We start from the raw sequence: 274,400 nt of genomic DNA on the forward strand, positions 1-274,400 counted from the left end.
CAAGAAATGTTCCCTAACGTGTACCCCACCGTCTCCATGTACGAGCTTAAAGTGCATGTAACTTCCCTCCTGTGCCAGCTATGAAGACGCAAATACATTTGCGTCCAACGTTAACATGTCCTCTTTCAGATCCACCCTGAACGGGTTGAATATTCCGTTCCTAAGTATGCCATGCCAACGTCTTTTTGTGGTGTACTTTACACGTTTTTCAGCTCTGGCGAAGTAGGCCTCTGAATTCTGCCATCGAGCCTTTTCCTGCCTTCTGACTCTGAACGCCTCAGCCTGGGCTGCCTCTGTACCCGTGACCTCTGCCTTACTCCCTGCGCGGCTAACGGCGCTTAACTCAGCCTGCTGCCTGCCAAGACTGTATTCAACCTTCGAGTTATCTGCTCCGCTCCTCAAAATACACATTCCTGCCTACTAGTTCAAGTAAACATCCTTTCAGCTGCAGAGCAAAGGGTCAGCCTTACTGTCTCCGTGCAAGTAATTCATAGCTCCTGTTACCATGGTAGGCCCATGCCCCCTCGCATCTCATGCAGACACGTAGACGCTTATACACGCACTCACAGTCAGTATAGAATAGCCTCTACCCAAGAGACCTTTCCCTCTAGATAATATGGTTCCCAAACATCAGATATCAGATATGATATAGGTACGAGTTGATCTGACATGCCAGACTTCTGTCTCTTTCCGCTAGTGTAAATGTCAAGTCCCCTGCACCCTCCAGCTCCACGTCAATCACACGTCATGCAGCTGCGCGCGCATCCAGGCTTCAGATTTCTGCTGACATTGCAAAATTCTGCTTTGTACCCACCTACTTGTGACACTTACATGTGACGTTTCTAGCACACACCTCTATGTTCACACCTAGTTCACGCCTTTTTGATTACGTATTGCTAACACGTGTGTGTTTTATCTTGTTTCTCTCAGCTGTTACGCCTACTGTATTGGTATTCATTACATGGTTTAAGTATAAAAGTTATGTCTTGTCAATAAAGTATGCTCTATCCCTTCCTGCACCCCAGTGGTGTCAGGAACCCGATATCCGGTACCAGAACCATTCCTTTTTAAGGAATAAAACCCCTAAGAACTCTAACACCACGGACTCTGCGTCTTTCTTTCCGATTGAGTTATTTTTGTTTAAGTACTTACCTGCATGGAAATTAGGACGGTAAATCAAATATTTACCACATTATTTTGGTGCCCGAATAGGGACCCCTCCCCCACCTTACGCGCCGGTTGGTGCGTTGCAACCTTTGCCCCCTGCCATAAGTCAAGACGTACAATTACGCGTACCCGCAGGATTTCCTGTATCTCCCTCTGGCCCACGGAGGTGACGGAGACTGCGATCAGCACCCAGACGAGGCGGTGAGGAGTGCGGAGGATCCCGACCAGAGCCTAGCCGAAAGAAGCAAGGTCCGAGGTGTCAAGAGGCCCACCAGTTTCCGAAGTATCCACGTGTCGAGTCGAGTCGAGTCCAGTCCGGTCCAGTCCAGTCGAGTTTTCCGAGGCCTTCCGTTCCGTGCTTCCCGGTGAGTACCATTGCTGGGACGTATCTAGACGGGTGCATTATTATGTATTCGGTAAAGACGGGTTTGGGTACACAAACGCGGTCCTCACTGGTTTAGACAGTGTATCTGTACTGTTTAGCAGTATATCAGTTATTCAAGTTCTTGCACTGTTCTCCACAGTGTATCTGTGCTGTTTAGCAGTACATCTAGTATCAAGGGTAGTGATATATGTTCAAAATGTTTTCATGTGATTAATGTTGTGGTATGAGTGACTGTTTGATGTACATTAATGTGTTTCTGTGTAAACTAGCTGTGTTCAGAGTAAGTAACAAGTATCGAGTATCCAGTACTAAGTAACAAGATGCCGTTTTTTAATAAACTAAGACAGATAGGAACTAGGAAAGGGATGCTAGAGGAAGAAATTCCTATCCCCCCTAGGGACACTCCTGGAAATTTTATGTACCATAAGCATGGCTTGGATGCCATACTATATCTAGATTTATGGGCCGATTATACTAAGCACCTAGACGAGAGACACAGATGGCCCGTTACAGGAACATGGGATGCCGAGTGCATCATGAAGGTAGAAGAAGCGCTATGGAAAAAGAAAGCCAGACAATCTCAGAAAGACGCCATAGAATTTTGGCGTAAAGAATCACATAAACGTGCCGAAAGGGCCCTCCGTAGAGAAGACAGACATAGAGAAGAGTCGGATAGAGTCCGAGAAAACGAATTAGTTACTGAAGGGATCCGAGTAAAAGGAGAACAAGTAGACCGTATGCGAAACAATCTTGTAAATGGCATGTACCTTGTGGCCGAGGGTTCGCCTGAAGCCACTTCAGAAATACCAAAAAATCTGCCGCCACCATTGGTTCCGACTAAAGTAAATCACAGGACCACCAAAGATATATTCCTTGCTTCCTATCTAGACGATGTAGCACCCGCTTACACCAATCCACGTGCCCGCGTCCCGCCTACTGACGGTGACGGGGGCGGAGATGGCAATCCGCCTCAAGACAATATTCCGCCATTGCCGCAACAAGGTTCCCCCGTTCGACAGCCTGCTCCACTTGTTCCTCCACCTCCACCACTTCCCCCACCTAAGATTAATATACCGAATCCGACTGCGCCTGATTCCAGTAAGAGACAAGTTCAGGTACACATACAGACTCCACAGAGAAATAATGCTCAAGCCTCTGCCTCAGGAGGTGCGACAGGAGGTCTCCAGACCCCGCCAGCAACACACAGATTCAACCTTAGGGACCTGCTGAAGCAACATACACCCCAATCACCCCGTCTCGACATGCTCAAAGAACCCCTTCCAATTTGCAGATACGATCCAGTACCCGGTAAAGACGATAGGATGTTGATAGCATCACTACGCTTGCGACAAGCTACAGATTACCTAGTGTTATTCCCAGGGATGGCTGAACACCTAGATAGAATATATCATTTTGTCCAGACTGGGGAAAATCCCGAAAGTATTAAGGAGGCCCTGGCACACCAGAAAGTTGACACTCAAGCATATGTATTACGTTTTTTCATAAATTGCTTAATAAGAGACCGAGACAGGCCTGGGGTAGACCAGGAAGAAATGGAAGCACTAAACAAGTGGGGTCAAAATATAGCCGACGGAAAGCATGATAAAGTGAATTGTATATCGAACATGTACAAGAGAATCAGAAAGGCAGTAATAGAAATACACGAAAAAGAAAAAGAAAGTGACAGGAATGACTCCTCCGAGGAGGAAGGACCTGAAGAACCAGATACGACTAAAGAAATGATAGCGTATGTAGGTAAGGGAAATTACCTTAGGAAAGGCATTCGTCTGGAAAGCAAGAGAGTTTTTCTCTCTGGCATATCAAAACCAAGTTCTCCTGAACATCTGTTTCAAGTTACCGATAAAATGCTTCAAGAACAAATGGGGTACCATGTACTCAATTCTATGGATGAACAAGAACTAGCCCGGTCAGCAGTGCTATGGGCTGACAATCCTAGCACATACAATGATGATACAGTAGCACAGACATTTCTGAACCTTTCCCCAGACGAGCAGAAATTAGCTGGTATATACATGATTCAGCATCTCATCACGTTATACAGACAACAACATTCTGATCCAGGTCCCTTACCGGATACATTAGAAGCACTACTTATGAATAGATGGAGAGGCCTAAGTACCAGATTAATTCAAATAATTCTAGAACAACGACGTAAATATAACGCCTTCTTAGGCCCACAATATGTTTCAGCTCAGCCACCCGAAAGAAGAATGTGTCATTTGGAGCATTTCGACAGACAGAATCCCTTACGAGAAGTACACCCAGTTATGGGTGCTAATAATACCTTGGAACGCGTGTTTGTGTACACACCTTTAACAAAGTTAGAATTGTTAGAAATGAAGAAACTAGTACCCTGTCATGATAAAGATCCTGCAGGTTTTCACCGAGAACTTAAAGACATGTTACTCATGGGAGATTACACATATACAGACATTATGAAATTGTTAAAAGTACTGCTGCCCACCGGCATCTACGAGAAACTAAAGGAAAAAGAATGGGAGGTGGAAGATAAAAAGATTATATGGACTGAAATAGAAGACGAGGAAAAAGGTCGTACCCCAGGGCTAGGCCTTGGGGATAAAGCAAAAGCATTACCAGGTTTAATAGTACAGGTCTTGCCAAGATTATTGACAACTAAAAAGGAAGACTGGGACGCAATCTCAGCCTGTAAACAGAAACACGATGAAGATACCAGTGACTTCTATTCTAGATTCGAGAAATGTTTCATTATTAATAGTGGCCTAAAACCAGGTAGCGAGTCGTACCCGCATCTTTTTGTAACAAAGTTAGTCGAGAATTCCCTGACATCAGTTAAGAACCGTGTATATAAAGTTGAAAGTACATGGCAAGCAAATACGCCATCCCAGATGTTACAAATGTTACAATACCACCAGAACAGAATTAGAGAAAAACAGGATCACGAACAGAGACGTATGAAAGACACGAAAATGAAAATGTTAGTGGCCCAGTCGGTTCCAGCCGACGGCCAGAGAAAGGGTACGACCCAAACAGGTAATGCAGCAGCTCCCGTTAAAGGGACATGCAACTATTGCAAGCAGCCAGGTCACTACGTACATGAATGTCCAGTCCTGAAACACAATATATCAACAGGTAAAACTAAAGAAAGACCGCATCCGCCTAGACAAGACCAGGTCCAGCAACAGACTTCACAGAATTCACAACCTATGCATACTTCACCCCATCCAGCAAAGACCGCAGCTGTATCTCAGCCACAGCCACAGCCCATTGCCGCGACACAGCAAGTTTCACGACAGATGAACCAGTATGCCCGACCTGATTATCCCGATTATCAGCGATACACATGAAACAGCCTAGAGAGGGAGGTTGGCTTGCCTCTTATTGAGATTCCTGTAGATCAAGAGGGTCCTTATGTACACAGTCAAGTATTGGGAAAAGACAGAAAGTTTTTAAGTGACACAGGGGCAAGCCGCACAACAATCAGCCATAATGAAGTCCCAGGGGCACCCCTCTCAGGCTCACAGAATGTTTCCCTTGGTTTTTCAGGACAGCCTATTGTAAAAGAAGTGTCGAAGCCAGTCCCCCTAGCTGTAGGTCCATTATCACGTGTTACAGACTTGTTACTAACGAAATCATGTCCAGAAAACTTGTTAGGTATCAAAACATTGAAGGCTCTAGGAGCTGTGATATGTTGTTCTCCGGAAGGAGTTAGACTTTTCCTGCGTGACTTTAAGGGTCACTATGTATTACGAGAGTTTGATGTCAGATTAAAAAATGTACCGAAACACCTGTGGGCACAAGGCCCAACCGATGTAGGTTGCATGCACATCACACCATACCGTGTTACACTCAAACCAGGAGTTGTTTTACCGCGAATCAGACAATACAAGTTACCACCCGATGCTGTAGTGGCTTTACTGGAAATCATTGAAGAGCTCATTGCCCAAGGAGTGGTCGTAGAAACCGACTCCAATATCTGTAATTCCCCTATCATTCCGATTCTTAAACGTACTGATCCCAATGCACCACCAGTATATCGGCTGGTGATTGATTTACGAGAACTGAATAAATGCATCGTTCCACAGTACCCTGTGGTTCCCGACATCTCATCCCTATTGACTGCTATTGATTCAGAAGCGACGTTCTTTACTGTAATTGACCTCAAGGACGCCTTCTTCAGTGTGCCCATTGATCCAGAGAGCCAATACCTCTTCGGATTCAGTTTAAATGGACGAAGTTTCAAATTTTCACGCGCACCTCAAGGATTCACAGAAAGCCCCAGCATCTATAGTCAAGCACTGAAAAGACAACTTGATTGTATCCAAATGCCAGTTAACACCACCTTACTACAATACGTCGATGATCTGCTGATCACCGCACAAAGTGAACCCGAATGTGAACAAGCATCACTGACAGTTTTGCATTTTCTGGCCGACAAGGGACACAAGGTGTCTCCTTCGAAGCTACAATTCTGTGTTCAGCAAGTTGTGTACTTGGGTCACTTGCTGTCCAAAGTGGGGAGACAGCTCACACCTGACCGCATCCAGTTAATTGTAAATATGCCACAACCCCAGACACAAAAGGAAGTGCGAGCCTTCATAGGCCTCACCTCGTACTGCAGACAATGGATTCCCCAGTATGCATTTCTAGCTCAACCACTCATTCAGTTGACAACACAGGAGGCAGCGACTTCGACTGCCCTCCCTTGGACTCAGGAACATACACAGGCATTTGAGGAATTAAAGAAAGCTTTATGTCAAGCACCAGTTTTAGCGACACCATGTTACAGCAAACCTTTTACACTTTTTGTTACAGAACGTGATGGTACAGCATTGTCTGTCCTCACACAAGATCAAGCAGGTTCACATAAGCCCTGTGCTTATTTTTCAAGTACATTGGATTCAGTAGCCCAGGCACTCCCTGCGTGCTTAAAGTCAGTCGCAGCGACAGCCCTAGCAATCAGACAGAGCGACTCAATTGTCTTAGGACATCCATTAACAGTACAAGTTCCACATTCTGTAGAGGTTCTTCTAAACCGAACCCAGACTCAACACTTGACTATAGCACGACTGACAGGTTATGAATTGACGCTATTCCAGCCACACATAAAAATCAGACGCTGTAACATTCTGAATCCTGCAACATTGTTACCTTCGATTATGACAGATTCAGCCCCGCATGATTGTATAGAGATCATTAATGCAGTAACAAAGCCCCGACGAGACTTAACAGATGTTCCAATGACAAATCCAGACCTGACACTTTACGTGGATGGTTCATGTATGAGAACAAACACAGGAGAATTAGTGGCCGCGTATGCAGTGACCACTGAAACTGAAGTTAAAGAAACATATCGTATTGATACACTGTCCGCTCAAGCAGCAGAGCTCATCGCTCTGACCCGAGCCTGTATACTAGCCAAGAACAGAAATGTTAACATATACACAGATTCACATTATGCTTTCGGAGTCGTACACGACTTCGGAGTGTTATGGCAAGAACAAGGTTTTTTTGACCTCTCACGGTGCCAAGATCCAACACGGTCCCCTCATTCAAGCACTGTTAGAAGCAATACATCTGCCTTCAGGCATATCCATCATGAAGTGTAAAGCACATACTAAAGTTACAGATTCCATTTCCCAGGGTAACGACCTGGCAGACCAAACAGCAAAACATACAGCATTGACTCACACCCAGACAACTGATGTGACAAAGACAATAGTGCCGACACATTGTATGACAGTTAGGGATCCCACACTAGATGTAATCGATATTCAGACACATGCTACTCCAGATGAAATAAAGAAATGGACTGAACTAGGAGGGATCCAGACAGATCAAGGTTGGATGACGAAGGGAAAATCTACATGGTTTCTCCCCGACTCTATGGTTCAAGTCATAATAAATACAGCACATAGTCCAGCACACCTAGGAGAAAAAGCTATGTTAGACAGTTTACAGAATCTCTGGTACAACAAACATTTACGAGCAGCAGCAAAACAGAAAGTGCGTACTTGCATGATCTGTTGTCAGTTCAATCCAGGTAAAAGCGTCCCTGTAGAGCAAGGTGGATTTCATCCTCCCGATCACCCTTTTGAAGTCCTCCAGATGGATTATATCCAGATGGACCGTTGTCGAGGATTCAAGTATGTCCTCGTAGTTGTTTGTGCACTTTCCCGTTGGACCGAAGCATATCCAGTCCCAGATTACACTGCCCCGACCACTGCCAGGCAGCTGGTTCGTGAATTCTTCCCACGGTACGGCTTGCCTCGTATCGTGTACTCAGATAACGGACAGCCATTCTCATCCGAGCTCATGAAGCAGGTTTCACTCCTGCTAGGATATCAGTGGAAATTCCATTGCGTCCGACATCCCGAAGCAGCTGGCCTTGTAGAAAGACACAACCAGACACTGAAAACACGCCTCGCCAAAATATGCAAAGAGAAAAGGGTCGACTGGATAGTCGCCCTGCCAGTTGCACTGTTCTATATGAGAATGGTCCCCCATTCGAGATCAGGACTATTCCCGTATGAGGTGGTCTTTGGCCGACCGCCAAATATGTGGGGGACGCCCATGCCTAAGAAAATAACCGATGTTGATTGTAATATGCTGACAGATTACCTTGCCTCCTTGATGTCTGCACTCCAATCATGTCGTTCACAGGTTGCCGCAGCCTTTCCTGACAACACTGATGTAAAGCCACACGATGTCCGTCCAGGAGACACTGTGTTGATTCGCAACTTCGACAGGAAAAGCCCGCTGGAGCCCCGCTGGAAGGAGCCGAAGATCGTCCTTCTGACCACGAGGACGGCAATTAAAGTTGAAGGCCGAAAAGGGTGGATCCACACGAGTCATATTAAAAAATGTAATGAACTGTTGCCAGAGATTGACTCTTCCACCCCCTCAAAGGACTGCCTCAATACTAGTGACTTTAAAGTTCCCAAGAGAGAGAAAACTCCCCAAGAGGAGTATAAAGCGAAACTACGGTCTAGCAAGTCAGACAGTTTAATTGTTTAAGTCCTCCCCTAGGTGAATCGGTTAAATAGTTTCTGACATGTATCCCCTAGACCGAGATAGAGAGAGAGAGAGACAACTCAAGAAACGTGCATATTGTAAATCACTCCGTAGTCACTGTATAGTGACATTATTGGTTATGTTTTTCCTAAGTCTTTTGATTATTGTTACCAGTATATTGCTGCCTATATATTACCCTATCTTCAAGCGTGAACAATCTGCTTATAATGTTACTGCCGAACATTCTTTTAGCGAATTACCCCCTCATGAATTATCTTACAGACTTGCGCTGCGCAACAACACATTCATTAGTATGTTACATCACTCCCATCAGACTAATAATGCTACAAACTGTTGGATATGTGGCCGACTCCCTCCCTATCAGAAATACAAGGGAGTTCTGCCCCTCTTTCCGTACCCGTTCACTCACAATGGCTCATGTGGAGCATGGTTTAGAATAATTAATTCCTTAGATCCTGATATTGCTGTTTTCGAAGGAAATTGGGTTTGGGGAAACCTGAACTTAGTTCTGCTTAACGCCTGTTATCCCGACAAGAAGGGACTTCCCACTAGGATAGGAACTGATCTAGAAAATGAAGTATATGGACTAGGTAATTACACGATTAACCTTATGATTCTTACTGTCGAATCCGAAGCTGCACCAGTTCTTCCTGCTATGTCAGTATTACCAGTCACAGGTGACTTATGTGTCAGAAAGAAGGGTTCAGTACACTTAGGTCATAGTAAATGTACTACTGTGGTCGAGTTCAGTGATCAAGGCAAGTCCTCATTTAGAGCTACTCGTCATTCCTACTTTGTTTGTGGCCATACCGCATACATACATTTACCTCCAGATTGGGATGGTACCTGTTACATTGCATTCCTTCTACCACCTGTTTTTCTAGCCCCTCCTGATTATCACAGAAATACAAATCTAGTAAAGAATAGACTCCGAAGAGATCTCCCGATTGTCGACTATACTGAAACTGCATGGGAGCAATACACAGACTTCAATAAAGGTTTCTTCCCCTACTTAGGTACTGTCTTTAATAGTAAACTGATACGAAGATTAACTAGAACGCTCGAAGCAGTAGTGAATGAAACTACCTCCGCTCTAGGCAACTTAACAGAGGAGCAATCTGCCATGCGGGTTGTTGTTCTCCATAATCGTCTTGTTATTGACGTCATCCTAGCATATAGGGGCGGAGCTTGTAAGGTCATCGGGTCGAGTTGCTGTGTTTTCATTCCAGAAAACGCGCCAACAGTATATAAAGCTATCACACGTCTTCATAAAATTGCAAGTTTGATACATCAGAATCCAGGCACCTGGACTTGGTCCGGTTGGTTCTGGACAACGTTGACCGCTTGGGGATGGAAGATCCTATCCTTCCTAGGCATTGCCCTTCTCATAGTATTCAGTTGCTGCCTGTGCCTACAGTGTGGGCCAGCGATTTGTGGTCTGTGCGCCACATCTTGTATTTCACATTCCAGTTTTCACTCAAAACGCGAAAAGAAGAAAGAAGAGCAAATGATGTTACAAGAACAGACTGATCGATTCATGAGGATCGATATATCATGAAGGGTCCGTAGGGAACAAGGAGGGAATGAGGAAATATAAATTTTATGGTCAAGAAATGTTCCCTAACGTGTACCCCACCGTCTCCATGTACGAGCCTAAAGTGCATGTAACTTCCCTCCTGTGCCAGCTATGAAGACGCAAATACATTTGCGTTCAACGTCAACATGTCCTCTTTCAGATCCACCCTGAACGGGTTGAATATTCCGTTCCTAAGTATGCCATGCCAACGTCTTTTTGTGGTGTACTTTACACGTTTTTCAGCTCTGGCGAAGTAGGCCTCTGAATTCTGCCATCGAGCCTTTTCCTGCCTTCTGACTCTGAACGCCTCAGCCTGGGCTGCCTCTGTACCCGTGACCTCTGCCTTACTCCCTGCGCGGCTAACGGCGCTTAACTCAGCCTGCTGCCTGCCAAGACTGTATTCAACCTTCGAGTTATCTGCTCCGCTCCTCAAAATACACATTCCTGCCTACTAGTTCAAGTAAACATCCTTTCAGCTGCAGAGCAAAGGGTCAGCCTTACTGTCTCCGTGCAAGTAATTCATAGCTCCTGTTACCATGGTAGGCCCATGCCCCCTCGCATCTCATGCAGACACGTAGACGCTTATACACGCACTCACAGTCAGTATAGAATAGCCTCTACCCAAGAGACCTTTCCCTCTAGATAATATGGTTCCCAAACATCAGATATCAGATATGATATAGGCACGAGTTGATCTGACATGCCAGACTTCTGTCTCTTTCCGCTAGTGTAAATGTCAAGTCCCCTGCACCCTCCAGCTCCACGTCAATCACACGTCATGCAGCTGCACGCGCATCCAGGCTTCAGATTTCTGCTGACATTGCAAAATTCTGCTTTGTACCCACCTACTTGTGACACTTACATGTGACGTTTCTAGCACACACCTCTATGTTCACGCCTAGTTCACGCCTTTTTGATTACGTATTGCTAACACGTGTGTGTTTTATCTTGTTTCTCTCAGCTGTTACGCCTACTGTATTGGTATTCATTATATGGTTTAAGTATAAAAGTTATGTCTTGTCAATAAAGTATGCTCTATCCCTTCCTGCACCCCAGTGGTGTCAGGAACCCGATATCCGGTACCAGAACCATTCCTTTTTAAGGAATAAAACCCCTAAGAACTCTAACACCACGGACTCTGCGTCTTTCTTTCCGATTGAGTTATTTTTGTTTAAGTACTTACCTGCATAGAAATTAGGACGGTAAATCAAATATTTACCACAGCAAGCTGCCAGAGCCATTCTAAAATAGTTACAAAAGTCAGCTTCAACAGGAAGCTCTAATAGATAAAGTAAAGCAGGTGCTCGAGTTGAAGCGCAAATTCAGTTACATAATCATTAATCACCCCAAACTTGGGGTGATTAATGATTGTGTAACTTAATTTTACCTTCAACTGGAGCACCTGCTTTACTTTATCTATTAAACCTTCCTGTTGAAGCTCTTTGTAGCTATTTTAGAATGGCGCTGGCAGCTTGTGAAGGACTGGGTTCTTTAAGACCCAGCGGTGCCAGGGCACAACACCTGAAACCTTCGTGGGTAACCTGCTCCGGCGTACGAATCACAGAGACACGGGACACTTCCTTCGACGTCAAAGATTCAAGGTTTATTTGCTGCAGGGAACACAGAGATCACGACAAGTACACAGCGTGCAACTTGGGGAGACTGCTTCAAATTGGTTCTGTGGACCGCTCCTTTTATACAGTTTTTACCCATAGGATAACATTGAACACAAAAGTTTACAACCCGGTTCCCACAATTATCCCCCAGAGGGGTCACTTTGGTCACTTTAAACACATGAGGTCCGGAACATAAGTGCGGAAACATTTGGCGGTTCCCAACTGTAAAAACCCATCTTCCCACCATTAGCAAATTCCAATCAGCAGTAAAACAGATCGAAATAGGAACAAGGACAGGTGTAGAGGAAGACGGAGACAGTGGGGAGATCGGAAAGGGTGTAAAAGGGGAGGTAACGGGAAACACGAGATACAGGCATCAAAGGGACGTGCCTAATGAGATGCACGGCTGAGACAATAAGCCCGTGCGGCAAGATGAGCCTCGAGCGGCGCCACCTGCCTTACAGCAGCGACCCCCTCGTCATAAAGACACTTACAAGGAGCATGTGTCTTTCCGCAAATATCTTGGGAGTCCCAGGGTCGCGAAGCGGACAACGTCCGTTCGCTGGCTACTTGAGGGCAAGAGACAAAATGGATGCCGTATCTAAGATGGAACCCGTGGGTACAGATGAAAAACCCACATAACAAACGAACGGTTTAAGTTAGCACAGCGAAACTGCGCACACTTACTAAACTCGTCATTTGCGGTTCATAGATACCAGACTCGACCATATTCGTGCGAGTGAAAAACACCACTTACAATTGTCACGGAACCTCAGACGCTCCTTTTGCCCTCATGTAGGCAAGCACTAGTCAGAATCATATTCGATATTCATCAGACCATCGAGATGTTGCTGTAGCATAGCTCTGTCCAACTGAGTCCCCTTGGTAACAGGTGGTTGTCTCATACACGTTGTAGCACAGAGGCCACATAAGGCAGGACCACACTGCACACAAAGGCAACACGTGAACAGGAACACTACAACGACTCCGATGATCATCAGAATCTTCCAACCCCAAGTCGACATCAGGCCCCAAAACCATCCAAGTAGCGTCCAATCCCCTACATCCACGTGTATGGATTCGGAGATCTTATGCAACCTCGAAATGGCTTGATAGACAGTAGGAGCATTATCTGGAATGAAAATGCAGCAGCTCGAATGGATCACCTTACATACCCCACCTCGATCTGCTAAGATGACATCTAAAACCATACGGTTTTGTAACGTCATAAGTCTCTCCGCCTGAAGTTCTGTGGTGATATTACCAAGGGCACTGGCAGTAATATTAGCTGTCGATTCTACCACTCGAGTCAACTGTCTCAGGTTCCTACTATTGACCATAGGTCCCCAAAACGGGAGGAAACCCTTGAAAAAGTCTCCTGCCTCTTGACCGGCAGTATCCTCTTCGCTAATTACGCCTCGTACAACTCTAGTCTTATGATAATCGGCATCTACAGTAAACGTCGGAGGCAACAGATTTGCAATGAAACATGAGCCCATGAAGTCAGCGGGCAACCATGTGTATGCACGATCATAGCAGATAAAGTATGTACCCTTGGCAGCCAGAAACACAGGGGACGAGGACATTGGCAGAATGTAATTTTCAGTGCAAGCACTTGCTCCAAGTCGGGCTTGCGATCTTCGACCACGACCCATAAGACAAAAATTACCAGTGTGGGGTACGACCCATATCGGAGGCGAGCTTTTAAGCTGCTTTTCACTAGTGAACACACTATATTCACCTCTACTTAGGACTCTATAGGCCTGTACCTCTTCTTCGGGAATAAGCGAGGGATCATAGATATCACTATCTAAATCCTCTATGGCTATTGGCAAAGGTTTTTGATACGAGGTAGGACCAGAGTAGGGGGAACGTGGTTCTCGAATGGGGTGGAAACCCAGTGCGCTTCGAAACATTGTTTGAAATGCTCGAGCTGACCCTTGGGAACTATACGGTAACACCAGATATGGAATTCCCTTATCCGTAGTATGTGGCATCAACCCACATACCCAACAATTAGTAGTGTTAACCACTAACTGATGCTGATGGAGGAGCTGGATAAAGGAATTGTTGCGGAATTCTACACGTCTAGCCTGCTCGTGTTCCGGTAACATATGAAAGGAATGGGGAGAAGCAGTAGAGGTAAGATTAGGGTAAGGAGTAGGAGCAGGTGTAGCAGGTAAGAAGTAAGACATTGTGTAATACACCCCACCCGCCAATAATGCAGAAGCAGTCAAAAACAATACAAACAGTTGGAATATGAAACATTTGGTACGACTGAGTTGCTGCAGCTTGAATCTGTGGACTTGAGCTCCCTCCAAATCATTCAGCTTCGAGAATGCCATCCCCTACGACCGTCCGCAACGTTTCTTGACGCACTTCGTTCTGTGCAGCAATAGTCAATCCCTAGGAGTTCCCAGGAACCGACGGCCTTTAACCTAGCGTCAAGACCTACTGTCCAGAAGGAAGTACGCGCGCGGCCCTACGGCCTTCAATGCACAATATATATGTATGCAAAACAAAGTCTCTCAGCTGTAAAGGCAAAAAGATACAGGGAGTGAAGCTCAAAATATATATACAAAATAATTACAGTAATACGAAAGCTCAAAACTGATCACGGAAAACGGGATAATGCAGTTGTCAATACAGCAAAGCAAGATCTTTTTTTATTTGTCCTTAGTGCGTGATCGGAAAAAGTATCGAGTTTTCCCAGGACGTGTCTGCTCGTCGAACAAAGGATCCGTTGAAGAGACAGCGTCTTGCTGATCAGTTAAGTGTTCTGGTCTTGAGTCTTTTGATGCCAATTGTTCAACAGTGTCTTTCTGCTGCGCTGAGGATTCTTCAACAAGCTGTGCGTCGCTAAAAGGCACAAACGCCGGCAATGTTTCTGTTTCAGATGACGCAATGCCTCTCCTTACCCACGGGTCTGCCGGCAAAGGGATTGGGACTCGCTTGGTGTGCGTAGCATGCACCCAATTTTTGCGTCCCTCAAGACGAACGGCAGTCCTCGTGGCCAGGAGCACTTGATAGGGTCCGGTGAACCTCGGGTCCAGGTTATTTTTGCGTGAAAAGTTCCTTGTCACCACCCAGTCTCCGGGCTGGAGCTGGTGGCCTGGACCCTCTGTCTGCGTCGGCAATGCGTCGTAAACCTGTTGGTGAATTAACCTCAGTTTAGCAGTCAAGTCATGTAGATAATCGATCAACATTGGGTACTCAAGATCAGAAAACATTCCTGGCCTAGGAACCCCCCACACATTCGCAGGACGGCCGAACACTATTTCATAGGGACTAAGCCCTACTCGGGAGTGTACAGTCGCCCTAGTTGACAGTAATGCTAAAGGCAAAGCGTCAGGCCACGAAAGACCAGTCGTAGCCTGAATCTTCGCTAACTTTAGTTTAAGGGTGCCGTTGTACCCTTCAACCAATCCAGCTGACTGGGGATGATTGGCGCTGTGGAATTTCTGATTAATTCCAAGGCCCTTACACACACTCTTCATCACACTTCCAACAAACTCACTTCCGTTATCTGACCACACGACTCTAGGCATTCCATACCGAGGAAAGTATTCCTTCAGTAGGATTTTCGCAGTAGACAAAGCAGTATTGTCTTTGAGGGGATAGGCCTCGATCCATCGGGAGAATGCGCAAACCACAACTAAAACGTATTTCAGGTTATTGCATCGCTCCATATGGATGAAGTCCAGTTGAATCACCTCAAAGGGATACGAAGGGGGAGCAAAACTGCCAGGAGGAGTTGGGGTTCCTTTGCCAGGGTTGTACATTATACACACCATACAATTCTTCACCAAACGTTCAGCACATTTCGTAATGCCATCATTCTTCCACACAGCAGCCAACAACTTACAAATACCTTTCGCGCTAATATGTGCTAACCCATGCGCCATTGTCACAACGGCCAGCACATACGCATCAGGCAACAACCATCTTTTCTGATCCGACAAATCAATCCAACAACCATTTGCATCCAACTTTCCCGTACTGTCTTTCCACTTCGTTTTTTCAGTCTCGGTGGCCTCATTCTGAATTGCTTTCACACTCTCGATAGTGTCCTCACACATACTCGATTCTGTAGGCCACCTAACCGAACTCGTCACATACATTCGAGTGCTAAGGTTCCGGGCAGTCTCCTTAGCAGTCTCGTCCGCAAACGCATTACCACGACCAACATCATCCGTCACCTTACGATGCGCACTACACTTAACAATCGCAACTTGCGTAGGCAAAGTCAATGCATCCAAAAGATCATTCACAAGCTGGCCATGCTGTATCTTCGTACCGTGCGACGTCAAGAAACCTCTCTCTCTCCACAATCGTCCAAAACTATGTGCAACACCAAACGCATATTGACTATCAGTAAACACATTTACACGTTTCCCTTTCGCTAACACACACGCTCTAGTAAAAGCAATCAGCTCCGCAGCTTGGGCAGAATTCTGATTCAACCTTGCAGTCTCAACAACAGTATTCAATGTTACAACAGCATAAGCAGTAGTCACATCGCCATTCGGCAACTTAAAACATGACCCATCCACATACAAAGTGCCATCCGGATCTTCCAATGGGGTGTTTTTAAGGTCCACTCGACCTTTCGTTTCCTCTTCAGTCCTCAAGTAGCAGTCATGTTCTGCTACTTCATCTGACTCTGTGCTAATTGGTAACAAAGTTGCCGGGTTCAAAACGTTACAACGTTTTATCTGAATGTGGCTTGCCAAGAGCGTCAACTCGTACCCAGACAACCTCGCACTCGTCAAGTGCTGAGTTTTCGTTCGATTCAAAAGAGTATCGACTGCATGCGGAACCATCACCGTAAGCATATTATCCATGACCAATCCTGCTGATTGTCGGATGGAGACCGCAGCTGCCACTGTTGCTCGTAAACAACTCGGCAATGCTCTAGCTACTGGGTCCAAGGTCGAGGAAAAATATGCACATGGACGTTGCTTACCACCAAAAGGTTGCGTTAAGACACTCAAAGCACAACCTTCCCTCTCGTGAACATATAACGTGAACGGCTTACTGTAATCAGGGGTACCTAACACAGGAGCCGAACACAATGAATCACGTAGTTCAGAAAAACTTTTCTGGCATTCTTCCGTCCATGGTAAAGGAGTTGAAACATCCTTGCACGTAAGAGCCACCAATGGTTTCGCTAGCAATGAAAAGTTAGGAATCCATTGCCTGCAGTACGACGTGATACCTAGAAAGGCACGCACATCTCTTTGGGTTTTTGGCACAGCCATTCGCGCAATCGCTGCAATTCTCTCTGGGGTCAATCTCCTTCCCTCCTTTGACAATAAGTGACCTAGATAGGTTACTTCTTGACAACAATATTGGAGTTTAGAAGGTGACACCTTGTGATTTAACTCACAGAGATGTTGCAGCAACGACACTGTAGCAATTTTGCAAATATCCTGAGTATCAGCAGCCACCAATAAGTCGTCGACGTATTGGATCAAGGCCGCACCAACCGGCAACCTAAATGCATCCAGTTGACCCTTCAAGGCTTGACTGTAAATAGATGGACTTTCACAGTAGCCCTGAGGAGCGCGTTTGAACCGGAAACTGCGTCCACCGAGAGAGAAACCGAAAAGGTCCCTGCTCTCTTCGGCAATCGGGATGCTGAAAAACGCATTTTTCAAGTCAATCACCGAAAACCATGATGCAGAAGCTGGAATCAGAGTCAGTAGCGCCGTGATGTCAGGCACAACAGGAAATTGAGGAACCACAATTTTATTTACCTCCCGTAAATCGATAACAAAGCGATAAACAGGCGGTTTTGAAGGATCAGTACGTTTAAGAATGGGCAGCACAGGGCTGTTGCACACGTTTCCCCGAGTCTCTTCAATAACATCTTTCTCGATCAAATCATAGATGATCGCCAACAGTGCTCGTTCACCATCAAGGGAGATACGATATTGGGGAATACGTGGCAGCCGCACATTAGATTTCAACTGAACAACATAAGGGGAGATATCAAGCAAGCCCACGTCATTTGGACCTGTTGCCCACAAAGATGCAGGAAGAGAACTCAATTCCGGTGGGAGCTTATCGAGGGACAAATACATGGGAGAGACTACCCTCTCTCCTAACGTAAGCTTTACACCCGCAGGAGAACAATACAAAGTTGCGTACAAACGTTTAAGCAAATCCAGGCCCAAAAGATTTTCGCCACAACCCGTGGTTAAAATCAACGGAGCTTCTAGCTCACGTGGCCCGATTTGAAGAGGCAAAGGGCGTGAAACTGGATTGCTAACGGGGGCGCCAGAGAATCCAACGGAAACATTTGTTAAGCCAGACAAAGGTGCGCCAGGGAGTTTCGAATACATGATAGAACTTTTCGCTGCACCAGTGTCCAACAGAAAAGGCTCAACGACGCCCGATGCAACAACTGCGACGTAAGGCCCTCTCTGATCAACCGGAACTGATACCACTCCCTCTCCTTGTCTTTGGCTGTCCTAGTAATTACTGTCGTCAGTTCCCTGATCGACGTAATAATCGTCTACATTATACTGCGCAGATCGTCCTTGCGATGATCCACGTTGATCGAAACAATTATTAGAATTGGATGAGTTATCTGAGCGATCGTTCTGAGCACCACGGCCTCTACCTCGTGACGTTTGCTGCGAACCACCACGACCTCCTCTAGTTGAGTTACCACTATTGCGTTCGTTTAAAACAGGGCAATTGAATTTAATGTGTCCCTCCTGTCTACAATAAGCACATTGATTGTACCCTAACGAGGATCTTTGGGAGGAGGAATCGTTACGGGTTTGGGATCTGTTTGATTGCGGCTGTGACCTATTCTGTTGCGAATTATTCTGATTTGACCGCGGAGGATACGCTTGTTGCAACAACACTTTAGTTTTTAGCTCTTTCGTCTTTTTGTCAGCACGGTCAATCTCTTCTTTCTCTCTATTCTCATAGTATTGTGCCGTAGCCAATATCTGAGCCGAAGTAGAAACGGCCCATGCACTTTCCGAATTTCTCAATTTATTGCTCAAATCGGGCAACAAATTCGAAACAAATTTATCCACAAACAACCTTTGACCACCCTCCGTGCCCATATCCTGACCACTATGGTCGATGAATGCTTCCTCGAACCTCGTGAAGAAGTCGGAAACACTCTCATCTTTCTTCTGCTTACAGGCTGACAACTTGTCCCAATTCACCTTCATAGCTGGCATAAGAGTTTTCATTAATGTTATGATTCTTTGAGGGAGAGCAGCAATCAACTGTTCAGGCTTAGCGCCACCAACTTGCAACCCATCTGCCGCTAAAATGGCCGCCCAATCACCACCTAGTTCATTTGCGTGATCTTGCTGGCGAATCTTAGCCCATACCGGTTGCGGTACGACATTGCCAAACAACATGTCGATATCGGCAAGATTCATTATCGTAGCATCTACGAGCTGCGATAATTCTTTGTAATACCCTGCAGGATTTTTGCGAGGGTCAGGCAAAGATTGCTTCACCTGCAACACTTCCGATCTTTTCCATGGGAGATGTATCCATACTCTCTGGAAATGTGGCGGAACAATAGGAATAGCAGTAGCATCGCCTGGCATCCACACTGGTGGAACTTCCCGCATAGGGTATTGGCCAGACTCGTCTGGTTGTTTTTCAATATCCTCAACAAACAATGCATGAGGGATGGGAGCGGGACGAAGAGATAGCAATCGTTCAACAGCACGTCGAACGTTGGTATCCACTATCAGCCCATTTGCGAACTGAAGCTGGAGATCAGACAGAGCGGCGAGCACCTCGTCAGGCGCATCGGTCGCTATCTGATCATGAAGGAATTTACACATTTCATTAAACACATATCTTTGGGTTGGTATATTGAATTGACAGAATGTTTCGAGAACAACACGGGGTGGACTTCTCTGCGGATTTACCATCCAACCCATCGCCATATTATATAGCGCAACGCGTTCTCTGTTTCCAGGAAGCTGACTTCGTCTCTGAGGACCATCGGAACCAGCGGACCCATGAACAGGTCCGAGCGAATGAAAGAAGCTAGCCGCAAGAGGAGAATTGCGACTACGAGTAGAGGGGGAAGAATAAGACACAGGGCTAACAAGAGAAGGAGTAGAAACAGTAGCAACAGCAGGAGTTAACAAAACAGGAGCAGTAGCAGAAGTAGTAGCGGGAACAGGAGTATGTGGAAGCGGAGGAGCAGTAGGAATAGAAACAAACAAAGGAGCAGGAACAGTCGGAAGAACGGGTGCAGGTTGAGGAACAGGCGGAGGAGGAATAGGTGGAAGAACAGGTACGGCAGGGACCAAAGGAGCTGCGGTACCCTGTACGTACGGAGGTGGTGACTTCATAAGATAAGACATTAAGGGATCCTCATCAACTGGCTCTTCCTTCTTTCCCGACTCCGTTGGTAAAGCGGGGTAACATTTATCTATAGTCATATGCTGTAATCGGTCAAACACTTCCTTATCCTTAACCTCCTTATCTTGCTGAAATTGCTCTGCTTTCTTCACTATAGTAGCAACATTATCTCGCTGACTACGTTTATTCTGTCTGATTTCTTTCTGTCGGGCTTCTTTGCGCCACAACCGAAAGGCATCAAACATGGCCGGCCTTGACTTTCTTTCGAACAATTTAATCTCTAGATTATCTAAAATCGGGGCCTCGAAGCTACCATGAGGTGGCCAACGAAGGTCGCCGTCCTTTTTCGTGTATTTAATCCAGTAATCGTTAAAGGTAACTGGGCCTAGCCCATGCTTACTATAGAGCTCATACGTGGGAGTTCCAACCGGAGGTATCGGACATGAGTCCTCCAATCGGGAATCCGTACCACAAGGTCTGAAACAACTAAACAGAGTACTACGACCAGGCATCTTGCACACTAGCCGAGTTTCACAAACTTCAAGGGTTATGGGATTTACCAAGTCCCAGCAAAGAACAAAACCCTTGGTTTTTGGCGGCTGCAGTCGTCAAACAACACAACAAAGTACGCTAGCAAAGTGTCACCGACAAAAACACTCACACAGCGTGTACAACAAAAACACTCGCTAAAGTGTCAACAACCAAGAACTATGGGAGCGACCCACAAATACTTAACTCAAAAATCGATGGCGTCACCAGGAAGGCCCGTCAATCGTCTCGCTATACCAAGGTCTACCCCAGGCGCCAAAACAGGTCTACAGTCAGGGCAGCAGTCCGTCGCAGCCGTCCGGAGGCGGGAATCTTCGCGGGAAAAGTCTTCGGGCCACTTATTTCGACAACAGGATCGATGAAGCGGAGTGCACCTTCCCTCGGAGATTTCACACGAAGTTCCTCACGATCGTCGGGCTTGGACCGGTACCACTGATGCAGCCCCACGTTGGGCGCCAACTGAAGGACTGGGTTCTTTAAGACCCAGCGGTGCCAGGGCACAACACCTGAAACCTTCGTGGGTAACCTGCTCCGGCGTACGAATCACAGAGACACGGGACACTTCCTTCGACGTCAAAGATTCAAGGTTTATTTGCTGCAGGGAACACAGAGATCACGACAAGTACACAGCGTGCAACTTGGGGAGACTGCTTCAAATTGGTTCTGTGGACCGCTCCTTTTATACAGTTTTTACCCATAGGATAACATTGAACACAAAAGTTTACAACCCGGTTCCCACAATTATCCCCCAGAGGGGTCACTTTGGTCACTTTAAACACATGAGGTCCGGAACATAAGTGCGGAAACATTTGGCGGTTCCCAACTGTAAAAACCCATCTTCCCACCATTAGCAAATTCCAATCAGCAGTAAAACAGATCGAAATAGGAACAAGGACAGGTGTAGAGGAAGACGGAGACAGTGGGGAGATCGGAAAGGGTGTAAAAGGGGAGGTAACGGGAAACACGAGATACAGGCATCAAAGGGACGTGCCTAATGAGATGCACGGCTGAGACAATAAGCCCGTGCGGCAAGATGAGCCTCGAGCGGCGCCACCTGCCTTACAGCAGCGACCCCCTCGTCATAAAGACACTTACAAGGAGCATGTGTCTTTCCGCAAATATCTTGGGAGTCCCAGGGTCGCGAAGCGGACAACGTCCGTTCGCTGGCTACTTGAGGGCAAGAGACAAAATGGATGCCGTATCTAAGATGGAACCCGTGGGTACAGATGAAAAACCCACATAACAAACGAACGGTTTAAGTTAGCACAGCGAAACTGCGCACACTTACTAAACTCGTCATTTGCGGTTCATAGATACCAGACTCGACCATATTCGTGCGAGTGAAAAACACCACTTACAATTGTCACGGAACCTCACTTGCCGGCGCCATTCTAAGTGGGGCTGAGGGTAGAAGGGCACAAAAGTGGGACAGAGGGCCGAAGGGGACAAAAAACAAGTGGGACAGAGGGCAGAAGGGCACAGAAAACGAGTGGTACAGAGGGCAGAAGGGCATAAAAAACGAGAGGGTGGCAGTGATTAACCAGGCAAAAAAAAAACCCCGCGAACATGCAAAGCGCCCCGCGAACACCCGCGAACACGCAAAGCACCCCGCGAACACCCACGAACACGCAAAAATAAAAAAATCCGCAAATTCGCACGAATTCGCAAATTTTGCGGATCGGGAATTCGCAAATCCGCAAATTTGCGGATCACGAATTCGCAAAATTCGCCCATGTTTAGTGGCTAGGGTGATCTTACCCTCCCAACCCATAGCACAGGTGGCATCATCCCAGGCCTTCAAAGTGGTCTTTGTCAATTCTGGCAGGTGCAGTCAGCCCTTCCTCCCATAGACATAGTGGACATATATTCGCTTCCCCATAGTCATATGGTTCATTCCTGTTGGCCAGTTACTGTGTGGGCAATGACCTGACTCATTGAGGAATTACGCTGGCACATGACAGGCCCTAATTTCCGGGAGTGCCGGTCCCATATTATACACAGAACTGCATAGTGTCTTCAGGGCTATCCTTGGGATGGTGGCATCCCAAAACAGAATACAAAGCAACTTATCAATACTATCAAAATAAGTGTTGGGGATAGAATACAGTGTGTTTTGCATGGCGTAAAGCAGCTTGAACAGAGATATCATTTTGAATAGGTCAGTCCTACCCATGATCGACAGAGGGAGTGTGTGCCAGTGCTCTATATCCATGCTGAACTCCGTCACGACCCACCGGAGGTTCTTTTGCAGAAACTGCACGCGGTCCATAGTAATCTCTATACCTAGATATTTAAAACCAGTCTTCGTAAACTGGAGGCTCCACGCCACAGGATCTAGGCCCACCTAGCAACCCAACTGAAAAAGAATAAATTTATCACGGTTAATATGGAACCCCAAATAGGACTGAAAGGATTGAAGCAATGACAAGAGGGCCGAAAACGACCATTCCAGATCAGTCAAGATTGCCAGCGTGTCCTCCGCATACAGCAAAATCTTCTCCGGTTCCATAGGAAGTTGGGGAATCCCAAGATGTCCAGTGTATGACCCACCCAGAACACCAATGGCTCCATGCAGAGTGTGAACAGGAGAGGCGACAAACGATAACCGTGTCTCATTCCCCTTCCAACTGCAAACTACTTAGAGGCCACACCATTGACCCTCAACCCTACCAGGTTGCCTTATACAGGAGTGACACCCATCTACAAAACTTGGGGCCAAAGCACGTCAGGGTCTCAAACAAGTAACACCAGTCAACTGCTTTCTCAATGTCTAACGATAGCATTCCCCAGGGGTGGAATCTACCTTGGATCTGTCTAGCCATAAAAACAGTCTGTGAATGTTGAGTTTTGTGGACTGCCTTGGCAGGAAGGCAGATTGGTCAGTGTGAACTAGGTCAGAGATTACTTCCATCAGTCTGGATGCGAGGATCTTTGCCAATATCTTTCTTTCGGTATTGAGCAAGGAGATGGGTCTATATGAAGAGCAAAGAATAGGAAGCTTGCCCTTCTTAGGGATGATGACGATAATGGCATGGTTGAGATCTAGGGGCAAGGCCCCCTCATTCGCTGCCATGAATAAAGTCAGAAGATGGGGGAGAAGCAGGGCTGCAAAGCATTTATAAAATTCTATAGGGAGGCTAATGGTGCCTATCATTTTTCCGGAGTGCATCACCTAAACTGTGTCACTTAAATCTGCAATCATCAGGTCAACATTCAAGTGTGGCCCTAGCCAACGAGTCCAGGCCAGGGAGAGGCACCTTCACCAAAAATGTCACAACCTCATGGGCTGCACGGTCTCCTTGAGCCATAAATAACCTCTTATAATAGGCTGCGAATGCCTAGGCGAGCTCTACGTCAGATCAAACCATGCCTCCCGAATTGGCCTCTGTCTCAGCCTCTCATCACGCCTCCTATTCTCTCATTACCAACCATGCAAGGAGGCAGCCTGCTTTGTCGCCCATATCATAAAGGAGACACTGGACCCCCCCAGACAAGATTGCAGGGCAACCTGTGTCACGTGGTTATGGTATCCGGTCTACATCACCCACAGGAGCACATGGCAGGGCTAATCCCCTGCAGTAACCCAAGTCCATTCTAGCTGCAGGAGATGCTGCTCCAGGTGCAGGGTTTCTTCCTCCCTATGACATTGCTTTATTGCAATTATATTTTGGGCCCTGTCTTGGAACACCGCATTGTAGGCTTCCCACAAAGTCACTGGGGAGGACACCGTCCCCACTTTCTTGTCAAAGTACTGTTGAGAAGCCACTCTAAGGAACTCCACCACTTCTACGTCCCTTAGAAAAAATAATCTAGTTTCCAGGAATAGGGATTATGTCATGTGGTAGGACTCCCGAGTGTGACCAGGTGGGGGGTAATGATCGGATATTCCCCTTGCCAGGTATTCCGCCCCCACCACCCACAGAACCAAGGACTGCGGGATGAAGACATAATTCAGTGTCGAAAGGGAAAAATGTGCCGAGGAGAAAAACAACTACTGTCCCTTTTGGGGGTGCAGGCTCCGGTAGGCATCGCTAAGCCTCAATGCTTGAGCAAATCACTGCAACTCCAAAGGAGTCTGTCAGGGTAGGTGTCTGTCTAGGCGCCCGTCCAAGACTTTGTTGAAGTACCTCCACCACATAGATGTCGTATGCGCATCTATGAGTATAGGACCCAACGACTCCAGTGTTTTTTTCAGCAATCTCAGGGGTGTGTATACATTCACAACCAGCATCACCCGCCTGTGCTACCTCCCACTGACCGCCATAAACTAGCCCTCCTGGTTGATCCAGGTCTTAGTCACTTGAAAGGGGGAGTTTTACGTGCTAGGATAGCCACGCCTCTCGAGCCTTTCTTGTAACGGCATTGGCTAGCACTGTGTATTTGCTTCTCTGTAGGCACTTACAAGTATTCCAAAACAGGTCGTCTCCTGCAGGAGTACAGGTCAGGGAAATGTCGACGAAGGTATTGGGCGACAACCCCTCTCTTTATCTTGCATCCCTATCAATTTGCATTCCTTGAGAGGACTGTGAGGGGATCTACCTGCTTTGCCATCCATTAGGAAAGTGGGCAGGGCCACATTGTGCCCCCCCCCCCCCCACCAGGCAGTCGCTAGGTGCATCTGTCAGGTTCTAGGCTAACAAGGCTGAGTGGAAGCATGTAGTGTGCTGACCAACCAAATACTAGTGAACCTAACCCAACTGAACCCTCTCCCCAATTTCCCCAGACATGGGCATAAAACTACCCACCTCCCCAACTCGGGAAATGCCTGTGGCCCGCCCCCCATCTAACAACCCAACACACTCTATTCACATGTACCTAAGAGCTAGCGCTCCCCCATCCACTCCATCGGCACTCACTGCGACAGTATGCACCACAAGTAGGATCTCTCGGTAGGGCTCTTCTCAATAATTTGTGTCCAACGCTGCTCCCCGAGGTTACAGTCTAGGGGCCAGGAAGGGTTCCTCAATGTCAGTGTCTGAAGAGAGGGCCACAAAGGACTCTCCCTGTGGCGTGGGGCTCCCCAGTCATCTCTGCAGAGACACCTGCCCCAGCTTCCCCGCCCTGTCCATCACCTGGCCTTCATCTCTCTCCACTCTGGGTCCACCCTGGCATTCTCACCCAGGCAGGCCGCCGTCCATCCTGGTCATCTGGGCAGGTCATCCTCCAACCACTCCCAGGCCTGGTCCGGACAGTGAAAGAAATGGGCATTACTTTGAAAAGCAATTTAAGTTTGGCTGGGTAAAGCATCATGTACTTGATGTTCAGGGTCCTCAGTTTTTGCCTTAGACTCAAACGTCTTCTGCCGCTGCTGAACCAGTTTTGTAAAATCCTGGAATACAAGGATCCACGTGGATTTATACTTCACCTCACCTAAGTCTCTGACCACCTGAAGCACCAGGTTTCTGTCCCTGTAGTTCAAGAACCGCGCTATCAATTGGCACAAAGCTGCCCTGGGCGGTGGCTTCTGCACCAGGACCCTGTGCACTCTTTCAATGAGAAACAGAGGGATATCTGTTCCTTTGGGAGAAAGAGCCGCAACCAATCCTCTAGAAACCTTTCCGGTGGCCGCCCCTTGCCCTCTCCAGGAAACCCAAGAAACAAAAGTAATTATGTCTACAGCGCACCTTGGCATCCTCCATGTGGGCCACCAGTTTTCCAGAGAGGCCCAAAGCTTCTAAACAGACTGAGTCAGGTTCCGCACTCTACTTTTCAATGTCATAAACTGTGTTTCAGCTTTGATTACCCATCCCGTGGTCTTCTTCAAGTTTCGCCAAAGCAGGGCCACACCCGCCACCTCTGCCAAATCTGGGTCTCCACGATCGCCCGCAGAATAGCCTCCATCCCCGGATAGGGGGTCACTCTGTCCATGCCCATGGCCACAGATCGGTGGCGCCATCTACCTGTATCAGTGGCACCAAGGGTTTAGTAAACTTGTCTAGTTTCCCCTGCTTGGGCTGAGGTTTCTTTTTAGCCATGTTGACCGATGTCGTGCCAACCTCCGGTAAACTGGTTACTGAAGAGTCGGGCCCTATTACCCCCGGAAGGGTGGGTGGCACAAGCAGCTGCGGTTGGGCCTCCGAACACCGATTCCTGGAGGCGAGCAACCTGGCAATGAGATATGGTAGGTGCAGCTTACCCCCAATGCGTCTACCACAGTCACTATGCCGGGGGTCACACCACCCAGCAATGATCCAGCTGTTTGCCATCCCGGACCACAGGGGGCCATCAGGAGGCCTGGGTGGCCCATACTCACGCGGGGAGGGTAGCAGGAGCAGCCACAGTCCTTATATTGCCTGGGGGGTGCCATCAGCGTGCTCTGTTATCACCCGCAAGTCCACTCGAGCATTACATGCAGCTGCGGAGGAAGACCATCTACTGCAGCCACCGCTCCTCAACTGCGTTCGACTACGAGGTCCAAGGCCAATTGCACCACCATAGAGATTCATGGTCACCTCCTCCGGTGAAGGACCCCGCCTTTTAGCTCCCCTGGGGCCTCCATTTTTCAATGCGGAGGAGCTGGCACAACCAGGCTCTGTGTCCGGCATCTTGGTCACTCCCCCAGCCTCCCATCCCTCTCTGGAAGGCTGACTAATCTTTATCCTTACTCATATTTCTTTTATCCACCACCCTACACTTTCTGTCTGCTTATGGCACTCTTGCAGATTCTTTTTCATTATTCTTTTTGTTTCTCACTGTGTTTTTCTTTTCCCTTTGATCTTCTATCTTCATGTTTTGGCTTTCCCTCTCTTGCTTTGGGTCAACATCTGATGATAAATAATATGTCCCAGTCTGCAAAAATTTACGTTAGTGCACACCACCTGCAGAAGAACTTTTTGAAACTGCTTGTATGGTGTGCAAAAAAAAACCAAGCCAGATTCTAATCTTCCTATGTTCAACGGGGAGGAAGAAAAATACAGCATTTCAATTTGTGGAACACCACAATACATTAAACAAATAATTCCATTGCCTAATATGGTAACACTTCATTGCAGGGACGCAGCACACGTGATGGACAGAACCAGTATCCATGGGATCTAAGAGGTGGATCTTTTACCGATGAATCAATCAATCTCATTGGACCCCTCACAAAAAGCTAAAAATAGACCCTAAAGCATTCATGTAGGGGGATCACCGGCATTCACTTCAGGGCCTAGACTCTTGTACGAAAAGGGGGAAAGTGACCCTGGGGGCATCTTGCCTATTATAGTGGTGTGTGGTCTGCTGGCCTCAACAGGTGCGTAGCTGCGCATATTGAAGAAGGTGCAGTGACACTGGATCCCAGGGAATGGAGGGGCTCACTGCAGCCCAATTATAGCTGTTTTTAACTAAACACACCTGGGCCTCGAGGGTTATTTTACATGCTTGCATTAGCGCCCATGTCACCGTTCATACACCATTTGGATGCTCTTCTCTCTGCCTGGGAAACAGAGAGCCTTATTTATGAAAAGTGACGCATCGCTGCGTGAAAACAGCGATGCGTCATTTTTCACTGCGCACTCCTAGCGACACCAATGATGCGTCATATTTAATGTATGACGCATCATGTCGCAAGGAGTTACAGATACGTCAGTATTTCTGACGTATCTGTAAGCGCAAAAGTGACGCATTGCTGGAGTGTGTCACAAATGTGACGCAACTCCAGCAATGCGTCCTTTCACATGGGGAAAGCCCCATGTGAAAGGGCTTGCGTCAGTCTTACGCCTGCTGTGAGGCAGGCGCAAGATTTTGACGCAACAGCGTCCTAAAAGTGACGCAGTGAAATGTCATAGATTTCACAGCGTCACTATTACGAGGCTTTTTGGGGGGGAACGCCCCCTCTGCATACATTATACCTGACGCAGGTATAATGTGGCGCAGGGGTTTAAAAAGTGACGCATCTACCTAGATGCGTCACTTTTAAAATATGGCGCAACAAGGCGCATGTTTCACGCCACCGATGCGTCACAAAAAGTGACGCATCAGCAGCGCAAAACTGACGCAAGGCCTCATAAATGAGGCCCAAGGACTTTACTGGACATCAAACAGGTCGAGCTGCTTTTGGCTAAGCAGGGTTGTTTCCTGGGTTTAGATAATTTTAATTCACCAATAATGCAGCCAGCCAGAATGTCTGGAGCTCCCAACACCTTGCTGAGCTATGACTGAAACACGAGAAGGAGGAGGGAGCCACCAATGGAGGCGGGCTTGGCAGAATTCTATAAGTATTAGATTTGAATTTAGTTTAATTCTTTAAAGTGGGCAAAATACTGAAACAGGCTGATTTAGCCACTTTCCCATGGTAGTGACTCTTGTATGTCCAGTTTTTATCCTAACTCTAACAGACCAGGTCACCCTTAATACTGGATGGAAAGCGTCGTGATCAGTAGCATAAGAATATCTTTATTGTACAGTTAATAAAAACTCACATTTTTTTTGTTACAATACACAGCTTAAAAAGAAGTATAAATCAAAGATAAAAGTGATTATCAAAGATTAAAATGTGTCGATCGCCATATTTTCGATAGTATACAAAGTTCATGTTTCCAATTTACTTTTTAGTGTTGTTTGTATGAGTTGCAGTCCCAGAATTATGCTCTAGTGCTCTGTCTGCCTGTTAGTCTGCGTCCTCATTTTGCTTTTTCTTGAGTCTTTCCGTCGCTGCATCAAAGAATTTTGAGAGACGGCAGGTGATCAGTAGGTCTTGAGGCCTTGGATTTTTAGTGGAGCCCACTCTCCCTCACCACTTGCCAAAGATGGCGAAATAGAATCTCTTTGGCAAGAGGCTCAGTCTAGAGGGCAAACCTCCCCACGACTAATCAAACAGTGTTTCAGGAAGCCTAAGGCAGCTCAGACAGGGAACCACTGGAAGACGCTGTATGTGGTCGCTGCTCCCCTCATACGCTGCAATTCTCAGAATTCCTCAAACATTTTGGAGCTCACTCTTCAGACACACCTTCAGGCACTCCACCCCAGACCACTGGTGAGTCACCGCCACACATCATACATCAGCATCACCAGATACTTCACAAGTGCTATGAGGTACGGAGTGGAACCTCTCCTCTACCCTCCTGCTGCTTGTTGAAACATAATGTGATGCCACCTCCTTTGGGCCTCATTCACTAAATTACCTATCACTTTTGGAGTCAACCTGAGCCTGGTATTCAGGGCAATATCGACCCTTTCTCTTCTGTGAGCCAGAGGTTTACCAGACACCCCTGCAAGACGGGGGCTGGGCGGCACAGACTTCAGTGAATGAAGGGGCGGTACCTCAGTTTGTCTGGGCTGAAAAGAAACAAAATAGTTAATTTGTTTCTCTTTCAGGCAGAGTCTGCAAGGCCCATTTCAATAATGGGTGGGGTCCACTCAGAGTGTCTTTCATAGAGCACTGTTCACTTAAGAGGGAAAGAGATATCACAGAAATTACCAGGACTGTAACATAGGCCCTGCATGCCGTACGGTGCAGGGGGCCCCGAACAGTTCAGGGGAGCCCCAAACAACTGCGGCCCGTGCAGGTAAGAGCGGTCGGGCCAGGTGTAGGGGGATTTCGACAGACGACGAGGGAAAATTATTTATTTATTTAATTTCCCTTCGTGGTCATCTGTCAAATCCCTTCCAAACCGGCCCCACCGCCCTTATCTGAATGGGCCACGGCTGGCCTCCAACCCTTCAGGGTGGCCTATTTCTGCCCCATGACCAGTGAGGATCTGTGAAGTATGGGAGAGTGAGTGACCCCTCTTCATATTCTGCATGGGGTGGCCATCATTTTAAATTAAGCCATTGCTGTGAGCTGCCACGTCATGCTTGCATCCATTCACTTTATACCAGTGTCTCCTGCACTTCTCTGCATATCTATCCCCAAATGTGTTCATTTGAATCCCTCTAACTATATAGGTCTTTAGAATATCCATTAGCAGTGCAGGAAGTCTTCTTTCACACTTGGGGGCATATTGACCAGGGGATTGCGACACCGGAGTGTTACTTTTTCTGACGGTCTAGTGACACAATGCCCTGCTCCATATTTACAAAGCGGTGTTAAGCCACTTTGCGTGGCTCAACACCACTTTGAAAATTATGTCGGCCCGGAGGGAAAACATGGCGACCGCTAGTTAGAGCGGCGTGCACGTCCCGGCAGAGTACTCCAGTCCTAATGCCCTAAATGCTGTGAAGTTGTACCTGGGCGGCTCATGACGGTGGCTGTGAAGTGGTGAGGTGCCGTGATTGTAGATGGCGGTTAGCGACAGCGGGTTTTGCTTTCGGAGCTCTTCGCACTTTGTTCGCGGTTCAGCTGAGGCGGCTGACTCTGCGTTTTGCGGTTTCCCGGTCCGCAGCCCGCGGCGGTTCACACAAGGAGCAGCCGATGTGTCAGGGATTGGGTCCACCCCCTGTGCCTTTCCGTTGGATAGAAGCAGCCGTTGAGCTGCGGAGGAGCCGAAGGGCGGCGATGTACGGCCCTCTCAGAGGCAGAGGGGGAGCAGTGGAGGAGCAGAAAAATGGTGCGGTAAGGGGGCTGTGCGGGGGGCTGCTTCCTTAGAGGCCCGGGGGGCTGATATAGACATCAACATTGATAATGGCATAGAGGCAGACACGGCTGTAAGCTGTGCTCAATCTACCTTAACAGAGCTCAGATCCTGCCCCGATTTTGCTCCGAAGTTGGAAGTAATTAAGAGCAAACTATACGCTATCACTAATATTGTGCACGCTCAGAAGAGCAGGAAGGTACAGGACACGAGGGAGCCCCGAGGAAAGAGAGAGGTCTCCAGCGGAACTCTGGGGAAGCGAAGGGGTAAAAGTAGAAAGCAGGGGAGAAACTTGGTGACAAATAAGGACGCAGTTAAAGATTCTGAATCTGAGTACGAGCCAGGGGGGGAGCCAGAGTTTGAGACTGAGCCCGGGCTGGATTCAGTATTGGCACTAGGGGACAAAACTCTGGGAGAGGCAGGAGAAACAAGGATTTCTATACCCCAGGCTGCTAATATAATAGAAGAAGGGTCCAGTATTAATATCACCACAAAAAAGCTGCCGCAAAAGCAATCTCAGAAAAAAAGTAAACCCAGAATCGCAGCTACAAAAGCTACACTGATAACACCCTCTTTAAAGTCTTATTTTAAGGTCCTGCCTCAGGTTTTGAATATTACTCAGGAATTGCAGGGTCCAGCTGATGTACATAGCAAGAGCATAAGCACCCCGGCCACTGCCACTGCCCCCATCACATCTCGCAGCAGCGGATCTTGCGCAGCAGCAGAATTAATGGAGCAGAAAAACATGACGACGGCAGAAACATTAGAGCAACCAGCAATTACAGAGGCACTAATAGACTCGGCGTCTGCTGATTCAGTGTGGCCAGATCTTGAAAACAACACTAGTGCGTCAGAATTATTCTCTGGGAGTAACAGCGATGGTTCCCTCCAGGACATACTTATCGCTATGAGGAGCGAAATCAAAAGTGGTTTTGCGGAATCAAAAAAGAGCTTTGCAGAGTCAAGACAAAACCAATCTGAGATTCGGGCAATGTGTGAGACTCTAGAGACGAAAGTGGATGGGCTCTTTGAGAGGACGGGGAGTCTTGAGGACACCGTAGGAGAGCTCAAGGCTAAATTAGAGCACGCAGAAATAAAAATCCAGACACTGCAGAGAGAAGGGGAAGCAGTAAAAGACAGAGTTGAGTCCTTGGAAAATTATTCTAGGAGGAACAACCTTAGGCTTTTAAAAATCCCAGAAGGGAAGGAGGGGAGTGAAATCAAACAATACGTTGTCACCCTTCTAAGCGATGCCCTCAATCTAGAAGAGTCAACAGCAGAGTTAGAACTGGATATACAGAGGATACATCGCGACCCCTTCCGGCTGAATCCAGGGAAGACTAAGCCCAGAAAGATTCTTGAGAATTTTCTAACTTACGCAACAAAGGAGAAGATCCTAAATCTTGCACTAAAAGCTAAGACATTGAAGGCCCCTGACTTCTCCTTCAAAGTTAGGTCAGATCTGTCAAAAACCACATTAGAAAGACAGTGGGAGCTCGGGCAGCGAATGGAGAAGTTCAGGGCTCTGGGAGCCACAGTGCAGATGAGATTCCCCGCCTTTCTGAAAATACTGTTCAACAATAAAATGTATAACATTAAGACTCCTCTTGAAGGGGGCGTGGCTTGGATGCCGCGCAAGATGGCCGGCTAGGTTCCGAGCTCCGCCGCACCGCTGCACCTCGTCGCCCTTTTCCCGATGTGAACGGGACTGCCTGAGCGCCGCCTAGCCGGATTCCTCTATCGGAACCTCGTGGGCACAAGCGGAGCAACTTTGCGGCTTTCGGAGTGCCGCTCTTCATCTGCTACCGCGATGTTTATATCGCGCCTCACGGAGCCGCCATGTTAGGTGTCCTCGAACTGCCGGCTCCCTCTCTCCACAACGCGTTGGGACGACCTCTGTTACCATGCGTTCCTCAGCAGCAACGAACTTGGGGGTGAGCAGATAAAGTGTTTGGTGCCTTTTTGATACGTTTAGTTTTTACTCTCTCTCTTCTGAGGAGTCTTTGCTCAGGCGTCTCCTCTGTGAGACTCACTCTCTTCAGCCGCCTTGTCACCTCAGCGCTCCTCATTGCCAGTGCGCCACCGATGTTCCTCATGGCTTTTTTCTGACTGTTTGCTGTGCATTTCATTACGCCTCAGCCACCTCATGACTCGCTTTTCCTCATTGCCAGTCTCAACGCCCTCTCTCTCTTCAAATTGCCAGCATATTCTCCATTCAATTCCTTGGCGCTTTCTTGTGAAATTTACAAGCGCTTCCACTGAGAGATAACTTCCTTTTCTCCTCCTCCTGGTATGCCACCTTTCTGTCCTATGTCATCTTTGCATTACTTTTTCAAGTATATGCTTTGGACCTGCTAAAGGTGTTTTGGTGTACCCTGTCATGTTCAGCTAAGTTATTTCTGCGATTATTTCTCTCTTATTGGCATTATTCGCAGTACTGTATTTTTGGAGTACCTTGACACTGCCAACGCTTTTTTCTATGATCTCCAGTGCATTGAGCTGAGTTGCTGGCTGCAGTACCAATTTCTATGGTGAGATTACGCAAACCTCAATTTGTCTTTGCTTCCTCTGTGCATACTTCGGTGGGTCCCTCAACTGGTACACCTAAATCGACTCACTCTGCAAAAATGTCGACTTCTTCTTCTCAAAAAGCCCCTTCGACTCACTCATCTGCCAGTAGACCCTCTCCACCTGCTCCATCGGGCAAACGTCTTAAACAAAACTCTCCTACAGCGGAGGATAACCCTTCAACATCTCCTATTGATCAAATTTTGGAGGAGCTGCGGGCAATGCGTCCCTTTGTCGAAGAGACAAGTAAAGATATGCAGCTTTTGAAGGACAAATGGGAGTCCATGGATGCCCGACTTTCTTCTGTTGAACTACAAATTCCTGAGCTTCAATCCAACACGCAACGTATTCTTGCATTAGAAAAGACTGTCCTCTCTCTACAAAAGCATACGGAGGATTTGGAAAATCGCAATAGAAGGAACAACCTTCGTATTTACAATTTACCAGAAAATCTTGAGGGTGACAATCCAGTGACTTTCTTTACCACTTTCCTACCGAAACTTTTGGACATGCCCCCCTCTACATCCATCAGTATACAGAGAGCTCATAGACTAGGCGCAAGAACAGATTCATCTTCTAAGCCTCGTGGAGTCATTATCTTATTTTTGAAGTACACAGATCTTCTTTCGATTCTTTCAGCAGCAAGGAACAAAAAACAAGTGACTTGGCAAGGTCAACGAGTTTACTTATCTCAAGATGTCTCTAATGCCACTGCCTCCAGACGTAAAGAGTTTCTAGCAATGCGTCCTTCTCTGCGATCCCTGGGAGCAAGATATGGCTTGTTTCACCCTTGTACCCTCAGAGTCACTTATCGGAATAAGACTTGGTCATTTCAAGATCCTGGTGAATTACGGAATTTCCTCTTTTGGCAGAGTGAAGAAGGGATGGACGCCTCCTCCTCTACTTCGAACAGTGGCTGAAATGTCTTTGTTGTCTCCATGTATTGTTTTCTAGTAGTGTTTCTCTGACTTTATGTTCTCTTAATCTTAATCTTCTCATCTTGCTTATCTTCTTTTTTTCCTATGTCTCCTTGCGTATGTTATACATACTTTTTCTTTCTAATTTCTGGCTCTATACTTTGTGTCACATGTTCCGTATGTTAACAATTTCTCCTTTTTTCCCCAGGCAGATATGTGTCGGATGCTCCCTTCACCATCTTGTTCCATCCTTTGTTCCTTTTTTGTGAGGTCTCGGTGTGGTTCTGCTCCTGGTCCTGGCCCACCCGTCTTGTAACGCATCACCACCTCCCCACCTCCCCCCTTTGTGTACTTCCCTTCCAGGTATGTTCATTACAGTCATCCTTTTGGATTTGTACTGTCTTCTATGCCTTCTCTCTTTTCTTTCTTCTCCTTCCTTTGCTGACCTTCTTTCCTTTTCCCTTTCCCTTTCCCTTTCCCTCTCCCCTTTTCTTTTTCCTCCTCTGCCTATCCTTCCTTCTACCTTTTTGATGATTTTCATCGTTTTTACCTCTTTAAAGTTTGAATTACTACTTGTACAGTATGTTTTTGCATTTTTCAATTTTGAACAGTTTATTACTCTTTCACCTTCAAAGTTGTTTCATGGAATGTGAAAGGATTTAATCACCCTATCAAACGGCAGAGAGTTCTCTCACACCTATCCTCTTACAATCCTGATATTGTTCTTATTCAAGAAACCCATCTTTCAGATATTGAATCTTTAAAACTAAAGAGATTGTGGGTTGGTACTGTTTTGTTCTCTCCTGCTTCTCATAAAAAGAACGGGGTTGCTATTTTGATTCATAAACATCTTCAGTGTAAAGTACTACTTGAGGAAAAGGATGATGAGGGTCGTTGGATTTTAGCTAAATTACTCATTAATGCTATCCCAATTACTGTGTTCAATGTTTATGGCCCTACATGCTTTGACTCCTCTTTTTGGCCCTCCATTACAGCAAAATGTGTTCAATATAAAGATGATTCTTTCCTGTTAGGTGGAGACTGTAATCAGATTATCGATCCCTTTTTGGATCGTAGATCCTCTGTTCATTTTTCTCCTCACAAACCCCATAAACAGTTTCTTGACACTATCACTCAGGTACATCTTGTGGACTCAATTTTCACCTGGAAAAGAGCAATGACAGCAGCACCACCACCCTTCTGGACAATCTCGCCGACCTCAGACTCAAACAACTTGTCACTACCCCCACCCACACTGCAGGTCACACACTCGACCCTATCTTCACCTCCAGCAAACATGTCTCCTTCAGCCACACCACAGCTCTCCATTGGACGGACCACAGCTGCGTTCACTTTATCTACAAGAAAACCACAACCCACAACCATCCGCAACCTACTATGCGAAGAAACTGGAACAAAATCACCATCGACCAGATCTCCTCATCGCTTCTTCAAAACCCCCCTGCCCACTCCCAAAACCCTGACCAAGCAGCCATTAACCTCACCCAATGGCTATCTAACAGCGCCGACATCCTAGCACCGTTGAAAAAACGTCAAATCAAACTAGGCTGCAAAAACGCCCCCTGGTTCAACGATGATCTTAAGAATTCGAAGAAACTCTGTCGCTCCCTTGAGAAAGCCTGGAAAAAAGACCCAAACACCAGCACCAGGGACGCCTTCAAAAACGCCACCCGCATACACCACCAACTTATCCGGTCCGCCAAGAAAGCCGCATTCAAAGACCGACTAGATAACAACGCCCACAACAGCAAGCAATTATTCAACATCGTCAAAGAATTTACCAACCCACCAGCCAACTCCAACGACATCACCCCCTCCCAAGCCCTCTGCGACTCCCTAGCTTCCTTCTTCCACAACAAAATCGCAGACATCCACAACAGCTTCGACAACCGACCCGGAGACCAACCCACCCAACCTTCTGCAGGACCTTCACCCCCCTTGAACATCCTCAACGACTGGAACCCAATCTCCACTGAGGACACCATCCGCCTGATGAACTCCATCCACTCAGGATCCCCAACTGACCCATGCCCTCACCACATCTTCAACAAAGCAGACTCCATCATAGCACCACACCTCCGAGATGTCATCAACTGCTCCCTCAACTCCGCCACTTTCCCGGAAAGCTGGAAACACGCAGAACTCAGCGCCCTTCTGAAAAAACCCACAGCTGCCCCCACCGAACTCAAAAACTACCGCTCCATCTCGCTTCTTCTATTCCCGGCCAAAGTCATTGAGAAAGCTGTCAACAACCAGCTCGCCGCCTTCCTCGAAGCCAACAAATCCCTCGACCCCTCACAGTCCGGCTTCCGAGCCAAACACAGCACCGAGACCGCACTTATCGCAGCAACAGACGACATTCGAACTTTACTGGACAATGGAGACACAGTCGCCCTCATCCTCCTTGACCTCTCCGCTGCCTTCGACACAGTCTGTCATAGCACCCTTCTACAACGCCTCAGAAACGTCGGAATCCAAGGAAAAGCACTGGAATGGATCACCTCATTCCTCACCGGAAGAACCCAGAGAGTCCGCCTCCCACCATTCAAATCAGAGGCCTCAGATGTCATCTGCGGCGTGCCACAAGGATCGTCACTCAGCCCCACCCTCTTCAACGTATACATGAGCCCCCTTGCGGCCATCGCTCGCCAACGCAATCTCAACATCATCTCCTACGCTGACGACACTCAACTGATCCTCTCACTCACCAAAGACCCTAACACCGCCAAAACCAACTTACACGAAGGAATGAAAGAAGTAGCCGAATGGATGAAGCACAGCCGTCTGAAACTGAACTCAGACAAAACAGAAGTCCTCATCTTAGGCACCTCCCCCTCCGCATGGGATGACTCTTGGTGGCCAGAGGCCCTTGGAAAAGCACCCATCCCGATGGACCACGCACGGAACCTGGGCGTCATCCTGGACTCCTCACTCTCGATGACCAGACAAGTCAACGCCGTTTCATCATCTTGCTACAACATCCTTCGCATGCTCAAAAAAACATTTCGCTGGATCCCCACCGAAACTAGAAAAACGGTCACCCACGCACTGGTCACGAGCCGCCTGGACTACGGAAACACCCTATACGCCGGTACCAACGCAAAACTCCAGAAAAAACTTCAACGCATCCAGAACGCTTCAGCCAGGCTCATACTAGACATCCCGCGTAAAGACCACATCTCTGGTCACCTGAAAACCTCCACTGGCTCCCCGTTAATAAGAGGATCACTTTCCGCCTCCTAACCCACGCACACAAAGCACTTTACGAACTTGGACCCGAATGCCTCAACACACGACTGTCCTTCTACACCCCCTCCCGTCAGCTGCGATCCTCCAACCAAGCCCTTGCCACTGTACCTCGCATCAACAAAACCACCATGGGAGGTAGATCCTTCTCCTACCTGGCAGCTAAAACCTGGAACTCACTTCCCACTGACCTTCGCCTTACTCAGAACCACCTAGCATTCAGAAAGCAACTTAAAACTTGGATATTCGACAAGTAATCCCCCACCCTGCCTCAAGCGTCTTGAGACCCTATGGGTATGTAGCGCGCTATATAAATCTCTTGACTTGACTTGACTTGACTTGACATGGAGACTCACTCACCCAGATATTATAGACTTTTCCTTTTTCTCTCCCCCTCATGCTTCTTTCTCTCGTTTGGACTACATCTTTCTATCCTCATCTTTATCTCAACACCTTCTATCCTCTTCTATTGAACCTATTGTTATTTCTGATCATGCTCCTATTATCACTGTATTTGATCTTCTTCCTCCTACTCCTAAATCTTCTCGCTGGCGCTTTAACCCTTCTCTTCTTGTTGATCCTCTTTTTTCCTCCTCTTTTCGCTCTTTCACTTCTGAATTTTTCCACCTTAACTCTAAACCTGATACCCCTCCTCATGTCCTTTGGGATTCCTTCAAGGCCACAGCCCGCGGTTTTATTATCGATTTTGTCTCTAAAAAGAAGAAAAAGTTCCTTCAAAAATGTAAAGTTACCCTTGCACACATTAAGTCGTTAGAACATCAATTCTACACCTCTTCCCCTAATCATATGTCTCCTGAACTTCTTAAGGCTAAAATTGCTTTTAACAAACTTACTACCGATTCAGCTTCCTCTTTTCTTCTCCGGAGCAGTGCACGATATTATGGAGGTCGCAATAAATCCGGTAAATTATTGGCTAACTATCTAAAATCGCGTAAGGAACGAACTAACATAGACTCTATCTATTCTCCTTCTAATGTTCTTGTACATACAGATGCGGAGATTTTGGAGCAATTTCACTCTTTTTATAAATCTTTATATTCTCCTGAAAATCCCCCTACTCCAGAGCTTGTCCAATCTTATTTTGATAACCTACCTAAGCCAGATACTTCCCAACTTAATTTTTCGGACATTGATACGGATCTTACTATTTCTGAATTATCCACTGCTTTGTCCTCTCTCACTAAAGGCAAAACTCCAGGACCTGATGGCTTTCCAGTTGAATTTTACTTGCACTTTTCTGATCTCCTCTTACCCAAACTTCTCTCTCTATTTCAGTCTTTTTGTTCTGCTGGGTTGGCCCAAGGCTCTTTTCAGGATGCTACCATATGCCTTATCCCTAAAAAGGGTAGAGATCCTAAATTTTGTAAGAATTATCGCCCTATATCTTTAGTTAATGTGGACTATAAGATTTTTGCAAAATTATTAGCCCTTCGCCTTGATCCGTTCATGCCACATCTCATCGGGAAAGAGCAATGTGGTTTTGTTAAGGGCTGTCTTACCTCAGACAATTCCAGACTCTTCCTTAATGTTTTAAGTAAAGCCCCCTCGCTGTCGATTCCCATTGCAGCCATCTCAGTTGATGCTGAGAAAGCCTTTGATCGAGTTGACTGGTCTTTTCTCATGGCCTCCCTGAAATGGCATGGCTTCAGTCCTAAATTTATCTCCTATATTTCTTTAATATATTCTATGCCCAAGGCTTCCGTTCTCGTCAATGGTCACCTCATCTCCCCATTCACACTTCAACGTGGAGTTCGTCAGGGCTGCCCTCTGTCACCTCTTTTGTTTATTTTAGCGCTTGAGCCCTTCCTCTCTTCTATACGCAACAATCCCTCCATTTCTGGATTCCCGTATGGGGATCATCATCTTAAATTATCTGCCTATGCTGATGATATCCTTTTATTTATTTCAGACCCGGTTACCTCTGTTCCCTCCTTATTACGTGAATTTGAAAAATTCTCTTTGGTTTCAGGCTATAAAATAAATTCTGATAAAACGGAAATTCTTCCTTTAACTAAATTTTGCCTTCCTCACTTCTTCACTTCTACCGGCTTTGCTTGGAATTCTAAAAAAATAAAATATCTTGGTGTCCTTTTCTCTAACTCTATCTCCTCCTCTATTCAACTTAACATGAACGCAGTCATTTCTAGAATAGATTCTTTGCTCTCCTCTTGGAATCCTTTATTTCTTTCTTGGTGGGGTCGTCTTGACTCCATAAAGATGATGATTGCCCCGATTTTAATTTACTTATTGTCCATGCTCCCAATTCGTATTCCAACGCTCTATTTCCGTCGCATTGACTCGGTTTTGTCCAACTTTCTCTGGAAACAGAAAAAAGCTCGTATATCTCTCTCAACTCTTCGTAAATCTAAATTTAATGGTGGGACCAATTTTCCAGATTTTCGCCTCTACCATAAGTCCTTCTTGCTTCGACAAGCTTCCCGCTGGTTATCACAGGAGACCTCCCCTTTTTCTCCCCTTTGGCTCTCTATTGAACAGGAATTATTAACTCCTTATTCTTTCCAGGAGGTAATTCGTTTCACTGCTAAAGCCCCATGTCTTAATTCCCTGCTATTTAAACACACTTCCTCTCTTTTGCAACCATTAGTCTCCTCTGTCTCTGTCTCTCAGGAATCCTTCTTATTATTACCTATCTGGTATAACTCACTCATTTTAATACATAATAGACCTGTCGCATGGCCCTCGTGGCGATCGAAAGGTATCATCTGGGTGCGTCATCTTTTTGATGGTTCATCTCCCTGCTCGTTTCCTCAATTCCAATCTCAATTCCGTTGCCCTCCTTCTTTTGCAAAGAAATTCTTCATACTTATGGAAACCATTCTTGATCGTTATTATTCTCTTCCTTCTGAAGGTTTACCAGCCTCGTCTCCCTCTCTACTTACCGTCCTCTCTACTATTCCTAAAGCTTCCCTTATTTATCGGTATTTCTCAGCCCCTGATCCGGATCGTCCCAAATCGAAATTGGAACTATCTTGGGAGAAAGACTTGGGTTCCTCCTGGTCAACTTCTCTTTGGGACAAACTCTGGGCTAGATCCTTGAAGATTTCCCATACTGCCTCTCTTACTCAGTCCCTATTTTTCTTTTATCACAGACTCTACCTCTCTCCTCTTTCTATTTCTCGCTTTACATCCAAATCTGTGGCTAATTGTTGGACTTGTAATGCTCCTAATGCTGATCTTCTACACCTCTTCTTCCTCTGTCCCTCAGTTCGCCTTTTTTTGACTCAGATATGGTCTCGTCTCGCCCGTATTTTTAACATCTCTACTCCCTTTTCCACCTCTTTCGTTTTTCTAGGTAGCCTTTCAGACACTTTGGAACTCTCTCCACATTCTCATGGTCTCTTTGATCTTATGCTGGCCCTTGCCCTGCAACACATTGTTTCTAACTGGAAATCCCTGAATACTCTGTCCCTAAGCTGCTGGTGGAATCTAGTATGCCATTCACATAGACTTGATGTTGCTTTTGCGTCCTCCTGCAAACCTTCCCGAAATGTTGAACTCTACTGGTTACCTCTCACCCTATATTTAGATCAATCTGCCAAAAAGACATATTCTCCACTTTCCTCTGATAATTTCAAACCCCCTTGAGCATATGTACTCCTGCTTGTAGTTTATGATATTTTTCAATTTCACTAATGCAGTTTTTTAGCTTTATTCATGTTTTTTGCTAAAGTTCTTATTTCAGGTATTTGCTGAATATTGTGTATTTACTGTACTTTCTGACTGACATTCATTGTGTTTCTATTTTTATTCATTCTTCTATGATATTAGCATGGTTTTATTTCCCTCCCTTCCCTCCCCCCCCCCCCCTCCTCCCCGTAAAATATTCAAAATGCTTTGCCTTTTCATTGTGACATTGGCTCCTTCAGTTTAGTTTATCCCAACTTTTAACCTTTCTCTTGTATTTTGCTGACGTCACCTTATTGTAATATCCAATTTTACTCTAATAAAGCTTTCAAACTTAAAAAAAAAAAGACTCCTCTTGAAGCGGACGAGCTGCTAGTTTCCATTAGTGAGTTTACTCAAACAGCTTCTTGACACCTCGTCTCACTCAAGGGTTGGTTTTTGATTTTACACCCTTGTCTGGTCCCTTCTCTTTTTCACTTTTTTTTCCTTCTTCACAATACTATAGGTTGTTTCCCTAGTAGATACACCAGTTTATAATATAGTCTAAATAATAGATAACAGCAGGTCTAAGTAGTATAAGTATTGGATTATACTGAGTACATGAAATAAGGGATAGATAACAATCAATAAAAAATAAAAAGGGGAAGATACATGGAAAAGGAATAAAAATAATAATAACATTAAAAAAAATATATATAATTTCCCCTTTATATATATATATATATATAAAGGGGAAATTAGGGTTAAAGTGTGAAATATTAGCAGTGTGAAAAGAGAAGAGAACATAATATAGAACAAAATATGAAATAAAGTAGCAATATATTCCCTAATCAATTAAGACACCAAAAAAAAATAATAATAATTTTTTAGGAACAAACTTGGTTTTTTTTCACTCTTTTTCTCCTCTACATACTGTCTGGCCTTTTTGGCCTTTTTCGCGCACTACTTACGCCACCTACACAAATTTGATTCCTATCCTATAATCGGCCAATATCGTCCTTATAAGGTAGATGGGGCCATTGTTGGGAGTATGTCGGTGACGACAAACTGGCAAGTCATCTGGCCAGAGTAAGTTGGGGGGGGGGGTTCCAGGGGGAGGGGGGTGAGGGAGGGAGGGAGGGAGGGAGAAAGCATTAAAAAGTCCTTATAAGTAATTTTTCATTCTTTTGAATTTTGTTGATTCCAGGAACTACCCTGTATACCGATCTGACAACATAATCCATATTAGTCAGGAAATGGTAGAGAAAAACATAGGGTCTCCACAGGAGGGTAGGCCAGGGGAGGGGAGTTTGGTCGTTAATGATAGATGAGGGAGATTAAGTTTCTATCCTGGAATGTTAATGGCCTGCGCGTGAGAGGAAGGAGACATAAAATTATGCGATACCTTAGAGATTCCCCCGCGCAGGTCATAATAATCCAGGAGACACATCTACTGAAACAAGAGATCACGGATATAATGAAAAGATTGAAATGGGTGGACAAATTTCTTAGCACAGATCATAATGCCAATATTCGCGGAATTGCATTATTTTTAAAAAGGAAGCCAAAGCTCAGATTGCGGATTGCAGGGCGGATCCGAGTGGTAGATGGTTGATAGCCAACATCCAGCTTGATGGGAAGGGGTATACTCTGGTGGGGTACTATGGCCCCAACCAGGATGATCCTTCCCACCTTGACACAATACAGAACCACTTGATCACGACTCAGAATCCTATAATATGGATGGGAGATTTCAATCTGGTCCTGGACCCAAAATTGGATAAATCCCCCAGCTCTAGAGCAGCAACACACAGTAAAGCGAGGGCTACTCTTCTGACCTGTATGTCGAACTTGGGGTTGGTGGATTTTTGGAGGGAGAGAGCTGGGAATAATTTGGGGGTTTCGTTTCATAACTATAAATATAAACAGAAATCTCACATTGACTATGCCCTTTTCAGCTTCACCCTCAAAGACGCTATAAAGACCTTGGCCTACCTTCCCCCGCATATTTCCGATCACTCGGCTATTCTCTTTTCTATAACATTAGGTCAGAATGTTACTCATGCTTCATGGTCCTTTGATCGCACCATTCTTCTGGAAGAAGAGGAGAGAGAACATCTTATTTCTGAATCCGCTGCTTTTTTGGAGTGCAATCTAAATTCTGCCCCCTTGGTCTGTGTGTGAGAGACGTGGAAGGCATATTTGAGTGGATGTATCACCAATCGTGCCTCCTTTAGAAAAAAAAAATATAGAGAGGAGGTATTAAAAATAGAGCGAGATCTGGCTCTCATAGAATCGGAATACCCTATGTCCCCGGAGAATTTGGAATGAAGGTGTGAGTTAAAAAAGAAATTAGATGCTATATTGCAGGAGATAGTGAATAAAAGGTGGCAGGATTGTAATCTTTCCCACTTCGAATATGGTGAGGCTGCGGACAAGTTGCTTGCTTGGAAAATTAAAGCAGACCAGGCTAGAAACTATATTAAAGAAGTGAGGGTAGAGGGCGAAACCAATAATAGAAATACAGACTTGAAAATAGGGGAAGCCTTTCGGGCATTTTTTCAGAATATATACACAGAAGAAATCAGAGTAAATACTGAGGAGAGAGACACGTGGTTGGAGACGGTGAGCCTCCCAAAGTTGAATAAGCGACAGAGTGAACATCTGGATAAAGAGATAACAGAGGCAGAAGTCGCAAGAGCTATTAAACTGAAGCAGGGGAAGGCTGCAGGGCCGGACGGCATTCCCGGCGAATTGTATTGAGTACGAGACTCAACTATCATTGCAGTCTTAACGAACTTGTTTAATAACATCTTAAAGAGGGGCGAGACACCGCCTAGTTCCTGGGGCGAGGCAAATATTGCCCTAGTTCCAAAATCAGGGAAGGATCCAGTGGATTGCGTATCTTATTGTCCGATCTCGCTTCTTAACAATGATTATAAGATCTTTGCAGCAATTTTGGCTGCACGCCTGGGAAGCGAGATCGGTACGATCATCCATCAGGGCTTTATTAGAGGTCGTCAGTTGGCCGACCTAACCTATGATCTGGTCGGGCAATAGATATCGCCTCAACCTTTGCCTTGCCTCTTGCAATTATGACACTTGACGCAACAAAGGCATTCGATAGGGTCGATTGGCCCTATCTAGCTGCAGTAATGGAAAACGTCCAATTTGGTCCCAAATTTTGTAGAGTAATCAGCTTGCTGTACATAGACCCGAGAGCTAGTCTCTTGATTAATGGCACCCGCAAGAAACCTTTTGAAATCCATAGGGGGACAAGACAGGGGTGCCCTCTCTCCCCCCTCCTGTTCAACATTTATGTTGAACCCTTTGTTCAGACCCTTAGAGATGACTTCAACATTCTGCCTTTTTCCTTCTTTGGCTGGGAGAAAAAGGTCGGGTTGTATGCGGACGATATTCTTATATATACAACTGACCCCGACCAGGCATTTCCTATGGTCATAAAAAGGGCTGAGGAATTTGGAAAGTTTTCAGGTTACTAAATAAATGCTGGGAAAACTGATCCTATGGCTTGGAATATCGCAAACCTTCTACTCCCGGTGACACCTTCTATCCGCTATCTGGGAATTAGAATTACAAACGATATAAATATTTTGGCCCAGATTAACCTAGATCGGATTTTCCGTGAATCTAAGGCACTGATGAAAGCATGGTCCTTTCTCCCTCTTACTATCTATGGGAGAACGAGCCTAGTGAAAATGACTATTCTTCCTAAATACACATTTATATTTAACACCATTCCGCTGACATTTGATTCTAAGCAACTTTTTAAATGCCAACAAAACATTAATTATTTTATCTGGAGTTTTAAATCAACCAGGTTGGCATGGAAGAAGTTAAGAAGGAGGAGAGAGAAGGGGGGACTTGCACTGCCAGACCTGGATTATTATGCTTGGGCCTTCCATTTGTCCCACTCTAGGATGTTACTAAAGACCCCCCAAGATAACTCAAATGGTTGCATGTTCAAGGCAATGCTATTGGGCTCTAATCTCCCACTTGACGTTTACATTTGGTCACCAGAGATTTTTTTAAGAGAGTGAGGCTAAAGACTCTACATTTGCTCCTAAAAGAATGGACTCAAATTAAATCTAAGGTTGGGCTGGCATACTTTTCTAGTTTTGCACCGATCTGGGATCTTCCAGGGCTCTCTCCGCATCATGTCGAGAGTGTTACAACTGTGCTGTTGGAGGCAGGGATATTAAGATGGGGAGAGTTGGTGGCAGGAGGGTCTTTACTAGAATGGGAGGTATTCTCAGATAGGGTAAGCTCACCATTATCCTGGATCATATATATACAACTGTCAAGTTGGTTTCGAGAACAGACAAAGAAAAAGGTTAAACTTGGAGGATACAGTTCCTAAGAGAAACATTTAGTTGAGAAAGTCAGTGGAGGTAAGGAGGTTGCTTTTTTCTATTGGAACATCATGGAGGAAGCAGATGGAGACTTAAGCCAGCCGGTAGAACTGTGGGGAGGGAATGGAGAAGTTCAGGCAGAAGAACTATGGACGAGATCTTTCAGTCTCCTGTATAAAATCATCAAACCTGCCTGGTTGAGGCGTAATCAACTATTTACACTACACCGCACATACTACTCCCCCCAAAGACTGTCTAAGTTCCAACCAGGGAAGTGCTGCAATAAATGCCTCCTCCCAGCAGCCTCAGATCTCCACATGTTTTGGGAGTGTCCCAATATTAGCAGTTTCTGGCAAGAAGTTAAGACATCTCTTGAATCAATTCTTAAAACCTCGATTTCTTTTTCCTGGTCCTTAGTTATTTTTGGGCTAAGCGATAACATCGAGGGGTTAGAGAGGTCATTTTTATACTATGCCATATTGTTAGCAAGAAGACAAATTTGTAAAAACTGGGTCAATATCAATCCGCCGACTCACGCAGAGTGGTTGACATCACTTTATGAAACATCTAAAGTCGATATGGCAAGGGTTTGTAGTCCCCATAGTCTGAGTTTCTGGAGGTATTTACCTGAGTGGGGATAAAGCTGTCAGAGAACCCAGGGTTTTAAAAAAAAAAAATGTTCCCCGGGTCCGATGATTAGGCCCAGTACTCCAGGTCCAACGGGAGGCTCCCGATGCCACAAAGATAGTGGACCGATAGCCTGTCTTAGGCTTGGATGGAGGAAGATCGTGCAGAGGTTTCCTCCCGCTAAGATATCTGGTCTGCCCCCTGGGAGACATGGAGCTATTTTCTAGTTTCCTACCTTTACAGGGACATTTGTCTTGGCAGTCGGTTAATTCTTGGAACGATGAAGTGGCTAATGAGGACAAAAAAAAGCCCCCAAAAAACAACACTTGGTGTGCAATAGGTGTTCCGCCAAAACCAACCTCCACAAAGGAATGAAAGCTGTCGCCGAGTGGATGAAGAACAGCCATCTGAAGCTTAACTCAGACAAGACAGAAGTCCTCATCCTCGGCTCCACCCCCTCGGCCTGGGACGACTCCTGGTGGCCTACCGCACTGGGAACAGCACCCACTCCCATCGACCACACACGCAACCTGGGTTTCATCCTCGACTCCACCCTCTCCATGACAAAACAGGTGAACACTGTCTCCTCCTCCTTCTTCAACACCCTTCGCATGCTCTGCAAGATCTACAGGTGGATCCCCACTGAAACAAGAAGAACGGTCACCCAGGCCCTCGTCAGCAGCAGGCTGGACTACAGGAACGACATCTACGCAGGAGCCGCAGCCAAACTCCTGAAATTACTACAACGCATTTAGAACGCCTCCACACGCCTGATCCTCGACATCCCTCGCCGCAGCCACATCACACCCTACCAGAGAGACCTGCACTGGCTTCCCGTCAACAAGAGGATCACCTTCAAGCTCCTCACCCACGCACACAAGGCACTCCAAAACACCGGACCGGCATACCTCAACAGACGACTCACCTTCTACACCCCGAACCGAACCGCCAGCTCCGCTCCGCCGACCTCGCCCTCGCCACCATGCCACGCATCCAAAGAGTGACCTCCGGCGGCAGATCGTTCTCCCACCTCACTGCCAAGACCTGGAACACCCTCCCCATCCTCCTCCGGCAGACCCAGGACCTGCTAACCTTCAGAAGACTTCTCAAGACCTGGCTATTCGAGCAGTAGTAGCAACCTCCCCTACAGTGCCTTGAGAGCCTCACGTGTGACTAGTGTGCTTTACAAATGTCCTGATTGATTGATTGAATGAAGAGAAATACATTTATTTCTCCTCGTTTTTCCTCTTTCTATGTGTGCTGCATTATGTATCACACATAGAAAGAGAAAACCGCCTTTAAAGATTGTTTATGTGCAGGAAGGTGGCCCTTCCTGCACATAAACAATAATCCCTGCAACACAGACACCCTTGCACTATGGCGCAAGGGTGTCTGTGTTGGCGCTAGGCATTTTTTTAAGCGTAAGCAAAAACACAGGGGTGTGCAGAATTCTTGTAAATATGGCGCATCCCTGTGTTTTAAAAATGAAGTAGCACTGCTAAATTGCACGCAGCACTGTGCCGCACCATCCCCCTTGATCTTTTTCTTTGTCTTAAACTCCAGTTTCTCACCACCACCTGATCTTGGCTCCCAATCTTAGCACTTGCATGGTGGATGCTTCACGCCATCTTCTTTGTCTCTCTCTCACACTACTCACCCTTCTGGTGGCAGACCAAATGCCTTTTCATTCATCGAGGACCTCTTCTTATAGTCCCATTTTGAATTTCCCCTTTTGTGCATCCCCTCTGTCTCCTCTTTGATTATTTTTAATTCAAAATCATACTACAGTTTTTACTTTATAGCTTGAATCTACATGTGTCTACCACCTACGTACACTCCTCTAGTCCTCTGGTCTCACACAACTCCATCTTCTGGTTTCTACCAGAGTATTGGGACTTTAATTTTGACCTGCAAATATATTGTGGCTGAAATATTGACCAGCACAATGTTCTGAAGGTGCAAATTGATAAATACATATTTACTATACTAACTCCACATATATGTAGATTTTCAATATATATTTATACATGTTTGGAAGGTATGTAGATGCGGATCTAAGAAAAGTAAATGTATACTTACCTATATACACCTACCTTCAAGCTATAGTGGTGGTTAATATTTTGGCAGGTTAGCTTGTTTGTCCTCAATATCACTCACTCCCACCTTTTTTCCGTCCTATTACACCATCTCCATAAGTCTTGTCTCTTCCTTTGGATTTCTCATATGACCTGCCCCTTTCATGTTCCTTCTCCCTCCCCAATGCCTCCGTGATCCCGCCTTTCTTGCCCTTCATCTGCCCACGTGCTCTTCTGCAATTTGCAATCAGTCGATGAACCTATTGTTGCTGAATCTCTGTTCTTGACCCTTATCAGTGAATCATCTCCCATGAAGATAAATAACCTTTATCATGTCTCTAACCCACTCTTTCTGTCTCGAAGTTTGGGTACCGCTGCTCCCCCGCAATATTTGTGCCCTTTGTCCAAGTCTCAAGAACTGGTTCTCTAAGACCTTTCGCTCATCTTTCTCCGCATTGCATACAGTCATAAAATAAGTTGTACTCTTTATTCTGCCCATCGTTGTCTTCTCATAACTCTCATGGCACTATACTTTAGTACACTAAAGAATGTTGCCATCTAAATGCCATTACTCTTCCTTCTCCTCACCCTGTACTACTTTTTGATATCTGTACCCATACCCCTGACACTTAACCTCACTTTCTACTCGTTCCGATGTCCCTCTCGCCATCAAATCTTGTTATTTCACCTCATACATTTTTAGGGCACCTACACACAGCTTTATTTCCAGTTCCAGTCCTTCCACAGCCCCCTCCCTTCCCACTTGTTATTTCCTTTTCTTTTCTTTCTTCTCCCATTCTGTTTGCTCGGTTTCTGAAGAGGACCTTGCCTATGGCTGTGCAGTCAAAACCCCTCCCTGCTATTGTTGTTCCTTAATTATGCGCTTTTGTTCTGCCACCTCAATTTCTGCTCTCATGCTTGCGCATGATTTCCCCCCCTTTTCAGGCTTATTAAAAAAATGACATAATCCCCCTCTTTTTTAAATTCTTTTTCAGTCCTTTTGTCATTCTTCGATGTTCAAAAAGGTTTCTTGCCTCTTGATCACTTCTAATTTCCCACCTCTCAATCTTCGACTATAGTCACTGCTTCCTTCTCTTCAGTTTAGTTTCCCTCCCCTCTGCTGTATGGAAACTGCCCTCCTTGCTTTCACTAACCTCCTCACTTCTTGTAATCACAGTCAATTGTTTTTTCAGCCTCAGACATAGTGGACTGTGGTGTAGCTAGGCGTACTGCCCCTAAGTTTGCCGCCTGGGCGCAGGTAAGAGAGGGGGGAGGGTAGTGGCAGCTGACTTGTTCCGGGGGGAGGTGGGGGATGGCGGCTGACAGATGACTTGTTCTCGTGGGGGCCTTAAGTCGCCAGACACGACTCCCGCGCCCCCCGAAAACAGTGCCCCCCCCCCCCAGCCTCTCTTATTTCTCCCATGTGGCTACTGGGTAAATCGTAAATATTCATCCTTCGACCACCTTATCGGGTTCCAGTGGTCCTGGCCATGGGCCGCCCTGCTTTCTTCTATCTATACTTCTTTAGTTTCTTTGACTATATCTTCACTAGGCTTGTTCGACCATGCCAATGAGGGTAATTCAAGGACCTTTTGCGTCTTATCTTTACTCCCTCTCACCACTTCAATCTCCACCTATCCAGCTGTTCAACTCCTGGATTTCTTCACAGGTTCTACAACTGGGGTCTTCAACCAGCAGCTTGTGAGCTACTGTAGCTCTCCAGTTTCCTCTGAGTAGCTCACCTGTGTGTAGCCCAGCTTATTAAATTAGAAAGCTTTTGCTCGGTTGAATTATTATACATATAAAATTTTTTAAATTATACAACACTAATAATATTAGTAGCGCTCAATGCGTTTCATTGAACATAAGTAGCTCTCAGTACAGAAAAGATTGGACACCCCTGTTCTACACAATAGCTCTCCTAAAACTAAGGGTCTTCTCTGCAGCGTACCACTAATCTCTTCATGGCACCCCTAAACCTCTTCTATGGGTGTACGACATTACAACGCATGCTTTTACATCGCATGCTTTTACAACGCGGGTTTTAAAACGCATACCATTACAACGCATAGTGCTTTGGGGCGCTGGATAGTGAATAGTTTAATTTACTATTCCAACTCCAGTCCCCGTGGATAGTAGGGAAGGTGTTGGATAGTACATTAAACCTATTCCCTATCCTAGAGCGCCCCCAGCGCAATGCGTTGTAATGGTTTGCGTTGTAAAAATTGCGTCGTAAAGGCACTGTGTGGTAAAAGTTGCATTGTAAGTGATGTTTCTTTCTTCTATCCTCCTGTTCCCCACCATAACTCGTCCATCATTCGCAGCACTCAAAATTGTGAGCCCTTTAAAACTGCTTAGGGTCTTTCGCCAATAACATCCTTGCTGTGTCTCTTATTGGGTGTTAACCAACAAAACAGGATTTCTCCATGATTATATCCCAAACCTTCGGGGAATATTTATTTTTATATATGTTGATTATGTCATCATAATTGCGGGAGCACATTACTAATTCGTTAACTGAGTGTATTATGGTGTAAGATGATTCACAATGCAAATATTTTTTTTTACATCAAATATATATATCTTTTGCTTCAATCACAAACCCTACATTTTGACTCATATGCAACATGTATTACAATAATTCATTCAAATTGTCTCTCCTTAAAAAGTTTTTCCATAATATAAATGCTCGGAAAGTCTCACTTAATAATGTCTCATTAATAAAAGACGTGCTTCTTATATCATGCACTGTCTTAATAATGAAATACCTGTAATATTGTGTGATGATAAAAATAGTAGGATGTGTTGAAATATTAATGAGGCATGTTCCGGTGTGAAGTTTACACTATAACAAACAGCGTTAATTAATCCAGTAATTAATTAGTATTGTGCTCCTACAATCTTGACAGTTTAATTAACATTTTTAAGAATAAACATCCCTCCAGGTATGAGATCTAACCTCACTTGTTTGGATTGCTTACTTAGCTGTTTGTTTGTAGTCCTGTTGGCTGTTGCCACTTGTACAACATATGCAGAATCCACCCACTCACCGCCCCCACACCTCTTCAAAACTCATTCTCACTTTAATCTTCCACCTTGATTGCTACGCTTCCCTCTCTTCGAGCTCTCGTGAGATTGGACTCTAGAATTATGCTGTGGAGAAAATTGGTGTTACAAAGAGATGATGGATGCAATATTGGCTCAAAAATTCCTCACGTTTCACATGTCCCATGGCGTGACTCACGGACTGTGTACCAGGGCCGGACTGGCCGTAGCGGGCATCGGGCGTTTCCCCGGGAGGCTGGAAGCGTGGGGAGGCGATTTTGCCACGGACGGGGACGTTTTTAGGTCGAACGTAAGTATACGTCCTAACTTTCAGTTATTTATATATCGCTTATTAGAACATTGGAATGTTGGGAGCTCCGTTGAAAACAATGGAGTGCTCTGGGCTTATAATGGCTGGTATAAGCCTGGAGCTCCAACATTCCACTGAACAAAGGCTTCAGGGAGGCTGAGGGATGCCAATCCCCTCACGTTTCCAAAAGGCTTTGTTTGTTTTGTTAGAACATTCTGTCCTCTAGTGACAGAATGTTCTAATAGCCTTATAGCCCTTCGTAGATGGGCTATACCGCTATTAAAGTCCCTCTCCCTTGTTAAAGGCCCTCGCCTTCGGCTCGGGGCCTTTAACGCTGGAGAGGGCCTTTAATAGCCGGTATAGCCCTCTACGGCGGGTTATAAGGCTATAATAACACCGTTTAACCTGTTTCTAATTTTTTCTAAGTTCGACAGGTAAAGAAACCTGGCACAGGGAGGTGACTTAATTTCTAAGGATCACACAGTTTTGGTTGGGTGGGACCTCTCCCAGAACAGTGCATGCCCACACCCATCACCCCTCCGAGGTCGCTGCTTCTTCCGCCTCATGGCGGAGCTCTTTCAGCTTATGCACCCTCTGTGCTGTCCCGCCTGTTGCATTAGTAAAAAAATATTTCCATTACAACACAAATGGCTTTAACTCTAAAAACATGCGAGACCTATTGCATTGTAAATGCTCGTTGTTACTGGGGGCCGGTTTCCCGGCAGTCCTACTATATCGACCCCCAATAACAAAAGCAGCAGGGGTGCTGGTCCACCAACATTGCCAGGGCTGCTTTGGGTTCCCAGTCAGGCCCTACTGCACACTGGAGGGGAACTGTGAAGTGGGGATGGTTGTGTTCTATTCAAATAGAAATGCCCCTATATAAGTATATGTGTGTATATACACAAGGGTGAGCAATGCAAATGAACTACTGTAATGCAAGACACTCCCCTCCTCTTACCCCAGTGTAGCCCAGAATCCTGTGGTGTCATTCACTGACCTACAACTTGGAGCAGATCCCTAACCCAGCACTGCCAGCTCCCTTCCCAGTCAATCCAGGCAGGGACTGACAGGAAGCAGTGGGGAAGAACAGTCAGCTCCAGAGCACTCATCTCAAGAGTCAACAGCTTTAGGCAGCATTTTGTCCATGAAAAGACAATCAATAGCTAGCAAACATGCCAAATTTTCTTTATTAGAACATGTGAAATAAAACAAGCGCAGATGCAAAATCTCTCATTGGAAGCCCAAGGCAGTCGCCAGAAAATGAAAAAAGAAAACACTAGGAAGTGATTGAGCCCAACCCTCTCTACAAGAGTTCCCTTTACCGTTCCATCCTATGTTACAGCTACCTGCCCAACCAACCATAGACCCACAGATCCTTCTGTCCGTCCTCCACCCACACATCCATCCATTTGTTCACCTTTCCAAACACCAAACCATCCACCCGTACGGCGTACTCCCATCGACCTCTTTTTCTGTACTTTCTCCCTCCTTCCATCCGGCATCCCTCTTTTCCTTCGCCCATCCATTTATCCAGTCGCCTTCAATCTATCCTTCCATCCATCCATCCATCCATCCATCCATCCATTCGTTCCCCAGCAAACATTAAACTTTCACCCTCCCATCCATCCTTGTGACCCAACTACTAAAGCGGGTGCACTGGTGGCTGGTGACCCTTGACATTGGTCAGGTGTAATCTCTGCCCTGTATTCCAGTGAGCAAAGCAAGCAAGTGGGAATTCTTCTATGAAGGTTCAGGAAGGGGACTGCAGGTGACCTCCACCGAGGACATTTTGAAAAAATTGGGGCTAATTAATGCATTTTAAAGCACAACCTCTAAATAAATTGGCTAAAATGCAATAGGCTCTGAAAGAACAGGTATTAAAGATCCAAGTTCTTTCATGCTGTAACAAGCCAAGGAAGCATGATGCTGCCCATTAGTTAAACCCATGCCTTTCAGAATGTGCTGTCCGATTACCCACATCTAATGGATTTCCTCCATTGTGCCAGGGCAAGCACTGTGTCATAGGAACCCCTCATGTGCAATATGTCTTCCCCAATGCACAGAATTCCCTCTAGTATATGCCAGTCTTGAATTGTGTCAGGGCTAACATTTTGACACAGCTTTCCCTCCCAGCACATGCCATGCTTGTCCTCCCTTATGCCAAGAAATACCTGCACTACATGAATGCCAGTTTATTGCCAATTTCCTCTCACTCACTCTCAGTCACTCACTCATTCATTCTTACTCACATTCCTCATGTGCACTCCCTCTTCTGACCTGTTCTCACTAATTCTTTCTTGCTCACTCTTAGCCTTGTTCACTTAAACTCACTCTTACTCTCACTCATTCTCATTCCCTCTTACTCCTATTCTCACTCAGTGAGACTGACTCTTGGTCACACTCACTTACATGCATGCTTACACCAACTCACTCATTCTCCCTTATTTTCCCTCACTGGATCGCTAATATTTACTCTGTTAAACTCACTCATTGTCACTCACTCATATTAATTTACATTTCTTCACACTTTTTCTGACATTCAATCTCACTCACTCATTCAAATCCACTTGCAATCACTCTTACAGTCCCTCATTAACACTCATCATAGGTCACTTGATCTGTCCCTCTCACTCACTTTACCCACACACACAATTTTTGGCATGCTCACGCATACATTCTCACACACACACTCTCTCTCTTTCACGCACTCTCAACCACTGTCTCTTTCACACTCTCAACCACTGTCTCTTTCACACACTCACCCACAGTCTCTTTCACACACTCAACTACAGTCTATTTCACACACTTTTAACCACACACACATACAATTTGAAAGCAACTATTTTTTTACTTACCTTTCTGCATCTGCAAGTCCCATTTCAGTTCTTGGTGCTCTATGACCCCCCCCCCCCCCCCCCCCCCCAAGGCAGGCACCCAGCTCCCTCCCACCTACACCCGTTCTTTCCTAACTCAGAAAAGAGTTAGGGACGGATGGGCTGATTTGCGTGAAGCCCCAGACATTGCAGTGTTTAAGCCTAAACAGCTGAAGTCCAGCACAGATGGGGAGGCACTGAGGCATTGCAGGCCCCTTAGAGCTAGGACAGGGGCGGCTCTAGGTTCATGGCGGCCCTGGACAGGGAGCGTAGGTAGGGGGCCCCGGATGAGGGGGTCCGGGCAGGGTGGACCGCGGAGGCCAGTAAAGAGGGGGGGTGGTTCGGGTGTTTAGAAGTGGAACAGAGCCGGGGGCCGCCAAATCCCTGCCAGGGGCCGCCACACAAATATGTATCCATCCTCAGAGGATTATTCATTAAGGATATATATTGGCGTGGTGGCCTCTGGGGTTTGGTGGCCCTGTGCAGGTGCACAGCTTGCACATGCCTAAGGCCGCCCCTGGCTAGGACTTCACCAGTCCTGGACTACCTATCTAATAGCTGCTGCAGGCCCCGTTCACGCCTATGCACCTGCCATCACACAGATGTCTGCATGCCTCAGACTGCTGCTTGCCTCTGGTTCTGGGTATTTTTTTAAATGTATGCAAATAATGAATATGGGCCTATTATTCAGTATTAGTATAACAAGCATTGGTAATGCATCAGTTTTGCCTATGTAAGGAATAAAGAGGATGTGGCACAGCAACTCGAGGGCTGGGGATCCCTGTTCGGGTCACGGCGCAACATCCTGTAATTCTATGCAAATCACTTATTCTCTCTGGTGATACATTGTTATCTTTTTGCAGTAAAAGGCAAAACATTATGAAAATATAGTTCCACCAATTTGGATGTTAACAGTATTTCGGGGGCGGGAAACTGATAAGAAAAGCAGACGAGGAACAAGCATTGGTAAATGCAGGAAAATATGCCACAGCCACTAGAAAGGGAGGAAAGGTAAATGGCACGCACAGGAACCAATGGGAAGCCAGGAAAGAGAGGAGGTGGGATGTAAGTTCCTTTTAAGTTTGTAGGAAAAACAATAGATTTCTCAAGCACAGTACAAGCGCTGTGCTGGCGAAACCTAATAACAAAGCGGCAGAAAAGGAGTGCGGAACCCTGCTGCTCATAAGAGGGAGCTGCACCATAGGGGAGGGTGGGTCAACAAAGGCAGGGTTAGCACTACATACCAACTTCTTGTCAGACACTCATATTTCTTGAAGCAAATGCAGAATTAAACTTCAGGATTAATCTCTGCTTTATCACCTACTGTTATTTAGTTCCAGGGAGCCATTTTAGAGCATAATCACACTTGAGATTGGAGTTTTAAAAAGAAAGTACCAATGATCTTCATAAAAGAACTTCCGAGAACAGAAATAGCACCTTTTCTTAGACTTATTTTAGCGCGACGCAAGTGCAGCTGTTCACCCTTCCCTTTGGGTAAACAGCAGGCGCATGACACAGCAGTATGCTCATCTGAATTACATCTTCTCTGCTGGATGGTTGCTGGCACATATACCCCTCAGAATTTGGCCATTGCCTCCAACTAGAATATGTCTCAAAGTTGTGTTGGCATCCAAAAGCTTCCAAACTCACCAGAAGTAGTGAACACACATTTAGCTGAAAAGGAAATGATGAATTCATTTATAATATTCTGGGATTACATCTCTGACTTCCAGACACCCTCAAATTTTCATCCACACTTTGCTTATCTACCCTATTAGATGAAAGGTACTGAAGTGTAGGCTTTCAAGATACCCAAAGCAGTACAGGTAAAATTGGGAGACTTCACACCCACATGGCGTAGTGTTCAACCAGTGTGGAAAAGCGCTTCAGGGCCCCACACAGGGCCGGACTGGGAACCAAAACCGGCCCTGGCAAAATGCTCGGTCGGCCCCCCAACCCCCGGGGGCGGGGTGGGGGGGGGTTTGGGGTGCGCATACACTCTTTGCCAAGGCCGATTTTCGGCCGATTTTGTTACAAGGCCGTTTTTGCAGCAACCCTGCAAAAACGGCCCCAGGGGCCCAAAACCGGCCCCCACACTTGCAGCGCACCAGGGGATTGCCCGGTGCCCGCAACGGCCAGTCCGGGCCTGGCCCCACATAGGGGTAGTAATCGCTCTCCAAATGCATTGATACAGTACATTGACCCCCAATTTGAGGGTGGCTTTAGAAAAGATTTTAAGCGCATTCTTGAAGTTCTTGTAGTTTCAAACTTAGGTCCAATCAGGATACAAAGGTGTCAGCAACTGTGATGAATCTTTGCTAACACATCCCTTGTTATGGTATCTAGTCCATGACTTTAAATCACAGACATCTGAGGAATTCAATGGTCTTGGATGGTAAGACTGACACTGCTAGTACTGGTCTGGCAGTATGGGATACATGCAGTGCTTAGTTGGTAAAATAATATGTGCCAGGGCCCTCATCAGGAGGCCACTTCAGCTTGCAACGCCCACTGCTTCTACCAGTGCTGCCAATAACAGTACCAACACACCTACTAACCACCTTACACCTAGCAGTGTGACAATTCAGACAATTCTAGCCCCCCCCCCCCCTCCAAAGCTATACGAATGGCTTATGACACAGATATTGGTCATTTTAAATGTATATTGAATGAATAAACAAATGTTGTTGTTGTGCTAATCTCTAAATTAGGGCAGTCTGCCACATGGTGGGGCTATTTCTCTAAGTGCCGGTGATAACAATTCAGTGCCGGTGCTCAGCACAGGCAACCTGGGGGCATATTACCAAGCGGCAGCGATAATTATTGCTGACCACGCCTAGCGCGAGCTTCCCTATCGCCAGCTATCACTGGAAGTCATCGCCAAGCTAGCGCTGTATTTACAGTGCTTAGCGCATTGACGATGAAAATTCCAGCGATAGCAGGGAAATGTCCCAACATCGTTGGAAAACCAGCGATGTTCCCTGCTAATCAGTGATGACCTTGCTGATACGACTCTGTGGTCGTAACCCCACATTCCACCTCCCATGCAAAGTATGCCCAACACTGGATTTTAGCAGACGTTAAAATCCAGCGTTAATGGACGGTTAGCGTGATTTTGTTTTTCACTACGCCGGCTGGAGCATTGTTGTAAATATCGCGAAGCTGCCTTCGCAATATTTCCCCATGTTGTCTATTGAGGCATGCCTACTTTGCATCTCATTAATGATGTGATGCAAAGCGGGTGCTAAATCACAGAAACACGTGCTAGCATGTCCTTGCTAATAATGCAATAAAATTATCGCCGCTTTTTGTCCGAAAACGGACGATAAATCGCGATAATTTTATCGCGCCCCTTGATAATATGCCCCCAGGTGGTCAAATATAGCACTGCACAGAAAAAAAGCCCTGTTTTTAAGGGTGGCAAACAGCCATGGGAACTAGCACATTTTTCTTGTAGACATGTACACAATTTCCCCTAATCCACTAAATAATTTTGTGGGCGGGCAAATTCACTAGCTACACTCATTAGGTACAATATGGGGCAGGTACGAGGACATTTTTCAAGGTTGATTTTAGCTTCCAGTCTATCACTGGAAACTGCCTTAAAAATTAGGATGGGTTGTATTGAGGGCCTGACTGGCAGTAATGGGGATCGGGCGTTTCCCTGGGAGCCTGGAAGGATAGGGGCCGGTTTTGCTGGGGTGCTGCAAAATCGGCCCCCAGTAACAAAAGAAGCAAGCATTTCCAGCCTCCCGTGGCCAGGCAGGGTCTGGTGCGAGAAAATTGCCAGGGCTACTTTGGGTTCCCAGTCTGGCCCTGGGTGTATGGGCATGCCCAGGCACAGTAAGGGTAAAATATATCACAATTTCACTCTTGTTAGCTGCTGTCTCCTGGTACTTCACCACTCTGACTTATTGTTGTTCTTCCTAGAAAGGTCTCATTGACATCTCCACCCAGCCCCCTGAACAGATATGCAGATTCTAGGAAAAACTCTTGACTCAGGCGCTGATGTCTTTATTCACTTCAACATTCAATTCCAGCAGTGCTGAACCATAATAAGTTACCAACACAGCCTTGGTTGCCGAGGCAAGGTCAGAGTGAATTGTAACAACACGGTGACACCATTAGCACTTAACTACCACACTTGTTCTAAGAAAGCGATTGCAATTATCAGCCCGGGGTTGCTTCCTGAGGTCCAAGTAAAGTTGGAGCCAGACACAACCAGAAAGCACCCTGATCAGCAAACGCCTAGCGTGCAGATCTCTCCAACTCGTTAAGTACAGAAATTGCAAAGGAATTGATTAGGCGCAATGTCCCACCCGCCCTGTCTAGTCAAGGCTTAAGCCGTTGCATGTATTGACTCTGTCACAGCGAAATCCTAGGGAACGCACTTGCAACTTACCAAAATAAATTACCCCTGATTTTGCATTACCTCTAGGTTTTCTTTTTTCTTTGCATTGTTATATAGTTTTGTACATATGTATATAGATATATATATTTATATGTATATATATGTTCTTTATGCATTTAGATTATAAGGAAGATGACACACAATGGAATACACTGTAAATGTAGATTATGCAATTGCTTGTACTGTTACTAGACATGTTTCACGACTGGCGAGGAGCTACGTCCTACCATTTGTATAGCGACAAATGGAAAAATGTCAAACATGGGGCCTGATCACATGCTTGCAGCTGAGGATGCTGAATGCACCCATGCCTCGCACATGAGGCACCGTCAGTTTCCAGTGTCACTATGCTGTCCTGAACGTCTTCTGTGATCAGGGGCGTGGTGGCGATGAGAGGGTATTGCATGTCTCTCCACTGTCCTCCTTCCGTCCCTGTTTTCCAACGTCTTGGGCAATGTCTACTAAATGTTGGCTAAATGGAGACTGGGCAACTGATAACGCGGTCCTCCAGGAGCACGCTGATCACCAGGAAAACCAAATAAAGGCCAAACATTGTGAAGCCCAAAAATTTGTTCATCCTCCATTTGCAGACGGCGATCGAGATGATCACGAAGAGCAGCATGATAAACAGGAGGACGATGGCACAAAACAGTCCATTGCTGCTGACTGCGATCGGAGCCATGGTGTGTGACATGGAGTAGATGAGCCACGGCAAGGGCAAGCTGTTAAAGAGAGAAGGAAAAGACATTGTTCAGAAGGTAGCTTTTGACTACTTCCTGTTGTACAACTGTAGATAAACACATTACTAGGATCCTGGATTATTAGTGGAAGCCCTGCTCATTCAATGCTAAGTGACTAGCCTTGGTCCTACCATCCCTCAAGAAACCCATGGTGGTACCCAAACAAAGTGAGTGCGTGGGTGCCATTTTGAATTTTGATGTACTGGAATTAGCAATTTTATATTCACCATATGAATGCAGCACTGCTAACAAGTTTTATCAGTCAACATGTCAGACAACAGGTTGCAGATGACAAATAGCACCAAACCTTCTTGGAAGAATTTATCAGAACTTTTGCTTAGGAGGAAAAAGGTTTCTAGCACTTTACACAAGACGGCGATGGTTGGGAAGAACTACTGAAATGGGCACGATACATGCAATGTTGGATGGACTGCCCTTCTTTAGTACTCTTCCCAACATGCTCTTTGCCTTGATGATTAATTCTGTAAAGTTCCATGTTTAAGATCAGAGTTCCTGTCTTGTGGATTGCAGCCAGAAGGGCTGTGAATTTTAGTTCTTCATCAGCTTCAAACGCGGGCGGAGGACAGGATGCAGTCAGAGTATCGCAATTTTTGGGAGCAATATTGATCTTTATGGTTAATGTATTGTTTATGAGAGCTTGCCGATAGCCAAAAGAGAATGTAAACTCCTTTTCTAAAAGGAGAAGATGGCAGTAATCAGTAAATCCTAACTGAGATAGTCCAATTCACAATTCAAGGGAAAGTTGAGGAATTTGCTTCCATAAGGTTGATCCTAAATTTAAGGCTTTTTAGAAATTTACGAAGAATTCCCGGTGTACTGTTGGGAATCTGTGATAGTTCCAAACCTCCAGTACTTGCATGCGTAAAAATATCTGTAGAAGGAAATGCAACAGTTGAACATCTCCACATGCTGAAATTTGAAACTTTGGGGCTTATTTACTAGCCCCTTGCGCCACCAGTACGTCACTTTTTCCCATTTTAAAAGTAACGCTCTGGCGGCGCAAGGTGCTTGCAAATAAGTCCCTTTGTTTTTATTCTTCCATCCTCTGGAAAAATCCTGCCTCAAATCATACACTTCAAAAAAATGTAGGAACGCTACAAAATGTAATTTTGTTGAAAACTCCTGTAAATCTGTTTACACTTTAAATGGTTGCATTTGTTTATTAAGATGTAGTCATTGCAAAACGATGGCAATGAATTTTTAAGTTACATTGGTGTTCATAACTCTTTATAAAATGATAGCACAGTATGGCTAACTCGCATAGATTTTTAATATATAAAGAAGCTTGGCTTGTGCTAAATCAATTAACATGTAAGCACACAAAATCATTAACAAAAGTTATTTAGATTTTATTTTGAAAACATTCTCATCCTTGTTTTAAAAATAATTGATATATCAGTTATTTTGCTAGACACATTGGATTTGGTTATTATAGCAAGAAAAGTTAAAACAAATAAAACTTTAGTTAAACAGATTTAATTTTTATAATTAGCAGGCAAAAACATCAAAAAATGTTATAAAATGTTACAAAAGTCTTGCATGATTTTCAAGGAAACAACTGCATTATTTAGAAGCTTTCACAGTTATTTTGAAGTTTTACAAAGTACAATATCTTTAAAGCAAATATTGTAAAAATTGAGCTGAAAATGGTTGCATCTTTCATGGCTCTGGCAGGGGTGAAAGCATTAAGAGGGCCCTCTCTTTGTAAAACAGCTGGGGATCCTCACTCCCCTGCATTTAGTGGGGTTAGAAATCTATAGGTCACTTTAGTGAGGATTTGAATGAATATCCCTAAAACCAAACAGTGTGCCCCCAGGGAAACAAGGATTAGGTCTGCGAGGTTTACGCGATACCACTTTTTCCCCTGATATCAGCGGGCAGCTTTTGTGGGGTTCCCCAAACATATGCCTGGTGGAATAAGATAAAGCCCCGGTGCTTCTGCCTGTGTAAGAATTGGCTTTTGTAGTTTGGTTTGCCCTGTTCCCATCATGCACTGGGACAGGAACAGACTAATTTGCATACAGCCAGGTTCTGAAACTGGGATGGTGCAGTGAGCTAAAAAAACGGTGTTGGATCTAGCCCTGATCTCTTGACTGGGTGAGAGCTTTCTGCTTAATTCAGAGACCCTGTCCCTCACCACCCCTTGTTGTAAATATTTTTGTCCACCCTAAGCGTGGAAGGGTATTCTCAGATGTGAGACCCTTGCTCATTGCACCATCAGGATTCAAGCAAACCGGGCCGAAGATGGCTGTAATGCCAGAAACCGGTCCCCGGGAGCTTGTTTCCTTCCCAGTGTAAGAATTGGCTTTTGTAGTTTGGTTTGCCCTGTTCCCATCATGCACCGGGACAGGAACAGACTAATTTGCATACAGCCAGGTTCTGAAACTGGGATGGTGCAGTGAGCTAAAAAACGGTGTTGGATCTAGCCCTGATCTCTTGACTGGGTGAGAGCTTTCTGCTTAATTCAGAGACCCTGTCCCTCACCACCCCTTGTTGTAAATATTTTTGTCCACCCTAAGCGTGGAAGGGTATTCTCAGATGTGAGACCCTTGCTCATTGCACCATCAGGATTCAAGCAAACCGGGCCGAAGACGGCTGTAATGCCAGAAACCGGTCCCCGGGAGCTTGTTTCCTTCCCAGTGTAAGAATTGGCTTTTGTAGTTTGGTTTGCCCTGTTCCCATCATGCACTGGGACAGGAACAGACTAATTTGCATACAGCCAGGTTCTGAAACTGGGATGGTGCAGTGAGCTAAAAAACGGTGTTGGATCTAGCCCTGATCTCTTGACTGGGTGAGAGCTTTCTGCTTAATTCAGAGACCCTGTCCCTCACCACCCCTTGTTGTAAATATTTCTGCCTGCTAGGCCGTCACTTGCATGGTAAGGCAGACCCCTACTATCAGTACTATAATGACCCGCATACTGGGTTTAGCTGTAAATATGTGGTTACTGGTTAGATAAGAGCCAAGAGAGTTCACAGGACTTGGAAGAGAGATTTTGAGGAAAATCATGGGTCAGAGGGGATTGGTGTCACTAGAACGCATGCTTTTACATCGCATGCCTTTACAATGCGGTTTTTACCATGCAGTCCATTACAACGCATAATGCTTTTAGGCGCTGGATAGTGAATTATTTAATTTACTATTCCAACTCCAGTCCCCGTGGATAGCAGGGAAGGTGTTGGATAGTAAATTAAATATATTCCCTATCCTAGAGCGCCCCCCAACGCAATGCGTTGTAATGGTATGCGTTGTAATGGTTGCGATGTAATGGTAGTGCGTTGTAAAAAATGCGTTGTAAGTGATGTTCCCCGTCAGAGGACATCTAAGGGAGCCCCCAGAATGTGTAAGACAGTTGCAGCAAGAAAATATGCCTGTGTCACTTCTTAGCCGCCACTGCTACCTTAGACTAGTGACTGGGGAGGAGGTGCTAGTGCCACTCCCCCGCAACGCAGAGAAGCTAGTGCAATGCTCCATTACCTGATAGATGCATTCAGGAGAAGTTCCTGTCAAGAACAATAACTGGCAAAGCCAACAGGTCTGGGTTTAATGTGCCAACACATGTAGTTTTAATACATTAGTGAGACACAGGTGAGAGAGCCAGCAAGAGCAGATAGACACAGCTACAGTTATAAAGTAGTACCTCATTGGTTCTATACAAGCACTGGAGTGGTGGAAAGGAACACCCAAGCCACCAATAGCATAAGGTGAAAGATGTATACTCCACTGGGATGAGCCAAGGGGTGATTGACAAAGTCTCAAGCCAATGACTAAAAGAGGCGGTTCAAAGAAGGTTCAGTGGGTGTATGGGGCAGACACACACCACACTCTGTATATTGTAAGTAAAAGGTCTGTTTGGCAGCTGTTCTTTCAAACCCAGACCTAACAAATGTATCCCCCCACTTGAGAGAAAGGCAGTCACACCCTTATAACCCCACATCGTGCAATTTGGGAAAGAAGAATTGAGTTAAACGTGGCTGGTCCTAGCCATCGGGATGCTGCACTGTTTACCGAGGTATCAGGCGGTGAAACAGGAAGAGGGATAAAGGGAAAGATTGGTAGGAGGCAGAGGGGTTCCAATTGAAAACAAAAATAGTTGGAGGTTTCCTTTTAATGCTGAAGCAGTACATGTGGTAAAGAATCCGTTCTCTATTTTCAGGTCTCCTCAGCCCTTACCTGCTGCAGTTCAGAACCATTTCATAGACTGACTCCTCTACCACCAGGTACAATCGTCCACCTCACCCAGCAAAATGAACCAACATCTCATCGCCTGTCCTTGCACCATAGTCAGACCACTTCTGCACGGGGCTTCTATCATTATTGAGGATGAGTAAATAACGCCCACCCACACAAGACTACACCTTCCACCACAGTATAGGCGCTCACCCATCACAGGCATGGGACGGTATGGTTGTACAGACAGGAGTTTAGTGACGCACTTTCCAATTCAGGAAGGGAAATATGCTTGTTACCATAAGGATTCACAGAGAGTGTCTACACTATACATTGGTCTTGTGGGAGGCGATAGTCTTCCTAATGTGTAAGCTGCAAATGAACAGTTGTGTTTTACATATGTATACAGTTCTGAAAGTGTTTACTAGTTACAGTCTAATCCTGTTGGTAAGTGGTAACTGTTTACGATTCAGTTAATTACTGTACTGAGAGCCCAGTGTGCCTCTGAGTGGCATAGTCAGTGGAGTATGCAGTGTTTAATTTGAGCCGGTGGTTTCTGGTGCTTAGCACCGACACTTAATCATCAATACCAGAGCTTTTCATGAGCACCAGTTTGGGACACATTCATCCATGGTAGGCACTAAGAGATTACTGGATTTGCCCAGAATCACAGGATGTTGAGCCGACGCCGAGACTCGAACCGGAAATGAGGTGGTACAGGTACGAGGCTTTTCCCCACAATCCAAACACCCTAGCTCTATTACCACTGCAATACCAATATTTCTACTTATGATTCAACTTTTGCCAAAGAATGAGGAGTTTTAGTTACAACCCAACACTAAATGAAGCCCTCTGGTTTGTTTTGAGCAAGGCTATATCTTACATTGGAGTCTAAGGTGACCACCATCTTGATCACGAATGGCGTGAGCATGGCCTTCTTGTGAAGAGTCTCTCTTCAGTTTCTACTTACCCCACTGTAATGTCGAAAATGTTGCTTCCAACTGAACTGGACACAGCCATGTCTCCCAGCCCTTTCCGGGCTACAATAACACTGGTGATCAGGTCCGGGATGGAGGTGCCGGCAGCTAAAATGGTCAACCCCATTATCTCTTCTGTGATTCCGATAGTCTCGCCTACCTGTCGAACACAAAAAAAGAAAACGGAAGTCACGTAAATGCACCATGGCTTGAGGCTGAGAACAGTAATTCAACATATAGCTCTGGGGATATTGCAAACCTCTAATGCATTGTCTAAAACATTTTAGGAAGTTTGGTGAATGACAGCTGCTTCACCGGCATCAGAAAAACAGGAAATGACTATCCTCCTCCTCAATTTCGGAATGCTGAGCTAGCAATCCGTATTTGATTCATACGCGGCACATACACGGCAAACACATCGGGCCTCATCTATGAGGCTGTGCCTCACTTTTACGCCGCCGGTGCTTCACTTTTTGTGACGCACCAGTGGCGTAAAAAATGTGCCTTGTTGCGCCATATTCACAAACTGACACATCTAGGTAGATGCGTCACTTTGTAAACCCCTGCACCATATTATACCTGCGCCAGGTATAATGTATGCAAGGGTGGGAGTTTTGACGCAAGAAAGGGTCATTGAAGTGACGCAGTGAAATCTATAAGATTTCACTGTGCCATTTCTTGGCCGCTAATGCGTCAAAATCTTACGCCTGCTTCATGGCAGGCGTAAGACTGATGCAGGCACTAACAACATGGGACTTGCCCATGTGAAAGTACACAATGCTGGATTTGTGTCACTTTTGTGACACACTCCAGCAATGCATCACTTTTGCGCCTACAGATACGTCAGAAATATTGACGTATCTGTAACTCCTTGCGACATGATGCGTCATATTATAAATATGACACATCAATCATGATGCAAGGAGTGCGCACTGAGAAGTGACGCATCGCTGCTTTCACGCAGCGATGCGTCATTTCTCATAAATGAGGCCCATCGGCTTTATGTTAGTAATAAACAGACTCCAGTGAAAGAAAGAGTCCACAAAAATACATTTGAGAATCCAATGCCTTTTAACGATTTTAGATTGCAAAAGTAAACAAGCTGGGCTACTTTACATAAAGCTTGCACCACGAATCAACATGGGACAACATCCTTATGTTCAACATTTTTGTACGTTGCACAATGCTGGATGGAGCAGACAGTATTAACTCTAACTTGCAGTATTTTCGCTGCTTTCGTCATGGCGAATGAGCTGCCCTGCCATGCCCTGCAAGCTTGGTCAGTCAGCTAAAACTATATTTTTGATAGGGTGCAATCATTAATTTGTGTCTAAAACCTATCTCAGCTTGTAACTTTATGCAGTACCTAAAAGGACCGATAGATGGTAGGATGCCACCACGCAAACGTTGATCGGTAACTCGTAGAGCCGAGACTATTTGTGGCATAACTTCAACACAGTGGCAGATGACAGGTACTTAGCACAGAACAAACTGATAGGAGTAACTGATAAACTAACAATCTACTCGTTGTCTTACCTGATGAGCCCACCAGACCATTAAATAAGAGAATATTGCTATCCATGTGATGGATCCAAAAAATGTTATAGGGAAAAACTTTCTGGAGGACTGGAAGAGAAATAAGCAGAGGAAGAAAGGTGTTAAGCCAGAAATTAAGAAAGATTAAGAGCAGTGTTTTGTAAGTAGGTCAATAAGGAAAACATGCAAATTCAATTTGGGATGCAAAGGGGGGTATCTAAAAAGTGAATAGTGACATGCCTTATTCAAATTGAAAGCTGACAGAGGAAGGGTATGCAGATTTAATCAAGCAAAGTGGATTTAATGTTGATACAACTGAACGCAAAAGTGGGAAAAATGGAACACCTGTTTAGAAGATATCTTTTCCTACACAGCTTGATATTCCATAACAATCAGAAATTACTGAACCAATGATACACAGGAGCATATTTACAAGCCCCTATCGCCACAGGAACGTAACTTTTTCCGACATTTCTGTTATGATAGGGGTTTCGCCTTATTCACAAAGCAGCGTTGCATGGCTTAACGCCGCCTGGTCAATAAGGCCTCCTTTCACGTTACACTTAGCGTGAAAGGGACGTGCAATGGGTGTTACAGCTAAAGAACGGTGATGGATTAAACCCAGATCTGTTGACTGGGTGTGAGTGTTTGATTGGTTCAGATGCTCCGTCCATCACCACCCCCTTTTGTACCGCAGTAGTCGTTCCGCCGCAACACACACTGATTTTGATGCTGCCCCCTATTTACAAGGGTGGTGTAAATATGAGGCAGCGTCAAAATTAAGGCCAGGGAAAACCTGATCTTAACATGGCGAAATGAGGAGAAATGCTTTATTTCTCCTTGTTCTTGCTGTTTCTATATGTGCTGCATTGTGCTGCACTCAGAAACAGCAACACCCAATTGATTGTTTATGTGCAGAAAGGTGTCCCTTCCTGCACATAAACAATCATTAAAAAAAAATGACGCGTGGCCACCACAAAACGTCATTTGTGATTGTTTATGAACAATCTTCCCCTCAAAGCAGACACCCATGTACAATGGTGCAAGGGTGCCTGCATTGGAGCTAGGTACCTACATTTACTGCGAGCACTAAGGTGCGCATTCCAGCACAAAAACAATCATCCCCCCAGCGCAGGCACTCGTGACGCAAGGGTGTCTGTGCCGGCGCACCGCTGCTGTTTGTGTGCCCCGCGCAGGGGAGAAGGACAGGAATGTGCTGCATCTTACAGAAACGGCGCATTTCTTCCCTTTAATTTTGGCGCACTGCAGCGCAGCAGGAAGGCTGGCTGCGCCCTTGTGCATTAAAATATTGTAAATGAGGCCCTTTGTTTGGAAACGCCAAGCCACTTGGCAACAGTGCAATAGAAGGCCAGATCATGAATATTAATTTACAGGGATTCTTTATAGCTCCATACCTTATTCGTGGTCCTAAGCCCTCAGCTGTGCTGGGAAGGACGCATAGATGTTCCCCATAGAATTCAGGTGAGGCACATATTTAGTTAATATCAGTACAAACAGTATAATCGTACAATTAAATTAGTGCTGTGATAGAAACACACTGCAGTTTGTGTATAGATGAAGCCCGCTAAGCCACTTTACTACAGCGCACACACACCCGGCTCATGACTATTAGTGAACTGGGTAGGGCAGAGGCATCATATGATCCCATCTAATAGAAGGGATATTATGAACAAAAGCTTCTGTTGTGTTGAAAGAGAGCAGATTCAGGCTGTTATATTTTTTCATTGCTGTGATTGAATATTAGATTTACCTTTGAAACAATGTCACAGGAGAGATTATGGACACACATTGAAAGGCAGTGAGTCCACTCCCCTATTGTGATTTGTTATGGCGACCTAGAAACTATTGAATCACCCCATTACTTCAGCTGAATAAATATGGCCACAACCCTAATATTATTACAAAACATAAAGCACATATTACGCTGTTTTCTTCCTGCAGTTTTTTCATTTAGCAATTTTAAAGTACACTACATTTCCCACAATCTGCTCCCCTGCGCAGAAAATGACAAAAGAGAGGAAATTCACAAAACATTATAGATGGGGCAGTCCATAACCCACATCCTTTTTTCTTGCATGTCGTACCTGAGTACTATTCGTTTGGATTTAGCACACTTTGGGCATTTGTTTATTCGTCATTTTGTTCAGACTATATTTTTGAGGCAAGCACAGTGCGTTTAAATCTCAGTTTGCTTGGCAAGTGATTTGTTCTACTGTTGGTGGCCTTGAGGTCTCGCACCATGTATGCTTGAACACTTAGTAGCAAAGAAACACAGGAGCAGGCGGTATTCAAAAGAAACCTGTGTGTTTTTTTTTGATAACTCTGTAGCCAATTCTATATATAAGGTAGTATACTCCTTTTTAGGTCTCGGCCTGCGTAGGCTGTGCTTGTGCAGTCTCGCTGGGCGAGAAATTATGTCTTATTTATTTTATTTATTTTATAAACTTGTAAGGCGCAACAGCTACCCAAATTCAAATTCAAATTCAAATTCAAAATTCAAAAAGAACTTTATTCGGTTTTCGTGGTGAAAGCCATAAAAGTACAAATATACACAATAAAAAGAAGAACAAATTATTAATAACATTAGAATCAAGATGTGTTAAAAATTAATCTCTCACAGAGAGCACTATTCTGTCTTTAAGGTCCGTATTTGATGCAGCTCTATGTTTTTCATAAGTTCGTGCGATGCCTGAGGCATAGTTTTAGATAGTGTACGACAGATTTCGTTGCTAAGGTGTTTTCCAAAAACTGCAGCGCCAGGTACGCTGGTCGGCATCTACGGATCTTCATGACTTTTAAAATTGGTATAATCCACCTTTTGCGAAATGGCGTGTAAAATCTGCAAAAAAAGAGAACATGTATCGTGGACTGACTTGAAATAGAGTCACATGGACACGGTGTCATGTTAGGGGTCCATATATTCTGTGTTGGAAATAAAACCATGATATGAAAGAGATTGAACCTGAATCGGGTGAGGAGAAGCTTTTCGAATTGCGTCAGGTCATACTGGAGATACGGTTGAATAGATGGAATCAGTTGTATCGTAAGGCAGTGTTGAACTGATGGCTTTCCTATTTCGGACATCAATCGCAGTTGAGTTAGATGAGACAGGCATAGCTTTTTTAAGTCTTTCTTTGCTATGTCCGTTACTGACTGTGGGTCTTCAAAGAATCTCAAGAGGCCGATATCCGCAAGGAAGGATTTTACATAGCTTAGCCACTTTATCTTATTCATACAGTCTAATTTCATACAGTCCTCGATGATTGCTCTTGTAAGGTGGCATTCATCTGTTGCCCATATTCTGCGCCACAGCATAATGGGTTGAATCTTGATCAGATCTGAAACATAGTCCAGTCCAAGTTCCAGGTGACAGCCGAAAGTAGTTGTGGTTTTCGGGATTGCTAATAGAAATTTTAAAAAGAGATTTTCAATTTTCTGTATTTGTTCAGCGTTAGCTGTTCCCCAAACTCCTGCACCGAAAATGGCCGTGCTAATGCATTTTGCGTTATAAATTTTTAACATCTCCATTATAGGTTTTTTTCCTAGACGGAGGGAGAATGCTTTTAGAGCACCAATTGTTCTTGTGAGAGACAGCTTGCGAGAAGTGATTGCTTGTTTCCAGTTAAACTCTTCGTCAATGAGGATGCCGAGGTATGAGTAAGTTTTAGTTCTTTCAAGAGGGATTTTATCCACAAGTATTGACTTTACTTTTTTCCTTTTGGTACCGGCGTGCATCACGAAGGTTTTTTTTATGTTGACTTTTAGGTTGAGACTTGCCATAAAAGTACAGTAGTTGTTAAGTGCTTTTTGTAACTGGATTGGGGTTCGCGCGAGGATTACCGCATCGTCTGCGTATAACAATGCTGGGATCGGTCGCCGACCCACTTCTGGCATGTCCTGTACGCCCTGTAGCATAGCCGCTTCGAGTCCATTCGTATAGAGCGTAAATAGGAAGGGGGCCAGTACACACCCTTGCCTGACCCCCTTCTCTACTGGGAAGCTGTCTGTAAGTTGGCCCTCCAATCCATATCGGACCTTTCCTGTGGCTCCGGAGTATAACTCGCGCAGGAAATCTATAATGGCAGGCTCGATCCCCATTTGCAGCATTATTAACCAAAGTTTTGAATGTTCTACGCAGTCGAACGCTGCCGTAAGGTCAACGTAGACCATATGTAGAGTTGATTTTTTTGCCAAAGTGTATTTTCCAGCCAGTAGTGTTAAGTTCAGAACTTGGTCCACTGTGCTTAGTCCTGACCTAAACCCGTACTGAAGATCTGATAATGCCCCATGTTCTAATGTCCACTCCTGGAGACGGTCTAGTAGTATCCTCCCTGCCATCTTTCCGACCGAATCCAGGAGGGAGATGGGACGGTAGCAAGTTGGAGAGTCTCTATTACCTTTCTTAAATATGGGGACCAGGATCGATGTAGACCAGGAGTTCGGAAGGCTGACTTCCTTGGCTGCATTCAAAACCCTGGTTAAAAGAGGGGACCAGAGATCAGGGATTGATTTGTAGAGGTCCATTGGGACTGAGTCCGGTCCTGGAGCTTTGCCATTTTTTGCAGACGTTATTGCTTTTGTTACTTCGTTCATAGTGAAGTGAATTTCTATCGGGTAAATCACCGGAGGGAGGAGCTGGGAAGTAGGGACCGAGTCTCCCGATTTATCCTTACTAAAGACCCCTGAGAAGTGTTGCACCCAGTCCTCAGCGTTTATTGCAACATCCAGCGAAGGACCGTCATTGTTTCCATTTAAAAATGGCGTTTTTACAATTTTCCAGAAGGCTACATTGTCCTTTTGTGTACTGCTATTTAAAAGTTGGGTCCAGAGATTGCTCTGTATCTCTATTTTTCTCTGCCTGAGTGAGAACTTGTATGCTTTCCTTAGATGCACAATCTCTTCTCTGTTACGATCTTTCATTGCTAAGGCTTTCTTTAATGCTGAGTAGGTTTTAGTGCACTGAGTGTTAAACCATCCTTTTCTTAGAATGTTGTTTTTTTTCCTAGGTTTAGTTAGTTCTGTACCGATGGTTTTCACTATCTCGTTGTAATTAGTCAAGATTTCCGTTGGAGTGGCCTGAGGATTTAGACAATTGTCAATGTGAGTCCTGCATTTTTTGATTATACTTGCGCAGGTAGAGTCTTGATCTAGGTTGCCCCATTTGAGGGTGAAACCGTTCAGTCTGTTTAATGTGAGGTTTTCTTGTTGTAAGAGGTCAGTGTGAACCTTAGTTGGCATTTTATGATGGTTAGGCTCTAAGTAGATTAGTCTGAGTGGGTGGTGATCACTAAGTGCATTATTATCCACTGCAAAATGCTTTATGTTTGTAGCGCTATTAATGGAGATTAGGATGAAATCGATTAGTGTCTGGGCGCCTCTTCCATGGAATGTTGGTTTAAATTGAGTGGTTGGCATCATTAGCAGATTTGCAAACCCTATGTCTAACTCAGACATGATAGCCTGCATGATGTTTCCTTCCTCTGTATGGGAAAAATGGGTAATAGGGTTGTCTTGTTCATCAGTAATCCCACATGTTGGGGCGTCGCTTTTGCTACAAATGTGAAGATTGAAATCTCCGCCCCAAATTATGGAGTGGGAGACCTTGGCGTGTTTGATTTTTAATTCACTTGTTGCAGCACTAATTTCACTTAGAGCTTTAGTAAATTCCAGCAGGGTCATATTGTTGTAGAAATTTATTATGGTATAGATGACTTGTTGTGATAACTTTATATCAATAATCTGATAATTCTGGTGGAGTACTATTGGCGTTAAGTCCTGACAGGGCCAGAGATTAGAGATGTATGTGATTAAGCCCCCTTTACTTCTCCCAAAGAGTGATTTTGTTGCTTGGGAGAAGTAGGTTCTGAATCCCACCAGATGAATTGGATCGTTCAGCCATGTCTCCTGGAGGCAGACTAAGTCATTTGTGTGAACCAGATCTAAAAAGGTTTTTTCTAGATACTTGGTTGCCAAACCCGCCACATTCCAGAATAGCATTTTCCTCCCAATTTCTGTGTTGGAATTGGCGGGTTGAGACGGCGGGTCAGGTTGCTCTACTTCTGGAATCAAATTTGGATGATCTGTGTTCGAAGTTACCTCGACTGCTATGTCCGTGGAGGGGTGAAGCGTGGGGTGCAGTCTAAGGACAGATTTACTTTGATGGAGACGATCGTTGGTCTGATTACTTTCATTTTGAGTTGTAATTTCTAAGGTAGGATCATCTTTTTTATATTGTTGAGGGCTATAAACCTTGTCAAACGACTTACTCTTCGATTTGATTGGTGAGGGGGAAAATTGAAGTCTGGGACTGTGGGAAAAATTTGATGTGACACGGTGTGATAGTGGTCAGTCGACCATGTCCAAACAGCTGTAATGATTGAAGGTTGGGATTCCGGTCCAGGGTTCCCTGTACTGATGTTGGTACGTCCTTCTACCGTAGTTGTTCCAACCACCTTGTTCTCTATGGTCGTATCCCCATTCTCCCTGCGGCTGGAACCTTTGGTGATTGCCCTGCCCTCTGTCACCCTGATTCCAGTTTCTTGGACCTTGGTCGGGTTGGCTCCATGACCAGTTTGATGGCCAACTAGGGTCCTCGTAACGGTTAGTTTGTCGAGGATAGAAGAACGACAAGCGTTTGACATTAATACCATTGTTCTCTTCTGGGCTGTCCCACGAACAGATGTAGTCCACTGCTCGTGGATTTTCAAAGTTAACTATTATACAGTCACCATGAATTGTTTTTGGCTGGTGACCTATCCAAGACACCCTTCTGACTGTGGTGATTCTAGTGATGGTGTTTGGGTGGTTGGGCCTGTTGATGTTTAGCCAATAGCGTGCTTTGTTTAGTAAAGACCAGGTAGGTTCGTCTGTGTCTTTACTTAGTTCTGGGACTCCTGTTAATATAGCAACAAAGGGTGCAGCTTCCGGCGGGAGATTTACTACTTTGGGCCATCTTTTATTTGTTCGCTCTGGTTTGGTATTTGTTCTCTGCGGTAGATCTTGTCGAGGAGTATTTGATGCAGGTGGAATAGTGAGGGTAGTTGCTGGTGCTATTTTTTCCGAAATCTGATTTGAAAGTGGTTGATTTTGTGGGACTGTAGTCGTTTTTGCCTTTTCCTGGTTAGGCTTGGGTTTCAAGGGAGCAGTTTGTTTAGTTAATGTTCCTTTGCGTTCGCTTATATTTGTGTTTATGTTGGTTGTGGGTTTAATGGTAGCAGGATTGTTCACTCCCTGTTTCTGAGTATTGATGGCGTTCGTTTTACTAGAGTTAATGGTGAGATCTGATAAAGTTAGAAGGTCTTTTTTCTTTGAGTTGGAAGTTGTGTTTACTGTGGCTATCAATATGGCCATTTGCTTTTCTATTATTTCAAGGCTTTTTTGTATGGGATGAAGCTGGTGTTTAATTATTCCCAATATTTCTTTCAGTAGGAAAGATTCTGCCTTTAGATTACTTGTGGTTTTTGTTGAATTTTGAGCCGACTTGTCTTGTCGAGGTTGTTTTGTATTAGGTCTGTTCAGGTGATCTTCAATTATGAGTACATCAGACGTAAAGTTATTAGGGTAATCTATTTTGAGAGTATTCTGTAAGTTTAAAACCTTTGAAGATGATTCAGAGTCAGGGATGATGAGAGTTGTAGTTGATGGACTCGAAGAGCATAATCCGGGTAGGGTCTGAGTTTTGGGAATAGCTCCTTCCCTGATGCCTCTAGGGTCAGATTGTGTTAGCTCCGTTTGTGTTGAATCAGTTTGTATTGATTGTATAGTGGCAAAAATATCAGGAGTCTGTTCGAGGTCCTGAGAAGACTGTGAATTGGACAATTGCGAGGCTACTGAAAGGTCAACTGTATTAGGTAGTGCATGTATTTCAACATTTGTCTCAGAGGTTGACTTATTTTGTAGAGCAGCGTTTGGAGTTTGGGCCTGTGCCAAGACACCCATGGATGAACGTCGTGCTTGATCGAGTTCAAAAGAGACACGACGGTCAATCATTAGCACTGTTTGGTCAATAGTTTCATTTACTTTATGTAGAAACTGTTCAATGGGGCCAACTGTGGTCGCCATATTTTTCTTTAAGGTTTTGCTTCTTGAACCTCTTGTTGACATAGTGTGTCTCTTGGCCAAGTAGAATGGATTATCTGACTTTCCACTGCGTTATGCTTCGTGAGTTAATGTTATGCACTCAGTGGGAATATTTAGTACTATTACTCAAGTAGTTTACCTTACAGATGTCAGGGGGGTGCGGCCGGTCCGGTCTCCTCCGGTCTATGACGGGCTAGGACGGGCCCACCCTTGGCCCAGGCTTCGCCCAGCGTCCCGCTCGCGTCCCGCGAGACGGGTTTGATGGTGATTTAAAGCGCCGCCTGGCGCACGGTGACGTCGCTGTACCTTGCAAGGGCTTCTGGTTCTTGCAGTGAAGCCCCTCGCCGGTCTCCTCCTGGCGCCTCCGCTCTTGGTGGTATTACGAGCGGTCGGGCAGCTGGAGACTGGCGGGCAGGTGCAGCCGTTCTCAGAGGTGCAGATAGCGGGATTCCTGGTCACAGAGATAGCGTGACAGCAACTGGGGCAACAAAGCAGTTCCACACGGGATCGCCCACTTGATAGGTTTGATGGTGATTTAAAGCGCCGCCTGGCGCACGGTGACGTCGCTGTACCTTGCAAGGGCTTCTGGTTCTTGCAGTGAAGCCCCTCGCCGGTCTCCTCCTGGCGCCTCCGCTCTTGGTGGTATTACGAGCGGCCGGGCAGCTGGAGACTGGCGGGCGGGTGCAGCCGTTCTCAGAGGTGCAGATAGCGGGATTCCTGGTCACAGAGATAGCGTGACAGCAACAGCTACCCAAATAGGGTTTCCCGGCGCCAAGAGACACAGAAATGCAGTGAGAGTGGAACGTCATAGGTCATTCAGAATTATTGATCAAACAACCAGGTTTTTATTTCTTTCCTGAACTTAGAGTAACTCTCTTCTTTGCTTATGTGGATAGGTAAGGTGCTCCACATAGAAGGACCCTGATGGGCAAAAGATCTCCCTCCCATTCTGGAAAGCTTGAATCTGGGCACACAGTATGTTGCTGCTGAGAGTGACCGTAAGTTTCTTTTAGGGATGTAGGGGTGCACTAATGCCCGAAGGTAATTGGGTGCAGTGCCTGCTTTTATTTTAAACATATAGTTTAAGGTCTTAAATCTGATGCGGTTTTCCACTCTAAGCCAGTGAAGTTTGCGCAAGTGGGGGGTCACATGGGTATTTTTGGGTATTTGACAGAGAATCCGGGCAACCGCATTTTGTATCATCTGAAGTCTCTTTATTGTTCCTTTGTTGGTGCCTAGATATAAGATGTTCCCGTAGTCAAGCCGGGATGTAAGTAAGGCATTGACTACTGTTTTCTGCATAGAGATGGGCAGCATCCATAATATCTTTTTGAGCCATCTCAGGATGGTGAAGCAGAGTCCAACCACTTTGCTGACCTGTTGCTTCATGGACAACGAGTTGTCCAGGATTACCCCCAGATTCCTAGCATGAGAAACTGGTGTTGGAAGATTTCCTATCTGGGAAGGCCAATGTGAGGCATTCCATAGGTCGGGTTGTTTACCCATTAAAAGAATCTCTGTCTTGTCTCCGTTTAATTTCAGCTGGTTCACATTCATCCAGTTGGAGATGTTCTGGAGACCTTGTTTGAGCAGAGACGGAGATGATGGGTGGGATTCTGATAGCCTGAAGATAATCTGGGAATCATCCGCATACGTCATGAAGGTCAGCCCAGATTTTTCGGCTAAATCCGCCAGGGGTCTTAAGTACAGATTAAAGAAAAGAGGGCTCAAAATTGATCCCTGTGGTACTCCATGCGGGGAATTGAATGATTCAGAGCATGCCATAGATGAAGCTATCTGGAAGGTCCGTTGGTCCAGGAAGGATTTGATCCATTTCAAGGCATTGCCTTGAATTCCATTATTTTCTAGCATGATGAGCAGCTTTTTGTGTGACACAGTATCAAAGGCTGCGCTTAAGTCTAGTAGAATAAGCGCAACCGTTTGACCATCGTCAAGGTGTTTCCGGAGAGTCTCAGAGACTCCCAACAGAGCGGTTTCTGTAGAGAAGCCCGCTCGGAAGCCCGATTGGGTTGGATGAAGAAGGGAATTTTCTTCAGCAAATGTGGTAAGGGCAGAATGTACATGTTTCTCCAGACATTTAGAAAAGGCTGGGAGAAGGGAGATGGGTCTATAATTAGCTAATATATCGGGGTCTGCTGTTGGTTTTTTCAGAAGAGGGGTTACTATAGCATGTTTCCATAGACTGGGTACTTCGGGGAGCTCCAAGGATGAATTTAAGGTATCAACAATGATTTTAAGGGAGGAGGAGTTTAGCTCTTTCATGATATTCATAGGAATAGGATCCTGCGGAGAACCGGATTTAATAGACTTCATGATGGATTGAAGGGTATCAGTTGTTATAGGCGGCCAATTTAGTAGGGTTTGATTAACAGTGGGAGTGTTCTCCATATCTTGTTTAATGGTAGTGTCAACGTTGTTCTTATCTATTCCAGTAATTAATTTCTCTATTTTATCAAAAAAGAATTGGGCGAGGTCCTGACATTGCTTTTTATTCAATGGGCGGGCCGGGGCTATGGTTTGAGCTCCCGCTAGATCTTTTACCGTATTGAATAAAGTTTTAGGTTTATTCACAGCTTCCGTGATGGTGTTAGAAACATATACGGCGCGTGCGTTCTTACATGCTGTGTGATATACATTTCTGGCAATTTGATATCGTTTTTTCTTGTCCTGAGCAAAGTCTTTGCGCCACAATCTTTCTAGTACCTTGCATTTGATTTTTTCCTCTTTAAGGGAATCAGTAAACCAAGGGGCCGGAGGGCGGTGTCTGTTTCTCTTAGTGTTTGAGGTAGGCAGACACGAGTCAGCCGCTTGGCGAGCAATTGTTGAGTGGCAGTTGCAATGCCTTCCATATCTTGGATTTTATTAGGTACATTCGTACAAAGTGCCGTGTTGAGTTTAGAGATGTCTAGTTTTTTCCAATTTTTTCTAAATAAGACCTGGGGTATAGAAAGAGAGAGGGAATTGGTAGGTGGTTTCAGATTAAATTTGATTAAATAATGATCAGACCAGCAAACCGGGGTATTGTCCTGCCAGATAAGTTCTGGGAGATTTGAAAGAATAGGGTCGAGCAGATGCCCAGCCTTATGGGTGGGTCCAGAATTAATGAGGTTAATACCTAGTGCTGGCAGATCATCTAGTAAGTTCACACAGGCGGTGTTAGAGAGATTCTCTAAGTGTAGATTTAGATCTCCAATAATAGAGAAGTTTTTACAGGCCAATGAAGGAGGGGTGATGTGGTCTGCAAATTCAGAAGCCCATTTGGTACCATTCCCAGGAGGCCGGTAAATTAAGGAGCCTGAAAACGTAAAATTAGGATTCAGACAGAGTTTAAAAAGTGTGGATTTACAGTCAGAGATCTGTAACGTCTCAAGTGCACATGTGAAAGTTTTATCGTAAATAATTGCAAGTTCACCCCCGGTTTTCCGGGTTCTGTCTTGTCTGAGAATCGCATATGTAGTAGGCAGGGCGATGGCCACATCCGGGCCAGAGCCCTCATGAAGCCAGGTCTCAGTGAGGAACAATGCGCTAGGTTTTTCCTCTAGCAGCAGTCTTAGAGTAGGGAGGTAAATGAGCCAGCTCTTTTCCATTGGCTGGCTTCCTAAACGGCGGCCAGCCATTGAAGAAAAGCTCTATTCCTTTAAGGCCTGTCACTTTCGGATTGAGGGGCGTGTTTTTTGCTGTCCTTTCTATCGTGACGTCATCCGTCACTCAACAAAAAACACACGCCCCCCCCCAGTCTGAAAAGGACGGGGCTTACAGCGAAAACAGAATGTCATGGGGAGTGCTTGCTCCGTTCCTCTCCAGCCTTGAAATTCGTTTCAGTAACTGTGTCAGGTAATTTTGAACTGCAGAATGTAGGGACCAGAACACAGTGCACCGACCCTTTGCCATTTCTCGTTTGTATAAAACCTTTCTTTATGCCTTCTGTTCCTGCCTATGCTCGTGTCTCCACCCCTGTCTGCCAGTATTCGATGTATTTCCTTCGCTTTTTCCCTTTGTTCCACGTTCTGTCTGTCATAGTGTTCCTGATTTCGCGTGTCTCTGTCCCTATCTGCTTAATGTTATCTGCCTTTCTATGTTTAATACCCCTTCATCTCTGTATCTATTCTCCCTGTGTCTCTTCCTCCTGGTGTGTCTCATTCTGTCCCTGGGTCTGTGTTGGCGTCCCTGCTCCTATCAGCCTATGTTTAATGTCTCTTAATCCCCCTGTGACCTTTGTCTCTTCCTGCTCGTGCCTCCGTGTGTCTTTTCATGTTAGTGTGTGTGCCGCTCAGTCCCCCTGTCTGTGTTGGCGTCTCTGTACTACTATGTTTACTTCCTCAACTCCGCGTTTTCTTTGCCTCTTCCTGACCCTGTCTGCGCGTGTCTCTTTCTCCTGGTGTGTCTACTTCTATCATTGTGTCTGTATTCGCGCCTCTATCCCGTCAGGGGCGGCTCTAGGCTCATGGCGGCCCTGGGCAGGGAGCGTAGGTAGGGGGCTCCGGAAGAGGGGGTCCGGGCGGGGCCGAGCACCCCAGAGCTCAGGAAGGTGGAACAGAGCCGGAGGCCGCCAAATCCCTGCCAGGGGCCGCCACGCAAATATGTATCCATCCTCAGAGGATTATTATATTAAGGATATATAATGGAGTGGTGGCCCCTGGGGTTTGGAGGCCCTGTGCAGGTGCACAGATTGCACATGCCTAAGGCCGCCCCTGGTCCCATCTGTCTATGTTAAGGTCTCTTCATCTTCATTTCTCTCTGTGTTCTGTGCCTCTCCCTGCCTGTCTCTTCCTGTTGGTGTGTCTCGTTACCTCCCTGTGCCTGTCTTGGCGTCTCTGCCCGTGTCCCAGGCCTCTCCCTGTCCCCTTCGTCCGCGCGTGCCCCTCTCCCTGAGAGCACGCCTGTGTTTGTGTACATACTGAATGTAAATGAATGAAAGTTACATCCCCAGATGTGATTAGGGCCCATTTTTAGGGGGCACCGCAGCATTGATTTTGGCCACACGGAGCGGGGGAGTGAGTGGAGCTTCGGGCGGCTTGGGTGAGTGCCTCTGGAATTAGATCTGTGCTATTAGTGGGGCAGGAGCCTCATCAATACCCAGGACTTCCAGGGTAGGAGGGCTTGTCAGCTCCACTGTCTACAGCAATGGACTCTCAGTTTCAAGCATAAGATTCTTCTCCCATATTTTTAATTTCACACCAGCGAACATTCCTCTATTCCACAGCTGAGTCATCTGCAAGGCGAGTAGAGCTGGAAAATAGTTAGACCCCTCATGCCAGGCTCTGGTTTATAGGTGGCAGTATCCAGTTCTTCTATGTGGTTGTTGGTGTTTTTCAGTTTTATTTCTGGTTTGGCATATGGAGATACTCGTATATATCTCACTCAGCACTTAGGTGGGTTTTAACGAGTTTCCAGGAATAGTGAGTGATGTGAGCATCCTCGTGCTGAACTGCTGTACATCCTGAATTCACGTTAACAATACTCTAAAAGGGTAATATTTAAAACATGTCCACTACTGGAAGCTGCAGTGTTGCCTTCTGTGTTGGAGACTACAGATTCCAATTTCCCATGTTTGTCAAGAACAAGTCTGTATATATTTTTCCAAGTGAAAGTCTTAGTACATGGCTCATAGCTCTTAAGAAGTGCACCAGATTCTTGTTTCCTCTTACTTTTGGGTGTTTTTAAAGCCCGTGGTTAAGTGTTATAATTGCCAGGGCCTGAGATATTTCTCAGAATGCCACCGAGGTTGGCACTCTGAATCATGGTACTTTATAACTGTTCATATGTGCAGACAGCCTTAAGTCAGGCTCATGCTGCAAATGTAATGAGTGTAATGAACCTCAATTCGTGCCCTGAAAAAAGGGTCTCACAATGAAATGTTTTGAGATATCCACAGGCTGATAAGTAAAAAGATTTGTAGGCAGGCCTGTTATACATCAGGCTGGAATGACTCTGGTAAGATCACCCATATGTCTTGGATGCAGTATGTCTGACTGGCTCTACTCAGCCTTGTTTCTACCCTGGTAACCTACACGCCACCCACTGCCTCCTCCAACCCATCATTCACCCAACCTACCCCAAATCTCTGTCCCCGCATTATGTAATTTTTCACCTTCCTCTCCCTGCCAACCCTATCCTGGCTATAGATGATGTGTTGCTGCCTGAAAATGATTTATGCCAGTCTTTAGGTGACCATTCACGGCATTTACCCTGGTTGTGATCGTTATTTTTTTCTTGCCTCTGTTCCCTGCTTGAGATCGTTTTTTTCTTGCCTCTGTTCCCTGGGGCGTTACTAGGCAGAGATGGGCGTGTGGCTGACCTACACTGAGGGAAGCAAAGGGTGAGCTCTGGGAGTTGGTGGGGGCCTCGAATAACCCATTTGTAAATAAGGAGACTCCCCGGGGTGAGGGTGTGTGTGTGTGTCTCTGTGGCTTTGTGTGTCTCTGTGGCTTTGTGTGTGTGTGTGTCTCTCTGTGTGTGTCTCTCTGTGTGTGTCTCTCCGTGTGTGGCTCTCTGTGTGTGTGTGGCTCTGCCTATGTGTGTGTGGCTCTGTCTGTGTGTGTGGCTCTGTCTGTGTGTGTGTGGCTCTGTCTGTGTGGCTCTGTCTGTGTGTGTGTGGCTCTGTCTGTGTGTGGCTCTGTCTGTGTGTGTGTGTGTGTGTGTGTGGTTCCGTCTGTGTGTGTGTGGCTCTGCCTGTGTGTGTCTGTGTGTGTGTGGCTCTGTCTGTGTGTGTGTGGCTTTGTCTGTGTGTGGCTCTGTCTGTGTGTGGCTCTGTCTGTGTGAGGCTCTGTCTGTGTGTGTGTGTGTGTGTGTGTGGCTCTGTCTGTGTGTGTGTGGCTCTGTCTGTGTGTGTGTGGCTCTGTGTGTGTGTGTGTGAGGCTCTGTGTGTGTGTGTGTGTTGCTGTGTGTGTGTGGCTCTGTGTGTGTGTGTGTGGCTCTGTGTGTGTGTTGCTCTGTGAGTGTGTGTGTGTGTGTTGCTCTGTGTCCGCTAATACTCTCTACTACTCTCTAATGCTCACCTATTGCCATTGTAAATGACAATACCATTTATTTATGTTATTAAAAAAATGAAAAATGAAAAAAATGCCATTTGCAATGCCAATAGCTCTAACTTTAATAAAGCCAAGACCATTGCATTGCAAATGCTTGTTTTTAAATGTGGCTACCGATATTTGTGACTCAGTGGTGACTGCGATAACAAGTACCTGTGCATTCCGGGGCAAGAAAATCAATGCAGAACAAGCAAATGATGAATACTGAGAATGCTCTATATGCTGCATTCTGCAGCACACATAGAAAGAGGAAATGTCCTGAATGGATTGAAGGTGTATCTTCCTGCAGAAAATCAATCAGGCCTGCAACACAGGACAGGGAAAAGGACAGGAATGCACTGCATCTCATAGATATGGCGCATTCCTGCCCTTTTGGTTTGACGTAGGGCATCGCAGCAAGATTCCTACGTCATAACCTCATAAATAAGGTCCGGAAAGTTCCCATGGCATATGGGTACATTAGGTTCAAGCAAGAGGCCATATTACGATTTGATGGAGCAGAACTCTGAAAAACGATATGATGCATATTATACAGAAAATGAGGCTACTAATGCGTCTAAGAAAGTAAAATCCGTTTACAAGCCACAGATGGTAATTATGGCAGAAGAAGGCAACCCAGGTTTGTTTCAGCACTCAAAATTCATCTGAGTACCCCCCTCCCTCCCCCTTTAGTGGAATCAAGGCCAGAATCAGAAACCCCACTGACAGGGCCACTAAGTCAACAAGCATTTGCAATGCAATAGGTCTCGCATTTACGAGAGATTGGGCTATTGGCCTTGTAAATGACAATACCTTTTATTTATGTGTTGTTTTTAAAACAGATAAATAAAAGGCATTGTCATTTACAATGCTTATAGCTTAAACTCGCAAATGTAAGACCTATTGTATTGCAAATGGTGTTAGGAGAGTTCGTGTCCTGCTTATTTGCAAGATGAGGTAAAGCTGAGCAATGGTGAATAGAGTCGGAGCAGTCATCGCGAGAAGTTCGTGGTAGACATTGGATTACAGGAGAAAATCAAGTGTTATGAAAATTTTAGAGCTGAGAAGAGTCAACTGAAAGTTGCCCTTTGCTATTGAGAATGAGCCACAGGGGAGAGCTCAAGCAAACTCACTGGTCGTCTACCTGAAGCCACAGCAGTCTTTCAAGGAAATTAATTACAGCTGGGTGGTGCGCGTTGGCCATTCTCCGCATCAACCTGGATGTCGGAGTTCAGCGGGGGAAAATAGTACAGACCAATTTAAAGAGAAAAGGCTGCCAGTTTCAAGCACCCTGTTGGAGAATTAAAATATAAAAACGGGTGCCTGCTAAAGTATGAAGTGTGGTGCCTGTGTTGTTAATGCTCAAAGTTAAGCATGCACCCGGGGGCGGGAAAGCAATGAGGTGCAAAGTGTGGAAAAGCTGGCGCCATGGTGCAACCTAAAGAGCAGCACCCGTGTTGTGAAAATAAAAGCAGAGAAATTGACATAGAGTTGGGCGAGCCGTGCGGCCGTCATTGTTTGCTTAGTTTGAGTTTCCCGGTAAGCCATGATGGTGGGGCAACGAGACTAAGGACGTGCGAGAGGGATGTTAAAAACGTAGCGATTGGGTCGATGACTCTAAACAATTAATGTCCTCACAGGGCCCTGAAAAACGTGCATGCAGAAGCAGGCCCAACTAATAACAAGGAAGTAGAACTACCAGTGTGTGCGTGCGTGCGTGCACAGTCTGCTGTTTTTCAAAGCACATACTCGTGCTTGTGGCGTGCCCCTGCTTGCTCCCGGAGGGCGTATGCACAAGTATCTGCTTCGAAAAAGAGCTGAAGGACGGCTAAAGGTCTCCTATGCAGCGCATGCCTGCTGCGTAGGAGAGACCCAAAAATGGGGGCAGAATGGCCTAGACCAGTCATTACAGATAGAGCGTCTGTAACCCTGGTCCTAGATGCTAAAATAGTCATCTTTTTAAGTAGAGGGCGTAAGGAACCTGAAAGGTGGTGTAGATAGAGCCTAGCAACGGTGCCAGGGCAAGCTCTGGGACACCCAAGAATGTGGTTCCTCCTAAGGTGGCAAAAAACACATGTGAACCTCTAGACCCAGAGGGAGTTTCCAGGTGGACCCAAAGGGCAGTGTGTTTTTGAGGGAAGCAAATGCTGATTTGTCATATGAGTGGTGCAAAGGACTCCTATTGAGTTTAGAACAAAAATTAGGGGAACTTGTTGGTTCTGAGGTTGGACTGAATAACCAGGGATCTCTATTTGGCAATGACTTTATTAAGGAGATTGGGCGTTATGTGCAAATCTTTACTCCACTGGACAAGGCTCACGTCTCACTGATGGTCTTTGATCGGGTCTCTCCCAGGGCTGGCAGATACAAGGGTCACCCGCTGGCTGTGCCACCTACTTCAGACCCTACTTCAACTACCTGCAGTAGAGATACACCCAACCAATGTTCTTCTCACAAAGAAGAAGAGGAGGATTCCTTGGAATCAAGAGGACAACTAAGAGGAAAGGGAGTTCAAGGTAAGAGTTTTCTTCTCCCCCCACGTGAAAGTGGGGAGGCAGGTTCGCCCTTTGTGCATAAAATTGGGAGCTAATTTCAAGTAACCCTTAGGTTTGTCATGCAGTCTGGGTGCTCCCAATAGAAATGTATGCCACACAATACAGACAAGGTTTCCTATATGAATACAACTCTCTCAGGAGGAAATAGATTTAATTTTACTGGGGGTACAGGATTTCCATCAGAAAGGGCCAATAGAACCTTGTTTGGTACACCTAAAAGGGGTTGTAAGTAATAAATTTCCCAGCCATTTCCCAGCTAGGCTTGCTGTATACAAATACCACTAAATAGATACATATCTCCCTGAGGCAAGTGGTAGATCAGGATTATGGGCTTGACAGGAAAGGCATCTGTACACCATTTTCGAAATGGGGTTACATTTAGAAGGACCAACTTAAAACATTTAGGAAACGGCCTTTACAACGCAGACTTTGGCATGCGTGTCATTTCCCCGCAAACTGAACAAAGCTTTCCTTAACCACGCATATGCGTGGTTAAGGCAGTCGGCGTTCTAGCTGTCTGATTGGGCGGGCAGAGAAATTAGAAGGATCGCTGCAGGAAGACCAGGGAAGTGGCGAGGTAAGTTGGGCTGGGGCCGGGTGGGGGCCAGTTTTAGGGCTCGGGCATGGGGCTGGGGTCAGGGTAGTGTTTTGGGGCTGCATTTTAGGGCTCAGTGTAGGAGGTCGGGTAGTTAATAGGGCTAGGGTGGGTAAATTAGAACACAGGAGTTGCGGATTTTAGGCTAAGGACACAGGGGCTGGGATGGGATCTTTACCATGCATAAACCTGTACCAAACAGGCCTCTACAGAGAAATCCATTGGAAGGGCATGCATGGTAAAGATGCGGTTGTTGTAAAGATTGCATGGTTAAGGCATGCGTGGTTTAGGCATGCGTAGTTGTGTCATACAACCATAACATTTGCCAGAAATCAGAAGGCAGAAGGATTGACCTAGATACTCCTGGGCAATTTGGAGGCCATTATAATGTTAAGAGTGATGGTTTCACATGCATCTTGAGATGGTGATGCTCCCACATATCTCGCAGAATAGACCAAGGGGTCAAACAACACCACGATCACTGAGCAAATTTAAGGTGCATCAACGATTTATGGCGCAACAAAAGGGACCAGTCTTCATTGGTTAAGAAGAACGGACAAGGGTTTGGACGGAAGATCCAGCACAAACTTATAGCGAGAAGAAGGTGCCCTCAAAATCTTATCAAGCCATTCTGAAACTTGTTGTTCTTGTCTTTGTGGCTAAGACCTCTCCTTTTTCCTACTGTCCACGTTGGCTTAGTCAAAAACGTCTTTGGGGGAAAAACATTGCGAAGTTTGTACAACGGCTTTTGATGGCTTGAAGAGCTGTTATGCCTTAATTAAGGCTTCCTAAGATCCAAACACCGCTGATGGGCAGCTCCAGCACTTTTTCAGCTGACAAGGAGATTCCAGTCATGACGGCAATAGGCAGTTCCATATATACTAGCACACTGCCCTTTCTGGGCCGTTATCTGTGGTGGCATTAAAGATCACAGTACGAAAACAGCTGTACTAAAATGGTAACAAAACAGTATGCTTCTCTCTTATGGTTAATATGTACCAGGGAGCACCTTACTAAGCCAGTGCAGCCCGCCAAAACGGTTATCTGCACAACCCTAAAAAGTTAGCACGAGGATCCATGGATGATCAATGTAATGCCATTCACACAAGGACACTTTTTGAACACATTTTTAAATGGCCTCATCTGACTTTCTTGTAACCATTTCGATCATAGTTTTAAACTAAAATGCAATTGCCAAACATGAAAATAACAGCGGCATTAAAGATGGCGGCATTTTGCTGTGATTACATTCTTACACCTTGTTCTTGTGATCAGGAGCGGCCCGTGCAGGTAAGAGCGGTGGGGTGGGTGGGGGGGAACTCGACAGATGAACGAGGGAAAATTAAATAAATTATTAGTTTTCCCTCGTCGTCGTCGTCTGTCGAGTCACCCCACATCCTGCCCCACAGCCCCACCACTCTTACGGCAGGCTGATCTTGCTTGTGATATTCCAGCAACAACATTCTCCAAGACTACAAACGTGTTTGCATTTTGTATCTTAGAAAACTGAATTTGGTTCACAACCCAACGTGGTGCAATTTGAAAACACCAAATGTAGTGGTCCTAACACATCAAAGGCTTTTCTCCGTAGTGAAGCCTGCTATGCACAAAGAGCAGACTTTGTTACTAAGAAAATCAAAACAATATTGTGCAACAAAGTGGCTTTGGAAATGTCTTTGTGATTCGCAATGCTAATAATGCAAGCCACTCTTTGCGATTTTCAAGAAAAGTGAACTGTAAAGGAAAGATATCACCTTAGGACTCTCAAGGAAACGTGCCAATGCTTTGCGAACACTCATACAGTTACCAATGCTTTGTGACTACTCCTACAGTTGTTAAGCATTGAAAGGATAATGATTGCCGCTGTCAGTTGATAACCATTGAAACAAGGGAAGCTATGAGGGACACCTGCCACACTGAGAATGACAGCTGTGCGCATCAGAGGGAACACTCAGCAGGGCCAAGGTCTACTGCATGCCCGACATCACCCTGTGCTCCCTTCAGAAATGTGTGTTCAGTTTTTAGGTGTTTTGGTCCTGTTCCTTAACCCCTCCCCTGCTGGTGACGGAACCGCTCCATCATCAGCCGCGGTCGCGCTGTGCTGATGACGCAGCGGTACCGTCACGGCCTGCTCGGCACGCCTGCGCGGAGCGGATTCCGCGCCTGCGCTGAGCGTTCCATTAAGCGGGCGGGGCTGTGACGGAACCGGTCGGTCATGAGCACAGCGCGACCGCGGCTGGTGACGGAGCAGTTCCGTCACCAGCATGGGCACACCGCGCGGCCCCCCCGCCCCTTAGCGCTGCAGCAGAATAGCCGCCGCAGCGAAGGGGTTAAAAGACAGATAGCACAAAATTGGCACTCTGAGAATAGTACAAGGAATGTTGGTGTTCTCCTGCACAGGTTAGCGCCAAACCCAGAAAGGCACCCCAGGGATGCACCTAACACCCTATTGCAGCGGTTCTCGACCTTTTGACTTCTGTGGACCCCCACTGAATCATTACTGGAATTTGGGGACCTCCCACTGAGTCATTATTGGAAGCCGGGAACCCCTGGCCAAAGCAATTTTTATAATTTGGACCTCAAAACAATACACAGAAATACAAAAACAAGTATACACCAAAGAAATGCTCAAATGTAGAATTTTTTTGTGTGATTCATAATCAAATATAGAACAGTTTTACAATTTTGAATGCTGCTTCATCATTTGTATATACTTTATTAATTCTAGTTAATTTTAATACTATTTCATTTTGCAGAACAGATCAGAACCACTGTCCTACCGCACTGAAATGAATGCGATTATACAAATATAAGCATCGCTTTATGCTTTGTAGTAGGCCTCCGTGCGCCTGCACAGAATGGGCACAATTGTCATTGTAATCATGGCACTCGTGGAAGGCGCGAGGCGACGCTTTCTGCCAGCTCGTCAGATATTCTGAGAAGAATAAGCCGCTCTTATTATCCTGGGCAGCCGCGCTCTGTGAAAGGTGCTGACAGCCCTCCAAGGTTGCATCGGGTTTTTTCTCAGCTTTGTTTCTGGAGTGGCGCATCAGACTGCAGAGGATACATCTGCGCATAATGGCCTCTTTCGGCTTCCGTAATGGAGCGTAGCGGCCCACCTGGCACGCGGACGGGCTCGTTTTCATTAATATGTCCCACGCCGCTGCCAAGGCTCGCATGAATCACAGGCTACAGCTTTAGCTAACATTACTGGCTTGAAATACGGCGTTTTACCTGCATTTAACCTTGCGTCTAGTTCGGTTTGCACACTGTTTATGTTTATAAACATCAATGCCGCCCCAGAAGTCAGTGGTAGCCTTTGACCTCAGTTATAGGAAGTGCGGATGAGACATTATCTGGCTTTTGCCCTGCGTGACGTCACAGCAGATGGCATCAAGTGATCTTTGGCCACAATAACAGGCCATTGAGGCATTTTTAAACCAATCTTCATTGTCTCTTATGACATCACAGGAGGTGACATCACCTGACCAATCCAACGGCGTGTTAATAAGGCATAGGAAAGCAAGCTATGGCTGAGGGCCTCTTTCCTCTGAAGCCTCATGTTCACGCATCCAGGACAGTAGGCTAATTAAATCCTACACACGGTTCATGTCCTCCCCAATGTTTTCGTTTCACTGTTTACTCTGAAACAGTTGGTGAACAGGCTAGCTAAGGCTGAGGATGTCTACAGTCCCAAATGCAGCCCAACCCAACCTCTTGTACTTTTGCCCCACAAGGGGTGCAGGCCTCATTTTGCTCCTAGCTGCCTTGTAGCATTAGTGATAAAAGAAATATGTCTGACGCCAATTCAACAAGATGGTCTTCCTCCTCACCTGGGAGAGGTAGCAGAGGTTGAGCTCACCCAAGTTCAGCTGCTCAGTGCTGCACCGTTCAGTGAATATTTTTGTAAGCTGCATGATACCGCCATGAATGGTGTAGGCTTATATTGTCTGTAGCACAAGCCGAAGAAAGTCCCTGTGGCTCAAAAAACTGGATGTGTTCTACCAGACTGTGGGTGCTCGTGCCATAGTGCGACTCCCTTGAAAATGCACACAGCTGCACTGTGCGCCAGCCAGCAGGAGCCATTATTACAGGCAGCAGATTTCTTTCAAGAATAATAAGAGTGAAAAAACAATATGAAAAAATAATTATCTTAAAAAAATTGCTATTGCTTCATGTCCATTAAAGCTAGGTTGGGTGCAAAGGTTTGTCATTCTAAAAATTGAGCCATGGTTCCATGGTTCTAAAACGTTTGGGAAGCACTAGTGTAGGGGTGTGTGCGCATAGCCAAGTACTGAGCCATTAACACCCCACTTTGACCATCGACCACCACCATGACACCCTCATTTTGTGGCCGTAGTAATGGCCAACAGGAGAGTAAGACCAAGCTTAATCTGAGCTCAAGTTAGGTAGGGATGATTTCTTGTATGGGTGGTGTACTACTCAGTTCCAGTGATGAATCTGATGGGGTGGCAGCGTGGATTCCAAAATGGTCCTCAATCTCATATTCGCCTGGAGTGTCTGATCCAACACTGTTGTCATGACTTTTTCTTATCCAGACTCAGCGTGGACATTGTATCATCAGGCCTACTCTTAACTTTCTTAAGCCGGGATGTATTGCGGGTGACATGGCTGGTCTCTCATTTGGCAGAACCCATTGTTCCATTCCACATGAGGTGAGCATCCACGATCTTTGCTCAAATGGCGTCTTGAATTTGCTCCTTGGAATTTAGTCTTTCAAAAGGACAATCCATGTCTCCTGCCTTTGAGTTTCGGTGTTTTGCCCATCTTCTTTTGCTTGTTTTGGGATTGTTGTGTTTTCATGCATGTTTGTTGCGGTTGAAGTGTTTCTATGTTCTATAAGAGATGTATAGATGGCCCATTTGGTATTATAATTTTCCATTTCAGCTATTCGAATAATCTTGTTCAAAGACCTCCGAAACATTTTTGCTTGCCCATTTGCTTGGAGCCAACTTTACATAATTTCTGGTGTTTACTGTTGTGAGACTGAAAGTATGATGACACTCTGTGGCTCTGGAATGGTGGCTCGTTGTCTGTATGAACATCCTTTGGGATCCATATATGGCACATACCTTTTCCACCTTATCGACCTTAACTGACCGAACAACTTCGATCTCCAGGTTTTTGCTCTAGTTGCCTATGATGACTAGCAGGTGTTGACCATTGGGAAGGCTTGAAAAGTCAACTTAGGTGAGACCGTGGTATTGGCGGTAGCGCCTCAGGTAGGATTGGAACTGAGGGAGAAGGGGGTCCAGTGACCTGACAGATTCAGGGGAGACAGTTGTCAATGGCTTCCTCCAATATTGCACCCAGGTCAGGAAACCATACGTTATGTTATGTTATGTTATGTTAAGTATATTTTTTAAGCGCACAGCTGCCCCAGCGAAGGGGCGTCCCGGCGCTATATCTGGAAAGAACATAACTAACAAGCAGAAATCAGAAGGAAGCTAATAGGGCAGGGGGAAAAGATAAGTTTTGACAGCTTTCCTAAAGGCGAGAAGATTTTCTAAAGAATGAATGTGGACAGGAAGTGCATTCCACAGTTTTGCAGCCATCACCATAAACGATCGACCGCCCAATCTGCATTTATGGAATCGGGGAACAAGTGCCAGATTTAGGCTAGCAGAGCGCAGGCTACGCGAAGGAATATAAGGAGTCATAAGATGGTGGAGGATGGCGGGAGTGTCAGATTTTAGAATTTTGAAAGCAAAACATAAGGCCTTAAATTCGATGCGTCTGATGACTGGCAACCAGTGTAATTTAACAATTGTGCTGCGGGCTGAGCAGACACGCGGGAGGCCTACCAGGGCTCTAGCTGCCGCATTCTGGACCCGTTGGAATCGCAGGACTTCCGCCTGGTTAGCGCCCAGAAGCAATGCGCTGGCATAGTCGAGTCTAGATAGTACACTCGCTTGAACCACCATCTGGCGAGTGGGGGCATCGAAGAATTTGAGGATAGGCCTCAAACCACGTAAAATGCCAAAGCACATAGATGCCACCTTCTTAGTGTGGCACGAGAAGGTGAGTTTGGAATCCAGCCAAACGCCGAGGTTCTTAAGTTCCGACACAGGTTTTGGTAGGGGTCCCAGCTCCTTAGGCCACCAGTTTGTATTCCACAGATCAGGATGCTTTCCCAGTACCATCACCTCGGTTTTGAGGGCATCGAGCTGTAAACAGTTGGCCGTTAGCCAACTGGCAACCGCCCTCAAACCATCCGCGAAGTTAGATGCCAGTTGGTCGGAATCTCCGTTAAGGGCCACCGCCAACTGGGTATCATCGGCGTAAGATACCATTGTGAGACCCCATCTCTTTCGCAACCTCCGCTAAAGGTTGAACGTAAAGGTTGAAGAGAGTGGGGCTCAGCGCCGACCCCTGCGGGACTCCTTGAGTGATGGCACGAGATTTAGATCTAAATGGCGGTACAAACACCTGAAAGGATCGTTCCGAAAGGAACGACTGAAACCAGTCTAACGCCCTGCCTGAAGCGCCTGCCTCACCAAGCCTCTGGACAAGAATGGTGTGGGATACAGTGTCAAAGGCGGCACTAAGGTCCAAAAGGACCAGTGCCGCCGTTTGACGTTTTGCTGGAGTCACATTTTCTTTTCACAAAATCTTGATGGCTGTCAAGTGCTTCTTGTAGCATGTGAGGAACTAATGTTTTGCAGCTGCCTACAGTACAAGGCCTTCTTTGGCTATTTAGAGTGCTTGTCCCATATCGTAAAGTGCCTGTATCTGAGTCTTTGACTACACTGTTGTATGGATTGATCCTTTAGTAGCTTCATCCAGTGACTTGATGAGTGTTCCTTGTACCTGACTTAGGCACTCATCCTCCTGCGAAGTTCTAGGTATTTTCTCTGTTGTTAGAAGTCGGGTTTGGCACTATCTATGATTGTTAGAGGTGCTCTCCTTTTGTGGCCTCTGATGGATGGAGAAAGAAATAATCTGCCTGGTTTTCCTGCCCAATCTTGGAGATCAGTTCAAAAGTTCTTGCAGCTGCAGGATACATTCCTCGATCCTGGGTGGTACTTTGGACTTGGAACCATGGGAAAGTGGGACACGTGGCTTATGGTCTTTCCAGATGAAGAAGTGGTTTCCATATAGGTACACATGGAAGTGCTTGCACCACACAGTGTTGAGATTGTCTCCTTTTAAATCTGTGACTACTGTTGTTTAGTTGTTAGTACTTGATTTGCATATGTGACAGCCACCATCTAGTCGTTTTCTTGATGTTGGAGCAGTGCAGCTCCAAGGCCTGCTGGGCTGACATCCACTGTGAGCTCAGTAGGTTTGTGCAGATCACAGAATTTCAACATTGTGTCAGCTGAAAAGGCTTCTTTGTATTTTAGGAGTGGTGCTTCTTGCTTCTGGGGCCATGCCTATGGAATCTCAGACTTGAGTAAATCACATAGTGGCTTGGTAATAGGGATGTGCAAAAGTCATGTCATTTGCTTTTGTGTAATTATGTAAAATTTCAGCAAGATTACGCGTAATTAAGTGAAATGCAAAACTGGCGCTTGGTGCTGCATTTTACCGTGAAATGCACTTTGTACCAGTGATTGCATTCTGCGCAAAAAAATTGTGCAAAAAACAAAAGCACCGGGAAGAACATCTGCTCGTGCTCTGTCTTTTGTGTTGTTCCAATGACTTCATGGTTAATTTTTACTACAAACATGGTACATTTTATTACGAATGGTACGGAATTATGCAATTTGGTATAATAACGTAATTTTAGGAATTTTGCATAGAAAGAGCAATGGAAAATTACCAAAATTATGCTAATTACACGCATGTAACTCAAATTTTGCCGTGGCCTAATTAGTGAACAACGTCATGTTTTCTATGATCCTGCTACAGTAGGTCGTCATGTCACACAAACTCTGGACTTCTGATGCGTTCTTTGGAGGTGATGGTGTTTTAACATCTCTCACTTTCCCAGGGTCTGGCACAACTCCTTCTGCCATGAAGGGATAACTTAAGAACTCTGTGGTAGATTTACAATAACTGGCGCATCCCTACATATCAGCAGGGATGCACCAATTATTGTGCGTCACGGCAGACACATCTTGACCACCAAGGATGCGCCGCATTTACAGATGCTTGACGCATCTGCTGCCGTAAAGGTGGCGCATTGCTGGAGTCGCGTTGCAAGCGAAACGCAGCTGCAGCAAGACTCGGGATGCCCCTATGCCTAACATGCTGCGTCAATCCTTATGCCTGTTTCAAGTAGGCGCAGGGTTTTGACGTGGCATGGCCTTAAAAGTGACTCCGTGAAATCTTGTAAATTTCACTCAGCCACTTTTAGGAGGAGTTCCTGTGCCGGAACGCCCACATGTGGGGCAGGGTTTTACAATGTGACGCATCTCCCAGATGCGTCACGTTGTGAATACCCTGCAGCATGGTGCTGATTTTGCGCTGCCGCTGCGCCACAAAAGTGATGCAAATGTGGAGCAAATGTGCCGTACGGGGCTTGTAAATCTGCTCCTCTATCTCTGTCTTGAGGAATTCACATTGTTACCGATGCGGAGGCATCTTTCCTTGATCATGTCAAAAAGAGCTGTGAGGAGCTCATCATACTGTTCTTCGGTGTGAGCATATACCAAGATGTCATCACTGACATTGAGCACTCTGTTGTGTCTGGACAGCGCTTTTCTTATCTGCTTTTGGAAGCACAGAAAATGCCAATGTTAATTTGTTTATATTGTTAGAAATCTATGTGTGTTGAAATGGTTGTTATGTAGTGAGAATCCCTTTGCAGCTGGAGCTGATAGTAACCAGATTCCAGATCTAATTTAGAGAATCACTTAGAACTATTTACTTATGTAATGTTGTCATCAACAGTGGGAGTAATGTAGCGTTCTCTTTTAATGGCTTTGTTCGGCATCCGCATGTCTATGCAGATTCTAACTTGCCAGCCGCTTAGGCTTGGGTGTGATCACTATGAGCGATACCTTCAAACTTTTCAATTATCCTCACTTTTTCCATCTTTAATAGTTCTTTATCTACCTAGTCCTTGAGATGAAATGGTATTCTTCAGTGCTACGGTGTGACTGATTGTATGGAAATGTAGATATGCAGTCATATGCTCTTCTCTTTTAGGCTTTCATTTCCTGCTAAAATCTTGGAGTATCTGCTCACCATTCTAATGTCTGTTCTTTAACTTCAAAAGCAAATGTGATGAGTTTGAGCAATTCTACCACTTTGCAGCTGATATTAGTCTTGCCTTTCTCTGGGGTTACAAAGAAATGGGTGGGAGTTACGAGTGACTTTCATGGAGGCACTTACAGGTCACTTTCGTGAGGAATGTACCTGCTATTTTCAGTGGGAATTAGCTTCTCGCAGGCATACATTATGGTGGATAATGGAAAGGGGCGACCATTCGGTCCCCCCGAACGTATGGACGGGTGCCCCGATCCCCCCGGGAAACCATTTTGGGCGGGAGGCGTGGCTCGGCTGGTATGCCCAAAGTGGCGTAGCCGGGGCGCGCCCTTTCCCGCCCAGGAGGGGTTGTCCTAGACACCCGCACGGAAGACCGCGCCCAGGGGGCGTACCTGAGGAGGGTCCCCGCCCTCCCACAGACGGATAAATAGAGCGGGAATCCGAAGAAGCATCCTCTTGTTCCTGTGCTCTGAAGGCTGCACCACTCGATTGCTCGTGAGCCCTCGACGGAACAAGCAGCAATTTTGAGAACTTGTAATCTTGTTGTTTCTCTTTCAGTTATCCGGAGGACGAAGGATCTGGGACCTCGTTGACCGACTGGAGCGGGATAATCGAAGCTATGGCTGGCAAAAAGGCGGGAAAGAGCTCCGAGTTGGAGAAGGTACTGCGCACCTTGTCGAACAGAATGGTGATTATGGACTGAAAAATCAGTAAAGTTGATTCGATCAGTCGAGGTCTGGCCGAAGTCAAAAAGCAGCTAGCGGCCCAGAACAACCCCTCAGGCCATCCTAAGAAGGTAATAGGCCCGGCCTTGCCGGGAGTTGTCCCTGAGGGTAGGGGGAAGCGTATTATGAGGAGGGCGGTTTCTGGGGAAGATCCGGTTCCCGAGGTGCCCCCAGTCGCCCCCATCGCACCAGCAGGCACCCCGGTACCAAACCCAGATATAGGCCTACCAATCCCGGTGGTAAGTACCCCTGTTAACGAGGAGGAGAAGCCCCCGGAATTGGCCATCCAGTTGGCGGCAGTGTTACCCTGGCTCAAGAAGAAAGCGGGGGGGCAGTGGCTGCGGGGGACCCGGCGAGGAGGCTAGGCTTATAATCGAGCAGTTACGGCAGTCGAGAGAAGCCGGGACGGTGAATGTTCCTTTTGTTCCCCCACAGGTGGCGCCAGGAGTACCTACGGTTAGCCGGGAAAGGGCAGCAGACACGACGATTGAACCCGGTAAGCAACCATTGCCAATGGCAGGGGAGGGTTCATTACCTTCAAGGCGCGAAAGGGTGGCCCAGCACATCCCTGTGGCCACAAAGGAAATGATATGGGGGGAAAAATATGTGATTATGTTTTCGTTGTTGACTGACCATCGCGAGATGGAATATGCAAAATCCCAGAAAGATTTATGGCACCCCAGTGTATGGCGGGCCAAGATGGCCGAATTTAGGGTCGATGAGACCGTTGGGAACTGGGTAAAAGCCTTTTCGATATTTACGGCAGTCATGGGTGAACGAAAGCCGGAAGTGATGACCGAGTTGTCCTGCTATCAGAATAGGATTATGGATTTTTATACCATGTATGGGGGGGACGAGTGGAAAGGATATGACATGAAATTCCGAAAAGCGAAAGAGTTTGATGCAACTTTGACCTGGGATTGCCTCGACTCGGTGTCATGGCACAAGCAGCTCTTGCCTGGTGCGGCGGGTACGTCCTCGCCGGGCGGGAGCGGGCCGGGGTCAGTTCGCCAAAAGCCTGCGTTGCCCTTTCGAGCAAGCACCGCTGGGGACTTTCAGCCCAAGACCGGCGGAAATGGCGGCAAGCGGGGGGTTTGTTGGGGCTTCAATAGAGGCAACTGTAACAGGCCCCAGGGAACATGTAGGTTCAGGCATGCGTGTGCGGGCTGTGGGAACTCCTCTCACCCGGAGAGTAGCTGTAGATCAAAGAACAGCGGAACGGGTGGAAAAGGGGGGTCTAAGCCAGAGTGAGGGGATGCTTGGGAACCGATTGCCTACACCTGTAGATATCATGGCTCTGACTCCTTGGCTGAACAAATACCCTGATCATGTATCCGCCGGGGTTTTGAGGAATGGATTCCTATGTGGCTTCAACATCCCGGCGGGGGATTTTCGGGGGGACTCCTGTGTAGAAATCAGTTATCTGTCCAACATAACCCAAGCGTAGCAGCAAAGAAAATCTCCAAAGAAGTCAGCCTGGGGCGGGTTGCGGGGCCTTTTCAATGCCCGCCGGTGGCGGATTTCGTGTGTTCACCGCTAGGAGTGGTCCCAAAGAAAGACCCAGGGGAGTTTAGACTCATTCACAACTTATCTGCCCCAAGGGGTTCTTCGGTGAACGATGCCATTGACCCGGATATTTGTTCGGTTCGGTATGCATCGTTCGACGATGCTGTTGCCATATTAAATCATCTGGGCCCCGGAGCGCTGATGGCAAAATCGGACATCGAATCGGCATTCAGGTTGCTCCCGGTACACCCACGGGACCAGCGCTTGCTAGGTTTTGCGTTTCAAGGGAGTTATTACATGGATAAATGCATGCCTATGGGTTGCTCCATTTCTTGTGCTTATTTTGAAATGTTCAGCTGTTTTTTAGAGTGGGCATTCACCGAACCCACAGGGCATGGGCACGTTATGCACTATCTAGATGACTTCCTGTTCTTGGGAGCGTCCGGCACTACGAAATGTGCGCAGGCGCTGCAGGACTTCTGCATCCTCATGCGTGAGTTCGGAGTCCCATTGGCACCAGGTAAGACAATCGGACCATCTACTTCACTGGAGTTTCTGGGAATTGAGCTCGATTCTGTGGAAGGATATTTCCGTTTACCAATGGAAAAGGTGGCCAAGTTTAGGGCTTCCTTGGCGCAATGCCTGGGCAAGGAGAAAGTGACCCTGCACCAGTTACAGCAAACAGTGGGTCAGCTTAATTTTGCCTTAAGAGTGATACCGATGGCCCGCCCCTTCTCACGCTCTATTGCGCAAGCTATGGTTGGCCCCAAGGAGGGACATCACCGTACAAGACTGTCGGCAGAGGTTCGCCAGGATATGCGCATTTGGTTGGCATTTCTGGCGGGCTTCAACGGTCGAGTCGTGTGGAACAAACCACCAGCATCATCGGATGAACTAGGTTTGTGGACCGATTCAGCTGGGAGCATGGGATTTGGCGCCATCTTTGGTAACCGATGGTCGGCGCAAGTATGGCCGACGTGGTGGCACTCCAGCGGCCTGAAAGGTAACATAGGGTTCTTGGAGCTGTTTCCCATTTGGGTTGCTCTGATGGCATGGCCAGACGACTTTAGGGACCGATCGGTGGTGTTTTGGTCTGACAATATGACGGTGGTTGAGTGCATTAATCAGCAGGCAGCCCGCTGCAAGTGGATCTTGAAATTGTTAAAAGAAATTGTTTTACGTTGTATGAAATTGAATGTACAGTTCAGGGCAGAACATGTGCCAGGTATACTGAACAATGCAGCTGATGCACTCTCGCGTTCACACATGCAGGCTTTCAGGGGCTATCTACCCACAGCAGACCTAGTGGCGGCATCATTCCCCGAAACGCTATGGCTAATCGGTGCCCCGGATTACAAGACCTCGTGGCAGCCAGCTTAGCGCCCAGGACAAGGAAGGCTTACGAAGGAGCGTTTCGTTCCTACTGCACATTTTTGGGTCCGACAGGGAGACAGAGCTGGGGTCAGGAGGAATCCTTCCTGGGGTTCTTGGTAGCACTGCACAGAGAAGGCCGATCAGCGGCAACGGCCAATAGACATAGGGCGGCCATTTCGTTCATGGCACAGCTGCAAGGCGTAAGTGACCCGACGGGTCCCTTTTTGGTTAAGAAGGCACTCCGCGGCTGGCAGCGCCTCGAGGGTCGCATGCAGGATACGAGGCGCCCGATTGGCTTAGACAGATTGTCTCTGCTTTTAGCAAAGCTGGATGAGACGTGCTCCTCCCCTTTCGAAGCAGTTCTGTTCCGGGCAGCTTTCGCCTTGGCATTCCATGGGGCTATGCGGGTAAGCGAACTCGTGGCAAGGAACAAGAAGGATATGGAGGGAGGCTTGTGCAGGGATCACGTACAAATAAGGGGTGATTCGATGGTAATCTCAATAGCCAGGTCCAAGACAGACCAGGATGCTAGGGGAGATAGTGTTGTCGTACAGCGCGCACGAGGGTCCCCCGCCTGTCCGATAAAGTGTGTAGAGGAATACTTGACACAGAGGAAGGCTACATGGGGGGGAGCCTGCTTAGGCACAATGATGGCACCCCACTGACGAGATTTCAGTTTCAGAGGGTGTAGGCACTGACAATCGCTGCCGCAGGCATGGACCCGTGCGATTTTGGGACCCATTCATTTAGGATAGGGGCTGCTACTGAAGCTACGGCCCGGGGTCAGAGTGCGGAGGAAGTGAAACAGCTGGGCCGTTGGTCCTCGAACTGCTTCAAAAGGTATGTGCGATTGCACATGTTGTAAAAGTCAGTTGACATGAACTCACGCTTCTTGTCTTTTGTTTGAATTACAGTTTCGCAAGCCTGTCACGCGGGGCGGAATTGGAAGGCGACCCAGCATCAGGAGACCAGCGGTCGAGGATCACCGACTGGAGAGAGAGTGGTATGGGTCGTGGGCCACTCCTACGTGAGGCGCGCCGGGGATGTATTCAAGGCAGGTGACGCGATTCACGCATCTGGGGAATACGGGTACAGAGTGACCTTCCATGGGGAGGGCGGCCTCTGTTTTGACCAATTTCAATCATTTTTTGAGGGTCTTTTAGGGCGTCAAAGGTCACCGCCATCTGTAGTCATAGTACACCTGGGGGGCAATGACTTAGTGAAGCTGGAAAGGCGAGTGTTATTAGAACGCATCCTGTCGGCAGTTAGCTGGTTGGCTAAGAAACTCCCGGGGTGCACGATTGCCTGGTCCCACATGATCCCCAGGAAGGTTTGGCGGGGGGGTCTGTCAGTGCCAGCGTTGAACCACTCGGTGAAGAGGGTTAACAATAAAATCTGGAAGTTGTTTCGCTCCGCGCAGTTGCATAGCATTCCTCATGGGTGTATTCGGGGTGATCAAATGTATCGGAATGATGGGGTTCACCTGTCCAGGGAGGGGAATGATTTACTCATAGGAGAAAGCGTGACCTATAGGAGGAGTGGGGGGTCCGGATAGTCTATCAACTATCCGGCCTGTGGCGGTAAGGTCATGATCGGTGAGCAGTAATTTCAAGGTCCCTAGAGGGGGGCGCCACCCAGAATGGATGGGAGCGCCTGGGGGGAGGTGGCCATTGGCCCCTTCCACGGGGAGGCGGCACCCACTAAAGATGGGTCGCCTAGGGGGAGACGGCCATAGGCCCCTCCCAGGGGGGAGGCGGCTAGATGCCCCTCTTACGAATTTCCCCGGGGCGGAAGAGAGTGTGGGGATGAGGGGGAGTCCACGCTGTCCTTCCTACAGATACCTCACACGGGAAATTGGACGACCTTTAAGATGGCGTCGAGTGAAAGGGGGCTCCCACGACAAGGGAAGTTGCAGTTGGCAATGAGGGTAAAGTCCTCTGCGCATGCGCCACTCACACCGTGAGGGCGGGATTTTGGTAGTAGGGATCTGACACCGGTTAAGACCTTGCCGTTGGCCCTTAATGCTAGGATGTACAATTTTAATTTAGAATGTATGCATTTTCAGGATGCTAGACTCGGCTAGGAAACCTTTGTATTAGAGATCTGTTAAGGTTAGCCAAAGAACATGTCTTCATCAAAATGTAATAAAAGTAAAATTGTACATAATTCATGAAACTTTTATTTAATGTTTTAAATTTTGTTTCATATTTTAATAAATACGGCCGGGGGGGTTACTCCCCCCCGCCTTCCAAAAGTTCAAACCTGTGTCTGTCTCCTCCCATGGGGAATTGGTGTTGGGAGGGGGTGGCGGGCATCCCAGCCATATGGAAAGGGGCGACCATTCGGTCCCCCCGAACGTATGAATGGGTGCCCCGATCCCCCCGGGAAACCATTTTGGGCGGGAGGCGTGGCTCGGCTGGTATGCCCAAAGTGGCGTAGCTGGGGCGCGCCCTTTCCCGCCCAGGAGGGGTTGTCCTAGACACCCGCACGGAAGACCGCGCCCAGGGGGGCGTACCTGAGGAGGGTCCCCGCCCTCCCACAGACGGATAAATAGAGCAGGAATCAGAAGAAGCGTCCTCTTGTTCCTGTGCTCTGAAGGCTGCACCACTCGATTGCTCGTGAGCCCTCGACAGAACAATCGGCAATTTTGACCCACCCACCAGCCCCTAAATGCAATGTTTGTCTGAATAAAGTTGTGGATGATATCTGATCGTATTAAAGTGATGCAGTCTCATCTTCAGTAATTATATATGCCTTGGATTAAAAATGTGTATAGGCCTTTTTTTCTTTGTAGAAGAGTAAGTGAATGATTCATATAATGATGTTGCTTCTGCTTTTAGGACATTTTTCTTTGTAGAAAGGTGAAAGTTGATGACTTATCAAGGCCATGTCAGAATTTTTTCTTCCCTTAGTAGGTAAAACAACTGCCGTATTTATTTTTTGGTCGGGCGGTAAGGTCATGATCGGTGAGCAGTAATTTCAAGGTCCCTAGAGGGGGGCGCCACCCAGAATGGATGGGAGCGCCCGGGGGGGAGGCAGCCATTGGCCCCTTCCACGGGGAGGCGGCACCCACTAAAGATGAGTCGCCTAGGGGGAGACGGCCATAGGCCCCTCCCAGGGGGGAGGCGGCTAGATGCCCCTCCTACAAATTTCCCGGGGGCCGGATATCCGCTCGGGCGGAAGAGAGTGTGGGGATGGGGGGGAGTCCACGCTGTCCTTCCTACAGATACCTCACACGGGAACTCGGACGACCTTTAAGATGGCGTCAAGTGAAAGGGGGCCCCCACGACATGGGAAGTTGCAGTTGGCAATGAGGGTAAAGTCCTCTGTGCATGCGCCACTCACACCGTGAGGGCGGGATTTTGGTAGTAGGGATCTGACACCGGTTAAGACCTTGTCGTTGGCCCTTAATGCTAGGATGTACAATTTTAATTTAGAATGTTTGCATTTTCAGGATGCTAGACTCGGCTAGGAAACCTTTGTATTAGAGATCTGTTAAGGTTAGCCAAAGAACATGTCTTCATCAAAATGTAATAAAAGTAAAATCGTACATAATTCATGAAACTTTTATTTAATGTTTTAAATTTTGTTTCATATTTTAATAAATACGGCCGGGGGGGTTACCCCCCCCCCCCCGCCTTCCAAAAGTTCAAACCTGTGTCTGTCTCCTCCCATGGGGAATTGGTGTTGGGAGGGTGTGGCGGGCATCCCAGCCATATGATATTAATTCCGGTGGAACCTTGAGCTGCTGAATGTCTCTAATAGACACCACGCACACTGTGGCGTCTGTATCAATGGTGCCTTGCACAGTGACATCTTTCGGTTGTGATCCACTCTTGTATCTTTTGGGTTCTACCGGTGTGGAGATGTGGTGTATGTTTTCCTGGTCAGATGCTGTCTCTCCCTATGAATCTTCTTGGTGCATCGGCTCACCTTCTACATATAGTCACCTGAACAATTTTATGGATGCTGTGTTGTATTTTTATGGTATATGCTTGCGATGTGAAATCTTTTGCAAAGTGATTAACTTTTCCACTTGCTGAGCAGTTTTTTCTTCTCAATGGGCATTCCAAATCCTGAACCGATAGGTTGCGCTGTACCCATGTCCTTAGTTTTTTGTTGTTGTTAGTTTGCACACTCAACTATCTCATTGCTTCCACAGGCTCTGCTTTGATGGGTGTGCCACTAGGGAAACTTCCCCCTGTGCAGCTTGGGCTTCAAAGAGCTCATGGAAATGTCTGTTTGTCGATATGTCAAGCAATTTCATTTGACCTTACTGTAGGATTCCCTTCCTGAGATGAGATGAACTACAAACCTGTATGATCTGGGATCTAATCTCTATCTCTGTTTTGTTAAATTCCTTGGTGCTAGGTAGGGTAGGCCTCTGAAGCAGGCATAACTAGTGCCATTCAGTTCACTCAGTCCTTAGTTTGCCTGTTGGAGACTAAATCTTTCATTGCCCTGGTTTGTTTGAGTACTGAATTGAACTAAATGAGAATGGCCAATGCTACAATATAGTCATTATCTGGGCCTGAATTCAGTAGAGTAAGTAACATCTCATACACTTCTTCTACTACCAGGTTGAGTAACATGGATCTTTTGGTCATCTGGTCTTTTTCTTTTGTTGCAGTTTAGCAGTTCTCAAAACGGGCAACCCATGTCTTCCATCTCGCAGCAACAGACTGTAGGTCAGGTAGCATTCTGAGTAGTTGAATAGAGTTGGCTGCATCATCAAACATTTTTCTTTTTACTATGTCTTTGTTGATGTCAATGTGCTTGTGATGCAGCCCCTTGGGCACTGCAGTCTATGGTGCTTGTGTGTCTCTTTTCTGGCTCTAAGTGGTAGCCAACCTTTGCCTTATTTGGTGCTGTCCTGCATGGTCTTGCTTTGCCTAGTGTTGGTGAGATGTTTTATTTGATTCAGGCCACTTCACCCACCTTAGGAAGGGTAGAAATCTGGAGGTGCTGGTCTCAAACAAGTATTCATCTCCTGGGCGTTTTCCCAGATGTGCTGTGTACCCAGTATCCGGCCTGGAGCACTAGTTTCTGGTGGTAGGTGATGCTGTGGTGCCCTCACCGAAGGCTATGAAGAGCCAGGCAGTAACGTGTAGCGGCTGGTGGCTTTCTGTGGTACATGCACTCCTCTCTCTGTCTGCGATGGTTCAGGTGGGAGTTTCAGTGCGCCTGGCCCTTTTTGCAATATTACAATGAGGCGCTTCTTCAGCAGCAGCTTCTGGAGTGCCGTTTGTGACTGAGAGGTTGGCAGTGGTGTCACTTTGTGGGTCACTGTTTGCAGATGCCACACTATCCTCATCGCCTGTGTGGAGAGGGGCCTAGCCATGAGGCACTGCAGTACTGGGAGACACAGAATCACTGGTTGGGGGGACCCTGGATACTGCTCATGGCAGGCATGGCCCATTTACCTATATTTAAATCAATGTGACAGGGGCAAACCAACGTGTGCAATGTGGGCGGGTTCAATGTGAACAATTTGGAGCTTACCGTTCAGAGCAACAAACAGATTTGGGTGGGGGGGGGGGGGTTTATTGGCACTTGTACACTGAATAAAAAAATAATGGAATACTGTTACGAGTGTACAGGGTGCTGTACCAGATTACAAAGACATTTGTAATCCCAGCTCCTTAACCCATAAATGTGTGTGTTTTCAAGCATCATAGATTGCCCCGTATACAGAGCTAAGGCAAAATAAAGGTACATTCTACATTCAAATGATGCTTACATTAGTCCCCCTTGCAGTTGATCAGTGTGTGTTCCCCTACCTACTTCCACAATCTTGTGAAGGGGGTAGTGCATCAGGGGGGGGGGGTCCAATAGTTCGGAGAGCATCGCCACCCAGGTCTGTAAATCATCTGCAAGTTTATTGTCCCTGCGTGTTTTGCGCATGTGACATTCCTCTGCATTCGCCCATTCAGCTATTCTTCAGTCGTAGGGGCTACCGGGGGCATCCACCTAATGGCTATTCTGCATTAGGCCATCATGAACCCCAGCAGAAGAACATACCTGCTCAGATTCTTTTTCTTTTTCACAGGAATCCAACCTAACAGACACTGTCCTACCTCTCTGGGCGTGGATCAACCTGTGGGTGCATTCAGGGATTTGACCGCTGTCTCCCAATATCTATCTAACCTGGGCCAATTCAAAGAGGGTACCGCTGCAGTATATAGGCTGCAGTGGCATTCCTTCTTCCCCCAAAAAGTGCCCCCAATACTCTGAGTTTAATGCAGATGACAATTATTAAAATATAGAGGTCAGCCAGTCGTTGGATTGCTACTCTTACTATCTGCATGGACCTGCAAATTAATTTACATGCAACAGATTCCAGACAATGTTTATTTTGTATAATGTATCTTCAAACATTTTGAGGCCGAAATCACAAAGATGATTGAGTTAACCAGGGGAGGCTGGGACATATGTGCACCAGTGGGGCACCTAGGGCAACTAAGTAGTTGGCTAGGGCAACTAAGTGGTGGGTGGGTGCGTGCATGCAGGCAAGGCGAGTGGCTAATAATAAAAAATAAAGTCACTTATCTTGTCTGCCTCATGCCCGTTGTTCTCTTCAATCCCTCCTCTATCAGCTCCCCGGGCTCCAGGCTCCAGGAAGTTTCACTGACCAATCCTGGCGCTACTCTCACCAGCATGAGAACAGTGCCAGGATTGGATGGAATATGCAAACACAACAGGTGATGGACCGAATGTGGATCAATGTCACACACTCACCCCAGTCCAAAGATCTGGGCCCAAATCCATCGTTTTTTTTTGCACTCCACACCACCCTGGGTTAGACAATGGCGATATGCAAATCAGCTCTGACCCTGTGCCCCATGGGAACAGTCCAGTCCGAACTACAAAAGCCATGTCCTTCCCAGAACGGAATCAAGCATCCGGGGACCGGACCGGTTTCGAGGTAACACCTCTCATCAGCCCAGCTAGCTTGACTCCAGTGGTGTGGAGTGCCTGGGACCCACGTCTGGGCATCCCCAGCGCACTTAGGGCGGAATATGCAAACACAACAGGTGATGGACCGAATGTGGATCAATGTCACACACTCACCCCAGTCCAAAGATCTGGGCCCAAATCCATCGTTTTTTTTGCACTCCACACCACCCTGGGTTAGACAATGGCGATATGCAAATCAGCTCTGACCCTGTGCCCCATGGGAACAGTCCAGTCCGAACTACAAAAGCCATGTCCTTCCCAGAACGGAATCAAGCATCCGAGGGCCGGACCGGTTTCAAGGTAACACCTCTCATCAGCCCGGCTAGCTTGACTCCAGTGGTGTGGAGTGCCTGGGACCCACGTCTGGGCATCCCCAGCGCACTTAGGGCGGAATATGCAAACACAACAGGTGATGGACCGAATGTGGATCAATGTCACACACTCACCCCAGTCCAAAGATCTGGGCCCAAATCCATCGTTTTTTTTGCACTCCACACCACCCTGGGTTAGACAATGGCGATATGCAAATCAGCTCTGACCCTGTGCCCCATGGGAACAGTCCAGTCCGAACTACAAAAGCCATGTCCTTCCCAGAACGGAATCAAGCATCCGAGGACCGGACCGGTTTCGAGGTAACACCTCTCATCAGCCCGGCTAGCTTGACTCCAGTGGTGTGGAGTGCCTGGGACCCACGTCTGGGCATCCCCAGCGCACTTAGGGCGGAATATGCAAACACAACAGGTGATGGACCGAATGTGGATCAATGTCACACACTCACCCCAGTCCAAAGATCTGGGCCCAAATCCATCGTTTTTTTTGCACTCCACACCACCCTGGGTTAGACAATGGCGATATGCAAATCAGCTCTGACCCTGTGCCCCATGGGAACAGTCCAGTCCGAACTACAAAAGCCATGTCCTTCCCAGAACGGAATCAAGCATCCGAGGACCGGACCGGTTTCGAGGTAACACCTCTCATCAGCCCGGCTAGCTTGACTCCAGTGGTGTGGAGTGCCTGGGACCCACGTCTGGGCATCCCCAGCGCACTTAGGGCGGAATATGCAAACACAACAGGTGATGGACCGAATGTGGATCAATGTCACACACTCACCCCAGTCCAAAGATCTGGGCCCAAATCCAACCTAACAGACACTGTCCTACCTCTCTGGGCGTGGATCAACCTGTGGGTGCATTCAGGGATTTGACCGCTGTCTCCCAATATCTATCTAACCTGGGCCAATTCAAAGAGGGTACCGCTGCAGTATATAGGCTGCAGTGGCATTCCTTCTTCCCCCAAAAAGTGCCCCCAATACTCTGAGTTTAATGCAGATGACAATTATTAAAATATAGAGGTCAGCCAGTCGTTGGATTGCTACTCTTACTATCTGCATGGACCTGCAAATTAATTTACATGCAACAGATTCCAGACAATGTTTATTTTGTATAATGTATCTTCAAACATTTTGAGGCCGAAATCACAAAGATGATTGAGTTAACCAGGGGAGGCTGGGACATATGTGCACCAGTGGGGCACCTAGGGCAACTAAGTAGTTGGCTAGGGCAACTAAGTGGTGGGTGGGTGCGTGCATGCAGGCAAGGCGAGTGGCTAATAATAAAAAATAAAGTCACTTATCTTGTCTGCCTCATGCCCGTTGTTCTCTTCAATCCCTCCTCTATCAGCTCCCCGGGCTCCAGGCTCCAGGAAGTTTCACTGACCAATCCTGGCGCTACTCTCACCAGCATGAGAACAGTGCCAGGATTGGATGGAATATGCAAACACAACAGGTGATGGACCGAATGTGGATCAATGTCACACACTCACCCCAGTCCAAAGATCTGGGCCCAAATCCATCGTTTTCTTTTGCACTCCACACCACCCTGGGTTAGACAATGGCGATATGCAAATCAGCTCTGACCCTGTGCCCCATGGGAACAGTCCAGTCCGAACTACAAAAGCCATGTCCTTCCCAGAACGGAATCAAGCATCCGAGGACCGGACCGGTTTCGAGGTAACACCTCTCATCAGCCCGGCTAGCTTGACTCCAGTGGTGTGGAGTGCCTGGGACCCACGTCTGGGCATCCCCAGCGCACTTAGGGCGGAATATGCAAACACAACAGGTGATGGACCGAATGTGGATCAATGTCACACACTCACCCCAGTCCAAAGATCTGGGCCCAAATCCATCGTTTTTTTTGCACTCCACACCACCCTGGGTTAGACAATGGCGATATGCAAATCAGCTCTGACCCTGTGCCCCATGGGAACAGTCCAGTCCGAACTACAAAAGCCATGTCCTTCCCAGAACGGAATCAAGCATCCGAGGGCCGGGCCGGACCGGTTTCGAGGTAACACCTCTCATCAGCCGGGCTAGCTTGACTCCAGTGGTGTGGAGTGCCTGGGACCCACGTCTGGGCATCCCCAGCGCACTTAGGGCGGAATATGCAAACACAACAGGTGATGGACCGAATGTGGATCAATGTCACACACTCACCCCAGTCCAAAGATCTGGGCCCAAATCCATCGTTTTTTTAGCACTCCACACCACCCTGGGTTAGACAATGGCGATATGCAAATCAGCTCTGACCCTGTGCCCCATGGGAACAGTCCAGTCCGAACTACAAAAGCCATGTCCTTCCCAGAACGGAATCAAGCATCCGAGGACCGGACCGGTTTCGAGGTAACACCTCTCATCAGCCCGGCTAGCTTGACTCCAGTGGTGTGGAGTGCCTGGGACCCACGTCTGGGCATCCCCAGCGCACTTAGGGCGGAATATGCAAACACAACAGGTGATGGACCGAATGTGGATCAATGTCACACACTCACCCCAGTCCAAAGATCTGGGCCCAAATCCATCGTTTTTTTTGCACTCCACACCACCCTGGGTTAGACAATGGCGATATGCAAATCAGCTCTGACCCTGTGCCCCATGGGAACAGTCCAGTCCGAACTACAAAAGCCATGTCCTTCCCAGAACGGAATCAAGCATCCGAGGACCGGACCGGTTTCGAGGTAACACCTCTCATCAGCCCGGCTAGCTTGACTCCAGTGGTGTGGAGTGCCTGGGACCCACGTCTGGGCATCCCCAGCGCACTTAGGGCGGAATATGCAAACACAACAGGTGATGGACCGAATGTGGATCAATGTCACACACTCACCCCAGTCCAAAGATCTGGGCCCAAATCCAACCTAACAGACACTGTCCTACCTCTCTGGGCGTGGATCAACCTGTGGGTGCATTCAGGGATTTGACCGCTGTCTCCCAATATCTATCTAACCTGGGCCAATTCAAAGAGGGTACCGCTGCAGTATATAGGCTGCAGTGGCATTCCTTCTTCCCCCAAAAAGTGCCCCCAATACTCTGAGTTTAATGCAGATGACAATTATTAAAATATAGAGGTCAGCCAGTCGTTGGATTGCTACTCTTACTATCTGCATGGACCTGCAAATTAATTTACATGCAACAGATTCCAGACAATGTTTATTTTGTATAATGTATCTTCAAACATTTTGAGGCCGAAATCACAAAGATGATTGAGTTAACCAGGGGAGGCTGGGACATATGTGCACCAGTGGGGCACCTAGGGCAACTAAGTAGTTGGCTAGGGCAACTAAGTGGTGGGTGGGTGCGTGCATGCAGGCAAGGCGAGTGGCTAATAATAAAAAATAAAGTCACTTATCTTGTCTGCCTCATGCCCGTTGTTCTCTTCAATCCCTCCTCTATCAGCTCCCCGGGCTCCAGGCTCCAGGAAGTTTCACTGACCAATCCTGGCACTACTCTCACCAGCATGAGAACAGTGCCAGGATTGGATGGAGCATCCTGGGTGGACGTTCCTTCAGGCCCTTTAGGCTTGAGCTTGGTCTCCACCCAGCTGTCTAAGACAGCTGAATGGAGAGCTGCAAAGTGCGCATGCCACTTTGGCCAGCTGAAGAGAGCCAACCAAGTGACATACGGACTTTGGAGGGTCCATGTTGCTTCTCCAGGCCACCTTCGCTGCCAGAGGAGGACACGCCCCACTGATCCTGGCTAGAGGCTGCTGCGCTGCTAAATGTGGGAAAATACGGCAATTAAAGCAGCTAGGGAACTGGGTTTGAGCCTCAGCAGGGACGCTCAGCATCCTGTGATTCTGGGCAAATCACTTATTCTTCCCGTGCCAAACAAACAAATGAATGTGTCCGTCTGTAACGCAACTGGTGCTAAGGTAAAGCACCCTGATACCTTTGGGTCTAGTTTGTGCTATGTGACCCCCCCTCCAAAAAAAGACAACTAGAAATGATGGGACTAGACTGTTGCTCACATTTTTATAAATCAAAAGGTCTGTTCCAGTCACAATGACCTGTCTTCTTCAAGATGTGTTAGCAGAGTTTGAGTTTAGTATAATATAAAAGTGTTTCCAATCCTAACAAGGCTATGTTTCCCAAATACATTGATACCGCAATGTATGACATGGTTCTTCAGAAATAATGGTGAGTGCTGCCTTCTATGAGTTCTCCCAACGTTCAGTTCCCCGGTACCTGTTTGCTCTGGGCTTACCAATATATCACCTTGTAATTCCATTGCCCATATTATTATCAAGATTGCCGATTTGAGGTATGTAAAAAAGTATTTGAGTGGAAGACTGATTTCCTTATCAAGGATGGCTAAAAGTTGAAATCAGGGCATCGAAGGAAAGAAGCACTGCAGACTGACCCACATATATTTTTTACAACAACCATGACTGACAATATCATGATTCATGTGAAAAGTTGAAATCATAGTAAGTGACTCCTAATTTAAAAATCAGGATTCATCAACTCATTTTTGGAAAGAACTTGAAGTTTGGGCCAGTCTTAAAATGCCTCTTGTTCAGCAAGCCTCCTAAATGTTGTGAATCCACGGAAAATAATATTTTGGTGGACAGAATTTTCAAAGCTATCTCATCTAGAAGATCCATATAGGGAACATTTCAGGAAGGAAAGGGGAGATACTTTTCTGGGTACTTATTGTTGAACTGATGGGGAAAGTGAAACTTTAGAAGCTCCTTTTTAAGATTGATCTGCTAAGGGACCCCTGAATACCTTTTTAAGTTGACCATTGCATGTCTAGAGTATAAAAGGTAAAGCAGGCAAGATATTCCTCAGATCAAATTCAAGCTCATGAAGTAGTTACAAAACCAATCATGCATCTAGAGGTTTAGGATCACCTCATAAAATTCACCCAGTGCCCGAATTAGGAGGCGAACTAGTTTGTCTATTCATTAAAGCGAGTGAATTTTGCATGGTGAATTTTGTCTGAGTCCCTGTAACACCCTGCCCTTTCCTCCTCCATGTCAAGAAATAAATGCAACAAATAGTAGCCGCTGCCGTGCTCTGAAACTGAGCTGGTAATGTCGAACATTAGAGCTTCCAACAGGGCTATATTGCCACGAGTAAAAAACTGAGTACTGGGGTATTGTGCAAATGGTAGGCACTGGTATTGTATTGAACTTTTTAAGCTTTCTGTCGCTTGCACTGGGAGAAAAATGGAGATGCAGGAAGCAATCCATCAAATGAACACAGAGAAGTGGACTCATCCAAACTGCATTGAGTTACCTCAGATTGAGTCTGGCTACTGCAGCACTTCGTTGTATTTAAGCAGACCAATTCTACAACAATGTTCCCAGTCTTTGAGTGAATTGTCAAAACTACTGAGAGCTCTGGATCCAAGTGAATGTCAATGGTCAAATACAACCAAGAGAGCGCAGAGCAACTGGTTTTCTAGGACATTTTCAACTGAACCTCAGAGTCCTCCAAGAATACATGCCAAGACTTGACAAGATACCAGATGTTTGGTCTAGGTGTGCCTGAGAAACCACCAACAAGCAGGCTGCCATGTTTAAAGCACCTCTCGATTACATCATGATGCTTATTTGGTTTTATTTCATTCTATGGTAGTTTAAACACATGATCTAAATCTGTCTAGCGCACCAACTCATTAACAGTGATCGCAGGACATGGTCAAGTGAATCCAATTGGTGTTGTTCAGAAACCTGTGCAATTTTAAAGCTCTATTCATTGGATGGGTATCGTTGAGTAAAGTATGCAGGATAGAATAGTCAAATTCTTTGCGGGGTGTTTTATATAGCACAAACTCGAGCCAAGGGTATCAGATATCGCAGCACTTAACATGAGCGCCAGTTGTGTTACAGACGGGCACATTCATTTTGGTAGGCACAGGGAAGTAATTTGCGCAGAATCACAGGATGTTGAGCGTCCATGCCGATACTCGAACCAGATTCCCCAGCTTCGATGTTGACTGCTCTAGCTGTTAGGCCATATCCTCTCCCCAATTCTCTGGATGAGGATATAATTGGATCTAAAGACTATGGATCTAGCCAACAAGGGGTGCAAGAATATCTTTGAATGAAAGTATTTAGAACAGACCAAGTGGCAAGATACAGAACGGAAAATGCTTTCCCGTTACAGGGAATGCCAAACAAATGAATCTATAGGTGTTTTCCTGGTCAAAAGCGGTCCAAATTCCACATTTGAATATTGCAACAGGGATATTATTGAATTGAGCCTTTGCCTTCTTTACATCTGGGCTCCAAAGACATTCCTGTTTTTGAGCAGATCTTAAACCCCTTCCCACAATGCTTTTTGGTCCATGTTGCTTGAGGGAACAGGAGTCACTTTGACTTCTGATGACAGGGAAGATGGGCAGAGCAAAACTTGAATGGCCCATGCTGAAAGCTTACTGCTATGAATCAGATTCCTTTCATTTACAAGCAGTGGAATAGACCACACAAGCCCACCCATGAAAGGATACAGCAACACAGACATGACTTGTGTCGTGTAGCGCAGAGGAAAGATGAACGGAGGTGACAAAGAGCCACAGCGACTCTGTAACTTCCCACACAAAAGAATAAGTGGTCTGTGTAAAATTATGAGAGAACGTCTACTTACTTTACTGAAAATAGGAATGTCTCTTGCCCTTAAATGGCCACAGGTGCATAACAACCTCATCAAAACTTTGGGAGGTCATTTCATTGTTGGTAAACAAATGCCCTTTTAATGAGTTGAGTCTGCATCTGAAGGCAATGCCACGGGCTACTGCACAAAGTCCATGAGATGTCATGTCGGAATACATCTGAACATCTTTATTGTTTCCACAAACAACTGCTAAAAACTACCAGACCCAACATGGAACGATTCTGAAGGTCAACTGAGCAATAAAAGCCCAACCTGGTTAACATTTTAGGTATAATATATGCTTTCTGAAATGCTGCTGCACTGATCTGAGTTATATGTTCAGCAAGACAAAAGTAAAGGTTTTCTTTGTGGCTACAACCAACTTTAGCAAGCTACACAACCTACACAAGTGAATCAATCCTGCTCAATTTTGTGAATTCAGTATCAATCCATTTGAGAGTTTCATTTTGAACTTGTCACTTGAGAACTCAATAGACTGCAGGTCGTGCAAAATGCTGTAGTTAGGGCAGTCCGGAGACTCGCACGCAGAGACCAGATCTCCCACCACCTGAAGAAGCTGCATTGGCTGCCTGTCCGATGCCGAATACTTTTCAAAGCACTTGTCCTTGCCTTTAAAGCTCTACATGGCATAGGGGCACATTATATCCGTAGAAGAGTTTCTTACTACGTGCCTGGCAGATCCCTTAGATCAGCACACCAATACTTAATCGTTATCCCTAAGTGTCTTAGAGCCCGCCGCGGCGGACATTCTTTTCAAGTGCTAGTGGCTAGATTCTGAAACAAGCTGCCTCTTTCGCTGAGGCAGGCCACCAGCATAATGGTTTTCAGGAAACAATTGAAAACATGGCTCTTCCAACAAGCAGTATAATGGCCGACCGCCTGAGACCAATGCTCCTTCTTTGGCCTCTGCATCCTTCTGTCTGAGCGCCGGGATACTCTTCTGAGTAGCTGTACGCTCTACAAATCCAGTCTTAACATAACAAAAAACAAAAGACACCATTTCTTTACAGGTGGGTGAACTAGGAAATAACCTGCAGTGGGATCTTTGTATTGATTGAAAAGATGCAGGGAAATTGATTGCGGTGGACAGTGATGATTACTACTTATGCACTGCAAAATCTCTGCCCCTCATGCTGATTTTCAGACTTCGGAGAGTGAAACACCATAAGTGCCATCAAAAATGGTACTTCAGTTTTCAATCTGGACACTTTCTCTAAAGGAGTGTGAGGTATATTTTCCATTCTTAAAGGTCTGGTAGTGTAAATAGTAAATTATACGTTGCTAAAAATACCTTACCTCAGAGTGAACTTTTTTCTTTATTACAATCTACTCTTGTTGATAAATAATGTATTTATTTATTTACATATTTATTTATGGCTATTTGTAAAGTCCATCATAACCCCTCTAAGGGCTTCCTGCTTTTACAAGAGTTTCTTCTTAAATTGGTAGTACCCCAAAGGTGGGTCTTAGGGTGGTAATGACGGTAGAATAGCACCATGTTTGTCAATCCAGATACTGGACATACAGGAATTTAAATGTTGATAGGTACAGACATCATTCAAATAAATCAGATGTATTAGGAAGTTGACGGAAGAAGTACAATCTGACACGGTGATGGAGAACATTACCTACTTCGTCCATCAATTTTAGAGATGATCGTCAACACAGCAGTCAACTCTGTACCTTGAAATGAAGCACTTTCATGGCAATTCCGTCAATGTATAAAAGGTTTCTTGATGGTTGCAGCCGTTCACCCATCTTAACATTTTTATTTTTAAGAAACAAACTCCCAAATTGGGAGTGTGTTGCTAGAAAAAAAAGACCCACATTTGCTGGGAGCCTATTCCCAGGATGTGGGGATCAATATTGTTTCTTTTCTGTCCCTTCACCACCTGGCTTTTCTGGCAGTGATAGACAGACAAAAACAAAATCACACCCTCTTCTCTAAACAGAACGGGCAGTGTGATGGCTTTACTCCAATGACCCCTACTCCATCAGGCCTTTGAAGTAAGCTTTCTATCGATGGAGCCAATGTGGGCTCCACCGATGGAAAACATACAGGCCACCTATCTCTAAATGATGTGGGCAGATTGATAGTTTGGTGGACAGGGGACACCATCGCATTTCCGACAGAGAACCATGTCCACCAAATTCTAATCAACCCCTCAGTTACTAACTCATTTTTGACTTCACAAATATGGACCAGTCAAAATGGCCAGTTTCTCAGTTCTCTTGTAGCAAGGCTGCCTTCCAAGTGGAATTCAATCCTTTGGTGGTCTTGATGCAAGCGGCCTTTGGTGTTCCATAGGTAAATTATATCACAGAGAACCAAATGGGCAGAGAACTTCTTTTAACCAAAGATGCATATCCATCAACACATCAAAGCCTTGCTCATCACACACGCGTCCCTCCAGCATGGAAGATGCACAAAGCGTTACTCACTGGGTTCCTGACGTCAGGTAGGGTGATCCACAGCGGGAAAATAATGGGTAGCACAGCTAGGTAGAAGGCCTTCTTGCGTCCATCTGACGGCCAGGCCAGGCTCAGCGGAGTGTCTTCCTCACCGTTCTCCATGTCAGCCTCAGTACACTACAGTACCACAAAAACATCGAATGAGAGAATTAAGAATGGGCAAAATGAGCATTAGGCATATTCGTAATAAAATAGGTGTGACGTGCTAGCCAAACCACTTAAGAAGCCCAACTTAGATGCATACAAGTGATGAGCGAACCGTCTGTTGGTATTAGCACACTGACAGACCACTCCGCTGCATCAAAATCAGAGTAAGGCCTGTGGTTGGACCCAAATTTTGGCTTAGATTAAAAAAGGATACACCAACAACTATTGGTCAAAGTGCGGAAAGACCAGAAAGTCCTGCATCAATGCGATAAACGTACAAATTGTAATCAATTATGTTTTTAAATAACAACCCAGTGTTACCACTCACATACAGAATTTGACTGGTAGAATCAAACATGACTGTATAGCTATTAAACCCTTACGAACCAAGGTGCAATGCTCTCCAATGACAGACTTTCTCTGTTTTTGCAAATATTTTTATCTGATTTACCTTGCATGGCATCAAAGCAATGCTACATGATGTTTTTTACTTACTAACAGAACCCCACCTATTCACCTTTCATTGCAACTTGCCAATGGTATTAAGGGGCATTAGAGCTTTTCTCTATATGACTTTTCCAAAAATGTGGACTATTGCTTGACTCACACATAAATAACACAATGATAGAAAACAACCTACACTGTTGCTGTTTTCAATCCACAAGAGCAATTCCAATAAACACTACTTTGTAGAAGTGGGCAGGCCAAACAAGGCACATGCCAGGCACAGTCTGAAAAAATCTATGGACGGCCCACATCCCAGGGGGAGGGGCAAGCCAAAATAGAGCTGTCTTAAATAATAAAGGCTCACCAGACAAAACACAATAGACACAGGACAGATGGCCTCCCACATTCCAAAAAGGTGCTTCTTGTAGTGGGTGTCTGCAGCCAAGCTAAACAGCAATTTAAATGTGCCTCACTGAAGTCCTGTGGGGCGCTAACGTAACTGTCGTCAATAAGATACTGACCCTCTTCCTCTTTACAGTTTGTTAAGTAAGTTGAAGGCCTTGCTTTAAACATATATAAATAACTTCTGTCTCCTGCCTTCTCTAGCTCTTAATTTTTTTCATTTTATACATAACTCGAAAATGGGATGGTCCGTTTTTTAATTAACGTGGATTTGTTTAACATGGTGTACTAATTTAGGTCAACAAATAATTGAAAACAAAGCACTCTCTTTCAGTGGTAAAGGGACAGAGACCGAAAAATTCATCCAATGGGTAAAGAGCACAAAGGGTAACCAGGAAAAGTGGGTTTAAATCCCAACTTCCCTGCTTGACACAACTGTGCGAGCCTGTGAAAATCAGTTTACCTCCATTTGAATGAGCGTCAAGTCTGAGACCACCTTGAAGAAATTCAGTTCCTGATGTTCGAGATACAAAAACCTCACTTTAACAGACACCAAGCTTGCTCCACATATTCGGCATATATAAAGTGTGCATGATAAATTGATATCGCTTGGAAAAGTTAATGTTTAAAAACCATTACTTTAATTTAACAGATGTCAATGTAGTTATACATTTATAATATACAAGAGGGAAACAGTTGATTAACCCTTTACCATATATTTATAGGGCTATGTTGTATTAGTCACATGCCAAATCTTCTGATGGCTCTTGGACTGAAGCCAGACCCTGGCTGGTGTCTGACATGGCTTAGAATCCTCCCCCCTCTGCTATTTACTCATTACCTGCACACATAAGAGTTATTGGATTCCATAAGGTGATTGGCTGAGGCACAGACGTGAATGAGAAAATACATGTCAGATCTAAACAGTGGCCAATACATATGTGAGTATCTTTGTTTGCTGAGGTGCACCTACACCTCTTTGGTGATCTGTGGGCCTGTGGAATGGTGTGGTTGGATGCAGCGGAGTAGTGTGGGTTGCGAGTGCCTGAAGCAGACCAGCGAGCAGCTGAAGGCAAGTAAAAAGACTCTCAAAATGCTGTGTGAGTGCAGGTGTGAGAGAACCTATGTATGTGTGAGTTTGTGTGTGTGTACGTGGGAGCACAAGTGCGAGCGAATGAGCCAAAGAGTGACACAGGGAGTATGGGGGAATGAGTGACAGTGAGTGTAACTGTGAGTGAGAAGGAGTGAATCAGAATGAGAATGTGAAAGTGATTCTACGTGTAAGATTGAGTGCAACTGAGTATGAAGGAGAGTTACAGTGAGCGAGAATAAGTGAGCCTAAAAGAAATGCACTGTATTGCAACATTTATGTAGCGGCACTTAATACCCCCATGTGGGGCACTTAAGTGATTGCCTATGTGAAGAGCGAGCTGCACCATGCACTGTGTCAGGTTTGAAGGGTTTGGGATTTTTGTTTTTGATCCCATATGGAAGTGTTTCCATGTAGTGCGTGATGACCACCGAGGTGCGGTTATTGTGTTATGGGATGCAGGAATTAGCAGTGTGGTGGATGAAGAGGTGTGAGAGATAGACGCAGAGTTTATGGCTTTTAGTAAGCTAGTAACTTTGAGCATCTCTGCAGGTTTATGATATTTCTTATGATAATAGTCAATATGGCTGCTTACTATACTGGGTTGTGCAACCTGATAATGTTGCTTAAAGTTTATGGTCTTGATCAGGCAAGGTTGGACACAGAAGTGGTCGGGAGATCTACTTGGATGGACTTTTTTCTTCCACCCTCTACATCATTCAGCATAGGGCGATTGGCCAACCCACTTTAGCCACTGGCTAATTTCACTGTGAGTGGCAGCAACCTGCTCCTTCACAAGGAGCACAGCCACACCTACAGTAGCTCCCTTAACCCCTTCGCAGCTGGGCAAATTCCCATGCTGTGCTGGGGGCGGGGGGCGCGCACAGCGCCCCTGTCGAGGTCAGCTCGTCATGAGCCACGGTGGTCGTGTGCTCATGACGATCTGAGCTCGTCATGACCACACCCGTTTCTTTAGAACGTTTGCACAGCAGGGTAATTAGCCCAGCGTGCGAGCGTTCTAAAGGTCATGACGAGCTCAGCTCGTCATGAGCACACGAGCACCGTGGCTCATGACGAGCTGAGCTCGTCATGAGATCCGAAGGGGTTAATGCTAGAGGCTGCTTCCTGCACATAAACAATCATTAAATAAGGATGATTTGCTATTTCTATGCATGCTGCAGAATGCAGCACACATAGAAGTAACATCTTGGCATTATGGGTTGTTTATGTGCACATAAACAATCGATCCATGAAACGCAGGCACCCTTGCACTATGGCAACTAGACACATGACCATGGGCTGAGGACGTCTATTAGTGCTTCAACCAAAGCTCTACACACCTCCTGGCCCTCGTGATGCGACACATTTCTGCAGAAGGCATGTCACTATATGGGACTTGGAGACAGCTTCCATGTACTAGGCGTGGGTTACTCTTTTCCAGGGTAGGAGGCAACTACAATGGGTTTCCAGGACCCTCAGCTGGAGACATGTTGGTGCCTAAGTCATACAGCTGATGGCCCCCGAGGGGCCTACCTCATTGAAAAGGACTCATGAGTCCAGGGCTATACATAGTACCTTGCCCACAATAGGGTCACTCAAGCTATGTGATGCGAGCTGCTCACTTACCATGCTCCTATTGACTCCTCTCGCTTTATGCAACCACCAAATATTTAGCCTCTCCCCCATTATTCAGTGTGTTTGAGGCACTTTTCTCCTGTAAAGGGCTCATGGTAAACTTTTGTATTCTTTACAGGTATTCAATGCTCCTGGAGCCTATGTCGAGCCCCTGGGGGAATGATGCGAGGAGTGGGACACACCAGAGGGGGTGCTGCAAACTTTAAGCTCTGCTGCAGACTCAGACAGATTGACAAGCAACCCACATCCATGCACCATATTCCTCAGTCCATTAACATACACTCAGCCTTCACACCGATAACCAGTCTGGCCAGGCAGTGTCTACCTCCACCAGGGGCGGCTCCTCCGCTATGGTGAAGAAGCATCGCTCCACTGCTTTTAAGCAGTGATAAACATAAAATAATAATAACTTAGAGTTATTATCAATTATGCTTTGTGTCCTCCTGCTTTGCAACGGGCGGGCGGGTGGGCAGAGCTGCTCTGCTCTCGGAGCAGGGGAGCAGTGGTTTGCCCACTCCTGAGTGCGTAATGACTGCTTGGTCGGCCTTCTTGGGCACTTTCCCCTTCTCCATGCAGGCTGCATTACAGCCTGCATGGAGAACATGCCCACTTCTCCAGCCCCTGGCTGAGCGCCGTGTCACAGCATTCAGACCAATCACAACGCTGCATTGTGATTGGTTTAGGGGAGGGAGCCTGACTGCATGCTTCCTGCTTCTGTCAGAGTCGGAGGCAGGAGAGCAGGAGAAGAGAAGAAGCAGGACCCGGCCTCAAGGCCCCCCCCCGACCGCTCCGCACCCACGAGCCGTACCGGCCACCACTGACCTCCACCCCTCACTGCCAAAGGATACCCAACTACTATTACACATTACACACCTAATGTGCAGCAGCACTATCGTCTATTGGACCATCATAAGACAAACAGAGCATTAGCAATCCTAAAACATACCTGTCACGTGATATAGACAACACTCTTTCTCTCAATATCCATCCTATAAGAAGGAGCGTTATATGTGTGCACACCTTTTTGATTTTTAGTTGGTGTGGTTGTTTTTGCTGTGACATTTGGAATTCTGTTTTTAGCAAGCGAAATAAAAAGAAGAACTGGAACATTCTGAAATTTGAATGGGACTTTTCCTTAATATAACATTGAGCATGGTGCACCTCTATTTGTATCACTGTATGATTTTGACTAAACAGGCGCACCTGGGCAGCAGGTGCCTATTGTGAGCGCACAAAGATATACATTGAATTGCTTATATTCACACTTATTCGAACACCTGTTAAGTGCAGTCATCTATGGCCCGCTGCCTTGCTCCTTTGTTGTATTGGTGCGTAAATCTATATGTGCTTACATGCGAAGAATGGATGTGTACATTTGATTCAAGTATACACATAATTATCCCAAGACACAAAAATTGACAGAATTCAGAGTCCCTAATAATAGTGTATAATTATCACTGGACCTTCTTTTCAAACTTGTGTGAGGATAGTGATTTATCTCGTCTATTCTATGTCTCCTAGAGGACATCCGGCGGCGTTTACAGAATGGGTCTGAAAAACGACAATCTAACTCTACCTTAAAGCTACAATGGAGTGCACTAAGGCCTTTCATTCTTCATGGGTAAATTGAATTTTTAGGCTTTTAAAGGCTTTGAGGTTCTAAGACTTAGGGTTAGCAATTTGTTTCCTGGCTGGGACCTTTTGGTATTAGAAACTTTGCAGAAAGTTCCCTTCGAATCGTTAGAGGAAGTGCCCCCAAAGATCCTCACTTTGAAGATTGTATTTGTCATAATCATAGTTACAGCTAGATGGATGGAAGAGATGACTGATTTGAAAATTGCATTGTTTTATGGTTGGGCCTGCAATTTGTTCTAGTGGCGAACTGGACATATCATAGATCAGAGGAGATAATTCTTCCATTGTTGTCCTATGAATCCATGTAGTTGTTAAGATTGACCTTTCTAGAACAGCTGGCTATTAAAAATGTGACCCACTCCAGTAGGAGATCAGTATAAGTCCACGACCATGAGGCTAAGAAAGGAGGGAAAATTTCCAATCCAGCTATAAGCTGCTGGGTTAATTTCAATTTCCTATTTAAATTCTGGTTGTATGCAAGATGTAAAAAAATGAATATTGTACAAATGGTTTGCGGTGCTTGCACAAAACCAACAGAAAAGCAAAAAAAGAAAATAGAAAGAGAATGAATAGGGGAATACTCTTTCCTGGTACAAGTAGTTCACCTTTAGATCACTTTTCTTTTGGTTAGGACTTCAGTACAAATCTTACACCCAGTCAACCCATCAAAAACTCTACTTTTGGTCAACTAACAAGATGAAGACTACTCCTCAATCGACAACACTTTGACCCTGTAGCACCTAAAAATCATCCTTATGAGGAACGTTCTTATAATACGTGCCTCACACACTTAGGCATGATGACATGTAGGCTGTATGATTCAGATACCTGTTCATTGCCCTGTTTGACAGGTAGTGGATTCCCATGGAATACAGAGTTTAACACACCTGGTAAAAATTGGGCTTGATCATTTTTGCACTCCTACAATTCTCTCCAGGTAAATTTAGGTAGGACCAATTTGTGGAAATTTACTGGAGAAAAATGATTGTAATTACCCGCACCTGAAGTATCTGGGGCTAGCTATACTAAGAAAGGCTTCGCAAAAAGTGGTTGCAATTGGTGCACTGAATTTTTATGATTCCTATGGTATTTTGCGAACTGACCTATCTACTAATCAAAGTCAGTTCACAAAATACCAAATCACAGTGGGTCACAATTTAACCTACCTCATGAATATTAATAAGGTAGGTTGCAAATTACGACTCACCAGCGTTCCCTGCCATCATGTGATAGATGATGGCCTGCTGCGGTCAGAAGACCGCTCTGTCTGTGATTGCTTTTAAATAAAGCAGTCTTTTTACCGAATCGCTGAATGGGTTTAGTACATTCAAATAACACATTTTCTTCTTGCGATCCGTGCAATTTACCGATTTGCTGGGTTTGTCACTAGGAAATATGTTTGTACATCTGGCCCCAGGTTTAAAATGGTCTTGAGTTATTTACATGATGCTGAATTATGTGGGACACATTCTTTTATGGTTGCAAATTGGTTAACAAATGTTCCACGCAGTTCAGTGAGACAATGGTGCCTGATTGGAGAGTCTGCGGAAGTGGTACCAAAGCATCAGAGTGAAATACGTTTCTATGGGAATTTGCAGAGCCTTTAGGACAGGCCAGTGGAATTGGCAGGCCTTTGCTGCTCTCAGCACATTTCCAGCAGCCGACAGATGCTCAGCACGTTTTTTGCTACACTGCATGCAGGTTGCGTGGCAGGTGCAGGGGCTTATGCAGCCACTTCCCGCCAAAAGAACAGTCTGTCTGCCCTTTGGACTTCAGTGGCTTTGGGATGCCAAAGAACACAGCTGGCAGGCCGCTTTCAAGCACCAGAGGTACTAAAATAGCGAGACAATGGCACTGATTGAGGGAGGGAGCTTAGTCACCCTCTCAGCGAGGCAGCAAAGAAACCTGGGAAAAAGATGAGCTCTCTCAAAATATGTCTGTAAATGGCGGCTTATTCGCGAATATGCGAACACGGACTGAATGTACCGCCACCGTCTGTGTAAGAGAAGCAAGCCCGGATAAATTGGGTATAAGTGGCCAGATAAATGACTTCCTCTTTAGAGTCATTTGGTATAAAACATATAAAAGTAAAAAATTAAAATGACAAAGACAATTTTGTTGAAAACCGACAGCGAATTATTAGATTTGGATTAAAAACACATTCATCTACTCATTTCTTCAAAACAATTTGGAGCAGCCAAGTCTGATTTCCTTTTTACTCATTTGGAGGTTTTGAGGATATTATGGAGGGAAGAGGGGAGAGTGCAGATGTTGCGCTAGGGCAGGGGTCTCCAAACCGGTCCTGGAGGGCCGGATCCATGGCAGATTTTTAAAATTACTACATGTATCTCAATGGGGATATCCCAAAAATCTGGCATGGATCCAGCCCTCCAGGACCAGTTTGGAGACCCCTGCGCTAGGGCAAGAGCATCCGACTTTGGTACTAGAGAACCACGGGGCTTATTTATGAGAGTAAAGTGGAATATGCGTGACACAGGGCTCTGAATCCGATTTATGAACCACCCTGCGTGGCTTTGAGTGGCCTCATACATCTCGAGTAAGGCAGCACAGCGCAAATCGCTGGGTCGCCTTAATCTGCGTCTGGGAGGCGCTCCATGGGCATTGCGGTGGGGTTTTCCCACGCAACACCCATGGATTTCGATGCTGCCCAAGATTTACAAAATCATGTAAACCTGGGGATGCGTCAAATCCGTATGCCTCTTGAGGTGAGGCGTAACGGGGAGACGTATCTTTATTTCGCCAAATGTTTTCCTCTTTCTATGTGTGCTGCATTGTGCAGCATACATAGAAAGAGGAAAACGCTTCTTAGGATTTTTTTTTGTGCAGAAAGGGGCCCCTTCCTGCACAACAACAATCCTGCATGGAACGGAGGCACCCTTGCATCATGTGCAAGGGTGCCTATGTTGTCGCTAGGATGGTGATACGGCACCAGCACAGGGAGAGAGGACAGAAACGCACAGTATTGCATAAATACGGTGCATTCCTGTTCTTTCACTTTGGCGTGGGGCAGTGCAGAAAGGTGACTTGCTGAGCTGCCCTACATCAAAATCCCATAAATAAGGGTCCAGGTTTAAATCTCAGCATCAGATCAACATCCTTTGATTCTGGGAAAATCACTTAGGGGCCTATTTACCAGGTGGTTTGCATCACTCTTGCATCATGAAACGTGGTGCAAGAGCGACTAAACCTTAAGGGATGTATGACGTTACAACGTATGCTTTTACCACGCATGCTGTTACAACGCCAGTTTTACAACACAAACCTTTACAACGCATAGCGCTTTGGGGTGCTGGATAGTGAATAGTTTAATTTACTACTCCAACCCCAGTCCCCGTGGACACTAGGGAAGGTGTTGGATAGAAAATTAAATCTATTCCCTATCCTAGAGCGCCCCCCAGCGCAATGCGTTGTAATGGTTTTGGTTGTAAAACCTGCGTTGTAATAGCACTGCGTTGTAAAAGTTTCGTTGTAAAGGATGTTTCCCAACCTTAAGCCAGATTTATGAAGCCATGCAAAGCTGCTTTGTGCGACCCTGAGTGGCTCCATAAATCTAGAGAAAGGCGTTCCATGGGCGTTGAGTGGGTGTTTCCAAGCAACTCCCATGGTTATTGGACGCATTCCCAGATTTACCAGAACTGGTAGACCTGGGAATGCGCCAAAAAGATACGCCTTTTCAAGTGAGGCGTAACGAGGAGAAATATCTTTATTACTTCTTCTTTCTATGTGTTCTGCAGCACACATACAAGAGTAATATGACTCACAGGATTATTTTTGTGCAGGAAGGTGTCCCTTTCTGAAAAAAAAACAATCCTGCATGCGGCACAGGCACCCTTGAACCGTCGAGCAAGGGTGCCTGCGTTGGCACTAGGCTACAAAAAGGGCACCAGCGCCGGGGAAAAGGCAGAACTGCACCATATTGCCTTAAATACAGCGCAGTCCTGCCCTTTCCCTGTCACGCAGCACAGTAAGTGACTTGCTGGGCTGCACTGTGTGACAAACTCATAAACAGGCCCATTAGTCTCCCCGTGCCAAAAAAACATAAAGGTGACCTTGTGTAATGTAAGTGGCTCTAAGGCAAAGCGCTCCAATACCCCCTCCCCTAAATATAAGAATAAAAAAAACAACACAATGTCAGCTTCCTCCTCCCACAGTCAGTCTAGGTATTCCAAAAGCACACACCTTGAGCAGGGCTGCAGGCTTTAGTTGTGTGTGTACATCTGACACATTTCTATCCAACACCTTGAAGAAAACCTCTTTTTCTTTCTTTCACTGCCCTCTGCCATTTACTGCTCAGCTAACCAATCCGCCTCCACACTGTACTCCCACATGTGGATTTCGTGAGTAACCCTAATTTGCAGCTGCAATGGCTTCACTGATGACGCACAGCTCCAACACACTATCCAAAAAAAGAAAACACGTGGGGCTCACTCCCTGGCAGTCTTTTGTGAATCACTGATACATGTGCCATTGCGCAACTGCAAAGTTAGTTTAACATAGTGCACAGGGCCGGCTTTAGGGCAATGCGGCCGCACTGGGAGCTGACCTATTGAGGGGGCGCTGACCTCAGGGGGGGGGGCGCTATATTTAGCAATAACTTATGATTGGAGAGATGAGGGAAACTTCTTCCTGGTGGTAGTGAGAGATTCCGAGGAGGCAGTCATTGGGTGTGGGGGTGCCAAAAATCATTGTTGCACCGGGCGGCACCATTGCTAAAGCCGGCCCTGATAGTGCAAGTAACTTTCACCTGAGGTACCGGTGTTTGCCTCACTTAAAACTGAGAGCCTGGATTTCTTTTTACTCAGAGCTCTCCTCTCAGGATATTGTGTCCAGTGGCTGTGAGGGAGTGTGGGAAGGAGAGTTCCTTCCATAGTTCCCCAGCTAGTCTCAGCTCCAGGCCGCGCTCTAGAAGTCGATCTGTGGATCATGGGGCTTCCACCCTCTACTAGTCAAGTCAGGTGATGTGTCTAAGTGAATATCAAGAGGGGACAATGGCTGGGAGAAAGGGGATAGAGTTTTATGGTGCTAGCAGGATGGGTGGAAAGTGTATTCAGGTTGAGACTATCTGCTGGGTTGTAGGAGATGGGGTACAAAAGGGGGTGGTGATGGACGGAGCATCTGAATCAATCAAACACTCACACCCAGTCAAAAGATCTGGGTTTAATCCATCACCGTTCTTTAGCCCACTCTGCCACCCCAGTTCAGACATGGCTATATGCAAATCAGTCTGACCCTGTGCCTCATGGGAACAGTCCAGCCCGAACTGCCAAGTCATGTCTTCCCTGGACCGGAAACAAGCTTCCGAGGACCGGTTTCTGGCATTCCGGCTGTCTTAGGTTGTAGGAGATGGGACAACCATCTGTGGTCAATGGACCAGGAGAACAGGTCCGAAGGGGCCAAAGAGGGAAAAAAGACAAAGAGGTAAAAAAAAGATGATGTAGTGTTACAGCCATGCTGAGAGATTAACAGAGACTGTGAGGGCTCAGCGGAAGACATCGCACCGACCATGCATTCAGGCGACATGTAGCATGATGCTATGCTCATGGCGTCAGTAGGCGTTAGTGCAACCTGGATCCTTCTGGTGCTTCCACTGACGCCCGTATTCAAAGGCAGCAGTGAGACAGCTGCGGTCTGTGCTAGGTAAAATATATCAACATTGGGATTTGCATACTAATCAGACAGCATGATTTAGCAGAAAGGGGAATGGTAAAGTCCTATGATTTGCCCCTTCCTAGAAGGTGAGACGATCATACGATTCTGTCTGAAGTTCCTAAACTAAGATAAGCTTGAGTCTTTTCCTGTTTCAATCATGTATAAAGCAGGCATTAACGAGTGAATAATGCACCACAAAGCATTCATTCCCTTCTTTTTCATCAAGTGCATCACCCAATTGCTTCTATTTTTGTCCCTGCTTTTTGCTCCTTGAATCTGGATTCCCTTTGGAGTTTAATCTGGTTTTCTAGCTCGGCTCTTTTCTCCTTTCTGATGTCAGGGAGGGATGGGGAACAACCTTTATAACGCAACTTTTAGCACGCAGTGCTATTAAAACGCAGACTTTAAAACGAAAACCATTACAACGCATTACACTGGGGGGCGCTCTAGGATAGGGAATAGTTTTAATTTACTATCCAACACCTTCCCTAGTGTCCACGGGGACTGGTGTTGGAATAGTAAATGAAAATATTCACTATCCAGCACCCCCCAGTGTAATGCGTTGTAATGGAATGCGTTTTAAAACTTGCGTTGTTACAGCATGCGTGGTAAAAGCATGCGTTGTAACAACGTACATCCGGGAGGGATTGGTACCAAGCTGATCTACTTCTGCATTATTCTTCATCCTCAGTCAAGAACTATATGATTGCCGAGGAGGTTTTTTACTCTTGAAAATAGAACACTCTTAAGGAAACACTTGACATCCTTCATATGTATATCTTAAGTGTGGGGTGGAACCGCAGCTACTACGGAGAGTGGTTCTTCCTTTGGGCAATTAAGAAAGAAACTTAACAGGCCATCTCTGCTTCCAGTCCTTGACATTTAGGAGACATTACTGATAAAGCAGAAATCTGAAGATCCACAGGGACACAAACAGTTATCGGCAAAATAGCAAATTTCATTAGAACAAGTATTATCTTAAGGTGTATGAAGGATCAAAGGGAATAGAGGCAAAATCCAGTAAGAGCAACCTATTAAGGGCTCTGAATGTGTGAATGATGCCCAACCCATGGATGCCGCAGGCACCTGCAACAGGCCAGGCCAGCATGAAATAATGCCTTCCTTCTACCATCACACTACAGCCATGACTATGAGCCTGGGGCATTCTTAGCTGCAGGGTCAGAGTTACAAGGGTTCTCTTCTTTATAACTAGAATAGACAGTCTCAAGCAGCCACTTGGCACTCCTGGGGCCAGACATGGAAAAGCAAGGTTCCAAAGGGGAGAAGACGAGCACTGTCAGAACACAGAGGGAGAGGAGGAGGTGGCATGGGGATCACTCAAAGAAAGATTATGGTGAACTTCATGATAACTCACGCACACAGAATGAATAGACTCCTGGCATGATCCATTTGCAAACACAAGCAGAATGCACTATGTGCAGCAGTTGGTCACTCATGCATATACAATAATACCTCAACACAACAAACACTCCATTAACCCAGACTATTTGAATACATGTCCATATCTTTTTTTGTTGTTGCATATTTATATAGCGTGAACTAGAACCGAAGGTATTGGAGCGCTTTACATGAGCACCGGTTATATTACACATTTAGGCACAGGGAGATTAAGTGATTTTCCCAGAATCACAGGATGTGGACGCGACAAGGGCCGGACTGGGAACCAAAACTGGCCCTGACAAAGCCCTCGACCGCCCCCCGGGTGGTTGGGTGTGCCGCCGAGCTCTTTGCCACGGCCGGTTTCTGCCGATTTTGTTACAGGGGCCGATGTTGCAGCTATGCTGCAAAAAACGGCCCTGTAACAAAAGCGTCCCCCAGGGGGACAAAATCGGCCCCCACTCTGCAGTCCACCGGGGAAACGCCCGGTGCCTGCTATGGCCAGTCCTGCCCTGGACGCAACCCCGAGGCTCGAACCCTGGTTTCCAGCACCAAAATCGACAGTCTAGCCGACGGACCACATCCTCTCCCATTTCTACTTTGCAGACTAGCACATGCTCTTCATTCTCCAATCTGAGCACAACAAACTCATAAAAATGGACTGAGCACACGTCGGCTAAGATCAACTGACCCACACCGTCAAAATACACATGTGCTCAGTATTTGGCACTTCCATATGCATGTTAATCCTGAATTCTTCAAGAGTCTGAAAAAATTACGCCAATGTAATTCACATCAGTGCAGTAGTCAAACACTAATATATGGGCATCACTTTATAAATCCAACACAAGCCACACTCATATAGAGGAACCAAATGCACAGCTGCTCCAGTATAGTAATACACATTCAAAACAAACACAGTGCATTCCATGTAGACAATCAAACTTTCACATCAATTCCCAATTACAAAACATGTTCTACTGACATTCCAATGCTTGTTCCCATAGAAGGTTTAGGGTCAGATGTACAAAGAATTTTAGTTGAAGCAAATGCTCTAAGTTTGTGACTGCAAAACGCTTTTAGGAGGCGGAAACTTTTTATGACTCCTAAAATGGGCTTAGAAATGGATAAGGAGTCGCTATTTGGGAGAGGTGTGCCCCTTCCAAATATCGATTCCAATCCATTTGTGTTAATGGTTTAGGACTGAAATAAACCGTTGAAAAGTTACAGAACCCCAGCTTGGGGTTGTAATCTATTCGCAAACAAGAAAGCGTCCCCTTGGGACCTTTGTGAATGTTAAATAAAACTTTGTTGGGGAGTAGGCAGTGGTGCTAACTCTCAAACAAACTTTAAAGAAATAGTAAACGTTTCTCTTTTAATGCAGCCCCTTTCCCTTTAAGGAAAACAGCCTGCATTTAAAAAAAAAAAGTTTCATTTAATGAAGGTGATCACGGACACTTACCCAGCAGGCCACCATCCCCGTGATGGCCGCAAGTCTGAGTGAGTCACGCTTTGCTAAGTACCTCATGAATATTAATGAGGTAGGTCTGATTGCAAACGAGTTTGAATTTACCAAACTGACCCATTTGTACATAGGTCCATTCGGATTTTTTTTTTTTACTGGTCGCAAAAATACTGTTTGCAAAGTCGGACCAGTATTTTGTGAGCAGTAAATAGTACAGGTGACCCCTAATCTTAAAATGTATTCAAATGCAACCAAGGTGTGGTTCAAACCTGAGACACCTTTGTTTCCACTTTCTTCAAACAAAGTGAAGCAACTCCGATACACACTGTGAGATGTGCTGACCATTCACGGTCCTATTGCAAATATAGGGCTGAGGCATGTTGCAGTGTTGGAAATGTGATTCCAAGGAACATATCCCGTAACAAGACATGCAGTGGGTTGTCATATTGATGTGTGTGCCCAAGATGCCTGGATCATTATAATAAGTTTAATGTATGCATGCCTCTTAATTGAGTGTATCATTTTACAAAAAAAGAATTATACATTACATCAAGAGACATATTCCTATGCACAGGAATAAGTGCATGACTTTTCAAAATTCACACGCATTCAAAGTATTAAGGGCCTCAGAGAAGTGTGGCTCAATGGTTAGAGCGGCAAACCCTGATGCAGTAGTCTGGCTTGGACCAGGGTTCAATTCCCGCCTTGGTGGGTCTCGGGCTCAATTTCCTCAGACCTGATAATTCTTGCCTCCGTGCCTATTCTGATCAAGAGCCCCACTCTGCACCTCTGGGCAATAGCTTGCTTAATCTCTACAACGGCCCCAACAACTCTGAGGATGCCTGACTTCACCTTGGGGGTGCCCAGGAGTGGACGCTTCACAGGGAAAGGCCAGGAAAGGTTCCTCGGTGGTATTCGTACAAGCGCCGAGATGCCTCCGGGTAGTTGTGCGCTATATAAGTGCGTAATTATTAATTCTATTCATTTACAACAAAAGGACGCATCAGAGCGCTGCAAGCCATTTCGCTGCGCTGAGGGGGTGTCATTTTAGATAGCATAGGGATGCTTTATTTTTATAACAATATGATGCATCTCTGTGCTTTTCCCTGCGCTGACACACAATTAGCTGCCAAGCGCCAATGCAGGTACCCTTGCGTCGTGTTGCAAGGGTGCCCGCATTTTGGGGACGATCGTTTTTGTGCAGGTAGGGACACTTTCCTGCACAAAAACAATTATTGATGGTGTTTTCCTGCGGAATCTAGCTTGCATAGAAAGAGGAAACAGCGATTTCTCCTAGTTCTCTTTGTTGTGCCTCCTTACGCCATCCCTGGGGAGGTGTAGGATTCTGATGCATTCCCAGGTTTATGAAATAGTATGTATCTGGAAATGCAGCAGAATCCATGGGTGTTGTGTGAAAACACCCACAGCAACACCCAGGGCATAGTGATGCGTGAAAAGGGGCCGTATTTCCAAGGCCACGAAAAGTCACGCAGGGTGGCTTTGCATGGCCATGTAAACATGGGCAGGGCTACTGCACCGCCAGTGCGCCAAAAAAGTGACTCCTCAACGGCGCAAGGGGCTTGTGAATAAGCCCCTTAAGCTGGAAAGCTGCACCAGTCACAGCTTTTCAGTTGGATTACCTGGAATGTAAAGTGGCACCTGATATTTCCCCAGTTTGAAGTTATACACAGTCTATAACCTCAGAATAGGGGAATAACAGACTGCATACAAATGCACATTTCAGTCCTTTTTTTCTCCATTGGAAAAAACATGCTTGCCTATGGAGAGGCCTCTTTCCTACATCCCCACACATAAATCAACAAATAAAACATTATAAAATAGGCATGCAACTTATAGGAGTTGATTCTAAAAACCTCTTAGAAGTACTTCTATGAATTAGTACAGAATTGCAACTGTTTGCAATTCACATTATGTCCAGTAGTACACCTGAAAAGTAGCAATAGTTACAGCTCTTTCCAGACATACTACTGGGAATGTTATAACATTTTTCACCCTGGATTGACAGCACAAGTGTCAAGACAATATTGATATTGATTATTTCTAATGTACATAGAGTGGGCTTTGGCTGCACCCATAGGAAAAGTACCCTTTAACACCATGCTATTTGCTATTGGGTGTATAATTCCACACTCCAGAAAGTTCTTTCATTAAAATGAATGATAGACATTTTACAATTGAAAATTACATTCAATTGTCGCACTGTTTGTCACTTTTTTTGTCCTAGATGCATTCGATAACGAATGCACTTGCAAAGCCAACAGGACAGGCTTTATCATGAATAAATAGCATTTGTGCATGCAACCTCTGCAAGCAGCTTTTGTGAATGGCCATGTTGGCACATTATAGTCAGACCTATTAGCTTTGCCAATGATTGATGGATGTTGGTATTCTCATAAAGTGGACTTGTATGGGCAGAACAAGTTGACCCCGGGGTAAGATACTGCCTGTGTGAAGTGAACATATTCTTTTTTTTATCCATGGTAAAAAGATTTTTCTCTGTGGAAGAAGCCCTTCATTAAAAAGAGCACAAAGTTTGGGGATTTTGTGTTTCTCTTCCCACCCAGGAAGAGGGCGTACTGCAGTGGCGGCTGCTGCCTCTAAACCTTGATGGGTCAGCGCAGGCGGGGACAGGGGGAATAATAATAATAATTTAAATAAAGAACTTACCTACCGCTCCTGGAACCTGCTCGGTGCTTCTCTGCTCAAGCCACCTCGGTGCTCCTCTGCTCCTCTCCACACTCAATCCAGATCCTGCTTTCATGCATGAGAGAAGCTCAGGGATTGGTCTGAGTGAGCTCAAATGCCGCTCAGTTAGGAACAGGGGGGCTGTGCCTTTTCTCCCACCCGGCTATGCAAGACAGCTGGGTTGGAGAAATATAAGTGTGCATGTCGGTTTGGCCCTCCTATGATGGCGGACCAAACCGAAATGTCACTTACAGTGCACCTACCAATAATCCTCCCTGGGTCTGGCTGCTGCTGACGCAGAGCATGGCTGGGCCCTTCCCTAGACTTTTCAGACTCGGCAGAGTAAGTGAAACATAAAATGATACTAAAATAGTTTTATTATCATTTTATTTTTCATTTGCTGTCTTCCAGCAGTGGGGCGACGCTCCTCCGCCCTAACGGAGAAGCCGCCCCTGTACTGCAGTCATTTGCAGGAGCAAATCATCAATCATTTCCAGGATGGGAAACAGTTGAAGAAGTGTGTGTAAATGCTCAAAACTGCACAAGTTTTGGACCATTTCCAAACTCACAAGACAAACCATGCATTGATCGACCTACTTCTCTCCTCTTGCGTGGAGTTACCTCTTGAGTAATTATGTGCAGTCTAAGCATACATTTATGCTGGTATAACAGCATTCACGCCTACTAGGCAACCTTTTATAGATACCTTGCAGGTGTAAAACCAGCCTCTTTATATAGGCTTTGTGAATCGGGCATAATCTTTATCCAACAGTGAATATAAATAAAACACACTGTTTCATATTAACACATAAATAAAATAAAATTAAACAAATAACACATTGTATATTCCTAATGTCAAGTTAAATAATGAATGAACATTTTTTATTTGTAAAACTACACTTTGCCCATTACAAACTTGAATGCGGGCTGTAATACTGAAAATTAATTGACACAGTTCATATTCACCTGCCCTTATAATTTGGCTTCTACGAAACACGTGCATAGGGGAAAAATAATTAACCCTGGGCGAAGCACTACGCTACGCTCGCGTAGTTTGCGAAGTTTGCGCAACTTCGCACTACGCGAGCTGCCCGTAGCACAGTGCGAACACGCGTAGTGCAGCGTAGCGTAGTGCAGCGGTCATTTTTTGCTTGTTCACGGTCCTCAACGTCATGTTCGCGACCGCGAGCAAGCAAATGTTTGCGTAGTGCGAAGTGCACTTCGCGTAGCTTCGCGTAGCACTACTTCGCGATCTTCGCCCACCCTTAAAAATAATGATTCTATTCATTTTACGTAATGCTTTATGTTTCAATTTGCTAGGTACATTATGCACACTTTTTTGGCTATTCATGTAAACACGGTGCATAACAACAAACCTATTTTCAATTAACACCAAAACTGGTTACACATTAACAATGAACACATGGTCCAAATGAAATTCGAAAGTAAGACTATCGGCTTGATTTAAAGTTTGGCGGACGGAGCAGTGTCAGTCAGGATGGCAGCGGACATTACCTCTACCATCCCGAGGATACCAGCCTGCCACATTTAGAAATGCCCAGCGGCCCTGAGACCGTCTCTATACATTGAACGGAACCGCCATCATGGCGGTTCTGCTCAATAGACTAAAAGTTTGCTGTAGGGCTGCCATTGGCTTTAACTATTAGCATTTTTTTCAAAAACAAAAATCTAATGACCCTAACTCCCAGGGTGTGGGCGTGGTTTTTTCCCCAGTTTCTCACTACCAGTTATTTCTGGGCAGTGCGGACAGTGAAAAAAAAAGGCATTTCACCATCCACCCTAAATAGAGTGGACAGTGTAATGTCTTTCCTCCGACAGCCCCTACTCTCTGAGGAAGTATTCTGTTGAATGAGTCAAAGGGAACTACGCTGACAGAATACTTCATACTTAAGGTCCGCCCCTCTCTAAATGAAGTGGACGGACCAATGGTTTAGCCAACAGGGTACGCCTTCGCATTTGCGATGGAGTACGCTGTTTGCCAAACTCCAAATCGGGCCCTATGTTATGACGTACGCAACATATCCTTTACATAAAAAAGAAAAAAATATGGTACCATGCACTAGCAAGTATTACATATCAACCTATTACATAGCAATCACCCCCACTAAAACGCCACCCATTGATATTTACTACTAATTACAGAAAACTAATGAAAAAGCAATTCAAATTTTGAACTCTGCAACTTCTGTAGATTGCACTATCACTGCTTCCGAATGGATCCCAAAAACCCATTACTGTGGTTTCTTTCTGTGGTTGTGCCATCATCCCTCCTGAGTGGATCCCACAGACCCATTAGTGTGGTTTCAGTGCTTGGCCCATTATCATTTCTAGGTGGATCCATTCATTGTGGATCCCAAGGACCCATCTACTGGAGTCATTGAAGTTTCCTTGGGTTGCACCATCACTGCTTCTGGGTCAACCCCACACAGCCATTAACTTTGGGGTTTGTGGATAGCTTGCAATTCTTGTTTGATGATTGTGGCTGGACCATCTAGACACACTTTGATGTTTCTTTGGATGCCTTCGGTGGCACCATCTCTTCCACCAACAAGGGGATACAGCCAGAGCCAGACTGGGAACAGCAACCAGCCCTGCCTGATTGCTGCTAGACCGGCCCCAGGAGCAGATGGGGCGGGGGGGTAGGTGCTAGTAAAAAGCACTGCTCCCGCTTTTGTTACAGGGGGCCAATATTGCAGCACTGCTGCACAACCGCCCCCCACCCCACCCCCAGTGACAAAACCGACCAACCCCATGGCCAGAAATCGGCCCCCAGCCCTCCGGCCTACCATGGAAACGCCCGGTGGCCTGTACGGTCAGTAGGGCCCTAGATAGAGCCCCTTTGTTTGACCATTCTTCCAACAGCTCCGTACAATTAATACACAATATATTTCGCTCACATGACTCTATAAACTTTGCCAGACGTATCAGCAGTGTCAGGTTTGTTTGTTTTAACATAACCAGGCCACATATTAAGGCCTCACACACTACATTCAACCTTTTCCACATAAGACACACTACCACCAGACACCACTCCAATCAAACATAAAGGTCCCAGCACAGGGCCGGACTTACTACCGGGCAGTTTGGAATGCTGCCGAGATGGGCGCGGATTTCACTGCAGTGGGGGCTGATTTCGTTCGTGGAGACCTGCGTGTGCTTCAAAATAATGAAAGCAAAACACATTTTGTTTAGTACACGCAGGTCCCCATCAACGAAATCAGCCCCCAGCTCAGCAGCATTCCAAACTACCCGGTAGCCAGTCCGGCCCTGTCCAAGCATAACCACTTCAGACTGGTTGAGAGCTATGATGGGTAGTAGCAACAACTGGGATTCATACCAGTAGGAGATGGAAACACAACTGGGATTCATACCAGTAGGAGATGGAAACACAACTGGGATTCATACCAGCAGGAGATGGAAAAAAATGAGTGGTCTGGTACTGTATAAAAGCACAAACTTTTATTTCAATTTCGAGATATGTGCTTTGACAAACAGAGCTATCTGCAAATGTGTAACAAAGCTTCAGTGTAACCCTGGGACGGCAGGGCCATTTGGAACCAATCAACTTTATGAAAAATTTAGAGCACGCAAACTCAACCCACTGGGGGGCAGCGGTTCAAAATTACCTTTCTGCACACTGCCAGATGATTGAATGAATCACAGTGTCTTTTCTGACGCAATACAAGCCCCTTCCAAGGAAAAGTGGAACTTAATAGGGTTGGCATATATAGGTTTTCCAATTAGGTTGCCTTGGGAACAAGTAGAAGCGTGCCCATGGGTTACTGCATCTGCACGCATGTGCGTGGGAAGTGGGACGGGAAGGTGCTCTAATGGTATTTATAGGCATGTCACAGGTTAGAGTCATTATAGGAAGAGCCTACTGTGTGTCAGGAGTCGCATGCCAAAAAGATTAGCAAGTGAGAATAAAATCCTTTCCAAGAAAACCCCCAGGTCCAGTTAAAAATGTGCCACTGTTCACCTGTATACTCGGGGCAGAGAGAGTAAAAGTCATCGTTGGGAAAGTCCTTAAAAACAATGATGAAATGCAGCACATAAATCGAAGTTGCTGTGCTGTGTTACTTCAAAGGGAGAGTGAAAAATACCAGGGTATCTATAAAGATAACACGCTATTGTTCTTTCCCCCAAAGCTGGCGCGATTTAGGTTTCCATTGCAGCTTAGTGCAAAGGTGTGTGCCTTCTGTCAAGCATAGGTTTTTCACTGGAAGGGGGGGGGGGCTTTCAGTACAAAAGCTATGCTTTATTACTTTTCCCAGTGATTCATTTGTAAAAAGATTGGTGCCAGGGCTCTCGTCAGGAGGTCACGGCAGCTTGCACCACACATCACCCTGCCATGCTGCCAGTGATAGGACCAACACAACTACTAGCCATCACACTCCCACAAAGTGTGACAGTTCTGACTATTCCAGACCCCAAAGCTATAAGAATGGCTTGGACAGCCGGTAATAGTAATTTTTAATGTATATTGAATTAATAGCTAACTGTTGTTTTAGTAATCTCTAAATTATCCTGACAGTGTCGTTTTGTGGCTGACTGTCGCTTGTCGCTGGTGTTGACGATTAAGTGCTGGTGCCGAGCATTGGAAACCACTGGCTCAAATTAAGCACTGACTTTTCCTACTATGTATGCGTGCTGTACAATGCAGCACACTTGCAAAGTCTGAAAAGTATGGAGAAATTGGAACATTTCTCCTCCATTACGATTCCTTGAGGAGGCATAAGGTTTTGGTGCAAATCCCTGTCTACAACTGTTAGCAGGATAGGCCCATGAGTAATGGCATGGGAATGCCTACTTACCACAAAGTAGTGTATTGCACTACTTGTGTTACTTTGGTCAACTTTCCAATGCAAATCATGATTTGCGTTGGAAAGTAAATACCACCACAAGGCTTTGGGCAGGGTTTGCGTTACGAAAACAATGCAAACACACACAAAGTGTTAATAAATCTGAGCCATAGTGATGCAAGAAGGGTACAATTTAAAGCTTGTGTTCTTGCACATAGAGCATTACACGACTCGGGCCCCCCTTATATCAGGAAGAGAGTGGCCTTCTACAGTCCCCGACGAACTCTAAGGTCGGCGGCACATCGTCTGATGGCCGCCCCACGTCTTCGTCGGGCCAGGATGGGTGGCCAGTCTTTCTCAGTTAAAGTAGCCAGTCTCTGGAATGCCCTTCCCATTGTGCTGTGCCACACCCAGAATCTCAGATGCTTCAAGAAGCTTCTCAAAACGCACCTTTTCACGCAGGCCTATTAGTCTTCTACCTAGCCACTTGTCTGAGACTGCATCGCGCCAGGATACTCAAGAGTAGTTGTGCGCGCTATAAATTCCCATATAACATAACATAACATAACATAACATAACAGATCATTGTGCGTTGTACAAATGAGACATTTTGGGGCAGATTTACAAAAAACTGATGCATCTGTAAAGATGCGTCAGTTTCCCTGTTCCTCATTGCGGAACCCTTGCACTGCCATGTATGCGCCGTATTTACAATACGGCGCACCATGGCGCAAGGATTGACAGATGTATCTGTTGCTGCAAAAGTCATGCATTGCTGGAGTCGTGTCGCAAGCACGACGCAACTCAAGCAATGCATGGGGAGGCCTATTCCCAATACACTGCATCACTCTTTACACCTGCTCCAAGCAGGCGTGAGGTTTTGACGCAGTCGTGTCCTAGAAGTGGCGCAGTGAAATCTTGTAGATTTCACTGCATCACTTCTAGGAGGCTTTTTTGCATGGGAACGCCCACCCTGCATACATTATACCTGACGCAGGTATAATGTGACACAGGGCATTATGACGTGGCGTATCTCCCTAGATGCGTCATGTTGTAATTGGGCAGCAACATGGCGCATTATTTACGCCACAGCTGCGTCACAAAGCGTGATGCAACAATGGGTGACGCAAGGGGCTTGTAAATCTGCCCCTTTGAATTTTAGGGTGGCTCTTGCCTTAGGAGAGCTCTTTAAAACGCCACGAATAAATAAGAAATAAAGACATGAAGAGCAGAGTTAACATGAAACGCACGAAAAGCACAACACAGGCTCCCGATGAATCATTGCATTTTGCAATTGAATATCCAAGGATTTAATAAATCACAAAATGCAAGGATGCAATGTGTCACAGGTACTCTGCAAGCTGGAAAAGCGAGAAAGCCTTTCTGACTGGTAAAACGCCTTTTGTGAGGTAGGGGGCTTGAAAGGGGCGACTTCTCTTTAGTGTGATTTCTAAATGCATTGTATCAATGGTTTGTGATGTATTTTTATCCCCCATGTGAACTGGGTCAATTTTATCAGAAGACTGTTTGTTTAATGCGCACCATGGGATGCTTTTAATTTCAACTACTAGCAGTTGATGATAATCCATGCACTAAGGCAGATTTCCTCCCCACAATTATTTTTTCCGGATATTATAGCATTCATAACAGAGGAAAACGTGGGATTCTAAAAGCATAGATTGTAAAATAGTTTTGCAACATACATGACAGCATTAAACTCATATGAGTGAATAGACACTTAAGTTTGTTCCCAACCCCATCCACTCCCAAAAGCTAAAGACACAATGTGAGTACCTTGGGGTAGAACCAAGAGGGATATTGTCCATAGGCAATCCTTTCTTCCAAGCCAGCCATGGCTAAGCATGTGCCAGTGCACATCTATCTATCTATCTATCTATCTATCTATCTATCTATCTATCTATCTATCTATCTATCTATCTATCTATCTATCTATCTATCTATCTATCTGTCTGTCTGTCTGTCTGTCTGTCTGTCTGTCTGTCTGTCTGTCTATATATATATATAACGTCCTTTTATGCCGTAAGGAATTTAATGTCGATGTGATTAATTTTGCCTGACCAGAACTGTATATTGTTTAGGCCAACCTGTGTATATAGGTTATTCACGGTTAACACATGGACATTTTGAGAATTTTTTGAATACAAAGATGTCACTAGCAGTGCTAGCACTAATCGGAAAGTGTGTCCTATGACTCATGTATTTGTATGTAACAAAAAAACTCTATTAGTAGATGGTTTTATAATTTATAACTCGCATGGAATAGTTTGCACATGGCAGTATTTGCACAGATATAAGTTTACAGAAGCATGATGCACTTTAACTTTGCCATTCTTTCCGAACTAATTGTCGAATAGCATGATGAATGCAGAACGCATCTGTCGATATGTAATGCATAAATTCACGTGTTTTCCCATGTCAAAACCATGTGTATTAGCACTACCAGGATAATTAATACAAAAGATTGTCTATTTCTTATGTTCACCGTGATTAGGCCATCATATAAATTTTGATGCATTATGCACTTTAATCTTACAATCTCATGTCACAGTATATATTGCTGTTTAATAGGTCACAGGCATATAGCTATGCAAATGACAGCTTACTGATAAGAGGGTAGACTGTTACAAAATGGCGCTCACGTTGTAGTGCATTAGTGAGGTCTCAAATTATTGAAGTCCTTTGCCTCTGTTTACTATTGACTGAGATTTTGGCGCGCAACTTGTGAGTTCGTTTTAAAACACAGTGGTAGCCCTTCTGTTAGAACGGTATCCATCTTGGGGAGGAAGAAAGGAAGAGGTAGCGGTCCAGTTGTTGGACGCTACCCGAGTGTTAAAGGTATTTAAATCGCGCTCTCCCGCCCAACATCAGATTTACTACTTCTCACCCCTGAGGCGAAAAGCCGGGGGCTCTACGTGCTATCCCTTTCTTTCCTGGCAATTTATTGACAATATTGAATTGTTTGCAGCAATATTTTAAAAAGTCTGTATATATTTTAATCAGCCCGTTTTTAGCTGCTAACACACACTATTTCCTCGCGGCAAGATTGACATTGGCCCGAGGCCCCCCGAGGACTTTGCCTGACCGGTGCAGCCGATTTTAGGGCTGACGCCGGCAGGTTAGAACGGTCGCCATCTTGGGGAGGAAGAAAGGAAGAGGTAGCGGTCCAGTTGTTGGACGCTACCCGAGTGTTAAAGGTATTTAAATCGCGCTCTCCCGCCCAACATCAGATTTACTACTTCTCACCCCTGAGGCGAAAAGCCGGGGGCTCTACGTGCTATCCCTTTCTTTCCTAGCAATTTATTGACAATATTGAATTGTTTGCAGCAATATTTTAAAAAGTCTGTATATATTTTAATCAGCCCGTTTTTAGCTGCTAACACACACTATTTCCTCGCGGCAAGATTGACATTGGCCCGAGGCCCCCCGAGGACTTTGCCTGACCGGTGCAGCCGATTTTAGGGCTGACGCCGGCAGGTTAGAACGGTCGCCATCTTGGGGAGGAAGAAAGGAAGAGGTAGCGGTCCAGTTGTTGGACGCTACCCAAGTGTTAAAGGTATTTAAATCGCGCTCTCCCGCCCAACATCAGATTTACTACTTCTCACCCCTGAGGCGAAAAGCCGGGGGCTCTACGTGCTATCCCTTTGTTTCCTGGCAATTTATTGACAATATTGAATTGTTTGCAGCAATATTTTAAAAAGTCTGTATATATTTTAATCAGCCCGTTTTTAGCTGCTAACACACACTATTTCCTCGCGGCAAGATTGACATTGGCCCGAGGCCCCCCGAGGACTTTGCCAGACCGGTGCAGCCGATTTTAGGGCTGACGCCGGCAGGTTAGAACGGTCGCCATCTTAGGGAGGAAGAAAGGAAGAGGTAGCGGTCCAGTTGTTAGGACGCTCCTACCCCCCCCCCCCCCCCCCCCCCCACTGGATATAAGGATGACATCCTCCCGTCCGCGCAGCGGGCGGGCGCAGCGGGCGCGCCGGCGGCGCGCCAAAGGCAAGCCCGTCTGCGCCCGTCCGCGGCAGTTCGGGGCATGGGGCCAGAACCCCTGCCCATTCCACCTCGCTTGCCACAACTCATATTAGGTACACTGTCAATGACTTGATTGCCATACGCCCCAAGACCAATGAGAACTGCTGCCACACTATGTCTGCAGACTCTCCCACGATGCACTGCGCGTCCTGCCATTTTACGATCAAGAAGGGAAAGGATGATAAGCTAATAGGGAAGACTTTGAAAATGTCACTACTTAACTGTAGATCCCTCAAAAAACACAGATCAGAAATACATGATCTTGTGTTAGATGGGGATCTTGATGTTCTTTTCTTAACCGAGACATGGCTTGACACAGCCTCGACTCCAGAAACCTTGGAGGCGGTCCCGGTAGGATATAGCCTGCTCAGAATCGATAGAGAAAAACAGATAGGAGGAGGACTGGCCATAGTGCATAAGCGCGACCTACACTGTACCTTAGAGAAAGCTACTCTGCTGAATAGTGAGAGTGGGTTTTTTTCGATAAAGATTAGTCCCAAATGTAACATCAATGGACTTCTAGTATACAGACCTCCAGGTAAATCTTCACAATTTGCCACTCAGTTGATAGAACTAATAACGCAACATGCACTCCGACATAAGAAATTTCTCATTCTGGGAGACCTTAATTTTCATTTTGAAGATCTTAAATGTAGAGAGGCACAGGCCGTGATAGAGGCTGTGAATTCATTGTCACTAACACTGCAGTCACGATCTCCATCCCATCAACTAGGCCATCTTTTACACCCTGTGTTTGCTAACTGGGAAGACCTCAAAATGAATACTCCGTTGCAGATCACATGGTCTGATCACTTTGTCATCCCCTTTGAGGTGCTAACTGTTCTACAGGATTGCAGCAAGATTAATTCTAATGTGCCCAACTCTAAACCCGTGAAACGCAGAGATTGGAAGAACTTTACAGAAGAAAAGTTTAAATCTGCCCTTGGGAGAGAACCTCCCCCCTCCAACGATACCCTGGTTAAGGCATGGGAAGACTATGAAAAATGGATGTCCAGGGCTCTGGACACAGTAGCACCGTGGACATTTAAACCCCCTGTCAGAAAGACTCAAACGGCTCCCTGGTTCTCCAAAGAACTTAAGGAAGCTAAGGCCAAATGTAAAAATATTGAACGAGGATGGAGAAAAAACTATGATCCAGAGGACAAATTAAAATATAAAAATGAATTAAAAATCTATCATAAACTTATTAGAGCAGCTAAAGGTGTGCATTTTAAAGAACGTATTGAAAATGCAAAAAATCCTACTAAGGAACTTTTTTCAATATACAAAGAGCTCACGGTGCCTACCAGACTTGAGGCTCTAGACACATACTCTAATGAGCTATGTGATGAGATTGCAGATTTTTTTGTGAAAAAAGTAGACTTAATACACGCTACTTTCACAGACAGCCCACATGACCATCACTCAATAGTGAGAAAGGTTCCCGACACCAAGCCCCTGTTGACAAGCTTCTCAGTCCCTAAGAGATCTGACCTGCTTCTGACTATGAGAGGAATACATTCTGGATCCCCTCTGGATGTAATCTCCCCTAATCGATGCACGGGAGTCCTTGATGGCATGATTGAGCAGATTGAACAGCTTATCGCTCTCTCTTTCCAGGAGTGCCATGTGCTGGAGGCTTGGAAAACCGCACAGGTTATACCCCTGAAAAAGAAAGCGAACATTCATATTTCTCAACTGCAAAACCTCCGTCCGATATCCCTCCTCCCCTTCTGTGGGAAAGTTGTGGAGAAGGTGGTGAATAAGCAACTTATGCAATTCATCGAAGAGAACTCTTGCCTCCACCCAACCCAGTCAGGTTTTAGAGCAGGTTATTCAACTGAATCTGCGGTCCTCTTTTCCACTGAACGCCTGAGACAACTTGTTGACGGAGGGCAGACAGCAGCGTTGGTGTTATTAGACCTCAGTGCAGCATTCGATACCGTGCTGCACTCAACGCTGCTGTCACGCCTCTTAGACATGGGAATAGAGGGCCTAGCCCTGGAATGGATAAGATCCTTCTTGGAAAATAGGAGTTTTCAGGTTCATTGCCCTCCCTATAAGTCATCCCCCCGCAAGCTGAGGCATGGGGTTCCACAAGGCTCAAGTCTGAGCCCCACGCTGTTCAATATTTATATGGAGCCTTTGGCACATATTGTGGAATCCTATGGTGTGGATATCGTCACATACGCTGACGATACCCAATTGATAATTCAACTTGCTAATAACCAGCCTGAGGAAGCCATTAATTTTTCCAATTGTATGCGAGCAGTGGCTGGGTGGATGAACAACAACTGCCTTCGCCTAAATGGCGAAAAAACCGTACTGCTAGTGGTCGGTAAGTCTCTCTCTACCTGGTCGCAGGACTGGTGGCCGACGGAATTAGGGCCAATCCCCCGCTCAGCAGAGGTTGTCAGAAACCTGGGAATAATGATTGATGCGGAGCTTTCCTTCAAGCAACAAATTAGCAAAATCACTGGAAAATGCTTTGGAATATTAAAAACCCTCCGCAAAGTTCTCGACCTGCTCCCCTTTGGTGCCAGGAAGAAACTTATCCACGCCCTAGTCACGCCGCACCTGGACTATGGCAACGCCCTTCTCCCTGGCCTGAGCAAAAAAGGCATTCAACAACTTCAGTGTGTCCAAAATGCCGCCGCCCGCTTGGTACTGAACCTTCCACGTAGGGCATCCGGTACCACGGCATTGCGTAAACTTCACTGGCTCCCCATTGTGGAGCGTATCAAATTTAAGGCACTATGCATGGCTCATCGTATTGCCCAGGGAAAAGGCCCAAACTACATGCAAAAACTCCTTATCACCCATCGCCCTATCCGAAATCTTAGATCTGCTGGAGTGATGTTATTCAAACTCCCCCGAGTTCACAGGTCCAGAATGGGAGGTAGCTCCTTCCGTTTCTTGGCTAGCAAACACTGGAATAGCCTCCCCTTGAATCTTCGGATGGAGCCCTCCGAAACAAGATTCAGACAAAATCTAAAAACTCATCTCTTTCCCAAGTAAATAGCTTCCTGATATAATCTAGGATTTTAGTGTAACTTGGTTTTAGCTTCATCTGGGAGCAGTAGTTTTTCAGCGCGGGGACACACCGTCATAGGTGTAACCAGGCGCTTAAGAAATGGTCTTATTATTTTATTATTATTCTGTTGGCCATCAGTGAGCAAGGACATAGCGTCCGAAACGCGTCTGAAGGCTTGCACCACTTCACTTGAATGGAATAAATAAAGCATTTTGAAATTGAAGTCTGACTCCGGCGATACTTTGCAGTTTGCGTACCTGTCTGTGCTCCAAGCACGCTGTGGACAAGTTGGATTCTTATATATGTGATCAAGGCAGGGATCTGCCGAAACGCGTCGTGACGATATGGCAAGCACAGAAATAAATATTTAAAACTTGCACTAAATCTGGGTCTTCCTCGTCTTTTCGTCCTCTTGAAGGCGAGCCTCGCAGCATATATATATATATATATATATATATATATATATATATATATATATATATATATATATATATATATATATATATATATATATTACATCCACAGGTAACTCCTTTACAAGAAACCCAGAAGAACACAGTGGGGATTGAAGGGAAAATCGCTTTATTGCTGGTTAACTGCGGCATAATGCATTTCGACGTTAGTCTTCTTCAGATGCCTTCGCAGATGGAACTGAGGCAGCACCTTGAATTAAAACCCTCCTGGCTCCTCCCAAAACATTGGAGTGCAGCTGGCTCCAATTAACAACTCAGTTTCTGTTGCGTAGTCGGATATCAAAGACTACCAATCCCAGAAGACATCAGGTGTAGGACTGTCATATGTGGAGCTCTTTATCATGTTCGCGCTGTCAGTGCCATTGTAAAGGTAAGCAGTGCTGCCAAAATAATGTCTTTGTTTCAAAAGTCGGTCTGCCTTGGGTCCCCTGACACTCCGCCTCAAAGTACTTTCCCCAGCAGGGTCGTGGAACAGCAGAACAGTGCCCGTGCTCCCCCGTCAAATTCGGGTTGCTTCCGTGCAATAACTTTTTGCTGGGATGATCTATATAATATGCACACACACACACACACACACACACGCACACACGCACACACACACACACACACACACACACACACACACCTAGGTTCACATGCAATGGGTTTTTTTCTTCCCTGGGTCAGCTTTATATGTTTTGTATTCAATAATATTCACATTTGTGCCTTTGCATCATTATGACATTGATGCCCGAAAATACCAGGAATCAACGCCATTAATTCAGGACCATCCCTGTCCCAGGATGGGTCTATCAGGGCCACAGTATGCCATGAATTGGCATGACAATGCTGGGGCTGGCATTATGGCAGATTTGAATACCATTGTGACAACAATTTGTCATGAATTGCCACCATTTGGCAATAGAAGCCCACAATATGTCAAGAATTACCCCCACACATTAAAAACAACCATTATGTCATGGAGGCCCACAATATGCCAGTAGTTACCACTTCTGTGCCAAGGTTAACATTATACCAGGGCTGTTTACCACTGTGCAAGGAGTGCTCACAATATGCCAAGAATGACCACCATTATGCCAGAACCAGGCACGCACTATCTTCTCATGCACGTACCAGCATTGTATTAGTGCAACATTCATACATGCACCCCCCCCCCCAACACACACACCATGCTGATATATGACTCCTGTTCCTGCCAGCATCTCCTCTCCTGTACGTCAGGAGCCAGCACGTCACCAGGCTACTGCAGGTGATCCAGCGTTTGCTAATCAGTGCTACAGTACTGTCAGTGGAAGAGGGGAGGACAGGTGTGCCTCTCAGGGAGGAAGAGGGGCAGATAGGTGTGCCTGTCAGGTGGCCGGGGAAGGGGGCAGACCGGTGTGCCTCTCAGGGAGGAAGAGGGGCAGATAGGTGTGCCTCTCATGTGGCCGGGGAAGGGGGCAGACAGGTGTGCTCCTCAGAGAGGATGAGGGGCAGACAGGTGCGCCTGTCAGGGAGTAAGAGGGGCAGACAGGTGTGCCTCTCAGGTGGACGGGGAAGGGGGCAGACAGGTGTGCCTCTCAGGTGGCCGGGGAAGGGGGCAGACAGGTGTGCCTCTCAGGTGGGCGGGGAAGGGGGTAGACAGGTGTGCCTCTCAGTTGGCCTGGAAAGGTGGCAGACAGGTGTGCCTCTCAGGTGGCCGGGGGAACAGGGAAGACAGGTGTGCCTCTCAGGGGGCCGGGGAACAGGGAAGACAGGTGTGCCTCTCAGGGGGCTGGGGAAGGGGGCAGACAGGTGTGCCTCTCAGGTGGTCGGGGAACAGGGAACACAGGTGTGCCTCTCAGGGGGAAGGGGCAGGCAGGTGTGCCTCTCAGGGAGGAAGAGGCGCAGACGGTGTGCTTGTCATGTGGCCGGAGAAGGTGGGATACAGGTGTGCCACTCAGGGGGCCGGGGAAGGGGGTAGACAGGTGTGCCTCTCAGGTGGCCAGGGAACTGGGCAGACAGGTGTGCCTCTCATGGGGCCGGGGAAGGGGCAGACTGGTGTGCTTCTCAGGGAGGAAGAGGGGCAGACATGTGTGCCTATCAGGGAGGAAGAGGGGCAGACCGGTGTGCCTCTCAGTTGTCCTGGAAAGGGGGCAGACAGGTGTGCCTTTCAGGTGGCTGGGGAACAGGGCAGATAGTTGTGCCTCTCAGGGAGAAAGAGGGGCAGACAGGTGTGCCTTTCAGGTGGCCGGGGAAGGGGGCAGACAGGTGTGCCGCTCAGGTGGCTGGGGGAGGGGGCAGGCAGGTGTGCCCCTCAGGTGGCTAGGGAAGGGGGCAGACAGGTGAGCCTCTCAGGGGGGGGGGGGAGGGGCAGGCAGGTGTGCTTCTCAGGGAGGAAGAGGGGCAGACAGTTGTGCCTGTCAGGGAGGAAGAGGGGCAGACAGGTGAGCCTCTGAGGGGGCCGGGGAAGGGGGCAGACAGGTGTGCCTCTCAAGGAGGAAGTTGGGCAGACAGGTGTGCCTCTCAGGGAGGAAGAGGGGCAGACAGGTGTGCCTCTCAGGTGGCCGGGGAAGAGGGCAGACAGGTGTGCCTCTCAGGTGGCCGGGGAAGGGGGCAGACAGGTGTGCCTCTCAGGTGGCCGGGGAAGGGGGCAGACAGGTGTGCCTCTCAGGTGGCTGGGGAAGGGGGCAGACAGTTGTGCCTCTCAAGGTGGAAGAGGGGCCGACAGGCAGGGGTGCTTCTATCATGTGTGGGAGGTAACTGACAGGTTCACCTCTGTAGGGTTGTGGGAGGGGTCTAGCATGGGCTGAGTTTGATGGGCCTCTCTGGGGCCACAGGGGCGTTCTGACAGGTCAGGGCAGTGTACTCAATGAGAGAGGGACCACGGTGTTTGTTCGGCAATTGGGGCCTTTGGGCATGGGGTACAGACAGGCAACGGGCGCTCTCAAGGACAGGGGGGTCACTAATGCCTGGTGGTGTGCAAATCTCTTGCTCTGGCAGCAGCTTCACATCTAGGAGAGTATATTTTTCCTTTCCTTTAAATGCTAAAAATATTAGCTGGGGGAATATTTTTTTACCTTTTAATGCAGGGAATTTGTTTTTTTGTTTATTGGCATTTAGAAATCAAAAAACAACCACAATACAATAACCAGGTCAAATTAGCATTGATATATCCGTTTTACACAGGAAAAAATATAACTATCAAACAGGTCCACATATTCCTCATAGATTTACTTCTTTTGTTACGAGCAGAGAGATAACATAACTAGGTGGCATCTTCAATTCACATCTTTTTACCAGTATTTCTAAACATACTGAGTTTTAAGGGAAGGGAATGCAGCCTTATGATATACTTATATACATTTCTACTATAGCTCGCTCCAACACCTGCATACAGGTTTTTAGCATATCCTGGTACACCGTCCCACAGTTTTACACCTCTGCTTGCTCACCCTGAACCGGGGTGGCCCTTTTCCCCTCCTGTAGTGACCGGGCCTATTCCAGAAATGGAGTCCAGATATCCCTGGGTCTCGGTGCGGTAGGCATCAGCTCCCGGAATGCTGCCAGTTGGGTTTGGCTAAACGTTACATCCTGTACCCAGGTCTTCTACGTGGGAGCCCTCTTCCTACCCCAGGCCATCGCCACCCTACGTTTAGCCAATAATAGCAATATTGCATGTAATTTACGTGTTGCTGCCGCAGTGTGCTTAACGAATCCCAGCAATGAGTGGATCCGGATCCAAGGGAACCTCAATTATAGCGCGTATTTTGTCAAAAACATCCGACCAGTATGTGTACACAACGGGGCAGCTCCACGCCATGTGTAGAAATGATGCTGGGACGAGACCACACGGCCATCATTTGTAATCGTCTCTAATACCCATGCGAAGCAGCTGACACAGGGTCCTATTATATCTGTGTAGGTATTTGAAGTGAATGGGTCTTAACTTATAATTGGGGGACAGAGCCGTCAATTGGCCACAGCAGAAAGCCCATTGCTCCTCCGTGATCTGTTCTTGTAGTTCCGAATTCCAATTTTGCATGGATTGTGACTGTGTCACCGGGGCAAAGCCCTGCATGGCACCGTACAGCCTAGTGATGAGTAGGCGGGACGAGGGGTTCGTCAGTGTATTCTCTAGTGCCTGCAGAGTAGGGGGGCCAGGATGTCAGTGTGTAGCCGTCTCCAAGTTGCCCGTAGTTTGTAGTAGAAGAATAGCTCTGGGAAGCCTACTGTCTCTTCCCCAGATGCAGCCAATGGGGGAATGAAATTGGCACCTGGATACAGATCTGCAAATATGTGTAGTCCGAGTGACTTAGCAGCTACTCTACTAGCACCCTTGTCCATCACGGGGAGCATGGGGTTGTGCGCTAGTTGTATGGAAGGGGCATACAGTATTTGCATTCAGGCTCTGTCTCACAGGTGACTCCACGCCAAGCGCAAGGTCTCCACCCTGACGATCTTGTCTCTTGGTCTCCTAAACGTTTAGAACAGTGCAGTCGGCAGAGAACCTGGGGCTGCCACATCCATCTCCACCGCAGTGTGTGGCTGAAATCGGGTGGGATGCACCCAGTAGTGCAAAAACTGGGCCTGTCCACAATACACATACAGTGGAGGGTAGTGAGGGCGGCCGAGCACTACTTCCGGTCGGGAGGGTGGAGTCAGGGGTCAGCGCTCCAGTGTACTTAAGGACATGCCTTTCCTGACGCGCAGCGGACGCGCGCTGCACTAAGGTCTCTCGCGCTAGCTGCCATAGCCTCTACTGCCTCAATTTTAAACTTGTCTTTTACAACTGTTCTTAAACGTTGCTTGCCAATATTGTTTCTTGTTGCCTACCTGTTTCTTTATTTTGATCCCGCACCCCGTACCTTTATTCCTCTGCCCCTACCCCGGTCCACCCCGATTGTTGTGGAGGGTAGTGAGGGCGGCCGAGCACTACTTCCGGTCGGGAGGGTGGAGTCAGGGGTCCGCGCTCTAGTGTACTTAAGGACATGCCTTTCCTGATGCGCAGCGGACGCGCACAGCGGGCGTGCCAAAGGCAAGCCCGTCTGAGCCCGTCCGCGCCTGTCCCGAGACCAGCGCCAGCCATGCAGCCGGTTGCCCCCCCTACTACTAGGCTATGCTGGACCAGGTCTCAGCTACTGATGCTGAGAAAAGGGGCATGCTTCCCTCCCTTACGTTGCCGTCTTCCCGGGCTTCTAACACATTATTTTAGATGTGCTAACTGCCCATTCAATCTGAAACCACCTAGTAAACGTTCCATTGTACAGTTAAGGAGTGCTACGCCTCCTAGTCCCCCAGAGGCCATCAAGGCTGGCCTGCTTAGTTGCAGATCTCTTCCTCGCCATGCCGGTGATATTTGGCTTTCTCTTTCTACCCACTCCTGGGATCTCCTGTTCTTGACAGAGACATGGATCAAAGATTTTTGCAACCCGGACATTAATTTGGCAACTCCCCCAGTTTATCGCTTTGTTGGGATAAATAGCTCGGGTACAAAGGCGGGAGGCGGGATCGCCGTTATTCTACGATCCCACTGGAAGATTACATCCAGGAAACTTACCAACCTCTGCTCCATTGAAGCGATGTATTTTACCATCTCAGATGCCTCCTTCCTTATCCTAGCAGGTGTTTTGGTATATAACCCCCTGGCGCATCGCCCTCTTCGCTAACAGAACTCCTTGCCACGATTGCAGACCTCTCCCTGAAGCATCCTCATTTCATTATCCTCGGAGACTTCAACTTTCATGTAGATGTTGCTGCATGCACGAGGGCTAGATATCTCCTGGATACTCTGCACAGCCTGAACCTTTTCCAGCAGGTACAGGGCCCCACACATCAAGCTGGCCACACCCTTGAGCTCTTATTTTCTAATTATTCTGGCCTCACCACCCTTCCTCCTCTGACCCTTACCTGGTCTGATTACTACTTGATCCCATTCCGGTTGGCTGTGTTTCATTCATCGGATAACTCTTCCAAAGCTAGGGACTTGGGCAGAAAATGGCACAAGGTCACCTGTGAGGCCCTAGAACCCATCTTTGTTAATCTGATCGGGCAGTCCTCTAATGATCTGAACACGGACGTTTCCAATTTTAACTCCTGTCTTTCCTCCTCTATCAACCTCATCGACCTGATGCAACCCCTATCCTCTTTGAGATCAAAGCCTTCAGCACCCTGGTTCTCCACGGCTTTACGCGATGAAAGGAGCAAATGTAAAAAATTGGAACGCAGTTGGCGACTAACGTATGATACTGTCGCTAAGGCTACTTATAGAGTGCCCCTAAAAAACTTTCACAAACTCAAGCGTGCCACTATGAGGGAATATTTTGTCGACAAAATCAATGCGGCTGAAAACTCCTCAAAAACTTTGTTCAAAATTATTAAAGAATTTTCTAACCCTCCAGCCTTGACCTGCCAGATCCCCCCAAGACAAATCCTCTGTGACGGTTTTTCAAAGTTTTTTCATGATAAAATCATTAATATCTCTAGCTCATTTAATCAGGCTCACGCAATCACTCCGTTAGGCCCCAAGGTCTTGCATCATTTAAAGGTCTATCGGCGGAAACTGCTCTGACAATGCTGCGGCGATGTAAATCGGGGTCACCACTGGACCTTGCTCCTGCCCAGGTGTTGAGCACTCTCGCCCCTCTTGTGACTGGCCCTTTACTCTCAATCTGGAATACATCGTTACTCTCAGGTCAATTACCCACCTCATGGAAGCAGGCTATGCTGATTCCCATCCTGAAGAAGGCTGACACCGACCCCTCAGTGTTCAGCAATTATTGCCCTATTTCGCTTCTCCATAAGCCAGCTAAAAAACTTGAGAAAGCAGTGCAAGAGCAATTAGCCGACTGTTTTGAATCTAGACAACTTCTCCATGACTCTCAGTCCGGTTTTAGACCGGGCTTTAGCACGGAGACCGCACTACTTGAGGTGTCTGAGACCATTTGTGAATGCGTGGATGCAGGCGAGGAGGCCATGTTGGTGCTCCTCGACCTGTCCGCGGCTTTTGACACCGTTTCCCATGCTATTTTATTAGATAGACTTTCCAATCTGGGTATACGGGGTACACCTTTGGCCTTGGTCAGATCTTTTCTGATGGGTAGATCACAGCAGGTCCTCCCCCGGCCTTTTGTCTCAGAGGAAGAACCTATTCTCTGCGGTGTTCCGCAGGGCTCGGCATTGAGTCCCCTCTTTTTTAATGTCTATCTCGCTCCTCTGGCTGAAGTAGTCGAATCCTGGGGTGTCAGAGTGATCTCTTATGCTGATGATACTCAGCTTGTGTTTTCCTCTAGAGATCACTCGGACGGCAGTATGGCCAACTTTAGACGCTGCCTTACCAACAACTCCTCTTGGATGACTTACAACACCCTTAAGCTTAATACCGATAAGACCGAGGTATTATTTTTCAATCATAGTGCTCCTCTTCCTTCTCTATTGTGGTGGCCATCGGAGCTTAACCCCACTCCGGTTCCTATCAAATCAGCTCGTAACCTGGGCTTTCAATTTGACAATTAACTATCCTGTAAGACCCAAATTAATAAGGTCACCTCAGACTGCTTTGGTAAACTCCGCATGATTAAGAAAATTCTACCTTTTCTTCCCTTGGACTGGCGTAGGACCGTCATACATGCTCTAATCACTTCACACCTAGATTACTCCAATAGCATGTATGCAGGAGCCCCAGCATATTTGATTAAGCAGCTTCAGACTGTGCAGAATGCCGCAGCTAGGCTGATATGTAACATCCCTTATCGCCATTCAATTGCTCCATATTTGATGAAGCTACACTGGCTGCCATTTACCTACCGCATCCAATTTTAATCGCTGGGCCTGGCCTTCAGGGCCCTCAACGACCTTGGCCCGGCCTATCTCAGAGGCAGGCTAAAGCCTGTTCAGTCTACCCGTGCTCTTAGATCTAATCACCTTCGTCTCCTCCGCGCTCCTCGTTTTCGCCGTTCTAGAATGGGGGCAGGGCCTTTCCTGTGGTGACTGATAAATTGTGGAACAGCCTTCCACTAGGACGACGGCTGAACACATCTGAAACATTGTTCCGAAGCAAATTGAAAACCTGGTTGTTTTCCAACCTCTAGCCGCGCCTCACCTCTCCGCTGCCTTTTGTCCGTAGCGCCGGGACACCCCCGTCGGGGGTAACCGCGCACTTTATAAGCTTCTAAAATAATAATAATAATATGTCTGGGGCACCCATATTGCCCTGTGCGAGTGGCAGGGTTAGACGTTCCCAGGAGACTCTTGCCTGCTTTCCAGCCCACACCAATGAAATTAATAAGGTACAGACTGATTTAAAAAACGCCTGAGTCGGAGGCAAGGGTATATTTACAAATAGGTACAAGAATTTAGGCAGTACCACCATCTTAGCTATGGCAATTCTGCCTGCCAATGAAAGTGGCAGCCTGGCCCAGGCAGACAGCCTTTCCCCCAACCACTCATTAGCCCAACCAAAATTCAAGTTCCAGAGTTGTATATTTCTACATAACCAAGTCCTTAGGTGTTTCACAGGGCCATCCGCCCATTGTAAGGGGTGAAGGGAAATTTTTTAACCCCTTCGCTGTTTCTGACGGGCAACGGCCGTCACGCGCACTACCTCCGTAGTGCCTCTCACGTCCATTGGCCACCGCGGCGCCAGCCACTGCGCTAAACCGCCGCACCGCGGCGGAATTGCTCCCGCGGTTAAGCGGCTAAAGTACTTTGTTTTCCTGGCAACGACATATGACAACATGCCAAAGTTCTCACTTTCAGGAATAACACCAAAAGGTTTTACCTCAAGATGCCATTGTACAGTGCCTTTGAGGCGAAACCTTAGCAAGGCTCAGTAAATATGATTATATAGTAGTGACTTAGCATTTTCCAACAAGTCATACTAAAAAATAAACACAGACCTCTGTGGCCAGTGAACAAAGATCAAGTGGTCGATAAGAACAGTGGACGAGTCCCATATGCCCACGCGCTTTAAAGTAAGCCCTGGTACCTGGACTTCATCCTGGGGACATGCCATCTTTGAAATAGGCCCCTCATGCTAGATGAGGCACATTTAGTGGGGGAAAACACTAATGAAGTCAATGTTTGGTCCCTCCCACGCTGATAGAAAGGCAATGGCCTGTGGTGCTTGGAAGCAGTGGATCCTGCAACATACAGTGGCAAGGACTGACAGAGTACAAGATCTAGGCTGATGGTTTTCCCATTCCACACACCCAGATTGACCTTGCTGCTACACCTTTAAGAAACACTGCCTGTCCACAAGACTGAATGAAGCCCTAAGAAGCTTGGGCCTTTGAGGGAACACAGCGAAGGGCACACAGGCATCTAACTTATATTTTAAAGTTTGTTTTTATTGCAATATACTTTCAAATTGTGTTCCTTCTTTTGACATAACGCCTGAAACCCTTCAAATCCTTTTTAGCTATAATCAAAATCTTTCTGAGCTTTAAAGTTGCACAGCTATAGATAGACCTTTCTGATCTCTTTCTACAGTCTATTTCCGAGAGTTTCTCCACCTCAGCAATGCTGTTCCAATTTTTTCAACTCTTTTCCAGTCTTTCCCATCCATCTGTCCAGCATTCCCGACCCATGAACCATTGCTGCTCTTCTTGGCCACACCCACAGACTTCAGGCATGTGCTGACGTAGAGCTAGATTGCAACCCGCTCATCCACCAAGTAATATAGATCAGATTCATTTTAAGGAATTTGGGGGTCCTTGTGGAAGGCATACTTTAGGGGCCCCTGTCCAGATTAGCTTTGCATTTTATTACCCATTTTCTGCTCTCTCAGGCCCTATGATGCCAAAAGATATTGAATAATACATTAAAGGTTGAGATGGAGAAATTGACAGATTCGATATAGAGAGTGCCGCTCTCCCAGGGAGGCCCCTGGACGGAGTGGGCCCTTGGCAATTGCACACTTTGACAGTGGCTCTCTGGGGAGCCCAGTTTTATAGGGCTTTAGAAGAAAAGATATTCAATTGGTGCAACTGACTTGGTTTCGCTGTATAATATAACTAGTATAAGTTGCACATAGACTTTCTACCAGAGGCCATATTACACAAGTGCCCTGGGGGCACAATGGGTGTGTGCGCCCGGTTTTGACAAACCCAGGGTACTTTGGTATTACAGAAGGGCCGCAGATGCTTGTACACCCAGTTCTGCATTATAGATAGGGCTGGCGCACATGTAGTGTTAGCGCTATCTCGAGAGGGCATTCCCTTATTTGCATGGGGGCGTGCATGAGGGAATCTCGTTGCCTTTGAGCCTGCGCCATATTATAGAATTGTTAGTAATGCAAGGCGTGGGCCCTGTACCACTCAGCTAGATTGGGCCAGTAAATTAAAAAAAAAAAATCAAAACATCTAGCTGACCAGTTTTATGCTGCTAACTTTTATGCTGACTCAGACCAAATATACAAGTCAATCGATCTATTACATTTAATTATTCACTTTTTTTGTCAAAAGTGTGTTTATTGAAATATTCAGGTGCAAACAATGTGCCAGATAACAAAAGCAAAATACAAGGCCATAGCTGAAATTCCCGCACAGGATAGCATGAATTCAGGATGAGGATGCAATATGCATATTAGGCAACAATCAATAGTAACAACAGGCATCGGGAGGAGCGGGCTCCCCGCTGCAGGGCCATAGAAATCATTAAGATTCAGATGCAACAAACAGCTGGGAAGGCTATCCCCCATAGAGCCCAGTCTCAAGTCAATCAACAATCATCCCGATGGGAGCGACGGGGAGAACTCCCCTAGGTCTGCTAAAAAAGGCAGGGAAGAACTGGGCACGGCTAAATGGCCCTGGTGAGGGCAAGCAATACACTTAGAGAGAACCAAACTAATTCCCCACTCACCCTCCCCTCCTCCCCCCTCACCCTCCCCTCCTCCCCCCTCCGTCCCCCACCCCCCCCTTTGGCACCCTCCCCCCAACCCCCTCTCCCCCAATGGTGGCGGCAACGGCTATTGATAGTGAAGGCAAACAAAGAAAAAGAGAGCAAAACCAGAAGTGGAGAGTGCAACGGGTGTTGTGGTACTGCTCACATTTGGAAAAGGTGCAGAGCCCTAAGAGTGGGAGGGCAGACGGCCGATGGAAGGCCCCGAGAGAGAAAAGTGACCAGTGGACCCCATTTGAAGGTAAAGTTCTTAAAGTCATCCCTGAAGATGTCCGCCATGCGTTCTAGGTTTAGGAGATGCCAGAGGCGGGCATGCCATAGGGATATAGCTGGGGCCTCTCTCTTCTTTCAAGCCGCCGCCAAAGTTATCTTGGCTGCTCCAATGCACAGCCACATAATCGCTTTGTCCGCTCGTGTTTGATGAAGTAGGGATGGGTCGCGGAGCCCCAGAAGGACCCTTGCCATATCTGTGGGAATGGGATAGCCCAGCATCTCCTTTATGTGCGCTAGAATTTCTTCCCAGTAGGGTCTAATAGAAGGACAGTCCCACCATATATGACGAAAACCTCCCAACTGACCACACCCCCTCCAGCATCTGTCGGAAGTGGCGGGGAAGATCTGTCGGAGCTTGGAAGGATAAAGGTACCAGTCCATCATCGTTTATTCATTTTTTAAAATCATTTTGGTTTTAAATCCTCAGAGACAGATGTCAGATACACATAACGTTCACATAACATCAAAACAAACATAATTGAAACATAGTCTGACCCTTGATCCCACGGGCCTACCTAACAACATCCACCACCCTGAACCTGCTGATCCTAGTGACCTCCTCCACGGTGTTCAGACAAAATATGAATCAAAAATACCATCAGACATAAATATCAAGTCTCAAATACTGTCACACAGAAATATTGTGTGAAAGTATATTGTTGTCAAGAATATTGATTTTAAGGTGAGTAATATTGATTTCAACAATATCGAAATCATTAATATAGTTTACAAAAAAAATTGTTGTTAATATCGTGTTTTTATTATTTGTATGTATTTTAGTATGTATTTTAATTGTGTATGTTATAAAGTGTTTATAGAATTGTTTTTTTAATATAGTTTATAATTTGTTAGTAGTTTTAAAATGTAATTGTATATTTTTTTTATTTTTAGTTCCATAGCAGGTTATGGGGTTTACAGGGGTATAGGGTGGGTAGTAATTTGATTATAATGCATTAATAGTTATTTTTTAATTACTATTTTTTATTTAATTGATAATTATTTGTTAATTGTATAAATAATTTTTATTTTTGTATTAATTTTGATGTTCGGTTTGTGTGTTTTGTAGGGGTATAAGGTGGGAAGTAAAATAATTATATTTAATTAATAAATAGATTTTAATATTAATTATTTAATTGATGATTAATTATGTTAATTGTATAATTATTATTTTTTAATTACATTTCAGGTGCGGGTTGTGTGTTTTGTAGAGGTATATATAGGGTGGGAATTAAATTAATTATAATGAATTGATAAATAAATGTTAATTAATATTAATAATTGATCTGACAATTAATTATGTAAATTGTGTGATACAATATTTTTTTTGCTTGTGTTGTTTTTGTATGGGTAACATATGTGGAGTAAAGTAATTATAATAATTAATTAATAATGGTAATTTATAATGATTATTGAAATGATACATAATTATGTATAATATGTAATTAAGATAGTCTTTATGTTATATATTAGGTGAGTTGTGGCATTTTGTAGGATTTAAGTAAGTGAAGTTAATTACATGTAATTAATTTTTTATAGTTAATTATTAATAATAATTGTTTAATTGACAATTAATTATGAAAATGATGCAAATAATATGTTTTATTTTATATATATTTGTGGGTTGTGTGTTTTGTATGTATAAAGGGTGGGGAGGTATTTAAATATAACTATTTTAGCAATATTTATTATTTATTAATAGTTTAATGAATATTGAATTATGAAACGCGTAAATAACACCATTTAAAGATTTAATTTTCAATATGTGTTGTGCACTTTGTAGAAATGCAGGGTTAGAAAGTTATTTCAGTAGTAATTCATTTAAAAATAGTTCACTAAACTTTCAATAATATGTTATTTATTATTGTATGTGTTTATTGTGCTTCACTTTTTAAATGTATATAACATTGCATTTATTGGTTAATATTAATTTGAGAATATAGTGTTGTATTTTAATTGTAATCATATTTGTAGTTATTTATTATATGTATTAACATTTTAATACATGTTTAATTTATTAAAATGTATTTAAAAAATATTTAGATTTTTTACATTTACATATTTATGTTTTATATTTAGTATATTTTTGAATATTTTTTTTGTTCAATTTAATTAGTCTGTTTCTAATGTTGCACTGAATGGAGTGGTAATAGTATATTTTAACCCCTCCGCTATTCAACACATTCCGTACTGTTGCATTGTCTGGAGTGGAAATAGTACATTTTATCCCTAAGCAATCCAACTCTTTCCCTGCAGTTGAACTGACTGGAGTGGGAATAGAGATTTTTAACACAACCGCAATCCAACACTTTCCCTACTTCTGCACTGACTGGAGTGGAAATGGCAAATGTTACCCCTCCACAATCATTTTCCCGCGTTTGCAGCTGCCGATTCGAATCATCTCGCCACCGGACATATCGAGCCCTGCTGACTATCATCAGACAGGGAGATCTTTTAACTTTCATCATCTAATCCAGCACCTCTATACTAACTCATTGAAGCCTCAGAAATAGAGGAATCCACCGCTATAGGCAAGGAAGTTATCACCAAAAACATAAAATCCTGCTGATTGATCACCAAGCCAAACAATGAAGATCAATTCGAGCTTTTAAGAAGAGTACTTTAACAAATAGAGATATCCTAGAAAAAGTCGCATCCCAGGAAACTGTGTGAAAATAGCAAAGTTGGAAACTCCACAGACCTCGAAATCATACTAAGGGCTCCGGTGGCGGATGCTTAATATCCTCTGTCATCCCTATCTAGGTGAATCCTGACAGCTAATAACTATCAAAAAGAAGCAGACAACTATACTGCATTTGATTGCTTTTTGAAAAGGGATTTGTATTTAGGAATATCACGTGGCTACTCCAGGAAGAAGGCGCTGGCCGCCGAAACGCGCGTAGAGTCAAATAATTTCGCCACTCGTCTTGTTTAATTCATGAATTTATTGTTCTTTGTATTTTTTTAAAAAATTGTTTTCACCTGTAAAACGATACTGCATAATTTTTAACCTTGTGTCATATTAAATGAAATGTTTTCTGTTTTAATTAATTGAATAAAATGTTATGTCTTTTTAGCCAGCTGTAGTTACCTGTTTATTATTCCCTATCAAGCATACATTTCAAACTGTTGATTGCCTAGGTTGTTACTTCACATATATACTGTTTTCCCTGACCTAGGAATCAGACGATTCAAATTCTCAGGGGGTCCTTGATAAATATACATAACCCCTCCACAATCAAACACTTTCCACACTGTTGTACTGACTGGAGTGGAAATAGTAAATTTCACTCCTCCAAAATCCAACACTTTCCCTACTGCTACACTGACTGAAGAGGGAATAGTAAATTTTACCCCTGCGCCATCCAACACTTTCACTACTGTTGCACTGACTGGAGTGGGAATAATAAATGTTATTACCCCCGCAATCCAACACTATTCCATAATCTTGCACTGGCTGGAGGGGGAATAGTAAATTGTAACCCCTTCGCAGTCCAACAATTTCCTTATTGTTGCACTGAGTGGAGTGGGAATAGTAAATTTTACCACACCGCTATCCAACACTTTCCCTACTGTTGCATTGACTTGAGTGGCAATAGTACATACTGAGTATTTCAAAATCTTTTATTCGATTAATCGTGTAGATAATCATAAAAAGTACATCATAAATTTAAATACATCATTATAAAGCAAGACACGTTATTATTATTACATTATACACTACAAATTTAAAAGATAAAAATAAAAAAGGAGTGCACTTTAGTTCATAAACAGACTTAATACAGATGATCACAAATTCAACTGGGCATCATTTCTATAGCTTTACGTATTGTTAAACAAGATTTCAGAAACATGGCTACATTCTTTGCCACGTATTGTGTTTCAAGTTGTTGTAATGCTAGAAATGCCGGGCGACAGGTCCTCAACCCCATCTGGCGCAACACTGGTAAGACCCAGCGTTTACGCACTTCAACGTAATAATGACAAAACAATACTACATGCATAGTCGTTTGAGGGGAGGCCTTGTCACAAGGGCATTTTACTAGTTCGTGTGACCAGTTTAACATTTTTGGGAAGGTGACCAATCGAAAAAACAAATTAAAACGGAACCTGGTTAATAAGTACTTTTCGTGATTAGATAAATGAAATGTAAGGTAAGGCTGTATACCCGGAGACACTTGGGCCATCAAAATGTGAGCGTTTGTTTGCTTGGATATTTCACCAGACAAACGCAATTCCCTTAAATGGTTTAGACATTGGAATTTCAAGGCTTTTCTACTTAACTCAGTGATGGGTGGTGGCTCAATAACATACTGAATGAGTTCTAAGTCTTTCAGGAAGTTAACCACGTACACCAACCATGGGATGTTTTTCCAAGATGTCAGCTCTAGGCATTCTGTGATCAGGGCACGTGTCAGGTGGCATTGCGGTTTGGTCCAAATACGGTGACATAGGAGAATTGGTTGACATTTGATGTAATCTGCTAAATAGTCAATCCCAAGCGAGATATGACAACCGTACGTGGGCGCACTCTGTGGGAGTGCCAACAAATATTTGGCAAAGCCATTTTGAATTTTTTGCAAGTCCGCCACATTTGCATAGCCCCATACACCGGCTCCGTATGTGGCGATGCTCTGACATTTAGCTTGATGGATTTTGAGCAATACAGGTGGGGTGGGTTTTCCCATTTTTCTAGAAAATGAGACAAGGGCGGAAGTTGCACGCTGGTAAAGCAGTTTTCTAGTTACCAATGCCCTTTTCCAAGTTAGTTGTTCATCTATTAGAATACCCAGGTAAGGGTATTCCCTGACTCGTTCCAGTTTGGAATGCTCAATGTGGAGATGTCTAGAGCTTTTTACCTTGGGCCCTGTTTGCATGACGAAGGTCTTAGTCTTGTTTACTTTTAACCCAAGTGAGAGCATATAATTGCAGTATTTATCCAGCTGTTTTTGGAGCTGTACTAGGGTCCTAGCAAAAATTACGGAATCGTCAGCGTAGAGTAATGCTGGGATAGGGCGATGGTTGATGGTAGGTAAATCCTGGCTCCCTTCTGACATGGCTGCTTCCAGACCGTTGGTGTATAAGTTAAACAAGAAGGGAGCCAGGACACAGCCCTGTCTAACTCCACGGGTTATTGGAAAGGAAGATGTTAATTCTCCTCCCATGCCATATCTCACGCATACTGAGTATAATACTTTGACTACTCTGGTATAAATTGTAGTGGTAATAGTACATGTATGAATTGTAAAATTGTATAGTCTAGTTTATATTGTTTAAATGTATATTATTATGTTTTTGTTTATTTAAAATGATGATATTTATGATTATTAATGTTAATATGTAATATATTTTTTGTAAATTTTAATGTATTATTTGTAATTAAAATGGTTTGTTTTTTAAATTTGTTATTGGATATCTATATATATGTGTATATATAAATATTTATATTATTACATTTAAAAAACGATTACATTATTAGATATGTGTACATAAATATATATATAAAATATGTGTGTTTTACTTTTTAAAAATACTTATAATTGTTACATTTTATTAAACCCTTACATATATTTTGTTTTTGTTACATTAGTGCTATTAATGACAAAAATATTTTTTAAAAAATATTTTTGTAATTTACTTGATAAGTACAGCATGACGATATTGTTGACATTGATATTTATATCACTATATTTTTGAATAGGGATATTTTGGGGGTCTATATTTTAGTCGGTAACCCCTCCTCCACATCTACCAGCTCTATGGAGAAGGGTGCTCTCAAATAACCAACCTTGCTTGTTCACTCATTGATCAACTCCAGCACAGTTGTACTTCCTGAGTAGAGAAATCTGCTAATATCTCATCATAACCTTCCTGACTCATCAAATCAGTGATACATCAAGTAGAGCTATTACTATAGCACTTAACTCAAGGATGCTGAGCATTGAACAGATTTGTGTAGATTTCTGTGTGCTACCATAGGTGGTGGTGCTGTACACAGTAACAGGAGAGGGTTCTCACTGAGGATCGGCGAACTGAATTTGTTATACGATACGTGGCTTATGATGTCGTTGTTACTGAATATGAAGGACTCTTGATAGGGATGTCTGTTTAGACTTAGCAGTTAATGCTTTTGTTGCTGCCGTCGGTCAACGGCCGTCGCGGGCACTACCTTCGTAGTGCTGCGCACGTCCGTTGGGCGATGCAGCCCCGCCCACTCATCAGAACGCCCACGGCGGAATTACCGCCGCTTTTAAGGTGTTAACCTGATTAACTTTTTATATCTTTAGCTTAAGTTTCATTACAGTTTATCTGCGCAATAGGTGAAGATGCTCCTTGCATTCGTCAATTTACCACTCCCACAGGGCAATGTCCATTTGCCTCATCGTGTGAACACCATTCCGTGTGGCATATTTGTGGAATAACATGCAGAATATGGTGCTTAATGCACCAAAATGTGCATATCCCGGTGAAAACTGGGCTTTTTCCCTTGTTAAATTCCATCAGGTTTGATCAGCAGAAAATTAACGAATGGTACGATCTTTCTCATATTTGGGAATTGCTGGGTGCAATATACATTGTACCTCATACATGCTTTGGTGATTCAGCCCTGAAACGTTCAACTCCCTGAAAGTAAAAGTGCAAAAAGGACACAGTCCTTTCTATTTGTAGAAACTGTACACCAATATTTCCAGATTTTTCCCATTTTGGATGCTTAAGGGCCAATTCACAAAGGTATATCAGAGTACAGGAAGTAGCACTGCTCGATTAAAGTAAAATAAATGTTTAGAAGGAAGACACACAAACTAGCACTTAATGTGTGCTTGCAAATTAGCAAACAGGCGACGTGTATAGAGCTAAGTAAAACGTTAGCATGTATGCGTTTTAAACCATCTAACCCACGTGAATGTTTAGTGCCATTTAAATGCGGCATTCAGTACAAGGATACAACCGAGACAGTGTTCTAGCATAACACCCTCGAGCACATTTCTGAAGTAAGATGTTTTAGCTGAACCACTTATCTGATTACTTGATCCATGTAATTTATATTTTATATGTACTCACATTAGGTGTATTTATTGAAAGTATATATATATATATATATATATGCAGGTCATCTCACTTTGATTACCTATTTTGGATTTCCGAGAGTGTGTGAGATTCCTTGTTAAGCAGCTCAGGTTTCCAGTTGGATGGGTGGTTGTATTGGCTTTTTCCTTTGCTTTTTTAGATCAGATTTAGGAAATTATTTTAGAGATATATTTTACAGAAAACAAACATATATTTATTACTTTTTTAATATATATATTTATATATTTATGTAGGGAGTATTTGACTAGCATATAATAAGCATTATATTCCCAACTGATTTTATGCGGTTTCCCAACAATTGATTGGTATACAGGGGTGAAGTCTCTGGGGTGATATTGAAATGTTATTTATTGTATCATGTTCTATCTTTATTCTCAAAATGTATCTATATTATTGTAGTTGTTACACATTAGGAATCATGTCCTGCTTCTGCATTTTACGAACATGGTTATAGTGCCCTTAGGGTGTAACACTAAGATCAGGACATTTTCCTCTCATGGTTAAAGGAAGAAGACTTATATATCTAATACAGAGTATCATGACAGTTGTGTTGTTAGCAGATGCTAGATATATATAATTTTATGAAAAAGAAAAAACCTCATGATTGATTTATTTGCACTTTGCACATTAATTAGCACTTTTGCACGAGGGTTTTTATCCCACATGACCCAAAATCTACAGGTTTTTAGAGTAACTTGTCATGTCATCGCTCTAATATCGATAATTCAAACTGTGAAATATCAGCGTTTACATTTTTACGTTTCATATGTATTTAACAACGGAATAAGTTTTATCGAAATGTATTTTACATGTATTTTGTATTGTTTTATTGGAAGCGATGAGTATGTTTTTTAGCTCTATTACTGGCTAATCACGTGGTCGATATGGTAATCATGCACTGTCACTTTAAATTGCACTTTCTGAGCAACACCCATTGTGGAGTGAGCAAACGGCTGTGGCTGCGAAACGCGTCTTGGCATAAGGGAACAATAAAATATCCTTGAAGCACTTACTCCGGGTCCGTGCCCAGATTGCGGCAAGCGGCGCTTACCAGCGAGGCAGCGGGAAACATTTACCACGAAGGCATTACCACTACTAACGTTTACCACGTGACACTTACCACGCAAACGTCTTTAAAACGAGGGTGCCTTCCACGACGTCTTTACCACGGGCTGGGGGGGAGACGTGGTATTCCTTCAAGTCGTTCTGCGTGGGCTTGGGGGGGCAGAGGGGGGGGGGGCTCGGAGGGGGGCTGGGGGGGGTCTCCCCCCCCAAAAAATAATAAGCAGGTTACTTTAAAAAAAAACGAACATAATTTTAGAAGAAAAAGGAAAGAGCCTCCCCCAAAGACGTGCCGTGTACGTCAAAAAAGCAGTCCTTTTTTTATTTTGGTATACGTGTTTTGACACTTGTTTCCATGGAGGATGGAAGTAAGGGCTCGTAGAGAAAGACGTGCAGGTAAGACGTTTCTACACGTAGTAAAATCCTACGTTGTAAATACCAGCGTGGTAAAGCCACTTGCGATGTAAAATTCGCGTGGTGAAGCCATGCGTGGTAATTGAAATCGTGGTATAATCATATATTCCGAGGCAGCGCAAGTCAAACTTTGGAATTGATGCATATGTATGTGTTTGCATACATCTGATTGTATGTATTTCGAAGTAGGCAATTTTTTTATAGTGCAGCATATAAAGAACTATTTTTGTAGATGAATAACTTTTGTTGCTATTACTCAACCAAGTGATGGCCATTTAAACATTCAGGACATGATTACGATGTCGGCAGACTCACGTCCGACAGACAACGTTGCGGTCTCAGGACCGACCGACCTCCGGTCGGCGGTCCCGACACCGCAATTACAATGCGACTGCACATGGTGCAGTCGCATACTCTCATTTCTCTAAGGGAGCTTTTGCTGTGGCCATAAACTGTCCATAGCACAAGCTCCCATAGAAAAATGAGAGCCTGTGTAAATCCCTGCACCGTGTGGCAGGCACCTTACTGTTCCTGCCACACGGTGCAGTGATTTACAGTGGGGCACCATAGGTACCCCCCAAGCCCCGAAAGGGAGGGCCATGGTGGGAAGGTTCCCTGCTAGGGGTCCCCAAAGGCCCTTCCCGACAACAAACCCATGTCGGAAAGGCCGACATGGATTTGTTCTCTAAGAAAGTGCCATCATAATCCCGAAAACGAAAATGCCTTCCTCACGGGATTATACAGCCCTTTCGACTGGCCGACGGGCTCCTCGAGCCCATCGGAAGTCAGCTGGATTGACTGCATAGTTTGAACTCCAACTGCCGTAATTGTAATACGGCGGTCAGAAGTCAAACCAGGGATGTCGGTTGGAAAGTTAGCCCCTCAGTCAACTCTGCTGGGATCTGAAGATGTGACCCGAGATTCTGCAAAAATCATTGCTAAAAGATGTGTGAAAATTAATACAGTCGAGCTAATTGGGCTATCTTTTATATATAAGATGATGTTCCTCTTCTTATGGTAGACTTTCGCTACTGTGCCATCTTCATGTGGGCCTCCAAACATCAGGATCACAACATGGCTGGCAGCGTGGCAGGCCAGTTTTTGAATCTTTGCACAAACTGACAGAAAGAGGGTCTAAAATAGATACCCTTTGGATTATTATTAACGCTGTACTGCAACCCCCAAAGTATATGGGCAACGGCTAGGATATGTACCATCATTTTCGAATCCTGATAGGATGTCCACGCAGACGCAGAGAATGAACAGTTTCTGTTGCTTTAGCTCGTTGGGGTACTAATGTATGCGCATCTTCATTCATCCACTTCTTTGCTAGAGCTCCTAACAAAGTTAACACATGGGGAACCTCCAGAATGCTGTGCCGCTGGATAGACATCAAAAAATACATCGGCCCACCTCTTGTTCCTCTCTGGTTCCTGTCTGGAGTGTCTCCTCCCTGGTACCTCGCTGTTTTCTTATGTCAGGCCCAAGTAGCCAGAAGGGGAGAATAGAATATTATTCAACCAAATCTGTAACCTGGCAGAAATATTGCATCCTTTTATCACCCACTAGAGTTAATAACCGAAAATGTGTGTTCAATGAGACTATACTGCTGTTAAAATATATTTCAGTAAGGACACTCCGGCAGCAGCGGCTGGCATAGGTAAGCGCGGTGGGCGGGGCAGGGTGCGGCAGGGCGGAAAGTCGACAGGCAATGGAATAGGTATTATTTCTCTATTTAATTATACCTTTTCCATCGTCTGTCGACCTTGCCCCCTCCCACTCCACCCCACCCCACCGCGTTTACCTGTGCCAGCCGCCGCTGTACCATTCTGGTTTTCAGGGTCGTAGCAGCCATTGGCGCAACAGGTGCAGTGGTACCAGGGCTGAGAGGGGCTCATTGACCCCTTATAATTCCTGTATTTTACCCCCTCAGAATAAGTCAAACGGGACATTTCCCTTGCTCGCACCCAGGACCATGGCGTGCTTGCTACAATTTTGGAGTTTGCCTGGACCAGATGCAAAGAACAATATATGTTTACGATAGCCTGGCATATTCCTATTGGATGCTCATTGGGGTGTTCTGTCATTGCTGCATAAGGACTACAGCTGAATAAATAAATAAATCAGTGATTATGTTTAGGAGATTTCGTGCTCGCGCTCATAGCGCAGGTTGGGTTGGCAGCCATCAACTTCTTGACCTTCAAACACCAGCAAGAGTTCTTTAGGGCTGATTAAGAAACTCAATTAAATTTGTAGCCCTTGCCTTCTGATGAATGTATACCCCAGGGGCCTACGTCAGAGCCAACCAAGCCCTGATTAACACAGTTATTTCTTATTGACGGATGTTCAAAGTTAAGCCGCAGAGCCCGGAAATCCCGGGCCACCTGTTGTTAAAAGCACCGCTCGGATACCCATTAGGGGCCCTTTGCAAGAATAATTAGACTTTATTATGCGTTTCTAAATGACAGCAAAAAAATGCTAGCCCAGTGCCGTCCTCAAAGACCGGGGCTTAAAATGTCCGCGCGCATTTTTCGCCAATGATTATCAGATGCTGCCTGCACGCGAAATAATAAGTTTCTGTGCCAACGGCGGGAGCCCCTGATCCCTGCTTTCTCCGCGGCTCTAATCCGCGCGCTCCCATCATTTGGGATTGACTCGGCCCATTTTCAATTAGAAGTGCTCGCGATATCTCCTCCTGATCACTTCCAATTAGTGGCAGGAACTTGAGTGAGGTAAGATCCTTCGAGAAAGGCCCGCTCCCGGAGGAATCGAGGGAGCCAGGATTCTGCGGCAGGACATCGGAGGAGAGGCCGGGGGTAGGGTACCGCCTGAGCACACGGTCCTAACCGCATTAGGTTCCATAAATAGCCCCTGCCAGCCGGCATCCGACATGACACGAGAGCGTTTTCAAACCCAATTAGATGCCGATGTGTGATGGGCAGTGTGGCGCAGCTGGGGGCGGGCTTCCTATATGGCTCTGAGGCAGGATGTCGCCAAGGCCCGGTTAGGGGGCACTTACACAGGGTTTTGTAGCCTAAAGTAGTTCAACTGCACTCCCAGAGCCACATTTCTTGGGTACTACTGTCGGAAAATACTTTCCAGTTGCAATGCCCCCTGGGAATGTGGAGTCAATTTCAGATAACTAAGTGGAAGGGGAATCTAGTGTCTTGTTTTGCTTCTGAGATACAGTTTTTAGGTTTCGCTGGGGGACGGAGCTGGAAGCTCCGCCTCCAGAGAAATCTCTTGATTTCAGTATAGTGACTCTGGAATACGCCTCCCTGTCCCATTGGCTAGCTCCATAAATGGAGGCTAGCCATTGGAACAGAGAGGCGTCCGTCATGGCCGGACCAGATTCGGGGGCGTTCCCGAGAATCTTTGGCTTTTGGCTACGTCATGATACGTCAGCCAAAAGCCGGGAACGCCCCCGAATCTGGTCCGGCCGGGCCGTGCTTGCTGCTGTCCTGCCTTACTCTGTGTCCCTCCTCCCTCCTCCTCGCTGTCCTGTGCACGTTTCCCGTTTTTCGACCACGGCCGCCGGAGGAAGCCCTGGTGAGTGCGTGTTAAATCCCCCCTCCTCCCCCTCCCCGTGTTTCCGTTCCGCCCCCTCCCCGTGTGAAAGGGATTTGTTTCTGGAGCTCGGCTCGGGTCCATTCCCGCCCCCCTCCCGCTTCCCGCCCCCCCTCCCGCTCGGAAGTGCATGTGCAGTTGCTCATCTTGCCTTCCCGCCCCCTCCCCGTGTGTCCGTTCCGCACCCTCCCGTGTGAAAGGGATTTGTTTCCGGAGCTCGGCTCGGGTCCATTCCTGCCCCCCTCCCGCTTCCCGCCCCCCCCCTGTCCTGTGCCCGTTCCCGCCACCCTCCCTCCCTGTGCTCGCCCCTGTCCTGTGCCCGTCCACTTAAACTGCATCCTCTGATGCATTTGTTTTTGTTCCCGCACTCTTTCGATCAGGGAGCCATTCTTCCAGTGCTCGAACTCTCCCTGCTGGTTCCAGTGTGCGGACAGCACCTCTCCCCCTACAAACTTTAAAGAGAGCACACGTGGTGCCCGTTAACATGCGTGGCCGCCTGCTTGCCGCCGTCGACTGAGTCCTCTGGCTGTCTCTGTTGTGACCGTCACACTGTGTGATCTCCGACCTGAGAGTTGCTTGTTTGAAGAGGGGTGCGGGGGACGGCCAAGGTATGAAAGCTGGGCCGCGGCTTCCGAGCCTTTATCGGTAGACTCCAGGCAGCGGTGCAGTGCTGAGGGGCGCGGGGCTACGGGGGCCACTTCCGGTCACAGTGAAGAGGGGCCAGGGGGTGCTGGGCCCCCCTCGCAGGGGGCGAGAGCAGTGCGGACAGATAGGACGCAGGGAGAGATTACCAGCTGCCACTTTTGAAACTTTTTTTTTTAACTTCCTGCCCCTGGTGTGATCTGTGTTTGGCTGCAGTCTTCACCCCCTTGAGTGTTGGTGTGTGGATGTGTCTCACTTCAAAGCACGTGAGGTTCCATGTCGGGCTTTTCGGCCAACAACATGCATTATGGGATTTGTAGTTTTGATTTTAACGTTGCGGGAGCTCAAAATCAAATTGCCTATAGGTTTCTCAAAACTTCCCCCTGCATTTCAGTTGTTAGCAGCTTCATCACTGACACACTGTGTGACTTTGGGCTTTGTTCTGGCCCTTTCGCTCACGGACCCAAGTACAGCTGTTAGAAGCAGGTGGAGTTAGCAGCTGTGCTCGTTTATTCGTTCACTGTCACAACCTTGGTCACAGGTCAGGAACTGGTGATAGATAGGTCAGCAACCGTTTTTGCCATTCATTTGTGTCTCTTCTTTTATATGTGTGCAAAACAGAACCTGCTACATGAGGGGATTGTTTGTTAGCAGTGTGCGCTCAGCTTAGACACTGTGCCCTCGGCTTCGCGCGTCTTCTTATGGTACTGTGCCTCTGGGTTCATGTCAGTGTCTTCCCAGAGTCACCCAGAGACCAGGACTCCCGGGTGTAATTTTCTGTGACGACTCATCCTTTCCCAGTGTCTGAGACTCCCTTCTGCCCGCTCTCTGTCCCAGTGTCCCAGACTCCCCAGTGCCTGCCTCTGTCTCCCAGTGTCTGAGACGCCCTTGTGTCCGGCTCTGTCTCTGTGTCACAGACTCCCTTGTGTCCGGTTCTGTCTTCCAGTATCCCAGACACCCCATTATCTTTCGGTGTCATCCCATATGTTTGCTCCTCCATTAAGCTCGCCCTACCCCCCTCCCTCAGTGTGCACATCTCGCCGATGTCCGTAACGATCTATTGTCATCCTATCTGCATCTCGCGGGGTCCATTGCTCTCCCTGTGTCTTCCATTGTTTGCGTCGCCCAAATGTCTCTGAACCCCATTGTCTTAGTGTCCATGGTTCAGTCTCTCAGCATCCGTTGCTCAAGGTGTTAGGGGAGAGAGGAGTTGGCCTAACGGCTAGGGTAGTCGACCTTGAATCTGGGGAACTGGGTTCGAGTCTCGGCAGACGCTGAACATCCTCTGATTCTGGGCAAATCACTTAATATCCCTTGCCTATCAAAAATGAATGTGTCCTCAAGTAATTGAACTGGTGCTATGTAAAGCACTCTAATACCCAATGCGGGTCAAGTTTGTGCTATATAAGACTCTAAAAAAAAAAAATTCGCAGCAGCGTGTGTCTCGGTGTTCACGGCTGCTGGTGTTTCTCTGTCTCTCTCTCCCAGTGTCTGGCTTTTCTGGTCCATATATTTGTCTGCTTTCTGTGTCTTAGTCTCTCTGTGTGTGCAGCTCTTGTCTGTGTGACTGTGTCCTCTGTTTCTACCTGTGTTGCCATCTCCCAAGGTGTGTCTCTTCTAGTGTCTGCAGGCTCTGTTGTCCGTCTGTCTCTTAGTGTCTGTGTCTCCCAGTGTCTGAGTCGTCTGCGTCTCCCATTTGTTTGATTCTCCCTTTGTTGCATCTCAAAGTCTGTATCACCAAGTGTCTGTGGCCCATCTCTTTTTCTCTGTTTCTTAGTGTCTTTCTCTCGGTGTCTGAGTCACTCTGTCTGCCTCTTCCATATGTGTGAGTCTCCCTGTATTGCTTGTTGCATTTCGCAAAGTCTGTCTCTTCTGGTGTCTGCAGGCTCTGTCGTCCATCTGTCTATTGGTGTTTGTGTCTCCCAGTGTCTGTGAGTCACTCTGTCTGCCTCTCCCATGTGTCTGATACTCCCTGTGTTGCATCTGCCAAGGTCTGTATCGCCCACTGTCTGCGAGTTCGATGGTCCATCAATGTTTCTCTGTGACACAGTGTCTGTATCTCCCGGTGTCTGTGATACCCATGTATCTGCCTCTCCCATGTGTCTCTCTCTTCCATGTATCTCTCTCTGCCATGTCCTGGTATCTACCATTTGCATCTCCCAATGTCTGGCTCTTCCAGTGTCTGCGCGATCTGTGGCCCATCAATGTGTCTCTCTGTCTTAGTCTCTGTGTCTCCCGGTGTCTGTGATACCCATGTATCTGCCTCTCCCATATGACTCTCTCTCCCAGTATCTGCGGGTTCTGTGGTCCATCACTGTGTCTCTGTCTTAGTGTCTGTGTCTCCCAGTGTCTGTGATACCCATGTGTCTTTCTCTCCCACGTGCCGTCATATCCCATATGCATCTCCCACGGATTGTCTCTCCCAGTGTTTGCAGGTTCTGTGGTCCATCTGTGTCGCTCTTAGTGTATGTGTCTCCCATATTCTGTGTCTCTGCGTTATGATTCCTATGTGTCTGGTCTCCAGTGTACAAAACAATGGAACCTAGCTTATTCAACATATACAAAATATAGTATAGAAACTCAATGGAAGCTATACAATTCAGGTTGTCCTGACCCAGCCGGGGCAGGAGTTTATTACCAACAAACAATGTCAAATATACAATACAATTTTTCAAGACACAAGCCTGTGCCGTACTGACAAGGAAGGAGGAAATAGATATAGGGTGAAAAAGAGGGTGATTTTCAGGCAAGGAAAGAGAGCAAAGACAGGGCACTGCAAAAAATGCAAAGATTACTGGCAGTGTCGCCTGGAGTGGAATGTACACAAAATTTTTTGAGAGTATTACGAGTGTCAACCCACTCTTGGGTGTCGACGTTTCGATCCCTAAAAGCTCTAATAGATGCACGGGATCATCATCAGGACTTATTTAAGTAGCAAAACATGCCTGAATGAGCAAAGCCATGTGGTTGAGCTTACACATAAGATTCAGTGGAGTTCAATGGTTGTCTTGATAAGGTCGTTTTAAAACTGCAACGTCCGTCTGTGGGTGGCTGCACTTTTAAGTCGCGTGCTAGCGTCGGAATCTGAAGTATAGAGGCATCAATGGTACCATACTTTTGTGTCAGTATTTCCAACTTTTTTCTTTGAAGTTACAGTTTTCTGGCTTGCCTCGTCCTGGGCTTCAGCAATGTGGATAACGGGCGTTGGTCATGATATGACAGCCGCCTCTCCCAGGGGTGCTCGGACGATGCCGGATACAGACTAACTGTAACTTCAAAGAAAAAAGTTGGAAATACTGACACAAAAGTATGGTACCATTGATGCCTCTATACTTCAGATTCCGACGCTAGCACGCGACTTAAAAGTGCAGCCACCCACAGACGGACGTTGCAGTTTTAAAACGACCTTATCAAGACAACCATTGAACTCCACTGAATCTTATGTGTAAGCTCAACCACATGGCTTTGCTCATTCAGGCATGTTTTGCTACTTAAATAAGTCCTGATGATGATCCCGTGCATCTATTAGAGCTTTTAGGGATCGAAACGTCGACACCCAAGAGTGGGTTGACACTCGTAATACTCTCAAAAATTTTTGTGTACATTCCACTCCAGGCGACACTGCCAGTAATCTTTGCATTTTTTGCAGTGCCCTGTCTTTGCTCTCTTTCCTTGCCTGAAAATCACCCTCTTTTTCACCCTATATCTATTTCCTCCTTCCTTGTCAGTACGGCACAGGCTTGTGTCTTGAAAAATTGTATTGTATATTTGACATTGTTTGTTGGTAATAAACTCCTGCCCCGGCTGGGTCAGGACAACCTGAATTGTATAGCTTCCATTGAGTTTCTATACTATATTTTGTATATGTTGAATAAGCTAGGTTCCATTGTTTTTTATAACAAAGTTATACCCATGGCTCTTAGCTATCCGTTGGGTTCCCCTTGTCTTAATAAAATGGTCTCCAGTGTACATCTCCTATGTGCCTGCATCACCCAAAGTCTGTCTCTCCCAGTGTCTACGGGTTCTGTGGCCCACCTCTGTGTCTCCATGTGCTTGTCTCTCCCATGGGCTTGTTTCTCCCATGTGCATCTCCCATGTGTTCGCATCTTCCATGGTCTGCCTCTCCCAGAGTCTGCAGGCTCTGTGGTCCACATCTGTATCTGTGTCTCTTAGTGTCTGTGTCTCCCAGTGTCTGTGATTTCTTGTTTCTACCTCCCATGTGTCCACATCTCCCATGGTCTTTCTCTCCCAGTGTCAGCAGGTTCTGTGGTCCGCCTCTGTCTGTGTGTCTTAGTGTCTGTGTCTCCCATTGTCTGTAACTGCCTGTGTTTGCCTCTTCCTGCGTTTCCATTTCCCCTACATCTGTGACTCCCTTCTGTCTCCCAGTGTGTGTTCCTCGTGTCCATGCCTTCGCCCTCTGCTGTCTGTCTCCCAGTGACTCTCTAGTGGCCCCTTCTGTCTCCACACATGAGTGGGTATAAGTGAGGAGAAGAGCTGAAGTGTGATTGAGGACTGCACTATCAGATGTATGTGATTGGCAGCTCGGCAGACACCTCTGATGATCTTGTAAATGCTGCTTGGCAGCTGCAGTGGGTCCCTGCCAGTGCTTTGATTCTGGGGTGAATGCTCCTGTTAGAAGTAGGGAAGGGGGTGTGCGGTGTATTTGTGGTCCTGGGGAAACGTTCTCTTTAAAGCCAGAAACTTCAAGGTTTTTCTCCTCCATATTTGTTCATAATTATTGAATTTTTTTTTAGCTGTTAGATCTATGCAAATCTCTTGTTTTGTGGTTATTTTTTGTGGCAGCTAGTCTGAGTAAACAGTCGGTGTGTCTTTTAGATGAGGAGCGTGTGGCAGGGAGGTAACAGATTTGTCCAGGATCACAAGTGGGAAAGCCAGCTCTAAAACTTCTGAATCTTGGTTTTAGTGTCAGCAACGAATTTGTGTATATATTTTTACATCTAACTTAATCACTGAGCCACGTGTCCTGGCGTTATCGCATTTCTTAAAAACGACTATCTAGTTTTTTTTCTTCTTTTGCTTTGGTAAGCTATGGCACATTTTTTTTTCTTATTTCTATTGTTTGTTCCACATTTCCTGTAGCCCTCACCAAATAAGATTATTATTAATTCCAGATTTACATCACTGTGCTTCTCCTTTCTGGTCAGGCGAAATCTTTTGAGAAGCAGTATGTGGCTTTGTCCCGCCTCTCTCTTCCATTGACTAGCTCCATAAATGGAGGCTAGCCATTGGAAGAGAGATCTGTCCGTCATTGTCCGAGGCGATTCGTGGGCGTTCCAGTGACTTTTTCCCTCTCCGCCCCTTTGTTGCCTTCATTGCAGCGGTGGGTGTTGTCTTATTTTTTTTTCCCCAGGATGTTTGCGGCCGGCATTTTTTTCTAGGAGCTAGGGCGAGCGGGTGGGTTCACGTAATGCTCCTTTCTCGTCAGGAACCTCCTGCAGCCTCTCCCTGCCCTGCCAGAGCCGAGGAGACACAGCCGTGGCATTTGTGTGGCTCTGGGGGGGTGTGTGTGGCTCTGGGTGTGTGTGTCTGTGTGGCTCTGGGTGTGTGTGTGTGGTAGTAATTGCTGTCTGCTGAGCTCGTCCGTAGGGTACAATAGGTCTCACATTTGCGAGAGATTAAGCTAATGGCAATGTAAATGACAATGCCATTTATTTATCTGTTTTTAAAACCAACACATAAATACAAATTTTGTCATTTACAATGCCAATAGCTCTAACTTTTCCAAAGGCGAAACCATTGCATTGTAAATGCTTGTTATAACCATGCCTTTGTGAGTTAGGCAGAAGACCTTGAAGGCACTTGGAGTAAGTCCATGGGACGCTATTGGTGTGTCATCACTGTGAGAGGGATTGAGGCCAGGGGATGTTTGAAGCCTCAAATCTCTCTAGATGCAGAGTTCTTGACTTCAGTACATGGTAAAATACGACCGCCTACAGTATGGACTGGTTTTGGCCACGCTTCTGCATAACACGAGCTCTGTGAAAAAGTCTCAGATTTTATGAAGTAGTGAAAAAAACAAATACAACAAATACAATTCTTGTGGTTCTGAATGACATCGTGGACAACTTAAGCTTGATGTCACTCAGAACCCAGTTAGTAAAAAACAGTCCCTTTATTTACACTAATCTATGAATAGTTTCCTACGAGGTAACCTTAAATGAAGGGGAGTGCTTTGTGTGAAATAATGTTACCCTTGACTTGATTTAGAGTTGTGTAGTTGTGGAAACTGGCCTGATTTCTAGAGGAAGTATTAAAACCAGAAGAGGATCTACTGGTGAGGGAATTTCCCCAGTGGATTTTCCTTTGGAGTTAACTCTTTCTCTAGAAATTGGATGATTTTCCAGTATGACCCAGCTCCAAATCGTGTTTTTTTCTGGTTTTCTTGACAAATAGTCTGATTTCCATTTTTATGGAATTCAGCTAGAGCCAGCAGTTGTGCCTTCAAAGTTTCCATGCATTGGGAAAGGTTACTGTCGATATGGAAGAGTTGAGGATGGTGGTGAGCTGGTAGCTGATCTTGTTTCGATCTTCCAAGGTTGAAGAGTCGGTGCGGACATGGGTCTGTGGGTGCTTCTGAGTGGATGGAGTTCATCAGGGTGGTAGTTGTCAGTGTGCTAAGATTTTCCCATGCGGTAAGTGAATGGTTGATGATTGTGGTTATTGAGTTGCAGGAGAGGTCGCAGCATTGGGGATCGAAGTTTCTGTTGATGATTGTCATCTTGTTGTGGAAGTAGTTGGCGTGGTAGTCGCAGAGTTGTTATGATGGAGGGATTGAGTTTTCAGTGGCTGAAGGGCAGGAAAATTCTCTGACGATGGTGAAGAGTTCCTTGGTTTGGTTGGCGCTGATTTCGTTCTGGTATCTCAGGGCCTTCTTTTTTGCGGCTTTGAGCTGGCAGTGGTAGTCGTTGAGGGCTGATTTGTAGGTGACTCAGTCAGTGATGTTTTTTTGGGTTTGCCATATTCTTTCCAGTTGTGTACACCTGTGTTTTGATGTGCTAAGTTCTGGCGTGTACCAGCGGGTTCGTTTGGTGGTTCTATGTGTTTTGGCTGGTTTGGTGGGGGCGACTAGGTTGGCAGCGCTGGTAATTCAGGCGTTCAAATTCTCTACAGTGTGGTCCAGGTTGGTGGTGATGTAGGTGCTGAGTGCGTTGGTCCATTGCTGCTGGGTTACATTGGACCAGCTCTGGTAGGGGGCGCTGTGTCGGTTTGGGACGGTGCGTGGCAGAACGGTGAGGGTGAAGTGTACGATGGAGTGGTCTGTCCAGGAGAGTTCAGAGATGTGGCTGTATCTGATTCTGCTGAAAGACGTGAAGTTGGGGACTAGCAAGCATCCTGCTCTGTGTGTAGGGTCAGTGACAATCTGGTTGACTCTGATTTTATCTAGTCTTTCCAGGAGGTCAGTGGTGATGGTGTAGGTGGAGTCATCCAGGTGGAAGCTGAGGTATCCCGGTAAGACATAGAGTTCGGAATCGACAGCGAGGGGGGTGATGCATTTGGCAATGGCGTCGCTCATGCCTGTTCGCCTGGCGGCCTGTATGCAAGGGTGCCTTTGATGGTGGATTTGACATCGGCGTGGAGCTGGTAATTCATGTATTCCATGGTCGGGGTTGTTTTGTTGTGGTGTTGTTGGTGATGGTGCTGGTGATTGCTTCCTTGTGTACGATGGCAATGCCTTCACCATGTCTGTTTGTGCGGTCTCTGATGTTTCATCTTGTAGCCACTGGGGGTTACCATGGCGATGTTTGGGGCAGATGTGGGGGTGAGCCAGGTCTCAGGATGAATGTCAGGTCAGTGGTGATGGTGGTGATGGTGTCCCAGATTTCAGTGGCGCCTTTGCAGAGTGATCTGGCATTTATCAGGAGACAGTAGAGTTGGGACGGTGGGGTGTCGGCATCTGGGGTTGGCATGGCATTGTTTGATGAGGTGGTGAGCAGTGATGGAGGGGCGGTGAAGTGGCAGTAGATGCACGTGAAAGGTTCCACTGTGGAGCATGGTGATGCGAGGCAGCAGTTGTTGTTGCATGCGGGGTCCACGACATGGAGCTCTGAGGCAGAGTACCTGTGGGAGTGCGGTCTGCCAGGGTTCCTGGCACCAGGGGCAGTCCAGGTGCAGACATGCTAGCCTTCTGCGTACCATTGGCATTCCTCCACACAGCGGCCTCCATTATGTAGCCCTGGGAGGTGGAAGAGCTGTCTGTGAGGTGGGAGGGCAGGGGGCGTGGGCGTAAGTGGCAGGAAAAAGGGGGAAAAACCGGAGTGGACCGGCTGAGGGAAAGGCTGAAACAATGCAGGCAAAAAATTGAAAAACAAAGTCTATAATTCACAAAGACGATATAGACTAAACAGTATTAAACAGTATTAAACACTCTCCCACAGTGCAAGAAAAACAGTACAGAGCAGCATAGTCAAATCAGGCGGGGAACCGAGGCCCAAACTGCAGTACCGAGTAGCTGGAGGTCTGGGATGCATGTGAAGCTTCCCTTCGCACATCCCTGTTAAGTATTGACAACAAGCATTGACAACGCCCAAAAGTTTGTTATTGCTTCAGAAAGGCAAGACCTACTGGCTATGCCAATGATTTTTAATTTACCTGATAAGCCAATAAGCAGGTAAGACCGGCATGTTGCTGATAACACTATATTCTGTTTAAAGGCAAGATTATACTATTATTATGCATACCAGATCTTGGTCAGTAAAGTGCTAGTGTATATTCTAGGTGCAATACTGCAAGCATGCTCTAGAAAACCCTTGAACATGCATGAATCTCGAGAGGACTGAAGTGATTGTTTTTCTTTCCCAAACCCAAGCACTACAAGCCACTTGATCATGGGTTCAACAAGCAGCTGGTGCTCCTTGGCCATAAGGTACTGGTACTTCATAGCCTGAAATTAGACATCTTGAATGTTGCATGAGATGAAAAGGACATGGATGAACAATAAGATTTAGAGAATGACGGAGAAACTGGAACTTGGTTGTAGGTCCTGGACTTTCTGCAGTGTAATTGTGGTCCTGTCTGAATATGGTGGAGACCTTGAATCAGATCTCACATTCCTGAGTGTAACCGCCCTCTTAAGGCACTTGGAGTCAATGGAAAAAAAAGCAGCACGTTTGGCCAATGGCCTTAACAGGGCCAACAGGTTTACGCATGCTTCATTTAGGCTTTGTGCTTCCATGCAGGCCTTTTATTGAGTCTGAGGCTTGTCCTGACATTTTGCTAAAAGCACCCGCAGGCATCGGCACAGACTGTTGGGAAATACAGTTTCCAGTGATGCCTGGAAGAGTTGAAGGAACACACAGGCTCTTACACTTTCTGGACACAGCAGGCAATGTGACCCATTCCTGAATCTACCTAACTGTGGCTAAAGCAAAAAGAACAGATGATGGATGGAATGCTGAACCAATCAACATCCCCCCCCCCATTCACAGATCTGGGTTAAATTCATTGTTTTTTGTCTGCCATGCCGTCCCACTTTAGACCCAGCCATATGCAAATCAGTCTTGACCCTTGCCCAATAGGAACAGTCCAGCCCGAACTGCCAGGTCATGTCCTCCCTGGACCAGAAACAAGCAACCCAGGACCTGTTTCGGGGTTTCATCCCTCATCAGCCAGGCTATCTTGAATCTGGTGGTGTAGCGAGCACAGGACCCATGTCTGGGCATAACCTTCCCACTTAAGGTGACAAATGCAAAAAGAATAGAATATGGATGGAATGCAGGACCAATCAAACATTCACCCCCATCACAGAGCTGGGTTAAATCCATTGTTTCTTTGCATGCAATGACATTCCAGTTTAGACCCAGCCATTTGCAAATCAGTCTTGACCCTGTACCTCATGGGTCCTGTTCTCTCCATGCCACTGGAGTCAAGCTATCCTGGCTGATGAGGGCTGAAAGCCCGAAACCGGTCCTAGGATGCTTGTTTCCAGTCCAGGGAGGACCTGGCCTGCCAGTTCGGACTGGACTGTTCCCAATGGGCACAGGGTCAAGACTGATTTGCATATGGCTGGGTTCAAACTGGAATGGCATGGTGAGCAAAAAAATTGATGGATTTCGGCCCAGATCTCTGTACTGGGGTGAATGTATGACATTGTCCATCCAGCATTCTGTCCATCAATATCTTTTTTCATGGGAACAGTCCAGTCCGACCTGCCTGGTTAGATCCTCCCTGGACCATAAACAAGCATTCTGTGGCTAGAGGCACTGACAGAAGGTAAGAGTACAGTATATAGTTTGATCACAGTAAGCTATAGCTGAGTAAATGTACTCACACAAAAATGATTATCTTTGTGTGAGTAAAACCTTTTAAAGTGCAAATACACATTTAAGAATTCCAATCCCACATTTAAGAATGTTCAACTATGTTCATGTGTCAGACAAAAGTACATCTTTGGGCATCAGGTCTAAGTTGTTCAGCTGAGTTTTTCTCTCCTTGTTGCCTAGAGCTTTCATTAAGGAATTGAGATTCACAAAATGTCTTTGGCACACTACTTCAAATTCCGTGTATTGCTTAGTGAGGATTCAGCTTGGGCTTTTTATTGCCCAAGGTAGGATATATAACCTTCTGTCTTCCCCAGCTATTGTTCACCAGCGAAGGTATGTTTAATAAAGCTTCAATATTGTTATCAGCTGCTCTGATAGCCTGCTCAAACCCTACACCACGTTTTCTATTCAGAGCAGAGTGCAGCCCATTAATAGATTTAATTACAGCCTACTTTCCCTTTGAGAGCTTTCTTTCCTCACGTGAATCTTTCACTGCATGCTTCCCAGCTCAGTTGCCTCAAGCTTTCCTTGTTCTGCCTTGAAAATCTTTTTTCATCCCTTCTGTTTAACATGCAACTTATTGTAAGGAGTTTTGAGATCCCCAACTGTGTTCCTTGCGTGATCTCTTTGGAGCATCTAGGACCTGGAAGAATTTGTATTTCACAAACAAATTCTCATATTCAAGACATCCGATTTACAGTTTTTTTAGGATCATCTAGGACCTGGTGTTTATTGTTATTTTATTGAAAAAATATCATATTCAAGTCATTTGATTTACATTTTTAAAGATGATTGTATAGTGCCGCACTTTATGTTGGGTGATCACTTTATGATACCAGCAGCAATGCCACTTGATACACCTGAATTAAAATCATGGGGATTTAAAAGGTTGGTAATTATAGGGTAGTTCACTGGTACCTATTTGATTTGCTTCTGAAAGTCCGAAAGCCTGAGCAAGGCCTGCCAGAATTCAAACCTCTGACACATCTATTGGTACAGCAAATACGCTACCCACAATGCTTTTTTAGCGCTATAATGAGATGAGAGTGCACTGTGAGGTGCTTGTAGTGGAAATGTGCAAGTTAAAGATGAGCGCCTTCAAGTATTAGATGAAGGGAGATTGAAATCTCTTCTGCGCTGCTTGGGCAGTAACACACAAGGTAAAAAAACTACAATAAATGCACACATCCATGCAAGTCCACTTCAGACGGAGAGAGAGATACGTGAGAGTAGTGACCGGAACAGCAAAGTCTTCGGCTATCACGTCTCTAACCCACCCTAGACATCTGATGCAGTATTGCACCACAGACTTCCACCTAGCACCATAGACTACGCTTCAGGGATTAAGCAACGGCAGAACTTCTCTCTGGCACATGTAGAACTTCACAAGCAGTGGTAGTGAGCCCATTCCAAGATCTGGTAGCCAAGACTGTCCGTAGACGTATAGTGCTGCCTGAATCCTCTGGGAGACTGGAAGACCCCTCACCTTGGCTTAGACCTCTAAGTTTTCTGCATGAGCAGGGAGAAAGCCATTACCAAGTAGTGGGCCTTCTTCCAGGGACACTCCTCCAGCTTCGAAATACTTGGTAGCAACCAATTGAGATCCGTAGCTACCGCTAATCAGAAGACAACAGAAAAGACTACTGGGGTCAGATAAGAAGTCCTTCTCTGACAAATGCATTGACTTCAAAATCTTGGTCAAGCAGTCGTTCGCCTAGTCCTTTCACCACTATGTGTGGTAGGAGTGAACAGGCTCCCGGATAGGACACTTCGGTTACCCAGAGTAGCCTGTGCATCACCGGGAAGGTGGTATTAACATGTAAGGTTACTTGCACACCAACATCTAAGACTCAAGGATCCCTTGTGAAAGGCAACTGACCTTATCTCAGGAATCTACACCTCAGTAATGCTTGTTCTCGTGTACATGACGCTTGAAATACATGTAGAAAAATCTATAAAACCATGTGTTCTATGAGAAGGTGGTGTACTGTCCTTAATCACTAAAACTGGTTGTGGGAAAAAAAGGATCCTGTCAGTCTCAGAAATTGGGCACCAAAATACCAGCATTTGGCACTAGGTTTTCGGTAGGGAGATCTGTCATGTTTATGCTGCTGGCATACATGGACATCCTTTGGGGGAAAGTTCTGTGGTGTGTCTCGCTACCCTTGGGAGGTTGCCTGTGTCTGCTGTGAATTGAGTTAGTCGAGAGAAGGGGTGTAGCTTTCCCTCCAAGCTGCATGTGTGACGTTTAAGCGCAAGTGAGCTCCTTCCACAGAGATCCGGGTCTGCAGCGTGATCCTAGTGGTTACGAGGGAAGTGTGTTGCCGAGTACTGGCTGATTTCTCTCTTGGACAGTGGTTTGAGTACTTCTGTGTTGGCCTCGCTGTATGTGAGAGAGAAATGTGGGGTCAGAACCAAGGATGTGCTTTCATCTCGCTAGGAAAACCCGAGCCCTGCTAAATGAAACATGACTATGCCAACTGGAAATGGTCGACCTCAAGCCCTTGTCACTAACACGCTCCATTTTAGCAGTGAAGACGCTGCCCTCCAGTTGTTACTGGCCTGTGCTTGGGGTGCTGCCTTCTCTCAGGGCTTAAGCAGGAAATGTTGTAGGTATACGAGCAGGCCTGCCTCTCCACCACGCCCTCCAAGGCTCCACGACAACAAACGCAGTGGTGAAGTTGGTGGTCCCACTAGGCTTTGGAGTACATTCACTGTGCGCAGTTCAATAGAACAGGAGCGCTGAAAGGCAGCAGGGCTATGCCAGGAGACCGCCAAACAGTCCGAGGCAGCATTAACATTCCATTTTGTCCACCGTCTGAATCATGTTGCTGAGCCTAGTCTGCTTAGATAAGCCAATACTGCTCCTGACATAATGCTGAAATGTTTCCTTATGCTCCCATGGTAAGTTTGATGTCCCTGCCATTTCTCTGCCTGTCTCAGATGCCTGGATGATATCACTGTCTCACTGAAAAATCACTCTAACCGTAACCGTAAGAGCATGTTGTACGTTATGTGGTGTCCTCTGAACTAAGTTATGTGGTCTGGACTACACTGAAGGCTAAAAGCTGCTTCCTACAACACTGAAGTAGAATCAGATCCATACAGAGAAAGCACCATTGGTAAACCATTTACTGGGAAATAATATGACCTGCAAGGTAATCGAATCACTACCGGAGAGAGGCTGCGAGGTTCCAGCTCTTCTCAGTATATCTAGATGCTGGTGGATGGACTGTCTGGATTTAACTAGGCCTGGGCGGAGTACGCAAAGTTCCGCTTAGGGCCAAAAATACTCTGCGGAGGCCAGCAAGCGGCTGAGTGATTGGTGAACTGCCTTTCACGCTGATCTTCCTGATGCTCGGGTTGAGATTCGACCCGAGCGACAGCCCACACTTGCCAATTTACCATTGGCAAGTGGGGAAAAACTCAGCTGAGCTACGCGGAGCTGAGTTTTCTGCACTCTGCAAAGCTTCTTGGAGCGTGGAGTGCAGAAAACGCTACAAACTATGCGAACGCAGTGGAGTTCACCACCTAGGCCTAGTTTTAACTAGAAATGGACTCAACGGTGATCATGACTGAAACTCTTATCGTTATTGCATAGGATTTTTAACATTTAAAATGTGCAGTTTCAGAGGATTCTTCATTATCTTGCCCTTCAAGCTGCGTCTCATTCCTTTCAGTATTGACATTGGATCAACTCTCACCATTTGGTGTCATACTGACTGAGGGCTGAATTGTCCCATTTGACACTGTCAATGTACGATCATTGTATATGTGACAAGCGATTGCTAGCATCTCGTATTCACCTGTGGCTTGTATCACACCAATGAAAATTGATCTGCCCAACATTTAAAAAATGTCCTCTACAACTGGAGCCAACAGTGTTCTGATTGTCGTATTCATTAATTCCAATGTTTTCTCTATGACCTGTGTCCAAATTGTGCTGCTCATTGCATTCAGCTCATGTTCCTATGGACAACTCATTCAAGAGCGGATGCAGTTTTGCTGAACATACAACTTTATGCCCACTTTTGCCATTCCCACCAATAGGTAAGCTAGTTTCTCAGCTAGTTTTTGAAAAAAAAACGAATATGCTTCTCACACAATGTATAACAACTATTGCGATTACTCACTATGTCTATTTCCAGTATTATGCCAGTAAACATATGCCATGACAGGGCTGTCAAATGAATATCCTATCCGAGATTTAAGTAGGCTTGATGGTCTTTTCATGCTTTCTGACTACGATGCTGTTGACAGATGCTTTATAATAATGATGCACGCGAGCATATATTGCTGTTTTTTTGCATGGACTCCTGGTAATCCATGGCAGCTCAGGAACCCTGGCATGGCGAGCCTTGTCTTTTCATTGGCCCTTCTCTCTGGCACTAACACACTGGGTGCCGCCATGTTAGGGATCACGCGCTTCCACTTTATATTTTGTTCTTGGACCTGACACGTTTGTCTCTTTTAAGCACAGCAGTCCTCTCCAGCAATCATTGCTGAATGACGCAGTTGTGACGTTTGCTCGCTGGCGTCCATTCTTGTACTCCATGGTGAAAAAAATGATAGCGGGCTTGCAATCCATTGCTCTTTTTCACCTCAGTCAAATTTGTATTTATTTTTTGCATTGTTCTTTCCACAATTTCATTGGATCAATAAATTCACTTTATTTTCTTCTCGGGCCAGACGATTCTCTACCGTAAGGAAGCATGCTTGTTTTGTCCCTGAAATAACGGGTTCCTTTCTCTGCACTGGATGCCACTTCTGACTGCTTTCCTTTCAATATAGATTATTAAATTTTTAAAAGCAGCCATTTGGTTATTCTTTCCTACCCTCTTTCAAGTAATTTGTTTGGACTGCAAGCAGCATGGGCTTTAACTCTCTATATCTGGATGGGTCTGCTTCAAATCCATTTGAAGGATTCTTCTTACATTGGGGATTTGGGGGGGTGGCCGACCAGCGGGAGGCTCGCCCCCCGGGGAAGTTTGGGGCACCAGGGGAGTGGGGGGAGGAAGTGTGACACCAGGGGCTCGCCGTAGCTGGCGTTTTTGGTCTGGTTGGGCTGGTTGGGCGGTTTGGGCTCCTTTTGGGCTGGTTGTATATTTAACCGGCCATTTTGTGTCACCGCACACTGTTTGTGGTGCGGTGACACAGCAGCCAGGTAATAGGCATTTTCGTGGTCATAATTGTGTCTTACCGGTGCTTTGTGTCGGCGGTTGGGGGTGTTGCTCTGTTCGTGGATCGTTGCGTGGCTTGTGGAGTGGGCGTGCTGCGAGCGTGGTCGTGCGCTGTGGGAGACAGGCGGTGGCATCGCAGTGCGGGATGGCGGCGTATACGGACCCGCGGGTGGCGGAGGCTCTGAGGCTATTGAGCGAGGCGGGCCGCATGGACATCGTGCGGCCCGACCTCAAGGTAAGGCCGCCGTGGTGCGCTGCCAACGGCGCCGCGGCAGCTGTGGCGGCGTGTGACCCGCCTCGGTCGCGGTCGGCGCAGTGGGGTGGGAGGGGGGGCGGGGGCCGGCGGAAAGAAGCAGCGCCGCGCAAGGCGAAGGGAGGCGCCAAGAAGGCCGGGCAGAAAGGGAGGAAGCGGCCCCTGGTGTTTGTAGAGGAGGTGGAGGTGGGGGGGGGGTGCGGGGGGGCCAGGGGCGGCCCGCGAGGCGGTAGCTGCGGAGGAGGTAGCTGAGCCGGGAGGGCAGGGGGGCATGGGGGAGGAGGGAGGGGCCCGGGTAGTGTTGCCTGGGGAGGGTGGGGGCAATGGAGGAGGGGGGCGGGGGGCCGAAGGTGGGGAGGGCCATTGGTGGTGGGGGGACGCGGTGGGGGCGAGGAGCGAAGGGGGCTGGTGGGGGGAGGGGCCGGGGGGCCAGGGGGGGCGGTTTCGCCACTACTCATTGAAGAGACCGATTTGGAGAAGGAGGCGGGGGGGAAGGTGGGGAGGACATGGAGCTGGACTGGAGTTCGTCCTCGGCGGAGGAGGGGGGTGTGGGGGGGCAGAGGGGGTTGGCGTCGCTGGGGCAGCGGGGGAGGGGTGAGGGGAGGGGCCGGGTCGGGGGGGCGCGGCGGACCTGAGGTGCTGGGGGGTGAGCGCGGAGGTGGCGGTGCGGCGGCCGGGAGGGGTGGGTCGGGGATGATCGGGTGGGTCAGTGGGGGTAGTGGGGGCGAGCCAGGGGTAGTAGGGGGGCGAGGGGGAATGGCGGGCATGGGGTGAGTTACGGGGAGGGGGAAGGGAGCGGGGGCGCGGCATGGGGGGGCCGGGGTTGCAGGGCGAGGGGGGGTGGGGACGAGTTGGGGTTTCGGGGGGTGGGGCGGTCCTGGGGGATGGGCGGAGGAGGGGGGTTGAGACCTGGGAGGTGGGGGGATCCCGTCGCGGCACGGAGGTCATTCGGCGGGTTGGGGGAGGGGGGCGGCTATGGGGTGGGGGAGTGAGGGAGGGGGCGGCGCGTGGGGGGGCGAAGGGGCTGTTTTTACCCTGGCATGCTGGACTCCACCTTTTTTCCTTGGCAGGAGCTGTTGGCGAGGCGCTCGGGGGAGCAGCATGCGGCTCCCACCCACCGAGTGGATGGGCCGGCTCTGTTTGGTGCGGGCGGCCGAGCTCCAGCGAGGGACCTGAATCAGGAACTCGGCGATTGGAGGTGGGAGGCGTCTCCGCCGGCCCCTCCCCGAAGGGTCTTTACGGCCGCCGGGGGTAGGGGAGTGAGGATGGATACGAATATCTCTGATTTGACTGCGAGTGGGGTGGATGGGAGGGCGAGTGTGGACTTGATGGATCTGATGCGGGTGTGTCGTGAGAGAGCGGGTCTGAGCCGGCTGGAACCCCAAGTGGGGGGCCGGGGTGGTGTGGAGCCGGCTGATGGTGAGTCGGAGGAGGAAGGAGAGATTCGGGAGGACGGGGGGGCTGGTAACGTTGTTGGAAGTGTATTGCAGGTGCCAGCAAGGCAAGAAGCGCCCAGAGTGACGGCCCCCCAGCTCCACTGGTTAGGCGGCGGGATCCAGCAAGGACGCCGACCTTGACGCCAGGTAAGACAGGTGAAGGTGCGGGGAGTGGCAAGAGGCGTTGTGTGCAGGTTTCAGCGGGGTCGGGGGGCGACGGGGAGGACGGGTGGCGGCTGGTGCAGGGACGGTACGTGCAGGACGCGGGAGTTGGCACGGACGGCGCGGTGCCGGGCAGGGAGGGGTCAAGCGCGGGCGGCGGGGCAGCGGCGGCTGGTGAAAAGGAGGCGGCGGGGGGAGGTAAAGAGAGTTGTGTGGTTCCGGTGCAGAAATTGCCGTACATGGGGCTGACCAAGCCGCTGGGTGCCCACCTTTCGGCGGCAACGAAGGAGAAGATTTGGAAGGGGGAATACATTGATATCTTGAAGCTGCTGCACAGGGAGTTGACGTCCAAAGAGGGGTCAAAGGAAGAGGAGCAGGAGTTAGCTAGGCGCCCTAAGGTGCCCCTGACGCTGGATAACTGGTCAGCAGCGTTCCTCATATACGCGAGCGTGTATTGCGAGAAGTTCCCGGACCGGTGCGTCGCTCTGTTTAAATACATGGACGTGGTGCGGAGGGCGCAGGTGACTTACGGCGGGTATGCGTGGTCTCACTACGACGAGGAATTCTGGGCGCGCATGGCGGGGGACCCGGAAGCGCAATGGGGGGAGCTGGATTCGGACTTGTACCAGCAGACGATGGGAGGGGCCAAGTTTGGCTGCACCATTTACACGGCAAGCGGTTTGCTGCTGGTGTCTCCCCCCTTTGCGGCACGCCCCACCCTTGGGGGGGTGGGACAGGGAGCCTCTGGCAGCCAGGCTGCAGTCGGGGCCTGCTGGGACTTTAATAGGGGAGCCTGCGGGCGGGCGGCATGCCGGTTCCGGCACGAGTGCTCGTCGTGCGGACGGAACCATCCAGTGCTGCGTTGTTGGGGGCCCGGGGGCCCACCGGGGCAGCTGCCTGCGCAGGGAGGTGCTCCTGCCAGAGGGGGACAAGGTGGGGGGAGGGGAGGGGGCAGAGGGGGGGGAGCCGGGGCTCTGGGCAAAGGCTCATACGCCAGTTAGGATCGAGCGGATGGAGCCCTGGTTGGCGGCGTATCCGCGGGCGGAGGATGCTGCAGTGCTGCGTCGGGGTTTCCGGGAGGGTTTTCGGAATTTCGGCTGGGGTACGAGGGCCCCCGGATTGCTCGCTGGGTGGACAACCTGAAATCGGTGAACGCGCACAAGGGCATGGTGAGAGAGAAACTGTTCAAAGAGGTCAGAGAGGGTCGGATGGCGGGCCTGATCATTTCTCCCATCGGGGTGGTGCCCAAGAAGGAGGAGGGGCAGTTCCGACTGAGACAGCACTTGTCCTGGCCGGAAGGGGAGTCGGTCAATGCCTACATTTCGGCGGAGTTGGCGTCGGTGACTTACTTGTCGGTGGACGTGGCGCGGCGGCTTGTTGCGGCGGCGGGACGGGGCGCGCTGATGGCAAAATGCGATGTCAAGTCGGCTTTCCGACTCCTTCCGGTGCACCCGGCGGATCACCAGTTGCTGGGGATCCAGTTCCAAGGTCTCATCTTTGTGGATAAGGCGCTGACGATGGGGTGCTCCATTTCATGCGCACTGTTTGAGCATTTCAGCTCATTCATACAGTGGGTTTTTTCCAGGCGCACAGGCTCGGAGTCATTGACGCACTATCTGGATGACTTTTTCCTGGTGGGGCGGTCCGGTGCGGAGGACTGTCAGCGGCTGCTGGATGGTGTGGCTGGGTTGATGGGGGAATTTGGGGTTCCCCTGGCACCAGAGCAGACGTGCGGTCCCAGTACGGTGTTGTCCTTTCTCGGTATCGAGCTCGACTCGGTCGCCATGGAAGCGCGCCTACCGGAGGACAAGAGGTTGGTAATGCTGGCTTTGGTGGATGGCATGTTGGCAAAGAGAAAGGTGACAGTGCGGGAGGTGTAGGTGTTGTTGGGGCATTTGAATTTTGCGTACCGCGTGGTGCGGGCGGGCCGGACGTTTTGCCGGCGTTTGGGTTTGGCGTTGTCAGGTTTGCCTTTGTCTCATCACCATGTGCGCCTTTCGGCGGGTATGAAGGAGGATCTGCGCATGTGGCGGGCGTTCTTGGAGCGGTTCAATGGTGTACCCATGGCGCCGGCGGATGACTGGGAGTGGGACGTCACCATGTATTCGGATGCGGCGGGCGTCGGCGGATTCGGTCTGTACTGGGAGGGGAAATGGTGTGCAGAGCAGTGGCCCGAGCATTGGCAGGCGGGCGGGAGGAGCATTGCGTTCTTGGAGTTGTTCCCTTTTGTGGTGGCGGTCACGGTGTGGGCAGGGGCATTGGCGCACAAGCGGGTGCTGTTTCGAGTGGACAACATGGCCGTCGTGCAGGTGGTGAACAGGCAGTCAGCTCGGGATCCGCAGGTGCTGAAATTGATGAGGGTGTTTGTCTTGCGCTGCTTGGAGAATGACATACTGTTTCAGGCGCGCCATGTTCTGGGAGTGGACAATGACATTGCTGATGCCTTGTCTCGTTCACAATGGGAGAGGTTCCATGGGCTAGCCACGGCGGCGGAGGAAGTTAGGACGCCGGTGCCGGAGGACCTATGGTCGGTGGGCGAGGCCGGGTCTTTCAGTTGGTGAAGGCGTCGGTGGCAGTGTCCACGTGGAAGGCGTACGAGCTAGCGTGGGAGGAATTCCTGCAGTCAGGTGCGGTGCGGCAAGGGGACCGGTGGCGGCGCGAGGAACAGGTGGTAAGATTCATGCTGGCGCTCATGGATAGAGGTTTGTCACGGGTGTCGATTGGGGGCAAGTTGTCGGCGGTGGCGTTCATGGGGAAGTTGTGGTGGGGTTACCCTCCGTCGGCGGGGGAGTTGGGGACCCGGCTGCTGGAGGGGTGGGCGAGGGAAAGGGGTGCGAAGGTGCGTCTGCGCCGTCCCATCATGGTGGACTTGCTGGAAGGAGTGATTGGCGCGCTCCCGGAGGTGTGCAGGGATGGAGGCGAGGCGGTGTGTTTTTCTACCTTGATGTCATGGCTTTTCTTTGGGGCGTTTCGAGTGTCGGAGTTGCTGGGCGCGAAAGGGAGGCGGGGGGTGTTGTGGGGGGATGTGGAGGTGCGAGCTCAGGAGGTGGCGGTGCGTTTGCGGCGCTCGAAGACGGACCAGCGGGGGGTTGGAACTTGGGTGGTACTGGGACCGGGCGGCCGGGAGGGGGTGTGCCCGGCGGCGTGGGGTAGGAGGTTGATGGCAGACGGTGGCGAGAAGGAGGAGGAGGTTTTTGGTCGGGGTGGGGGGGACGGAGTGATGGCGTCTCAGGCTTTGTGGGTCCTGCGGCGTGCCCTGCGGTACATGGGTGAGGATCCCCTGGCTTTCGGGATGCATTCCTTTCGGATCGGGCGGCAATGGAGGCGGCACGGAGGGGTTGGGGTAAGGAAGAGATACAGAGGCTGGGTCGGTGGAAGTCGGATTGTTACAGGACGTATGTGCGGTTGAGGGAGGCGGAAGGGTTGTTGTCACAGTGATTCCCGATTTTGATATGTGTGTCTTTGCAGGTGCTGTGGCGGGGCCGGAAGTGGCTGTTCTGAATGTATATATTGTGGGACATTCATTCGTCAATAGGGCAGAACAGGCGGAGTGGGACAGGCATCGGACACTCAATTTGGGATTGGATGCGGAGTTGTACAGGTGTCATTGGAGGGGGAAAGGGGGTAGGTGTTGGCATGAGTTATTGCCCTTGTTGAACACAGTGGTGAGAGGGGGGGTGTGCCCGGATGTGGTAGTGATTCATCTGGGCGAGAACGATTTGGTGCAGTGCAAGGGGTTGGCGCTACTCAAACAAATGAAGCGGGACCTGAGGGAAATCAAGAAGCAATGGGCGGGCTGCCATATTATCTAGTCTGAGTTTATTCCCAGGCGGGTGTGGAGGGGGGCTGAGCGCCCAGGAGCCATAGACAGGGCACGGAGGAAGATCAATCGGTAGATGCGTGAATTCTGTGCCAGGGAGGGGGTGGGGAGGATGGAGCACCCGGAGTTGCGCTATGGTGCAATCTATTTTTTCCGGGAGGATGGGGTTCACCTGTCCAGGTATGGCATGGAGCTGTATATAGTCCAGCTGAAGGAGGCTTTGGATGGGGCTTTGAGGGTGCTCAGGTATCCCAGGAGGCAGGAGTCTTAGGGGGGGGTCGAAAGTCGTAAGCAACTTTCGAGGGGCGCTGTCCTAAGGAGATAGGGTGGTTTTGCTGGAGGCCTGGGACTGTATGGTAGCGGGGTGAGGTCATGGAGGTCATTGGGGCATTCAGTAGAGGGGTAGGTTGCTGAGCGGATGTTTGTTGTATTATCAATCAATCAATCATAGACATTTATAGAGCGCTCTACTTACCCGGAGGGTCTCAAGGCGCTGGGGGGGGGGGGGGGTGCTGCTACTGCCCGAACAGCCAGGTCTTGAGCTTCTTCCTGAAGGCGAGGTGGTCCTGGGTCAGGCGCAGGTCGGGAGGGAGGGAGTTCCAGGTCTTGGCGGCCAGGTAGGAGAAGGACCTTCCTCCTGTTGTCGTTCTTCGGATGCGGGGGACGGCGGCGAGGGCGTGACTGGCTGATCGGAGGTGTCGTTTGGGAGCGTAGAAGTTGATGCGGTTGTTGAGGTAGCTCGGGCCTTGATCGTGGAGAGCTTTGTGTGCGTGGGTAAGGAGACGGAAGGTGATTCTCTTGTTGACCGGGAGCCAGTGCAGGTCTCTTAGGTGTCCGGAGATGTGGCTGTGTCGTGGGATGTCGAGGATGAGTCTGGCTGAGGCGTTCTGGATCCGTTGGAGTCTCTTCTGGAGCTTGGTGGTGGTTCCGGCGTAGAGGGCGTTGCCGTAGTCCAGTCGGCTGGTGACGAGGGCCTGGGTGACAGTCTTCCTGGTCTCGGTGGGGATCCACCGGAAGATTTTCCGTAGCATGCGCAGGATGTTGAAGCACGACGAGGAGACGGCGTTGACTTGCTTGGTCATGGAGAGGGAGGAGTCCAGGATGAAGCCCAGGTTGCGTGCGTGGTCTGTCGGTTTGGGTGCGGTTCCCAGGGCGGGGGGCCACCAGGAGTCGTCCCAGGCGGAGGGCGAGGATCCCAGGATGAGGACTTCCGTCTTGTCCGAGTTCAGCTTCAGGCGGCTGGTCGACATCCACTCGGCTACCTCTTTCATTCCTTCGTGAAGGTTGGCTCTGGCGGCGGCGGGGTCGTTGGTAAGGGAGAGGATCAGCTGGGTATCGTCGGCGTAGGAGATGATGTTCAGGTTGTGTTGGCGTGCGATGGCCGCGAGGGGGCTCATGTAGACGTTGAAGAGGGTTGGGCTCAGCGAGGATCCTTGGGGTACGCCGCAGATGACTTCGGTGGCCTTTGATTTGTACGGTGGTAGGCGGACTCTCTGGGTTCTTCCGTCGAGGAAGGAGATGATCCATTCCAGTGCCTTCTCCTGGATTCCGACGTTGTAGAGGCGCTGCACTAGGGTGCGGTGGCAGACGGTGTCGAAGGCCGCGGAGAGGTCTAGGAGGATGAGGGCCGCTGTTTCTCCGTTGTCCATCAGGGTTCGGATGTCATCGGTGGCAGCGATGAGGGCGGTCTCGGTGCTGTGGTTGGCTCGGAAGCCAGACTGTGAGGGGTCGAGGGATCCGTTCGTCTCGAGGAAGGCGGCCAGTTGCTTGTTGACGGTCTTCTCGATGACTTTGGCCGGAAACGGGAGCAGCGAGATGGGGCGGTAATTCTTGAGTTCGGTGGGGTCCGCTGTTGGTTTCTTGAGTAGAGCGCTGAGTTCGGCGTGCTTCCAGCTCTCAGGGAAGGTGGCGGTGGTGAAGGAGGTGTTGATGGTGTCCCGCAGGTGGGGTGCGATGACAGCGTCGGCCTTGTTGAAGACGTGGTGAGGGCAGGGGTCGGTCGGAGATCCGGAGTGGATGGAGTTCATCATGTGGACGGTGTCTTCGGTGCTGATCGGAGTTCAGGCGCGGAGGGTGGTGGTGGGGGGCGGTGGTTCGGTCGTGTCGGACGTGGTGTTCGTCGGTTGGGTGTTGAAGCTGTTGTGTATGTCCGCGATCTTGTTGTGGAAGTAGGAGGCGAGGGAGTTGCAGAGTTCTTGCGATGGGGTGATGTCGTTGTTTCCGGCGTTGGGGTTGGAGAGCTCTTTCACGATGTTGAAGAGTTCCTTGCTGTTGTGTGCGTTGTTGTCCAGTCGGTCCTTGAATGCAGTTTTCTTGGTGTCGCGGATCAGCTGGTGGTGCTTCCGGGTGGCAAGCTTGAGGGTGGTCATGTTGTCCGGTGTTGGCTCCCTTCTCCAGGCTTTCTCGAGGGCTCGGCAGTTCTTCTTGGAGCTCTTGAGTTCGTCGGTGAACCATGGGGCCTTCTTGCTGCCGGGTCTGCTGGGCGGGGTCTTCAGTGGGGCGAGTTCGTCCGCGCAGTTGCTGATCCACTTCGTGAGGTTGTCGGCGGCCTGGCTGGGGTTCGCTGAGCTGGCCGGAGGGTGCTGGCTCAGGGAAGCGGCGAACTGGTCGACTGTGATCTTGCTCCAGTTTCTGCGGGCGACCTGTTGCTGGTGGTGGTGGATCGTCGTTCTTCTGAAGGTGAAGTGGACGCAGCTGTGGTCCGTCCAGTGGAGTCCTGTGGCGTGGCTGAAGGTGATGTCTTTGCTGGATGAGAAGACGGCGTCGAGTGTGTGTCCGGCGAGGTGGGTGGGGGTGGTCACCAGCTGCTTGAGTCCGAGGTTGGCGAGGTTGTCGAGCAGGGTGGTGGTGTTGCGGTCGTTGTTGTTATCCAGGTGGAAGTTGAGGTCCCCTAGGAGGATGTAGTCAGCGGAGGGGAGGGCATGCGGGCTGACGAAGTCGGCGATGTCCTCGCTGAATTGTGTGCGTGGTCCCGGGGGTCGGTAGATCAGGGTGCCTCTGAGGGTGGTCTTCGGGTCGGTGTGGATCTGGAAGTGTAGGTGTTCGGCGGTAGTCAGGATGTCGTCGGTGTAAGTCGTGATGCGGATGGTGTCCCTGTGGATGATGGCGATGCCTCCTCCCATCTGGTTGGCGGTGCGGTCCCTCCGGGTGATCTTGTAGCCCTCTGGGATGGCGATGGCGATGTCGGGCGCTGAAGAGGCGTTCATCCAGGTCTCCGTGAGGAAGGCAACGTCAGGAGCTGTGGTGTCGATGAGGTTCCAGAGTTCGATGGCGTGTCTGTGGACTTAGCGGGTGTTGAGCAGGATGCACTTGAGGTGGTTGCTGCTGGTGTTCGTCTTGGCGGGTGCTGGTGCGAGGCAGGTCCGGATGCAGGTGAACTTGCAGGCGGTGCAGCAGAAGGGTCCGTGGGAGCGTCTCGGGGTGGCACGGTAGCATCACGGGACTCGTCCGTCGTTGAGTGCGATGAGGGTGGCGGCGTCGTACGTCCGGCGGGTGGGCTGGGATCTGCGGGGGCCAGGGGTCCTGGCACTGGGCGCGGTCCAGGCACGGACGGGCGCAGACGGGCTTACCTTTGGCGCACCTTCGGCGCTCAATCGGTGCTCCCGCTGCGCGCGTCCGCTGCGCGGTCGCTGAGGGGGCGTCATAAGAAGGGAGCCGGGAGGGCGGGTCAGGCAGGAGGCGGGGAGCGCGTGGTCCTATCGGCAGGCGGGGGGCGGGGTCGCGGCAAAAACCGGCGCGAAAATCCAGGCGGCCGGCCCTGCGGCGGCTGGGGCGCCGGGCTGGATCGGCGATCGAGGCGGGCGGCCCTGCGGCGGCTGGGGCGCCGGGCTGGATCGGCAGCAGGCAGGCAGGCAGCAGGTAAGAGGCAGGCAGCAGGCGGGGAGCGTGGGGGCAACCAGGCCGAGGGCACAGTGGTCACAGTTGCAATGTTTGGGGTTAAATTTAGGGGTGGGGGTGGGGGGGCTGTCAGGCAGTTGTTATTTAGTGAGCAGTAGTTTTGTTCGGCACAGGCCAGGTGGGACTTTGTTGTAGGTGCACCTGATTCCAATAAAGCGGCCTTTTTCACAGACTTTGGTTGTCTGTGTCAGTGCTTCCCCCCCTCACCTACTGGTGTGCCCCAATGGGGATTTGGGGGGGTGGCCGACCAGCGGGAGGCTCGCCCCCCCGGGGAAGTTTGGGGCACCAGGGGAGGGGGGGAGGAAGTGTGACACCAGGGGCTCGCCGTAGCTGGCGTTTTTGGGCTGGTTGGGCGGTTTGGGCTCCTTTTGGGCTGGTTGTATATTTAACCTGCCATTTTGTGTCACCGCACACTGTTTGTGGTGCGGTGACACAGCAGCCAGGTCATAGGCATTTTCGTGGCCCTCCCTCCCCCCCTATATAAAATAATTATGGTCCCTTGGGTTTTTTCTGGGGTGGTGGGGGGTTGGGTCCTGGTCATGAGGGGTTTTGTTGGTTGATGGTGCACTGGTTAGGGTTACAGTTGTGTTGTCGCTGGAACAGGTGCGTTTTCTGGGGCGCTGTCCTAAGGAGATAGGGTGGTTTTGCTGGAGGCCTGGGACTGTATGGTAGCGGGGGTGTGGTCATGGAGGTCATTGGGGCATTCAGTAGAGGGGTAGGTTGCTGAGCGGATGTTTGTTGTATTACGGTTGCAATGTTTGGGGTTAAATTTAGGGGTGGGGGTGGGGGGGGGGCTGTCAGGCAGTTGTTATTTAGTGAGCAGTAGTTTTGTTCGGCACAGGCCAGGTGGGACTTTGTTGTAGGTGCACCTGATTCCAATAAAGCAGCCTTTTTCACACACTTTGGTTGTCTGTGTCAGTGCTCCCCCCCCTCACCTACTGGTGTGCCCCAATATTGTGCTCACGCCAGGTATTGTGCTTCTATGAGCTGGTTAACTTTTTTCAGTTTTCACACTCCTAGACAGATTGTCCGTTCATCAATCAATCAAGATGCTCAGTTGATTCCCATTCCTGGTGATGACCTACAGACTTCTCTACCAGGGTCGAAACATTTAAACTATACATGTGGACAATCCCGTTCCCAGACCGTTAACAGGTTTCTATGATTGTCAACTGTAATTGTTCCAATGAATAAAATATCTGTTTTCCCCACGCTTGTAAATACTCCAACATGCTTGAGCACCATACTTCCTGCTTCTTGCACAAGCACATTTTCCAGCAGCGAGCTGCTTCTCACTAAAAAAATCTGTTTTTATATAAATTGTCTTGTAATTTTAAAGTGATTAAAATAGTGAACTCAGAAATGAAGACAACCTGTTTACTCTTTAAACCTGTCTGTGGAATTATTTGCTAGGCAATTATTTATATGCAAAATGTTTTGGACTGTGTCAAAAGCAGATTAAATTACAAAAAATAATTCCACATTAGGTGTTCACCAGATGCACATAATTATTTTTGCATCTCTAATTTTGTGAATAATTTCTCAAATTAATACCTGACTGAACCACTGCATTTTGTTTTTGTTATACTTATCTGTTCATCCCTTAGGGTAACCCTTATTCCATGCACATATCGGGGCACAATAGGCAATAGTGTCCGGTCTCAGGTTATCTTTGTAGAACCGACATCATTCGCTGTCCAGGAGCAGGCTTAAGGCACAGTACGCGTGGAACTATGTTTGTGCTTTGTACACGACGCCCAAAGGTATCTGTTTGCAGTACACATGAGGCTCATTCGCTGTGCAAAAGCCCTCACTAGTTTGCATCAGAAGATCTGTGTGCAAAAGTCTTGAGAGTGTGTGCAGGAGGACCATGTCTCAGATTGAGTCTGGATATAGTAAGACATCCTAGGGGCTGATTGTGGAGAAGTGTGGCTCACTGGTTAGAAGCGGCAGACCCTGAAGCAGAGGTCGGCCCGGGACCAGGGTTCAATTCCCGACGCGGCAGGGTCTTGGGTCAATGTCCGTGGACTCGATAATTCTCGCCTAGGTGCCTACGCTAACCATGGGTCCCACTCTGCAACTCTGGGCAATAGCTTGCTTAATCTCCACAACGGCCCCAGGAGCCGGGGATGCCTGGCTTCACCTTGGGGGTGCACTCTCACAGGGAAAGCCAGGACGGGTTCCCCAGCGGTATACAGCGCCAGGACGCCACGTAATGAGGTAACAGTGCGCTTTACAAGTATACATACATTACATTACATTACATTACAATGGCGGGCGGACTTCAGCCCATCTGCCATCGTCTCAGAGAGTGGGACCGCCTGCCTACAAGGTGGCAGTCCCACAGGGGGAATTACGATGCAACCGCCAACACGGCGATCGTACCTGCCATAGTTAACATTGCTGCGGGTGCTGCTGGCTGCAGCACCTGCTGCAATGTTAAAAAGGCACTTATTACATTTCCCCGCACTGAGTGGCAGGCACCATGCGGTGCCTGCCACATGGTGTAGGGAAATGTAGGGGTGGCAACATAGGTGCCCTCCAACCCCCAAAATAAAGGGCCCTGGATGAAGGGAGGCCCGCTACGGGCCCCCAATGTCCATTCCCGCCAGCCTTCCCATGTCTGGTGAACCACCATGGAAAGTCTGGTGGGGATGGTCCATCCCAACAGCAGTGACTGGTTGGCACCGCCGCCTTTTGAGGGAATACGAGGACCTCCGCAGCACCGGCGGGCTCAAGGAGCCTGTCGGATGCATGGCGGTTGGAGCTTCTGACCGCCACGGTTCCGCCCACCATTATAATAAGCAAAACACACAAGATGATGGACGGAAAGTTGCACATTGGCAAAACATTCACCCCCAGTCACAGATCTGGGTTTAATCCATCATTATTTTGCTCACCACGCCACCCCAGTTCAAACATGGCCATATGAAAATCAGTCTTGACCCTGTGCTTCATAGGAAAAGTCCAGGCCAAACTGCCAAGCCATGTCTTCCCTGGACTGGAATCAAGCATCCTAGGACCGGTTTCTGGCTATCAGCTGTCATCAGCCAGGATAGCTTGACTCCAGTGGTGTAGTGAGCACAGGACCCATGTCTGGGCAAACCCTTCCCACATAGGGCGAACAGCAAAACACACAAGATGATGGACGGAATGTTGCACATTGGCAAAACATTCAGCCCCAGTCACAGATCTGGGTTTAATACATCGTTATTTTGCTCACCACGCCACCCCAGTTCAAACATGGCCATATGCAAATCAGTCTTGACCCTGTGCCTCATAGGAACAGTCCAGCCTGAACTGCCAATCCATGTCTTCCCTGGATGGGAATCAAGCATCCTAGGACCGGTTTCTGGCTATCAGCCGTCATCAGCCAGGATAGCTTGACTCCAGTGGAGTAGTGAGCACGGGACCCACGTCTGGACATACCCTTCCCACATAGGGTGAACAGCAAAACACACAAGATGATGGATGGAATGTTGCACATTGGCAAAACATTCACCCCCAGTCACAGATCTGGGTTTAATCCATTGTTATTTTGCTCAACACGCCACCCCAGTTCAGACATGGCCATATGCAAATCAGTCTTTGATTAAACCCAGATCAGTTGCCTGGGGGTGAGTGCTGGCAATGCTCAACACTCCGTCCATCATCCCCTTTGGTTTTGCTTTGTTCGCCCTAAGTTGGCAGGGTATGCCCAGACGTGGGTCCCTTGCTCACTTTGCCACTGGATTCAAGATAGCCTGGCTGATGAGGGTTAAGAACCCAAAACTGGTCCCAGGATAATTGTTTCCGGTCAAGGGAAGACACGGCTTGACAGTTCGGGCTGGACTGTTCCCATGAGGCACAGGGTTAGACCGATTTGCATATGGCCATCTCCGAACTGGGGTGGCGGAGTGAGCTAAAGAATGATGATGGATTAAACCCAGATCAGTTGACTGGGGGTGAGTGCTGGCAATGTTCAAAACTCCGTCCATCATCCCCTTTGGATTTGCTTTGTTCGCCCTAAGTTGGCAGGGTATGCCCAGACGTGGGTCCCTTGCTCACTTTGCCACTGGATTCAAGCTAGCCTGGCTGATGAGGGTTATGAACCCGAAACCGGGCCCAGGATGCTTGTTTCCAGTCCAGGGAAGACACAGCTTGGCAGTTCGGGCTGGACTGTTCCCATGAGGCACAGGGTCAGACTGATTTGCATATGGCCATGTTTGAACTGGGGTGGTGGAGTGAGCTAAAGAATGATGATGGATTAAAGCCAGATCAGTTGACTGGGGGTGAGTGCTGGCAATGCTCAACACTCCGTCCATCATCCCCTTTGGTATGCTTTGTTCGCCCTAAGTTGGCAGGGTATGCCCAGACGTGAGTCCCTTGCTCACTTTGCCACTGGATTCAAGATAGCCTGGCTGATGAGGGTTCCCATGAGACACAGCTTGGCTGTTAGGGCTGGACTGTTCCCATGAGGCACAGGGTCAGATTGATTTGCCTATGGCCAAGTCTGAACTGGGGTGGTGGAGTGAGCTAAAGAATGATGATGGATTAAAGCCAGATCAGTTGACTGGGGGTGAGTGCTGGCAATGCTCAACACTCCGTCCATCATCCCCTTTGGTATGCTTTGTTCGCCCTAAGTTGGCAGGGTATGCCCAGACGTGGGTCCCTTGCTCACTTTGCCACTGGATTCAAGATAGCCTGGCTGATGAGGGTTATGAACCCGAAACCGGTCCCAGAATGCTTGTTTCTGGTCAAGGGAAGACACAGCTTGGCTGTTCGGGCTGGACTGTTCCCATGAGGCACAGGGTCAGACTGATTTGCATATGGCCATGTCTGAACTGGGGTGCCGGAGTGAGCTAAAGAATGATGATGGTTTAAACCCAGATCAGTTGAATGGGGTGAGTGCTGGCAATGCTCAACACTCCGCCCATCATCCCCTTTGGTTTTGCTTTGTTCGTCCTAAGTTGGCAGGGTATACCCAGACGTGGGTCCCTTGCTCACTTTGCCACTGGATTCAAGATAGCCTGGCTGATGAGGGTTATGAACCCGAAACCGGTCCCAGGATGCTTGTTTCCGTTCCAGGGAAGACAGGGCTTGGCAGTTCGGGCTGGACTGTTCCCATGAGGCACAGGGTCAGACTGATTTGTAAATGGCCATGTCTGAACTGGGGTGGCGAAGTGAGCTACAGAATGATGATGGATTAAACCCAGATCAGTTGACTGGGGGTGAGTGCTGGCAATGCTCAACACTCTGTCCATCATCCCCTTTGGTTTTGCTTTGTTCACCATTATAATAAGGCAGGCCGGAAATGGCCTCACAATCCCAGTGAACCTGCCACCGACAGCCTGTCGGTGGCGGGTTCACCGCCATCGCAATCAGCCCCTAAGTACAGCAGGTAGTTGTGTGCAGTATGTCCCAGTCTATAAGCTGAAGACCTCACCCAGTCTGTGTGCAGCAGGCTTCCTGCTGTTTGTGACTCTAACTTTAGTCTATATGATGGTTCAGGTATTTTATTAAATCCCTAGAGCCTGCCTTAGAGGGCTCTACCGGCCAATAAAGACCCGCTTCAACGTTAAAGGATCGAGCCAAAGACAAGGGCATATAACAAGGGAGAGGGCCTTTAATGGTTGGAAGAGCCCGCTACGGAAACGCTATAAGGCTATGAAAACATTCCACTCCCAGAGGGCCAAATGTTCTAATTTGTAAAATAAAGGCCTCATGGAGCCCAAGAGGTTGAAATCCCCTCGGGCTCCACAAGCCCTTTGTTAAACACTGAATTGCTCCGGGGTTCTACTGGCCAATAGAAGCCCGGAGCACTCCATTGCTTTCAATTGAGCACTCAACATTCCAATGCTCTAAATAGCACTAACATACTGCATTACTGTCATCTAAGGGTGTTCATGCACTGCAAGCATACAGGAATGTAAAAAAAGCACTGTCCAGAAAGTCACAGTGAGCAGAATGAACACAAATCATGAAGGCATGTGAATTGTGTACTGAAAGCAGTGCTGTGGTCCAAACTTTTATAAAGCTTTATTGATCAATACTATGCATATTAAAAACAATCCATTAGGTTCACAACTGACATTACACTCTGACACTATGACATGCATAGGTCATAGTTCTTTCAGTTCCCAATTTGTTGTAAAATTAAATCCAATTTCTTATCAAGTTTCAAATAAAAGATCCAGTTAGTTGGTGGCTGTAATAATATATTCACTTTTCATAACACCTGCCCATTTACGAGAAGTATCGTGACATATCAAAGTTTACTTCATGATAAGCTTGAGTCCAACAATATTTAAGAAAGGAAACATGGTAAATCTTTACTGATTATTAATGTATTGTACTTTATCTGCTTGAATTGAGATTATAATTAGTATATTTATTTAGGGGATAAAACCACTTAGGTTAAGCACAAAAACGTATCTTTCAACTGACCTCTGTAGGGTCCGATTATTCAAAGAAATATTCTTTATTCATAAATTGGAACACCTTTACAAGCCACAACAATACTGACCTTCCTTCCACTCCAACTGCTCCAGCTGTACTGGACAGAAGCTCCAGAACACAAATGTAGAGTAGGTGGAATCGAAGCAAGGTTTACAAATAAACATACAGGTACACGCAGATTCAGGTGTCATAAAACACATAAGAAAGAAATAAGAACACAACAACCTCTTCCTCAAATGATATGTCAGGAAAATATCAGAGGGATTTGGGATACTTATATTACTTCACTGGGTTTGTTAGAAAATGGATTACTGGTTGGCTTGGCTGTGAGCCCTGGTCAAGCAGCAACTACAATCCTAGTCAGGGTAAGGCACAAGCAAACCCCAAATTAACCTGTGCTTGGTCCCTTGGTTGCTTGGCACAGAACAGTCAGGCCTAACTTAGTAGCAATGTGTAAAGTATTTGTGCATCACTTCAAACAACAAAACACTGAAAACCCTACACACAAGATCCTACACCAGGTTACAAACACAGAGCTTAATTTGATAAATAAAACAAGATCAAAATGGCAAAATTCCAATCAGTAGAAAGGGAGTTATGAATTTTTAAAGATTAGGGAAAAATAGCACCTAAAAGCATAAAGCGCCAACCAGGGATATCGTGTCATGCTGGACCGGGTCAAAGGCAAAAGTTCAGGTTGACCGTGATGGAGCGCAGGTCAGATGCAGTCCCAGATTATCCAGCTGAAGGTTTACATTCTCAAATTTCGTGCCTAGAATCCTGTTTGCGTTGAATAGAGCTACAGGGAACGAGGAGAGCATTGCGGGTGGTGGTCGACTTGGTGTGAAAAGCAGGCCAGCTGCTGCGGATGTGCAGGCTGGAGCTTTGCGTTGGCGGTCCTCCACTGGTGATCGATGCTTGCTGTGCGAAGAGACGGGCTGGTTGCAGCTCGCACTGAACTTTGGCGCAAGCAGCATGATCTCAGTGCGAAAGCGTCCATGCACAGACGCAAAGAGCCCAAAAGCTTGATTTAAAGATTCCGTGAGCCGCACCATGGGTCCAGGACCTGACAGTCACCACTTGGGGGGTAAGGAACTTGCTGCATATGGGTCCAGTAGCTGTAGGGAAGTCTTTTATGTCCCAGAGGCTCAGATCCGAAGGCCAGTAGACTAGCCCTTTGAGTCACTCTGGGATCCTGGGTTCAAGATGAAATTGGAGGTCCAGATCTTCCTCAGGCAAGAATGTAGCACGTAAGCATAGCAGGGCAACAGTTCCTTAAGAGCAGCAATTCAGCAGAGCAGCAGTCCTTGTAGCAGCACACAAGTACTTCTTTCTAGCAGAGTATCCAAAGGCTCAGAAGTGTTCTAAAGAGTTGGTGTCTGAGGTCCTAATTTTATACCCTGGTGCCCTGGTTCTGGAAGGTGGGAGAAGCTGCTAGACAGTGGCTTTGAAGTATAAGAAATTACCTGCCTCACCTGCCATGGCTCCAAGCTGGATGAAGTGACAATGCAGAGTCGTTAGGCCCTGTGTGTGAAGGCATAGCACAGGTTAATCAGTTGTAAGTGGGGATGTGCTCAGCTCCACCCCCCAATCCAGCCAGCAGATGATGGTTCATCCAAGCAGACCTAAATCCTCTATTGTGGGACTGGGAGGAATTCACAAAGTCGAACTGTCAGTTACACCCAGTTATATGACCCAGGCCAGGATATAGGCATAAAAGGGCTAAGAGCGGACAAATGACAACTTTCTCAAAGTGGTATTTTTATAATTGTGATCAAAAACCTCACTTCACGACTAAATTGGGTTTTTACCCCATTTGCAAAGACACCAAACATGAACTGTTATCTCTTCCCATTAGGAAATTAGACTTATAAAATGTAGTACGGCAACTCATGTTATCCTATGGGAGAGGTAGCCCTTACAGTAGTGAAAACCAAATGTACACATTTTTTACTATCAGGACATGTCAATCTTAAAAGTTTAATACATTAACCCATGCCCTCTGGGCTGTCCAGGGCCTACCATAGTGGTGTCTTATATGTATTAAAAAGGAAGGTTCGGGCACGGGAAAATGCTTATTTTGCGAGGTCAAAATGTAAGTTTAAACTGCACACAGAGGCTCTGACATGATAGACCTTAGCCATGCTTAAAGGGCTACTGAAGTGGGTGACACAATTGGTGCTGCAGGCCCCCTTGTAGCATTTAATTTACAGGCCCTGAGTACATGTAGTACCACTTTACAAGGGACTTACAAGGAAATTAAATATGCCAATTAGATATGTCAATGATACCATGTTTTGGGAAAAGAGCACAAACACTTTAGCAGTGGTAAAGTGCATAGAGTCCTAAAGCCAACAAAATAATTTCAGCAAAAAGTAGGATGAAGAAGGCACAATGTTTGAGGGTTACCCTACAAAAAGGGCCAGGTCCAACAGTTTTTGTGTCAATTACTGTAAGATTTACAAATTATATGAATCATTTTACATCTATTTTGGTGAGGTCACTTACGAGGTGTTCCAGACAAAATACCATATGACATGACTTCCTGTGCTGTCATCAAGGTTAAAGATCGTGTGATCTCACTTCCTCCATGAGATCACATGGGTGGTTAAAGTGTTTGTGATGTCACTTCCTCTACCCCTGGTATTTTATTAAATTGGTATCCATGCTGGTGCATGTCTTACTATTCCTTGGAACAGATGACCATGTACTCCCAACATCTTGAATCTACACCTGACCGGGAGAAGAGCAGATGCAATTGCCTGTGTCAGGAAGCAAGATGGCAGCTCAGACAGTTGAGCTGCTGAGAAAACTTCAAAGTGCCAAGAGTAATCTGATTGTATTAAGAAAAAGAAGGGTGTTAAAAAGAGCACAGTGTGTGTGCTTTACTGCCTCAGCTTATTTGGAACTCTTTCAATGGTTTCTAAAGAATGTTTTCATATTCCCCTCAGCGTACCTTCTTCGAACTCTCAGATGTCTTATTCGTTGTGTGCTTGGGGAATACTATATATATGTCTAAGTTCAAAGCCTGGTAAAGTAAACGCACGGATGGAGCCCGCTCCTTGAAGTTCAAAGAAGCAAATGAATGCATGAAAAATTAGAAGGGGGTAGAGCAAAGGTAGAGTTCTGCGGTGAATGCTGCGTTTCAGCTACCCCAGTATCCCAGCCAATTGAGCTTGCAGCCTTCTATTGCTTTTGGTTGTAGACATGGGTTGCAATGCAGGTCGACCCCAATTGTGCACATGGGCGAACACCTCAATCGCTGCCATCGTGTAAAATGAAGGGCAAATGGATGGAGACTCTCCTGTGCTTGCCAGGAGCACTTGCAAACTGTGTTTTTTCAAACAAGCCTTTGACAGTGCTTGTTTAGACAAAAGAGTGATACACTGACTTTGCCAGTGCTTGTTTGAACTGCAAACCTGTAGGATGCACACAAGCAAGAATAACACCAAAGCCAGTTGTCACTACAGACCAGCATTCATTTGGCCAATCAGCATCGAGCTCTGATCTGTGTGCTCATAGACTTCATAGACAAATCACATACACAGGGAAACGCTATACAGTTTTCCATAGTCATCCGCATAGACCATAAGCATCAGGGTATATAGTTCAAATCATGTGCTGTAGCATCGGGCTAGTGTGCAACAAATGCAAAAATGTGAAAAACCTTCCATGCAAGTTTAGTAAATAACATTCCAACAAAAAAATATATCAGCGGGAAAAATTATGGTATTTTGTACCAATTATTCACGTAAAAAATAGCAAAACAAAATACACTGTAATCCGGGATACGAAAAAAATGCTTACAGGGAATCACAGAAGGTGCTGCCACTGTATTCTGAGAAAACATGGATTATATCCATTTGATAGAAAATCGTTCTTGGTGACTCCAAGGAGGAACACATCACGTTTGAAGAGATAGATAAATGCTTTCGCAAACTGTTCACATTTTATTGATGGCTCTGTTGTGGCAGACCTGTCAACTCACACGGTGCCACCGTGTGACACACGATAACGATATTGGCTCCTATCAGACGATCACCCAGTGAGGAGCCGATATCACACTGTGGCAGAGAAAACGAGCTGAAAATCATTGTGAGCTGCAGTTTTCAGCTCGCTTTCGGAGGCTTACAACTGCAGATGCCCATTAGAGGGTGTGAAAACACCCCAGGATATGGCAAAAGTCTCTGCAAGCTTTTATTTTTAGAGGCAAAAATGTCTCTTAGGTACTTCTCAGAACGAGGCCCCACCCCATCCAAGGCCCCGCCCCCTCCTCCCATGGTGAGGTTTTTGTTGGAGTTGGCAGGTCTGCTGTGGGTCGTGTAGATACTTTTACATTACGTTTCAATCCAAACTCGCCTGGGGTCTTTTGCTCAACATAAGACAGTAGCAATCCTCCAGATCTTTAGATGTCATGTTTAGATTTTCACAAACATTTGGCCACAAACCAATTAAAGAAACGATTGCTATATTCAAGAGCAAGTGTATTTCTGTAGCCATAGATGGAGCAGGGCTAAAAAGAGGCAGAACCTTACAGAAGCTAGAGAATACTTTTCTGTGCAGCCTTCTTGCGGTGCCACAGGGTTGTTCCACCTATGTGTGTCACACAGAGTTGGGACTGCCCTACGTTATGGACCAAATCAAAATCTGCCTGCTGTTACTGTGGGTCTCTGCATTGACCAAACAGCAGACAAATATAACACAGGCGATAGATAATCAGAGATTGCCTGCAGCTGGATAACGCTATTTATATTTCCAGGCTTGCCTATATCAAAAATACCATTCATTTAATGGGAGTTCCAGTTTCATGCAACAACAACCAAAGTGAAACAGTTGCATACAACATACCTTGAAGTGATGGATGTAATGCTTGAATGAATGCCAGACACTGGTAATCACTCGGGCCGCATCCCAACTGATCATTATTTTACACATCATGTCACCTCAGTTTGGACCCAACTATATACAAATCAGTCTTTACCTTGCTCCACTAGTAACAGTCCAGCCTGAACTGCCAGGCTAGGTTCTCCCTGAACCGGAACACAAGCAACCCAGGACCGGTTTTGCCCTAAATATGGGCTCATCAGCCGGGTGCATGGTACCTTGTCTTCGGCATACCTGTCCACCTCGAGCAACACAATATCTATACAAACCAGTGATGGATGGAATGCTTGGATTAGTCCCAGCCACTGGTAATTAACCGCTGGTGGAGAGCTCTGCTCTGCCCGTAAAGTGTGCGGAGATTTGCCTGTTCCGCGGAGAACCGAGTGTAGGCAAATCCCCGCACACTCCGCGGCGGAGCAGAGTTGACCAGCCCCCGCCTTCCACCCGCCCTATTAACAATTGCTTACAACTTTAAAAAACGACTTTAAAGTAAATAAAAACACACCTTACCTTTGATGCGGCGTCCCCGGGCTGTCCTCCTCCTCTTCATTGCGTTCTCTGGGAAAACTGCGCGTGCGGCGGTCCCACACAGTGTTTCCAGAGAATGCGATGATGAGGAGGAGGGCAGCCCGTGGACGCCGCAGCTAACGTAAGTTGTTTTTATTTAATTTAAAGTCGTTTTTTAAAAAAGTTGTAAGCAATTGTTAATAGGGCGTGTGGGAGGCGGGTGGCGTAGCGGAGCTCCATGGAGTTTGTTCTCAACTCGGTGGCCCTCCGCGTAGCCCCGCTATGCCCACTACGCCCGGGGTTACGGGTAATCACTTGGGCCGCATCCCAATGAAGTATCCCATCCATCTCTTTTTTTTAAGCCCTGAGTGTGACGGGTATGCCCAGACATAGGTTCCTTGCTCACTCTGCCACTGGAATAAAGCTATACCTGGCTAATGAGCCCATAATAAGGGCAAACCGGTCCTGGGTTGCTTATATTTCGGTTCAGAGAAGGCCTGGCAGTTTGGGCTGGAATGTTCCCATAAGGAGCAAGGTCAAGGCTGATTTGCACATGTGTTGGTCCAACCTGAGGTGGCATGGTGCGTGAAAAACAATGGATTGGGATGCGGCCGAGCGATCACTTGTGGCTCAGATTAATTCAAGCATCCATCCATCACTTTGTTTTTTGAAGTTATAACATTAGAGTGGGGTAGGATTAGCTTTTCAATTATTTTAAGGAAGGGATTCTTTCTTTTTAAGAAATTGCTTTTAAGAATGAAAGTAATAATTGAATATATTATAACTGAGAATAAATCATACTTTTAGAATAAATAATGATTATTGTTAGAAATTAAAGTAGCGTTATGTTTTTTGCAAGAATCCCATATTGTACAAAAATTAATTTGAATGCATTTAATTCTGCTCATGAAAAATAATAGTATACAGTTATTTGTAAATATTCAACATAGGCTGAATATAAGGAAAGGGTGGATTATTTATTTTATTATATTTTTTTATACAATTTAATATAGTTTATATAATAGCATGCTCCATATCATTAAAAATGTAATTAGTACTACCTACATAAATGTAATTGGTAAGGGACAGTGTTAGGTTTAGGCATTAGCTTCAAAGTAGAGTTCACAAGGAGGGCATAGTATCGAAGTAATGTAAAAAAAGCAATGTTAAATTGAAGCTGATGAGCTAATGGAAGATAGGGTCAAATCGAAGAGGCCAGGACAAAAACGGAATTGGCAGAACAGGTTATGTATGTATCGTACATGACATAATATAATGTACATTACTAGAGAGTAATAAGATTAAAATACATATGTATTCCACAATAACTGATATCATAAGAGAAAATAGCGATTTAGATTCAAGTTATGCAAAATGAACTCATATTTTTCTTGAGTATCCAAATTACTTGAGGCCACAAACTGCCTAAAAGTAGTGCAGGAGAACAATGCAACAAATGCTCTCCTGAATATTTTTCGATGCTGGAGCAATCAAATTGAGTAAAAAAGGCATGAAAAAATTGCAAAAAAGTATATGACACATCTTGAATCCCTTTGTGTGTGCAATACTATTTACAAAAAAAAATAGGAACCTTGCTGAAGAATAACCTTCGTTTAATATTGAAGCAAAGTGATTTTACATAAGTTTCGCTTCCTTTCTAATAAAAAAAACATAAAATCTGATTATGCCTCAAACCTGATTTCAATTTTCATATTTTACAAGTTGATAAAACGCATTTGTACAAGTTCTTACTTTTAACACAACAAAATTCAGTCTGCTACATTGTTTTGGTGCAAAAGTCTGCAATACGTTCAGGACTAATACTGTTTTCCCCATTCTTTGAAACAAAATCAGCAAAAAGAGCATTTTCTCCATTGTATGCACCAGGGAAAAGTACATGCTTGAACCCTTTGCATTTCCTTTGCCCCACTAGCCCAAGCCCCTGACGTCGCCTTCCTCACGGAAACCTGGATGAACGCCTCCTCAGCGCCCGACATCGCCATCGCCATCCCGGACGGCTACAAGATCATCCGAAGGGACCGCGTCAACCAGACAGGAGGAGGCATCGCCATCATCCACAAGAACACCATCCGCATCACGACCAACACCGACGACACCCTCGCACCCGCCGAACACCTGCACTTCCAGATCCACATCAACTCCAAGACCACCCTCAGAGGCACCCTCATCTACAGGCCCCCGGGACCACGCACACAATTCAGCGAAGACATCGCCGACTTCATCAGCCCGCACGCCCTCCCCTCCGCTGACTACATCCTCCTCGGGTACCTCAACTTCCACCTGGAGAACAACAACGACCGCAACACCACCACCCTGCTGGACAACCTCGCAAACCTCGGACTCAAGCAACTGGTGACCACCCCCACCCACTACGCCGGACACACACTCGACCCCGTGTTCTCATCCAGCAAGGACATCACCTTCAGCCACACCACCGGACTCCACTGGACGGACCACAGCTGCGTTCACTTCAGCTTCAGAAGGACCACGATCCACCACCACCAGCAACAGGCTGCACGCAGAAGCTGGAACAAGATCACTGCCGACCAGCTCGCGACTTCCCTGAGCAAGAACCCTCCCACCGGCGCATCGAACCCCAGCCAGGCGGCCACCAACCTCACAAAGTGGATCAGCAACTGCGCAGACGACCTCGCCCCTCTGAGGACCCCGCCTAGCATACCCGGCAGCAAGAAAGCCCCATGGTTCACCGACGAACTCAAGAGCTCCAAGAGGAACTGCCGAGCCCTCGAGAAAGCCTGGCGCAGAGACCCAACACCGGACAACATGACTGCCCTCAAGCTCGCCACCCGAAAACCCCACCAACTGATTCACGCCACCAAGAAAACTGCATTAATGGAACGACTGGACAACAACGCACACAACAGCAAGGAACTCTTCAACATCGTTAAAGAGCTCTCCAACCCCAACGCCGGAATCAACGACAACAACCCTTCACAAGACCTCTGCAACTCCCTCGCCGCCTACTTCTACAACAAGATCGCGGACATACACAACAGCTTCAGCACTCAACCAACGCACGCCACGACCGAACTACCGCCCCCCACCACCACCCTCCGCACCTGGACCCCGATCAGCACCGAAGACACCGTCCGCACGATGAACTCCATCCACTCTGGATCTCCGACCGACCCCTGCCCTCACCACGTCTTCAACAAGGCCGACGCTGTCATCGCACCCCACCTGCGGGACATCATCAACACCTCCTTCGACACCGCTACCTTCCCGGAGAGCTGAAAGCACGCCAAACTCAGCGCCCTACTTAAGAAGCCATCAGCCGACCCCACCGACCTCAAGAACTATCGCCCCATCTCGCTGCTCCCGTTTCCTGCAAAAGTCATCCAGAAGACCGTCAACAAACAGCTGGCCGCCTTCCTCGAGACGAACAGATCCCTCAACCTCTCGCAGTCTGGCTTCCGGGCCAACCACAGCACCGAGACCGCCCTCATCGCAGCCACCGATGACATCCGAGCTCTGCTCGACAACGGAGAAACAGCGGCCCTCATCCTCCTAGACCTCTCCGCGGCTTTCGACACTGTCTGCCACCGTACCCTAGTGCAGCGCCTCAGCAACGTCGGAATCCAGGAGAAGGCACTGGAGTGGATCATCTCCTTCCTCACCGGAAGGACACAGAGAGTCCGCCTCCCCCCGTTCAGATCAGAAGCCACCGAAGTCATCTGCGGCGTTCCTCAAGGCTCCTCGCTCAGCCCAACCCTCTTCAACATCTACATGAGCCCCCTCGCAGCCATCGCACGCCAACACAACCTCAACATCATCTCCTACGCCGACGACACCCAGCTGATCCTCTCCCTCACCAACGACCCCGCCACCGCCAGAGCCAACCTACACGAAGGGATGACAGACATAGCCAAGTGGATGATGAACAGCCGCCTGAAACTGAACTCGGACAAGACGGAAGTCCTCATCCTGGGATCTTCACCCTCCGCCGCCTGGGACGACTCCTGGTGGCCCCCCGCCCTGGGCAGCGCACCCAAACCAACGGACCACACACGCAACCTGGGCTTCATCCTGGACTCCTCCCTCTCCATGACCAGACATATCAACGCCGTCTCCTCGTCATGCTTCAACATCCTGCGCATGCTACGTAAGATCTTCCGGTGGATCCCCACCGAGACCAGGAAGACGGTCACCCAGGCCCTCGTCACCAGCCGTCTGGACTACGGCAACTCCCTCTACGCCGGTACCACCGCCAAACTCCAGAAGAGGCTCCAGCGGATCCAGAACGCCTCAGCACGTCTTATCCTGGACATCCCCCGTCGCAGTCACATCTCCGGACACCTGAGAGACCTGCACTGGCTCCCGGTCAACAAGAGAATCACCTTCCGTCTCCTCACCCACGCACACAAAGCCCTACACAACCAAGGACCAGGATACCTCAACAGCCGCCTCAACTTCTACGCTCCCACACGCCAACTTCGACCGACCGGCCATGCCCTCGCCGCCGTCCCCCGCTTCCGAAGAGCCACCAGAGGTGGGAGGTCCTTCTCCTACCTGGCCGCCAAGACTTGGAACTCCCTCCCGACCCACCTCCGCCTGACCCAGGACCACCTCGCCTTCAGGAAGCAGCTCAAGACCTGGCTGTTCGAGCAGTAGCGGACCCCCCCCCCCTCCCCTAGCGCCTTGAGACCCTCCGGGTGAGTAGTGCGCTTTATAAATGCTTTGATTGATTGATTGATTGATTGTTAGTGGCTGGCCAAGGCTAAAGTGTCCATACTAGTCACGAATACATTTCAAGAAATAATGGAAATGTTTTTTCTACAGTGCCCTACCTCTGTCTGACTTGGTTTCAATAAAAGTCCTGTGCATGTTGAAAAAATATGCTGCATGATGACACATCGGAAATACAAAAAAAGAGAGTGTTTGTAAAAGGTTGCAAATACCTGGTTGCCTGTAGTTTCAGCAGTATAGGAGACATTTCCATTTTGCACTTGCCCAGGAGATTCCTTTGGTGGGGTGATTTCAACTTCCACGTTTGTAGTGTTTGGAAGTTCAGTTTTCTCTGCATCATCATACGAAAAGGAAAAGAGTCGGTTAAACATGAATGTGGCAGGGCTATTCATTGAGCAATTTCAATACGAGTTAGTATTTTCATAATCATAAGTTGGAAGTGATGGCAAATGCTTATTTACAAAAGTAGGGAAAAATAACACAGCGCTCATAGTTGTGTTGTTTCCAAAGTTTTTAATAGCTTTCCTATCTGGAGAATGGATTTCATGAATCTGCAACTACAAAACATTTAACACATTTCCTTATGCTTGAATGAACCAACAACTTGCTGGTAATCTTCATTACCCCCATTGGAAGGTGTTTATGTCCCATTATAAAAATGAAATAAGGAGTTCCGCCTCATCCACCACTCTGACATGTTAAATACAGCCTAAGCACCTTTCTCTTTAAAGTACACCCTGTGCGAGTTTCTTCTATGTTTATTACACACAACACACAAAGGGTCCATCCCTCCTCTGGATAGGCAACTATAGGGAGGAAGGGAGCTCTAGATTACTAGACCGACTCTGTAATTTAACCTATGCAGCACACTCAGCGCGCGCCCATCATATGGGGGACAAACCCGGTAGGTTGCTGTCGTGGCTGATACGGCAAGACATAGCTACCGAATCCGTGACAGCAATACAGAATACACAGGGAGTCATGGTGCACACCCAAAATGATATGCACCACGCTTTTGTGGAACACTACTCCACAATATACAGATCTTGTTTGATAGCTACGGAAACAGACATACAGGACTTCCTCTCCTCACTAACGTTGCCGCAGATCACGGACTATCAACAGGGGGACGTGGGTGCTCCTCTGTTACCTGAGGACATAAGGGAGAGTATCTACTCTCCATCGAATGGCAAGACGCTGGGTCCTGATGGACTACCTGCTGAATTTTACAAGGCCTACTCAGATGTCCTAGTACCAGAGCTGTTGCGGGTATATGCAGCGGCACTGGAATACTCAACACTCACCCCCACACAAAACGAGGCAACGTTGGTTTCTCTTTTGAAACCGTGCAGGAACCCTGACCTCCTGGGCTCTTACTGTCCACTGGGCCTGTTGAACACAGACTATAAAATCCTTGCCTCAGTCCTGGCAAAACGTATTGCCCCGTTTGTGCCTACTCTGGTACATACTGACCAGAACGGATTTGTACCCACCAGAAGCACCTCCCTAAATATTCGACGACTATTTAGAATCTAAAAATATGCAACAGAAAACTGGCCCAGGTCTGGCTGTCTCGTGTTAGACCTGGAGAAGGCCTTTGACCCGCTGGAGTGGCCCTATCTTGCAGCGGTCTTACGTAAATACGAGCTGGGAGATGACTATTTGCAGCTGGTGCAATTGTTGTACCAGCGTCCCACAGTGCGGGCTCGCACAGGCAGGCTCCTATCTGACGAAATCAGGGTGAGACGAGGGACCAGACAGGGGTGCCCCCTGTCCCTGTTACTCTTTTCCCTAGCTATAGAGCCACTGGCGGCTCTCCTCCGGGAGGGTGGCGCGGATGGGGGCATCCCCTTGAGCGATGGACTGCATACAGTGTCCAAATATGCAGATGACCTGGTATTGTATATACGAGACCTTCACGCTGTGCCGCAGGAGATATCAGCACTGTTCTGTAGATTTGAGGCGATATCGGGCCTCAGGGTAAACTGGGCTAAGTCAGGCGCTTACGCTTTCCATGAGGACGTAGTTGCGACCACTATAATCATTAATGGAACTGCACTTGAATGGTATCCGACTACGTTCAGGTACCTAGGAATATATATTTACAGGTCCCCAACAGATATACTGGAGGGTAATCTGGTTTGCGCCATCTCCTCAATAAGAGCACAGATGCAATTCTGGAAGACCTTGACGCTCAATGTGACGAGCCGTGTCACCTTAACCAAAATGATAGTACTACCCAGGTTACTGTATTATTTTGCAAACCTTCGGTGTATGTCCCAGTGAGGCTCTTTAGAGAATTGGAGGGGTTAATCCGTGGCTTGATTTGGAATGCGGGGCGGCCCAGGATAGCACTGCAGAAACTATATGCACCCCCAGAAAGTGGGGGTTTGGCAGTTCCTCATCTGGTACTATATTACTTAGCTGCACAATTACAGTGGGTCGCAAAGTAGATAAATTGCAAAAATCTGGCAGACACGGCGACCGAGACAACAGCTTGGACACAAGCCCAGATATGCGGATTTTTGGACCCACTAGCGATAATTCCTCACCCGACAAAAATACATGTTGAGTTTGCAAATAGGTGTTTTAGGAGAAGCCTTCACCTCACAACAGACACAATCCCATATGCCCCGGTGCTGCCACTTCTCGGGACGCCCAGAGGCAGAGGCCCTATAACGGACATGACATTAACGCCCTGGGTTGAGGCAGGAGTGGAGACACTAGGAGACTTGTACGCAGACGGTACCTTACTGCCTTTTAAGACACTAACAGCAGATAATGGATTATCAGTGGGCCAGTTCCTTCTACATGCAGCCATTACGCAAACGTTTACACTAGCATTGGGCGATATGACCAATGAGCAGCAGACACATCAGTTGTTGCAGTACCTGCATGTAATGGGGGAGGGATCACACGTGATACATTGGCTGATACAAGCCCTGCTCATCCATGTATTGAGGCCGCTGTAGAGACTCCGCACATATTGGACTGAACACAGAGGTCGTCCCTGGACTGATAAAGAGTGGGAACGCGTTTTAGCTAGTGCCACACACATACAGCGAAATTCACTATTCAAAATCATTCAACCTACATATTACACAGGGCGTATCTTTCACCAGACAAGAGCAATACATATTTTAACATCAACACTTCCGAATGCCCAAGGTACTGTCTCCTAGGTGCTGACCTATTACATATGCTGTGGTCTTGTCTCCTGCTTTTACCTTATTGGGATGCGATATCTGAAACACTTGCCAACTGCACTAACAATGAGATACCTATCACGTGGGAGGTCTGCATCCTGGGGTTTTACAAGAGAACCAAGGCCAACAATGAAGATTGGGTGAAATCTCTTGAAGTCTGGGCACAGGCGGAGGGCACCACCTTATGCAGGTAAGAAACGGCAGGGTTGCGCAAGTATCCAATTACACAGACCTGGGACAATATGCTCAAAACTCTCACAAATTCTAATGCCCCACTACGGGCACCCCCTGCACAACGGGTGGAACTGACACCTAATAAGCTACCTGGACGCAGATGACGCGCTGCCTCTGCATGTCACCCCAACTACGGCTGTTAGGCTGGGCACAGACCTCACACTTCTTGAAGACACCATACGGAAGTAGCTCCTGTCACGCGTTACCTTAACAACCATATAACCGCATAGAAAGCAGAAGCAGAAGCCCACACTCTATACTTGCCCGTTGGCCTAGTCGCGACTGCACCTAGATGGAACACTAGACACTAGATGCATACACCCTCGGTCATTTGATGTCTCTTTGTTTTGATTTATTATTTGCTGTTGTAGGATGTGGTTGAATTGTCATAAAAGAAAATATCTAATGAACAGACTCGGCATGTACATCTATATCGATCTATTTGCTTATGAAACGTTATATGACGCAATTGAAGAGCTGAGTCCAAATATGAACAGCCTTTTGTCGGTAAGCATTGATGTTTCCACGCATTACTATTCGCTGTCATCAAGAGACGTACTAAACACCTTCACTCCGGCTCTCAATTGGAGATGCCAGAATGTGCGGGCCGCAGGAGCCCAAGGAGACTTACAAACGCATGTGCAACCTTACACTGCAGACACGAACAGCACTAAAACAGTAAGAAGGAAATGCTTTGATTTATATGCACAGTGTAATAGAACAAGTGATGTAGTTGCCAAAGCGATATGTACCGATGCTTGTAGACTAATGTAACAGAAAAGATAAAAATGCAATAAAGATATTTAAAATGATGGGGAGGAAGGGAGGGAGGTGGACTGGGAGGAGGAAGACGTCCATTCAGGGTAATGAAGATTACCACTGAGTATTTGGTTCATTCCTCTTCATCTCAGTCCTAATTGAATGAGGATCTCACAAGCTAATAATTGGCGCTGACAGTTATAAATGAGGAAATCTTTATTTTCATTCAACAATTACTTCATTGCTGAAGAAATAACATTAGAACCAAAATCCTCATTAACAGCATCAGATACATTAAGCCTGTAATGTTTAATTAAGGTACAATAAGATGACCAGGTGGCCACTCAGCATATTTCCATCAAATATATCCCCCGATTACGCCCATGAAGTTGATACTGCTTTTGTTGAGCAGACTCCAGTGGGGTAATTGCCGGCTGTGTTACCCCACTTTGTAAACCTTGTTGCTATCTGAATTCTTTTAACTGTTTTTAAAATCGTGCTGCTATCTTTCCTATTTTAAACTGTTGTTGAATTTGTTGCTGAACTATCTGGGACATTCTACCTCTGTGCTTCACTACGAGGGGGAGCTAACATTGGGGACCTGATTGTGACTCCTTCACCGCTTCGTGTGGCAGGGTGTAGGAGGGCTGATGCCCTGCTGGGCATCTCTAAGTCCACTTACCTGAGTAAACGTGGGTGTAGCAGACCCTCTACTCACCTCTGCTTGACGTTCTACTCCATTAATTGCCGCCATTATTCAGCTGTCGCACTTGGTAACACTTGTGGGCGCCATCTTGGGTCGGCGGTCTAGTTGTTGACCTACCAGCCTCAAAACCCCTACTTAATGGGAGCCGCGACGCGGACGTGCCTCTGCCAGGCCAAAGGCAAGCCCGTCTGCACCCGTCCTAGTCCAGACAGCAACCAGCACCAGCCATGCTGCCCGTTTTACGTCTTCGCCCAATATTGCCTAGTTTAGAGATCATCTCTTAAACATGATGCCAAATTGTATCTAGCCACTGCTAGCCGTGAGTATTGTTGTAACTCCTGTCTTTTCACACTAGTTGGCAGTGGTAGGAGGGTGAATGGCTGCGTAACTATATTAAAGACCCCCACAATACACCTCAGGGCCACTAGTACCATCATTAAGGCCTCTTTGATTAATTGTAGATCCCTCCTCAAACACTCAGAAGATATTTGGCTCACTTTGGAGTCAAACCCCTGAGACCTTATGTTTTTAACAGAAACTTGACTGAAGGAGAGCTCTAAACCTGACCTAATGTTGGCGATACCTGAGGGTTTTTAGATGTCTTATGCCAAAAGGGGTGGTAATAAGATAGGAGGTGGCATAGCTATTATCATAAGGGACGGCTGGGAGATCTCCTGCAGAATAATCGAGCTTGTAGGGATTATTGAGGCTCTGTTCTACTGCATCAGAATCTTGCCCTCCTCATTGATGTCAGGGATCATGGTATATCACCTGCGACGCAAAGGGTGCTCGCCCCTACCCATATAGTGGGCCATATGTTGGACATTATCTTTTCCAATGATCCCAACCTGAGAGTAGAGGCCCGCTACCTTTGACTTGTTCTGACCATCTGTTAGTTCGTTTCAGCTTTATATGCGAATCCGCAGGTTGCAGTTCCAGGCCTATCTCCGGTAGAAGGAGAAACTGGAGGAAGGTCTCCCCTGAAACTATGGGACCCTTGCTCCAAAACGCACCCCCCTCCTGCTAACGGGTGACCCAAGCTGTGATGTATCCAGCTTCAACTGCTGGGTCATCTCCACCTTAGACATTGCATCCCCTCTTAGACCACTTGAATCTTCCAGGAAAAAACCCTCAGCCCCTTGATTTTACATGGAATTATGAGCAGAGAAAAGTCTAGACTTGAGCGTTCATGGACAAAATCCTACGATCCGGTGGCAAAATGCTCCTACAGAGCGGCTCTAAAAAATTTCCACAAGCTGAAGCGTAGCACCATGAGGGACTACTTTGCTAACTTAATTAAACTGACAGCTCGGCCAAAGAAGTATTTAAAATTGCCTAATGCTTCACCAAGCCCTTGGCTCTGGACAGCACAGTTTCCCCCTTGGCTACCCTCTGTGCCAACCTCTCGGACTTCTTTCAGGAGAAAATCCAAATTATCTACTCTTCCTTTCTCCCGGCTTTGCCATCCTCTATGCTTTTTCCCACTTCTGACCTCCATGGCACCTGGTCTGAATTTTGTCTACTTCTTCCGGAGGCGTCTCTCAGAGAACTGCACAAATGTAAATATGGTTCTCCAGGTGACCCCTGCCCAGCTCAATTTTTTAAACTACTTGCCCCCTGGTTCAATTTACAGTTAAACCAGATCTGGAATTCCTCCCTGACAACTGGTATCTTTCCATCTGCCTAGAAACAAGCCTACCTCCTGCCTATTCTGAAGAAACCAAACACTGACCGAGGAGAACACAAGAACTTTAGGCCTATTTCCCTTCTGCTGGTGCAACCCAAAATTGAGAAGGATGTACAGAAGCAATTGTCCGATTTTCTTGAATCCAACAATCGTTTCCACGATTCTCAATCTGGCTTTAGTTCGGGCTACAGCACGGAGACAGCTCTTGTGGGGGTTGCTGAAGCTGTAGACCAGGGCAGCTCTGCTATGCTGGTGCTGTTGGATCTCTCTGCAGCATTCAACACGATTTCTCATCAGATTCTTTTGGTGAGACTACAACACTTGGGAGTGAGGAGAACCACACTGTTGTGGTTCCAGTCATTATTAAAGAACCAATCTCAACAGGTATTTCTCCGCCCCCATGTGTCCTCCCAGGAACCCCTTGTTTATGGTGTTCCTCAGGGATCGGCTTTGAGCCCGCTACTATTCAATGTTTATTTGACACCCTAGTGACCCTAGTCGAGAAATGGGGGGTGAGAGTAGTCTCCTACGCTGATGACACTAAGCAGGTGCTCTCTTTTAAAGAACACATGAAGGCTACCTTCGCGAACTTTAAGCATGCCTGATCAACATCTGGGCCTGGATGACTGAAAATTGCTTAAAATGAAACACCGAAAAAACAGAGGTCCTATTCTTCAATCAATCATCATCACCTCCACCTAAACTCTGGTGGCCCTCAGAGATAAACCCCCCACCACTCCCATTGGATTCAGCCAGAAATTTGGGGTTTAAATTTGACAGTGACCTCTATTGTAAGGCCCAGATTCGCCAGGTCTCCTCGACATGCTTCTGGAAGCTAGAGCCCTGCAAAGATTCCTTCACTTTCTTCCAATGGATTGCAGGAAGACAGTGGTCCATGCTCTGGTCACGTCCTGGTTGATTATGCTAATAGCCTTTATATAGGAATCCCTGCCTATCTGGTCCGCAGGCTGCAAATGATTCAAATTTCTGCAGCCAGATTAATTAGGGAAGTGTTTTTCCACCACCACATTTCCCCTCACTTCCGAAGCCTCCATTGTCTGCTCGTCAATAGGAGGATCCAGTATAAGGTACTCACCCTCGCACACAGAGCTACCAGAGATCGAGGCCAGGGTTATTTGAGACACAGACTCCAAAACTATCATCAAGGTTCTGAGATCTAATTACATGAAACTGGTAACGGGGTACTGACACAGCAGGTGCTGATTATGACGGGTAAAAGGCAAGGGTGCCCCATGTCCCCGCTTTTGTTTGATCTCTATATTGAGCACTGCTGAGGAAAATAAGGAGCTATGAGGGTATACTACCTTTTAAATTGAATGATTGGAGCAAGTAAATCGGGCTCTATGCTGATGATAGTGTAATTTATACAACCAATTTACAACAAACTATGAGCTGTATTCTGAAAATAACAAATGAGTTTGGCAAAATATCAGGCTATGATATTAATAGGCAGAAAATGGAAATCATGGCATGGAATATGGAGACAGAGGGCATTGAATGCAAGAATGAAATGAGATATTTAGGAGTTAGGATAACCCAGAATATTGTAGAACTCGCTAAGACAAATTTTGATAAGGTTAAAAAGGAAATTAGTCCCAGCCTACGAGGTTGGATGCAACTCCCATTTACACTGTATGGGCGAGTAAATTTGGTGAAGATGGTGGTTCTTCCAAAGTTAATTTTTTTATTTGAAACAATCCCTTTAACCTTTAAGAAAGAGTGGCTGTTTAAACTGCAAGCTGAAATTAGTTCTTTCATCAGGGCGTCAAAAGTTTCCCGATTAGCCTGGAAGAAACCTAGAAGGAGGTTAGGGAAGGGCGTCTTAGCTCTTCCAGATTTGTTATTTTGTGCATGGGCATTTCTTTAAAAAAAATGGAAGGATGCTATTGGGTACCCCTTCAAACACAGAGATAGGTAAGATGTTGAAGGAGATGTTGAGGAAAGTAAAAGGAGCAGAAAGTGGGTTGCCGATCCAAAATACTTTAAGAAAGTTAGGTTAAAAGTGTTAGTGGCCATGGCGGAAACTTGGTATAGAATCAGAATGTCCTTAACAATTCTGTTTTTTTGTCAGCGGGCTCCTATTTGGGACGCACCAGGATCTCCGGCTTGGACTAAAGACTTATTGGCTAGACCCTTAAAGGAGGCGGGCATTATAATGTGGAAGCACTTATTTCCAGAGGGTCATCTAATTTAGTGGAGTTGGTGCAAGCAGGAACTGGGCCTGAGGTTCTCGAGATTTAAATACCTCCAGATCCAGAGTTGGCATTTGGCTTCAGGGGAAACGATAGGAGGATCGAAGAATTAGAGGAAAAACTGGTGTCCAGTGTCATGTTTAAGAAAGAAATTGCACTATGATACTGGTTGGTGTTAGAGTTGGAGGATGGTGCTTTCCCTTTACCGGAAGATCTGTGGGGAAGATGCTTGCCAGAGACCGAGGTGGAAGACCAATGGCAACTATCAATGTCTATTCTTTATAAAACAGTTAAACCTGCATATCTGAGGAGGAACCTTTTTTTTACATTGCACAGGGCATATTGGAATCCACTGAGGCTCAGGTGGAGTGGTGGCATGTCCTAAATGTGGCAGTCCAAACAAAGATGATCTACATATGTTCCTGCGTTGCCCGAAGACACAGTCTTTCTGAGAGGCCGTGAGTAATTGCCTGTCGAACTGGCTTGTGGTGGCCAAGCATTCATAGCGACGTCGCGTTTTGATCCTTCGATGTCGGATCTTCCTATCATTGTGAAGCAGAATTCACCAAGTGTTGGATTGTTCACCCACTAATAGGGAACATGAGCTGGGTTTAGACCGTCGTGAGACAGGTTAGTTTTACCCTACTGATGATGTGTTGTTGCAATAGTAATTCGAGGTAAGTGCTGAGCTGGTCATTTTTGGAAAGCTTGATCTGCAAGGAAAAATTATGAAAGATGTGGTAAAGTTGGTATTTTATGCTGTTTTGTGGACCCGAAGAGAGTAATATAAATTATGGGTCTCTCCAGCCTCCCCAACGGAGGGTAGCTGGATACATTCAATGAAATTTTTTGCAAAGTTGGATATTTCGGATTGGATGAAAAAGAGATATAAATGTTGGACTCCTTTCTTGACCTGGTGTGGTTAAAGGTGGGTTACTCAGAAAAAAGTCAGTCCAATGATTAAGCCTTTGTCTGCCTCGGCTGGTGACATCTTTTTCTTCCTGTGTATGTAGGAGGATAAGAGAGTGGTTTTGGGTGTTGGTGGAGGAGGGTCGCCTACTAAGACCCAATGGCGCACAGTTTTTTCTCGGGGTTTTTCTCTGCGTACTTGGTTAAGCCTCTCTTCCAGCAAATGAGGTTTGAAAACCCTGGGCGGTATTGTTAGAAGTAGGGTGGGAACAAGGCAAATGAGGATAAAAAAAGGAAAATAAATACATTGACTTTTGCATGCTTTTTTCTAGGTGTAAATATAATGATTGCATGTCTTACTTTCAGAAACAGTTTTTGAAGGTATTTCTATCAGTGCTTCACTTCAAGGGACATTATTTCAGATGTATATCTTTTATATTGTCAAACAATTACTTTGGATGCTTTTAATTCGCTGACCCTTCACCACCCCTAAACACCATCCATCCCTGATTCATCACAACCCCTAAATGCCATCAACCTTTGCTCTCTAAACACCCCTCACCACACCTAAACTGTACCCATCACTACCTCTAAACTCCACCTATTCCTGAACCCTAACTTTCCACACCTAAACCCCACACATCCCTGACCCCCTCACAGTCCAACTACATATCAAAACTCTATCGATCCCTGAACACTAAAAAACCCTTACCACACTTAAATACCACCCAGGCATGAGCCATAAAAATCTCTTGCCACCTTTAAACTCTACCCATCCCTAAAAAACCCTTTCGACATCTAAATTCCACCCATCCCTGAATCTTTAAAAGCCTTCACCACCCCACACTCCACCAAATCCTGAACCCTAAAAACTCTTCACCACCCAAAACCTCTACCCATCACTGAACCCTAAAACACCTCAACACCTCTACAGTCCACCTATTCCCAAACCCTAAAACAAACTAACACCCCTAAACTTCACTTATCCGTGAACCCTAAAAACCCCTCACCTCCCCTAAACTCCACATATCCATGAAACCTAAAAACCATCCCGCCCCTGAACTCCACCTATTGCTGAACTAAAAGAAAACCTTTCTGTGGCTTAACTCCACCCATTCCTGACCCCATAAAGCTCCTCGTCACCCTTAAACTTTACCCATCCCTGAACTCAAAACTCCTCAATAGTCCCAAAATCCACCCAAGTTTAATGTAATTGTTCCTTAAATTTATCTTTCCTTTAAAATTAATTTCATTTTCAAATAATTTCCATTTCCTTAAAACTGTCTCTCCTTAAAATTGGTTTTCTGTGATTTGCTTTCCTCCAATGTGGATTCTCATTTTTCGTTTTTCTATTTATTCACATTCATCAGATTAAAGTAGCAGATTCCCACTTGATTGTCCATTCTCACTATCACATTCTTTCTCATTACTGAAGGGTGAAGCAGTAAGAGTGCAAGCATCACTGCAGATAACTCCAATTTTAGAACTGGATGGTTTCTTTCAAGCCGATTGGCTGGCGGAGGCTGACACACGGGACGCGAGTTTCCTGATTACTTAGGTGGTATCCTGCCATAATATATGAAGGAACCATCCTGCTGTTGCGTTATATCGCCGTTCATAAACGTGTATTACGAAGAGTTATTCCTGTGGAGAACCCGCGCACGTTACCGTGTGTCATTGATGAACATTATGAAAATGTATTTATTTTAATTGCATACCCGCATGAGTCCACTGCTGTAGTACCTGAGAGACTGCCTAGGTTTATATTACACTGCAGATACAGGCACTGAGCAAGATTGCCGGTGACAAGGAGCCTTTATTTCGCAGGACGAGAGTCGCCTTTAAGACATAGGAGGTACTTACCCCGAAAAGTTATGTCTAGAAAGTAGTCATTAAGAAATCTTCTGGGAAGACATTACATTGTATTCCTGATGAAGGTAGTGTAACTATATTGATCCACCGAAACGCGTCGCATAAGAGAAAGGTGGATTGTTTCATAAACTCATTGGAGAATAATTCTGACGTTTCGCTGAATTAATTCTGTCTATACCTCCTTTTTTACAAATAGGAATCTACTGTTTCCTTATTTTTAATGTCTATTCCCTTGTTTTTAAATTTATTTTAATGGAAATATCTTTTTAATTGTGTATTGTGTGATGAATAAACTGTTCAGTATTTTTCATAATTTGGTATGTGTTTACATTTTGCCTCACTATTACAGTATTTTGTTAAGTGTCTATTTTTGTCAATGTGTCTTTGAAAATATTTGTTTCAATAATAAGGTGTCCCAAAGGGAATACTTGCTTGACTAAAAGACCTCTGTGGTACTCCATCCCTTTGGGTTGTGGGGTCCCTCTCTCTTTTATTAGAGTGGTTTCCCAGGAGAACCAGGAACCTTTTTCTCTTCACCCTCTAAAATTGTGCCCCAACCCCAAAGACTGGGGTTTGTGATTAGGAGAACTGTTTTTAGGTTTTGGAAGGGTATTCTTTTTTTAAATTCTCCTCCATTAATCACCTTCATAGATCCTGGGCTATTTGGGCATTTACTAGAATGTTCCGCTTGTAATCTGTAAGGCTTGGTTCCAACTGTTACAAAATGTGGTTACCACTGTCTTCAGGTGGTATCATGCCCAGGTTATCACTGCTGTTGGTGCTGCTAGTAAGCCCTATATCTTTAGCCATGACCTGGCCATAGCTACATATTGTCCCAATATTACTCAGATGCTGAATGGAGAGACATTATGCTGTCATGTGGAAGGAATCTGGCCTCAATGAAATTCTTGACTTGAGATGGAAACATCTGTGACTTCTGGAAATTCAACAGCAAGCCCAATTCCTGAAGAACTTTGGCCACACTAGCAACATGTTCCTGAGCCTATAAGAAAGAAGGTGTAGATAATAACTAATCATTAATGTATGGAAGTTGAAAAATGCAACATAGAAGACAATATTTTGTTGAATATCCAAGAAGAATTTGCCAAACTAAATGGTAGAACCTGGAAATGAAAGTGTTGCTCTTGCACTGCAAACCTCAGGAAGGGCTGACTGTCGACATGGTTTGGAACATGAAAATAGGCATCCTGGAGGTCCACTGTCACCAGATAGTCACCTTTCATGATCAGTGGGATGATGGGCTGTAAGGAAATCATCCTGAATGGCTCCACAAGTACAAATTTGTTTACTGCTATCAAATTGTACACATCAATGTATTCCATTTTATTTTGGAACTAAAAATAGTATTGCATAGAATCCAGTACCCTTCTGCTGCTCTGGTATTGGGACTACTGCTTTCTCTCAGAGCCTGTGTTCCCTAGAACAGCGACTGATGCTTTACACTGTCTATTAGCAATAGAGTTAGCTGGAAGTGACATCATGGAGGAGGATTTTTGAATCGTAATGGATAACTATTTTGTACATTTTACCAAAAGGACCCATGAGTGTGTTAATACACGACTCCATTGGTGGTAGAAATGTTTCAATCTCACTTCTAGTTCCATATAGTCATTTAGGATGTTGATGGTCTTGAGTACATGAGGTGGTAGGTCAGGATTTGCTATAGAACCCACCCCCACCCGACCACAAAGTCCGACCTCGAAAGGGACACTTGTCCTGATTGTTGAAATTGATTTTTTGGATATGAAGAACTTCTTATTCGTGAAGAGCCTAAATGGCTTAAAAAAATTATCTCTTCTTCCTCCTTCTGCACCATAGCATCAAGGTCAGGTTTTTGTCCTAAAAGAAGACACTTAGAGATGAGAGATCTCTGACTTGATTCCAACTTCCAGGACTATAACCTTAATGTCCTCCACCCTGCAATTGATGCCCTTGCTGATGAAGTAGATGCCCAAAGGCAATCAAAGTAGAATCCAATAAGAATGTAGCCAACAACTTCATATTAGCTAAAGGAGTAGTTGGATTGTCCTTTCTATGCAGGCAATCATATAGAGAATAAAACTTGGCTTCCTGCTTCTGTTATCCGGTTACGACGCCTGGCACCTTGACGAACCCCAGCCTGACAGCACAATATTGGCTGCAGGCTGACAATTGACGGCGTATCGCCTTAAAAATATATGAGGCATAGGGTCGGGTGTGATCGATAGTTTTGCTCCAGATACTGTGTATACATGGGGAAACCATTCACCCTGCTGAGTGCCACTGAACAGAAATAATTTAGAAATCTCGGAGGGAAGTGCTAAAAAGGTGACATACTTTGTCTATGACTATGAACATGCAGTCTTTGGATTAGATCTAATCATATTGTAGATCACACTATGGATCGCTACCAATTGAGAATTTAAAGTTGAAACTTTGCTGTCTATGGCTCCTTGCAATTGGATCCACACATATGTCAACCTAGTTACCCCTATATGATATGGGGAACAACTAATTCCCTGAAGAAGTCCGCTTCAAGGACTAAACGCGTCGGCTGTGCCACTTTGAACAAGTGATGCTTATGACCATGCTTTTATAAACCTTTTTGATACTGGAAAAAAGGAAACTTTGGAAGAACACTGCTGTTTGGGAATAGATTGTATAGTTGCTTTCCCTGTATATTGAGAAGTGGTGTACCTGTGCTTTTGTTTAGCCTCTTAAGTGCTGCGCCTATACCAACGGCCGACAGCACCACTACCTCGGTAGTGCTGCCGTCGGCCGTTGGACGTTCCAGCTGCACCTGCGCAATGGAACGTTCAGCACTGGAGCTGGACGTTCCAAAGCAGCTAAGGTGTTAAAATACATGAGGTGGTAGGTCAGGATTTGCTATAGAACCCACCCCCACCCGACCACAAGGTCCGACCTCGAAAAGGACGCTTGTCCTGATTGTTGAAATCGATTTTTTGGATATGAAGGACTTCTTATTCGTGAAGAGCTTAAATGGCTTAAAACAATATCTCTTCTTCCTCCTTCTGCGCCATAGCATCAAGTTCAGGTTTTTGTCCTAAAAGAGGAAACTTAGAGATGAGAGATCTCTGACTTGATTCCAACTTCCAGGACTATAACCATAATGTCCTCCACCCTGCAATTGATGCCCTTGCTGATGAAGTGGATGCCCAAAGGCAATCAAATTAGAATCCAATAAGAATGTAGCCAACAACTTCATATTAGCTAAAAGAGTAGTTGGATTGTCCTTTCTCTGCAGGCAATTGTAGAGAGAATAAAACTTTTGAGAAGAACTTGTGTTGCACAGGTAACGTGATTATTATCTCTCTAGCGGCATACTGAGAGGCAGCGTAAAAATGCTTAAAGACGCCTCCACTTTCTTATCCAGCAGTGATGAATACTCCTGTGCCAAGGAAGATGCTGAAGCCATAGATGCTAATATTGAAATCAATTTCAGAATTTGAGGCAAACTTTTCTTACAGTCCTGAATAACGCATCTTTGAATAAGGAATCTTGGAACTGTAGCCTTGTCTACCTCATTCCACTCTTTTAATATAAATGTCTTAATTGCATCACATAGAGGCAGAGTATTATCATCCGCAGTGCTATACTGCACATAAAATTAGGCGAAACGTTCTGTTCTGCCTGCAGAATTGGATGAATTTTTTCCACTCCACATTACTCTTTAGAATTAAATCGGTTTTTATTGGCAGAACACATGACAAGAAAATACAGTGCGTCATTGCCCACAACCCATTGGGCCGGCTATTTCGTGACCAGAATAGAAAGCAGAGTTTATGAGTCATGAATTGGCTGAATAGGTAATTAACACAGCATGTCACCCACAACCCATCTTGTGCAGGCCGCGTTCAACCCACGTTACTCGCTCGTGCTGGGGGGGAGGGGGGTGCGCACAGCGCTCCCATGCTCATGACGAGCTGAGCGCGTCATGAGCCACAGTGCTCCTGCGCTCATGACGAGCTCAGCTCGTCACAGGTGCATTGGTTCCCGTGGAACGCTCAGCACAGCAGGGGAATTCTCCCCGCACCTGAGCGTTCCACGGCCCATGACGAGCTGAGCTTGTCATGAGCACCGGAGCACCGTGCCTCATGATGAGCTCAGCTCGTCATGAGCATGGAAAAGGCTAATGCAAAATTCTGGCCAAATTCTGCCAATCACTATGTGGCTGAGTTTTTTTTCCTGTGAGGCTCCAGAATATGCAAACTGGCAAATGCGAGCAAGATTTGGCATCCCCTAGCACAATTTTCAAACATGGCCGGTCATAGACCTGCCGTTCAAGTAGATTTGCTGCTGCTCAAGTAGATTTTCTTCTTGAGCGGCAGCAAAATCAACTCGAATGGCCATGTGCTCTTGTGCAATGCATGGTGCCGTTTGTGCTGATTTTCGGCATTGCTAGCGCTATCAGCGCTAAATTGCTGCATGAGCAGCGTGGTCTGCATAGTTTCCGCCCATTGGCGGACTTCCGTAGAATCTCACAGATATTTTCAGTAACTCCGCAGAATTCTACAGCATGAAACGCTGCGGCATCTGCCCACCCCTACATAAATCCTGCCTCATCTTGAGGTTTTTCCTGAAATCCAAGCACCTCTCTTATGTGTTTTAAAAACCTCCCTCAACTAAAGTACTTGAGTGTACTTCCCTCGTAGTTCAACATCCAATCATCTCCATCATCAGCACTCATTTTCTTTGCTAGGGGCTCTGTCAAAGAATTGCCTACTGCCTCTTGAATGAGGGATTACATTTCTGCCCTTGAAATCTGCAAGCCCTCCTCCTCATCATTCTGTGCTGGGGACTGCACACTAATCTGTTTGGAAACGACTTTTCTTGTCACCATTCTCAATCAGAAACTGGTACGAGCTATAACGCTTCCCATTTCTTATTTTTGGGAATTGCTCAGTAACCAAGTCTTCTCTCACAAGACTTGCATGCCCACAGCACTCTGGTGAGGGCCAGGAATATATACTCAGTATCTCCCATAACCTCCAATCAGAGATGCAGCATCAACTTCCCCTCCCCAGCTCAGCACATGGGTGGGGAGCGCATCCAAGAACGGCTCCACAAAGTATACTACAATTTAACTTAAAGAAAAGATAACCATAAAAACAACTCATGCCATATCTTGTCTGTTCGACAGACAAAATGACAGGATGAGGGATGGTGAGGGACCCTTTTGTGCTATGTGTGTAATAAACATAGAAGAAACACTCTCGGGTGTACTTTAAAGAGAAAGGTGTGGAGGCCATATTTAGCTTGTCAGATCTGTCATGGATTCTTGGGTGGTTCTTCACCTATTTGGAATGACCACTGCAATGTTCGTAAATGTATAGATCTTTTTATAGCAATTTCTTTACAGATAATCACAACCAATTGGAAAGATACATCCAAAAAGAGAGATTTATTGTGGTTGCCGTTAACTGATTTTCTTTCTAGGAATGTCTTGTGATTGTTTTTCTTCTTTTTCCTTATTTCAATGATGTTTTCTATTGTTTTGCATTTATAGAAATGTAGAGTACTGAGTTTATATTCCTGATTGTCCCTCCTTTTCTCAACCCTCCTTCCATTTCTTCTTTCCTTTCTACCCCCCCCCCTCCCCCTCAAACCAAAATACCTTTAAAAAGCTTGTTTCTTTGGTACAGTTTATTTGCCCCCTTTGGGGTTGTTGTTTGCATTATTCGATTTTACTACTTTCCTAATTCTTTTTACTGCCATACTTTGTTGTAATGATGTTTTACTTTGCATTTCTTATTTAATAAAGCTTTCTAAACTTAAAAAAAAAGATCTGTCATGGATATCTTCATTTCCTTAGGACTGGGATGCGGAGGACTCCATGAGTGGGTAATGTCTCAAAACTCATTGACTGAAAATAGAGGGCATGTATAAACCACAGAAATACCCTAGAAGTTCCCTACCTCAGCGTTATTTCTATTGTCATTGGTAATTAGCATTGGAACACCCCACAGTCTGCCACAGTATCTGCCACACCATCAACTGTATTTGACGTTAACGTCAAAAACAGGTAAATCTACTGGCCCAAAAATTAAGATCAGAAGAGTTAACGCCACTCCGGTCATTTTTCAAGATTAGTTTAAGAAAGAACAGAACTTCTTTTTAATCCAGAAGTTGATGACATTAAAACTGTAGCAATGAAAGTGAAATTAATTCTTTTCCCTGCACACAAGAGTAAAATATAACCAGATCTTTTAGCTTTCCATGCCGTTTTTACATTTTAAATACAGGTCTATTTGCCGAGGTCTAATGTTTAGGATCCATTGCTCACTTCCGGCTCCTAGTACATGTCTGTTAGCAGTGGCTTTCAAAGCATAAAACTCACAGTTCATTGGATGTCTTTCACATGGGTGCAGATTATTTTAGATTCCAAGTTAGCCGCACATATGCCCAGATGCATCAACGAAAATTGCATTCGCAAACGGTGCGAATCGCAAAATTCGGCCGTTTGCGAATGCAATTCATGTGTTTGGAATGCATCATTTTTTTCCGGTTTTCGCAAATGTAGGAATCGCTATATATTTTGCGATTCTCTAAAAAAGTCGCAAAAATTGAGATTCCTTGAAAAATTGCGAAAAAATGCAATGCATCAAAATTAGCAATTAGCGATTTTGTTGGAATTCGCTATTTGGAATTCCTAAAATAAGAAGAAGTTGAACCTGGTGCTAATTTCACTAAGTGGTATAACTGGATCTGTCAATCACTTCTACAGCATTTAAGGACCTCTCAGACCTTGACCCAGTCTTTCAAGATGGCTGCACTTTACTTTTTGGCACGCAGGCAGAGGCTGAGAGCAGCTGCAGGTTGGAGGAGAAGGCTGATAGAGGAGAGAATCTTCAGAGTGCGCATTACCTTATTGGGGCAGACTGAGGCTGAGATATATAAGAAATATAGGCTGAATGCCAATTTAATTTTAGATTTAATCCAGGAATTGGACCCAATCCTGCAGAGGCAAACACGCAGGACACAAGCCATACCTACCCATGTGCAGGTATTGTGTTCATTGCACCTCCTTGCATCTGGGTCATTTCAGGGTGTAGTGGCCATTGCTGGTGGTGTGTCCCAGAGTTCCCTTTCCAGATTTTTTAATGCCTTTCTAAATGCCATGTTACATAGAATAAGGTTTCATATCAAATTTCCAAGCACACAGCAGGATTTAATGAAGACAAAACTGGATTTCTACAACATGGCACAATTTCCTCATGTAATTGGCTGTGTAGATGGTACACATGTCCCCATTTGTCCACCCTCAGAAAATGAATATATTTATCGCAATAGGAAATGCTTCCATTCTCTCAATATTCAAGCTGTCTGTAATGCCAAAACCATAATTACAGACCTAGTTGCTAGTTACCCAGGAAGTGCCCATGACTCATTCATATTTAGACATAGTGCCATTCATGCTAGACTGCTAGCTGGTGAATTTGGAGATGGATACCTACTAGGTAAATGATTCATTCCACTCAACAAATTTATACTTGAACTGCACACATGTATGCTTACATTACATTTACATTGCTTTCCATTGCAGGAGATAGTGCCTATGCAGTGAGGTCTTACATCTTAACTCCATACCTAAATCCAAGTACAAGGAAAGAGCAGCACTACAACCAGGCGCACATATCAACAAGGAATGTCATAGAGCGGACCTTTGGAGTGATGAAATCACGCTTCAGGATTCTGCATAAAACTGGAGGAGCATTACAGTACCAACCTGAAATTTGTTGTAAAATTGTAGCAGCATGTGCAATGCTACATAATCTAGCAACTGAAAGAGGAATAGAACTTGAAGCGGACGATGTGTTACCTCCAAATATAATTCAGCCTCCTCAACCACAACCAAGAGCACAAGGGCCAGAGGCAGCAGAGGGCAGAAGGAGAAGAGCAGACATCACACAGCATTACTTCTAAATGAGGTAAGAAATAGTCTGAAAAAGTAATTTGATTGCAAGCAATGTGAAGTTTAATTGTACATGGAAAAAAATAGCTAGTTAAATGAAACTACTTACACAGTATTTGAAACTTAATTGAGGCCTTTCAAATCAGGCATGTACAATGGAAAAGCAGTGCATCAATAACAAATTATAAACAGAAATACCCAGCAAGATGTATTGAAATGTCATTTTTTGTGCCCACGCACTCCTAATGCCTTCCCAGGACTTTTTCCAGGGTGCATGTTGGCATTTGTGCCATCATTCTGCTTCCTAACACTTCTCCGTGTGCCAGTCAAGCAATGGTCAGATGTGCCACTTTCAGCACTGTTGTTCAACTGCTCCTCCATTGGCAATTGCTTTTCAGGGGATGCCTTGGGCCTTGATTTTTCAGATGGCTCTAAGGTACCCCCCATGCCTTTTTGAATGTGTTTAAAAGTTTTCATCAGGAGTACCTGTGTTGACAGTGTTTGTTTGCAGAGGGCACGGGTACAATTTGTAAGGGAACTCAACTCCCTGTTATGGGCCTGCATGTTGTTCAGGACTTTAACCTGCCTTTTAGCACTTATCTTTTGATGTGTTTGCATCAATGTGCACATTGTCTCCAATGAGCTTGCTATACGGTCAAGCTTCATAGCAGTTGAATCATGTCCAGATTTCATCACATTGATCATTGTAGTGATACTGCTTGCCAAAGTACCCATTTGTTTGCTCATGTACCCCATTTTGCCTTTTATAATCCTAATGTCTTTCCCTTGCAGACGCTGCACCTTTAAAATTTTGTCCTCTACTTCATTGCCAGTGAAGGTACCCTCTCCATCCTGACCACTTCCACGCACTGATGTTCCACGCATTGTGAACTGCTGCAGTCTCCTTCGCCTACTCCTCGTTGAATTAGTGCCTGTAGGAGTACTTTGAGGCTGGCTTGGAGTTAGATTGACATTCTGCTCTGTTTCAGAATCTGTCTGGAGCAGTTGTCGCACCCTCTGTCTTTCACTTGGCTGTGAATTGGCAGTAGAAGTACTGGGAGCATTTTCAAATTCATTTTGAGTTACATCTTGGGTGTGCAAATCCCTTAAGTCCTGCTCTATTAAATCTTGGAGTTGCTCTATGAATAGAAAAAAATAAAACATTTGTTACTTTTCGTTTGCACTACCCTTGCAATGATTAATAAAGTTTTAAAAGAAATTCACTTGAAATAATGTAGTCTCATTTTTACTATTTGCTTGTATCAATGTTTTGGAATTGTGCAAATGTTATCCATTGTGTACTATGTCTAAAGAACTACAACTACCACAATGCACTGCTTTGAGTTCATTGACATTACTAGGAGGAGGATTGGGACTCTCTCACATTTGTCCTAATAGTTATTGAAACATGTTGAACACACATCAGCACTTTAAGAATAATGGTCTTCATTCACACTTCTTATACCACATACAATTAACTTACCTTCAGTAGGAGTTGGTATCTCTGAAGTATCAATGTTTGTAATTCCAACCACAGCCTCAGGCAAAAGTGTGGCTTCAACCATTTCTTCCAGGGGAGTGTTGGGTGTATCCCTGGGTGTTCCACCTCCAGTAAGCTTCGAAGATTTCATCCTCTTAGCAAGCTTCTCTTTTGCTCTGCTGCGCAGGTCATACCACCTTTTCTGGAGATTAGTAATATCACGATGTGCAACTCCAACTGCATTAACTTTAGATTGTATGGCAATCCATAGGTTCCTTTTTACAGCTTCAGGGACCTTAAGAGACAGCTTACCAAAAAGCTGCTCCTGTCTTGCAGTCACCTCCTCAATGAGTATTTCCAATTCTTTATCTGAAAACTTAATTTTTCTTTTTCTAGATGGCCCCTCTTCAACTGCATTCTCATTTTCCATTTTGAAGGAGAAAAGAAAGGCACAGACTCCAGCAGCAACCTCCAGGCAAGGCTCACTCAGCAAACTGCCAGACCACACCTTCAAGCTAGGTAGCAGCTGCGCCTGATTGCTGTACTGGCTTTCTGGCAGTTGAGTCAATGAGATGCATCATGTGTGTAAAATCGCAATTTGCGATATCGCAAATTGCGATTTCGCAATTAATGAATCGCATATTTCATGCGATTCGGTAAAAATTGCGATTTTTACCGAATCGCAAAAAATATGCGAAAAAAATGATGCATAGCCATTTGCGATTCCATATTTGCGATTCCTTATTTTTCGCAAATAAGGAATCGCAAATGTAAACGTTGATGCATCTGGGCAATAGCACCTGGACAAGGTTTTTTCTCAAAAAAGCTAACTTCCCCTGGTCTCACCCAAGGGAATTTTTTGTTTTGTATAGATCACCAGAGCGCTTTATATGAAGGAGCTAAAAGTTTGTACGGAAACGTACATTATATACATCTCAGCAAATAAGCAAGTGACCAGGACATACAGAGGTTACGGTTCTCCATTATAATAGCCTTGTCTATAGCAGGAGTTAAGTAAGTAGGTTGAAAAGAGCATTGAGTTATTGGATAATCAATTACTTGTGAAAAATAAATGGGAAATATATGTTATAAACTGTACAATAAAGTTAATATTTTGTATATAATAGATAAGTAAAGTATTATATTTTCTGATATGTTTGCTAGCATGGATCCTTGATGGATGGTTTCAACATTTAGAAGTTCTTTTGAAATTCATGGTCATGTACCTCTTTTCACAAGCCTAAAAGTGATTTGTGGGGTCGGGTTTCCCTTTGCGTATTTCTCTACAGAAGGGGATATGCAAGTTGGTTCATCAAAACCACAATGAGTTTGTCAGTGGGTGCCTCTTGAGGGTGGTCTGAGTAATGTAAAGGAGGCCACGCGTTCTTCATAAGTGGAGAGTTCCAGATTTCTGGGGCATTATTGGAGAAGCCTTATCCTAGCAGCCTTCCCTCATGCTGGACTTGAGAAGGTAACTCTTCCACAGGACTAACCTGGTCACTGTATCTGACCTGCGTTCCATCGCGGTCGGTCTGAACTTGTGACTTCCCCCGGGTCAAGAACGACCAGGTAATCATGAGGGATCCTTTGTGTTTTTGGGTGCTTTTTTTACCTAAATCTTTTTAAATACTCATATTTCCGATTCTGCCAATTGGACTTTTATCATTTTCGAGTCACTTTATTTATTCAATTTTACTCTTCTTCTATATTAGTTTGGGACTTGTCGTGTGTTGAATTTTCACTTCATTACTGTTTGAGTGCTGCATAAATACTTCAAACATTGCCTCTAACTTAAGCCTGACTACTTTGTTACAAGCTACCAGAGAGTTAAGCACCGGTTAATTTAGTGACTTTTGTAGTTCACTCTGGGAAGGATTGCTTAGTATTTGAGTTCAACCCTTTCAACTAATAACCCAATTTCTTATAGGTATACCATAGTTTTATAGTGCAAGAAGCCTTTTTTTTATTGATTTGATAAATTATTGTGATTTTCTATCTGCTATGTTTTGTGATTGTTCGCAAAGCTCAAGAAAGATATCCTGCATTTATCCAGTTGTTCTGCATTTGATAGAGTGATGATATCCATCAATGAGTGGTAACTAGTCAAAATATCGAGTTTTTAATTTCGACTAGACATAATATCGAGTCAAAAATATAGAATAGACATAATATCGACTAGACATAATATAGACTACAAAAATATCGACTAGAAAAAATTAATTACGACTAGAATAGCAAAAATATCGATTCAAAAATATAGAATGGACATATTATCGACTAGACAGAATATAGACAACAAAAATATCGAATTTAAGGTAAGTAAATATTAATATTTAATTTGTGTGTAATATAATTCTGTAGCGGGTTGTGGGTTTATAGGGGAATAGGGTGGGAAGTAATTTAAATATAATTAATTAAATATGTTATTTTATTTATTGGTATTTATTTAGAATTAATTGTTAAATTATTAATAATTGGTAATTAATTAAAATATAATTGCTAATTAATTTTAATTGATTATTTGATAAATATTTTATTTTTAGTAATTTATTTTTTGTAGCGGGTTGTGGGTTTATAGGGGAATAGGGTGGGAAGTAATTTAATTATAATTAATTAAATATGTTATTTTATTTATTGGTATTCATTTACAATTAATTGATACATTATTATTAATTGGTAATTAATTAAAATATAATTGCTAATTAATTTTAATTGATTAATTGATAAACATTTTGTATTTTAGTAATTTATTTTTTGTAGCGGGTTGTGGGTTTATAGGGGAATAGGGTGGGAAGTAATTTAATTATAATTAATTAAATATGTTCTTTTAGTTATTGGTATTTATTTAGAATTATATATTAATTAATTAAAAATTTGCAAATTAATTAAAATATAATTGATAATTCATTTTAATTGATTAATTGATAAATCTGTTAATGGTATTAATATTTTTTTGTAGTGGGTTGTGGGTTTATAGGGGAATAGGGTGGGAAGTAATTTTATTATAATTAATTAACTATGTAATTTAGTTTGTGGGTATTTATTTAGACTTAATTGATAATTAATAATTGATTGGCAATTAATTAAAATATAATTGGTAATTAAATTTAATTGAATAATTGATAAATATGTTAATTTTAGTAATTTATTTTCTGTAGCGGGTTGTGGGTTTTTAGGGGAATAGGGTGGGAAGTAATTTCATTATTTATAATTAATTAAATATGTTATTTTAATTATTGGTATGTATTTAGAATTAATTGTAAATTAAATATTAATCTGTAATAAATTTAAATATATTTTGTACTTTATTGTAATTGATTAATTGATAATTATGTTACTTTTATTACATTAATTTCTGTAGTGGGTTGTGTGTTTTTTAGGGGAATAGCTTGTGAAGTAATTTAATTGTAAGTAATTACATTTTTGAATAAAAAATGTATTGTTAATTTTTCAAAATACTTGTAAATTGTTAAATATTTTATTATTATTAGGGAACTAATTAGTATTAGTAGGTAATTTTTATTATTAAATAATTTTTATTTGTATTTTAAATTTCTTATTTAATATATTTAACACAATTGTAAAATATTTTAATTAATTTGTAATTGGTGTTACTATTTATATTATTTATATTTAAATAAGAAGTATTTACTTGCACTACTATTGCACTCACTGTAGTTGGAATAGTAATTTTACCCCTACGCTATCCAACGCTTTCCCTACTGTTGCACTCACTGGAGTGGGAATAGTAATTTTACCCCTACGCTATCCAACACTTTCCCACTGTTGCACTCACTGGATTTTTACCCCTACACTATCCAACGCTTTCCCTACTGTTGCACTCACTGGAGTGGAAATAGTAATTTAAACCCCTACACTATCCAATGCTTTCCCTACTGTTGCACTCACTGGAGTGGGAATATTAATTTTTACACCTACACTATCCAACGCTTTCCCTAATGTTGCACTCACTGGAGTTGGAATAGTCATTTTTACCCCTACGCTATCCAACGCTTTCCCTACTGTTGCACTCGCTGGAGTGGTAATAGTAATTTTTACCCCTACACTATCCAACGCTTTCCCTACTGTTGCACTCTCTGGAGTGGTAATAGTAATTTTTACCTCTACGCTATCCAACGATTTCCCTACTGTTGCACTCACTGGAGTGGGAATAGTAATTTTTACCCCTACGCTATCCAATGCTTTCCCTACTGTTGCACTCTCTGTAGTGGTAATAGTAATTTTTCCCCCTACGCTATCCAATGTTTTCCCTACTGTTGCACTTGCTGGAGTGGGAATAGTAATTTTTACTCCTACGCTATCCAACGCTTTCCCTACTGGTGCACTCTCTGGAGTGGGAAAAGTAATTTTTACCCCTACGCTATCCAATGTTTTCCCTACTGTTGCACTCTCTGGAGTTGGAATAGTAATTTTTATCCCTACGCTATCCAACGCTTACCCTACTGTTACACTCACTGGAGTTGGAATAGTAATTTAAACCCTTACGCTATCCAACGCTTTCCTTACTGTTGCACTCACTGGAGTGGGAATAGTAATTTTTACCCCTACGCTATCCAACATTTTCCCTACTGTTGCACTCTTCGGAGTAGGAATAGTAATTTTTACCACTACGCTATCCAACGCGTTCCCTACTTCTGCACTCTCTGGAGTGGGAATAGTAATTTTTACCCCTACGCTATTCAACGCTTTCCCTACAGTTGCAGTCTTGTGAGTGGGAATAGTAATTTTTACCCCTACGCTATCCAACGCTTTCCCTACTGTTGTACTTGCTGGAGTGGGAATAGTAAATGTTTACCCCTACGCTATCCAATGCTTTCCCTACTGTTGCACTCACTGGAGTCGTTACAGTAAATTTAACTCTTTCGCTATCCTACGGTAAAAATATTGTATATGTTTTGTAAATAATATTATATATATATACATATATATATATATATATATATATATATATATATATATATTTAAAAAATATATATTTTTTAAGTTACATTATTTATTTCTCAATTTTACGTTTATTTAAGTATTTTAAATATGTTTAAATTAATTTAATTTAATATTATATTACTTTTAATTTACTTTTAAGACATTTTAAAAAATCGATATTTGAACAGTCTATATTTTTTACACTCGATATTTTGGAGTCAATATTTTTGTACTTACCTGTTTGAAGATAGGGAGTCGATATTTTTGCAGTCGATATTTTTGATTGGATATTTTGTCCTCTCGATATTTTGACTGTCGATGTTGTGTCAGTGATCACAATGAGTCTTACATATCCTCTTTCGGCTTTGTCCCTCTTCCTAATTGTTAGATAAGCATCCAAAAGGTAGGGGCATTCCTGTTTCTTTCTCCCGAGTTCCCAGTTTTTTCTCCATATTAAAGAATGCCTGATAGGATCCTTCTAAATGATCGGCTATCGTGAGATGCAGACATCCATATAGTGTGGCATAATTAGGAGCCGACAATGAAGATCGAGGGAATTATATCCCACTTAATTTCAGTACGCATTTAAGAGTTTTACTAAACTGAATAAATAAATAGAAAATAAAAAAACACGGACTCTGAACACTTGACACTCCACAGTGTTTTCAGAAAAGCATACAGAAGTTAAAAAAAAACCCTGTTCATAGAAGACTTGGATCACATATAAGACACAGGTTTAACCAAATCAGGTACACCCAACGAACTACTGAGACAGGAACTTATGGCTACATCTTTAGCAGCTCTCTGCCAATATAGAAATAGAGAAAGTTGAGACCGTCCCCAGATGAAATGCACGTAGCTTCCATCTACCGCCAGCCTTCCCATTGGTTATGGTTCATCTCGATCTTCCTTCTTGTATATATCGTGCAATGAAACAAATTATTTGATTACCTGTTTAGATCAATTGCAATGTTTTCTCTTGAAAACATGACTGTGTTGTACTGTTCTCTATGTATTGACAATTTTAATTATTTATCATAAGTTGAAAATAATGTTTTGATATCCAGATACAACAAATGAAATAATCTAAAACTAAAATAAAAAGTTTTTAAAAATATTAATTCAACATGTCATGGTCATCATCTTATAATAATGCACAATGTTTTATACATCATTATTGTTATGTTGTCCTGAAATTTGTAATTTCTGATTATTGTACACTTGCTTCTAGCTTCTTTTTTTACTTTAATGTCAATTTTCCTACGGATAGCAAGTTCATTTTTGGCTGTAGGGGTCCCCATTTTCCCAAACTAGGACCCTTCTAATGTGCAGCATGTTAGTGTCTTTCAACGCCACCGCTTAAGATTTAAGTATGACAATGGTGCATTGGGCATAGGATGATGGAGGCATCATCAAGGCACAAAAGGTGAGCACTAGGTATCCTTTTAGAAAGTGGTCTTGATTCTGCCCTTACCCACATAGTTGGCAGCACCATTTAGTCTTTCGCTGTCTTCCACCTGGCACTTCTTTTTCGCCATCTTGTGAAGAATCGAGGCTTTTTCTCTAAACCGTCCTAAAATGAAATCAAACAATTTCAATAGTTTGGTGATTAGAAAATAAAACGGAGAAGAAAGCAGGCACTATACACTACAAACATTGGTTATGATCATTTTTAGAAAGCTGTCAAATCTTTTGACTATGCATATACACAATTTCGAACTGAGCCTCACCTGAATTTGAAAACGCACTTCTACCAGCCAAGACAGCTGACGTTCGAGTAGTTTAAAAGAAAACCATATTTTACAGGTAAGCATGAATGAAAAAATGTATGTTAGTACACAGCTCAAAGACAGATGTACTCAAGAAACACTGGGAATGCCATATTTCAATCAAGAAATTCAGTGCGCCTTTCCTAGTACAAATGTGAAAAATAACAGTGTTGGTGGAAGGAAGACAATGACTATGAGTGTCTTCGACAGCTTTGTTGTACAAACATTAGTGGTCGCCAATGGTGAAATCCCAGTTTTGTGTGTATGGGAGTAGACTGCAGCCGGTGGAGGAATGGTTAGAAAGTGTTTTAAAATCCGGCAGATATATGCATTCGGCAGAAATACTGTTTTCAGAAGCCATTACTCATGTTTAAAGATTGCCTAATAAAGGCAGGGGATATTTTTCAGTACCATGGTTATCACCACATCCCTAGAGACATTGCTTATGGAAGCTTTTAGCTTCAGTGGTGAACATTCCACTAGATCAGGGGTCCCCAAACCAGTCCTGGAGGGCCGGATCCATGCCAGATTTTTAAAATAACTACATGTATCTCAATGGGGATATCCAAAAAATCTGGCATGGATCCGACCCTCCGGGACCGGTTTGGAGACCCCTGCACTAGATGATCAGTAATAAACAGCAATGCATAAATGCAGCGGAGCAGTAAAAAATATCCGGTAATCTATTTCTGTCCATTGTTTCAGCTCTGCCCAGTGGTAAACGAGGGTGCTTATCTGTTCAACATAAGTGACTGGATGTTCCTGTTTCCAATTACTTCAGCCACACCAAACAACATCACCCTTTTCACTAGAAATCTGTGACAACCTCGCTGATTTCTTCTATGACAAGATAGCCAAGATCAACCAAAACTTCAACCCTCAACCTAAGCTGTCCGAATTCATCAACCTCTCCACCACCACCACAGACACCCATGTTCCGGAATGGAGCCAACTCCTCCAACAGGACACACCTGCCAACATGAACACAGTTCACTCAGGGTCCCACACTGACCCCTTGCCCCACCACATCTTCAACCTCGGCAGACCCACGGCCAGCCTCAAACTTAGGAACATTATCAATGACTCCATTTCCAGCGCCACCTTCACAAAAAACTGGAAACATGCAGAGGTAAATGTCCTCCCAAAGAAACCATCAGTTGACCCCAGTGATCTCAAAAACTGCTGACCCATCTCACTACTACCTTTTACGGCAAACGTAATTGAGAAAGCAATCAACTAACAACTCGCCAAACACCTGGAACACCACCTACTCCTAGACAGCTCACGAACCGGGTTTTGCAGCAACCACAAAACCAAAACTGTCTCCATTGCAGCCATGGACAACATCCTCACCATACTCAGGGAGTGATAGCTGCACTCATCCTTTTCGAACTCAAAGCAGCATTCAACACCGTCTCCCACCACATGCTCATCACCCGACAACACCACAGCTGAATCCGGGACACAGCACACAAGTGAACCACTGCCCATCTCACAAAAAGAATCCAAACAGTACACCTCCCTCCTTTAACCTCCAAACCCAAGGAAATCGTCAGCAGAGTCCCACAGGGATCGTCTCTCAGCCCCACCTTATTCAACACCTACATGACCCCACTACGCAACATCTTTATTTCCCACTGACTCAACATCATCTCCTATGATGGCGACACCCAACTCATCCTCTTCCTCTCTGAAGACCCCACCAATACCAGAATCAACTTCCACAACTGCATGACCACCGTCGCAGAATGGATGAAGGAGAACTGTCTGCCACTCAAAACAGACAAGATGAAGGTACTGATCTTTGGAAACAAGAACTCCCCATGGGACTCCTCATGGTGTTTGTCAGAGTTTGACCCTTCTTCATCCTGCGTATGCTTTACAATAAGATCTTTAAGTGGCTGCCCCAGGACTAAAGGTGCACTGTCACCCATGCCCTCATCACAAGCAGACTAGATTTCGGCAACAGACTGTATCTACATACAGCCCACCTCTTCTAAAGATTCCAGACCATCCAGAACACCACCACCAATCTTATCCGTGACCTCCTTTGTTGCAGCCACATCACCCCCACCTGAGGTAGCTGCACTAGCTCTTGGTCTGAAAATGGCGCCAAATCTAGCTCCTCACACATGCATTTGAGGGACTGCACAACACCGGACCCTCCGACCTCAACCACCGCCTCCACTTCCACCAACCCTTCAGGCACCTTAGCTCTGCCTCTCTCTCACTTGCACACGTGCGCAGAAGCAGAGTCGAGGCTGATCCTTTTCTCACCTTGCAGCAAAGTCCTGGAATGACCGCCCCCTCCACCTCAGGACCTCCAAGTCACTGCTGGAATTCCAAAACACGCTGAAGACCTGGCTCTTTGACTAGTTCACCAGTCCCTCTATCGTCCTCACCCAGGCTCAGATAACATCCTCCTAGTGCTCGGATACCCTCACTGTTGATGAGCTACAACGTACAAATCTACTAACATAACAAGGAGGCCTCCTCCCTGTCTTATCCTGTTTCTGGCCCTGAGAGCACTGACTTTCAGAAGGGAGATGCTAACTCTACCACACTTGCAACACTACCCTATGAAAGTTGTCAAAAAAACAAGAAATTCAATGGAGTGCCAGGCAATTACAGCAATTAAAAGGGCCATCGAGTGGATGATGTCACATTATGGCCCAATACCCAAGCCGACATCATCAAAAAAAGGAACATAGTAGAATGCTTACTGTTGCCGATTGCTAGTGACGCAGGATTGGGCTAAGATAAAAGTTGTTTTCTTTGCACTGGACGGCCCACTTAAGCAAAGTATAGAGGACTGTTAAATCGCAACGACAAAAAGTGAGACTTACATATAATGGAATGAAAATCAGAATATGAAACGGACCCCAAGGGATAACTATTGAAAGGTCACTTTGTTACCTCACAGTAAAAGCTATTGGGAAATCAGCTGTACCACCTGAGACACAATGCGGGTTCTAGTATTGGTCAATTTGCTGCTTGATGGTTTCCTTCACAAAGCTTCAGAACTTTGAGCTTTTTCCATGTCCATTTGGCTTCTTTCCACCCCTTGCTGACATCTGAACAATGACTAGGCATTGGTTGCTTCCAGGGCCGTCACAAGGGGGTGAGGGGGGCACTATACTCCAGGCTTGTGCTTTCCAGGGCCTTTTCTCTTTCATCAACATTTATTTAAAGAATTTTAATTGCAAGCAAGAAGACCCTATTCATTAATAATGAGGCAGCTTGTGTGGCTGACCAATAGACGGCGCAGACACCATAAAACCTTTATTTTATAATTTGAAACGAGTGCTGCTTAGTGCATATGTCTCCTGGCCAACATGTTAAAAGCACCCAGAGGGCCCTGTGAAGTTTTGGCTTCAAAACTCACACTAACTTCTGACAAGGTTTGTTGCTACTGCAGCATTATCAATTTCCAAATTGATGTTTGCACAGGTGCACTAAAATGGAGTAGATGTCCATTTTCATCACCTTGCATAGAAATTTCACACCAGGGAAAAAATGGAGGAATGGTAAAACCATAACAAAAATATATGAAATATCCACCATGTCTAAATATTGTTCTCGTATAAAAAAGTAAAAAAAAAAAAAAAAGATTTCATCCCTCAGTACCTACTTTTAAAAGTGTGGACTGGTCATTTTGGACTAAATACACTGCTTTCCTAATAACATGATATGGAAAAAAGTAAAAGGGTTTTATGTACATGTAGGTCCCCTAGAGCTGCAAGGCCAGCGTCTTTCCAATGTCTGATGACATGGTGCCCAGCCAGCCTGCGAAGAGCCGACAGCGTCCATATCGCTAAGCTCCCTGAGTAGGACAGTTAGCAGAATTTGTATGGGTTGGGCACAGGGCCGTACTGGCCGTAGCAGGCACTCTGCGTTTTCCCAGTGGGCTGGAAGGGTGGGGGCCGGATTTGGACCTGTGGGGGCCGTTTTTGTTACCGGGTGCCGGTTTTCCAGCAGGGCTGCAATATCGTCCCCTGTAACAAAAGCAGCAGCAGTTAATCCCCCAGCATACCCCACCTCCCCCACGCCGGTCCAAGTTGATTGCCAGGGTTGGTTTGCGTTCACAGTCTGGCCGTGGTTGGACATCTCTATGCCAACAGTGCTTGGCAACCTTGGTCAAGTGGCCGGAACACAGGACAGCCATCTGGGGATCCATCAAAAAGCTCATTATTGTACTGTCCCCTAGGTCTCTCTTCACAACTGCCTGTCCTAGACTATGTATCTGAAAGCCAGCACGTCGGACACTGCAATTGAGCTGCTGCACAGTAAAGCTCGTAATTTGGGGCACCTACCTGCCACATTCCAGGGGGCATGTAAGTTATTAAGAGCCACCCTCTTCGGCCGGTCCCACCAACCAGATCTGAGAGAATAGATCCAATCTCTCGGAAGAAGCGCACAGGGAGGCTACCTGGAACAACTGTGAAAAAATGCAATAATCTAGTCAGCCCCAGCATCTTGGTTATTGCCACTGACCGATTGGTGACTGCACAGTGAATTCCAGAACGTCTACGAGCTGCATGTGCTCGCTCTAACCGCTTCCAGATTCCCTTGTATATGATAATCGTCAGAATGGTAGATATTCACACCATGTTAGGAAAAGGTTTTGGGCTACCATTTCATCACCAAAGTAGGCAGTGCCTCCTGCTCCCCCTGAGTATGGTTCCGCATGGGGAATAGGCCTGATTTCGCCCAGTTCAGCCGCATACCCAAGGCCTTTCCAAAGGCATCTAGCGCCTCCATTAAGCACGTGAGGTCCCTGCTCACATCCATGAGGTGCACTAGAACATTGTCTGCTTACAGCAAGTTGATTAGCCAGGAGTTCCCACTCTGAATCCCCCACTGCAGGCCCCATAGGGGGAAAAAGCATGGAAAGGGCTTCATAGCAAAACCCACGACGCACAGATTACCGACGCTGAAAGTCTGCATTTTACCATCACACTCAACCCAACCACTTCTCTAACTGGACTCCTCATTTACCGCCCCCCCGGCACCCCGGGCCCCTTCACCTGCTCTCTTCTGGACCTAGTCACAACTCAGGCCCACTCCTTATCAAACTATTTGATAGTTGGGGACCTAAACATCCACCTAGAAGACCCGGCCGACTCGGTAGCCAATGATCTGATTCAAGATCTAGCGGCCTTCGATATCCGTCTATTAAACTCCGGAGCCACCCACATTAAGGGCCACCTATTAGACCCTGTATTTACCAGCTCGTTCTCAATGCTAGCAAAGGAGGCCCTTCCCCTTCCTTGGACAGACCACTTCTTGGTCCCTTTCCAATTACCTGGAACCTTCATGAAAAACCGTACACCCCCTACCTTCAGCAAGGATAGGACCTGGCCCAGACTCTCCACGGACGAATGGGCTCAGACCCTTGAAAAAAACATCCCTGCTCACGCTGAAGACCCAAATACGGCAGACAGAAGATTCAGGGACTGGATTACCGTCTCCCTAGACCTAGTACTCCCACTCAGAAATAGGGAAAATAAAAACGGCAAACATGGCTCAGCACCATGGTACTCCGCAGAACTAAGAACACTTCGCAAAAACTGCAAAAAGGCCGAACGACTCTGGAGAAAGACTTGGCAACATGCCAGCAAAGTAGCCTACCAGGCCACGGTCAAACTTTACAAAGAGGCCATTAAATCAGCCAAAACTTCTTACTACAACACACGAATACAAGAAGCATCCAATTCAGCCCGAGAATCCTTTTCAATCGTCAAAGAGCTGACCAAGGTCCCCACCACCTCTCCCTCCAACACCCCCAAAGTTGACAGAAGTAATGAGCTAGCTAACTTCTTCAACGAGAAAATCACCCGCATCCTGACCTCCCTCCCACCCCCCAGCTCCCCTAGCCTCACGGAAAGTAGTACCTCCCTCGAACAGACTGAAAGCATCTGTCGTCCTTCGCTTCAGACTTTCCGACCTGTCACCCCCGTAGAGGTTGAGCGAACCCTAGTAAAAATGAAAAGTGGATCCCCTTTGGACCCAGCCCCTATAAGGTTCCTCAAGACTGTAGCCTCAGTAATTGTGCCTACCATTACGGACCTTATCAACTGCTCGTTTACCCACGGAACCGTCCCCGACAGCTGGAAGAGTGCTGTGGTCAAAGCACTCTTAAAAAAACCCCAGCTAGATCCATCGGACCTGTCCAACTATAGACCAATATCCCTACTCCCGGGCATTAGCAAAGTCACCGAGAAACTGGTAAACATCCAACTGTCCCAGTTCCTTGAAACGAATAAACTGCTCCGACAATCCCAAACCGGATTTCGCCCAGGCCATGGAACGGACACCGCACTCCTCGCAGTTATTGAACAGGCAAGGGGCTTACTAGATTCAGGAGGATCAGTGGCAGTGATCCTCCTGGATCTAAGTGCAGCCTTTGACACGGTCAACCACCGTGTCCTTCTGCACAGACTGGCAAATGCAGGACTTACCGGGACAGCTATCAAATGGATCGAATCCTTTCTTACAGGACGCACTTTTCAAGTGTGGGACGACAGCCATCACTCATCCACCCTCCCACTCACCAGCGGCGTCCCCCAGGGCTCTTCCCTAAGCCCGACGCTTTTTAATGTGTATATGGCCCCCCTCGAGGATGTGGTAACACCATTTAACATCAAAATGGTGAGTTACGCTGACGACACCCAACTAGTCGTCTCCTTGTCCCAGCTGATTGACCATCCTGAAAATCTAACTAACTGCCTCATAGATATCCACAACTGGATGAATGACTCATCACTGAAATTGAATGGGACTAAGACAGAGGTAATGCTACTCGGCAAGCAATGGACAACTATCCCTCCTACACTATGGCCCGATGTGTTCGGAGAAATCCCCCCCCCTAAATCTGAAATCAAGACACTCGGGGTGTGGCTTGAGCCACAGCTTACGATGAAAACCCAGGCAACCAAAACCTCGGGCATATGTTTTGGACTCATGCGCACGACCCGTAAAATCCTGCCCTTACTCCCACCTATGTCCAGGAAGCTTCTTATCCAGGGTCTAGTGTTGTCCCGTCTGGACTATAGCAATCTGGTCTATCTGGGAGCCCCCGAGGCTACCATCACGAAACTCCAGCGGACACAGAACGCGGCAGCACGCATGATTACCAACACCCCCTCCAGAATATCCGCCAAGCCAGCCCTCAAAACCCTGCATTGGCTCCCCGTGCGCCAAAGGGTGCACTTCAAAGCAATGTGTACGACACACAAGCTTTACAACGGATCTGGCCCAGCGATCCTCAGTAAAATGATCACACCTTATACAGCAACCAGATCACTACGATCTCAAAATGAGAATCTAGTCTGCATCCCCAGATTCAAAAAAGCCCGCACAGGAGGTCGACAATTCTCCGCTCAGGCGGCTAAGGGCTGGAACGCACTCCCTCGTGCCCTCAGACTGGAATCCAACTACCTTGCTTTCCGCAAAAAACTAAAGACCCATCTGTTTCCCAAATAACTCCCTTCGACCGCCTTCCCTCTCATTAGGATTTCAAGTTACATAGCGCGGGGATGCCCTTGGGTCACCAGGCGCTTTAGAAATCGCTAAAATAAAATAAATAAATAAATAGCCAAGGCAAAAATTATCAGTGACAATGGGCACGATCAGTCGGAAGAAGTGTCTTAAATTTAAGAATGTGTTTTATCCTGCAATGAAGGCATTCTGGTCTTGATAGCGTTTGATGGGTCTGCATGGAGAGGCGAGGTATTTATTTATTTGTAGTAACCTTCCCTAGGACCTTATAGTCCGAGTTCAGTAGGGAGAGGACTCTGTACGACCACACTGCCAGTGGGTCATTGCCTGGCTTGGGTAGGACTACAACAGGTGTCTCCAACCAGTCAATCGCGATCTAGCAGTAGCTCGCAAAAATGATCAGAGTACCTCCCAGCCTTGAGATCATTTTTAACTAAGAACTGCATTAAATAAGTGCTGTGTTTTTCTTTGAAAATTAAGGAATGGATATGATTATTTGACATTATTGTCAGGCTGCAGATAGCAGAGCCTGACAATGAGCAGTGCTCCACTCAGATTTATAGATTTATGACCCATGTGGCTCATGGAGGTTCAGAACTGAAGCACTGAGGTATTTAACTCCTAAATAAAAGTAACTGACAACTCAACAGTGGAACATGGGAACAAAAGGATGCTTCTGAATGATCTTTTATGAGAAAAATTAAAAATGAAGGGTTAAATTAATGATTAAGTTAATGCTTCATTTTAATTTTCACCCTTTATAAAGTGTGGCATTTACAAACAGTAGGCATCTTGCTCCCAGTGGCTGGTAGAGACAGTGCCATATTTATAGCTGAAAAACGACCATCATCATTTTCTTTTAAAAGGGAGAAATTAGGGAGTGCCGGAACCTTACATCCTCTCCCCATGGCACTGTCCAAAACTCACTAGATATTGGGAGCAAGTCTTCAAAGATATTGACACTGCTTTCAAAGCTACTATGCCACGATTCCCAGCATACACTATCATGGGGCTCCCAAAGGCATTAACGTCCCCTTAGTGTTCTCTCCAGGATGATGGCCCTGGCACAGAACACAGCTCATCGGGTAATACTCTCACTCTGGGGCACTGAAAAAAACATCAGACCACACTGCTTGGTTGCTTCAACTGTGGTTCCTTTTGGAAATGGGGAAGCTATCCTTGGCGGTCACTCTAGGGGATTCCACCGACTCAGAACTCTGGGCTCCCTTTATTTCAATTCTTTCTAGGAAATTTAGGGAGTTGACCTGCGCATCCTATCTCCGCATCTTACGCCTGATTCCCGAGACTCCCCCTTTAGAACGTTGATGGGTGGTGTTCGAGGTAGCATAGACAGGGCCCCTGGTCGCAAGCTATTTGACCATTGCTTGTCTCCCTCTTTAGTAGCAGCTTGTTGTTCTTCTATCTTGTTGTCTTGTTTTAGTTACTGTACTTAAACCTCAGTCTTGCTTCGCAAGAATACGCTCATAATGCTAACAGCGATCTAAAACACTGAATGAACGTTGTTGGGTTGTAGGCAGCATGTTGTGTCAATCTATATGTGGACTGTATTTTAATAAACAGAATTGTTCCTAAATGGGAGAAATTTAAAGTGAAGAAAAATATGTTAATGAAATATTAAGATTTAATGTTTTTCTATATGTAAATTAAACCAATTAAGTGCTAATATTTTATGAAGCATGTTTCTTCACTTCGAATTCCTCAAATTGAAAAAAATAACTGAATTTCCTGTTACAAACATGGCATCATGTCTACAGGCCACTGCGAGTAGAATGCCTACTGTCTGTAAAAACTGGACATGGAAGAAAATTAAAATGACAAGTTTTATGTAATGCATATAAATATGAAGTTCACTCTTCAGTTCAATCTCTCCCATTTCAAAGTGTCACATTTACACACAGCAGGCACCTTGCTCTCAGCAGCTGGTAAACACTTTCATATTTATAAATGAAAAATACAGATATTTTTTCTTTTGTAAATGGGAGGAATTTAAAGGGCAGAAAAAGTTCCATTAAGTGCAAAAAATGTTCCTTATTACAAACTTTTTGCAGAATATTTTCTGCACTTTAACTTTCTCCCATTCAAAAACAAACTGGTTGTATGTTTGTGTTGTACATGCAATAGTGCCACATATAGCGAAAGCTATTTCCTGTGTCACAGGTACATGAGACACAGGCTCTCAGTCACCCATACACATATACCCTATTCATGTTCATACATCCCTACAGACCATACACTCACTGGCGCAAATGGAAGCCCTATCATAGTACCCCTTATCACAGTATTTTGTTCAAAGCATAGTATGGGGCTCCATTAGGTTTAACGTCAATGAAGCTGGGCGAGGGGTCTGATAACAATGCACACTTTGCTTGGCCTTCGTTAGCTCACAACGATTTTCACTGATCAGAAGTAGCTCTCATTACAGAAAAGGTTGGAAACTCCTGCACTAGACTCTGAAATATGGTTTGTTTTTTTACTGTGTATAAATTTTTGGTGTTTTCAAATTATTCATTTTTCTAATGGTTGCCTTTGCGAAAGGAGGTGACTACATGTCCCCTTACTTACCCTACCAGTGAAAGGACTTGTGACACCCCTGTCCCTTCTCTCTAATCCCCAGTGTTCGCAGGCTATAAATCCTTGATACACATCAGGGAACAATGCCATAGCTGAGTTTGGCCAAAAAGCCAGGCCCGGTGACCAGAATGTACTATGTATTTCCAAAGCATAAACTTAGGGCCTGATTATCACTAAAGCAGTCCCATGGCCCGCTGTTTCCACGATGGTGCAGCGGGCACCTCCGCACCGGCGGTCTGACCACCCTATTACAAGTTGGGTGGTCGGACAGCCATGGGACCGCAGTGTTGTGGCAATCTTGAGGCTGCAATATACTTCGCGGTGCAGCTGCAGCACCGCCAAGCATGTCATGAATTTACTCTCAACCACAGTTTTCATGGTGGTTAGCCCACAATGAAAACTGGGACAGAGAGGAAACAAGGGCCCCCATTTTGCCTCATAGCTATGGTGTGCATGCAGGGGGGCACATTTGTACCCCCTGTGTGCATGCACCTCAGTTCCTGCATAGCAAGGACTGCAGAGTCCATGCCGTGCAGGAACTGCCTTTGAGGCTCCCATTGCGGTGCCCTTTTTCAAAGGCACTGCCGTGGGACTGCCAAAGAAACAGCCACCAGACATGAGAAAACTCGTAATTTGGCAGATGGTGCTCAAACGGCAGTGTGGGAGCCGGGCAGTGGCGTGGCAGCCCCGTTCCTACACAACAAATTAGTAATCGGCCCCTTAGTGAGCCACAGGGAAGGGGATTTAAAGACCCGGCTCTACTAAATGTCCTGCAACTAATATGGGTCAGTGCCTAGTAGATTAAATACATACAGCTGAAATATATGTTGATCTGCAGGTCATGATTTTGAATCCGGTCAAGGCCAACCCAGCCTTCCACAAGGCAGCAGCACATAATGCGTGCTATCCTTTAAAATCTATAGCTACAGGAACGATAGCTGGAGTTTTGCCTTTCGTAATTTCAGTTTGTGCAACTTCGCCAAATATCCCTGGAGATTGGTACTTCTGTAGCTAAAAGAAACCAGTCTGCTGTGACTCCTTTTCTCAAAAAGGTTGTAGGTGAAACAAATCTAACTCATTTCTTTAAGACCGTGTTGAAGACATGGTAAGGTAGACCCTGATCCAGGTTGCCTGCAGGTGGAGTTGGGATAGACCTGTGTCTACAGCTAGGTACCATGGGGTTGCTTTTGTGTGAATGGGTAGGTTTAGTTCTTGCCATGGGGTGCACTTGAGTGCCCCTTTGTTGGTACCTATTAGTTTAGGCTAACACCTTAGGATGACTGCATTCTTTACAAGTGTCTGGTCCTGAAGCCTGAATTCAAGGCAAACTTGTGCTTGGCTGAGCAAGTGAGGGAATTGAAACAGTGATCTAAACAACTTTTGTTTAGCCAGGAATCAAAATGGCCTGGGAATGCTTCAGGGCCATACTTGAGCACTGGAGAGAACTTTACGCTAATTACATTATCAAAGGGTTTGAAGGTCTGCCACAATATGTTTTTAGATAGTTTCAAAGAAGCAAACGTTAAGGGCGCAATTTTAATTTTTAGTGAAGTAAGATATGCTGATGCTGAATCATTGGAGTGAAATGAGACCCCAAAGTACATATAAATAGTAACACACACTCCATGTACTATTGATGAAGAATAGTAAATCTATACTTTTTGGAGCAAATATTTACATTCACAATATTTTGGTTGTCAACGTTTTGGCGACAATATAGATGGTATGTCTGTTACTGATATGCTGACATATAGTCAAAGTAAATGTGTGTTATTAAGCATTATTTGAAATATGATTTCATTTATTGCTGTAATTATTATTATTATGAAATTCTTTGTCACTTGTTAAACACATTCAGTAGATTTATTCCTGGGCTGCTTTCCACTCCTGCCTGTCAGTGCTGCACTCTGCTGTGCAGTAGGTGCACACAAACACTGGTCCAAGGGCCTGATTTAGAGTTTGGCGGATGGACTAAAGGCAATCAGAGTAGTGGAGGACTCTGTCTGCCAACCTCCCATTACTCTGCCTGCCAGATTTAGAATTCACACTAATGGCCCTGCAGTGATCTCTATGGGTTTGTATGAACTGCCATCACAGTGGTTCATAAAATCAATCAATCAAGACATTTCTAGAGCGTACGATTGCCGGCGAAGGTGTTCTAGCACTAGCGTGGTGGCCCTATTTCTGACCTAGACAACAGATTACCAAGTAAATATTCAGGTTTTGATCAGCTTTCTGAATTGACTGAGGTCTGTGTTATTGTAAGAGAAACTGGTAGGCTATTCTGTAGGTCGCCTGTGCCGAAGACGCTCTGCTGCCTGTCCGAGAGAGTCTGAGTTTCGGCTGCATCATAAGATTAACTTCGGCAGAACACAAACAGCAGTACCTAATAAACATGCCCCAAGGTACACCCATCCAACCTTATAGAAAGCCCTATAAACAAATCACAAAGATTTAAAGAGAACCCATTTAGTCACAGGAAGCAAATGCAATTCGTTTTTTGCGCAGAGGTGACCGATGAAACTCGTGGAAGTGAGAGGGCCAAGTGTGCTAAGATTTTTGAATACACGAGAGACGATAGATCAAATAGTCTGGAGAACCAAGGACCAACAAATTCTCCTAGTCTAATTGACTGAGAATGGTGGCTTGGATGATCAATGATCTGTGTTCAGTAGGAAGGAGTGGTAATAACTTCTGAAACACTTTAAGTAGTAAAGAGCAAGTGGATGCAAGACTATTCATATGGGAGGCCAATGATCATCCACTATCAAAGAAGAACCCAATGTTTCTGATCGCAGGAGATCCCACAATGGGAAAAATCCAATTTAGGAGCAAAAAGTCAGACAAAAGGCCATTTAAAAGTTAGGTGTGTGTCTGTCATTGGTGACAGATGCTTACATTCAAATTTTAAAAAATGTTGCTTTTTTAAAAGTAAATCTTAATGGCCCTGACACCATGGGTGGAAAAGTAAATCTTAATGGCCCTGACACCAGGGGTGTTTTCATCCATGGTATGGGGGATCATCTTTTTTCATTTTACATCCCCCCTGCGCCCGGATATTTTAGTCCATCGGCGTCAACCTGGCAGTCTGCCGAGACCTACGTTTGGCTGGCAGGCCGCAGATTTAGCAGACACAGTACTCCATCGCTGTTGCTTAGAGTACCATGTCCATCAAACTTTAAATTGGACCCTAAATTCTACTAAAAATCTGTATAATTACATTAAAGTTTCTGAACAGTATTCGAATGAACTAGCTAAATTAGTACATGCAACAAACTCTCAGCAAGCATTATGTTGCAGGTCTTGGATGCCCCCAATGACATGCTATGTACATGCATTAGTACATGCTATAAAAAGTCAGAAAACATAATTATTTGCGGTTAATAGCTATCCCTATGACATGCTATGTAGCAAAGGTATGGGATCAGCAGGTGATTATTTTTTTTAAGTTAAAGTTTATCACAATATCCTATTTTTGATCCTTTCACTTTGTGAAGTTTCCTTACTGTCAGCGGCTGGTGAGATGTAGGAGTGGAGAAACTGTTAATCAACTCTGAAAATTTCTCAGGTGTTGATGCTAAAGAGGGAAGCAACACATTTAGGGCATGTAACAACCCATCTCACACACACACACTTCACCATACTATGCAAAATAGCACTTCCAACTTATTGTATGACTTAATTCCTAGAAATTTACAGCAAATTCTATTACTTTGCTGTAAAGTTGGGAAACTATTTTTCTGACTGAAATGCTAGTGAAGGAAGAGGAAGGGAAGCCCTTAAACGTAGTGCTATTCTAATCTGAAATGCTTCCTAGCAAAAAGTCAGTAAAATGCAATGAAGTGTGTGTGGTAATACACAATGAGAGGAGGGTGGTTTGTTGCTTTTTTGTTTGTCATGGGAGAAATCTTCCAACCTCCACCAACTCGACAACTGAGCTGCCAATAAAGGTGGAAGAGATTTCTCCTCCAAATGTGGTAGGAGCCATTTGGGTGGAGAAATATTTTGGTGGAAAATCAGTCAATGCTTATGAAAATTGTGCAGCAACTGTGAGCAGGGAGAGTGTTTCGCAAGTGGCGGTACATCGTCTCTCTGGCTTATTGAGGGCTATCAAACTATATTAGGAACACCAACTACATTTATGATTTCCTTTGAGTCTGCCACATCCGTCATACTCTTTATGCAGGTTAAGTCTTAGGGAGCCACCTGGGCCAGAAGTGGTGAGGTACTAGTGACTGTAGATTGGGTGACTGCTCTGTCACCATGTTTGTCAAAGTCAGCTTCAGACCTTGACTAAATCCATGGCAGAGCTGGCAGAGTCTCTAACAGTGACATTCCCCCACCTAACACACTTTAAATAAAAGTTTATACCCTATGAATCAGGCCCTTAGTTTCCAGCACTGATGGTTGTTGCATCAGATGACTAAACACAAACATATTGGATTGGCCTGTATCAACCAGCCAGACTGTCTGATTTCAGGCAAAAAGAGGGACAATCAGCATAATGTCTTTCAGGTCCTGCCTTCAGCTGTAAACATTTGGAAGGAGATCATTTAATCTGTCTGTAGGAGATCCACTGATCATGGTCTGAGAGTCTACTGAATCGCGAGAAAGATTGAAGGTAGAGGACCCCAGTTGCTGCTCTCGTTGGAGCTCTGAGAAAATCAATCTTCTGGATCTGCTGGATTTTCCAGCTGTGTGTATCACTTTTATTGTGATCTGACTAATCTTGTAATTCTCATTCTTATAAGAAAGTTACAATGCACTGAGAACCCTCAATCTGTTTATATACTACTGAGGGACCAGTCTCCATTTTCACAATCACAGGGAGAAGCCTATTCTGTCACTGGACCTACTGTAAACAGCAACAAATCCTGAAAAGTATGGGTATAAAGCAATAGAAAGATTTCACAACGTTGCCCTCCTTAGCAATCAAGCCAAACCCTTCTTCTGTCTTTATCCATTTATTCTAAAAGTGAAAACCTCTTGGTCAAAAGTGCATGTCGCCTTTACTGCGGAATGGAGCTCTGAGTAGTTGTAGGGCTATACTGCCACCATGAATCATCAGAATGTAGACTCAAAGGGAGGTATTTACAATAAAATGTCGAAGCATGGTCTTACTCCAAAATTGGTAATGCCGCGTTCCAACATTTTTTAAATGCAGGGATGTAACGAAAAATACGGCACATCCCTGTGTTTCCCCTAGCGCTGGAGCCAAAAAAGCAGCCTAGAACCAGCGCAGACACCCTTGCACCATGTTGAAAAGGTGCCTGCACTGCAGGGGCATTGTTTATGTGCAGCAAGGGACACATTCCTAACACATAAACAATCTTTAAAGGCGGTTTGCTGTTTCTGTCTGTGTTGCAGAATGCAGTACACGTAGAAAGAGCAAAATACGAGGAGAAATTAATAATTTCTCCTCGTATCACCATACTAAGACCTGGTTTTACCTTGTCTTAATTTTTGGTGCTGCCTCATCCTTGTAAATATGGGCAAGCATCAAAAAGCAATGGGTGTTGTGACGGAACGCCTACTGCAACCCCCATTGAACATCTTTCTCACGGTAAGTGAAGCGTTAAAAAGGACCTTATTCACAAGGTGACAATAAGCCACGTTAAGTGGCTTAACGTTGCCGTGCAAATAAGGAGAAGGGGATATCGCCACCAGAAGGACACTAAAAGTGACATTATGTTGGCGATATCCCCGTGTAAATATGCCCCAAAGGCTTTTCATAGGTGTGCATAGGTACATTTGGGAATGAAGGAAGAGAGTTGCCTGTCTCTTTATTTAGAATGCATCAGGGGAGAAAACAGACTCCCTCTAGAATCTCTTATGTTCTCTCTTTGATTATGTACCCTCCCTAGAAAGTTGGTCTTTTATTGAAGAAGAGCTCACTGATCAGTGTGGAATAACTCCTTCCTCTGGTTAATACCCAGACAAATATACATGTATGTCTATTGAAATGACTTCACGTTCAGGCAGGCAATGGGAATTGTGGTTCAACGGGATGGATTTATGACTATCACCTACCAGCTAACCCCCCATCTCACAGCGGTGGTGCAGAGATGGAAGGTCTCACCTTGACAGAACAGATGGAGAAGCGCAGAACACAAGCCTTCATGTCTCTATCAGCTCTGTACAGGGGTTTGGTAGGCACCAGAACAGAAAGAGAATAGAACTGGGATCATCTCAATTGGTGATATTTCCTGTTAACGTGAAACAACAAGGACTCTGTGACGTATTTGACCAATACCTAGCTGAGGAAACTAGGACAAAGCACAAAGAGGAGCTGTGCTATGTAGAATGAGTGAATGTGTGCCTAAAATGCAGACATAGGAAATACGTTTTAGTAATTGGATAAAGCTTTGAAAGGGGATACAGAAGAACCCAAACATTTAATTTCACCTTGTTTCACTTTAGATGATAAAAAGATCACCTCCCTGATGAGACAGACAAAATGGCTCCTTTGCTGTTGTAGGCTTGAAGCAAAATTGGGGAAGAGCTTGAAACACATGACTTTTACTGCATCAAAGACACCCTGGAATCCCCTGTGATCATAAGATGGGCAGTCCAGTGACTGTATTTTAAATGTGTGACTGGCATGATGATAAAATGCCCTGAAACTAGTCCAATAGCACTTAGAGGCACATTTTGGAAGACCAATTTATCTGTGAATCTTAATATTCTTGGATTTTGAGAAAGAGTTAAAAACTGCCAACCTTTAGTTATGCTTTCTTTAGTTAGAAATAAACCCCTTTATCTTTTCCCGAGACATTTTCACTGTCATGCTATAGAATCAATAGTAATAACAGAGAAATAGGATGTCGCATTTGGCGATACAGCGGGTGCAACTAAATTCGTTTTATTTATTTGTGTGTGTACTTACCTCTGTGCAGTCATATTCTGGAATTTACTACCCGCCACCCTGCCCCTCCCCTGCCCCACGTCAGCGCACGGCAGCACTCCCACCACGTGCCGCTACTGGTTGAATCCATCATCGTTCTTTAGCTCACTTCACCACCTCAGTTCAGACCCAGCTATATGCAAATCAGTCTTGACCCTGTGCATCATGGGAACAGTCCAGACTGAACTGCCAAGCCAGGTCTTCCCTGTACCGGAAACAAGCATCCTGGGACTGGTTTCGGGGTAACATCCTTCATCAGCCAAGCTAGCTGGAAACCAGTGACATATTGAGTGAGGAACCCACGTCTGGGCATACCCTGCTAACTTAGGGCTAATAAAGCAAACACAAGGAGATGATGGACAGAGCGCCAAAACTTTTCAGATGCTCCCCCCAGTCACAGTGCTGGGTTGAATCCATCATCGTTCTTTAGCTCACTTTTCCACATCAGTTTTGACCCAGCTATATGTAATTCAGTCTTGACCCTGTGCCTCATGGGAACAGTCAGCTTTTTATAGTTTGCAGTGCTCTGGCCATGGGTTCAGGGCAGGTGACATTGTAAATTGGACCCTAAGTTTGGACAAAGACATAACTGCTAACAGGATAATCTTTGCGACCTGGCCCCTGTATGTCTGGTTGCAGACGGGGAATTTGCAAGTTGCTAGATAAAAATGTAGCATTTTTCTCCAACAACAAACTGACAGATAGATGGGTACAGTTAATGCTACAACCATGCATGCTATTTAGAGGTGGCAAGTTGGAATACCATCAGGGCAAACTTTGCATTTTAATTTTAATGAAAAGCGCACCATTGAGTTGGAATTGTAAAACCTACTGTTTAAGCACCAAGAAACAATTCAAGGGAGTGTGGGGGATAGACATGACTACCACAACACATTACTGCTACTGAGAGTAGCCCTCCAGAGAAGGTGTGCAAGAAATGTATGTGTTTTTTAAGATGATCAACTACTGCTGCCTGGTTTTCATTTCCTCTTATCAAACTATGGCATCATTTACAGTAGCAGTCGGCAACATTAAAAACTCACCATATATGTGTTGTGTTTGCTGGTGCGCAGTCTTGCGGTTTTTCTCTTCTTCTGGTGCTCTCCTCGGCGGGGACGGGGGCAGAAAGGGAAGTACTTCCTCCCTTGTGCAAAGTGAAAACAACCAATCCCAACCAATTCTGGAGCAGCAGCGCAGCTCCAGGATTGGTTGGAGCAGGCTAACCCAGGCCTGCTGGGCTGGGGGCTGCTGCAATCCCTCGCCTGTTTCTCAGCCCTGGGATTGCGCACTGGCAGGGGCTGAAGTAATAGTCCAATTGCACTAATCAGCTCCGCCCCTGCTCTTGACTTGTAACAGCGCGAGCCTGCGACACATAATAAAATGGTATTTATTACCATTTTATTAATTTGTGTGCCTGCTGCCTCACATATGTGGCAACGATCCTCCGCCATGACGGAGAAGCCTATGCTGGTCATTCACATTCTTAAGAACATTCATTAGATGTGCATTAGGAATATCGATGGCAGAATATTGAAGGGTCACAATATTGTGACAAGAATATTGAAGTACCAAATATTGAACGGTTAGTTTGTATAGATTTTGTATACCTAACTACAAATATATGTATCAATATATATCTATATCTATCTATCTATCTATCTATCTATCTATCTATCTATCTATCTATCTATCTATCTATATCTATATCTCTCTCTCTATATATATATATATATATATATATTTATTGTTTACCAATCCAATTCCTTCGGATGAAAGGAAGGCACTGACACCGTGACTTAGACTCAAGGAAATATTTTAATCCAACATGCCTTACAGACGCGTTTCGGCGGAAGCCTCCGCCTTGCTCACTTAACTCTGCTGTGAATGGCATACATTTTTATACTGCATTACATGCTGACACATCATGGGCTCGTTCATATTCAATGATAGGCTGTTGGTTGTTATGACAACGGGTGAGTCATGCATGAACATACTATTTACATAGACACAGAAGAGTCTGTAGTTTTTACGCGCACTGTAGTAGATTAGTAACACGTTATTTAAACTACTGATTATTACTCACAACTAGGGCATTTCAAGTTGTAAACACATTGTGTTAGTGCGTAATATCTGTAAATGCAGTTATTAAATTAAATCATATATGCGCGTATGCCACAATTAATGAAACTGGTCGCTAATAGACTTGTATTCACGTTCCATTGTGCTACGTTACTATGCTAAACCAGTCATGTTATTTTGCTCCAGTACAATTACAATGATATTTAAAGAAACAATAACAATTCAAGGTAATGCTACCTATGACATTATCTCCAAGTGGACATAATTACCGCTGAGCAAAATATTGCACAAAGAAAATAGTCATATACGTTTCTAACTTCCAAATGTGTGACTATAGCTCTATTTACATACAGTCATGTCTGTGTCAAAAATAATGTATTAAATAATAAACAACCAGCTTTAAGCGCTCTTAATGTGTCCCAAATACAAAATTAAGTGTATGTTATATAGATACAGAGTTAAAAATTGGAATGGGAATGTCTTGTCGGGTAGGGCTCATCTAAGGATTTATAGGTGGACAGTCATAGCTTCGTCTGAGTTTAATCCATTCGGGATTTTTGAATTTAGCAGGATTATGTATCTTGACTCAAGACGTCTTAAGGCAAGTCTGCGGTTCCCTCCCCTTGGATTTTTTGGGACACTGTCAATCACATAATAGGAAATGTGTTTGATATTCCCATCATGCATGGTATTAATGTGTCTGGCCACAGGGTACGTTAGGTCATTATTGGTGATAGCGCGCAAATGCTGCAATATCCTCACATGTGCTTGGTGGATAGTGCTTCCCACATAGCGCTTGCCACAGCTGCAGACCAGTACATATACGGCATATTCCGTTTTACAGGAATAGCCGCCCCTAATGGTGTAGGGTTTGTTCCTGAATGGTACCTGTACCTCCTTCATGTTAAGCCCTTGTTTGCAGGCTTTACACTTAGTGCATTTCTTAAAGCCTTTCTGCGGTGGGGGCCACGTGACTGGTTTTCTTAGTGTAGGGGAATTACACACTAGTTGGTCTCGCATGGATTTTGCCTTTCTAAATGTTATGCTAGGCCTGTTACCACTCAGTTGTCCTATCACAGGGTCATTCTTAATCAAGGGCCAGTGTTTCTGCAGTATCTTTCTGACCTGATTGTGGTACATATTGTAGCCAGTAATCATTCTTGGGGGGTTACCAGTCACATTCGCGGGTGTGGTTTTGGTCTCCAAATCTTTTGTAAATAGTAAATCCTTTCTGTTTTTGGTTTTACACTTGCTTTCAGCTTTTTCGAGGGTTTGTGGTCTGTACCCTCGCTTGCTTAATCTTTCAAATAGATCTTTTTTGGCCTTGGTGACTCCTTCCTCCGTACTGCAGTTGCGCGTCATGCGCAAGCATTCAGCATAAGGAATATATATATATATATATATCCTACTGGCGGTCGCCAGTAGGTAGTTATAGTTAGGATTTTTTTCAATGCAAAATCTCAACATTCTATTGGGAATAACTTTGGCGCTGGTTGAGGAATCTGCCTGAAAATTTCCTCAAATTTGCCTCGCGGCACTTCGGTCCTTCCCTGAACGTTTGGGGGGGATTCGTCAAGCGGGGGCCAAGATAAAAGAGGGGTCCCAAAACGTGTTTGCCCCATGTTAATTTCTATAGGGCGGTCGACCTCACTTTTAGCCCGAACGGCTGAATGGATTTCCACCAAACTTGGCATCATTGTAGGGACTAGTAGCCCGATGTGCCTTTGCTATGTCTCAAGATATGTGCTCCAGTGGATTTTGAGTAATTTAGGTTAAAAAAATATATATATCAATGGCCGCGCCCCGGTACGCGCACCGGGGAGTGCTCCGGGCGCGCTACGCGACTTGCGCGCGGAAAGCTGATTGGCTCTCGAGTGTCTGTAAACATTCGAAACAGTCCGGAGCGGCTGCCATCTTGTGTCTCGGTAAGATCGAGACACAAGAGGATGCAAAAACAAAGGGGGAAATGACCATAAGGGGGCAGAGTAGACCCCCCCGATCCCCTAAGTTTCATGTGGGGGCCATAAAAGGGCCCCGCGGGCAAAAAACAATTATTTTGTTTTCAATTTGCGTGGGGGGAGCGCCCGGTACGCGCACCGGGGAGCGGACCGGGGAGCGTACCATGTTAAAAACCCAGTGAAACAGTAAAATAATAATTTAAAGTGCTTAGAGGTAGTGATGCATTGCTGGAGTGTGTCACAAAAGTGATGCAACTCCATCAATGCATTCTTTCACATGGGGCCAGCCCCAGGTGAAAGGGCCTGCGTCAGTCTTACGCCTGCTGTGAGGCAGGCGCAAGATTTTGACGCAATGGTGTCGTAAAAGTGACGCAGTGAAATCTCATAGATTTCACTGCGTCACTTCTACGACCCTTTCTTGCGTCAATACGCCCCCTTTGCATACATTACACCTGGCGCAGGTATAATGTGAAAGGGCTTGCGTCAGTCTTTTCTTACCCTTACACACCACCGTTCTTTTACTACATTTTCTTCACTTATCCACATTCCCCATGTTCACTCTCCTTCTCCTCATTCTCGTTCCCACACTCACCTTCTTTCAGTCCCCCTACTTCACTTCCCTTCCCCTCTCGTCCCTTTCTTTGCTTTCTCACTCATTTTCATTTCCTCTCCTCTCTCACTGCACTCCACTTCAGTTACTCATTTTGAATTTGATAAGAATATAGCTCTTTTTTGAGAACTGGAGGTAGTTCTAAAAAGAACTGTTTTTTTTTCTTCTTTTTTTATCTTTTTTTCAGAACAAAAACAAAAACAGGGAATGCAGAACTGCTCAACAGGAGCAAAATAAAGGGGACAAATTAGGGCTTGGGAAGGCAGCGGTGTTCTTGCCTCTTGTGTGCAATGAGCTTGATGCTCTGCTCACCATAGCAAAGCAGTTCATCGCATTGCTTGCACTTTATAGTAATGTCACTAAAAACAGGTTGAATGTTCGGAATCATCTCCAATTCCGCTGCACGTCCTCTCCCTGATGTTGTGGCTCCTCCTGTAGATGAAGAGGCACCATCCCTTGGGGTATTACGTGCCAGGTCTCGGACACTCTCCCGGGCATAGTTCTGGGGGTGCCTGCGTTGGACGTGGCGAATCATTGTCGAATTGCCAAAACTGTACTTCCTTTTTGGGTCTCCTCGGGAAAGCACAGTTTGGCAGATTTTGCATTCTACTTTGGGAACATTCACCTTTTTTAATCCTTCAGGCATTGAAAAAAAATTCCAAATAAAATGCTCCTTGATCTTGGGCTGAGGAGGCTCTTCCTCAATGAAGCCATCTGAGTCCTCACTACTGCTGGATGGTCTAGCTGCCATTCTTTCCACAAAATGGTAGGACAGAAAAAAACAGGTCTTGCTGTCTCCAAAGTGAAAGAAGAAATGAAGGAAATGGGTGGGGTTTTCATTAGTTGTAAAAAAAAACTGATAACAACCAATGAAAAGAGTTATTTTAAGGTCACATGACCAGGGCTTTCATCATTTGGAAACCAAAACTGTCCTGAACCAATAAAAAGTGTTATTTTTAGGTCACATGACCCGACGCGCTTACGCTACGTGCCCCGGGGCGCGTCGCGTAAGCGCGTCGGATGCTTACGTTGCGCGATCGCTCGAGTGCTTCCGGGTGCGCTTACGCCGTGCGTATCACGCGGACGCGGCTACGGATACGTCACGATGATGTTTTCGTTCGTGGCAATAGCGCTAACGGGACGCTCACCGGTGCGCGCCCCGGGGCGCGCCGGAAATTGCGCTTTCCGGTGCGCACACCGGGGCGCGCACCGGGAGCGCACCAGGGCAAAAAAAAAAAAGGAAAAAAAAGTGTTATATAAATGTACAATATAGGATTCATTATAAAAAATATTACATTTCATAGGTTTGAGGCCCTATATATAGTTAGGAATTAGCATTTAAAAAACCTATGAAATTCACTGAAAAAAACAGAGGTTTCACACCAGTTATAGTTAGGAATTAGCATTTAAAAAAACAATTAAATTCACTGAAAAAACCATAGGTTTCACACCAGTTATAGTTAGCTGGAAATTTTACTGACATAAAACGATTGAAATTCCCACGTTATAGTTAGTTGGACTCACTATAACTTGCGCGCCTGCAATGCACTGCTGATGACGTCACATATTACATCACTCATGACATGGTCAGTGACATCACTCATGACATCACTGATGACACCATCCTTGTGACAGAGTGACAGACCTCCTTTCAGTGTAATGTAACCCTTGAAACACATATTCAAAAATAGAAACTAACATTTTCAAAAAAATGGAGATACCCATACCACTTACAACAACCAATTCAGTAATACCACCATCTATATACACATCCACTCATTCAGCAACAGTTCTATATAGTCACTCGTACATATACTCACTCATCATATGTAGTGGTACACATATACATCCTGTTACACATTGACAGTCTTCCAAAAGTTACTCACACACATACTCACACATGCAAATAAACTATTGAACATCCATTTATTAGCATATACAACTATACACACACTACCACCTTACTTCTAAGGAAACTTACACATACTTATTCTCTTAAACAATCACTTATAGAAACACATACTTATTTATACAGGAACTCTTACAATCTCTCACTCTCACATATACTCACTTATATACATCAATACTCACATATACTAGATTAAAACATATGTCGTTACTGATAAAGACACTAGTGAGACAGTCATTCACTCACTAACACACACATATACACACTCATCCACCCATACAGTCCTGCACATATGTTGTGTTCAAAACACATACAGAGAGTCAGTCATTGATGCATCTATGTGCTAAGTCATACCCCCACCAAACCATATAGACACTCATACTGATACTAAAAACAACATCTAATAACCCATATACACACACACATGTAGCTACTCACAAACCCATGCAGCCACTTACACACAAAGTGAAACACTAATACATATATTTAAATATTTTAACATTTCTCACTAATATATGTATTCACTAAGATACACTTAATAAGCCAGTTAACCAATCAATTTTTTTTTAAAAAAACATCCATTTAGACACTTATTTAAACATTTATTCTTCCATCGACCTTTACATATACATATATAAAACATATTTATTTTTCAGAAAGACACACATTCACTGAATGGTGTCATCAGTGATGTCATGAGTGATGTCACTGACCATGTCATGAGTGATGTAATATGTGACGTCATCAGCAGTGCATTGCAGGCGCACAAGTTATAGTGAGTCCAACTAACTATAACGTGGGAATTTCAATGGTTTTATGTCAGTAAAATTTCCAGCTAACTATAACTGGTGTGAAACCTATGGTTTTTTTCAGTGATATATATATATATATATATATATATATATATATATATATATATATATATATATATATATATATATATATATATATATATGTATATATATATATATATACATATGTATATATATATATATATATATCATCATATATATATCATCAAGGTACCTACATGTACAGTTAAAACAGCAAATCTATACCTTCCTCTGTGCACTTACATCTTCTATATTTTCTCCAATAATATTCTGGTCACTATACTGTGACCCTTCAATATTCTGCCTTTGGTATTCCCCAGTACAATCATATCTTAGCAGGCACTCGGTAGGCCAGGAACATTAACCTAATTTATGTGCAAAATAAATAAATGAGGACTGCGGTTCTGCTGTTCCTCTATATGGAGGTGTCAATGCACCCCAGGCCTTTGCTGCACCGAGGTGCCTGTCAGTCAGGAATACACAAGATAACGCAAAGGCGAAAGGAGGTTTTAATGATCAACAAAAGCAACCCAGAAAGTGGACTGTCAGGAATCAAATGCAAGTGCAGGAAGCCGGGTACTTTTATCTAAACTTAGGTTCTGGCACGCTTCTTCTTCCTTTGAAATGATGATAAAAGGATGGCAGCGAATTTAAGCTGCATTAAGTGTCACACGGTCTCGTGCTGAAAATGTCTTGGAAGCAACAAATAGAGTCCCTACTTACTTATATTTTCATAAGGAGAAATCACACACAAGGCATCTCACTGCATTTTCAAAATATGGAACAAGGTTTGCATGATATTATCTAATAATTGCCAATGGTTTCTTTACAGCTTGCTCTCATTACGAGCTCCCTGGATTTATCTGCGAGGATACAGTGGGAAAGGGAGGATATACAGATTTTTAAATCTCCCATTGCCTTTCCTATCAATACACCAAAATCCAGGGATTCAGAGTTATTTTTAGGCCTGGGCGGTAAATTCCGATCTGCTCACGGAATTTGGGTAATTTCATGTTCCACGGAGAACGCTGAATTGGCAAAAATTCCGCGATCTGCCGCTTCGTGGAATTTTTTGCTTGTTCACGCTTTCAAAATGCATGTTTGTGAGATATTTTTCCCCTAGCACGTAAACAGTGTTCGCGAACAGGAAAAAAGCATTACGAACGGGCGGAACGAGCAATTCCGTATGTTTGCTGAACTTTTGCGTGCTCGCGTTTCGCGGAGCATTGCATAGCGCGACTACGCAAATTCCGCCCACCCCTAGTTATTTTCCCTGAAAGGGAACCAGCCCTTAGACCCGCAAAAACTGGTTTCAGTTCCACATGGGTGTTCCCTTTTCGGGGGAAATTTTCCAGATCCACACCCATTTTCCACCTACTTAATTCAGGTGGTAGATGGGTGCAGGGGCTATTTTGAACGCAGAAGTGCAGGTGAAGAGAATAGGGAGAGCCGAGTAGATGTTGGAACAGCTTGGGGGGCATTTGCTGTTCCCCACACTGTCTAGGAATATGGTGGATGGGCGCAGAATATGCTTCCATCCCCGCAGCACCCTACAAGGCTCTGGATCAGGTGTTTCTAGGCCTAAATACGTTAGTTTTAGATCCAGTTATTCCAGGCCCGGAAACACACGCAGAGCTGCACTGGGAACTCAAAGCAGCCCAGGCAATTTTGTTTTTAAACTGGTTTACAACAAGGGGTGGTGAGGGACAGAGTCTCTGAATTAAGCAGAAAGCTCTCACCCAGTCAAGAGATCAGGGCTACATCCAACACCGTTTTTTAGCTCACTGCACCATCCCAGTTTCAGAACCTGGCTGTATGCAAATTAGTCTGTTCCTGTCCCAGTGCATGATGGGAACAGGGCAAACCAAACTACAAAAGCCAATTCTTACACTGGGAAGGAAACAAGCTCCCGGGGACCGGTTTCTGGCATTACAGCCGTCTTCGGCCCGGTTTGCTTGAATCCTGATGGTGCAATGAGCAAGGGTCTCACATCTGAGAATACCCTTCCACGCTTAGGGTGGACAAAAATATTTACAACAAGGGGTGGTGAGGGACAGAGTCTCTGAATTAAGCAGAAAGCTCTCACCCAGTCAAGAGATCAGGGCTAGATCCAACACCGTTTTTTAGCTCACTGCACCATCCCAGTTTCAGAACCTGGCTGTATGCAAATTAGTCTGTTCCTGTCCCAGTGCATGATGGGAACAGGGCAAACCAAACTACAAAAGCCAATTCTTACACTGGGAAGGAAACAAGCTCCCGGGGACCGGTTTCTGGCATTACAGCCGTCTTCGGCCCGGTTTGCTTGAATCCTGATGGTGCAATGAGCAAGAGTGGTCTGCTTAATTCAGACACTCTGTTCATCACCACCCCCTTTTCTGAATCGTTTTTGGCCACTATAGGTGTGGCAGGGTATACTCAGACATGAGTCCCTTTCTCACTGCTCCATCAGGATTCAAGCAAGCCGGGCCGAAGACGGCTGAAATGCCAGAAACCGGTCCCCGGTAGCTTGTCTCCTTTCTGGTGAAGAATTGGCTTGGTAGTTTAGTCTGCCCTGTTCCCATGATGCACTGGGCCAGGGACAGACTGATTTGCATATAGCCAGGTTCTGAGCTGGGATGGGGCAGTGAGATAAATAACGGTGATGGATCAAGCCCTGATCTTTGGACTGGGTAAGAGTGGTCTGCTTAATTCAGACACTCTGTTCATCACCACCCCCTTTTCTGAATCGTTTTTGGCCACTATAGGTGTGGCAGGGTATACTCAGACATGAGTCCCTTTCTCACTGCTCCATCAGGATTCAAGCAAGCCGGGCCGAAGACGGCTGAAATGCCAGAAACCGGTCCCCGGTAGCTTGTCTCCTTTCTGGTGAAGAATTGGCTTGGTAGTTTAGTCTGCCCTGTTCCCATGATGCACTGGGCCAGGGACAGACTGATTTGCATATAGCCAGGTTCTGAGCTGGGATGGGGCAGTGAGATAAATAACGGTGATGGATCAAGCCCTGATCTTTGGACTGGGTAAGAGTGGTCTGCTTAATTCAGACACTCTGTTCATCACCACCCCCTTTTCTGAATCGTTTTTGGCCACTATAGGTGTGGCAGGGTATACTCAGACATGAGTCCCTTTCTCACTGCTCCATCAGGATTCAAGCAAGCCGGGCCGAAGACGGCTGAAATGCCAGAAACCGGTCCCCGGTAGCTTGTCTCCTTTCTGGTGAAGAATTGGCTTGGTAGTTTAGTCTGCCCTGTTCCCATGATGCACTGGGCCAGGGACAGACTGATTTGCATATAGCCAGGTTCTGAGCTGGGATGGGGCAGTGAGATAAATAACGGTGATGGATCAAGCCCTGATCTTTGGACTGGGTAAGAGTGGTCTGCTTAATTCAGACACTCTGTTCATCACCACCCCCTTTTCTGAATCGCTTTTTAAACTGGGGCCTGATATTGCAACACCACTGCAAAACCGGCCCTATAGTAACAAGAAAACACCCCCCACCATTCCAGCCTCCCAGGAAAACGCCTGATGCCCGCTACGGCCAGTCCCGCTCTGAACACACGGCGACTCAGAATGGCTCAGAGGTACCACTCTGGGACACTCGTAATGAGTGGCTATATCTGTTTTCTGAAACTAAAGTGGAATCACATGCTGATTATGGATATGTTTGTTGACCATTAATGTTTATAATTTGTTAACAATATTCATTGTTATTCCTATACTCTGTGACACTGGCCCATTTATACCACCACCAACACACTGATTAATGCAGAAAAGCATTACATGTTCACACCTGCTTTTAAGTGTGACACAGATCAAAACAAGTGCTGACAGAGTGAAACGTGATCCACTCAGAAGCTTAAGGTGACACAAAAAGGATGCAAACTTCTTGGCAGATAGCAATTCCATTTAAACACATCACTCCACCAATGACACTTACTTAGCCAGTACACATGTCTGCATTCCGGCAATGTCTTAAAAGGATTTGGTTACCAAAAAACTGTTGGCACTGAGACAGAAAGGGACATAACTAATTACCATTCTAGGTAAAATACTGCGACGTTTTGAATAGTAAATTACAATCCAAGCAATCCTTGAATACAGCAAAAGCCACTCCTGTCTCTTAGTCAGAGCATAGCTCTAATATAGAGTATTTCAATATTTTTCTTTACTTGGTATCACATTTTGTAATAGGGTTATTTCAGAGTGCTAAACAAAACCGATAAGATTGTGTTGGGCAAAGTTCAAGGAAAATTCGAGCACAGCCAATACAGGGATAATCCCTATCTGACACTCTCCAGTTACTGCAAATCTACTCAGGTCTGAGGGCCCTTCTGCTCAGTGACTGACTGCTATGCTTCATCTTCTTGAAGGATCTCTTTGCTGAATCAAGTGTGAAATGGCTATTCGGGGATTTCTGGCAGTGCTGTAGTAGACAACCACACTTTACAGGTTGCTTGGTACTGTGTTACAATATATATGGAGCAAAGGTTGTAATGTTTTGGATTTAGGAGGACATTTTAGGTTTGACATTTTAAGTTTGACTCATAGGGAGTGCCCTGGAAAGTTACGGCCAGATAGGATAGGATAAAATAGGATGTGAATTTATTCAGCGCGAATTGCTGCCCGGAGGCGTCCAAGCGCTAAGAGTACCATGAACCCGCAAGAGAGCCAAAAAGGGAGGCTAGGTTAGAGTTAGTTAGGCAGGATGAAATAAAAAGGTTTTCGCCACGCTGAGCCATTCTGAGTAGCCCAGTGTTTCCAGGCTTAGAATTACTGGGTCTCCAAATACTGGACCTGATACTACAGGTACCAGCAAACATTGGAATTAGACCTGGATGCAGGGCTGGTGGGGCTGCAGGCATCCACAGAGAATTCCCCCGCCTGCCCTCCTCATGCATAATGGAGTAACATGAACAGGAAACTTCAGTGTTGGTGTTAGCAAGCTGGCACTAAGAAATGTGGCTGTCCCAGTGCCGAAAAGCCAGCAGCCCTCTGGAGGCTGAACCAAGGACTAAGGGTTTCTGGCAGTATAGCCAGCTGAGGCTCCACTGTCAAAGTTTAAAGTTCAAAGTTTATTCTGATTGCATGATGAAATAAAATCATTGCAAACATAACAAGACATAAGAGCACAAAAATATAAAAGAACTTCACCAAACAAGTTAAAATAAAATACCACAGACAATGAAAAGGCATCTTTCAAAAGGAATAAGCATTGTCTCATGATGAAAAGTAGACAAATGCTACATATGCAATTTTCTTTTGATGACATTGAGAATTGCTGTTGGGTCTGGGCCAGAAAGATACTTAAGAAGGTGCTGGAAGGAAAAGGTAAGAGCCTTAGCTGATGTAGACAAATCATCCATATGTGGAGTTAGAAGGCAAATTTAATTTATCCATACTGCTAAATACTTGATATTAGATGCTCTATCAAACTTCTGGCCGTTTACAAACCATGCTCCTTTTTTGATTCTCTTATTACCAAAAATTAAGATCTTAGGGCCCGATTACGCTGGTGGGGAGCCCGCCACCGTCAGCCTGTCGGTGGCAGTTTCCCCGCCATCGTAACCAACTTTACCACCCACCATATTATGATGGGGGGGAAGTGTGGCAATTGTAAAGACCAACTGACACACATCCGCTGGGCTCCTTGAGCCCGCCATTGTGGCGAAGGGGCTCGTAGTCCCTACTATGGTGGCGGTACATACCAGGCACTGCCGTAGGGATTACGATGTCCCTTTCCGCCTGCCTGTTCTTGGTGGTTAACCCGCCATGAACAGGCAGGCAGAAAGGGACTTCGGGGCTTGTAGCGGGCCCCCCTTGCCCCCTGGATTGCAGACATGGGACCTGGGGGGCATCTATGGTGCCTCCTACATATCCCTGCACCATGTGGCAGGCACTGAATGGTGCCTGCCACGTAGTGCAGAGATATGTATATTGTCCCTTTTTTGCATTGCGGCGGATGCAGCACCCACCACAATGCAAAACATACTCAACGTGAACGCCTTGGTGGCGGTCGCATCGTAATTCATACTGTGGGACTGCAGCCTTGTAGGTGGGCAGTCTCAAATAGGAAACAATGGCATATGGACTGAATTGGTGCTGATTTTATTAATCTTGCAATATTCGGCCAGGTTTATCAGCGCTCTTTGGATACCAATTATATTTTGGTCCAAAAGTATTCTGTCATCAGCTTATTGTAGCATATGCACCTTCTTTCCATGGAGTTTCAGTGGAAAACAGTTTACTCTGGTAATGTGGCCATTCAGGTCTGCAAGGTACAAATTAAAGAGTAAGGGGGCCAAAATACAGCCTTGCTTAAGACCATGGTCAGTATGAATCTTAACTGAATACGCCCATTTACTGGACGCATGTATTTGTATAAAGACTCCTAATGACTATCAGTAGATGTGACGGAATACACCATACTGTCAGTTTGGCCCACAGCAAGTTTCTGAATTCTTTGTCAAAGGCAAATGCTAAATCAATAAATGTGCTATAGAGCTGTCCAGTCCCCTTTTTGTCGCATTATTAGTGAGGTCCGACATAGACACTGAATTAATCTAGGTGCGCTGCTCCTTGTGATTTCCAGTCTGTGTGGCTGGAATTATTTTATTGTGTTGTGCCTAATCCTCCAATTTCTTATGGAGAATTTTCGCATTACAATTCACTTCCACACCCAAAAGAGCAATGAGTCTGAAATGTTCTGGCTGGTTCAGCTTGCCCTTTTTAAGATTGGGACTAGGTGGTATCCTCGCCAGCTACCCAGCACCAGGTTGTTTTGCAAACAGATTTTAAAGAGACGGATCAAAAAGGTAGCCCAATTATCACTTGCTACCTTAAAAATACATGGCAGAAGGCTGTTGGGATCAGGGGCACCTGCAGAGCGGATCGTTGCCAAGGCATTCTAGACTATTTTGTACATAATTTGATTCAAAGGACAGCCTGCAAGGCTGAGCATGCTATCAGAGTGTTAAAGCAGAGAACTGGTCATCATTTAGAGTGTATATGTATCCGACACTCAAAAGGAGGTCCTTAGTCTCGATCTCCTCTGAGCCACTACACTGTATGACAGTAGCACTCAACGTTATTCCACTCTACTGTACGCTACTTCACTGTATGCCACTACACTCTACATCACTTCATTTTCTGCTATTCCACTGTACGCTCCTCCATTCCACTGTACAGCACTCCACTATACGCTATTCCACAGTACTTTATTACACTGTATGCCACTACACTCCACCTCACTACGCTCTAGCCCACTCCACTCAACAACACTACTCTCTATGGTATTCCACTCTGCAACACTCCACTCTACGCCACTAGACTGTACGCCATTCTAGCCTTCGCTATTCTACTGTACGCTCTTACACAGTACCTTAGTCCACTATACACCAATCTTTTCGACGCTATTCTACTGTACGCCACCACACTTTATGCTATTGCACTCTTTCTCTCCACTTTACGCCACTCCACTCTACCCACACTCCAGTGTACGCTACCCACTGTATGTCACGCCAGTATACACCACTCCACTTTACATCACTCCACTCTGTGCAATTACAATTTACGCCACTACGCTGTACCTCACTACACTCCACTGTACACGCTCCACTCTATGCCACGCTACTCTAAGCTAATCCACTATACACCACTCTGCTCTAACAGACTCAAGTGTAAGCCACTGCACTGTACACCACTCCATTGTACGGTATTGCACCATATGCTGCCCAACTGTACGACCTAGGAGGCAGGGTATTCCTACCCTGCTCCCTGATGTAATTTTTTAATACAAGTTCAGGAAAGGGGACTAAGACATGGGACCTGTGCTCACTCGTGCCATTTGAATCAAGCTATACCTGACTACTGAACCCATGTCAAGGCGAAACCAGTCCTAGGTTGTTTGTATTCCGGTTCAGGGAGGACCTGGCTTGGCAGTTCAGGCTGGACTGTTCCCATGAGGAGCAGGGTCAAGACTGATTTGCCTATGGATAGGTCCAAACTGAGGTGGCATAGTGGGCAAAAAACGATGGACCGGGATGCGGCCCAAAGCGATTGCCAGCAGCTGAGAACAATTCAAGCATTCCATCCATTACCTTGTTGTTGTTGCAGTTGCTGCGCTACTGTTGAGCACCTCTTGCTGATGCACCTGCTAGAACATGGAGCGCGTGGCTTGAGAGTGTACACTGGAGAGAGGCTCCCTCTGCACTCACCCAGCTTCTATTCTTATGTTGGAAATTACCTATCTGTTGTACAATGAAAATGTATATATTGAACCCATAGTAGTATTCACTAAAACATGACTCTAATGCAAGCAAATCAGGCTAACTACCAGTGCTCACCCAAGAGGACTTGGTGGAAACACATTCATTCACCCTTTGAAATACCAGTTAGAGCATATTGACATAGGCATTAGGATAAAGCTCAGACTGCTTACAACAGATAAGTTGGTCGCGAAGATTCTGTTATTTAACCCCTTTGATGCTCATGATGAGCTCAGCTCGTCATGCAGTACACTGGTTGTGTGCTTATGACGAGCTGAGCTCGTCATTAACAATGGGGATCATCAATATGCAGCACAGGAGGGGAAAACCTCTAGCAGCCAAGGTGTTAAAAAATACATGTACAAAAAAGTCATGGATAACAGAGAGCCAGCGGGCCCTGTCACTTGTGGGCCATCTCGTCTGCACCATGACAACAACAGGACAAGGACGCACGGATTCACGGAAAATGGCGGCTCGAAAGAGTAGGGTTCAGTTCATTTCTAACTTAATCAAAATGTAATCAAGCAGAATGAAAGCTGTCTCCGCCTCATTTAACTTCGGCCCTCGGTACTGACAGACTTTAATCTCGCGTCTAAACGGCCTCAGATGGTGGGAAATATCGCGGCTAGTTCCTGTCACAGCAGCTCTCAGGTTTGATTACTAATGACGGCTTGACATTTCCGAGTGGGGACTGGAGAATGTCGGTGATGGAGAGGGGGCGCTGGCCTCTTCACGTTACTGCAGCTAACTGCAATGAAAAGTGGCCATAGAGAATCTTCCTTCTCCCGCCATTTGCTGATTGCGAGGCTTGATTGCGCGCGGGTTTGATTGCTGCAGTCACTTCTCACGTACTAGGATTAAATACAATCAAAGAGATTGTATTGGAAGCTCCGAGCCTTAAAAATACTGCGTGGTTTGAAAATTGTAGGCCTTTAGGAGTGTGGCGTATGTGAATCCTGAAACTGCATGCACTTCAGGATGGCAATGCTCTCCGTGGAGGAAGTGAGACTGCGTCATCGTAACATGGAAAGTAAGAGGACATTAGTGGCTGCAAGAGCTGAGACCTCAACCATTAAAGCGTTAGGGCCATGCGGCACCGGAGCATTACTTTTTTGATGTTCCAGTGGCGCAATGTACCCTGCCATATTTACAGAGCCAGGTAAAGCCAATTTACGTGGCTTTTCGTGGCCTTGTAAATATGAGCCACTTTCACGCAGAACAATGCGTGAACAGTGCATGCCATAGGTGTTGCTGTGGCTGTTCCCACGTAACACCCATGGAATCAGACACATTCCCAGATTTACGAGAAATTGTTACCCTGGGAATGCCTCAGAATCTAATGCCACCCCAGGGGTGGCATTAGGGAGGCACTATGAGGATTTTTTTATTTTTTATTTCTCTTAGTTTTTTTCCTTTTCTATGTGTTCTGCAATCGACTGAATTGATTGATTTTTTGTAGGGAGGTGCTCTTTCCTGAACAAAATAAATCAGCCCCTCAATGCAGGCACACTTGCACCATGGTGCAAGGGTTCCTGTGGTGGTGCATGGCAGCCCATTGTGCGATGGCACAAAGAAAAAGGAAAGGAATGCACCATATCTTATAGATATAGCCCATTCCTGCCCTTTTCTTTTGATGTACGGCAGCGCAGCAAGATTCCTTGCAGCGCTGCCTTAAGTCGAAACCTCATAAACGAGGCCCTTAGTCTCCTGTCCCACATTATACCCAAGGCATTTTTCCCCACAGAGTTTCAGGTCAGTTGTGTGCAATGCTAGTGAGCACCAAAATATTGTGCAACAAAATATCAGAATGTTGACAACTAAAATATTAGTGAGGAAAATATACATTGGAAATTGCAGATTTACTTCTCTCAATGGCACATCTATGCACCTTCTTGTTTGTATATATATTTTGCTGTTTTACACTGTTCATATGCCACACTATGATATGCCACTTACCTCTACTGTACGACATGCCACTCTGTTCTATGCCACTCCACAACACTTTGCCCAACTCTATGCCCCTCCATTCGAGGCCAGGCTACACCACTCTACGTCACGTCATGCCACTCCATGACACACCACTCCAATCTATGAAATGACATTCCACTCTACCAAACGCCACTCCACAACACTCCACTCCACTGAAAGACACTTCATGCCACTCACTCTAAGACATGCCACTCCAGTCTACGACATGCCATTCTATTCTATGTCACTCCATGCCCCTCCACTCTAAGACACTCTACGACACGCCATTCCATTCCATTCCACTCAACTCTACGACAGGGCAAAACACTCCATTCCACTCCACTCCACTCTGTGCCTCTCCACAACACTCTACTCCACTCTACTCCACTCTATGCGATTTCCTCTATGCTACTCAAGTACACTTTACTTTATTACATACTACTTCACTGTACTCCACTGTTCCACTCTATGCCTCTCCAATCTATGCTACTCCACTCTATGACACTCTACTTGACTGTACACCATTCACTCTACAACACTCTACTCCACTCTGTGGCACTCAACTCTGCTCCACTACCCCACTCAATGCCACTTTACTCCATGACGCACTACTCTGCGGTACTCCACTGAACTCCACTACTCCATTGTACAGACAGACATTTATGTGAAGACTGTGCATGGTAGAGGGCTGAGTTATAGTTAATTTATTCTAGCTTGCGAGTTGACAAGGCTGTGGATGGTGGTAATGTTGCGTCTAAATTCCTTTTATTCATGGAACGACACGGAGGCAAAGAGGTTCACTGTTTTTTGCGCAAAGGAAAAGACGAATATGGAATAAGCATGCAGATTACTCTAATAAGTACTTTGTCTAAAAGCAGCACTCTGCATGAAAGTGAAGTCGTGAAAGTTTTTTTTTGCGCACTCGGCAATAGAATACGGCCTGCGTGTTTAAAAGGTGAATCACGTGGGCAATTCAAATGTCAGAGAGACTGCCTCCCGTGATCAAGGCTCTGGTGAGCAGAAACGTTGGGAACAGTGAACCTCTTTGCCTCCGTGTCATTCCATGGATAAAAGGAATTTAGAAGCAACATTACCAGTGTCAGTGCGCTTCTTATGAAGTTAAAGGAAGATTGTTGGTATGTAAATCTGGAAGCCTCGCACCAGAAGCACTGACAGCCCTGCTAAGGTTCAGGCTCCCTGCGTGGCCTCGGAGTTTGTGATATATATATACATTGTCAATGCATTTATGCAGTAATTTAACCAATTGTGAAAGGAAAATAGACAATATGTTTTTGTATGGGCATATGCTTATTAATAAGATCTATTAATTGACGATCTTGATCGATTTTAACATGATATTATTTATAAATATTTATATATATTTATTTATATGCCATGTTGCACAGAATACCTTGCTTTTTTGCACACTGCATTTGCACTTTATCTGCGCACATTGCACTTTGAAATGACAGATGACTATCTGATATACTGTGCCTTTATACAATGCAATTTATGGAATCAATGCATTTATGCGGATATAATATGTCACTTTAATTGGGCAATCACAGCACTTGTTCTTAATGAATTCTACATTTTGTTAAATATTGTAACTCTCTAAAAAACGATTGCAAGATATCTGTTAAACAATATGTCAATATTGAGAAAAAAACACTACCTTTGCTCCATTTATATATGCAACAACTATGGTTTGGAAAACAGACTTTCTAGGTCGGTCAAATGTAGTATGTCCTCAGTTTTTACTTTTTAATCACATGGTGTTGCAAATGAAGAAAAAAACACTTAATTGAATTCGTGCAGTGTACCATTTAAAAGGGATGTCTTTTCATTGACCTGACGATCTGTGACCAAGGGCGGACACCCGAAACGCGTCAGATTTGGTAAACTTTCCTTGTGAATAAATCTGCCGAATGAAGATTGGGACTCGCGTGGTTTTTCCTATTCTCTGCCTGCCTGGTAGTTATGTGGTGAGAGACTACTGTTCCTGAATATATATATATATATATATATACATATAAAACGAGTATATTATCCTCCTTTGGATTTTATTGGCAGGTAAATAAACAAACGCGTTTCAGCAGTACGCCTTCCTCAGTGTTGGCGGCTGCCGCGTTCGCGCCTCATTATATACATCGGCATAGCAATTGTTTTTTTTATAGTACATTTTTATTGTGATGGAAGCAGGTTATTCTGTACAGTGCCTCATCTGAGGGATAACAAAACCAAGCATCAATTAACCAGGCAATGCCTCACACAGCCATTCAGCCCACATCCCGGGGGCCGGGCGGCGTTCCACTTCCATGTCGTCAGATCACTACTGCCCAGAGAACAAATCGAGGAAAACTGTACGTACTGTCAATTCAAAAATGGCCATCACTTTTACGTTTCCCCCCCCCCCCCTCAAAACTCTTGTTTCATGAAAATGTATCCATTGCAATGTCTTATAGCAACTTAACTATTTGGTAATTTCAGGCAGCAACTATACTTCTATATCCCTCTCCACCTCCTCCAGTGTCCAAAGATCAATCCCTAAATGATGCATCTCACAGTCGGTGATTCAGGGCACCCCTTATTCAAACAACTTGGAACCCCTCTGGCCCTCCCCCTTCTCTGCCCTCAGGGAATAAAAGAACCTAGACCTCTCTTCCCTCCCCTCCCAGCCCCGCGTCTAAGCCATGGTAGGACCGCCATTTTGCCCAGACCCTGCAGAATTTTTTCGGGCATCCCCTGGCCTTGTAGGTTACTCTTTCAGCTGCCATATAGAGGTCCAGCCCCCTCCTCCATTCCTCTATATCTGGCGTCTCCTGTGCTCCCCAGTGTTTTGCAATGTCCCGTTTCGCAACCACCAGTGCCAGCACTAGGAATGTGATGAGTGGTCGCGAGAGATCAACCTCAGTAGTCAAACCCAGCAACGCCAACTTAGGCTCCTGTTGGAGTGGGATCCCCAGAACCTCTCCCAGTTCAGTGAAGATGTGTGTCCAATACATCTGTATCCTATTACATGCCCATATAGTGTGGAAGAAGTCTCCCTCCTGCTGCAGGTACCTGAGGCAACGGGCGTCTGCCACCCTCCCCATACGTAGTAGACGTTGTCGGTCATAGTACGTTCTGTGTAACACGTTAAGTTGTATGAGGCGTAATCTCGATTTGATGGCCACCTCCCTAGGGTGCATCAGGACCATCTCCCAATCCAGGTCTTCCATCTCTCCCACCTCTGCCTCCCACACTCCTCTAAGCTTTGCCAAATCCCCCAACATGTTGTTAGTTAGAGTCTTGTAGGTAAGGGAAACCGCCTGTCCCACATCGTCATAGCAATTTAATTAAAAGCTAATCGGACGTCAGGCAAAAGTAGTTCACAAGTCAAGCAAAAAAAAATGGATCGCGCAATGTTGGAGTGGTGCATCAATGCATGTAC

The 274,400-nt window shown here is 45.9% G+C and overlaps 1 protein-coding gene across 1 annotated transcript; it reads right to left on the minus strand.

Moving 5' to 3' along the window:
• Nucleotides 1–58,880: 58,880 nt before the first annotated feature.
• LOC147672885 (sodium/potassium/calcium exchanger 2-like) lies at nt 58,881–236,160 on the minus strand (the record flags this gene model as incomplete). The annotated part of the gene is made up of 6 exons (XM_086947951.1): nt 58,881–60,015; nt 65,195–65,361; nt 66,738–66,827; nt 114,148–114,294; nt 208,857–208,975; nt 236,062–236,160. Coding segments are annotated over 6 exons (872 nt in total), but the record flags the coding sequence as incomplete, so codon positions are not given.
• Nucleotides 236,161–274,400: the final 38,240 nt, after the last annotated feature.

Source organism: Lissotriton vulgaris, unplaced genomic scaffold (genome assembly GCF_964263255.1).
Source record: "Lissotriton vulgaris unplaced genomic scaffold, aLisVul1.2 SCAFFOLD_876, whole genome shotgun sequence".
NCBI lineage: Eukaryota > Metazoa > Chordata > Amphibia > Caudata > Salamandridae > Lissotriton > Lissotriton vulgaris.